The sequence below is a fragment of the Ursus arctos genome, unplaced genomic scaffold (genome assembly GCF_023065955.2).
Source record: "Ursus arctos isolate Adak ecotype North America unplaced genomic scaffold, UrsArc2.0 scaffold_23, whole genome shotgun sequence".
NCBI lineage: Eukaryota > Metazoa > Chordata > Mammalia > Carnivora > Ursidae > Ursus > Ursus arctos.
Window position 1 is genome coordinate 11894197 of NW_026622908.1, and position 288358 is coordinate 12182554.

Consider the following 288358-nt stretch of genomic DNA (forward strand, 5'->3'; position numbering starts at 1 on the left):
GTTTATTTCTTCCAGGCCTGAAGCTACAGTGGAGAAGGAATGAGCCTCCATGCTGCTCGAGCTGTGAAAAGTCAAGTCGCAGAAGAGGTTGAGGAAATATGGCGAGGGTCCAAACAGGGGCTGCTGGAGTTACAATAGCCCTGAGGCCCTAAATTATGCTTGTGCATGCCCCACCCACCTCTCTGCCGGCCTGTCGGGATTGAGACTGGCAGAGTGCCACTACCACAGCGCCTCTACTCTTTGTCATAAACTTGGAACATTCTAGAATGCTTAAATAGATTGAAGCAATACCCTCAACTCCAAACTTCTTTTGAATCCACTCTCCCTAAGGAACTATAGGGTAGAAAATAAATCTTGTTATAGCAGTCCTTTTCTTAAGTCACAGAGACATTGAGACCCTGAAGAAAGCTGTGAACCCTCTTTCCTTCTCCCAGAGTCACCCTGCTCAGGACTCCAACACTCCGATGCAGTATTTTGTGCAATTTTGGGGGGTTTCTGTAACCTCTGATAACTAGATTGAGAACGCAGACTTTAAAGACTTGCAATGTACAGGAAAGTCTAGACTCTTTAAGTGGCCTACACATTCCGCCAGATAGGCCGTGCCTCTGTGTGCCTATCTCTCTCACGGCTCATGGCCTGCAGTGTCTCCTACCCCAAGGTCCTAAAGATGGCAGCCTCGTAAAGCATGTCATGCTGCTTTGTGCCTCAGAGTGTTTGATTATGCCCTTCTCTTCTCCATCTTCCTGGTAAATTCTCACGGAGTCTTCAGAAACAACTCTGAAAATTAAGTTCTTTGCGTCTCTCCTCATTCTCCCATAATCGCTCGCCTGCCTCTGCCCACAGGGTGTTGTATAGACGTCTATAAGGCATTGGTCACTCTGGGTTGTCGTTATTTGTTGACATGTGGGTCTTCAAGAATAGAAAGTGACTTTCAAGAGCATTAACCATTTTTAAGTCACCCCTGCATCCTTCTAATAGAATATAATTCCTAAAACATAGTTGTTGCGTAGGAAGATTTTAGTTTCTTAGACACTGTCTGGAGTCTCAAAAATCTTCCTGTTGGTTAGGGACGCAGAGGCTCAGAGAGGCATTTGTGGAATCAAGTGCTGTTAGAGATTCTAGGACTGCAAAGACTTATCGTAGTTTGGAACAAGTTCCTGTGCAGAAAATTGGTTTGGCCAAACGTCTCCATGTGTTAAAGAGGAATATTTACAAGACATCTGGTTTAATTAAGGTACATTCCCCGTGATTAACTGCTAGACACTGTAATTACTGACTTGGAAGTGTTACAGGAATGTCTAATACCATAGGATTTTGTAGAATGGCTTTCCCCCCTCGTTTTCAAAATACACAATCATCAGTCAAATTAGTTGGAATATTTTACAAGTGGATCATTGATTGATATCTTTATATTCTTCCAAACTTGAAGGATGAGAATCTTTGTTGAAAATGTTGCATTGTGCTGCATGGCATAACAGAAAGAGAAGGGCCCAATCCTAGCAAGTCACCCAGTGGGTGTTTTTAACTTCTTGGCGTCCTCAGATATGGAATGGGCTCAGATGAATGGTGAGGACTAACTGGGATAAGAGGCAGGGAGAGGAATGGGATGTTTGGCAGGTCCAGTCCATGGAGAGGCATCCTTAGAGCTGCTTATGCTGAATACACGGAGCATGTTGGAAGCAAAATTTACCTGCGTGGGACAGGATAGAGACAGTGGCCCCGGAGGAGGGTGCTGGTCTAGGAAAGCAGAACAGCCTCTGATTATTTTTGCAAAATTACTCCATTGCTTTAAAATCTTCCTGGAACAGTTAAACAATTAGAGGTAATCAATGGTGCAGAGTGAACAGAACCCTGCTTTGGCTTTAATGCTCGACTCTGCCTCCCATTCGTATCTACCATTTTGAACGTTTAATAAGATGATAGACACGGTGCTCCTGGGTATCCGGTTTTATTTCATTCTTAGACCAACCTCATAGAAGCAAAGAAATTGTTTTGTTATTATTATTATTCCCTTTCCATACACAGCTCTGCAGATCGAGTCTTAGAAAGACTTGATAACTTGTCCAAAGTAAGGCAGCGATCAGTGGCACCTGGGTGCAAATCCAGGTCATTTAGGACATACCCATGTCACTCTACTGCCTCTTGACCTTGTGAAGCTTTAGATCCCTTGCCTCTGAGACGTAGGCCATGATTCCTCCTCCCTATCTTGCTATGAGATTTAAATGAGATAATATATGAGAAATGTCTCGTTATAATTGAAGACCTATACAGCTTGTTAAAAATAAAGATTGATCTCAAAGGAGGGGGTGTGCGTGTGTGCTCGTGTGTGTGCTTGTCTCAGTCTGAGGAGTGGGATACTTTTTACCTGCTGACATGGAGGTACCATGAGAAATCAGCTGGCAGTCAGCAGGCGGTCCAGGGTTTATGACTTTGGCTCAGGGCTCCGAAGCAAATCAGTCAGACTCTGAGGTAGATAGGAGGAATCCAAGGTCAGGATGGCGATGTGATGACGTAGTCTGCACCCATCGTGTGTGCCTTTTAAGTAACTTACAAAGAAAGAAACAACCTCATACCATTGTCTGAATTTACACCTTGTGGGACAAAGGAGCTGGGCTGGAATAAAGGACTTGTTTTTTCTCTCCTGCTTCATGAGTAGACAAGGCCAAGGTGTTCTTGCAGCCTCCCTCCCCACCCCTCCCCACCCCTCCCCACCCCTCCCCACCCCTCCCCACCCCTCCCCACCAAAAGCTCTTATTTGGGAAGACAGCAAAGGTAGGAAAGCAATTGTAGAGAAAATAGAACAACTGTTCTATTATTTAGGCATAAATATTTCAAGGATTCTTTCTTTCTTTTTTTTTTTTAAGATTTTATTTATTTATTTGGGAGAGAGAGAGAAAGCACAAGCAGGGGGAGGGGCAGATGGAGAAGCAAGCTCCCCAATGAGCCAGGGAGCCTGATGGGGGGCTCAATCCCATGACCCTGGGATCATGACCTGAGCCAAAGGCAGAGGTTTAACCACTGAGTCACCCAGGCGCCCCTAAAGGATTCTTTCTAAATAGTGGGTTAAACATACGCGCGCGCACACACACACACACACACACACACACACACGATTGCTACAGAATAATTAGGATACAAATTCCACACTGTGCCTCAGGCATAATAAAAATTTAATTAGCCTTCAGCATTACATATTTGGAAGCTTATAGATTTAGTGATCGGACAGAGCTTGTGTAAAATCCCAGTTCTACCACATATGACTTTTGGTCCACTCTCCTCTAATCTCACCTGGCCTTGATTTTGCACAACTATAAAATAGAACTAATAAATATCTGCCTTGCAAAGTTAGTTCATGGATAAGTGATATGGAAAATATAATGCAACTAGATCAGTGCATGAGTCAGGAAATGTTAGTTGCTTTTTTCCCAACAATAGGGATTTCCAATAGATTCCTTGACAATCTTGCCCGTGTTGACCATCACTACCCCTCCATCGCCCCACCACCAACCATTCTTCCGTAACTTTTTTTTCAGGATGTAGCAATTGTTCTGTGCCCTTAGAGGAAGGAAATTCCTTTTCTGCCTCCTTACTTTATGGCCACCCATAATATCCACCTGATAATCTCACTTTTGGCTGACACGAGCAAAGAAAATGGGCTGTGTGCATGGCAGAGAATTGATGGTGCCTTTTGAATGTCCTTCTCCCTGCAGCAGAAATCCTGCTCTGTATGAATGGGATCACCCGCTTCATGTGGATATTTGATTCCCTGAATCCCTAACTGGACTATTCCATGCGCACTCCATTTTCTTAAATTCTCTCGTTACCATTTTTCATTTCTCTATCATTTCATTCTTGCTTTATTCTTTTGCTCCAAATATGTTGCCACTTCTCTGAGTTGTCAATCTTGACTATCCCTCTGATTAAATAATGTCTTTTTGTTTGGACTTAATGGATCAGTAGATTAACACTCGAGATAAATGGAATCAAAGTGTCACATCCTGGACCTGGGGCCAAGCATGAAGTTGAAACCATCAGAGAAGCTGTTTTTCAGTCTAATGATGTGGCAAGTGGGACGTTCCGTATCAGTCAGCATCAGAAGGAGGATGGGCACAGAGAAAGTCAGGGCATGAAGCTAGGCATCGCAGGGCCTCTGGAGACCCATTAAGAATGGAGACGAAAAATTTGTTTTAGAGAGTGAGAAGTGCAAACTCGAACAATTCCTTCTCAAAGGAAGCGGTGATTTTTCTAGGGTTCCTGTGGCCTTCAAATGGTTAGGAAAGAAGTAATTAAAGAAATAATGTGTGTAGAAGACATCCCTGGGTTTTCTGATCAATACTACATTTCTAGGAATCACTTCTCCTCCGACCTTGTATGTGCAGTGGCAGCGGCTATGTTTTCATTTTTCCTGTCCATTGGCCACTACTCTTTGACCCAGGGAAAGGAACCTGACCCAAAGAACTTCTCTAGGACTCTTGGACTTGGGGTCTAAAATATATAAAAAATGTTCAGGGCATATTTTAGACATGTACAAGAAGAAAGAAGCCAATCTTTTGAGAAAGAGAAGAATGGATGTACAAAAAGGGGTGAAATTAAGAAAAAGAGAGACCTGACAAAATTGGAGTCTTGAGACACCTCATATATTTATAATAAGTTATTTCTATTTAAGGTAGTCATGTTAACTTTGGTCACTGAAATAAAAAAAAAAAAACTGTTCAACTAAACACGCTAAGCAAAGTGTCATCATTAAGCTTTTGCTGAAGTCATTCTCCTAACTGGGACTGTCTCCTTTCCTCTTTGACCTTGTCTACACCTATTGTCCCCTGTCCATTTAAGTCTCCTCCTCTGAGAAGCCCACCCTGATCATGCCTGATGTCAGTTTTTTGCGATATCTCTTGCACAGGCAGCTTGATGAAACTATTCATGGGTTGAATATAAAGACTTTTTGTATTCTGTGTTTTCTTTACTATGAGTTTGGCCAATCCTTCAACTTCCCTGTGCAATTTTTACACCTTTAACTTGAAGACAGCTTAGTTATGCATTAAAGCCACAGAATTCTGTATTGGAAAAAGAATTTTTCAAAGTCTTGTAGTAGAGAGCTCCATTATCGAAGTATAAAGAAGTAGAACATACTAACAGAAATATTTCCACTGACCATGTGAGGTTATATTCCCTGACAATCTGCTTTTGGCCAAGTGTGGGTCTAGATTTGTGCTTTTGGAAGGTAAGAATGTACAAAGAGAATTCAAATAATCTGCTTGGTATAAGTATTTAAATGAGGCTCAGAGAAATGTATTTGGACTTTCGATTCTATATAACAGTATTCAGGATAACAGTCTTGTCTCAGCCCAGATTTTACAATGGAAAAAAACATTGGCCCAAGAAAGAGAAGAATTGTATATGTGCACACACATATATATACACACACACCCAAGTACGCACGCACGTGTGGGCACATTCAGCTCTGGTTGTGTCTGTGGCCGCATTACGTACAAATGCAGGGGCTGGACCCAGTGGTGAGTATTGACAATAGGAGAGGCGACACAGCAGACGGTCAGCACATTCACCCAAATGTCAGGCAGTCGCATCATTAACATAGTGCAGTGTCCAATAACTCTGAGCTCCCCACAGTGCGGACTCTGCAGGAATAATTACTTGGACATCACATGTACTTCATCACTTCCAAATTAGATTTTACTAATCCACCGCTTTATTTTCAGTGTAATCTCATTACTACAACGGCGGTTCCTTTTTTTTTTTTTTCAATGCCTCAGAAGATTTATTGCTTTAAACCAGTAACAAGATTTAGCGATTGCCAGAGGACATATTATTTTAAGATTTAGACTGATGTGAGTTTGGCTGTGGAAAGCCATTCCTCCTTCTCTTTCATCCCCCACACTCTAAGAAAGATTGTAGGGTAAAAAACAAATTATAGCTCCATACCTTGATTTTCCTTTTTTACGGTAATACAAATAAAACCATATTAAAGAATGCACGTGATTATCTAGAACAAAGAATAAGGGTCAAGTGGATCATTGCACACAATCTTTCCTTATAAAAATGCACCTAGGAAGTCGTGTCTTATATGCTCAGTGGAAATTTTGTCATGTATACTTTATTTTTTTTCCACTAATAATTAGATAAAATGAATGTGCTTGGTGCTTTTTTCCATTCATGTTGACCCCGAGAAGATGAAGCTGAATGATTTCTTCCTCTAAGATACTGTAGTGTCTAAGGAGCTGCAAATTTTAGACCATGCCAGACAAGAATTCTTTTGATCTTTCTTTCACAGTGTTAATCCCACATAGCCTGGTTACTTTAATTGACAAAAAATATCTCAAAATATCATGGAAAGGAAGACAATTTATGATGAAAATTTACCAAAAACCAATGCCCTGCTTTTAGATTTATTTTATTAATTGCCCTCAGGATATTTTCCTAATTATACACATACATTCCTTATATAATTTCATACATCATGTAATTTCCATATTAAAGAATCAAAAATATGTGATTAATGATCAACTGAATGAATCAATACTAATTCATATATATATAGTTGTATTCCCTTTACAGGGAGATTTTTCACTACAGAAGCATTTAAATTATCAGCAAAAACTCAAATAAAATGTTTGCCACTGATATGGGACACACACTGCTAGGCATTGACATTAAAAAAAGAATCAAAATTAGTATTTTTTTGCCCCCCTCCCCCTGCCATACTCCCTGCCCCGGCACCCAGGGCACATAAAAAGTAATGGAAAAACCAGATAATTAGATGCATGGTGACTGTTTAACATGATGAGTGAAGTACAGGATGTAATAGACAAATTCTCCCTCATTATATGAGCAGGACTGAAGGTGAACAAGGGGAAGGACGAGGAGGAGGAGGAGATGGGCTACTTGATGTCTTCCATTCTCCTTTCAGTGACCCAGCCTTGTCCTTTGGACCATGTCCTCTTTGTATATTCCTAGGGATTTGTTGACTAATTACCATCATACGCCCTACCTTCAGGGTGTTCGCTAGCACCTTTTATGAGGAAGGAATATAAAGTGTTGGAAGACCCAGCTTTTGGTCCTGGGTTTGGCAGTAACTGATGCTCCATTCTTGGGAAGAGCTCACGGTGTATCTAGGCTTCAGTTTCCGTGTCTATATGGTAAAGGTTTGTACTAAAGTATCCCTAAGAATATTTCGAGTTCTAACAGCTCATGAAATTAGTCATCTTTCCAGATTATTTCCCCTGCATCTTTATAGGGTATATTTGAAGACCATCAAGATCCATGAAAAGAAGAAAAAGAAGAGGAAAATTAACAATAACTGAGTACCTGTTCTGTGGTTTTGATACTTCATAAAAATCTGGAAGTAGAGATTACATCCCAGGAATACTCTGCAAGATTGACAACCCTGCACACACAGTGTGTGTGTGTGTGTGTGTGTGTGTGTGTGTGTGTGTGTGTGTATAGTAGAACTGAGATTGAAACACAATGCCTAAACATTACTGATGACATTCCAGGTACCTAAACATAGAATTAGGAACAGTAATTCGGGATAGAGAAGGCTTCCTAGAATCTGTGGACAGGCAGTTTTTTTAAAGGCTAACCTTCCACGTATGAAATAAACATGTTGGAGAAGACAAGGGCAAACAGATAAACATACAAATAAACAACAAAAACCGAGGACGGCCTCTGGTTGAGAATGCCCCTTTCTGGAACGTGATCTTTTTACTCCTAAAGTATACTTTGCAAAGTATACTTACTGTTTGTATCTCTAAGGATACTACCGTCCTCCACCTGGAAAACACGTCACACTGACAGCATGGTACACAATCAGAGGACTGGTGGAGACCTGGTGGGGAAGGAGGAGCATTCAAACCAGTTTGATGACCCCATACTTTTCTGATACTTTGTAGCCCCGACAAATGAGCTGACTACATGTTTTCACTTCTATCTGGTTGCTATGGTAATACAGCTCAGCTCTTTTCTCAATTTCTACCTTTAGTAGAATTGTGTTACATAAAAAAGGGTTGTTTTTGCCCAACGTTGTGGGAGGTGGTGGCAACTATTTGAGCTGTCAGCATCTAAGCAAGAGTGGCAAAACCAGAACTAGGGAAGAGGCAAAGGTCAGAGAGCCTTGAGAGGTGGGAGGGATGTCAAATCTTAGCTACCTGGTCTTGGTATCCGACTTAGGTGTCAGAACTGGGGTAGACTGAACACGAGTTGGGGCCGAAAACTAGGGTCCATGAACTGGAAGCCCAAACATACTTGAGAGTTCAATATTCTGTTCAGTTGAGGAATACTTTCAATGACTATAACTCTCTAAATTGGGGTGCCTAGGTGCCTCAGTTGGTTAAGCATCTGCTTTTGGCTCAGGTCATGATCCTAGAGTCCTGGGATCAAGCCACACGTTTCATGTCAGGCTCACTGCCAGTGGGGAGTCTGCTTCTCCCTCTGCCCCTCCCCTCTGCTTGTGTTCTCTCTCTGGCTCTCTCCCTCTCTCAAATAAGTAAATAAAATCTTTAAAAAAAAAATAAATGCACCATGACTTTTCTTAAAGGCATAGTAGTTTTATTTAAAAATAAAATTTTTATTTTGGAATGATTTCAGAATTATAGAACAGTTGCAAAGATAGTCCAGAGAGATCTTATATATCTTCTAAATTAGTTTTCTGTAGCTATTATAACAAATTACAAACTAGGAGGCATAAAACAACACAATTTACAATTTTGGAGGTCTGAAGTCCCGAACAGAGTTCAGTGGGTAAAATGAAGGTGTTGACAAGGCTGTGTTCTTTTTTTTTTTTTTAAAGATTTTATTTATTTATTCGACAGAGATAGAGACAGCCAGCGAGAGAGGGAACACAAGCAGGGGAGTGGGAGAGGAAGAAGCAGGCTCATAGCGGAGGAGCCTGATGTGGGGCTCGATCCCAGAACGCCGGGATCACGCCCTGAGCCGAAGGCAGACGCCTAACCGCTGTGCCACCCAGGCGCCCCAGATAAGGCTGTGTTCTTTATGGGAGCTCTAGAGAAAAAACCATCTCCTTACCTTTGCCGGTTCTTAGAGGTTTCCCATGTACCCTTGACACGTTGCCCCTTTCCATCTTCAAAATCAGCAACGGCCAATCAAGTCTTTCTCCTACTGCATCACCCAAATGTTGATTCTTCTACCTCCCTTTTCCTCATTTAGGGACACTTGCAATTACATGTGTCCACCTGGACAATCCAGGATTATCTCCTTATAATAAAATCAGCTGGTTAGCAAGCTTAATTCCATCTGCTACCTTAATTCCCCTTTGCCATATAATTTAACATATTCACAGGTTCCAGAGTTTTAGACATGGTCATCTTTGGAAAGCCACGATTCTGCCTACCACACCTTTTATCCAGTTCCCCCCATATTTAACATCCTACATTACCCTCCCTGGTACATTTTTCAAAACTGAGAAACTGCCATTGGTACATAACTAAAAACTAAACCAGTAAATAGCTTGGATTTCAACAATTTTTCCATTAGTGTCCTTTTCCTTTTCCAAGATCTGATCTCGTATACCACATTGTATTAGGTGTCATGTGTCCCCAACCTCTAGTCTGTGACAATTCCTCAGTCTTTCTTGATCTTTACAGCTTTAAGAATGCCAAATGGCAATGGTTTGACTGTTTGCCACAACTCTGTACACATCACATTTATTAGTACAGCCCATAAGCAAAGTTGGAGAAGCAAAGTCTTTTCTTAATTTGCCATAGCATCATATTGCAGCTCTGCAAGCGTTCCAGAGAAAATGTACCATTCTGAATGGGCTCTTTCAAAGCAGTGTTCAATTGTTGGCTCCAGAAGAGAAATAGAGCTCATTGGCCAAAACCAAGCCTTTGTGGATTTTTTTCCATTCATTATAAAAATACATAGGTTTACCATTAATGATGTAGCATGGTATAATGCAAAGAGAACCGGGTTTGGAATCAGAAAGCATAAGATGTTTTGTTCTGTTATTTTTGCTGCGGTTTTCATTACTATTTTTTTTTTTTAAAGATTTTATTTATTTATTCAACAGAGATAGAGACAGCCAGCGAGAGAGGGAACACAAGCAGGGGGAGTGGGAGAGGAAGAAGCAGGCTCATAGCGGAGGAGCCTGATGTGGGGCTCGATCCCATAACGCCGGGATCACACCCTGAGTCGAAGGCAGACGCTTAACCACTGTGCCACCCAGGCGCCCCTTCATTACTATTTTTTAAAAGTTTATTAAAGAAAAATGGGGAAATGCAAATAAAAAACAAAGAATTAAAACTAAATGCAAACCATCTAGAAATAACCCTGTAAATGCCTTGCTACATATTGTTACTGAAAATAATTTGAAAATTATGATTATATAATACTTAAGATTTGATCTTTTCACTTATTATCACCTCAAATTTCTAGATGTACTTAAATGTACTATGATTTATTTGAAAGTTTAGTTTATCTCCCAGTTCACTGTCATGAAGATAAAGTTAGCTAAAATTTTGTGAACGTAACTATTTCTCTAGAATAAATTCTCAGTGGAAAAATTTTTGATACATTACATTATGTTGGATTAACAGCAACTCAAAATATCAGAGGCTGAAAACAGTGGTTCGTGAGAGTGGTTCATTGGCAGTGACTTGGGCTCTGCTCCACGTTACCTTCACTCTGGACCGGGCCGTCAGGGTAGGCATTGGCGTAGCATTGCTGCTTATGGAGGCAGTGAGGAGAGAACTGTGAGGCACTTGTTGGCTTTCCAAGTTTCTCTTTAGCTCATGAAACTTCATTGGCCCAATCAAGTCACGTGACTAAATATGACTTCAAGGAGGCAAAAAAATATCATCATCCCACAGAGAGAAATACATTGCCAAATGACCTTTCCAACTGGTTTTACAGGTTTACATTTCCATCACAACATATGAAAGTGGTGATTTCCATATAGTTTTGTAAATACTGAATATTATCGTATTCCTCTATTTGCCAATTTGACAGACGAAAGCCATATTTCATTGTTTTTTTTTAATTATATCTAAAATTTTTTTAAAATCAAAAAGTATATATATCTAGCTTTTTATTAATAAAGAAGAAGAAGGGCCCAGTTTGGTTTGGTTTTGCATTTAATGGATATGAGTCCTTGGGAAGTGAACGGTCCCCTTTAGCCTCAGTTCACTCTTCTGTATAATGGGAACAGGAAAAATTTCTATCTCATTGAGTTATGGTAAAGATTAACTGTGATAATATGTGGAATTATTTTGTAAACTGTGAAATTTTTTAGAGGAGGAATCCATTTCACAATCATCTATACAGCATTGAATGCCTCATCTGGTATAACAGTACAAATAAGAATAGGAACTACAATAACATCATGCATTGAAGACTGAGGTGTAGAAGAATGGTCAGGACACTGCAATCAAGAGAATTCTGGTCCTGTGTGTACCAGTCATAATTTACCCAACTCTTAAAGGATGATAATACTTCCTGCATAACTATGAGGATTCAATGGAATAAATTATTCAGGGTATGTAAAAACATTGGAAATGTCATTAATAGAAATATAGTAGTTGATAAGTATCTAATGAATGAATTGTACCATCATTACCATTCAAAAGGAATTATTAAACTTATAAAATCAATGTTCTTAAGTTCTAAAGCTTTTAAATTTATCTTTGTCTTTTGTGGACGTCTCTTCATTTTGGTTGGGGACTGTTAAGCTGTTTTTATAACTTTGCTTAAAGTAGAATTTGTTCGACATTATAACCAACATATCTTTGAAGAACTCAAAAATGTTATTAACTGGAGAAATTTTATCCATTAAATGTGTCACCTAGTGAAAAGAGAATTATTGAATTCTTCATGCACAATTTGTCCACATAACTTTCCACAGCAGTGTACAAGGACATATTATTCATTATACCTTTTCTGATTTTTCCTTTCTTTTGCCATTTTAGTAAGTGTTGGTGCAAATCACAGATGTCAAGGATAGAGAAGAAAATGGAATCTGTTGACTTTTTAAAATAATTTATTTCTTTACTCATTCATTCAGATCATTTATACCAAGCACTTACTCTCCGCCAGGCTCTGTACTAATGCATAAAATTGGTATTATGCATATTTCATTTATTTACTAAAATATGAAACAAATTTAGGGAGTTCAAGTAATTTGCCAAAGACCACAGTAGGGAATTGGCAGACTCAAGGCTAAAACTGAGGTCACATGCCTTCAGAAAGCATACTCTTAAACATTATGCTAGGTTACCCCAAGCCAAAGACATTTTGGGAATCAGAATAAGTAGGAAATTTGTAAAAGCTACATGTGTAAGGTAAGAGAGTTAAATATTATTCAGAGTCTTTGACCCTGGATAACCTGAAAGATATGTTTACTGAACTGAATTCATAACACCCAAGATACTTAGTACATTTCTCAAGATATGATCAAGGCAACCATTATGGTTACACTCCAACTTTATTTTACCCTAAATACTTGAGTAAAAAAATTTTTTTAAATTAGTTTTTATACTATTTAACAGATTAATATCAATGAAAGTCCTATGGAGACTTTGTACATGGAGTTAATTGTATAAATTCACTATTAACCCTAACTTACAGAGGCACCCTAGTACCACAGAGTCAAGGTCCTTGGATGACAATTTTAAGCAGTACAAAACTCAGGAATGTGTTTTCTTCATTATTCTTCATTTGAACTTTTATATTAATGACTTGAAATTTCTGGGTTATACAGATATGTACCATTCTGCCACTGAGAAAAGAGAAATACATATTTTTCTCTATGACAAAAACATGATATGAAGCTGCATTGTCTTAGAAAGCAATGGGTCACACAAACACATTCTAATTATTTTCAGAAAAGAATGCCTTAAGATTCTAAAACTAAAATCATTTTTATGGCAGAAATCTCCCAATATTTATTTGACTTACCTTTAACAATTTGATGCAGCAGGTCAAATCTCTCAGCTACCAAGGAAGTACATTTAGCAATTAATTCAACTCCAAGAGATTGCCAGGAAGTTGCTCTATTGTGAATTTTTTTATGGCTATGGTGAGTGATTAGTAACACCTGTTTCAAAAAATTTCCAGTCGTGATTAATAGTGTAGAACATTGAACCTTGGCTACAGATTTATTTCTGTGTTAGAGTAAAGCCAAATCTGTTTCCTAAGGAAAATTTGGACCTAACTCCTAGGCATTCCTTGGAACCTCTGTTTAGAACCAAGAGGGCCAAATAGCCAAATGTGCTAGGTCAGCTCCTCAACTTTTCAAATTCTAGGGTGGTTGGAAATATATGGAATTGCTCGCAGTCAGAAACCTAAATTGTCTGTATGCCAGGCCCCTGCTAGAGGGTTTTACCTCAAACTAACTACCATCCAGCTCTTACTTCAAGCCCAATTAAAATAATTAACATCTGTGGAAGATTATCTGAAAGGTATTCAGTCTAATTTCTCTGAATATTTGAAATTATCTTCTAGGTTCTTGGATCAAGACAGAGTATGAGAGCGCTGTGTAGCTGGATGGCGTTGTTTCACCACTGCGTTGAGTTGTTCTTACTGAGTTGCCACTGGTTATGATGACAACAGTCTGCATTGCAGGACATTCGAATAGACAGATCCTTTATCAACGGGATATTACTGAGTCTGGTATTCCTTGCTTCGGTTTGGAATACTAGGGAAAAGATGTGCTAGAAAACCCAGGGTTGACTTGCCAGGCAACCATGGCCACTAAAGTGGACCTCATAATTTACATATTGTATACAGGCATTTTCTCTACTTTCCTGCTCTCATTCTCCTTTTGGCCTGATTTTTTCCAGCCTTTAATTTTTGATCTGCTATATTTTATAGAATCCTAAAAATGTATTCACTTTATGAGATATTTATTAAATAACCATACACATTGAAAAGAGTACAGCTTGGTGATTTTTACTAAGTGAATATGCATATTTGTCAACCACCTAGATGAAGAAATACATTATCAGCACCCAGGAACCATCTCTTGAGCTTCTTCTCAGGCACTAATTCTCATCTTAGTTTTCTCAGGTTGTAAACTTTCCCTGTATGGAATCTGTGTGTATTCTTTCGTGTCTGGCTTTTATCCCCTCCATTTTGCACACCTGTGAGATTCATCCAAGTTGTTTCTTTGCGTAGTGGTGCTACGTGCATTTTTACCGACCTAAAGTATTCTGCTGTACGAATATACCACAGTTTACTTAACCATTCTATGGCTGATTGACATTTTGGGTGTTTTCAGTTTGGTCCATTCAAATTATATTTCTAAAAACATTCTAAAGTGTATTTTTCTATTGGAGATAGATATAGTATGCATATGAAGGCTGCTTTTAAAAAATTTGGAAAGAATGAAGAAAAGAGTGGATGTACGTACATGTATATATTTTACCTTCTGTGGTGGTAGTTATATAGGGAAGTAAAGAGGAAAATAGTTTATTTGTATTAATATTGTATTGAAGTTTCAAAAAGCCCTAAATAAATTCTCTCCTCTTTGCTCATACTTTCTTTTCTCACTGCCAGAACTCCTGTTTGAGACCTTAGAATCATAAAAATATTCTTCAAAAGGGCAATTGAGGTTATTCCTTGTGATCTCTCAGATTTTATGATGAGAAATTGAGACTGAAAGAGGCTCCGTGACGTGTCCAAAACACATAAGTAGACAGAGAGGGAGCCAGGAACCTCATCCTGGTCTTATTTCTCCTTGACACCATCCCTTAGATATCTCCTTTGGCTTTTCTCAACTGGACTCACCATTTCAATCTCTCTGGTTTTCCTTGTGTTACCTAAGGTTATGGAAGTTTCGAAGATGTCAACCTCTGTTTAAAAGTCTTCAATCCTTTCTCAATGCCTGCAGAGTAAGTCCAAATTTTTGATATTAGTATTCAAGGCCCAACTGCAAAATAGTTTCTTCTTTCATTCCTATAATCCAGTCAAAGAGAATAATCTTGCCCTTAAGATTTTATTTACTTATTTGTCAGAGAGAGAGAGAGAGAGAATGAGCAGGGAGATCATGACCTGAGCCGAAGGCAGATACTTAACAGATTGAGCCACCCAGGTGTCCCCCAAAGCCTGTTCTAAATACCAACTACTCTATGAAGAATTTCTCTATTCTCCTAAATTATGTTCCTTTCTGAGCATGTTTCCTCATCGGGGAAATGGAAATACTAATATCAAACACACAGACTTGTGCTAGATTAATTCTTCTTTAATGTCTCCCCTTTTGGACCTTCATAGTTGTGTATCTGTTCCTCTCTTGTACCCCTGTATTTTTAAATTTTAAAGCTTTAGGGGTGCTTGATTTACTCCTCTGGCTACATAACAAATATTTCAGGGATCATTAAGTACTTGGGGTTGGGACCATGCCTCATTTTTCTTTGTATTCCCAGCCCCTAACTCTCTATCCAGCACCAACTAAGTGCTTAATAAATTCTTGAAGTATTAGTTTGGATCCATTAATTCCCCCAGAATAGGCTGTCTTCTCAACATCTAGTCCTGAACCACTGAGCATTGCTGGAGAGTAAGTTACAGAGTGGAGGAGTTCAGGGGCTGCAAGCATCAATCCCTCCCACAGCCCTGCTAGCTTTCCATCTGCCCGTGGGCAGCACTCCATCAGTTTTTTCACAGTAACTATTGAAACCCTCTCAGCTTTTTCCAAATTCTCTGTTTCTTTATCTTCTCCCTCCCTTTGTCCATCACTTATGATGTATGACATTCCCTCCCATTTAACAACAAAAATAGAAACTCTCAGTTTTCTCCACCAATTTATTTCTGTTCCCCTGACAACACTGTCTTGCCCCCATTCTTACTTCATTTTTGCCCTCCCAATGGACTAGTCACTCCTTCTATGTAAGGCTAATTTCTTCAGCTGGGTTCTTGATTTCAAAACTTGTCCACTTCTGTAGGTGTTTCCCTACTACTTATTTTCCTTCTCTTTTCTCTTCTCCACTGACTCCTTTATAATAACATTTGAACATATTTAGTTGTCTCCAACCTTAAAAAAACTAAGTCATCCCTTGATGTCTTAGTCTTTCATGTACCCCACAACCTATCTACCTGGAGTCTCTCTTTTGACACTACCACTCAAATAAAAATGTTCAGGCAGAGAGTGCTAATAGTTTCTCGACTGCCAGATCTGACAGATTCTTTCTCTTCCATGGCCCCCTCATTTTCCCCCCATTACTCGACAGCCACCTTCATGGTTTCCTCTGCCCTAGCCTGTTCCATTAATCTCCATGTGCCTCGGATCCTCACGCCTCTTCTTTCCCTTCTCTCCAAGTGATCCCATCCTCTCCCTATATGATGACTCTACTATCTGTAATTCTAGACCTGATCTCTCTTTCCACTTCCAGACCTGCATCTCCACCAGCCACGGCCCTTCAGACCCACAGTGTGCCTAACAATGAAGTCTGTGTCTTCCTCTAGCCTCCTATTAGCCCTTCCTTCTCCCTCTCTGAGAGAAAAGCACCACCAGCAACCCAGGGGTCCAAATCAGAATTTGTGGGTTCACCATTGATAATTCCTTTCCCTCACCCTCCTTCTCAGCACACTGAATGACCCACCACACTGTGTCAACTCTGTCTCCATTACTAAATTTCAGCCCTGTGTGCAAAGCCATCATACCTGTTTATTTGTATTGCTTGTATACCAGTGTGCTAGGGATACCACAGACTGGATGACTTAAACAATGGAAATTTATTTGTTTGCAGTCCTGGAAGCTAGAAGTTCAAGATCAAGGTGCCAGCAAGGTTGATTTCTCCTGAGGTTTCTTTCCTTGGCTTGCAGAAGGCTCCCTTTTCACTGTGTCCTTACGTGGTCTTTCCTCCATATGTACACATACCTCTGGTGTCTCTCTTTGTGTCCAAATTTCCTCTAATAAGGGCACCAGGAAGATTGGATTAGGGCCCACCCTAACAGCCTCACTTTAATTTAATAACCTCTTTACATGTCCTATCTCCAAATACAGTCACATTCTGAGGTACTCTGTATTAAGATTTCGACATATAAATCAAGGGGGACATACGATGCATAACACTGTAATTGCTTCTGTATTAGTTTCTCAGTGCTGCCATTAAAAAATTACCATAAAATGGCTGAGAGTAACAGGAATTTATTGTCTCACAGTTCTGGAAGCTGGAAGTCTGTAATCAAGGTGTCACCTGGGCCATGATCTCTCTAAAGGTTCTAGGAATGATCCCTCATTACCTTTTTTAAATTCTGGTAGCTGTCAGCAATCCTTGGCATTCCTTGACTTGTAAACACATCACTCTAATCTCTTCCTATGTAGTCACATGATGTTTTTCCTTATCTATGTCTTTGTATATATTTCTTTCATTTTATAAGGACACTAGTCTTTGGATTAGAGCCCAAACTAATCCAGTATGACCTCAGTCTAACTTGATTGTACCTTAAAGATCTTAATACCAAATAAGGTCGCATTAACCAGTACCAGGGGTTAAGACTTCAACACATCTCTTTGGGGGACACAAGTCAACTCACAATAGCTTCTGAATTGGCTTAACTGTCTCCCCAAATCAGATTCACTTCCTTCTTCCTGGTACAGTTTGCCGAAGATGAACCTATGTTGACAAAATCCCTTGAAGTACATAGCTTACCTTAGTGTTTAACTCTTGATGTTGCATATTCCTTGGGTTTGGACAAATATATAATGACATATATCCAATATTTTACATCATAAAGAGTGTCTTCACTGCCCTAAAATTTCTCTGTGCTCTGCCTATTTATTCCTTTCCTCCATCTAGCCCTGATGCAACTACTGATCTGTTTATTGCCTCCATAGTTCTGCCTTTTCCAGAACGTCATGTAGTTGGAATTCTACAGTGTGTAACCTTTCAGATTGGCTACTTTCACTTAATAATATGCACTTAAGGTTCCTGCCTGGTTTTACATGGCTTGATAGCTCATTTCCTTTTAGCAGGGATAATATTTCTTTGTCTATGTGTAGCACAGTTTATTTCTTCATTCACCTACTGAAGGACGTTTTGATTGCTTCCAAGTTTTGGTGATTATGAATAAAGCCAAATTTTTTCTGTGAACAGATTTTTTTTGTGTGTGCAGATTTTTGTGTAAAAGTAAGTCTTCTACCCCAATGGGTGAATACCAAGAAGTGCAACTGCAAGATCACATGGTAAGAGTGTGTTAAGTTTTATAAGAAACAACCAAATTATCTTCCAAAGTGGCTGTACCATCTTGTGTTCCCATTGGCAATGTATGGGAGTTCCTGTTGATCCACATCCTAATGAGCACTTGGTGTTGCCAGTGTTCCAGATTTTGGCCATTTTAATAGGTGTGGGATGGTATATCATTTGTTGTTTTAATTTGCATTGCTCTGATGGCATACAATATAGAGCATTTTTTTTCCATTTGTTTATTGGCCATCTGTACATCTTCTTTGGTGACATGTCTGTTAAGGTCTTTGGCCCATTTTAAAATCAGGTTATTTCCTTATTGTTGAGTGTCAAGACTTCTTGGTACATTTTGGATAATAGTCTTTTATCACAAGTGGCCTTTGGAAATGTTTTCTCCTAGTTTGGAGCTTGTCTTCTCATTCTCTTGAAATCATCTTTTGCTGAGCAAAACTTTTTAATTTAATGAGGTCCAGCCTAACAATTATTTCTTCCATAGGTTGTGTCCTTGGTGTTGTGTCTGAAAAGACAGGAATGATTATGTTTTCTAAGTCTTCCAAAAATAAGTTTCCAAAAATAATTTCAGGTTGAAAAGTTGAAAAAAAGATTTGTGTTGGGAAATTTCAAAACAAAATTTTGCCTGTGAGTTCCAATGATTTAGTCTGCATTTCTTTTACCTAGTCTTCCTGTCTTGATAAACTCTTATGCAAATTTTATAATCCTAGAAAGTATTAATATTTAAAATCTTGGTTATTTGTAGAGTAAGGAGAATCAGGGAAATTAAATGTAATGGCATTAGGCTCTCATTTTCCTTCTGCAGAACACATCCATCTTTAGGAAATATAATTATTCTCCTTTACATTAGTTCTTTCCTTAACAAAAATTAATGACCCTACAATCCAAAACCTTTTTCTTTGACTTAGATGAGAACAGCATGAGGACTCAAATAGCCTTCTGACTTTTAGTCAGTTGTGTAAAATGGGGAAAAGATGGCATTTTAATAGGTCAGATCACATTAAAAGAAGCTCTAAGTAACCATACACATACTTTGTATAGAAATGCAATTGATCTTGGCATATTCACCTGATGGATGGCTTCCTTGACTCTTATGAGTTTTAACTGTTCAATGTGGGATCTTTTGACTTACTTGTGAAGTAAACAGTCATTATTTGTGACTAATGACAAGTTTTTTCTTTTCATTTTTAAAACCTCTATTTTTTTTTTTTTCATTCATTAGCACACAGTCTGGGACAGCGGTAGTGAACAAACTTGTTTTATATGTAAATTTAAAAAGAAAGCTTCTAACCTTTCATTATTAAAAATGATGTTTGCTGAAAATTTATTGAACATGCCCTTTATCAGATTAAGGAAATTACTTTCTATTCCTTGTCTGCTACGTCTTTATCATAAATGGGCACTCAATTTTATCAAAGGCTTTTTCTTCATCTGTTGAGCATGCTCACATTTTATCCTTTAATCAGTCAATGTTGTGGGTTATATATTATTTTCTACGAAAGTCTGTGAATGTTTTTTTCTGTTGTTAGCAGTTACTTAAACTCTTTGGTTCATTTCTGCCTAGTATATCTTTTATCGTCTTTGGAATCTTAACATTTCCTGTCCTTACTTTTTAGATGCATTCCTTATAAACAGAATATTCAGCAGTTACTTATTGACTGTGCCTTGGAAGCCAGATTCATGCTTAGGCACTGAAAAGGCAATGGAGAATAAGAGATATAAGTTCCCTGACCTCATAGAATGTTCATGACATGGGAGAAAGAAAATAAATACGTACACAAATAATAAACAACTAAATGGTTGTATTTTAGGATCAGTCTTATGAGGTACCAAAGAGAGTGCTAAGATAGGGAACAATGGATGCAGACTATTTAAGGAAATATAGGTAGGAGGGTAGCTAGAAGAAGGCAAGGCTTAACTGAGACCTGAAAGATGAGAAGACGCCAACCTTGTGAGGAGCTAGGAAGTCACACATACCTTAGGGGAAAACGCATACATCCTGTACCAGTATAAATTTAGCCTGCTGTAGGAATCTGCAGAACAGCTTTCTACCTTGAACATTGTGAGCAAGGACGGTCCTAAGAGGATATTAGAAAGTGAGCAAAGGAAGAGAAGATACAGAACATTTGTGTTATAATAAAGAATTTGTATTTAAGCACAATGGGAAAACATCAAAAGTTTTTACAGAGGGGTGCAACATTTCTGACTTATGTTTGTAAAAGTTCACAATGCTTCCCATGGTGGAAACTGGATCGAGCGGGTGGAGAGAGAGGGAGAGGAAACACAGACACAAGACAGGATACTGTTGCAGCGAGTGATGCTGGTGTCTCGTATTAAGTTGGGGAGAGTGGACAGATTCAGAATACATTTTGAATGTAAAACTAATAGATCTTGGTATTTTGATGTGGGAGGTGAGAAACCAGAAGGAGTCAGGCATGCATCTCATGGTCGCGTCTCAGAATGGTAACGTTAACTGAAATGAGAGAGATAATAAGGCTATGGAGAGAACAGAATATTTGTTTTGAGGTATATCTATGTGGCCCCTGGAGAATGGTTGTGGAAATAAAAGAGATCAATTTGAGACATATTATCGCTGAGATGCCTTTGAGACATTCGAAAGAAAATGTCAAGTTAACAGTTACATGTACATATCTTCAGCTTAGAGGAAATGTATAGACTAGAGATACAAATTTGGGAATTGCCATCATATAGAATAGTAGTTAAAAGTATGGTTTTGAATCTAGACTGCCTGAGTTTATCTGGGTTTGGTAGCTGTGTCACCTTGGGCAAGTTATTTAACCTATCTGCAGTTCAGATTTGTCATCTATAAAACCATGATAATGTTGCTAGCAACCACCTTATGTAAACAGATTAATACAATAGAATCTAGAAAAATTTCTGCTGTGTTAAGCCTAAATAAATGTTAGTTGCTAGCATCATCACCATCACACCATCATCATCGTCATCACCATCACCATCACCATCAATAGCTCTATGGGTTGTCTTTCTTGGGTAAATTTTTCTTTTTAGCTGAAGTATCCTGGAAATACTCCTTTATTCCAAATATAGTGACTCTCTAGTAATGAAATTTAAGGTAAAGACAAACCTTCTATGGAAAATTATTATAGAAAAATACTCTTGGAAGTACGATATTTTGTAGCCTTCCATCAGAATGCTAAATTAATCATCTCTGCCAGCCTCGATACGAGTTCCACCCTAGAACACACTCTACCCAGTGCCTGGCACGTAGTAGGTGCTAAGGGAATATTTGTGGGCTGAATAACATCAAAATACATTGATAATTGTCTGGATTTTTTAAATTATATATTCCCTAGAGTGTTCTAGGAATTTGCAGAACGCTGCTGGCTCACCGACATGTCAAAAGGACCTTTTGCCAAATTTCATACCAGGACTGCGTGTATTTCAAGCTGTTCTATTATATTTGCCAAACAGACTCCCTTCTCCACTTCCAGTACAAACTTATAATTCAAAATTCAGACACCGAGAAGAGCGATTCATTACAATGTTGGCCACTGATTGAAGTTATAATCCTTGTTTGATTCAAAACAATTTTTTTTTCTATCGGCTAGGGGTCCTGGTCTATGTGTAATCTCTCACAGATACGTAAATGTTTATGTGAGAGAATTGTCAGATAGCAAGAAAGCCTAAGAATCTACAGTTGAACCACGGTCACTGAGCTCTCCATGCCCGTAGTAAATATTTTGGTGCACTCTAGTGGTGGAAGGAGATAGGCTGGGGGACTTGGAGATACAGGAGGATTAGCTATCATGCCTGTTATTCTGAAAAACGTGCCGCCAGTTGTGGGTTTCAAAACATGATTAAGGTAATGTTTCATGTAAACACCAGAATTCACACATGTACCTGGCTCCTCCCCACCCAGAAAATACCTGGAGGAGAATAACTAGATGGCTTTAACAGTAGAACACCTCTGTTTAAATAGAGACGTAAATGTGTATTGCTGAAGGTATGCTATATTTTGTGATCATTTTATTTTTGACAGGAGTGGAGTTCATTGTTATCCTCCCATGGGGAGAGTAAGAAGTATTTTTCAATAAAAAGCTGCCGGGGACTAGAGTGTGTGCGTGCAAATAAGACAGCAATGGTCATAAATGTGAATGACACATTTGCACACACATTGAAAAATGTTCATTTTAGATGATTCTGTAGTTTCTTCCTATCTCCCCATCATGCCTGTGGCTTTTCCTCTCTGTAATCAACTCCAACTCCCAGACCTCTGATTATTCATTCCTTGGCTCACAAAAACCTCCTTCGGGTGCCTCTTATTTTATTTCTTTGCTGCTGTTAATCCCTTTTTCCAATAATTTGTATCTCCACAGATTGTAAATTTCTGGAAGACTCAGCTGTGCCTGATTGTCCCTGCCACTTCCCCAACACCCTGCACAGCGCCTGGTGCATAATGGGCATTTGGAAATATCTGATGAGTGAACAAATTTATAAACATCCTGACCTGCTGTTTTAGAGACTCATTATAATGATGGATTATATTCATAAGACTGCATCCTCTGAAGTCCCCAGCTCAGTTCCAAAAGCTAGATAGCAGGGAGTTTGGACCTCTTCAGAGCTGCGACCCTTTGCAAACCAGGTGCCACGCCAAGAAGAGTGGATCTCACACTGATTTCTTTCCTTCTAAGGGACCAGCTTGATCTTCCCACTTGGGATCTCTTAAGGGGGAAGAAAAAATTCAGTCAGACAACTCAGTGTCTGAATTACCTTACTAAATTAAAAAGTATGTCTGTGGGTGAGTGCATTATCGAGGGTGAGGGGGCACAACACCCACCTCTATGTCATCTAGTAGAAAGACCCTAGGTTTGGGAATCTAGAAAACGGACATGGATGCTCTATAATCAATCCACCGCATGGCCCGAAACAGGTAATGGTTCATCCATAGGTCCCAGGCATCTTATTTACCAAGTAGAACCATAATGCCCAGCCTCTAATGAAACAACAGCTGTGAAGTGTTTGGTAGAGATAATGGGGCTCTAAGAGCTAACTTTTTGTTTTAAGCATCTGGCTTTTGGAAATACGGTGCATGATACAGCCTTAGAGGAAAACTTTGAATGCATTCATTCAATTATTTGGCAAATATTTTCTAGCTCATCTATTTTGTGCCAGGCACTTTTCTTGGCACAGGAAATAAATATAATGTGAGCAAAACACGCATGCCTCTGCCTTCATGGAACTTGTATTTTAGTGAGAGGAAACAACAGTGAATAAACAAATCACATGAACATAACAAATTCAGTGTGGTGAAGAAAAATAAAGCAAGAGAGAGAATGACAAAAGACGCAATTTAATAAAAGGTGACCGGGTAGATACTCTCTACCGAGGACATTTAAAGCAAGACCTGAGTGAAGCAAGAAAGTTAACTATGTGAATATTTAGGGGAGGAGTATCTGAGACAAAGGGAACAGAGCATCAGCCTTGCTTGTATGGGCTCAAGGAATATCAAGAATGTCTCGATGCTGAAGCAAGTTAGCAAAAGAGACACCATAAGGAAATAAGATACAAAGGGGTAGCCAGTGGGTCACATTATGCAATGTCTTGCAGGTCATGAAGAACTTTTTAAAATAATTTTTTTACAAGAGCTTTAGAATCATAGAAAAGATGGAAAGATGGTATGAATAGTTTCCCATATGCCCTACACCTAGTTTCCCCTATTAGTAATATCTCACATTAGTGTGTGTGTTTGTCATAACTAATATACCAATATTAATATATTATTACTAACTAGAGTCCACACTTTATTCAGATTTCCTTACTTTTTACATAACAATCATTTCTTCTCAGAATCTTATTCAAGATACTACATTACATTTAGGTATTGTGTCTTGTGAGATCCTCTTGGACAATGACCGTTCGACTTAGCCTTTCTCTGTTTTTGATGACAGTAAGAATTTAGGGAAGTACTGGTTACAGATTTTATAGAATGTTCCTCAATCTGGGTTTGCTTTGTGTTGACTGGGGTTATGGATTCTTGAGTGGGAAACCACAGAAGTGAAATGCCCCTCTCATCCTATTATATCAGGGGTACATGTTATTAACAAGACTTATCACTGATTTTGCTAACCTTTCACCTGACTAAGATAGTTTTGCCAAATTCCCAAAACAATCCCCCCCCCCCCGTTTTCATACAATACTCTTCTTTAGAAGGCCATCAATATCAGTATCTCACACTTAAAGGGGGGGGAGTTATGCTCCATCTCCTTGAGGGGATAATATCTTCATAACCTAGGGTGCCCAGGTGGCTCAGTCAGTTAAGTGTCTGCCTTCAGGTCATGATCCCAGGGTCCTGGGGTCAGGTCCCCAGTCAGGGTCCCTGCTCCATAGGGAGTCTGCTTCTCCCTTTGCCCCTCCTCCCACTCATTCTCTGAATATCTTTCTTTCTCTTTCTCTTTCTCTTTCTCTTTCTCTCTCTCAAATAAATACATGAAATATTTTTTTAAAATATCTGCATAACATACTTGAAACCCCTCTGTACAGGAGATTTGTCTAGTCTTCTCTATTTATTATTCATTCATTCATTCATTCATTCAATCATATATTTATATTAGTGTGGACTCATGGATACTGATTTTTACTTCAGGTTACAATCCAATGCTACATTGTTTTCCCATTGCTCATCTTGTTCCAAGTGTAGCCATTGGGAGCACTTTCAGTTCCCACGTCCCTTTGACACAGCCATCATTTTGTTTATTTGAGTCATAGAGAGACATTGATACTCAAACTAACCACAGTGGAAGCCATTGAAGAGTTTTGGGAAGGAGAGACATGATCCCATCTTCATTTTAAGACTCCCACGGCTGCAATGTAGAAAATAAATTATATGTGGCAAGTATGGAAGGAGGGAGTTTGTAGGATAGCTCTTACTCCAGTGTGGGTGAGCCACACGGTGGCTTGGAAAAAAAGGTGCAACAGTAGAGATGAAAAGGGATAGGATTTCGGATATAACTTGTACATTGAGTTACAGTATTTCCTGATGGATTGAATGTGGAGTGTGACATGAAGAAGAGTCAAGTCCAAGGTTTTTGTTCTGAGCATTTGAATGACTGGTGATACTATTTACTTCTGTGGTGAGTGCTAGAGAGGGAGCAGTTTGGAACTCTAATGCATACAATATATATATCAGAGCCACACTAAGTAAAGCTGTACTTAAAAGAGCAGTTGCCTTGAAAACCATGTTTTGACTTGTTTTTCTGAGGGAAATCAGCAGCATGATTCAAACACAGGCTCTTGGGCCAAGAGAGGCAGATGGTAGCTGTTCCTCAGGCTTAGGCTTGAGGGAAGAGTTTCCATTTATTTTTCTGAATATAGTTCCCCGTATCTTAGTTTATAAATATTTCTCTCAGACTGTGAATCTGAGCTTGTTTTGTCTGTGTACATTCAACTCTCATAGCCCTGGGCAAAGTTAGTCATTTGGAAATCAGAGAGTTCACCATGAAAATCAAATAGAGGCAACCCTAAAAGAGGTAAAATTATTCCTTCCAAGGAGTAAGAACACTGAAAATGAGACTTGGTTTTGAGAGACTTGGGTTTTGGATTAAGATACAAATTCTCTGAAAGAGTTTATGAGTAATTCTGTCAGTCAACAGATATCTGCTATGGGCCTATTGTGTGCTACCCTTTGCCTATGGTACCAGAGCAAGAGCTGAAGTTCACTAATCACCAGGGGATTAGAGATACTGTGCAGGAGTCTAGCCTAGGGTGGCGCCCATTGGGTATTATTATACCCAATATCACGTACTTTTACCCCTTTGGACCATTGTCCATGCTGCTTTCTCCATCTGGATGATATTTCCCTTCCTTTTCTGCCAATTACACCATCATTAACTATACAATTTACGTTATATTGACTCACTATTTTTACTTAATTCAACGTCACTTATTCAATAATACTATTAAAATCAAATTTAAAAAATCTGGGCACCTATAGTATTATTCAAAACATGAAAACAGGGGCGCCTGGGAGGCACAGCGGTTAGGCGTCTGCCTTCGGCTCAGGGCGTGATCCCAGCGTTCTGAGTTCGAGCCCCACATCAGGCTCCTCTGCTATGAGCCTGCTTCTTCCTCTCCCACTCCCCCTGCTTGTGTTCCCTCTCTCGCTGGCTGTCTCTATCTCTGTTAAATAAATAAATTAAATCTTTAAAAAAAAAACCATGAAAACAAATATATACTAGTAACACAAAAACAACGTTTTTTGTTTCAAACACAATCAAAAATCACTTCTCATACCACCATTAAAATGCATACCGTGCTTCGAGCCCCATTGGATTATGTTTTATTATGATGAACTGTCAATAGATTGCAATTTCTCAATTGCCAAGTCCCAAGTGTCTACCCTCCCTTTATCCATACCCTTTGCTATGCATCTTTGTAGTGCTCTCCCACTGAGGACAAGGTGCAAATCCCTGCCCTCGGACTTGACCTTGACTGATGGGATGTTAGCAGAGAGAGTGCAAGTGAAGGATTTCAATTCTATATTTTGAGCTCATCAAGGGGAAAGACTGTTTTAAATGTATGCTCAGCTGGGGCCTAGCACTCAGGAGATGTTAGCAAAAGCTTGTTAAGTAATGATTGATGCTATTACCATGAATGTGATGTCAACGAAACCCATACAAGTTCCCTCTCCAAGGTATTTACAGTTGCCATTCCTTTTCCTGGGAAACTTTTCCCTCAATACCCATGCAGCTCCCTCTCTTACATTCTTCAGTTTTCTGCTAAAATACTCTTTTATCAGAGGCCTTCCCTGTGATAGGCAATCTATCTAAATTCTCACCACCCAGCACCTGTCATCCCTCTGCCCATGGTTCTGATCCTGGGATACAGGGGCCCCTTCAGAGGGGTTCTGAGCAGGGACTGCCAGTCCTTTGAAATTATATAGAAAATTGTGAATGAGGTACAAATGCTCATTTTTCTTGTGAAAAATTCCATAGCTTTCAACAATATTTAATAGCACCAGTGCACCAAAAGACGTTAAGGACCACTGTGAGTGTACAGAATTTTGGTTTTGGTCAGAGAACTATCATCTTCTCACATAATATTTATTTGCTTAGCATCTGTCTCCTTGCAGACATGGTAGCAGGGATATTACACTGGCCAATTTGTTTCTACTTTTTAAAATTTTGACTATTAAATTCCATAATTAATCATTACAAAATTGGGTAATCTATCTGATAAACCAGTGGAAGTCATTTCACCTGGGAGTTGCTTGTAGCTTCCTTCAAGGTAATGAAGCATCTTCTTACAAACCACATCCCAAGCAGAAAGAAACCCTACAGAACAAACATCTTCCTTGGTCATTCATAAACAACCCACTGTTTAAATTGCCTTTTATGCAAAAAAAGGCACTGTATTTGTAGCTATCAAAAAACATGCTATGATTTCGATTCTTTTTTTGAATGTCAGCTTGCTGGGTTCATGATATAAGTGGCCTGATTTAAATTCTCGCTCTTGTAACTGACTAGAGTGGCACAACCTGAGAGAAGGTGCTTACTTTCTGTTTGTCTCCATTTCTCTTCTGAAGTTAGAATAAAAATAGTATTTACATCATGAAGTTATTCCGAGTTTTATGTGACTTGATGGCTATAAAGTGATTAGGTAGTTCATAACACGTCATAAGCATTCAGTAAATGTTCAGTCTTAATTGTCGCTAGTGGTTATACCTTCGGTGAGTTTCTCAGCCTGACACAGAAAGGGATATATTAATAACTACCTCTCAGGATGGAACAGGATTGTGTGTGTGTGTGTGTGTGTGTGTTTGTGTGTGTGTGTGTGTATTTCCATTTTGGGTCATCACCAGAGCTTTTGATACGATTGTATTTATGACGGTGTCTAACCCAAGTGTTTAAAGTAAAGAAGAAGCGCCTTTAATGATTCACGAGGGTTCTTATTAGATTTTTACATATTGCTTGGTACCAGGACTGCCATGAATAATGCAATAACAGTTTTTGGTTTTGGAGAATCCATTAAACACTGTACATGCATTATGTCATTCAACACTGACAACTTTATGAAGAAGGGGTAACCTCATTTTGCAATAGAGAAAAATGAGACTCAGAGAAGTTATAATTTTGTAAGATAACATAGCTAGCAAACATCAGCCCCACCTTGACCTATTTCCTTCTCCAGTAGTATGTTTTCTCTTCGATACCACCCATAATTCCACTACTCCAACACAGCAACCATTTCTTTATTCGTGCTCTTTCATCATGCATGTTTTCTTATATTGGCATAATTGTAATCTCATATCCCATTTTTCACCTAATATTACATTATAAATAATATTATTTAAGTTGTTAATAATTATTATCCTTCTTGACTGACAAAACCATTGAGTGACTTTCCCTTGGTTTTAGATGTTAATGGTGTCTCCACTTTCTTTGTACTAATGGATAATAGCAAAATAAGCATGCTTCTATGTATTTTACTGCCTTTGAAATTTTTCATCAGAAAAATTAACACAAGATTAGTCAGCTTAATTATATAAAATATTTTACAGTCTTGATTGATATTGATGAATTATTTTTTAAATATGTTATATCAATTTATTCTATCACCAGTGGTAAATGTGCAGGTTTCCCCACAATTTTGTGGCATTAAATATTACTATTCTTTGTTAAATTAATGGATGTAAAGTACCTTGCTTTGTTTTTCAATTTGCATTTTTAAAAGATTTTATTTATTTATTTGAGAGAGAAAGCAAACGCGCGCGCACACACACACACACACACACACACACGAGAGAGAGAGAGAGAGAGAGCGAGAGCGTGCACACATGAAGGTGGAGAAGGGTAGAGGAAGAGGGAGAAGCAGACTCCTGCTGAGTGGGGAGCCCTGTGAAGTGGGGCTGGATCCCAGGACCCCAGGATTATGACCTGAGCCTAAGGCAGATGCTTAACCAACTGAGCCACCCAAGCACCCCTCAATTTGCATTCTTTGATTATTTGTTTATTAAGGGTGTTTATACATTCTTGTTTAGTATTTCCAGCTTTTTGAATTATCTATGTGTGCTCTTTATTCATCTATCCATTGTAATCTTGAGTTTTCCTTTATTGATTTTGTATTTTTCCAATAAAACACTTTTTTTCTGATTTGAGTTTGTAAAAAACATTCCATAAGTTGTTGCTTCTGTTTTCCAGTTGCAAAATTTAAAACATTATGTTACAAGTTAAATTATTTCTATAGGAGGTAAAGGCAACTGTAATTATTTTTAGGGAGTAATATTTTCCAGACAAAATATTTTACATACACAGATCAAAGAAGATGTACTTGGTTATGGGGCATATAGTCTACATATGCCTCACGGAGTCTTCCTGTGCTGTATTTTTGTCAAGTGGACTAGTTATTTATGAAATTCTCTGAAATTCATAAATAAAATGAAATATACTGGCACCTAACCATCTGGTGTGGATATTGCTTGAAAAGAACATTAAAAAATTTAAAAATCCATAGACTTTTTTTAGAAAGCTATTCATTTATTGGATTCAATAACCAGCACCGACTTATAAATTTCATGGTTAGGCATTCTTTTTCTAGAAGAAGAATACTAATCTATGAGTTATTATTCACATAGTTTTTAAAAACCTGTGATTTTTCATTTTATCTCCAGCTAGACCCATCTCCCACAAATGTCTTTATAGGTACTGTATGACAGCTTCAAAGGTGTCATGGCTGCAATTAACTATCTCATAACTTATAATAATACCAGCCCTTTCCTAAAACCTTGGATTTGAATGTTAATTAAGCAATTAGAGGCACAGGGGACAACCACCAGATGATGCCTCCTGGTAGAGTTTAGTCAGCAGACAAAAATGATGAATTCTATTAAGATTGTGTTAAAAAAAAAAATCCCAAGCAGCCTAAAATAAAAATCAAAATAACAATCATAAAAGCAATCTGAGAAATAAGAGGCTATTTTGTCACGGGGGGCTTTTTTCTTTTTATGAGAGTGTTGGCAAATTCCATTAATAAAACATGAATAGGAACTCTTCATCCAAGCTTTTCCCCTGTGAATCATTTTTGAACTGCTGATTTGAACAAATCCTTCGAAACGGAGCACCATATTAAAACCAAATCCACAAGGTACAGATGGAAAGGCAAGCTCTTAGCATATGTTTGGATTTTATGGATGAATGGTTCATTCTGATGTGCCCTACCTATTAATGAATTTCCCCATCTTCATATAATCCAGACTAGATCAGCAAGTTCAAAGTCCTTTTTTTGCTGCAATTGCCCACCCTCCCCTTTATCTACCTCCCTCTCAACACCCACCCTCCAACCCTAACCCAAAGAAGGGCTCTGGCACAATGATGTCACTGTGTGGGGCTCCCATTTGCCAGGTCTGTGGATAAAATCTTTGTTTAGAGGCGTGAAAGCGGTATGAGACCTACCCCTACAGAACTTAAATACAACCTTGTAAAAGGCACCAACTCTTGAGATTAGCACACTCAAATTTATGATTTTAGAATGGTAATGACTCCACCCAAGGTAATTTTGATGCCAACTCCAAGAGATTGAGAACTGAATTCTTTTTTTTTTTTTTTTAAGATTTTATTTATTTATTCGACAGAGACAGCCAGCAAGAGAGGGAACACAAGCAGAGGGAGTGGGAGAGGAAGAAGCAGGCCCATAGCGGAGGAGCCTGATGTGGGGCTCGATCCCACAACGCTGGGATCACGCCCTGAGCCGAAGGCAGACGCTTAACCGCTGTGCCACCCAGGCGCCCCTGAGAACTGAATTCTTAAACGGAGGTCTTTCAGGTTCTCTATGAGTTTTACTCCTCTCTCTCTCTCTCTTTTTTTTTCTTTCCCTTTCTTTTTTTTTTTAATTAATTTTTAATTTTTTTAGGAAAGTTCAGGTAACAGTCACTAGTTTCATGCAGCTTATTAAGCTAGACTACTTTTACCATGCTAGCCTATTTTGTAGGGGTCCAAGTCTCCCTTGTAACGTAGCCACTATTGGACTTTTTGCCCTCTAGCTCACTGGAAAAGTCAATGTCTTTCAGAACCAAACATTTGAACATTGATCAAGCTTTGCATTTCCACAGATGAGGACCGTGAAACTCAATATATGCAAATAAGTATAGCAGCAATCGGGGAGAGTGCCTAAAAACTGCCTATTGTGGTGATAAAATCAACTCCACTAGACTAGAACAGGACATAACAGAAATCAATATGGTAAGATAAAAATGTCACAGTGCATCTCATGTAGTTAGAGCATGCATTGTACTGAGATTTCTTTTTTCATTTATATATCTTAAGTAAACTTAAGATCCTGCCAAACTGGGATCCCAAGTGTGCGTCGTTCTATATTGGACATAAGGATGTACAATAGTTGAGTTCAATAAACATTTCAGAAACGCCATATCCTAGACACTATGCTAGACGCTGGGCACAGAGAGATAATAGAGCATGAGTTTGCTTACTGAGTGGATGAATCAATGGTAGGACACATTGAATCCTGTAAGAAAGGATATGGGCTCTTGATTCACCTGAAGTGAGGATAAGGAGAGTGAAGAGAATTTCCGTCATTGTCATCACCATAAACCACACTCATAGAACACTTACTGAGCCAGACCCTAAAGACTTTACATGTATTAAGTCGTTTAGTTCTCAAAAAAATCCTATGAGGTTGAGTTACTTTCGCTTTATAGATAAGAAAAATGAGGTGTAAAGAAGTGAAATAATATGTTCCGGGTCACACAGCTAATAGGGTAGAGCAGAGATAGGAGCCCAGCAGTTTAGCTCAAGAGTCAACTCTTCATCACCATGTCATCCTTCTTCTCACCACAAGAGACAGACAAGAGAAAGTGCCAGACAGTTTTCCAACGTTTTCTCTCCTCCCGCACCTCCCCAAGGCTGAGGAGGAAACCCCTCCACTTTCCTCTAGAGGAGCTGTGAATGTGAATTTATCTTTCTTGATCATCAACACTCTCCACCCCAAGGGGCCTTAGTACCAGCTCCATCTTATGAATAATGAGTGAGGAGGAACTGGAAGAGAGTCCTAGAAGATGTAAATATCTTCCCAGGAAGATGCTCATTTTGTGCTGGTTAGCTCCAATTTATCTGATTTCTGTATCCTTAGCATGCCACTGTGTTTTGAAGTTGGCAAACTATCTGAAAACTTAAAAGAAGAAGAAGAAGAAGAAGAAGGAGAAGGAGAAGGAGAAGAAGGAGGAGGAGGAGGAGGAGGAGGAGGAGGAGGAGGAGGAGGAGGAGGAGGAGGAGGAGGAGGAGAAGGAGGAGAGGAAATAATAAGAATCAACCATTGTCCATTTTCTTTTCTTCTGTGTTTTGCATTTTCTTTCCCTTCTCTGGAAACTTGCCTTCAAGATTCTAATGTTTGGAAAAATATTCAGAGAGAAAGAAGAACAATAGAGCAAGAAAATGAAGTGTGAGTTTGGGAGAATTGAGTGTTATTGCCTGGGAGTATTCCACCAGGATGGGGTCTGGGCTTCTGAATCTACAGACCAATCATGCCTTCTTCTTTTCTCCTCGTATACAGGTTTTCCTGAGTACTTGGCTCAGAAATCAAACAGCTGCTCCATTAATTGCTTTAGACCTCTAGTGTTAGTGGTTAAAAATACCTCCCTGGAAGGAGTACTGCCCTCACTGGTTAGTACTGGGCACAAGTAGGCAAGAGAGAATTTCTGGTATTCTATGATTTGATGGAAACTAGAAAGCCAACACCCCAGCCCACACACAGCTAAGCTAAAACAAATCTCTGTCCATGTAGACCTACTTTTCTCTGTCACTACCAGCACCGTGCTATGTCTGCTGGGGCCTTTTTGACTCCCTTTCCAGGAACAATCCCTCAATTTCTGAGTCAGTATTAGGGAGATTAGGAGGAGAGAAGAGTGACCAATAATAAGGAAATTTGAGCATTTATAGTGTGTCAATGGTGTGTTAAACACTATTCATAAAGTAAATATGATCTGCTCTCTTTTTGTAGATGAGAAAAATAAAGCAGGAAACAGTGTCAGAAGCTGATGGGACTGAGAATTAAGCCATCACTAGGATGACCATACATCTTGGTTAACCCGAAGACAGCCCCCATGACACTCATTGTCTTCATATTATTCTTAATATTCCCCCTCCCTTGCACTCTCAAATGGTAGTTATATGGTCACCCTGGTAATCATTCTTGCTTGAACTGGAACTCTGTGGCCCCAGCAATTCTGCTGGGTCCCGGTTCCCTTTTGTCTCCCATCTAGAGTCTTACTTACTTTCGGCGAGGCAGGAAATCTAATACAAAAATGGTATTGGGCCTAGATATCCCCTTTAGACACTAAATTGTGTTTTTTCCCAATCCTGGTTTGGGCCAACTTTGAAACCTGAGTTCTGACTAGGTTTTACCTCTTGCCAGTTAGCTTGTCAAGTATTCAAACCTTCTATAGGGCTAAGGACCTGCGTTTAAGTAGTTAGAATTCTAGCAGAGCTAATTAATATTCTGGCCAAACCCTGGAGGGAGGGACCAAAACTAGCTTCCTACTCCTCCTAAACAATTTGGGAAACATTTTCCGTATGCATAAGACAAGGCCCTTGATGCTTTTGCTTACAGTCTGATTGGTGTCAGTCCCTAGGCTTGGATTAAAAAAACAAACAAAAATGGGGGAGGGGTAAACGTGAAGCTCTAACAGCACCACTGGAGGAAAAAAACTTTCTATGGGTCAATAGGGTGACGCAGGGGGTCGTGGCTACCAAACAGAGATCATGGGCCACATTAAAACAATCATAACATCTAAGTAAGGAATGCAACAGAGCCACTCTATGGTTTGTTGGTCAAAACAATTCTGGGAAACTCTTCTCTTAAAGAGAAGAGCTCCTTGGTTATTAAGATGATCGAGTCCATGACATATGAGGAAGGCTTTCATTCGTTCATTCATTCAACAACAGTTTACTGAACACCTACTATGTACTAGGCACTGTGCCAGTGTTGAGCATCCAGAGTTCTCTGCCCTACAGAGCATAGGGTCTACTGGGGGACACCGACATTTATCTAGCAGTCGCACAGATATAAAATTACTGATAAAAGCAATGAAGATGTACAATGTGCTTTACATAGAGCGTAAGTGGGGATTCTGTGGGCAGCGTGTGACACAGCTTCTTTGAAGAAGCAGCATTGAACTGAGCTCTGAGGGTGAGTTAACAGTTAACTGGGTAAAGGATGAGGGAACTTTCAGGGCTGGGCAAGGGCATGCACTGAGGTCTTGAATCAGAAAGGAGGAGCCCTTCACTGGACTAAAAGAAATGCGGACCCAGGGAAGTTTCATACTTAATCTAAAGAGCAGATGGCAGTGGGGAGGTGAAAGTGGGGTGGATTTGGAGAGTGTGAAACTTTCCAGATAACCTCTGGAAGGGGAACTGGCCTGCTACAGTTCCATTGGGTAGAAGCTAAAGAAAACTATTTTAATTTAAAATGAGGAAGAACTTCCTGAGTCAATGTTTTGAAGGCAGTGAGTTCCTGTCTTCAGAGCTGTTTAAGTGTAAGCTAGATGACAATTTGGATAAAATCTTGTAGAGATGTTAAAAGGGTATTGGGCCTGTTGAAAACGTAAGTCCATTACAATAAGAAGATTTTGTGAAACAAAATTAAAAACAAGCAGGGCACCTGAGTGGCTCAATCAGTTGAGCCTCTGACTCTTGATTTCAGCTCAGGTCATGATCTCAGGGTTGTGAGATGGAGCGCCAGTCTGCTCTGAGCTAAGTGTGGAGGCTGCTTGGGATTCTCTCTCTCCCTCTCTCTCTCCCTCTCCCTCTGCTCCTTCCCCCCAAAAACAAAACAAAACAGGACAAAACAAAGCAAACAGCAGCAAAGCAAACTAGTCTTTGGCAGGGGAAAATTCTGATGAAAGGATGCCATTACAAATGCCCGGAGGACAAAGCAAAGTCTTGAGGATTTCTTTCTGATGACATAATGGCAAGATTTTCAGAATCACAGTCCTGGCTAAAGCTGTAGTGTCCTGGGAGTACATCATTTGCATTTCAAGAAAGCTGTTTTTCATCTTGCTTTCCTGTTCCTTGCCATCCCCCCACCCACCCCCAGAGATGTCAAAATGTTGAAAATGCTGACTCACTGTTGCTGATTGTGACTAGTGTCAATTACCAGCATGCAGCTCAAGTGTGATGAGAAAATAAGAGTATGAGCACATAGTGCCAATTTTTCCCGACAAAATTGTAAACTTTGATTCAACTGTTAAATAAAAACTATAAATGGACAAATGTGCTTATAAGGCACCTCTCTTCTGATAAACCTATTCTTCTAATTCCTTTTGATTTTGTATTTTTGAATGATCTGTAATTTCTAGATTTTCTTTGTGCACAGTATATCGTACACAGTCACCCTTGCTAGATGGCCCACTCAGTCTTTTTGTACAAAAGAGTTCTTTCTCTTGCAAAACAACAGGAAAAACAAAGAAGTAATATCCTTTATAGTAGAGCACATCTGTTTTTTTATCATAAACTAAAATTGATATGAAATATCTTAATCAGCGATTATAGACAATTAAGAAGAACCCTTTTTTTTAAATCCATACATGCTTTGGTTAACTCCATGCAAAAGCCCTGTGTGCCTTTTATAGACTCCCATAAAAATTCCTTCAAGCCAGACATCGAGTTTTATAGAAACGTAACACTTTCTAGTTGCCTCCCAGACACACACACACACACACACACACACACACACACACACACACAGAGTGGGCTGAGGACGACTCCAGTTTATAATGTCCTTTTTCATCGATAACCCAATCACCTCAAAATGACCCTGGGATTTTCTTTTCCCGCTCACATCATAGAAGGCATAGGTCCAGATTCTGTTGAGAGACAAAGAAAGTGCCATCATCCCTTTTAATGCCAGTGTTTTCCAATTACAAAATTTTTTTCTATGTCTCTTTTACTGGGAGAACTTCGTTAAGTTTTCAGATACCTTGGAATTCTCTAAGCCTTCTTAGTATACGTGCCACGGCATCTAAAGCCCCTAAGAGAACCTTCCAGTGACTTGAATCTTTTCTATAAGCCAGCATTTACATCAAGCTCCAGATAAAAGGTAAACTTTCCTTTAATTAGAAAAATCTTTTTTTGTTTGGTTTGGTTTGGTTTGGTCCTTAGTACATTTTTTAATTTTTTTTTATTTTTTATTTTTTTAATAATAATTTTTTATTATGTTATGTTAGCCACCATACAGTACATCCTTAGTAGAAAAATCTTTTGAAAAACTGCCTATTGTATTTCCAGCTCTGTGGTAGGTCCCGAAGATATAATGATGAGTGCAATTTTGTTGTTTTGAGTTGGCTTACACTAAGGAGAAGCTGGCAAACAAATAATTAATGATACACAGCGATAAATGCTAATAGCAGTATGAACATTTTGCACTTCAGCATTTTTATTCCTTTTTGGGTCATGGATCCTTCTGAGAATAGAATGGTCTGTATTAGTTACCTGTTGTTATATAATAAATATTTGCCTAAACGCTTAGCAGATTAAAACAGTTATCTCATGCAATTACTGAGGGTCAAGAATTTGGAAGTAGGGCCGCCTGGGTAGCGCAGTCGTTAGGCGGCTGCCTTCGGCTCAGGGCGTGATCCTGGCGTTCCGGGATTGAGTCCCACATTGGGCTCCTCCGCTGGGAGCCTGCTTCTTCCTCTCCCACTCCCCCTGCTTGTGTTCCCTCTGTCGCTGGTTGTCTCTCTCTGTCAAATAAATAAATAAAATCTTAAAAAAAAAAAAAAAGAATTTGGAAGTAGCTTAGCGGGATGGTTCTGCCTTAAGGGAATTTCATGACATTGCCCTCAAGCTTTCTGTCGGGGGTTGCCGTCAGCTGAAAGTCTGACCAGGGCTGGAGGATCTTCTTTCAATATGGCTCATTTTACATGGCCATAAGAAGCAGGCCTCAAGGAGTTCCCTATAGGCCATGTCAGAAAAACTCCATTCCTAGCCACATGGGCCTTTTTATAAGATTGAGCATGACTTGGCAGTTGGCTTTCCTCAGAGCAAGTGATCCGTAAAAGATACAGAGAAGAAAGCCGTGAAGCTTCTTGTGACCTACAATCAGAGGTGACATACCATCACTTATGCAGCATTCTGTTGGGCTGTAGAGCAATCTTAATAACATTTGGAAGAAGATTACAAAAGGGTATGAGTTCTAGGAGGCAAGGAGCATTGGGGCTATCTTTAGAGCTGACTACCACATTCTCTGGGGACCTCCTCCCGGAAAATATACCATAAACCCCGGGCTAAGAAATGCTATATTAATTGAAGGCAAAATAGAGATGCCAGAAAGCTTTTGCAAAAGGTATGAGTTTAATCACAGCCTTCCAGTGTGCTAATTCCATCAGTGGGTAGGATAGAGAGGCAGGTGGGTATTCCAAGCAGATTAAGCAGGAAAAGCACACATAGGTGGCAAAGTCACCCTATATTTGGGAAACTACAAGAGACCCGATATGGCTGAAAGGTCGGAAAAGTGAGAGACATAAGCCTGGGTCAGGTCACAGAAGACTCTAGAAGTCATGCCAGCAAGGATGGCTTTTATTGCTCGCTGTGGAGACCTGTGAAGTCATATAAGGACCTGGTTTAGAAAACCCAATTTATATTTTAGAAACATTGTTCTGTCCAATAGCTGCAGATGGAAAGCAGAGAGCTCAGTTGGGAAGCTATTACACAGGTATGGAGACAAGACACAATAATGACATGAGCTGGGGTATGAACAGTGGGAAGGAATGGAGAGTTCCATTCCAAGGGTTAGTTAGGAGGTAAAATGTATAGGAATGGGCAATCAATTGATGTGGGAGATGAAAGAAAATAAGCCATGAATGAAGCTTATGAGCTTTTACTCTGGATAACGGTCAGAAGAGGGCTCTATCTGGGGAGGCGATAAAGCATAAGTATGAGTTTGGGATATCTGATACGTATCTTCCAATACATATATACTGGAAAACCACACATGTGAAAACTTCAAAAAATAAGTTTCCATGAACAAGTAGGTTTAGAAAATACTGTGAATCTTATGCCATTGGAGATTTACAATGCACATTGATGTATGAAAGATCAAAGTTTTTTTTTTGTTTTATTTTTCCAATAAAGAGACCCATATATTTTCAAGGTAATGTTTCCTAAAAATATTTGACAATAGAATCTTCTGCTCAACCTCTATTAACATCCTGCAGATCTAGCATTATGGGTAAAAATCAATACTTCATAAGAATTTACAGTTTGCTCAACTCATCAGTAAATGTCCAACAAAAATTGCCCAAAATGATGTCACAACAAGGTAGTTATCAAGTTTTTGAGCCTCACGTTAGTCATAGTAAAGTCTTTAGGAACCAATATTTATCTGAATTTATAATTAAAATCAAATTGAATTTTATTCTTTTAGCTCCTTCAGTATTAGTAGTTCCCTCTATCAGAACTAATACACAATAAGGTTTTTAAAACCATGGCCCCCAACAAATTGTACCTTGGGGAATAAAAATGCTTCTTAGCTGAAAAATTTACCAACTTTTTAGTCTGATACAATTGTTACCTGTTGTCATATAACGAATGTTTGCCCCTCTCCCAAAGCACTGCCCCATGTTGAGATTTTGAAATGAAAAAGACATCAGGGCCCGGGTGATAAGTGGTGTGTCAGCCAGTGTTTCTTAAGTGAGTGCTGCTTATGAGAACCTGACAACAGGCTGACATCACATGATCTTCACTGGGTTCTGAATCCCCATTTGTAAAGTGAGGAGAATGTTTAGAAAAGCTCCCTGCAAAGCTGGAAACCCACAATGGCTCCTAAAGCTGAACAGAAGGTGTTTCTGCACTTATAAATAAACGCAGACCCTGAAAATTACCCAAGGGAAAATAATTTGCTTCCAACATATAGTGTTTTTTAAGCTTCAAATTTCCGATTATAACCCAAAGAGCCCAGCATGTTACCTGGAGAAGGAATAGTATAGCCATTGAGAGGAAGGTTTAAGCTGGGCGAGTTCTAATTCTGCTCTTTATTGCTATGCAACTGAGCAAGTTACGTAAACTCATCTTGCTTGTTTGGTCAACTATAAAATGGAGGTAATAATGCCTAGATCTAGGGTTTTGCGAAAATTAAAAGAATAACTCACAGAACCCTCAATTAAGATGAGCTATTATTATCCGCAAAAACGCCATTTCCACATATAATCTGGATCACCCAATACAGAAAAAAATTGTATAGATCTCACAGTGGGAACGAAATAATGACAATACCTTAGATTTGAATAGTGTTTCAGAGTATCTGAGTAATTCCACATCTCTCAGCCCATTTGATAATAAAGCACACTTCTCAATAGAATCGTGTTAGCAGAGCTGTGTCCAGCCGCTGGTGGGAAACGGGTAAGCATCGTGAGCCAGGGAAGCACAGGACCAACAGCCATTAGTGAGAAATAACAGATGGTGTCTCATTTTTTGCTATAGGCAAAGATCCAAATGACATGACTAAATAGAAAGACAGCCCCACAGGACTGCATTTGGGCTCCTACTGAGCATGGAGCCTGAAAGGCAGGGACATTTTTAATAACCTTTCTTTGACAAGCTTAAAGCCATTTAATGTCTAAACCTGTCATACACATCCAGCCAGGAGAATAGACCTCCAGAGAAAACCCCAGAGCACACAGTCTCACCTCCCTGTGAAAAAATAAAAAATGCACGCACACATTACACACAAAAAAATTATACAGCAAGGTCACAAAACGCTAGCTTTCCATTTAAATAAAAACAGCCATTGCCCTTCTCATGGCAACCTTCTAGACCTGCTTCTCATTCTGCAATGGATGAAAAGTTGAGTTTCCCTCCCGTCATCATTTAAATAAAACAATAGAGGGCTCATGGCTACTTAAGCTGAAATTTTAGTTCAGTCTAATTAGAAAGAAATGTGTTATAAATTATTATGTGTTGAAAGTCTGCACCAAAAAAAGAAAGAAAATGAACTCATAATTCTTTATATATTGGATTTCACTTTTTCATCAATCCAAATGAAACAACAAGTAATTGCTTTTTTTTTCAACAGCTTCTGAAGTGAATGGGGAAAAAAAATCAGTAATCACCATGATTAAAAACTTTGTTATTTTGTCCATCGCTATAATATTCAGCAGCGGTGCACCAGTGATTCTGCAAAAACATTTACTACGGCAAATCTATCTAATAAATTGTATTTGTTTTGCAACACGTCAGCTAGTAGGAGCATTCGTGTAGACATGAATTTGATTTTCCCTGGAGTCCATGGCTTCATTTTGCCCCAGCTGTTTCATTTTCTTCTCATCACCAAATCATTTAATTATCATAACTTTCCATGCCTTACTCTCCTATAGTTTTATGTGAATACAAGGGTATAAGAGTTACCTCCAAGCCCAGTAGTGGGTTGAAGATTTACATTTAAATGTTGCCTTAAAAGTGCATTTGTCAGGAGGAGGAAGGCTGATAGAAAAAAAATAGCTAGAAAAAAAATGTCATTTTATCATTGCTTAACTATATTATGTGAATATTTACTTACAAGGGCTGCAATGGGGAAAAAATCACCTTAGTAAAAACCAGAATAATAATGTCTGTTTGTTCTACAGATTAACGAATTAAACTCAAATAAAAGAGGCTCGCTCATTGCTGTTGGTAGACAGACCTGGCGTAACTATCCATATCTTCCTTATAAATCTCTCATGCCCAAAACATTATTTCGAACTTGAAATGTGTGTTTATTTGTAAATTCAATAACACTGTTAATTCCATGAAAGAGACACTTTCTCTTGTTTGCCACTGTATTTCCATGCCATGAATGCATGGTAGGTTTTTAATGACTATTTGTTGAATATGTAATGTAATTAGCAGCACAAAATGGATAAGACTACAAAAGCACAGTGAAACAGAAGCAAGCTGGAATACATTTTATCCTCGCCATATCAGAAGTTTGCAGTTGAAAAACGTGGGTCCCAATGATGGAAAGGAAACATGTTCAAGCTCATTCCTTCATCAGTGCAATTTCCTAAAACCCTAGCCTTTGCCTTCTCTCCTCGCATTTCTCCTTTTCGAAGGACATCCAGGGTCCCTCTTCCACAGTTCTGCATAACCCAACATGTCCATGGTTATCTTGATGACTTCGTTGTGTCCACTCTTCTCACTTTGATGAATCATTTACTCATTGTGTTCATATCACTTCTTTCTGCCGTGAGACCTCCTGATGCTTACATTGCTGCTTCTGGTAGAGGCGACATAGTAAATCCTCAGAAAATGAGTACAGACACAAGTCCCTGACTCGTGACGGTTTGAATTACAAGTTTTCAACTTTGTGATGGTGCAAAAGCCAAATGCATTCAGTAGAAACCGTTCTTTGAATGTTGAATTTTGATCTTTTCCTGGGCTAGCGGTATGTGTAGGACGGTCTCTGTGATGCCGGGCAGGGCAGCAAGCGCAGCTCCCAGTTGGCCGCGTGGTCACAGGGATCAACAACGACACCTTTACGATCAGTCTGGACTCATACACCCAAACCGTCTTTCACTTTCAGCACAGCGTTCTATAATTACATGAGATGCTCAGCACTCTATTATAACACAGGCTTTGTGTTCGAAGATTTTGCCCAACTCTGGGTTAACGTCGGTGTTCTGAGCAAGTTTACGGAAGGCGAGGCTAAGCTATGATGTTCCTGGGTTGGGTGTGTTAAGTGCATTTTCAACTTACAGTATTTTCAGCTTATGACGGATTTATCTGGACATAACTCCATCGTAAGCTGAGGAAGATCTGTAGTGAGCAAATGGGTGTACTGCTTTTATAGTCAGAAATACAAATGTTTAAGAAAAAACATTCATTAATGTTGTGAATCTCGAGAAAACAATTGTTAAAGAGCTTGCAGCCAACCTGGGCTGTGTATACCTGGTTCATTTTTCTGCACATAAAAATAAATATCCTAACATTAACTGAAAGCATATTGTTCCAGGAAGATACAATGACACATCCCATCTCAAGGGGTTTGAAACACACGTGGGCTCTCAGTGCTGAAGTGTGGAGGGTAGGGGATCTGGGTGGCTCAGTTGGTTAAAGCGGCGGACTCTTGATTTCGGCTCATGAATCTTAGGGCCGTGAGACTGAACCCCGCGTGGAGACTCCCCTCTGGTTGTGGAGCCTGCTTAAGATTCTCTCTCTCCCTTTCCTTCTGCCCCCATCCCTCTCTAAAAAATAAAACATTAAAAAAATAATAATAACCTGGAGGGTAGTCTTCTCAATATCAACTTTCAGTGTAAACTGCTCAGCATCGAGTAGGGATCACTTTACTTAAAATAATGTAACAAATAATAAGCATAAAAATAAATGTTCTCACCTTGTTCCTTTTCTGATAGTCAAAATCCTAGTTTTTCTCTAAGCTACCTTTAATTCTTTATGTAATAATATTCTTCCCCTTATGGGCCCTATAGCATTTAAATATGTTGCTGGGGCATCTGGGTGGCTCAATCCATGAAGCCCAGGGTTCTGGGATCCAGCCCGGAATCAGGGCTCCCGGCTGGGCAGGGAGTCTGCTGCTCCCTCTCCCTCTGCCCCTCCCCCCTGCTGTGCGTGCTCTCTGTCAAATAAATAAATAAAATATTGAATAAATAAAAAATTAAATTGCTAATCCTGGTCTAACCTGAATTACAGTACTGCTTTCTCTTGCCCTGGATTTTAAGTTCCCCGAGGGCAGAGAAGTCCTATGTGTATTTCATCTTTGTATCTTTTGGTTTAGCACAATGACCAGCCAAGAGTGTTTAATAAAGGTGGGTTTATTGAGAGTCAAACAAAAAGCAGTCCATTGTTTTTCCTGGTCTGTGGAGGGACTAAAGGACTAACAGGCGAACAGCAAGCTCCTCCAGTGTTTGCTTAAAATACATCAGGCTTATAGGTCAGTTTTCCATACTCACAATTTCTCCAATGACTGTAATAACATCACCATGACTGGTAGAACATTATTGGCTTGGATACACATATCAGATCATCACAATGTACACTTTAAATATCTTACGATTTTATTTGTCAATTATATGTCAATGAAGCTGGAAAAAAATTTTATTAAAAGAATGCTGGTTTTAAAAAGAAAAAAATGGCTTTACTCCTGAAAGATAGTATTTATCATCTGACTCTTGCCTACTGCTCCTCTGGAGAAGCCCCCAAATCCGTCTGATAAACCTGGATTAAGGCTTAAGTGATATCTGAATACAATAATGCAAAAAATTACTTGCCATAAAACCTTGCATCTATGTGTGTTTTCTTATAATTACAAAGCTAATTCATGTCTATTCTTCAGCATAACCCTTTAAACGTCTTTTATTTAATTAAGTAAATATTTGAGGCTTCACTGTGCCGGGGATTATACCAAGTGCTGTGGATACAAGGATAATCAGAAAGAAAAATGTCCTCATGGAGTTTATGACTCATTGGGGGAAGCAGGGGGGATGTGGATTAGTTAACAAATATTTATGAAACAGCGAATTAAGTGCTATAATTTTGGAATTACACAGTGCTAAAGGAGTATATTTAAGAGTCTTTAACCCAAAAAACAAGAATTTCTATCTATCTCATTTTCTCATGAAAAAATTCTTGTGTTTATTTTCTCTTATCAGTGCGTTTGAGTTCATTTTTAAGTTGTTCTGGCATTATGGATACCATCCCTTTTGTCCCGCAGGATCTTTTAAATTGGAATATTCAAGCTTATATTAATGATTAAATAAAATAACATGTGTAAAGCACTTAGCAGAGTACCCGGAACATAGCAAATGTTGTTCTTACCGGCTTTGGATGTGCCGCGCATTGTCCTAGGTACGGTAATAACGGCAATTTGTCTAGTCCTCACAACTGTCCAATAAGGTGAATATTCTTATTATCATTCCCATTTTTACGATTAGAACACTAGGGCTCAGAGTTCAAATAACTGGTCTCAAATCACCAAAAGACTAGTAGTAGTGCCGTCAAGATCTGAACCTTGGTCAGCCTGGGTATCAAGTACATGCCTGCTTTTCCTGGTGCGCTCCAGTACCCTCACCATCTCCTTAGTGGCTCAGATAGTCCTAGGTAGTCACTTGCATTTGTCTGGGTGTTTCAAGGGCCTATGCACCTGATCATTATACTTACCATGTTTTCCTTAGCTACATATCTCCCTTGATACTTCCAACCTTGTTTGTACTCTCTCTAGCTCCATTGCATTTCTTCCAGCCGTCCTAGTACACCTCGATCTTTATTTTATTGCTTATAACTGGTAACTATCCCTCTTTGATGTTTACTTTGTAGCCCTTTTCCCGGACTAATGTTAGGACACAGAGTTTGGTGCTCAGAGTACTGTAGGAACCTGGAAGAGTAGCACAGATGTTAATACAACACTTTTGGGATTCAGATCAGTATAGATTCAAATCTCAGTACTAGTGCTTTGTGTATCTTCCTGAAATTCTCTTGCTTTGGGCTCTTAACCTGCAAAATGAGGATAATGTAATTATTGTGAGAATTAAATTAGGTAATGTTTCTAAGTGCTTAGCATATGACTGGTACATAGTTAAGGGCTCAATAAATGGTACACCTGGTAAATATCATTATTCAGTTATTTTTAATGAAATAGAATAATAACCTTCTTAATAGTGAAAAAGTATTCAATGAAAATAATATTATCTCATTGTTATCACAATATGGATAAAGTAATGACAACATTTGTGAATATATAAATAAGACCCATGCAACCAAGTACAGATCTCTTACACTACATTTTTATAACTCTGAATCTGGCTGACATTAGTAGTCAGCATAGATAACAAGCCACTTTTCAAACTTGTGGACACGTTAGAAAATAGGGTAGCTAGCCTCCTACACCTCTAGTGATCCTTACTTCCTCATATTCATGCCTTTATGTAGTTCTCTTCTGCATAAATCGGGGCTGGTATGCGTGATCGATAGGATACAACAAATGTCATGGCGAGTGACTTTCAAGGCTAGGTCATAAAAAGAATAGCTTCTGCCTTGGTCGTTGGAATTCCACTCTGCTGCCATGTTATGAGGACATTGAGCAGTCCTGTGGAGATGCCCTCAAAGGCTATAAAGGGAGACCTCCAGCCAACACTCAGCACTAACTTGCCAGGCGTTGAATAATCCACCTTGGAAGTGGATCCCCCAACTACCAAATCTTCAGATTCTGCAGCCTCAACTGACATCCGACTATAATCTCATGACAGACCCTTAGCGAGAATTGACCAACTGAGCTGCTCCCAATTCTCTCACCCACGGAAACTGCAAGCTAAATAAATGATTATTATTGCTTTAAGGTACTCAATGGGTTGTTGTGTTATTCCAGCACAGATAACCGATACAGACAAGGGGGACTTAATGCAATCTCTTATCTCAGTCTTCGTGTTCCTTATTACTTTCTGCTGGAAGAAATTCCATTTCTTGAAGGATCTTTGACCCTTTAGACTTATCTCATGTTACAGTCTCTCTCTGAAAATAGAATATTTCCAATTAATATCATCACCAGCTGTCTGCTGGATCTTGCTGCTAATACTTCTAAATCACTGTGATTTTTACCTTTCTTCAGTGTTTTTACTGATTTAGGGAGTTAAACTTTTACCATCATACTCTACCCATATCCTTTTCCTGACCTAGCCTTTCTTGGGCCATATTTTCATGGAACTATATCCCCCCGGCCATCATTTTGCTCAGAGTGGCTCTTATGAGCACATTAAAGAAGATGAAGGAGGGGGATACATTACTCCAGGGCTTTAATGTGTTTGATTTGTGGTTATTCTTCCATTCTGTAGGGTCATGAGTTCTCCAGCATGGGCCAGGCAGAACTCTGTGCTTATTTATTGGTCTCAATGACTTCCTGTTGGTTTTGGATTGTATCAACAATCTTCTTAGATTGTGCAGCAATTTTCCACATACTTCTTGTATGTCTAGGATGTTCAAAGGCGGAAGTTTCCTGGAAAGGCCAATTAAATGCCTTAGGAGTTCTTTAATCACTAAATTGTAGCTGATTGGTCATAAATAGTTTGGTACAGAGAAAAAACCCACAGGAGATAACTGCTCGGAGGCCTGTGCGACTCTGTGCAGGTTGTTTACCCTCTCTCAGCTTCAAATCCCCATCAGTAAAATAATACCTACCATTCAAATTTGTAATGAAGACAGGATTTAAAAGTTGGTCCCGGATACTCTACAAATGGCAACAATTATTACAGGGACTCTTCCCGTGACTCAGAGAAGTGCACATTTCCCCTTAATTGTCCCTCCGCATGCAAGTGGTTTACCTTTTATTCTTTTTAGAGTGATCAAAGTCTTTTAGAAAATATGGGGGTTTGATTGTCTCAATTTAAAAGTTGGGAATCCCAGGTAAGCCACCTGTAGTGGTCCTAATTTGAGGTCTGCATAAATTACTAAATGTTATTTGCAAGTCATCAGATACCTCAAAAGGTCCGCCAAACCTTAGAATATATCCATCAGCTAAATGCTCTATATTCGTCAGTATGGCTTTCTGGTTAAGAGCATATGTTTTGGAATTTGACTTGCTAGCTTCAAATTCCAGTTTGGCTTCATGAAAAGACACTTACCCTCTCTGAACCTCAACTATACACGTGTGTGTGCATGTGCGTGTGTGTGTGTGTGTGTGAAACGAAGATATTAATACTGCCTGCCTCACAGAGTTTTTAAAGGCATCAAATATGGTAAGACATACTGAATACCTTGCACATTTTCTGGTCCAAAGAAAAACTCAGTAAAATCCCAAGAGATGCATTCCTGTGAGGGCAGTAGGCTATTATGTCACCTTAACAATTTTCCTGGCTCACTTTTGCACAAGTGAAAAACCTAAGTTCTCCTTTTCTCCTTCCCATTAGATGAATTCTTCCCAAATAGATTCCTCTGCCACATAGGGGTTTGAAATGTATTTATGGTGCGATTTAAGAAATGATATTATGTCTATTTATAGCCCATATCGAAGTGTACCTCAAAGCAAAGAAATATGTCTACCATTCCATCAGATTACTCTTCTCAAAGAAGTTAAGACTAGATATAACTCAGGTTTCTTCAACGTTTCTTCCCTATTGAAAATCTGTTCTTGTCAAATGTCTTAAAATGATATATGTCTTCACTTTTGATGACACTGGACTCTGCAAGTTTGTTCCAGATGGTCTCTGGAGTTGATTTATTACAGTTTATAGATCAGCAAATATATTTCAAGGCATTTGCATTCATAGCTCCCGTGTTAAATGAATGAGACCTGGGTTGAGTCCCTGGGTATTTTCTTCACCAGCAGCCATCATCACCACCAGAGAAGTCCTGGTATGCTCAATCAGTGCAGCACAAAGCATCCAAGGGTAAGTTCTGTGTCCTGTGTGGAACGCTGTTTTTCACATTCACAAATTCTCTTTTGTGCAAAACTGTCATTAAACTGGTGTCCTCAAATCCAAGGCAAATTAACAATTGGCTGTGGCTACCATGAAAGAACATGTGATTATATAATTAGCATTGCTTATCTCCAACTTGATAAGCAGAACTTTGTCAAACCAATGAGAGTTGAGATAATAGGAAACAAATGTTTTTGTACTATTCATTCTATAAGTTATGACTAGACCGAATATTTGGAACCAGGATAAGGAAATAGGAAGAGATGGGAAGAGAGGCACCACTTTAGTCAGATAAGTCTCTTAAATGTTTCTATTTATAAATTTCTTTAATTACCTTAGGAAAATTAAAACAAAACAAAACAAAAAACCATAACCCCACAAAATCCACATAACTTCCATTGATATTTTTAGAATCAAAACTAATACATGCACATGGTTTATAATTTCTAAGAGTATACACACACACACACTCCTATATACATGTGTGTGTACACAGACATACTCTTACGTTATATGTAATTACATCTATCTCTATCTATCTATACAGATCTTCTAAGAGTACATTATGCTCTTAAGTGCAGATATTCTATTTTATATACCTGAGGTCAAAACTCAAGTGACTACAGAGGACTGGTATGTAATATAATTAATTGACTCAGGATAGGTAGAAAATAAACAAAACAAATTTGTAAGGAAAGGTATTTTACAAGTCACTAATTTGTACCAACAAATCTTAAACTGCTGAGATTAGCCCAAGATTCAAATATTTGGTCTGTCATCCACAGGTCTTACAATTTATTATAAAGATCTTGGTTAGTGCATTTTTACAAGGGACGATAATTTAGGAGCAACTTTTTCTGGGTACAAGGAATTATAACACCCATAGCCACAGTAGCTAATTTAAGAGAGTTTATTCTGCTTCGGGTACTGTGCTAACACTTTTTCATTTAATCTTTACAGTACCTTCTGAAGTAGATACTATAATCTTTCTAATTTTACAAATGAGGAAACTCAGAATGAAGCAACATGTTCAAAATCTGATGATCAGATCTGGGGTTTGAAACTAGGTGGATCCAACCATAAAATCTAAGCTCTTAAAAAATTGCTATAAGAAACTTTCAAAGACTAAGCAGATACCTGTCTCACTTTCCTACACTGAGCCTGCACAGGCAATATATAATTTTTAGACTGGGTACTCAGAAAGACGCTTTACGATTCTCTTAAGTCTCACTATATGACGGGAATGATGGTCTGTTTCACAAATGAATTTTAAAGATGGTTACAGATTACATTAAATGTTTTAATGATATGAATGACTTTGGATAAATGTTAAGAATAATTTTTTTCTTTCAGATTGAATCCAGATCATTAAAATAATTTGGCTTTGCAAAAAAGTAGTCAATAGTTTAGACTACAAAGTAATAGCATTTTGATGGATCAGATTTTTCTCCTACTTTCTATTTTTCTAAGAAATTAGGTATTCAACCTGTCAGTTGCCCTTTTTCTGAGGTATCATTAAAAAAACACTTCCATAGAAGTCTCCAAATCATTTTCTTCAGCACCTCAGTTACTTTAAATGGGAGTTGATATCGGAGGGTTGACCTTCAGCACCATAAAATCGCCGTCATCAAAAATTCAATGATATGCCCACATTTACTAATGCAATCCTTGATCAAAAAAAAAATCCATCCAATGAAAACACCTCATAACCTGGAAAGCATAACTATTCTATTGGAAATTTAATAAAAGGATGAGTAATAAAGACAAACTCTGGAGATGGATAGGCAGAGAAAGCCATGGATGTAGAACCCAAACTCAACAATGGAGAATCAATCCAGGGTAAAATGGAATGTTCATTGCTTTGGCCAGAAACATCGTGCAGGAAAAATAATCACTGTTATGAGAAAAGTAGAACCCTGGGAGAGAATTTTCCAAGTCTTATGCCAAGGTCTATAATGTTACTATTATTTTCTGTATAAATATATGTTCTGTAAAATGGACCTAGAATGATTTGATACGGAGACCTGATTCATTAGCAATATCCAATAAATCACAGCTGTGACACAAACCCTCGCAGAGTATCTAATCACGAGGCATATTTTATTTGTAACTTTGGCTCTAACCAGAAGTGTCAAGTTATTAGTTTTGAGATTTTATAGACTGGTTTTAGCAGATTCAATATAGCCAAGGGATATAAGTTGGTATTGGAACACCCTTACGGAATTTTCCATTGAAGCTTGAGGATAATCCCAGAAACTACATATGCATATGAAGGTATATGCATATAGCTTTCACAGAGAAAGTGAGAGCACCTGGCTAAGGATTCATTTATTCATTCATTTGAGGGGTATTTATTGAGGGACTACTATATGCCAGACTTGTTCTAGGCCCCAGAGAAACAAATGGGGAACAAGAAAGCCAAGGCATCTGTACTTCTAGAGATAATATTCTACTGGAAGGAGTTCGATAATATACAACTAAGCAAGAAATGAATAAGAATAACTGCTGACAGTGCTAAGATACATGAAAAAATAAAACTCAATGATGCAATACAACATGACTGGTCAATGTATGAGTAACTTATTTCTGGAAGAGCTCATGAAGTGCAGACTGTACTAAGAGCTAAATGTCAAGCGAGAGCCAGATATGCCAGAAGCTGGGGGCATAAATTATGCATACTTCCTTTTGATCCGCCTCTGGTTTTATGTTAGCCTTTTACCATTTTATTTTTCGTATAGCTGTGTATGACTCTCTAGGTCGTGAAACCTCACAATGCCTGGATCTGGTCATCCTTTCTAATTCCTTGCCTTAATAGTTAGGTGCACCCCCATAGCAAAGTTCCGTATCTAGTAAGTCACCTCAAGGAATCAGGCAAGGGCTCCTAGAGTCTTCAGGCCGGTATACATCTTAGAGTGTGACTACCTGACTGTGTGAGTTGATAAAGCTTCAGTTATATCCTTTTGAGAGTATGATACTTTTGCCTTACCACCATGCTAAGCTTATGCTGAATATAAAATTGTAGAAAATAGTAGGGTACGGTTCTCTAAAAAGTTGAGGAATGACAGATTAACTTATACAGCTAGAAGAGTACTTCGGTTTTTCACTTAGTGGAACATGGATGCCATTTTACTCAAGGGGAACTAAATGGATTGCAAATCCATTGTTTTGCTTCCTTAGAAATCTGCAGAGAGTACAGAGAATTTTTCATCAAAGGTGAAATCAAAGCTTAACCGGAAAAAATGAGTACATGAATTGTTTTATTAAAGGATTCAGTTTAGGTATTCACAGCTATACTATATATTTCAGAATGGGGGAGTAAGTGTGGTTAGTAAGGATGTTATCTGAGAAAATAGATTCATGGCTCAGATTTGCATCTTAAAATATGATCCTCGTTGATCCAACATTGCCAGTCATGAAGATAGTTGAAATTCCTGCTCAGATAGTTATTAGAGAAATCATTAAGTCATGAAAAATGAAAAGATGTTCCCCAAAGCCCAGAACTCATCATGGAAAGTATAATGAATAAAAAATATTTTTATTAATCATTCATATGCTTTTCTGTAATGACTAAGGAAGTAGTATACTTAGAAATTGAAACATGTTTCCTATTCTTGGTTTCTATAATTTTGTCACTGACATTTTCTGTAGTTTTTATTTTAGTACGTAAATTTCCCATGCTATTTATTTTTGCCAGGTATCTGAACTTTAACTTAATAATTTGACCTTTTAGCTTCCTTTAAAGTAAATGAAATAAGAAAAAATAGATGTATAAATACAATGTTTTAATCATTAAACATTCTTGGTTTTGTAGCAGAGTTCTCTAAGACTAGAGTGGACCATGTCCTATTCTCTAGATCGACTTACTCAACATCTCTTCCAGCCTTCTTTTATAGTGCTTTCCTGTATACAGAGTCTGGAAAGGTCAAAGTGGAACTTCTCAGACCTTGAAGCTAGGGCTCCAGACGTGACACTGGTTCTGCTGAGCAGGTGAACTCTGAGGAGAGAATCAAGACCTGAAGCATACATTTTACAGGTGCAGATCGGCAGGTAGAGAGCCTGCACCGGAAGCCAACCTCTCCTGCAGTTTCCTCCTGACCCCCATATCACCGCTGAGCAATCATTTCCTGGAGGCAATGATGCAGTAGGTATAGCAGCTTCCTGAATGGATCGTGGATGAGCTAACGTAGTAGCAGGGCCAATAGTTGAAATAATGGTTTCCTGATTCCCCAGCTTCCTTATTGTTGAAGAGATACCAATTCCCATAATAAGCAAATCTTATAGTTTATTCTGGGAGTCTTTCCTAGGGGACCAAGGCTAGAACTTGCTCCTCTAGCCCTTGTAGTGATTTTATAAGCACCTACGAGACTGTTTCAAATCTCCTTCTGCTCAGAGACCAGGGAGCAGTAAATTTTCAACTTGGACCAAGATGAAAAATGGAAGCTCTATTTAAGTCTGTTAGCTCAACTTAAACTCAATATTCCTGAACTTTTAAAGGATGAAAGCAGAGATTAAATCCTAAAACTGGTAGATGTTTATGACTTTAAGGGTAAAAGAAGATATTTTTCTCTTTATTAAATTTATTATTATTATTATTTTAATTGTGGGAGGGATCACTTTATAAACTTCATGGTTAAGTTCCTACTCAATATCCTTGATTCAGCTCCTGATTTTGGTGGAGTTGATCAAATGAAAGTATTTTGGATAAAGGTGTCAAAAATTCTACTTGAAAAAAGCCTCTGTAATCCTTGAATGGGGAGGGAATTCTCAGCTGTCCTCCATGCCAAGAAAAACTCCTTGCTCTTCCCAAAGGAATGCTTTACATATAGATACAGATACAGACATAGACGTAAACAGAAATAGACAGATTAGGGATACTAACTGGGCCTCATTTACTACTTCTTGGAAGCAGTAAGTACAGACTTAAGTACACACATATGCACATTAGGCTGAGGGGTAGGTAAACTGAGTCTTAGTTTTTCACAGCAGATTTAACCATCTCACTTTTTGCTTTTCTTTTCTCCCCTAAATGCTCCAGTACTATCATTTCTTCTGCCTCAGAGGCCAGCTGGGGTAAGTGTTCAAGACAAAAGATAGAGACTCTATTTTGATTTCAAATCTAAGCTGATTTTCCAACTGAACTTTATCAGAATACTACATGAAGTGATTCCAGGCCCTAGATGAGTTAATAAAAAATCAATACGTATTCTGCTACTGTTTAAATGTGGAGGTTTCTGTGGGGCGTCTTGGATCATAGACAAGGCAATAGTCAGTTATTCCTGAATTCCTGGTGATCATATCAAAAACTCCACCTTCAGTCGTAGACTGAGGAATTGGGAGTAGAGTTTTTTTTTAATTGCTCTTCTGGTAATCTTGTAGTTTTGTGGACATCTGGCAACCCAAGCCTTAAAACTATAAAATGGAAAGAAATAGTCTAGCTGTGTCCAAAATAAATATTCACACCTGACAAGATAATATTTGCATAAATCCTTGACCTACTTGGGTAAAGATAGTTTTAGAACTGTCAGGTATTCTGCTTAAACCACAAGGGAGTTAATAAAAGCAAGCACAGAAATAACTAGGACTACATCATTTCTTGGAAAAAGTACTGTTTTATCAAGTTCTCACTATTTTTATTTCTATTCTTCCTTTAAAATAGATATTGAGTTTCCATTTTAAGCAGGTATGACAAGGTAGAAACAAGACCCCCACTGTTAAGCTATGGGACATACCTGATCAGCCAGGTACATTTTATCAACTGCAAACAAAAGCCAAAGTGCTAAAGTCCTTTAAAACATGGTCGGTAAATTTGATCGGGAATCCAAGGTTAGATATAGCATTCATTAGCTGTTTTAAAAGATTTTATAGATAGTAGATAGATAGATAGATAGATAGAGGCTAAGCGAGGCTAAATCTTGCCAAGATTAGATTTAGATTTAAATTTAGATTTAGGCTAACTTGGCCTAATCTTGCCAAGTTAGATTCTTCCACCTCCCTGCAGAAATTGATAGCAAATACAGGAGGCCCAGGATTGAGAGGCAGATCTAAGTAAGAAAGCGAGACTAATGAAAATCAGGTTTAGACTTTTCTAGATGGTAGATTTGTCCACTCACCATGAATGACTCCGTAGTTTACAGTGCTTTGCACACTGACAATCTGGCTGAGAATCTTATCTATTTCACTGGTTAACTCATTTGAATCCCAACTCAGCTATAAACACCTTAAAGACAGGATTCAATTTGAGCACTTCTACCAAAGACAAAGCTTTACTTGCCCACGGTTAAAATGTCAATGAAAGTTTGTGGAATGAATGAACGATTTGCCAGTTTGGCTTCCCCCCGGATGGATGGCATCAAGAGCTCTAGCCAAGTGCTTCTCAAAACAACTGTGAATGATGACATGAATTTTGTCCCAACTCAGATTCTGATTGAGGAGACCCAGGGTAGGGCTGGAGATTCTGAACTTCTGAGAAGCTCCCAAGCTATTGAGATGCTGCTGTTCTTCAGACCACGCTTTCGGAAACAAGGATCTGACTCATGCCTAAAGGGTCTTAGTTTTGTGAGGCAATGCTGTCTAGCAGTTAAAGCTATGAAGTGAGACATGAGCTCAAGTTTTATTCCTATACTTACTGATTGAGTAAACACAGAAGAATTATTAATCTCTCTGAGCCTTAATTTCTTTATGCATAACATTTTGATATGATAAATATGAAATTCCGTGGGCATCATGACATCTTACTGAAATCACGTCTGAAAATATTTACCAGAATACCTAGCATATGGCAAGCACTCCAGATGCATTCTCATGATTTTTCTCCCTGCCTGTGCTTAAGATTGCGCGTTCAAAAATGTCTTTGTAGGCTAAGTGAGGTTAAACCTCAAACCAGTCTTGCCAAATTTGATTCCCCCAACCCCCTGCAGAAATTGATAGCAAATGCAGGGGGCCCAGGGTTGAGTGAGGTAGGTCTGAGTGAGAAGACAAGACTAATGAAAAGCAGAGACTTAGAGACACTGGACAGTAATGTGGAGTTAATTACTGAAAAAAGCAGAGTTTTTATAGTAAAATAAAGCAGGAAAGGGGGCTGAAGAAGGACAGATAGACAATCTGTCTCACGGGAAAAATGGAAAATGTGTACAAAATATAAAAATGGCATTTGAAATGCTTCTATTTCCTATATCTTAGGTCAGGTTGCCCACCAGAAAGATGGTGAGAAAAGGATTCATGGCAGTGGTGTAGTAAAGGAGGTTTTCTCAGGGAAAACCGGTAAGAGTGTGGGAAGCTGACGAGGGATGGGAGAAAGCCAAACAGAGACTAGACCAGCTCTCAGGCAAAGTCTCACAGAAGGAAACTTCAGCTGGACTTTCCGGGAATTCCTGGAGTGTAAATTCGCCTCAAAGATGTCTTGACTTGAAGAGAGCAAGCTGGCTTTTTCATTCACTGGTTTCAAGCTACCCCAGAGAAGGGGGAGAGAAATAAATTTAAACCTCCACACACTTCTAATTCTCCACAAGTGCTGGCAAAGCAGGCCCCAGTGCCTGAAAGCTCTTTCAATAAAAAGCTACAGGTCCTTGAGATTTGAAGATAAACCTTACAGAAAAGGAGGGAGAGGACACAAAATGATAGATGCCAGACTACTGAAAATTAAATTATAAAGGCACCGTTATTGTTTACACCTTCCCAAGAGAACTGCTAACAATGAAAGTAGTTCTTCTTCCCTATGATTCTTTCATTGCCTAAGGCTTCTTATTGTGAGACATTAAACAGAAATGCCAATGTTCCCTGCAAGTCAGGTTGATTTTTCAACACGAAGTCTTGTCTTGTTTTATTTTTTGTTTCGTTTTTTTAAAAAATCACCCTTCAGCACCAGAACCAGTGAAAGCAAGCAAGATGAAGGAAATGTTAGTCAGCACTAGCGTGTAGAGAAATTGGAATAAATGTATCTATCCCATAGAAAATTTGGATTAAAGATTAGCTATAGTCAAGTTGCTTAAAACCTAGTGCTGTAGACCAGAAAGGAAAAAATGTCCAAAAATGATGTACTACTAGCGAAACAAAATATGGCACCAAAAATATGGTTCATCTCTATGACTCTAAAAATTGTTTCCTTCTTTTGTTTGCATTCTGACTCTCTGAGATGAATAAGCTCTCATGAAAACTAGGGCTGGGGGTGCCTGAGTGGCTCTGTCTTTGAGCGTCTGCCTTCGGCTCAGGGCGTGATCCCGGCATTCTGGGATCGAGCCCCACATCAGGCTCCTCCACTGGGAGCCTGCTTCTTCCTCTCCCACTCCCCCTGCTTGTGTTCCCTCTCTCTCTGGATGTCTCTCTGTCAAATAAATAAATAAATAATCTTAAAAAAAAAAAAAAGAAAAGAAAACTATGGGGCTGAACCAGTGCTAGAATGAATGATGTCCAAAATAGCTGTGCAGTTTTAAATTTCATAACTTGACTGGCAGAAACATACAAGTTGAATGTAGAACCAAGTGTCTTAGGGTAAAAATAAACTGCAATGTTCTGTTAATGCAAGTGCCCCCACCTAGTCCCATATTTCCCATTGCACACAAGCTGAATCTGGGGCGAAAACCTAAAAATACTTGAATGTATTTCTTGCACTTGTTTCAGAAAATACTGAAACTGGAAGAAAAGGGGGAATTGCCTTTTTCCAAGGACAAGAAATATAGAATATTTTCTTCTAAAATTTGGAGAGTTCAGTGAAATAAGGCAAGCTTTAGGTTAACACGCAAATAACAGAAGTTTAAGAGACCAACAAACACGAGTAGGTGTGTAAATATGTGTGCGTATATATGACATATATATTTGCTGTATCTACAGCTACATAATCATATTTGTCAAATAAAAGATGTTATACACAGTAAGATAAAAATATTGGTTATAATAAATGACTAGCAGGAGTAAATGTCTCTTATTTAAGGTCCTTTCAAGTACTTTAGCAAAAAGCATTTTAAAAGAGCAACAAAAACTGTAAAATACCTAGGAAAAATCTTAATAAGAAATGCCCAAGACCTGTGAAGAATAAATTAAATAATACAAATGGAAAAAAAAAATAAAAGAAGAAAGATAGAATTTTCCCAGATGGTAAGACTCAAAAATTATGAAGGTGTCAGCCCAGATTAACATGTATATTCTAAATAATCTAAAGAGAGAGTCATTAAATTTTTAGATGGAATTTGGCATGGCAACTCTAAAGCTCACCTGATGTAGGAAATATGTCAGAGTAACAGAGAAATTCTTGGTAAAAATAACGCAAGGAAACTTACCAGATCTCAAATCTATAAAGATACAGAAATTAAAACAGAGTGGTTGTAATGAAAAAATAAACCAGTCAAACAGAACAGAGAGTCTAGAAGTATTTGCATGGGGACTTTAGTATGTAAAAAGTTAACATTGCAAATCAGTGGGAAAAATATACACTACTTAATAAGTGGTGTTGGGATAATGGGATCGCCATTTGTATTTACTAAAGGCAAAAATAAAGTCCATATGGAATAAAGATCAATTTTAAATGAATTAAATATAAACAAAAAGTACACGTAAGAAACATAAAAACCCAAAACTACAACATTTATTAAAACAAAAAAATAGAGGGAGATAGTTTGCATAATATTAAGGTAGGGGAAACTTTCCGAAGTGAGAGAATTAGAGATTGTTAAAAAAAAAAAAAAAAAAGCAGAAGTGGCCTTTAAACATTTAAAACATCACTATGATCAAAGATTCTACAAAAACAGTTAAAATAGGGTACCTGGGTGGCTCTGCCTTCTGCTCAGGTCATGATCTTGGGGTCCTGGGATTGAGTCCCCCTTTTGGCTCCCTGAGCACTGGGGAGCCTGCTTCTCCCTCTCCCTCTGCTGGTCCCCCTGCTCATGCTTCCTTGCTCTCTCTCTCTCTCTCTCTCAAATAAATAAAATCTTAAAAAAAAAAAAAAAAAACCAAAACAGTTAAAATACAAGGATGAGTTCGGAGAGAAAGTATTTGTAATATTTTTAACATATAAAATGCTAACATCTCAAATATATAAGGAGGCTAAAAACCTATAAGATAAAAATAGAGGTAAAGAATAAACAGGTATTTCACTGAAGAAGAAATACCAATGGCCAATCACCATATAAGAGATCCTCAGTGCCACTGATAATCAGGAAATACATTATAAAATGGGCAGTTAGCATGTAAGATAAGAATATATTCATAAGAAACTTGGTAGGGCAAATTGTATATTTTTAATTAATATTTGAATAGGTAATATTTCATGTGGGGCAAATGCATAAGCACAAAATACTATATAATAAAATTCTCCTTCCCACCCAGTTCCCTGCCAGCAGTTTATCTCTTATAGGCAACTAATTCAATTTGTCATCTATGTATTTTTACAAAAATATCTTATGCATTTACAAGCAAATACATAATACTTGCACTTTAATTTTCACATAAACACACACAGAGCTTTCTTATTCTTTTTTATGACTTTATCATATGCTATTGTATAGATGTGATGTAATTGATGGCTATATTGGTTGATTGCAAAGCTACAATAAAAAACATTGTACATAAATTCTATCCCATAGATGTGAATAGTTATGCAGGATAAATTCCTAGGAGTATAATTGCTGGATCAAATAATATTTGTGCATTTGTAAATGAGTGCAGCCTTTTGAGGAGAAAATTTGGAGAGAGCTTTAAAATTTAAAATAGTTATGCCTTGGGACCCAGAACCTATCCTGTAGAAGTACTTTTAATGTTAAAAAAGGATGTCTGTCAGGAATCCATCAAAATCCTAGAGGAGAATATAGGCAGTAACCTCTTTGACATTGGGCACAGTAATTTCTTTTAAGACATGTCTCTAAAGGCAAGGGAAACAAAAGCAAAAATGAATTTTTGGAACTTCATCAAGATAAAAAGCTTCCGCACAGCAAAAGAAACAGCCCACAAAATTATGAGGCAGCCCATGGAATGGGAGAAGATATTTGCAAATGACGTTATGGATAAAGGGCTGATATCCAAGATCTATAAAGACCTTCTCAAACTCAACACTCAAAAACAAATAACCTGGTCAAAAAATGGGCAGAAGACACGAACAGACACTTCTCCAAAGAAGACATACAAATGGCTAACAGACACATGAAAAAATGCTCTACATCACTAGCCATCAAGGAAATACAAATCAAAACCACCATGAGATACCACCTTACACCAATTAGAATGGCAAAAATTAACAAAACAGGAAACAACAAATGTTGGTGAGGATGTGGAGAAAGGGGAAACTTCTTACCCTGTTGTTGGGAATGCAAGCTGTCACAGCCACTCTGGAAAACAGTATGGAGGTTCCTCAAGATGTTAAAAATAGAGCTACCCTACGATCCAGCAATTGTACTACTAGGTCTTTACCCCAAAGATATAGACGTTGTGAAAAGAAGGAGCATAAGCAACCCAATGTTCATAGCAGCAATGTCCACAACAGACAAACTGTGGAAGGAGCTGAGATGTCCTTCAGCAGATGAATGGGTAAAGAATACGTGGTTCATATAAAAATGGAATATTACTCAGCCATCAGAAAGGATGAATACCCATCATTTGTGTTGACATGGGTGGAACTGGAGGGGATTATGCTAAGTGAAGTAAGTCAAACAGAGACAGACAGTTATCATATAGTTTCACTCATATGTGGAACATAGGCAATAGCACGGAGGACCATACGGGAAGGGAGGGAAATCTGAAGGGGAAGAAATCAGAGAGGGAGACGAACCATGAGAGACTATGGACCCCGGGAAACAAACTGAGGGTTTCAGAAGGGAGGGGGAGGGTGGGGGTAGCAGGGTGATGGGTATTAAGGAGGGCACGTGTTGTGATGAGCACTGGGTGTTATATGTAACTAATGAATCATTGAACACTACATCAAAAACTAATGATGTACTATACAGTGGCTAACTGAACATAATTAAAAAAAAAGATGTCTGTGAAAGGATGCATATTGTAGTATTTTAATAGCAATAACCTGGAAATTTAAATGTCCTTACTTTGGGAATGGTTTTGTATATTTAGAAAATATATATAATGACCTTTTCACATCCCAGAATAACATGCAGCTATTAGAAGAAATGAGTTAGGTCCACATGAACAAAGATGGAGATATCTCCAAGAGATATTTAATTAAGTCAAAAAAGCAAATGACTGAACAATATGTATCATATGATTTGTTTTTGTCTGAAAGGATACACAACAAGTTGTTCAAAGTGATTCTCTCTGAAAAAGGAAGAGAGACAGGGTATGGGGATGCGGCAATGTGAAGGGGAATTTCATTACTTTTGCTGTATGTCAGGAATTACATTGTTTTTTAAATTAAAAAAAATGAAAATGTTAAGAACACCACCTGAGTTGTGAGAGGCAGGGACCTGGGTGAACTCTCTATGAAACAAGTCAGCCTCTAAAATCCTCTGCAGAGCAGCACTTGGAGATGCTAACGTGGAGATGCAGACTGCAACAGATAGAAAAGGTGTGTCGGCAAGGATGACAGCCGGCCAAGGCCGGGCAGGTGGGAAGGTAAACTACCTTTGCCGACATGTGGTATTCCCATTCTAAGAAGTGCCTTTTCAGCCAAAAGTCATAAATCTCATTTTAAACTAAAAAACAAAGAAAACATAGCCACAATCTTTGCAATTTTTAAACGATGAAATGTGAGCACTTTGGCAATATATATAAAACGCATTTGGTGTAAAAAGGAAAATGTGGAACCAATATAAATAAATCATGTTTTACAAGTTATTTGCAACTGACTGCTTTATATGAATCTACCATATGAGCCTCTACTTACACCTTATAAACATGAAAAATAACTAAAGCAGCAGGAGGGATTTCTTTCCCTCAATAAAAGAACCATATGCCAGGTAGAAAGTAAAATAACCATATCCACCAATGTTGTTCCTGAACCTCTGCCTTGCTCAGTAACAGTAAACAGCTGAACCCTACCATCCATTTTACATAAGGACATCGAGCAATCTTTACTTATGATGTAGACCCAAGGAACAGTTAAGTAGAGAGACTCTCTGTTCCTGATTCAATCATCTGACAAGTTACACACAGAAATATTCTTTTTGTAAAGATTTATTTATGTATTTATTTGAGAGAGAGAGAGAGAGCTGGAGCAAGGGGAGGGGTGGTGGGAGAGGGAGAGAGAGAATCTCAAGCAGGCGCCATGTTGAGCCCATAAGCCCAATGTCACGACCCTGAGATCCTGACCTGAACCCACACCAAGAGTCAGGTGCTTCACTGACTGAGTCACCCAGGCTCCCCCCCACAGCCCATCTTAAAGACCTGGTATAAATGCCCCTATTCCATATCCCAGTGGGGTCGGGAGAAGGTGATCAGCAAATGCTGTGCCCAAGGCAGTCTTTGAACCCTCAGCTCAGCGCTTCATTAGGCAGCAGTCATGACCAACCAACCAAAATCATCACCAAGCCAGGTGAAAGTCGAAAAATTCCAGTTTTTCCATTTGAATCCTTCTATTAAAATACTTGTTGTTGGTCAAGATATTTAGTTTTGCTGTTGATTTCGCTAGTTTAATACTTTTGATAATTGCGATCGTTTATGAGAGTAAAAAGAGAATCTGATTCAATAGAGAAGCATTTTCATTGCTATTCACACAGGATTTTGTCCTTACACCTACTCTACCGTGTGTTAAGTGGAATGTTAAGAATTTAACAATTCACCAGGACTGTTTTTAGTACTCTACATTGGGGGGGGTGGGATTTACATTAATTTTAAGTTAATATCTTTAAAAAAAAGTTTTTTGGGGGCGCCTGGGTAGCGCAGTCGTTAAAGCGTCTGCCTTCGGCTCAGGGCGTGATCCCGGCGTTCCGGGATCGAGTCCCACGTCGGGCTCCTCCGCTGTGAGCCTGCTTCTTCCTCTCCCACTCCCCCTGCTGTGTTCCCTCTCTCGCTGGCTGTCTCTCTGTCACATAAATAAATAAAAAATCTTTAAAAAAAAAAAAAAAGTTTTTTGGATTTATATCAAAGCCAGAAAGATCAGTCTTTTCCTCACTATATTGAAACGAATCATTAGTAAATATTTAGCATGTAATATCACCTGCCTTCCAAGCCTTTTGACAGGGAAACATCATCTGCAAATACTTCAGTACAAAAAGCAAAAGTTTAATATGAGGCTTCAACTTCTTCTGGCTCCTCTCCCTCCTTTTTTTCTTTTTTCCTTTGCTCTTATAATAGCATTTATGCTTGCTTTGCCTTCATTCCCAACATTTCTAGATAGGAAAAAAAATAATGTGAAAATTTCAGTGCATTCTATTTATTACTTATGCAACAACAAATATGTTAAGTCAAATTTTAAGAAAAGGAATAGATCAAAGAAGTAAAACTTACTTGATATAAAACTTAACACTGAGCTAATACAAAACTTAAAGTCCTGGTTACAATTCCATTGTCAAAACTAATTATTTATTAAATTCTGTTAATCCTCTTAGTTTTAAGAGAGCCGGAAGTGGATGGAAATGGATATAACTTTTTGTAACAAGCAACTCTAAATTTCATGATACAGTATTCATATTGGAATGTAAGTTAATTTAAGCATTAACATTGGTTTTGTTAGTGAACAAGTCCCAAAGTATACAATGGAAGTGTTTATCTTATGCTCATTTCTTATCATGATCAGAACCTTACCTAGTAGGAGTTACGGTAAGGTGTCAAACTAACTGAATGAAGATCTAAATGTGTGAATGAGAAGATAAATAAGGAAAACGTGATTCCTTTGATAAGAAGGTGCTAGGTGGGGCGCCTGGGTGGCACAGCGGTTAAGCATCTGCCTTCGGCTCAGGGCGTGATCCCGGCGTTATGGGATCGAGCCCCATATCAGGCTCCTCCGCTATGAGCCTGCTTCTTCCTCTCCCACTCCCCCTGCTTGTGTTCCCTCTCTCGCTGGCTGTCTCTCTCTCTGTCAAATAAATAAATAAAATCTTTAAAAAAAAAAAAAGAAGGTGCTAGGTATCGAAGTGTATATTTACAGTTGCTTAACTTAAAGGAAGATTAAGTATAGCGTCCTACGCGAGATTTGTAAGATGTATTGTGTACTTATTATGCGTATTGATGATGGAGTTACACCTCTCATTCTTTGTTGCCAACACAGATACTCAGCAATTTAGAGAGTTTTAACTGTTTTATCAGTGAAAGAAATAAGACTAATAAAGTTAATTATAAATAAATTCTAGGAAGTGCTAACTGTACTTCCTGGATTTAAAGTCACATGTTTCCCATGTATAATGTGGTGGTGAACCTTTCAATTAAGGGCTTATGTAGGTCAGGAAAGAGATTAGCTATAGAACCTCTCTCTATCTTATAGTATTTCAAATAGGCCTCTTTAGCCACCTCTTTATCTGAGAAACATAAAAACGTGTCCAGAATTATGTGTAAACAACACTCACACTCAACAGTGAATCTGTGATGAATGGTCTGCCTGGCTTTACCAAAAAGCTGTTCCAGCAGTTAAAATATGAAGAAATTTCACAAGTGGCATACATCACTAGAAATTCGGGCCCAGAAAGTTTTCTCAAATTCTACACTCTGTATTACTCATATGTATGCAATATAAATATATCATCTCTCATGTAATCATTGTTCTTTCCTAGAAAAATAGACATATTAACCAGAAAAATGATTAAAAAGCAAAATATGTATAGAATAGAGAAACAAGGTTTCTTAATTCTATTCTTAAAAATTAAGACATATGTCCAAATGACCTATTATGTTGAATATATTTTAATAAGCACTCGAGCTTCATTTTAAATGTTATTATTTACATTGTTAAAATGACTTGGTAATCTTTTCCAGACTGATAGGTATGTTAAGAGCACAATTAAAGCATTGCAGTGGAAATTCACTGCCATTAATTTAAGTAAAAATGTTATAAAAGTTAAAGTTCAAAAGATAATATCTTTTTAAAAAAAGATTTATGTATTTATTTATTTATTTGAGAGTAAGAGAGAGCATGAGCAGGGGGAGGGGTAGTGGGAGAGGAAGAGGGAGAGGGAGAAGGAGACTCCCTACTGAGCAGGGATCACAACACGGGGCTTGATCCCAGGACCCCGGGATCATAACCTGAGCCGAAGGCAGACTCTTAACCGACTGAGCCACCCAGATGCCCCTAAAGGTAGTGTGTCAATCTATAAAAATGTGCTTCATATGTCATCTAAGATATTTGTCACATTAAAACAAACAAAAACATAGCGCTTCATTTTAATGATTTTGTCTATGAATCTTTAATTCTATAAACGTTTGCCTACATATATGTGTGTTTGTGTGATTATTTCATATTTGTCTTCCCCATTAGTCTACCAATTCCATGATGGTGGGATTCACGGTTCTTGTATTCAGCCTAACTGACCCTCCTTGGCCAAGCTTTAGGCAGGCTCTCTGAACTCACTTCTCAACTGGACCCTGACTCTTAGGCTTCCTTGTTTGTCTCTGCATAGTCCAATTTTAACAAGAATCCTGTTCACTCATTTTAACCAGAATCCCCTGCCCTTAATCAATATCTGATCACACGCAAATCTGATCTGCTCACTCCCCTTCCATCACCCCTCCGCAGATGTCTGATCAGCCTGGCCTGCCTTCAGTAGGAAGCCTGTTAATCAGTTGGTTAAGCCGGAGGTCCCCTACCCCTGATGCTTCCTCTTAGTAATTATCCATCCACTGACACCCCCCACCCCACCCACCCTGCTCCTTGTCTGTAAAATACTTATTCTTCCTTGTTGTAAGTTGGAGTTACACTATTTTTCCCCCACTACAGTATGTTTGTCCTTTCCCCCAGTATCTTTCCCCTACTACAAAAGTCCATTGCAGTGGTCCCTATACTTGTGATGATGCTGAAGAAAGCCTGCCTTACTGTCTTTAACAGGTGCCATGAGAGGCGCCTGGGTGGCAGAGTCATTAAGCGGCTGCCTTTGGCTCAGGGAATGATCCCGGAGTTCTGGGATCGAGCCCTGCATCAGGCTTCTCCGCTAGGAATCTGCTTCTTCCTCTCCCACGCCCCCTGCTTGTGTTCCCTCTCTCGCTGGCTGTCTCTGTCAAATAAATAAATAAAATCTTTAAAAAAAAATGACAGGTGCCATGAATAATTTTTTCCTTAACATAACAAGAAGTAGGCTCTTGATGATGTCTTTTAAAATTTTTGAATAAAATTAAAATGTCTCTCAGTTGGAAATCAATGATGTATACTAGCATATTCAAAGTTCTGACTCTTCAGTAAGGAAAACTATTTAATTTTTAAATTTCTGTTTTGCAAGTTGTTGACATCCTTTGAAATCAGTGTTCCTGGAATTCATTTTGGGAAATTGAAATGCTAAGCTAATTGTGGCTTTCCAACTCCTGGCATGTAATGTAGTAGAAATGAAATATAAAGATAAGAAAAAAAAAATGGCTATGAGGATAGGTATCCAAATCAAGACGTATCTTTAAGGCAGAATTCATTTTGCAAACTATTTGGGCATTAAGCAAGCTGTGCTGAAGATAATTATTATGTTTCATGGATTTAACTTGATTTTTAGTTATTTGAATCTCATACACACATTGCTATGTCTACATAAGCAAGATACTGCCTTAATATTATCTTTACTTGTATATTTTTCTCATGCATATGTTAACATGATGTATATCTAAGTTCTACCACATGAACCATTTCAAGTACGGTGCTCTCCTGCAATGTTAGTAGCATCCATATGATAACTGATATGTAGGTATGATAATAACTTTCTTGTACAGAGTTAACACAACTGTATTACTGACTGAAAGTTATACTTTTCATTTGAATAATTTATTTTTATGTAGATTCAGCCACAGTCTTAATCTTCTAGACTTTGAGATAAAGCCATTTTAAATAAATTATGCATATCATGATATATATATACATATACATTATAGTGTATATGTAATTTTTGCATTTTAATTTTCTACATCTGTAGGTATCTTTTACATATTTTTCTATTTTCTAACCCAAACTACTACTAATAATAAATATATTTATTTATATTGCTTGAAATATAAATTCCAGGAGCAAAATTCTGAAAGATAATGCAAAATATTGTTTCAATGTTTCATCAGAATCTATTCAGTGGATATGTCAGTTAATACTGTAAATCCTCCAAAGATAAGAATGACTCATTTCCCAAAAAAATCAATAAGTGTAAATTGAGTAAAATTCAATCATAATTCTCTGTACCTTTAAAAAGTAATATCACATGCTCTCCCACTTGCATGAAAAATATTACAGAAGCAGAAAATGTATATTTTGTATCTTAATAAAAATAAGCTACTTATTTCTGCATTATGAAGTCTCTCATAAGAAATTACATCTTTGACTCTTTTTGCCTACATCTAGGAAAATAGTGGTTAATGAACTACTTAACTATTCCTTATGCAAAAGAGTCTGAGCAGATATGAATTCTTATCTCTCTATGTTTTATAATTCTAGCATGATCGTTTGTATAATATCTTCATGGTTAGGAATATATTTTTCTGTTCACCACATAATTCTCAATTTGAATTAATCTTCTCTTCCTCTATACTTTCTTATATGCCTTTTACTATTCTACTTTAAAATTACTTATGCTATTTTCCTCATTTGATTAGGTGTTTCTGGAAGCAAGAAAATCTTAAACATTACAGTTGCATTGATAGGTATATGAACCAGGAGAGAAATATCTGAATAATTTTTTTCTCTGACCCCCACTCTCCCCAGTTCTCTGATACCTAACGCTGAAACTGTTTCTTAAACATCAGTACATAATGCACAGTTAAAAGTATATTATATACTTGTTAAATTATCTTTAGTGGTTACAATGGCTTTGATAATAGCTGTCTCCTTTAATTTAGAATTCAGAGATTTATCATTTTAACTTAAACTGGAAATCTATGGCAGCATTAGCATAAGTAACAAAAATTAATGCACCTTTGCAAACAAATTGAAACTATAAACGAATCCTAGCTATTCTACCCGTTCTTAGATTATTATCTATACCATTCACTTGGATTATTGTGGATATTGCAGGTATAATTGTAGAATATCAGTAAATGAATAAAATATATATAGCCAAGAGTCCAATAGCGTAGCCACTAGTCACATATGACAATTCAAATTTTACTTAATGAACTTTAATGAAACTAAAGCATCGGTTCAGTTGTGCCAGCATACTTCAAACACTCAGGAGACACATGTGGCTGCCATATTGGACAGCATAGATTACATATGCTGAAATTATCTTTGCCGTTATAGAACATTTCATTATCACAGAAGTTCTATTGCTCAACTCTGGCTTAGTAAGTTGAGATCAAATCAGTTCTAAGCACTCGAAGGTATTTTTTCCGAAGTCATAGTCTTGTGTATAAATAATTCAAGATTTCCCTTTTAATCTCCTCAATATTTCAGTGACAGAGGCAGCCGGTAAGTAATGTTTCCTGCCCCTTTCTCACAGACGTGACATGGATGTGATTATTTTTCTGTTTCTTCAGGGCACATCATGCTTGGAGTTCACCGTGGTACTAATTCCCAGGATTTCATTACTCTTACTCGCAAACATTTTCCTGTGACTGAAAATCTAATTTTTTAACTTGGTTGATGTAAAGTAATTACTCTTCAGCATCACTTGCTGCCAAAGAACCTGGATTAGTTGAGGCTTATTGATACTAGATGGCTTTATCGTGAGAAGAAAACAATAGCATACTCGGTGCTCTCTCCCCTATGATTTCATATGAAGTTTTCCTCTCAAGGCCTGAAAATTCCTTCTAGTTTTATGAGTTCTCATTTTCTGAAAGACACCTCATTATGGCTATGTCATACCTTCTTTCTTCTTAATGTCCTACTTCCTTCCCCCCGTCCTCACTTAGAGCGAGCGACCATGTAGTATTTTCTTTACTGAGATCAAGGCTACCTACTTGGGCTTTTATGTGTAAGTTCTCTTCCACATTTTCCACATCTCTTCCATACGTTTTGCTTCCACACACTCTTGTCCACAGCTCTGTTCTCTCCCCTCCCTGACGTTGTAATCCTCTGGGAAAGAGAGCCTACCTCTGCTCCAAAATAACTTTTCCATCTGTTGTCTTTGAACTCTACCCGCTCTTGTCCTTTCCCTAATGTCTTAAATCTGTAACTCCTTCCTGGTTCCTCTTTCTATCAGGTAGGATTATATGGTCACAAACAACAGAGATTATCCCTGGCCAACCTCTGAAAAAGAAAATTTATTGGAAGCATATAAATTCCTCACGGACTTACAGGAATAGTTGGAAAAGAGAGGAAAGGGCCAGAAACCAGAGAAGCTCTAAGGATCCAGATGATGAGCTCAAGTCAGGCAGGACACCATGATTGAGGTGAATGGACTCCAACCACTTTTCTTATGTGTTGGTCTAGGGGAGAGCAGAGCACCTTAACCAGAGTGCCACTGGGCTGTACACAAAGGGTCAGCATAGTTTTCCTAAAGCAAAAGCAGGGTGCTGTTACTTGAGGAGGCACTGCCTGCTAGAAGGCATAAACTATGAATCTCTATTGTACTTCCCTTTCAAACATGCACAAAACCACTTTAAATACACATGTACACACAAATGCACACCCTAAAATATTATATCATTGGCCTCTTACAATTATCATTCCATAATAATTTATACCATTAATTGAGCATTTACCATATGCAAACATTATTCTCAATATTCTCATATGCTATGTTATTTCTCTTTACAAGGACTCTGTTGGTAGGTGCTGTTATCCTCATTTCTTTCAGATGAAGAAACCAATTCTGTTGCTCGATAGGGTCCAACTTGCATCTTTCTGATTCCAAACAGTGGGTTCTGAGCAAACACACTGGAATAGTCTATTTGCAATGAGTTTTTTAAGGCAGTCAGGGGTCTGTGGTCTGTTTTCTATGTTTTTCTTGCCTTAACAACTTCCTTCAGTCTTATAAACTTTTTTTCTTTCAGGCCTTGAGAAACTACTTATTCTCAGTTTATCAGAAACCTTCTTTTAATCAAATGCAGGGCAATTTCAATTCCTCTCAGCCTTCCGTTTCCAGATGACACCATGGACCATCCTCTTGTTAAAATGTTCTTCAGTGTTTGTGACATCATGTGCCTCTTGTCCTCCTCTCATCTTCTTGTATGTCATCTCTGAAGACCGTTCTTCCTCCTTTTGCGCCATAACTGAGTGACTTTCTCAGTGTACAAGACATAAGTGCCAAAGACAAAAAGGCCAAGGCCAAGGACAGAACTTTTATGCCAACTTTCTTGGAAACTGAATCAAGTCTTATGATGTCATTTCTCAACGCTATTTAATGTCAAACGCTGTATACCAATTTCTAACCCTTTACATTCTAATTTCATATTTGCAGCCGTCTGCAGACCGTTCATAAAATGTATCTTAACTGGCCATCTTTTGGAACAGCTCTGTTTCTGTATTAGCACCATTAGGCCACTAAATCTTGCCAACTATTTAAATTATTTTAGGATTTTTGCCTGGATCACTGAAATTGCCTTTTAGATGATGGAATGATGATTGCTTAATTAATATCAGTCTTATATTTTCCCCAGTCACTCTGATCTCCAGAACCCAATACATCTAAATAGCATACTCCACTCTGCTCCCTTCCCCGGCTAACCCTTACCATCGAACAGAGCTTAGAAGAGATTTTAGTGGTCATACACCCAGTATCTACTATGCCTTTCTGAGTCATGAACATCCACCCACGTGCCCATAAAACTCAACATCTTCAATCCCTGCTAAGGAAGGTAGCATTATGCAACAGTCATAGATATATAACTTTGACTGAGTTATTTAATTTTCTATTCCTCAGTTTCCTTATCTGAAAAAGAAGGAAGATAATGACACCACCTTACATGGCGCTGTGAAGAAATACATGACTAATCAAATAAACGAACAAGTAATCCCAGTGATAAATGCGATAACAAATATAAAACAGACTTTTGTAATAGAGTCAATCAAATGTATAGAGGGTGGGTGGGGGAGGGAGGGTTACTTCATACAATCAATGGACCCAACCAACAACCACCCAGCTCATATTCCTTCATCTGGCACACAAAAAGTCCGTGAAATATTTCGTCGAATATCTTGCCCAAATCGTGATAAGTTTTGTTTACGGCATTTCCAAGAATATTAGCCTAGTAAACTTTACTTAAATGAAAAAAATTTTTTGTTTTCATGACTAGTTACTTCTTTTCTTTTGCCACTTCTCCTCAAATCATCTGCTCGGTGATTGGTTGTGGATTTTAAAGTAAAAAGCATAATACTTGTTTCTATATTTTCTTACCTATGCTCAGATTATATCAATAACCCTAGAAAAGTACATCTTTAAGTTTGATTTATCTTGCTATTGTGACTCTGTTAAAGAAAAACTTATTCTGATACTTGTTAAAATGGTAAGGAATACCTTACTCAATACTATTACAATAGGAGAGGTATCAGGCTCAAAGGTGGCCTGATATCTATAGTCAGCTAGTAGGTTGAGGGGGCAGTAAGTGGAAAATTACTAGGAGGAGACATCAAACACAGGGAGATTCTTGCTAAACTGGCCTTACAGAATTCTTGCTAAAGATAGGCCAAGGACCTTGATATTTAAAGTGGGAGATGAAGAACTTTATCAGATATTTAGGGTGATCAAATATCAAGGGTGGGATTACTTGGCAGGATTATTTGCTAAGACAGGGCTAAGTAGGCCGAAGACAGAACTGGACAGGGGTCAAGTGTGAAGATTGGTTGAAAAGAGGGTTCAGAAGAGCCTAACTAAATTTTAGTTGAGGAGAGAGTGTTTGTCAACTTGAAGTCACCCATTTTAGTTGTTAATTCCTCTACACATAATATGGGTTGGAAATTAAAAACAAAATGAGGGAGGGATGCTTGGGTGGCTTAGTCAGTTAAGCGTCTGCCTTTGGCTCAGGTCATGATCCCAGGGTCCTGGGATCGAGTTCCACATCGGGTTCCTTGCTCAGCAGGGAACCTGCTCGTGCTCGCTCATATGTGCTCTCTCTCCCTCTCTCTGGCAAATAAATAAACTCTTTTAAAAAAATGAATCCCACTGAATGATAGCTGACTATGAACTGAATGAATAGGAATCTTGTCAGTGACTAAAGAAAAAAAAATCCCTTCTTAGCAATTTCTGGGACTTAGTGAAAGCTTAGCAACATCCATCCTTTGGAATAGGCTGAAGAAATTGCTACAGGGACAAACAAATAATATCCTGTCTTGAAAATATCATGAGTGCCCATTTTTTTTAAAGTTGTTCTATAACTGTATTTCTGTTTAAATTATTCGCCATGGGGCTCCTGGGTGGCACAGCGGTTAAGCGTCTGCCTTCGGCTCAGGGTGTGATCCCGGCGTTGTGGGATCGAGCCACACATCAGGCTCCTCCTCTATGAGCCTGCTTCTTCCTCTCCCACTCCCCCTGCTTGTGTTCCCTCTCTCGCTGGCTGTCTCTATCCTGTCAAATGAATAAATAAAATCTTTAAAAAAATAATAAAATAAAAAATAAATAAATTATTCACCATGCACAGTTATACCTTCAAGGAGCCATTGGATAGCAAACATTGTTTACTCACACCAGAAATTTCAGAATAGAATATTCAAAGCATAATAAACAAATTTCAATTTATTCAATTAATGTAAAATAGGATGTTTGAGTAATTATTATACTCTTTTCTTTCCTCTAATCTTAACACTGTGTATCTTTATGTATTTATCCATAATTAAGATATGAAAAAAGGTAGAGATTTAACTGATAACTAATAAACATTGTTAACCAATATGTTCTCTTTTAAGACATGCCAAGAGTTTGCAACTTTCAGTTGCAGAAAGGTCACAATCATTTCTACCTCTCTATCAATCTTCATGACTCAAAAGAAGCTTTGAAAGGAGCTTGATTGGTACTTCATCTCAAAGTTACAGACAAATCATTTTCAATTAACAGATCTAATTATAAACAAAGTCTGTCATCCCTCTTAACTTTAAAAAAAAAAACTTCTAGCAAAATTGATAATAAATAAATGAATAAGTTGGTTGTTGATTATATATTATGCATAATTGTTTATAGCAACACACACATTTTATCATTTAGCCAATTGTCTCTTTTCTCTGACTTCTCTCATCTTTGTGCCTTCTGTTGTTATGTTATATATTAGTAGTCCAGGGAGAAAAGATCCCTGATTGCTGCACAATTGCTCTCAAAGAAGACATAAATCAGTTTCATAGGGTCTACAGATCCATTTAAAATTCTTCAAATCAATGTCCCACTGATGAGTACAAAATTAATGTGTCTAGTCATCTTGGCAATGGTTACCAAATCAATTAGATGGTGGCTATATTGACATATTTCCTTAATTGCATTCATAAAGATTATTTTTAAGAGAAATATTTGGCACTTTTATTGTCTATAAAAAATTTTATATGCCTACTACTTTAATTCAACAAAAGCACAAATAAAATGTAAAAATCTTTCCTATCCTACTATTTAGCAATAACAATCATTAAATTCAACTGAACTGCCAGATACTTTCCTATGCATAGATGTATGTCTATTTGCATGTTGATACCTGTATCCATATCCACATCTGTATAGAAGTATAGATAGGGAGTCAGGTAAGTAGATAGTAAATAAGCAAAGAGATAAATAGTAAACAGTATCTACTGTGTACAAGTAGGTAAGTATAAGTAAGCAATTAAATATTTTGATTAAGTGATTTTTTATTTAATTATAATCGACATACAATATAATATTACAAAAAAATAACATTACAAAAATTGAATTCAACAAAATAAGTTAGTGGACCCTATGCTGAAAGCTCCTGATCTTAACACTGCAAATGTCTTCTACTAGAGCACCTAACTTTCAAGGAGCTACATTTTTCTTTCCCTTAGACTGAAAAAATAAATTTGTCTCATTGAAATATATTCTTGAAAATTAGAAAATACAATCAGTAGATACTATCACCAAAATGACACAAGTGTTAGAATTATCTGACAAGGATTTTAAAGCAACAATCATATAAATGATTCAATAAGCAATTACAAGCACTTAAAACAAATAGAAAAAAAAAGGAGGGGTCTCGGTAAAGAAATAAGAGATATAAAGAAGAACCATGTGAAAATCTTAGAACTAAAAAATACAACAGAAATAGAAATTCAATGGAAGGACTCAACAACAGTGTGGAGGGGACAGAGGAAAGAATTAGTGTACTCAAAGATAGAATTATAGATATTACCCAACATGAATAAAAGAAAACAGACTGCAGGGGGAAAAAAATTGCGAGCAGAACTCAGTGACTTGTTAAAGTAAAACAAAATATTTAACATTATGTCGTTGGATTCAAGGAAAGGGAGGAGAAAGAGTGTGGGACTGAAAAATATTCTAAGAAATAATGGCTGAAATTTTTCCAAATTTGGCAAAAGACATAAGCCTATAGATTCATACATGGCTGGAACTCAAGGGTATTATGCTAAGTGAAATAAAGCAAGAAAAATATCATATGATTTCACTCATATGTGGAATCTAAAAAACAAAACAAGTGAATGAATAAACAAAAAGCAGAATCAGATTTATAGATACAGAGAACACACTGAAGGTTGCCAGAGGGAAGGGCAAAATCAGTGAAGGGGAGATTTGGACATAGAGGTTTCCAGTTAGGGAATGTACAAGTCACGAGAATAAAAGGCACAGTATAGGGAATACAGGTAATGATATTGTAATAGCATTTTATGGTGATAGATGGTAGTTACACTTGTGGGAAGCATAGCATAATACATAGAGTTGAATTACTATGTTGTACCCCTGAAACTGATGTAATATTGTGTGTCCACTATACTCAAAAAATTTTTTTAAAAAAGAAGCTGAGCAAATTCCAAAAGGGATAAAGCCAAATAAATCCATAAAGATACACCATAATCAAACTTCCATCATTTATAGTCAAAGAAAAAAATCTTAAAGCAGAAAGAAATAACATTTTATCTATAGAGTTAAAACTATTTAATATGACAGATTTGTCATCATAAACCACAAATGCCAAAATGAAAGGACACATTTTCAAATGCTGAAAGAAAAGCCATGTCAAATTCTATATCCGATCCAAATTATCCTTCAGAAATTAAGGGGAAATCAAGACATGCTCAGATGAAGAAAAACGAACAGAATGTATCGCCAATAGATCTATCATAAAAGAATGCCTAAAAGAAGTTCTTGAATATTCATGCACTTGGTTGTTTTGCTGAAGGAAGATTTAATTATTCTTACCCAAATTATATAAATGAAAAGTTGGAAGCTTAGAGCAATAAAAGAATTTATCCAAAGATGTCCAGAGATAGTGTTTTATGATAAAAATCAGTCGTAAAAGAAAAGCCATTTAAAGAGGGTTTTATTTCCCCCTTTCTGTGTCCTTAATTACACTTTAGTTCCCTCACCATAAAAAAAGTCATTGTTTTCTTTAATCTTTTAAAACTCTTAAATGGAATTGTAAATGCCTTTTTAATTGTAATATGAAGTGTAATATTCCATTCATAGAACTAGACTATAAAAATGGGTATAATACCTTTAACAAATTACAGAGACCATATTCTTCAAATATCCTGCCTTAGCTCACGTCTATAATGACAAACAGTGAAATCATTTTGACTCTACTGGGGCCAATTTACTGGTGCAGCGCACAAGGTCCAGTGCTTCCAGCTATAATTAGAAAATGGCGCCGGTTCTCGATTAGCTTCGGTTACTATAGTAATTCCATATGCAACCTATGCCTGCTGACTAGTGAACTAGATCGTGTATCTTTTGTAAATTGCTCTTGTTAGTCACTTGTAATTTATTTTATGTTTCCAACAACAATTTCAAACCAGCAATGTCAGGAACACATGTTTTTGCAATTATTGGAAAAACAGACCAGAGAAAGTGGGCCTCCAACCTCATCCCCACTATTGGCTATTGATATTTACACAAACTACTGATTATTTTTGAAAATCATCAAAGATTCTGAACATAATTTTTTTAAATACGAGACAGAAAACATACTTCCCTTTTGGCCCAGAATATTTATTGCAAAACTACGAGATTGCTTTATCTCCTAAAGGAAACTATAAAATAATTTATAGTCTGCATTGTTTTCCTTTTCTTCATTTTGATAGTCAATATATTAGTAATAGATTATTTGAGATTTTATCTTAACAACCATTGTGGATTCAAATTCAGTTAACATTTTTAAGGTACCTAATATATCTAAGATTAGCAAACACCTTTTACCCATTCTTGTCCATGGCTGCATCTATATTCAGTGAAAGCTAACAGTGGGCTGTTTTCTTATTCCATTTTGGCATATTGTCAATGCTTATAAATGTATGCATAGTCTCAAACAGAATCTTACAAAATAAGTATTGATAATATGTCAGATGGTTGGTATAATAATGAATATTTCTACAGCTATCCCATAGAGATTTAACAACTATGGAAGGTAAAATATCCAATATTGATTTACATATATATCCATACTCTACATATTGCTTTCCAGATGTACTTTCTTTTAAAAAATGAAAAATTTGGCTCATAACATAAAAATATGTAAGCTAAATAAATTGGTTTATAATCAGTTTTAATGCATTAAATCACAGACTGACATATAAGTAGATGATCAAATGCTATTTGAATAAATGAGTGAAAATCTCCGACGTAAATATGAAACTGAAGGCTACAGTCAGGAGGCGTTGTTTGTAGTGATAAGCAAATAAATATGCCTTTATGATAAATTTAAATATTGATGTGTAAGCCCCTAATTTCAGTACAAATTTCAGATATGTCCCTAACATTGAGATTATAATAGACCTCATTCAGAACTTGATAATCCTATCTGTAGTACTTGCATAAATGTAAATAAAATACTGATTATTCACTTTTTATATCCCTCTGCTTATACTTCTGAATTACTATATATAAAATTTTTCTAAGATTAAAGTCCTGATCATCCATGAGATAAAAAGATAAAACCACAATGAGACTTTAAAACACCGTAAGCTCTTTTGAACTCAAACCTTTACCCCAATATTGAGAGTAACGAAGCTTCAAGAACCAGTCGTATACACATTAATTATTGTAATTATTCAAGCTGCTTTCCCTTAGGGCCACCAGATTTCTAAGCCGAAAGGGCATTCTTAGCCCACTATGACAATTAGCACCTGATAAATGATGCTACTGCCACACTTCTAAGATAGTGATTGATCATTTCCAATTAATTCCTGAGAGAAATCAATGCTACCTTCCTAGAGCATTTACGTTAACTAATTTATGTTAATATAAATATCCTATATCCACAATTATCTAGGGAAGATGAGCCATTCTATTTATAACTGGCTACTACTTTAGAGCATCAGTATACTGTTTCAGAGCTCCAAACAGAGTAACAAAAGTCATAAAACTCTGACTCTGTAACAGAGTTATAAAAACCACGTGAAATTGAGCAATTTAACCACAGCAACTATATCTTGACATCGATGAAGATTGACCCATATCAAACGCAACAAAGAAGCTTCAGAAGATTTTTCAGACTGTGGGGTTACAGCTTGAAAATGCTTCCACATATTGAGGTCTCCACTCTTTGTTTGGATTTGCCCTCCTTTTTGTTTGGATTTGCCACTAGGAAAATTATGTTTTTTAAAGATATGACCCAAAGGGTAACTCTCTAAAGACATGTTTACTCCATTCCTATTCCTATTTTATTATTTACTCCATTTCCATGCATTCATAAATAGTTATTAACTACTTAATATGCCAGTATGTCTAATGTTATGGAGAGGACAAATAACTTGATACCAGAAAATTATCCTTTGAACTTGGCAGCAAGTATTGAGGGCAGAAGTTAAGCTGGTATGGGTTAAAGGAAAAATGAAGACTTCCACTTCTGGCAAAGCCATAACTGTACATTCAGTAGGGCTCAACTGCTACAAACATTTAGATTCTCAACAAAACATACTTTTAATACTTTGTTGGGATTTTAGGAAATAAAGGAAATTTCCAAGCTACCTCTTTCACCCTACCTCTCCAACCCCTTGCCAAAAACATAGGTGAGTAGCATGCAAACATGCGGCTTCTTCTTTGAGCCTACAGCAGTTGTTCTAGTTGTCCTCAGCCATATGATTCAAAGTAGTTCACTAGCACCATATCGACATTCCAGTTCACTGGAAGGGAGAAACAGGGCATAAGGGCAAATAATTTCATATTCCTAAAGTGTGAGTCCTAAGTTGTGCATATCAATTCTGCTTATATACAGCTGGTCAAAATAGTGTGAGGGCCATACCTAACTGCAAAAGATACTAGAAATTTACTCTCTAATTGGGTAGCCATTTCTAGCTGAAATGTGGGAATGAGATATCCAATATCAAAAAAGATATATGTCAAAACATGAGACTTGCAGTGAAAGCAGAATCCAGAAGAAAATTTAAATGTTATATAATAATACAAAAAGAAAAGTTACAAATAAGCTAGATGTCCTTAAGAAGTAAGGAATGAACAGAATAAAACAAAGAAAATAGATAAAATAAGAGCATAAACTTTTGAAAAGGAAAAAATGTATGATAAAGTATTAGTTTACTGGTAAACATTATGTAACATTTAATATTTTAAGAGACTAAACAAAAAAAAAAGCAAAGACACTAAGTAAAAAAAACAAATGAAAGAGAACTATAGATACACTAATGATGAAAAAGCTAAGAAGATATAGCAATAAAAAAAGAAACCACTTTGTTCCAATAAATTTGAAAAGTTAGATGAAATAAATTTTTAGATAAATGTAACTTACTAAAACTGACTTAAGAAGAAATAGAAGTGTGAACAGCTCTTATAACCCCTAACAAACTTAAAAATTTTAGTTAAGTAATTAAAAAAAAATAAAGTTCAGATTGTATTAGAGAATAATTCTACAAAATTCTCAAGGAATTGGTCATTCCAATTTTATAAAACCCTTCCATACAACAAGAAAAATAGAAACAGTCCATAATTCGAATGATGGACAATATAATCTTAATTCCAAACAAAAGTAAGAAGAAAAAATTACAGGCCAACTTTACTTATGAACTGAGAATCAAAAATCTAAACCAAATATACATGGAATGTTAAAAAGTTAATACATTTGACTAAGTTGAATATCCCAGAAATGCAATGACAAATTATCATTAGAAAAGTTAACATCATAAAGGTGGAAATAGACCCCAACATTTTCATCTCATGAAATGTAGGAAAAGCATTTAACTAATATCTATTTAGGCCTTAAGTGCAGATTTTCCTTATTTTATTTTTAAAGACTAAAAATGAGAATGTTTGATAACTTTATAAAATCTAGAAGTGGTATGTACATTTATTATAGCTACAGAAATAGTGGACATATGACCAAAAGATGGAAAAGAATGCAGAGACATTAAAATAGTACCAAGGTGACAGAATATTCCTTTAATATTGTTATTATGTTATTTATACAACAAAAATGTATTTACTATATTAAACTCTCAACTTCATTTTAACTTCATTTTCTTTTTAAATTTATTTTAATGGTCAAATCTGAATAAAAAGTTTCATTCTTAGTTCTCATTATATTTTTATGTATAGTTGCTTTTCATAAATATTCATGGATTAAATGTAGATCATAATTTACAAACATGTATTCATGTTTATCAACCTAAAGAGAAAATAAGTGAATATGCTTATTTATAACTTCTGACATCATTTTCATATGTATTGTCATATTATCTTTTAATTATGCTAAATAGTAGAAAAGGTAAATTTTTCCATTTAACAGATGAATAAACTCTCATTCAGAGAGTGAAATAACTTGGTAAAAGTTATAGCAGGTGGTAATAACCCAAATTTAAAGAATACTGAAAAAATATAGGGAACAAACTAAGGGTTGCTGGAGGGGAGAACGGGTGGGGAGGGTGGGATAATTGGGTGATGGGCATTAAGGAGAACACTTTATGGAATGATCACTGGGTGTTATATGCAACTGATGAATCACTAAATTCTACCCCTGAAACTAATAATATACTAGATGTTAATTAAATTGAATTTAAATAAAATATATATAAACACACATATATATGTTTCCCATGTACCAGACCCCGTGTTAGCTGGAGTTTACAATGATGATACAGACCTTTTAACTAAATATTGGTTTTCAAATCACCAATCACCTAAAATCACCTAGAAGATTTGTGGAGCAATTTAAGGTAGAAAAGGTCCAGATCTACATTGGCTTTACCACATAAGAGCCATACAATGTTGTACAAATGTTGAGACTCAATTCCTGAGTCTCAGTTAATAAAATTGGAAGCTCACAGCACATTGCCCTGTCTTACAGAGGTTCTGCTAGATGATTTAATTGTAAAACTTTGTAAACTATATGACACCATACATGTGCCAAATTTATTCACCAAAAGCCAAATCTTAGGCATTTTCCATTAGAATCAGTAGACAGCAGCATTTAGATTTGAAATACCCTTATGTACTCAATATACAACTAGCCCGAGAAATGCTGAGAGCACTGAGATATATGCCTTCAGATAATACTAACAGCAATACAACAGACATGAAGTCATTTTATTTGCCAACTCATGAGAAGCTTGAAGTTATTTACTTAATTTCCCATTCCTTCCTCTTTTTCTTATAGATTCCTAGAGAAGTAAGATTGCTATAATCAATAGCATATTTTCAAATATTTAATTCTGTTTAAAATAAGATAAAGAATACAGATTAAGGTTCTAATCTAGGTTACATTTATGCAAACATTTGGAGTACCTACCACATGCCAGGCACTGTGCTAGGCTCTGGGCAAAAAAGAAAACAAAACAGATACGGCCTCTGTGTTCATGTTGCTTATTTTCTGTGTGCCCTTGGGCATCCTACCTTTCAGCCTATACCCTGATTTATAAGAATACAGTCTTGATATGAAGATTAGACAAGATTATCTATGTAATGAATATAACATAGAGTCTAAAATAAGATATGCTAAAGTATAAAAATGGATTTTAAAGTTTTCTTAAATCTATATCAATTTTTATCATTTTAAATAAGAATGTGCAATATAGCTGTAGAAATAGGGAAATAAGGTTACAAACTGTCATTCTCAAACTAAAGCTTAGAGTTAGGGGGGATTTAGGGTTATGGGTCAATATTAGGACTTGCCCCCATAGAACTTCATTAGGTTGTTTCCTGAAACAGTTCATGTAACCAACAGAAGGATTTGCCTTTCTTCTTGCATTAATGGCAAGCAATCTAAAAGATGGTCTACACGGATTGGAGGTAGAAAAAGGAATCAGACCACAGGAAAAAAGAACCTGCTACTGTCAACCCAGGATTATCTAAAAAAAAAAATGTATGTATACATGCTAGTGGAAGAGTAGCTTACTCCACGTTCTATTATAGAATTAAAAATTCTACAAGATTTCATTCTAACTACATTTCTGAAATTAGAAATTAACTTTCTGAACATCCCTATGTTTTCAAAAAAATCCTGCTACCAACTAACTTGGATGGGGACAAAAATATCTTTATGAATGCTAAGTTATATTCCCCTAATAAAAGTTAATAAAAGTCTTCAGTTTGGTGATTGGGAATCACTCTACCAGTTGTGGAGCATCTGGGTAAACTCACAAAATTAGGTTCCTATACACACGAGACAAATATTCTAAACAGTCCCCATAGAGCAGCCACTAAGGAAAAAATGAGGAAATTTAACTATTTTAAACACTTCGTTTAACATATGTGGCAACTGTAGCACCAAGATTGTGATTAATTAATCTAGTCAATGGCTGAAACGCTAAAGTCTGGGTCTTCTAATTCATATTTGGTTTGATTCTTTTACCATCAAATGCTAAATCCACAGGCATATATTTTTATCTACTATACTTTAAGCATTTTTTTTTTTTGTCATCCTTAAGTCAGTGCTTAAGTATTGTTTGGTTAAAAAAAACTGGTCTCTGAATTTCAGAGAGTAGTGATTTGCAGAAATAAGAAACTTGTTGAACAACACAATTTTAATACATGTTGAAGGTGGTTAATTGGTTAGGATATTAGGTTAAAAGGCCAAAGTCCAGGGTTTGAACTCCAAATAGGCCAGTTAGCTTTGCAAATGAACATTTTTTTGACAACGCATGTTGTTGGTTAAAGAAAACTCTTCACTACTGAGTAGTGGGTAAGGGGGGGGGGACCTACAAAAGCCATACTGATAGGAAAAAAGGTGTTTTGTCACTTTGAAAAGTACACATCTTTTCAGCATTCTTAGAAAGGGGACTTCTAATAAGCAAACTATTGTTAATTTCATGGCTTTAAGTAGGATACTTCCAACGTCACTCCTCTATCCACAAAATCCAAGACAGTACAAGCCAGTTCCCTTACAAATTCTAAGTTATAATTCCATCTATTATAAATTAGCACCTAAAATAATATTTTGGATACATGAACGTATAGATCTGGTGCAAGTACTGGAATTTTAATTTTGTACACCATACATATAAGTAATAACAGAACACTGCCCATAGTGACTGGGGCCTGGGCTGAGACCTAAAACTTTTTTTTTTCCCCAAATGCACTATCATGACCCGCTCCCAAGAGCTAAGAACAGGTCTGTCCAGATGCTGAGACCAGGGACTTGGAAATCTCCATCCTGCGCCTTACAGGACTCCAGGGCAGTTAGAACTTCATCTTTCAGAGGTGGAGGGGCCTGACAGAGGCTTTGAAACCTGCCGTACAACTCCTCCCAGGACACGTGTTGGGGCTCAGCTCCAACCCAAGTGCCTTTCTGAAGGTCGTAGTGCAGATGTCGACCCCAGTCTGTAAGCAGACCCAGATAGGCCCGGGAGAACTCTGGATGGCGGCCTGCCACCGAAGCTAAAAGCCCGACTGGGAGGTCGTGGCAAAAGGCAGCCATGACATCTGACCTCGCCAAAAGCCAACGGACCAGCTCCTGACCCCCCTCTCCGGGCGTTTTGGGGGTGTCCAGCTCCAACTCTTCTCCTTGGGGCCGGGGAGACGACGGGGGAAGCAACAGCGCGGCCGCTATCACCTTCAGAAAGTTCTTCTGAGGCAAGCGATCCCACAGAGTGCTAAGAAACCTGCTGCGGCCCTCGGCTTCGGCCTTCGGCACCTCCCCCAGACGCTCCAGCAGCAGCTCCGCCTGGGTCTTCAGCACGGACTCCTCAAGCACCGAGTTCTCTCCGTAGCCATTGAAAAGCAGCATGTGGACGGCGGAGCGGCGGCGGGCGAGGCGGGCCAGGCTGCCTTGGAGGGTCTCCTCGTCGGCGTCCGGGACGCCAGGGCCCGGAAAGAGCTGCTGCAGCAGGTAGTGACAGGCTGCATCCCCGAGAGCTCGGTTCTCCAACAGGCGCAGAGAGAGCAGGAGATCACAGCGCCCCAGGGCCTGGAAGTTCAACCCGGGGACTGCAGCGGACCCAGAGGCGCCCTTCTGTCTCCACTGGCTCCGCAGCCGCCGTTCCAGAGCTGTGCGAATGCGGACATGGCGGCCAAAGCGCCTGTGGACGTGGCGCAGGTAGCGAGCCCACTGCAAGGCCCTTCGCACCGTCGTGGGGTCCCAGGTGCTGACGTGGGTCGTGCGGGAGACGGCCAGAAGCTCGGAGAAGCGCTCCAAGTGCTGCAGGAGCGATTCCATGGGGAAGTGCTTACTTCCGCGTTCACCTTGGAGACGCCGACTCTCTGCGTGCCGATTGGAGCGTCCGTGTAAGGACACGCCTCTCCACAATGCTATTGGATAAAGTCCCTATCAATCTGACAGCGGCTTTAATCCGGGTATTTTGACCCCGGGAAATTTAAACTGGGGATACGGCCCGACGGTTTTACTTTCGCCGCCAATATTAAGGACGATCTTAGGGCTAGAGGAGAATAAATGTGGGGCGTCCTAGGGAAAGTTCTCAGAGCCACGTGTGATAATGCTGTTATAGTCACGAAAGTCTCCATGCTTCCTTTCACTTTGGAAATAATCCCTAGTAGAAATTTCCTGAGCTTTGCCTGAGACAGTCTGTGCCGAGGCTTATCATAACTGGATAATGCCTGACATGGTGTTGAATATTAAATGAAGGCTTTAGTTAACTCAGTTTAATAAAAAATGTACTGACCTCCAATTAACTAATGCCAGGCACTCTTAAATTTCAGGGCTTCGTGTTGTTCTTTCGTTATTAGAACTGAAGCCCAGATTAATTGAAACAAACAAAAACGTCAATATTAACACTTCACTAAAAGCTTTAAAGGAACTTAAATTTTCATTTCAAAATTGCACTATTTTTTTGTTTTCATTTTTTCCATGGAAAAATAGCTCAGTTGAATTTTATTTCACACAAACAACTAATTGAGCAAAATGACAGTTAAGAGCCAATGCCAAAAACATTTGACGAAGATTGTGGGAAGACAGAGGAAGAAGGATCTATTTCTGAAATGTCATCTGGGTTATTCACTCATTTATGCATTCAACAAATATTTATTTGCCAACTGCTAGCAGTTGCATTGTCCAAATACCTACAACAATTTTTAACTTACTGATGTTGATGACACAGCTCATTCGAGCTGAATTTCTTTACAGGCCTAAAAACACTAGCCAAAACTCATTCTAATTTAAGTAGGCAGAATTGATGTTTTGTTTTAACAAAAGGGAAAGAGAAACAAATTAAGAGGGGAAAGAGTCATGTTTCATTTATTAAAATGAACATTCTCACATCTTTTTTAAAAAAATGAATAAATAAAGCAGTGATACTTCTGTTAATTCGGTTTTATTATTTGATATTTATCAGCCCACACTCATTTGGTCCTGAAGTATTATTAGATTTTATGCCAAGAATACCATATATCCCAAAATTCTTTGTGTTGGCTACTAGACACTTGGAGTCCAATGTGCAGCCTGCCTTTAGGAAATGTACAGGCATCGCTAACTCATGTATTTATTCTTTTATTGAGCACTTATTATGTCATATCATGTAGATACTAGGGATTTAGCGATAAATAAAATAAATGTAGCCCTTATCCTAGCGGAGGAGTTCATCTCCTGATATTTAAGAGAGACATTAAACAAATAACCTCAAATGTAGAGGATATAATAGAGGTAGGTCAGGAAGACTTAGGTAATAGGGAAACCTCTTTAAGAAACTGGCTTTTTGGGGCCCCTGGGTGGCTCAGTCGGCTGGGCGTCTGCCTTTAGCTCAGGTCACGATCCCAGGGTCCTGGGATGGAGCCCTGCTTCGGGCTTCTTGCTGAGCAGGGAGTCTGCTTCTCCCTCTTCCTCTGCTGCTCCCCTGCTTGTGCTCCCCCTTTTTCTGCTCCCCTTCTTTCTGTCAAATAAATAAATAATATCTTAAAAAGAAGAAAGAAACTGGCTTTTCACCTGAAAGCTCAAAGATGAGTGTTGAGAATTGTTTTCATGGCCAAGGGAACAGTTAAGTTGCAGATACCTGAGTTGAGAAAGTCTAATCCATTCAAGGAGGTGAAAGAAATTCAATAAAGGTGCCTTTAGTTCAGGATGGTGAGACCTTATGGCAATAATTGTTCATATTAACTTCATATCTTTCCATTTATCTCTTTAAAATATTATTTTATTTTAAATCCTCACTTGAGCATTATAATGTATAAATTCATACATATTTCATGTTAGCCTATTTTCAGTAAACAATGTCTATGAAGTCTTCCCATTTAGAAGAAAGAAAAGCCTAGGGTTTAAAACTTCTCCTCAATGTTCCATTTAATTCAATAAAATTCAATGAGCATTTATCAAGCTTCTACCATATGTAAAGTGTTAGGGATTGAAAGATGACAGGGCTTTCAATTCGAGAAACCTATACTCTTGAGGCAGGGTGGGGAGGGGCACAAAAACACTTAACTGTAATGCAAATAAGATGTTATATGTTTTTAAAATTGTAAAAGGATTCTCTGGGAGACCAATTGTAAACTGGAGAGTTCTAGGAAAGCTTAAAAATGACCAATACTTCATTTAGGCCTTAAACTGTTTGAGCAATCCTGGAATAAGGGAAAATTCAAATGAGAGAAATAACAAGGTAAAACATATAATGACATGGACGTGTCCAGTGTGGGCTACAAATACCAGGAGCAATCTCCCACTTGTTTGGTATGATCCCCAAGTTCCTGGGGCACAGTAATTAGGGCGGTGGATGTAAGGCCAGATCTCGGGAGATTTTTGTTATAACATGAGAATCATTCAAACCGTGGCTGTTAAGCAACACAAACAACTAAGGTTCAGAAAAGAAAATCTTTCATGAAAAACCTGCCTCATAGAGTCTTGGGGGAAGATGAAAAGAGATAATAAATGCAAAATGCCGTACTTGATATTATGACTGCCTTTTAATACCCGTTCTATCATCACTATCTATCTATCACTCCCACTATCATCACTCCCACCCACTTCGAATGATAACAATGTAATTTGGGATAGTGACTCAGCTCAGCTCAAGGGGTAGTGCCTGGTAATTTTGAGCCAATCATTCTAACCCTCCCCTCTTTTATTTTTTTTTTTTATTTTTTTTTTAATAATGATTTTTTATTATATTATGTTAGTCACCATACAGTACATCCCCGGTTTTCGATGTAAGGCTCGATGATTCATTAGTTGTGTATATCACCCAGTGCACCATGCAATACGTGCCCTCCCCACTACCCATCACCGGTCTATCCCACTCCCCCACCCCCCTCCCCTCTGTAGCCCTCAGTTTGTTTCTCATAGTCCACAGTCTCTCATGTTTCATTCCCCCTTCTGATTACCCCCCCTTTCTTTATCCCTTTCTTCCCCTACTGATCATTCTAGTTCTTATGTTCCATAGATGAGAGAAATCATATGATAGTTGTCTTTCTCTGCTTGACTTATTTCACTAAGCATTATCTCCTCCAGTGCCATCCATGTTGTAGCAAATGTTGAGAACTCATTCTTTCTGATTGCTGAGTAATATTCCATTGTATATATGGACCACAACTTCTCAATCCAGTCATCTGTTGCAGGGCATCTCGGCTCCTTCCACGATTTAGCTATTGTGGACATTGCTGCTATGAACATTGGGGTGCATATGGCCCTTCTCTTCACTACGTCTGTATCTTTGGGGTAAACACCCAGTAGTGCAATGGCTGGATCATAGGGTAGCTCAATTTTTAACTTTTTAAGGGACCTCCACACGGTTTTCCAGAGTGGCTGTACCAACTTGCATTCCCACCAACAATGTAGGAGGGATCCCCTTTCTCCACATCCTCTCCAACAATTGTTGTTTCTTGCCTTGTCTATTTTTGCCATTCTAACTGGCGTAAGTTGGTATCTCAGTGTGGTTTTGATTTGAATTTCCTTGATGGCTAATGATTTTGAACATTTTTTCATGTGTCTGTTAGCCATTTGTATGTCTTCATTGGAAAAGTGTCTGTTCATATCTTCTGCCCATTTTTTGATTTGTTTATTTGTTTCTCGTGTATTGAGTTTGAGAAGTTCTTTGTAGATCTTGGATACCAGTCCTTTATCTGTAGTGTCATTTGCAAATATCTTCTCCCATTCTGTGGGCTGCCTCTTAGTTTTTCTGACTGTTTCCTTGGCTGTGCAGAAACTTTTAATCTTGATGAAGTCCCATAAATTCATTTTGTCTTTTGTTTCTCTTGCCTTTGGGGATGTATCATGAAAAAGGTTGCTTTGGCCGATGTCGTAGAGGTTGCTGCCTATGTTCTCCTCTAGAATTTTGATGGATTCCTGTCTCACATCGAGGTCTTTCATCCATTTGGAGTTTATTTTTGTGTATCCCTCCCCTCTTTTAATTCAGTAATTAATTTAGGAACCCCATCTTAAGACTTTCAATGTATAGTGTTTCCTAATGACAGAAATCTGTTCAAAAATAACCAGGTGAGTCATTTTCAGTCCGTTAGGCCTAGATGATTCAGAGAATACTTTCTTACTCTTGAGAGTCAGTAGAGCACAAACATTGAGATGAATGTTGACTAATATGAAGAGGAAGTGGTAATAGACCATCTGAGTGTATACAAGCTGATTATCAGGCATGCGTAAGAGCTGGTTTCTGTCTTCCTCTTGATATTGTTAGAAATTTATACGAAGCCCAAAGCTGCCACAGCCCTCTCCTTCCCAGAGCCAAGAGAATCTCAGAATCACAAAGAATACATTGGATTAAGACAACCCTCAAACTAACCCTGTTTAGGATTATAGCCCTGTATGTTCCCAGTTGTGGGTGTGTGGGTGTGTGTTGTGTGTGTGTGTGTGTGTGTGTGTGTGTGTATTTGTTTGGTTGTTTGGTGTGGTTTTGGGGTTTGGTTTTTCTTTGGGCACGTGTGCCACTTTTAGTTTCATTTTTGTCACTTTCAGCTAAATGCACCCAACTAGTACAAGCCCTGTAGGACACTGTATGACATATATTAACAATAAACATTGGCTATTGCTGCTGTTATTATATAAGCCTCCAAAGTAGACATCGCCCACATCTCTAAGTTCCACTCCTCCTAAAGGTAAATGAGCAACCACCAACATTGTTATGGGTGTTGGTAAAGAAGATTTTATTAAAGAAAGATGCAGCTTGTTGCTGCAATATTTACTCTTTGTCCTGTAAGTTTTCTAATTTCAATGGACTCTAAAGACTAGAAAAATCAAATTGGTTTTATTCTCTAGGTTAGGTCTAAATTTTTGGTCCTTCTAAGATATATAATCAGCTGGAAATTATAGGACACTATGCAGCTGAGAGACCAAAAAAACAAAATATTCTGATATCTCTTTATTCTACTCTGAACAACGTCATAATCACATATCACCACATTAATTTCAGCTATCTGGCTGTTGAAATAATATTTTTCTATATGAATAGGTAGACCTGGATGCCACATCCTCAGGCAAGACAGACACAGAGGGCTTTTCCTTCATCCAGGAATGTGCTTCGTGGAAGGAAAGTGTTTTGACCTTTTTACAGTCCCTCCGGGGGCAAATATTATGGGCAATGATTACACCTGATCCTGACTCCATGACATCATTCGAAACAGGGGTAAGAGTAGGTCTGTCTGTATTCTTTAGTAACAGCAATAAATAACAAGCGGGTACACCTTTAAAAAAATTTATTATTGAAATATAGTTGACATAAAATGTTATATTAGTTTCAGATGTACAACATAGAGATTTGACAATTCCATACATTAAGCAGGGCTCACCACAATAAGTATAGTTACCATCTGTCAAGTTGGCACAACTTTTGAAGAAAGATTCTCATAAAAATTTTGCAGACACATTTGTCATTTTTTCCCCAACAATGCAATTTATCTTTCTGAGAAACCTGTCATGGGTAAGGGGCCCAGGAAGTTAGGGGAAGAGTTCCAGATGTCCAAGAAGGACAGGGCATCACGCTAGTGAATTTAGAGGAAGGTGTTGGAGAAGAAATTAAAAGGTCAGAATCTCCTTGTACACATTGATGTAGATGTCTGCTCCAAATCTCTTTTTTCACGAATCTGAGACACTCCTTTCCATTTGCACTATATGTGGCTTTCAGTGGCCTCAAAGCTACCAGTAGAAAGACCGCTCTAACAATGCATACATATTCTGAAAATCAGAACTTTCATGAAAACTTTGAAATGCTTGATACTAGTAATTTTTGGATTCAAAATTCATTTTCATCATTATAATAAGGTTTAACATTATGTTGCCTTTATAAGGAAAGAAGAGGTTTTCTTTAAATATAATCTCATTTTGGGGTGCCTGGGTGGATCAGTTGGTTAAGCGACCAACTGTTGATCTCAGCTCAGGTCTTGATCTGAGGGTTCTCATGTTAAGCCCCACATTGCGCTCCATGCTCGGTACGGAGCTTATTAAAAAAAAAAAAAACAAACTAAATACAATCTCGTTTCTTATAAATTTTGATTGGCTATAAAAATAGTTTTATCTCTTTTATTAACATTTTTAGTCAGTGGTGACTTTCAAGAATACGAAGAGAGCTTAACTTCTTGATCAGGAATTGTGACCGACCCTGCCAAACATAAACCGCTATCCAAAAAAATCATGGAATCAAGATTTTCTCTCTAAAAAATGTCAGTTTTAACTGTCAGTAAGAACTTTCATATAAATTTAATATGTAGAATCATCTCTATTCAGACTAGCATTCTAAGAAAGTACCAAAAAAAAGTGTTGTTTTTTTTTTCCCCACCCAGTCTTTTATACATGTCTCCCAAATCCTGTTTGTTGAGTGCCAGGTGCCACCATGTGAGAAGGATGGAAAATAGTGCTCTAACATAGGCATTCTAACTCAGGTAACTAAGGAAAGGGGACAAAAAGAAGGGCACTGCAATTCAAATTAGTCTGCCTTCTGTTTTTGTAAATATGATGGGGAGAGAGTTAGTTGGCTCTCTCTTTTTGTACTTCCCATTTCACTTCATCTGTTTTCCCCCTCCTTTTCCCTGCTCTGCACAAAGAACTGGTCTGATCTTTGACCATGTCAACCTCTTCTCTTCCCCTCTTTTTGCTGCTGAATTGACCAGTGAGAGGCATTAGCAAGCAATCAGGAGAAACTGGCAGCATTTTTCTTTCTGTGCTCTCTGCTAAGGACTCAGGATTCTTGTTTCTCCCTCTAAAAGTTCTAGAAGCCCCCCCTGAGCTTTTGATAGCAACTATTCCTCCCTGTGGCCCTGGGGACTTCCTGCTGTTGCTAACCCCTGGATGCCTTTACATACCTTATTGATGCCCTTCTCTGGCCATACCTTTGTAAATATTGCTCTGTTACATTATTTTTAAAATCCCTGCTGACTGTTCCTGTTTCTTTCCAAGACCTTGACTGACACAGTTATTTGAATTCCGAGCCATTCCTATAATTAACACAGTCTGTGAGTCATAATATTATCAATCAGTATATGTTTAGGGAATGCTGAATAGTCTAGCACAGTGATTCCCAAATACCTTTTATTGCCACACACTGCTGCCAATCTATGACAAAATCATCATAATTACAGTGATACATGACATATGACAGAAAAAGTGAGATGTTTTCATAAACATAATTTAAGCAAAGGGAAGAAGTATTTCTTTATAAAGCAATGGTGATACTAAATGGTAATTTTGTGTTTTCTTCATTAGGAAAAATTAAAGTTTGCTACTATTATCTTAGACACCTACTTTAGAAAATATGTGTGTATATGAATAGATATATGTTTACATCTAGATATATAGATAGATTATAAATCTGTGAAACCCATAACTGAAAATCTCCTGTCTAGTGTAGGAAATGAAGGCCTTGGAATATTGTACTAAGTAATAGGGTCTGTGTTCAATTGGCAATCAATTGCTATTGACAATTTTGGGGCACAAGAATGTCATGATCCTATCTGCTGTAACACAATGTAGACACTTGGTTGTAGACAGCTGGGGCAAATGGCTAGAGATGAAGGTCCAGTAGAAAAACATTGCAAGGGGCACCTGGATGGCTCAGTCAGTTGGGTGTCTGCCTTCAGCTCAGATCATGATCCGGGGGTCCTGGGATTGAGCCCCACATAGGGCTCCCTGCTCAGCAGGGCGTCTGCTCCTCCCTCTCCCTCTGCCCCTCCCCCCCCCCCGCTCGTGCTCTCTCTCTCTCACTCGTGATCCCTCTCAAATAAATAAATAAAATCTTGAAAAAAAGAATTAAAAAAAGAAAAATAGTGCAAAAGGGTATAAAATGACAGTTTCACTAAGGAAGTAGCAGAGGCAACATTAAGAAAGCGTGGGGAGTAAATAGATTTGAAAATTCTTGGTGAAGAAGCATCAATTTCTTAATGGAGAGAAGAATCAAAATTACCTGGCATATTCTCTAAGTGATCGGTGAAGTCTCTTTACTTTAGAATGGAATGCTTGGATTGGTATTAACTTGGACTGATATAGTTTTTTTTAAAGATTTTATTTATTTATTTGACAGAGAGCGAGGCAGTGAGAGAGGGAACATAAGCAGGGAGAGTGGGAGAGGGAGAAGCAGGCTTCCCGCTGAGCGGGGAGCCTGACGTGGGGCTCGATCCCAGAACACTGGGATCATGACCTGAGCCGAAGGCAGACACTTAATGACTGTGCCACCCAGGCACCCCTAGACTGATATAGTTTGAGAAAAAGAGAAGAAAATAAAAACTCATAGCAAAATATGGCTAAGCAGAAATTTTTATGAATTCGTTGTTTAATCCTAGATTACTGTCATTCCTTACACTCTACAGGAGCCCCTAGGTTAGCATATTAGGTAATAGAACAAATAATTAGTGAATAGTCTGGTAACTCCAGAAGACATCTTGGTTGCATGAGGATTGAGTTATTAAAAACATGGGTTGAATTATGCAGAAGGAAGAATTTAAACAAGAATCTCTCCCCTTCCTTAAATAATCTCTAATGCAATTCCCAGCATCTGAATATTTACCTTAATACCTCTCGGATTGCTAATATTCAGAAACTACCTCAATACTTGAATTAATCACACTGAAAGAAGCTCTCCTGACTTTTATCATTTTGATATTTTTTCCTCTGCTTGGCACATGTTTTGGGTTTGTTTTGTTTTGTTGTTTTTGTTTTTGTGTGGCACATGTTTTGAAAAGGAATTCTATATGTAAGGGACAATGATGAAATTCATGTTGACATTAGTCAAATATATTATATATGATTTTATCACTATATATCAATACACAGATTAAGCACCCTTCTCTACTTATATGTGTGTATTTGTATAGAAATAAATAAGATGAAATTTCTAATAAGAAGATATTTGAGCCAAATAATTGAACTATATTTATTTTTAAGATTTCTTTTTTCTTTTACAATTGGTGATTTTTTTCCCCTAATGTCCAAACCAGAAAGAAAAAAAAATATGTGAATCAGTTTCTCTCTTTACCTTTGAATTAGGAGTTTGATTTCCATTTCTGTAATAATGTCTGGATGCCTTTATTTTTATCCCACAGTTATCAGTATATTGCTATATAACTACCTGCCAGGAAGGGCTTTTTTTCTTTTTTCTGGTTCAATAACTTTTTAAGTGTCTGTTGTTCCCATTTTCAAGTCTCCAAAACTTTTATGTGAATTCTTTCAGCACATTTTTTTCATTATTTCCCAACCTTCTTTTTTTTCTGGATGGCTGAAGTTTCCAGACATATAACCTGAAATGTCCTGAGAGAATTAATATATAAAAAAATAAAGCTAAGGAAGTGGAAAGCAAAGTATGCATGTTTAATACACGTGTATAGATACATAAATTCATTTTAAGTTTTCCTTGAGAAAGCAATAGATAAATCTAATTTTCCTTATTAATACCCTTTCAACTGAGTAGCAAATATGGTGGAAAAGTTATCAAGAAACTTTCTTGTTTTTAATAACTTCCAGACCTAATCTTAGTTCTTAGATTGGGCTAGTCTGTTAATATCATTAATGTCAAGAAGTGTTTTCCCCAAAGATTCCTAACATTGCAAAATAAACTGGCTGAAATAAGCCAAATAAGCGATTAAAACAAAATTCACGGTATCACGGAGACGCTTTATTGGAATGTAAAAATTCTTTCTGGTAATGTTTTTATCAGTAAGTTACAAAATTTTAAATATAAAGGGAGACTTTAAAGGGAATATTCCACCATCAGATTTGAGGGAAACCCTCCGTTTGAGGAGAGAGAGATGTTTGAAGCAAAAGTGCCATAGCTAATATTTCTTTTTCTTTATTCTTTTGAATGCACTAATGAAAGTTGTAATCTTCTACCAGTTTGTGTATCTTTTTTTTTTAACGATTTTATTTATTTATTCGACAGAGATAGAGACAGCCAGCGAGAGGGGAACACAAGCAGGGGGAGTGGGAGAGGAAGAAGCAGGCTCATAGCGGAGGAGCCTGATGTGGGGCTCGATCCCAGAACGCCGGGATCACGCCCTGAGTCAAAGGCAGACGCTTAACCGCTGTGCCACCCAGGCGCCCCCAGTTTGTGTATCTTTGCTTAAACAGATGCAGTGAGTAAAGACCCCTATTTCTTGTTATCTTAGAATACGATGAGTCTTCACCTTTCCGCTAGTTGATGTATTTTGGTATTCATCTGTTTTATTGGTACTGGACCTAGAGGAGGAAATGTATACAATTGAGCGGCATCTCTTTTTCCAGGATGTTCATAATGCCTGGATCCATTTAAAGACATTTCAGTATTCCGCAGACAATTCAACATGTTAGAAAATGCCAAGATTTCTGAGCAAGACGAAATTACTGAGGGGATTGTAGGGTAGAAGGAAAAATGTAGTTATAATAATAAAGGCAAGGTTTAAAAATATATATGTAGTAAGTTAAATAAGTAAGTTAAGTAAGTGAGTTAAATAAGTAAGTTAAATAAGTAAGTTAAGTAAGTTAAAGACTGTATAATGGGAAACATTGAGAAACTTTTTTTTTCAAAAAGATGTTTGCCTAAACAATACTGTTATTGAGATATCACAAAGTTAGGGATTACAATCAACAATATAATTTAAAAAAAATTTTAACGTCAAATTTTAGAGTAAAAATTTTTGTCTATTAAGAATTGTAATTTTAAAGCATGTCATCCTAAATAAAGAGGTAAACTGAGGCAAGCTCAAATGATCAGAAATTGAGTTTATTCGGGAATAGCAGAGGAATTGCAGTTTGGGAAATGCATGCTGTAGCAAGCTACGTATGGGTGAGTCCATTGAAGGTTTGGGGTGGGCCGCATTTATGGTCCAGGAGCGCAAAGAGTGGGGAGTTCACCCACAGTTCAAGCAGTGAGTTCATTGGCTTGAGGATGGAGAAGGATTCTTAGCGGATGTTAATTGGTCAGAAGATAAATCTCCCTCTTCTGCAAAGCAGGCATTTATGGAAAATCAGTCTTTCGGTTCTTAAGTTCGGTTCTTTTGAGGGTACGCTCATGAGATTCCCCATTTCCTCTCTCCTAGTTCCATTGTAGGTTGAAATTCTTTCACCAGTGTAATGTCCTTAACTCTTTCTAGTTCAAATAAAATTTTCTGTTGGTGGTGTTCTTAGTTGTAAAAATACAAAATACGCTTGATTTTCTTCATTTAAGTGAGAAAAAACAATTTGGTGTTTTATCCTCTGCCAACCAGGAGAATATCAGTTAATATTTGCAATTCTATATAATGACAAATGATTCAAGTGAACTCTGTTTTCTCTAGCTTTGCAATGTGACGATTTTAATTAGCTTTTTAAAATAGATTTTAGTAAAAAGGAAAAAAATAGCTTAATTTAAATAGGATGACTGAGTATCTCTACAGCGTGCATTAGGATGGATTTGCCTTTTATTGCCTAAACCAGCTGCCAGATTTTCCTTTACCGTCCTCTACTTTTTCAAACTTAAAGTACACTAAAGCTAGCACCCAAGTTCTAGCAGTTCAAGTATTTTCAACTTTAAATCCATCTATGCGTTCTTGAATTTTATAATCTCATCAGGTACATGGTTGAGGAACATATACTATGAATACTAAATTACTCTGATACCTGGATGATAGGAAATTGGAAGCCCCCCCGACCCCCCGCATTAAAAGAAATAAGCAATTGGAACTGCCAAAAAAGAAGTGTATTTTGAGAAAGGTGGGGTGTTTGGGAAACAGAGTCATAGGACATTTGACTAATTGTGTTAAATTGTTTTTGTATGGCGTCTCTTTTAGAAGGTAATCCAGAAATCAAAAACCTCTTTCATACACCGGCTTAGCGACGTAATATTAGCAGAGTGCCATGTTTGTCTTCTCTTTCTAAACTTTCCTCCCTTCCTCTTTCCCCTTCCTTCTTTCCTTTCTTTGTATTTTCCTTTTGTTTCTTTTCTTTCTGTTCACTCCTTTGTTTTTATATATGGGCCGAATAAGACTCACCAGCTTTGCAGAATACAAAGCACTCAGAAAAGGGAGGTAATATTATTTTGTGTATATAGGAGCTAAAACGTAGGGAAAATATATGCAGGCTTTATTTTACGATGTTGTTTTTTTTTTAATGTTCATCTTACTTCCAACCTGACGAAAGTCATCTTATTTCTATTCCAGAACGGTCCTGTTCTTTCTTTTCTCAACCACTTTAGGACTAATGTTTCTTGCACCTGCAATCATTGTCTTCCCTTCTGCTTTGCAGGAAATTCTTCCTACCATGCTGCAAAACTTAAGTCAAATCCTACCTCTTTTATGAGTCTTTCCTGATAACTCCAGCTGAAAGTAATCTGTTTCACTTCCAGATTCCTATAACACTTGTGGTTGGGCTGTTAATTTGTCATTTACTATTTACTGCCTTTTACTACAAGTTAGGTTCTTTTTATGATGCAAACAGCGTAATCGTTTAATGATATGAACCTACTAGATCCATTACCAAACTAGTTATATTGCTACTACAAGGCTTCAATAGTCCAGGTTCATTGTGCATGGTCTGTCCTCCACAAAAATGGCACGAGTACACAAGCTAATTACATTTTCAAGCAGATGTGTGCATCTTAAGTCTAACTTCACTTTTTTTGAATGGGACGACTGGGTCTTGAGGGTATTTTTAGAGTCCACAGTAATTTTTAGAGTACCTTGCAGGATATAGGAATGCAAGATGATGGACTGGAAAGGATATGCATTTTCTTAGATGGTAAGACTTCTTTTCAACAGACATGAGCTTCTAAAAGGGGAGGGACTAAGGCTTTGAACCTTTGGTTCTTAGCATAATCACTGTTACATAGTTGGTGTTTAGTAAGTGTATGTTGAGCTCAGCTGAATTTTGGAATCAGACAAACCTGGGATTCATACCAGTGTTGCTTATACGTTTACTTTGAACAAGTTACTTAACTTTTCTGAGTCTGTTCCTTCATCTATAAAGAAAAGATCATAATATTTGTCATAATGTTGTTATGAGGACTCAATGAAATCATGTTTGCAAAGCATCTAGTACACAGTTACTAGTCCACCATCTATGTACAATTCCTATTAGAGAGCTCTTTTCCTCTTTCTCATAAAGATATATATATATCTCTTATTCATATATATGGCAGACAGGGGCTTGAGAAGGATATTCTAGCTATGAGGACTACTGGCAATATGAAAAAAACTGAGGTGAGCAAGATACATTTGAGAAAAAGTGTATTCATTTTTTCAACTAATACTTTATGAACCCATACCATATAATGTCCTAGGGATATAATAATGAATATAATAGATTCTGCATCCTCAAGGCCCAGTCTAAGAGAAAAGAAAACTTCAAATAGGCAATAGTCATAGTTATGATTGGGATACCGTATATGGCGGTTTTAAACGGGGTCCCAGAAATATCTGACACTCCTCCTACTGCAAGGATAGACCAATATTGCACAACAGAAGGAAGGCTATGTGACTTCAGCTGAAAAGGCCACACATCTTCCATGGTTCCTTCGGACAGCTTGCTCTCAGGACATTCCTGTAGCAACACTCCCTCTAGGAGTCTGGCCACCATGCTGTGAGAAGGCCAGTTCACATGAAGAAGGTTTGTCACCCATGCCCAGACACCACATGTGTACGAGGGGCAAAGCCTGCAGATTATTCCAATCCCTGAGTTTTCCCACCTGGGACCCCCAGGCATTTAGGAACCGAGATAAGCCATGCCTGCAGCGCTCCGTTTGATATTTTCCATAGGGTTTGTTAACAACATTATGTGGTCGTTGTTTTACACCGTTAAATTTGGGGTGGTTTGTCACATGGCGAAAGAAACTAGAGCATGAGGTGGTACCTGGACAAAGGTGCTTAATTCAAAACCAGGCGAAATAAAGGCTATGAGGTCATTACCACTTAATGGTCCAATAATATTTTAAAACCCCTCCAGCTAGAATTATTTAAATACTTTCCTTCCTAAGTAAGTGTAAAATAACTTGTAAAGTAACTCATAGGTCCAAGTGATAGGAAATAAATAATAAATAATGTAAAGTTACCCATTTTTTTTTCCTGATAAAAAGAGACATTCTTTCCCAATGTGTAGTGTCTCCCTGGATCTTTATTATGAAACTAATAGATACTATAAAGAGTTAAATAGTCAACTGTATAACTATTGCTCATGGTTAGAAAATAAAAATTTTTGTTAAAGAAAAAATACATTGTGTGATGCTTACATCTGAATTAATAACCAAATCTATTAGAAAATTAATTGAATTGATACTTGAGTTATACCATTAAGAGCTCACACTTCTTAATTTCTTATCCAACACTATCTAAGATCTGGTCAGAGCCTCATCCCACTACCAGCCTCTACGATCTGAACAGCCAGGCTTTTCAGACGGCCTCTCATTCCCTGCAGACCGTATGCTTTCACACCTGCAGTCCTGGGCTCCACTCCCCTATGTTCTCCTGTAGGGGTCACCCCACCGTGCCACCTGCCCTGATTCCCAGAGACATGTGGACCTTGCATCACTTCGCTTTTCTCTAGATGGTCGTTTGTATCAATATTGAGCGTTTATTTCATTCTGCATCCGGCTGCTTCCTCATGTCTGTTTCCTTCACCAATGGAAGATTTTTCAAGGGAATGACTGTATCTAATTGATCTTTGCATTCCCACAGGACCTGTCTTAGGTACTTAATAAAGATTTCCTACATGATAAAAAAATACAAAAAACACTCTGACGTAAGTTTGTAACATGGCAAGAAGCCTTCCAAAAACACTGTCGGAATCTCCACCTCTCTTTAATTCCAAAATTTGTTTGAGGAACTTGAAAAACAACAACAACAACAACAACAAAATTACTATACTTTGTTGGAATCATAAACTCCAAATTGTAGAAATTGCCAGTTTGTTTTGGAAAAAAATACTGTCTGTATTCATGAAGACATCTGTATAATTCCCATACACTATTTGGTTCCACTTATAAGCTCTGCCTCAATGAAAAATATTAATGTATGGTTTGGCAGGCCCATAAATGCCTCATCTGCTCGCTCAGCAGAAAAAAAAAATTAAACCAAACCATAAAATGCAAATAATATTATTTCTTGGTACAGAGCCTAGCTTTATTCCCTTACCTCTCGGTGTCTGACCCAAATATTTAAGTTAAATATTAAATTTTAATTAGCAAAGTTAGTGCAATAATGAAGGGTGAGTATATGAGATTTTATAAGTTACTTAATAATTCTGCGGAAGAATGGTAAGTGAACTTCTTGTCTATAGCATGTCTTGGTACTTTCTGTACCTCTTGGATCATACTTTTTCTCTGTTATTTCATAGAAGTATTATTCAGTAAAAAATAAAGAAAAATCTTTATGTGGCATCATATTGTCTGAATAAAACTGCAGACCAAAGCGATTCACAAATAAGGAATGAAAAATGTTTCAAAACAAATTGGAAATTTTTTATTCCAATCACATCCATAATTTCTACAAACCATAACCAGAGTATACACTAGTTGCTGATGTCGCTTCTGATTCTTGACGTAGAACTTGGGCCTTAAACTTGGCTGTATTTCCTGAAACTTGAAGCTTTCCCTCGTCTCCCTTCAGAGTTGCAGCAACATGTGTCATGAATGAAGGGAGTCGGCTAACCTCCCTGCTATTGTTCTTAATTGAGCACATGACGGACACCAACCACCAATCAAGGAGATCTGCCTAAGGTATAGAATGTTGACAATCAATACCCGAAGAAGCAAAGAGGATGATGTAAGAAAAAGAAAAAATAGAACAGAATTGTGAAAGGAGAAATCGAAGGAATGTAAAGAGAAAGTTCGCATTTGGAGAAAAAAAAAATCCAACAATGTATAATCCAGGTAAACTATAAAAAGTTACTGGAATTTAAAAATAAATAAATAAATAACACCAAGAGGTAAACTTGGACAAATCCACAGCCAAGTGGTAAAGCAATATTAACAAATGAAAATCATCCCCATACTTTATTCATAAGCTACAAGATATATGAGCTAAAGAAAATTGCTGACAGTGGAAATAGTCAAAGGTAGTTCAAGTTACAGTGGATATCACGCAGAGGTGTTGCTTATTACTTTCCACTGGTGGTGTCTGTCATGAGTGTGTGTGTGTGTGTGTGTGTGTGTGTGTGTGTGTGTGTGTGTTACTTATAGCCCTTACGTACTGTTGTGCTCTACACTGGATATTTTCATTTTTGCTCTACTGAAGTTTTAACATTTTTTACTCCTCTTTAGTTTTCACTTTTTCGAAGTATTTAGAGATAACTTACAAAAATTCAGGAGCACAGGGAATATGATTCGTATATTTCTATAGAAAAGAGATGGAAGGGAGGAATATTCTAAGAGAGAAGGACAATGAAGCGGAAAGAATCTGGTAATCATGTAAGAAGAAGAATTCTGGAAATGTGAATAAGGTGAAGAAAGGGAAATGGGATAAAAACAGAGTTGCCATCTCTTCCTTCCTGTTTTATAAATTTAAAGTTTCTTTTCATGGCAGGACGCATCAAAACATGGTGACCCTAGGAGATGAAAGTCAGAACTCTTTGTTACAGCTCCAAAGGAGAGGACGGTGCCAGGCAGAGCCATGCCAGGGCTTGCACCCCTGGACAGGGTAGTAAACTGGAACGGTGAGGGATGGCTTCTGTATGGCAAGATCAGTGGGTTTGAAAAGTTTTTCAGAGCTCTCTGGGGACTGGATAATTTGAATAATTTTTCAGACATAGGGAAAAGAGGCTCCCCTCATTGATACCTGGCCCCAGGGAGATTGGGGCAATTGTTGAATATTTCCTCATCACCTTTTTCTCCTGTGGTAGTTAGTTTTATGTGTCAGCTCGGCTGGGCCCAAATATTTGATCAAACACTGTTCTAAGTGTTTCGGTGAAATGTTTTTAGACATTTTTGATGTTTTAACGTTTAAATTGGTATATTGACCTCCCCAGTGTGGGTGGGCCTCATCTAATCAGTTGAAGGCCTGATTGACTAAAAAGATTGACTCTCTGTTGAGTAAGAGAGAATGCTTGACTGATTTTGAACTAGATCATGGTCTTTTGTTCTGCCTTCCGACTCAAACTGAAACACTGGCTCTTTCTGGGTCTTGAGCCTGCTGGACTTCATATGGGAACTGCTCCATCAGCCCTCCTGAGTCTCCAGCTTGCCAACTCACCCTGCATATCTTGAGACTTGTCAGCCTCCATAATCACAAAAGCCAATTTCTTACAATAATCTTTTTTGGTCTCTGGGCTATTTGGCCTGCTTATACTGTGGGAGATAATTAACAAGAAGCCTGCCCTGACTTCCATCTATCCCCTCCTGCAGCCAAACCCAAAAAGAAGGAAGATTTTGAAACCTTCTCTTGACTTTTCTTGGTCAGAAGCTTTATCACCATACCTTCTGCTGTGTTCCTTCTGTGAGTTCTTCTTCATACTGCTATAAGGTATTTGACTTAATTCGATGTGACAGGGAGCCCTCAGCACCAGGGGCAGCTCATCTGGCCTTGAGTTAGGATACCTGACACCAATGGTTTCCTCTTTTCAAAACTGGCTTAGTTATTTTTCTCTCAGAGTATTGTATTATCATATTTTAAGAGTTGAACATAAATTCATTTGAGTTTTATCTCCGAGGTGAAAACTGTTAATGTATAGTTTCCTCCCTCTCCTTAAAAAGAAAGATAAAAGAAGTCAAGTTCAGAAGGAAGGGAAGAAGGAAGGAAGTTAGAAGGAGGGAGGGTGGAAGAAAGACATGAGTGTCAGTCCCACCTGTGCTGTTCAATAGACCATTTTTCCTATTAGGTTGTGAGCTCCTGGAGAGCAGGGCCTGCGACTTCACCTTTATATAACAAGTACACACACAAGGTTGGAGAATGAATGAATGAATGAATGAATGAACTAACAAACCATGAAGCCATTGGTATAAAATGGTATAAAATGGAATGCCATAAAGTAAGGAGAAGAGTAAGATTCAGAGAAAGGTTGCATAACATTCTCTGATCTTCTGTATTTTAATGATGGTGATGTCCTTATCCCGGGGTGGGGGAGTGGATTCTTGTAAGGAATGAATGGGATGATTTAGGTGTTCAGTTAGTCATAAAATACCTAACATTCATTTCACACTTGCTGTATGTCAGACAGTAAACTAAATGTTTTACAGGTATTCTATTGCACTTGAGTCATGCCTACGAGAGAGGAGCTATTGGTTATCCTCACTTCATAGATGTGGAAACTGGTAACTGGAAGGATGAAGTAATTTGCCCATAATTTTTAGGAACTAAGTGAAGACACTAGAACTTTACCTTGGTTTTGTCTGGCTCCAGTCTGGACTCTTAACTATTATGCTAACTGTAACGACTATTATTTTTATAATTTAATATGTCTGCTCCTTGACAGCTTCGGTGGGGACAATGGCTGGTGAAATTTCTTTGCAGATCTCTTGAGTCTTAGTGGCTTCTGAGAGAGCAACGGTATTTCCCTCTGCCAACAGAAGTCCCTGACCCCTTTCTGCACTGCTCTCTCACTTTGGGCTAAGTGTGCCACCTTTCGTGGCATGTTGCCCAGTCTAGAAAAGCCCTTCAATGAGATAACTTTAAGAGCCATTTCTCTAAATGTTTGGTGTAAATCAGAGGTTGGCAAAGATTCCATGTTTGTAAACTACGTTCTAATTACAACAATGGAAATTTCAGCAAGTTTTCTCATCCTTCAACAAAGTAATCCTAAGTTTGTCATTATCAGTGTTCCTAAAAAATAATGGGTAGCTGGCCCAAGGTCTACCTGCGAGAGAGTCCCAAGAAATGTGACAGTAAATTGTCACTTATAATGTAAATTGTTCCATCCACAATGACGCGAAAGCAACAGCTGGTGCTATCTCTGCAGAAGAATTTCCATTTAGTTCTCTTTTGATGCACACACTTCTTCCCTTCTTGTATCTGTTCCATCACCCAGTCACACCCACTTTTTCTCTCTCAGATACTCCATGGTTTATGGTTCATGTATTCATTCATTCAATCATTCAACAACCTTTGGTTTGGTACTGTGTTGAGTACTTGATATGCAAAAGTGGGTAACCTGCTCCCTGCTATCAAGGGGCTCACAGTTTAGTTGGGGTGTGTGTGAAATACAGATGCATATGAAAGTCACAGTGATGCTATGTGATAAATGAAATATACAAGAAATGGAAAAATCCTCAGAGCATCAGACAGAGAGACACAGCAATATTTCTGCCAGAGAGATTAAGAGACCCACAAAGAAAATGACTATTACGCTGGTGTTGGAAGAATGAATCTGCTTTCTTCCAAAGGAGAAAGTAAGAGATAGAAGGTAACTTTTGTCAGCATGAGCAAAGGTAGGAGGTGTGAGAGTGTACGGTGTTTGGGATATTGTGACGTGACATCATGTCAAGTCTGCCACTAACTACATATGTGCACATCTGTTTTGAAGTTTATAATGAAACCATCTGTTCACTGATACCCTATCTCCATTTTCACTGATTTTCTCCTTAGTCTAGTCTCTAGGTCAGATTTTTTTAAAACTATGGTTTGTGAAATATATTTAGCAGTTCTTCAACAGCATTTCTTTTCAACTGAATGGCATAGAAAGACTAGAATAAAGCCAAGTAGAAAAATATCAGAAAAAAAATTTAAAAAAAGAAAAATATCAGAGTGCATTAATGGAGGGAGGTTAAATACTGTTATGTGAAACCTGTTTTGGTCCTGGGTGTCTGAGTGTGTGTCTATGTGTCTGTTCCATAATGTATTTTTTATTATGGGTCACAATAAAAAAAAGTTTGAAAGCCACTGAAGTAGTAATTTTTTTCTATTACTTTTCATTGCACTCATATTATATTGGTTATGATTAAACCTTGAGTCCAAATCAACCTTGGTTTTAATGAAGTGACAAGTGACACAGACTGACCTCATTTATAAGCCTGGCACACAGGCAAGCATCTGTTTTACTGAACGCTAGTTACATTTTACCAGATGAAATGATTCTAGCTTGGGAATGAAACCATCATTTATAATGTTATTTTAACATTATTTTTCTGTTCTGAGTTCCAAACTACTAAATTAAAGACAATATATAAAAACCTAACCAATTAGTAGTAAGTTTCCTAAGAGACTGGCTTTTACTGTAATAGTCATTTATTCATTCAACTATTATTTATTGAGTGCCTACTCTATACCCACTGGCATTCTAGATGCTGGAGATAACAATGGTATAAAAGAAAGACAAGATGATTGAAATAAAAATATTTTATATTAAGCACTCATTATTAAATTTGAGCTCCCTGCAATTAGGATGGCATGATATTTTAACAAAAGTTTTGGGCACAAACCACAAAAATATTAAATGAAGGAAAAGGAAAAAAACCCAACTCCAACTCAGACGAGGAAAACCACACACCAGTATACATTGAATAGGGTACTTAAAACTAGATGAGATAAATGGCATCGTTCATGAAATGATTTTTATCTATCCCCCGTGTACAAATGAGAAGACATCGGCTTATATAGAGCACACATTTTGCAAAAATATGAGCCTTGAACAGTAGGGAACGAATATCAATGCTACTGTGCCGCTGTGCTGATAAACTTTAAAGTTCTCCATTGAGAGTAAAGCAATAGATTTTTTTTTTTTAAGTTGCATGTCAAACTGAGTAAACCTTGAACTTTTTCCAGGAAATTTCTCTCATTTATTCTTTGTAGTTTTATACATGACTGGTGAGGAAAAGTCACAGCCTTGACTTATCCCTAACAGTGCTTGTAATTACCATACAAGGACTTTTGTCTGCCTTATGACATTTTCAAAATTTTTATTTCGGTGTATATCGATTGAAGGCTGATCCGAGGGGCCGAGATGCTGGGGAGGGAAATAAAAGGATGTTTGACATCACTGATGAAGTACTTCGGTAAAACGTAAGTGCTTCCACTGATCCCATCGCTTTGTGGGGTTCTGCGTCAGCACTGCGTATCTTCAGGCTGCTTTCTGTATCATCACTCTCACCTGCTTCTCCAGTTATCATTTGCCATCTTTAAGTGCCTTTTCGTACTTATTTAGGAATAGAATGTCTTGGTCCCCTTTGCAAATTTGTCTTACCCAACGTTTCTTTCCACGTGATTTAATGTCTTTCAACACGCTGTCTGATTCCCATCATCCAGTGAAGGTTTGCCCCACTTTTCAGAACAAGTGAGTATTTATTATTTCTGTGAAGGAGAGAAAAGAGGGAGGAGAGAGAGAGGGGAAGGGGAGGAGAAGAGGCTAACCTATAGGTGAGGAAAAAATATATAATTCTATTGCTCATTATATATATATATATTTTTTTAAGAGAAAAGGTCCAGTTCATATATGAGACAATATTGAATGTTTAGAATGCCGGAAACACGTATCAACCCCCAAACTTTCAATATGAGAATCCTCGAAGCTGTGATAACTTAAAAAGGAAAACTAAACTATGCTTTCTCTAAATCTGGCTTGATTTTTCTTCTTTACACTGTCAAGCTCCACAAATGTACTTAGACTTTTTTTTTTTTTACCTCGTTAGATGAGGAATTTGTTTCCTTCACCTTCACACTGGAGAGTATGTTATAGCTGAGTCTACTGGGCTATGGTTTTCTAAGATGAACATGTTTAGGTTGAGACCAAGGCAAGAAAATTCTTGGACAAAGAGAGTGTCTGACAAATGTATCAGTGGCCAATTGGAATGCATAAACAAAATTTTTATTTTGAAAATCACAAAATAAAAATCAAGCAGAAGTTGTTACAAATGCTGAAAAATGTTAAATGAAAAGATTTTGATGCCTCTTCAAAAATCTTTTGTATTATTTCTCTTTTTAAAAAATATTTTATTTATTTATTCTGAGAGAGAGAGAGTGGGAGGTTGGGGGAGGGACAGACGCAGAGGGAAAGAGAGATTCTGAAGCAGACTCCACACTGAGTGCAGCTCCGGGGCGGGGGTGGGGGGGTAGGGGGTGGGGCTTGATGTCACAACCCTGATATCGTGACCGGAGCCGAAATCAAGAGTCCAACGCTTAACCAACTGAGCCACCCAGGCGTCCTATATCACTTCTCTTTTGTCACCAAAGAATATTCAGCACAATTCTCAGATGTTGAGGGGGAAAATGCATATTTCTCCCAGTATTTTCCTTGTGACTTGCTAAAAGGACAGAGGATCTGCTATAATGCAGGTACTAAAACTAAAAATACCTGGAGGACGAGAGGGGCCTTAGAGGGAGTAATTTGAATAACTACACACTCCCAATGCTTCTGGAAGCTTCCTTATTTTCCTACAGTGGATTGGACGTTGCTCCTAAATCAACAAAAGTATTGCCTTGCACTTTGCTTTTTAAATTATCAATATCGAACAATGTGACAAGAATATTTATATCTGTAGAGAAACAGGATATAAGATTTTCAGAATTCATGGTATTAGAGTCTTTGAACTCTTACTGTATACCCTGATGACACTTAAATTAACATTGATTGGACGATGATATTTTGATCAGGAAAAATTATCAAGGATGTTTGGCCTTTTACCTAACTGGCACAGATTGGGAAATTGAAGATACTTTACTGGGGCTCTTGAAATACTCAGATCTGGTTAAATTCTGAGAACTGTTATTATTCAGCATCATTGACTCAAATTCATCAGTCACCTGCTCTGTGTGTTCTGTCGTTGTTGTTTATGTGTGTCTATGCAATCATATCGGCTTTTTATAATGCTATTTCCCTTTATAATGAGGAATGGCTCTTTTCACTGTCTTGTGGGAAGCCAAGGAGGACTATGGGGCGGACACAGCTGCAACCTCAAACCCAACTAAAATAAAAACCTTGGAGTTCAATGCCACCAAACTTTTCAATCCTCCTCCCTTTCTTCATTATTCATACTGCTATGACAAGCAAATAACTGATGCCGTTTCTAGATGTTTTAGAGCAAATAACCACTTCCAGATGAACGCATAGTACATGCAAAATGCCTTTTTTCAATTATATCTGGAAGTATTCACATCACTTAGCAATGCAGATCTACAGGCAGTTTCTGTTTTGCAGGGATGGGTAGGGTAAGTTACTCACCATTTAAAAAAAAAATGGTATCCAGGAGAGGATCAGAATATCTGTCAATGCAATCATATGCATTGGATGGAGACGCACAGGGAACTGATGAACAAGCAAACAAAATCACAACACAATAGTGTGATAATTTCCATGTACACTCCACGGAAAGTGGTCACCTGCCGCTATTAGCACACTCGGAAGAGTCACATGTGTATTAGAGGTGAAGCAGACACTTGAACATCTGTCCACTACATGGGAAGACTTTCCATCTCAAAATACATGCACTAATAAACAACAGTTGGAGAAAATTGTCCATGACGTTCAACATAAAGCTGAGCTTTAGCTGAGAGAAGGAAGGGTGGAATTGTATTTCCTTTGGTAAAGCGAGTGCTGCCTCTTCTAAAACCTGATGTTGAAAAAAGAATTGTAAGAAATCAAATTGTTCAATTTGGAAAGAAGAGCGGCCGAAGTTACTGGAAAGCTCATGCCTCTGAGTCTGCAAATCACTGGCCAGGAGAGCAAAACTTTTCCAACACCCCATTTTAATATTGTGCTAAAGCCATTGACTCTGTTAAAACCCTGGAGTTAAATATGATCCCCTCCCCACTGCACCCCCGCCCTTTCTCTCTTAGGTTAGTGTTTGGGGGACAGGGGGGCTGGAGCTTGGCCCCAACCTCGGAATTGCTGCCAAGGGCTTGTAATACAATCTCTCCCCATTTGAAGGGTAAATCAGTGTCAATTGCGTTTGCCGTCCACCAGAAAAAGTAAGCATTTTACTTCCGCTCGGTCTATGTGGACTGATGAAATGTAGGAAATCTGTTTCTGGCAGGGGGGAAAAATCGTTTTCCCAAACAGCACCGAGAGGAGCCATCAGAGAAGTATGAAGAGGGGCAGTGCGGCTGTAGTTGCTGCCGCTGCCGCCGGGCTGCTGGGGTGCGGAGCGCGGCTGCTGCAGGACCTGCGCCGGAAAGGGGCCGGCCCCGAGACGCTGCGGGAGCCGAGCCGGGAGCCCCGGCGCCTCTGAGAGCCGCTAGCAGCCAGCTCCGGACGCGGGGTGAGCGAGGCGGGCCGGCCGGGTTCCCGCCGGTGCCGCCGCAGCCGCCGCGCGCGCTCAGCAGCCGGGGCTGCGGGAGCCCTGCCTGCGGGGGCGCCGGGGGCGGCGGGGGAGGGGCGCTCCGTCCGGTGACCTCGGGGGCGCGGCTGGGACCGGCGGGGAGCGCGGACGGCCGGAACGCCTCTGGCGCTCAGTGGGTGGGCACTGCAGTGGGTGACTCGTATTCCCTGGACACAAGCATGTGTTCTCATCCCTATTGTGGAACAGCCCAAATGACTGCCGCACGGAGAGCCCGCTGGGGCGGCTCAGCCAACCAGGGACAGAAGTGAGGACTTGTGATTAGCACATCGATTCTAAACGCACACTTCTGCTTTGGTGCGCAGGGGTCTCTGATGCCTGCTCAACGCGGTCGGTTACTGGGGAGAGGGGAGAGGAGCGAGGGCGGTCTTCATGGACTGATCCTGAATGCTTTCCTAGAGTGGAGGAGGCCGGGATGGGAGGAAAGAACTCGACATTTATGATTTGGGGAGATACTCCCTGTTTTCGACTGATGAGTTTTACAGAGTTGAGCTTTTTTAACGTGAATAAACAAACGCTAGCCTATGAATCAACCCCCTCTGGGAAGATTTTGCATAGTAGTATTGTTCTTTTCATCCAGAGAGCAGGGTTTTGGAATCCTAAATTGTTTGGGGAGCAGCAGAGGAGCCAACTTTGCTTTGGAAGCATTAGGTATTCCGGCAAAATTAAATTCTATCAGCCCAGTAAGGTAAATTGCCATTAGCCTAGCCCAGACATCCGAAGTTTCTACAGTCTTGACTAGAGAGGGAGCAAAAGCAGGGGTTAACAGATTCCGTTTTCGACATTCCAGTACAACTGGGGTGGGGGTGGGTTGTGCAGTACTTCCCTCCAGTTTACCTTTTCGGAAATCAAAGGCTTTACTTTTCCACCTTCACCTTCTTTCTCTCACCCTCCTTCACCTTCATCCACTTCCAGTTAAGAGTTTGCAAAACTTTACCGTCGCTCTTGTAAACTCCTCCCTCTCCCCAAGTACCCTCTCCAACAAAGCTAAATCAGTTGTGTAGAGGAGATCTTTTGTGGGGGAAATAAGATCTGCATGTGCACAGGAACACCCATTTGGCCTCCTCGTGTTAAAATAGAGGCTCAGACAGGTCGACGTGCCAGCCAGGCAGGGGAAGTCCACCTTTTCCCCTCACCTAGCGCTGAGATTCACAGACCGAGGCTGGGAACGAGCCTCTGTGGCTCACTGCTTCCTTCCCCCAACCTCCTAGCTGTGGGGACGCTGATTAGCTGCAGCTGGGATCTAGTTGGCCCAGCCTTTGAAATCGATCAATGGGTTCCTTCTCGAGGAATGCTCCCCCCCTAACTTCAGAGGAGGAGGTGGTGGCTGTGGTGACCTTCTCCAACATGGGCGTCCTGGTTCTGACCGCCTAAGAGAAGGTAAGGGACAGATGTCTGAGGCATGGGACAGACAGCCTTTGCAATGCACATTGCAGCCTTCACACAGGGCTCCCTGAACCGGCTCTGGAACAGAAAGGTAGTTTGAATTTCAGCCTGTGTGCTAACTAAACTTTGGGCTTATGTCTTCACTGTAGTGCTCAACGCCCTACTTTTGTGATGTGGACTGTGCTTTACTGGGAGATACAGTCACCCGGCACATTTCTTTTACCTGGTGCAAAAGGTCATGCGATTGCCACTAAGTTTTCTAGAATCTTGGTAAGAAATGTTAAAGCTTAAACTTGCAGGTATGGTGACATGTCAGGTCTTTCGTTAATCGCAAGTGTGTTATGTGTAATTTTAGAATTTTGATTCAAGGCTCCCAGTCTGTATTATAGATTTTTGGAGCCTTTGGAAGGTCAGAGTTACCTCGGTTGAAAACAATGCAGCTCTGACAATTTCTTTGCCTAGTTTTGTTAAAACTGCAACTGATGTTAAGGCTCTTTTGGCATCTTTGTGGTTTTGCTATAGAGGCACAGACAGGATCCCACTATTTCTTCCAAGCAACAATCTAGATTTTCCACTCAGTGTTTTTAGACTAGAGAAAAGAACTGGAGCGAAGGTAGAAAATACCTCTTGTCAAAATGAGTATGCTTGTGTAGTTTTTCTTTCCTAAATGTTTTCAGGGTCAATTGAGTTTTAACTACTGTTCTTCCCTTATACGAGACTATACACTATATATATATATATTTTTTTTTCAATACAGTGTAGAACTCTGCTAGCTCTTAACCACCTTATAGTTCAGTAAAACAGAAGTCTTTGTATCAAAAACAACATCAAAACCCCCAAAATGTTCTCATGAATTAAGGTTGACTTAATCAACTTAGATGAAATTTTGAGGTAAGGTAAGTCCTTAAATAGTCTAATTGATTAATGACTTTCAGATGGTTTTCTATTCAAGTTATGTTTCAAGTTAATCTGGTAGGGGTCCAAAAACCAGTGCTAAATTCTTTGGAGGAATGGATTAGTAGGATTTTTAAAAACTTGAAAGAATTTCAAAATCCGTGAAAATATAAGAATCAATCCCCATTCAGTGTTATTTTTTTGGTCATGATTTGAGAAAGAATTATTGCAGGTACACCATCATTTAGTTCAAGACAAATCATCATGGGGCTGCAAGAAGAGAAAGATTTCCTGGAAAAAAAACTTAACATTACTCGAAATTGGATGCAAGGAGAGCTGAGTAGGATATTTTTAATGATTCTGTGACTAAATAACCTTGTTACTTTGGGCAAAGTATCTTAGGCCTCTAGTCTTTTATTAAAAACCAGGGATTTGACTGCTACATCTTCTAAGGTCCATCTGAGTTTAAAGATTTTATTACATAATTAGAAAAATTGATAATGTGTGTCATTTTGCCTTTAATCTTGGTGTTTTTTTTAAATTTGTGGACAAGTTGTGCCTCTTAGCCAGAATGTAGGTCCACTTCTAAGATGTAGAATAATCTTTCTGATTAAAGTTTAGACTTTTATTTTCTGATTAGGGCCTTAGATTAAGATTTGGCATTCATGACATTGGTTGAGAATACGTAGCTTTGCAGAGACATTATGGGTTAGCCTAAATGAATCGCATAGGAGGAAAGAGCTCGGAATGATGGCGGAGCCATCTAGAATGGTTGTTGGTTATTAGTTCTTTGAATTTCAGTTGAAAGATAGCTTTTTCTCCTTCCAAATTTTGAAAGGGTGTTTGGCTTGGGGTGTTCTTCGTTAAATTTTTTAAAATGGTGTTATTGGCCTACAAATTTTGTTTCTTCATTGTTTCACACTCATAACACACACAATTGAATAGAGATGAGGTCAGTGCTGTAGATCAGAACAAAGTTGGCCTTTAGGGATGGGTCTCTTGACTGTGGGTTCATTAGCACTCTGTTTTAAATGACTATCATTAAGGAGTCTGCGTGTGTGTGTGTGTGTGTGTGTGTGTGTGTGTGTGTTGAGGGGTGTGTAGTGACATCCTTTGTCATTTATTTTGAAAGTATAGCATTCCCCTATCTTTAACTGGTATCAAAAATGAGGTATAATTTGTTACCAAATTAGCTTGTAAAAACACATGTACACTTCTCACTTTAGAGCTTAACATTTCATTCATCACCTTGGGGTTTCATCCCTGTCAATATGAAGAAAACTTTGGATTTTCCATTATTTATGGTTTTTTTTCGTCAATACTTTGTTTTCATTTCTCCTTTTTTGACTTTTTTAGTGATTTATACTTCTATAAAATATTTCTATTTTGTTACAGAACTGTTTTTCTTTTTAAAATATGTCAATAGGAGTTTTATTTTGGCACATTTTCTGTGAGGGTGATTTAGGTTCACCTAGTATTTACTGGATATAAAATATATACCAAAAAATGGCACAAATATTTAATCTTCACAATTGTATTTGAGGTATTTGCCTCCATTGTATACACTGGAGAACTCCAGTACAAAGAAAAGTCATCCAACTGGAATAAAACAGATATTAAACCACTAGGTAGTGGAGCCAGTATTTGACCCCAGCACTTCCGATTCCCAATCTAATATTCTATCTATTAATCAGGCTTCTTAGTGGATCTCACAGCAGACAGTAGTGATATAATGTTTATAATTTTACTCTTATTTTTCTTTCTTTACAATTTATTTTCTATGCAATACATTTTTGATAACATGTCAGCAAAGTCTACAGAGAGACTGGAAACCATCTTGGTCGTAATCAAAGCACACCTCTAGGTGGCGTTAAAGCATACTTTTTGTTCAGAGTTAAAACTATGATGTCTTCAACTGGGATTCTGGAGCTACAGACTAAACAGTCTTTAAACATGTGATATTTTACTTATGGAGTCATTAATTTTTTCTTCTTCCCCTGGGCTAGTCCAGTCTCATCATGTTCATAATGGTTATTCCAGAATCAGTTCTACTATGGAAAGAAAGAAAAAATAATACACACACACACATTCTTTGAAGAATCTGTATTAAGTTTCCGCATGTTTTTCCCTTTAAGTCTTATTTTTCTGAATTCCAAATCCTGAGGGTTGAGTTATCCGTTTTTAGATAGACCCATACAGCTTGGAGAAGCCGTAGTTCAGAGAGTCAGAGAAGCATTTGAGTCCTTCAGTTTACAAAGCAATTGGCTTTGCTTAGTACTTACCAAAGTCACTTATCAAGTTTTAAAAATATTTAGATTATATGAATTTTCATGGTAACATCTTTCAATGTTTAGATATAGTATATAAAATGTTTTTCTTTCCCCCAAACCTAATGTTTTTTCTTCAAATGTAATGGATCCTTAATCATTTTATTCCCCATCTTTAAAAACTACTCCTTGGCATCTCTTTCGGTTTTTGAAAACTTTTGAATTCAAAGGATCAGAAATTATCTTTTTGTTATAATTCGTTCTTTGTGATCTAGTTCAACTCATCCAGTTAGTTAAAGTTGAAAATTCTAAAAAGGTTACAATCCTGTAGTGATCTTCTTACCTGAGTAATATAAATTTATTTGATTGTTATTCATGCGAGTTTAATCATTTCAATTAGAAACTGCTTCACCATGGGATAATTCTTCCACACTCCAAATCCCTAGCTGGATTCATTTCCGTGTTTCCTATTCATGTCTCTGCCATATTTAAATCGAAGATTTCCATGCAGTGACTTTCAACTAAACCACAGAGTCATGCTAGGTTTGATGGTGATCTGAAATATGAAAAATGGATCAGGAAAACCTGGGTTGAAATCCCGATTTTTTCCCAAGGCATATAAGCAGAAGAGTCCCTGTCTATGACAGTGACTTTAGGGGCCCACATATTTGGCATATGTTTAATTGTTTAACTTCTATCGCCCGCTAATTACCCACTAAACCTACTTTCTCCCACTTTTGCTTCCTGGGGAAATATAACCTTATTATTGTTTTTTTCCCCCTTTGTATATAATTTTGATTATATCCAAAGCAGCATAACAAAAATTGCTTAATTACTCTTATTGTTTTTACTTACTGATCATCTATAAATATTAGAAGATAGTTTGAATTACGTTTCTGGCAAAATACAGGACAGACTATATGAGAAATAAATGTGCCACTGTCAAGGAAAAGAAAAACTTCACTGTTCGGAAGGATTGAGGGGAAGGATTGTGTCCCTCTGGCTCATTGAAACTGTTACTTGCCATTAGGCTTACTGAAAACTATCCCTTGATGAATTCTTTGCTAGACAATGAGCTTAAGAATCTGAGGTGTCTTCTTGCTTTTACAGAGCAAAGTAGGATTCTGGTGCTTAAATGGAAGTTTGCAGAGCACATAATAGGATGTAGGTAAAGTTACTGAACTACCACATCTCACTTTCAGGAAAGTAGTGGGAGAGATTGTGTCTTGAGAAGAAAGGCATTTTAGAGGTAACCCTTTTAAGATTTCAATTAGTTACCTAAATATATGAATCATGCGCTTAAATGTATTATTACTTAAATATTCGTTTCTGAGGCTAGCTAGCCTACAGGAATCCTAACCAGCCACAGGGAGCTGTCTTGGGACCTATTTTTAAAAGAACTGGAGCAAAAATGTTTTAGATTTCTAGTATTTAATCATAGGGTTTGAAGAAAGCTTCAGGACGTTATATGAATAATATAATTAAGAGCAAAAAAATAGGCAAAGATGATATTCTGGCTCCTGTAATGATAATTTACTAACATATGACAAAATGTATTAAAAATCTTTCACATTTGCACTGGTTCACTTTAGATAATTAGATATATAGAGATTTATAGATATAGAAAAAAGGTTTCAAAGATAATTTATGGTAATTTTTTTGCAAAAAGTTATTCTAAAGCATAATTGCTTTGCAAATGAAATTGTCTTTATTTTTAAATTATACATTTATGACGCTTTTTAGGTGTTGAGTCACATTACCAGTCTTTTCTAATACTACAGCAAAATGTTTGGGAGACAGTCACATTTTGCAATTTTCTGAACACCAATATTATCTTGTTTTTTTTCAAAAGCAGTCTTAAAAGGCAAAAAATTAACCAATGCTAAGAGAATTAGAGTTTCATATTAAGTAGAAAAGAATACAATGTAAAGAATAAAACTGACGGAAGTGTATACAGCTTATATTGGTAAATTTAAAATACCGTAAGTATTGAAATACAGCTGAAAACCCCAGTATATCCTATCAGACTTCTTGCCAGCTGCAAATATTTTCCTTTTCATTAGTCATACTACACTTGGTTATTTCATGTGCACTATTTGTATATAGAATAGAGTCCTACACATTGTTAAACTGATGAGTTTGTTTACCTTACCTTACTTGTTTATATTACTTCTGTAGTGTTAGGTCCTATAAATGGTGCATGCAAAGTGCTACATTCAAGGCCAAGTATATATTCAAGCATCTTTTCTACAACCCCTGCAGGGGACTGTGCTACTCATAAGGTGGTTGGTTCATGAAATCATCTTTTATTTTATAGACCTAAGACCTTTCATTCCTCCTACTCTAAAGACGATTACAAGCAAAACTAGTCTGTAAAATATATAAAGTGGGAAGACAAAAGTAAGATAAAAGAAAACCCTATGGCAGTATTTATTAGAATGGTGTGTAATTCTCATGTTATAATATGGGTTCTTGATGAATCTATTTTGTAAAACGTATCATTCTGGAAAGAATAATGGTCGTAGAGTATGAAGACCCAGATTTAAGGCTGACTCTGGCATGATCTAGTGTACATGATCTTGGTTAAGTCACTTATCCTCTGTTGTTGTTGTTGTTATTGTTGTTGTTGTTGTTTTCATTAACTGTAAGATGAGAAAAGTGTAGTAAGTACTCTTTGAAAGCACCTCCTTTCCTGTCTCCCCACCAGTTCTCTAAACTGGGAGTCCATGGTAGCTTACCCATCTGCAAAGAACCAAGTGCTCTGCTTAATCTTACAGGTAATAGTTTTAAGAGTAGTGGCCCTAGATTTACAGTAAATTGTGCAAATTATATCATTGCTTGCACTCAGAACTAAAATTCTGTGGAAATCTATGGTTTCAGACATTAACCCAAACATTGGGAATTTACAGCTTGGATACTAAAATTTTAATCAAGCTCCTTTTATTACTTTGGAATAAGTGGAATTTCTTGCCTTAGAAGACAGCTTTTTCCAGGATGATGTTTTACATGAGCTTAGAGCTTAGTGTTTGATTTTTCTATTTGACCTTAGATTGCTGCTGTTTCCTACCAGGTGGTTGGTTGAAAGGGATGGGCCCAGTACAGGAAAAGCAAATAGTGTCTCATGGGGTTTAATAATTAATAACCTGGCCTGTCATCAAAACGCCATGGACCTGGTTCCTTACCATGTTGTTGGCAGAAAGATTTTAACAAGAGATGTCTATATAAAAAGCAACTGCTCTTTTGTTTCCAAAACAGGTATTACAAGTGGATAAATAATGTGCACTGCTCTGAGCCCAAAGGTACGCAGTGGACCTGGCCTCTCTGATATGCATCAGTATAGCCAATGGCTGGCCAGCAGACATGAAGCTAATTTGCTACCGATGAAAGAAGATCTGGCCTTGTGGTTAACCAATCTATTAGGTAAGGTTATAAGATCTCATTTTGGGAGCAAAGATAACAGGTGTTGGGTTTGTTTGTTTGTTTTCCCCTCATGTCATATCCTTAAGCTAGGCATGTGACAGCTCCTTGGGAAGAAAGATTTCATTATTTGGATTTTACATCTGGGAAACCTGGAACATGTGGAAAATTTAAACCAATTTCTCTATATCTCTCACATGAACTGTGCTTAGTAATTCCAGCGTTGTGCACTGAAAGGTGCATCGCTTGTTTCATCTAAATGCTGATCTGATTTGATTTTTTATTTTTCTTTCATGCAGCTGACCAGTTTGGCCCGTTCTTTTGACCTTGTACCCAGGCCACAGTCTGTGCAATCTGACTTCTAAAACTAGATTTCTTTGCCCTACTTGCCTAGCACGCCTTCCGAAACTACTGAATGCCCACGCTCTAGAACAAAAACATGTATCCTTCGTCCAAATGAGCTAACTGGAGTCATCCAACCTTGAACTGAAATTTTTCTTCTCATTTCAGTTTTGTTTTTAAGTACTCTTCCAAAAGGGGTCTCCGAGAAAAATGCTACCTCATGCTAAGGCTGCCTATTCTTTTTTTTTTTTTTCCCCGTTTCTATTGTGCCCGCATATTCACAGGATAAAATTTCAAGCATGTGCAAAATGGAATCATGCATTTAAAGGCTCATCATCTAGAGCAGTGCTGTTTTCGCCAGTAGTTTTTCACAGAGGACAGAATGAAAACCTGAGGGAAGGACCGTTATAGACATAGGAGATAGAAGATTTGAATATTGAGTACACATAGAATTTATATGGTGCTTTATCATTTGCAGAAGGGTTTCACTAACATTATTTTCTTATTTAAAAAATCCTTCAAGGCAAGTGGTATTTTTCTCCCCACTTTCTAGATGATGGAACTAAGGAGCTTAGTGAGGAGTACCCTGTTTGTCTAAAGTCCTAGCAAGGTTTTAACAAGGTTCGGTAAGATTTTAGCACGTTTTAGCAAAACGTTCCTTTTGCTCACCATGGCTCTGGGGTTTTGCACGGCTGTTACATTTTTTAAAGCCTTCATCCGAAGGGTAGATGTCTCCTTATTCCACAGCGTGTGCACTATATTGACGAGTCTATGTAGCTACTGCCTACGGGTGTGCAGGGCTCCCAGCCACACCGTAAGGGCAGACACGCAGAAGGCATTCCCATGAGGACTCTTCACTAGGCTATGGCTCTATATCCCCTGGAAGGGGGGCGCTACCGCCTTTTAGTAAGACATCCGTACAAAGGAGGAGTTTTTATCTTCATCCCATACAGGGAGTCAAGTTTGTCTAAGCAGATGGATTTTTTTTTCTCTTTCTCTCTTTTTTTAATTTTATTTTTTAGTTTTTGGTCTCTTGAGGGTTCACTAATGATTGTTACGTAAGTAATTTATTATAACTTTGAGCTGTCCTTAGCCATGGGCTATCGCAAGGAAAGCGGAATAGAGTGGGAGTTACGAGCACAGACTGGACATAGACTGTTGTGTCTGAACCCCAGATCTGCCACTTACTAGCAGTATGATCTTGGGCAAGTTCCTTAACCTGTCTGTGCCTCAGTCTCCTCGTCAGTAAAGCGGTAATAACAGTAGTGTCGTCTTTGTAAGGTTGCCGTGGGATTAAATGATACAATAGGTATCCTACTTAGTGGGAGGCATATTGTAAATACTGTAAGTTTTGTCATTGTTATTCCATTTACATAGTTCAGTGATACTGTTAATTTGATTTTGTGAGTAAGTTTGTATATTCAACAAATATTTGAGCATGCTGCAGCATAATACATTAGCTTAATAAAGGAACTCTGGAGTCAGAACGCTTGAATTCAAATCTCAGTTCCACAGGTCACCAGCCCTGTTATACTAAGCCAGCGTCTTACTGCAATGTGCCTCAGTGTCGTCATCGGTAAAACGAGTAAAATACTAATTACAAGCTCATAGGATTGTTGGAAATTTGAATGAAATCACCAGCTTTAGAACAAGATCTGGCACATAATAATCAACTAGCTAGTAAATACTAACTATTGCAATTAACTGTGTTTCAGATACAGTCTGCTAAGCACTGGAGGGCGGAATAGTGATGGGGAATAGAGTACCAGTTCTTATAGGGCTTGGAATAGCTTGAAAAAGAAACATTTTAAATAAGTAAGTGAATGAATAATTCATTAACTGGGCTTGTTTTGAACACTAAAAGATATAGTTTGCAATAAGAATGTAGAAAGAAGGAAGTGGGAATAGAGTAAAACATCAGAGGCCTTGGGGTAGGGGGATCCACTTTAAATGGTCTTACATTTAATCGAGAACTGAAAAATAATTAATAGCTAGCAGACAAAGCATGGGCGAAGAGCCTGAGTGGAAGGAATGGCATACGCTGAGACAGGAAGGCGTTCGTTACCTTGGAAGAACTGAATGAAGGCTGGCATCAACAGCAGTGATCAACAAAGGGGAGAGTTTCATGTGATTTATTGGGGCTAGGTTGCATACTGCTTTGAAGACTGTGTTAAGGAGCTTTATAATTTGTTGTATGATCAAGGAGGAGCCATTGAGATGTTCGAGGCCGGGAAAGATTGTGATTAGAGTATAGCCTGATTGTGTAGGCAGGTTCCAAGGTCCCATGACTTGTCATCAAAGACATTTCATTTGGTGAATGTGATCATTTACACAGCGGTTTGATCAGGGTAGGCAGCCCAAGACATCCTCAAAGAATAGAGAGTCAGTGTGTGTGTAATGGAAAGATCCTTGGACCAAAAGTCAGGAGACCTGGCTCCTAACTGGGTGTCAGGAGACCTGGCTTCTGCTTCTGGCTCTGCCACTCAGTAGGAAATTTGCCCAAAGTCACTCAGCTATCTTTTCTGGGCTCACTGTCCTCAACCATAAAATGAAGGGCTTGGAGTGGATGATCTCTAATGTCCTTTCCAGTTCCAAAAGTCTAGGTTTCCAAGAAATCCACCTCTTGAGACCCAGTTTGAAATCATCAATATGCATAAACAAGGAGAAAGCAATTTACGTAAATGAATAATCTTTCTTTTAAAGAATAAGAAAAATGATTTTTTTGATGCTGGTAGTTGGTAACAAAAATGCAACTGATGGCTTGTGAATTTTTCTCAGAAACAGAATCTTCAAGATATAGTAAAGTACAACCTTGCATTGACTTCAATTCATAAAAGTAGATAGGTAATAGCTTTCAAGTGAATATCCTCATGGCAACTTAGAAAGTAGACCAATACCTTGAGATTATTTTATTTTTTTATTTTTTATTTTTATTTTTTTTTAAGATTTTATTTATTTATTTAACAGAGATAGAGACAGCCAGTGAGAGAGGGAACACAAGCAGGGGGAGCGGGAGAGGAAGAAGCAGGCTCATAGCGGAGGAGCCTGATGTGGGGCCCGATCCCATAACGCCGGGATCACGCCCTGAGCCAAAGGCAGACGCTTAACCGCTGTGTCACCCAGGCGCCCCCTTGAGATTATTTTAAAGTGGTAAAACACTTGGAGTTAAGAAAATACACTTTGTACTAGAATGGTGATAAGAAGGAGGGGAGAAAAAAATGTATGGTTATATTAGAATATATTTTTGTTACACATAATAGATACATTTAGAATTCACATATTTTGGAAATGGAACCATTGAAGTCAATTTTAAAATTATTTATTATTGACCATATTATCACCTCAAATATTTGCAAATTTATATTGTGTAGCTCTCTTTCAAGTCTTGTTTTTCATCTACTTGAAAGTTAAAGATGCTTTGAAAATAGTTTCAAAGTTGATACTGTCTCCATGTAAAGTATCTGCATTTTTTGGAAGGTAGAAATTTACATACTAAATTAAAGCTTTTAATTAGGTAGTGATGTGGACTTACTTGTGAAAAGGCTTTCTGTCTCTTTTTAGTAATACTTGATTGAAATATAACTTTTTTTCTTTTATGTCTTTCAAAAGGAGTATTAATGGTTCTCTAAATTCATATATGTCTGGTCCTATATGTAAAATGTCAAATGGATGATGTAGTTTCTTAAGGAACACTCACTATGTATTCAGATTTTTTTGGTAGATAAAAATGTTTGCTAGAGAAAAAAATTATTTCCTTGGTTCCTAGCCCAATATTCACATCCATGCCGTATATGGAGGTATAATACATAATTTTCAGGTGCTATATACTTTCTTAATCAGTGACAATAATAAATACCACTTTACATTCTTAGGCATAGAATTAAAGCAACAATGGCAAATTTTTAGATTAAAATTTATATATTAGAATATTAAATGCCAGCTGTCTTGTAATAAATTAACCAGTTAAGGTGAACAAATAGTTATGGTAGTTCAGATTTGTTTATGAGATAGCATGAGAAGATTCATAAGATTCATGAGAACATCATCATGTGATGCTTACTGACTACTCATGTATCCTTGGAAATATCTACTAATCTTGTTGAAAACAGTCTTTGTAGTCCAAGTATGTTTTCCAATAGCTGGCACCATGGTGCATTTTATGACCAACTTTCAGAAAAGACAGCAAATGAATCCCAAACATCCCTTTATTCTTCCCTAAAAACATTTCTCTGGCCATTGTCCCCTGCGACATGTTAAACGTATACATTTCATCTTTATCTTCAGTCATCTGTTTTGTTATTTTTGTTCATGGACTTGTTGTTGCCCATTTATTTTATAACTATGTCCTTAGGACATATTTGATCATCAAATGATTATACAAATAAATCTTGGGGAGACATTTAATTGTTACTTTGAATAAACAGCATGTTATTAAATTAACAGTCCCAGATTAGAGTATCCATGCATCATTCAAATACATGAGGCACATTCTATGAATTTCATGAATGCTGATGGAGTATTGAAGACTGTTGTTGGCTTAACTTTGAAATGAATGCAGTAGTGTAAATATTCTCAAATTGTTTATTTCACTTGTTGTTTCTTTAATCATTTGAAGATAATGGCCTACCTTTATCTTCAATTAGTATTTGGTTAATAACACTATATGAACCATATGAAAATATATTTTTGAGAAAAGATTTTAGTTGTTAAGCATCAAAGAAGTTGACATTGTTTTTAAAGATTGTTGATTTTTAGAATGTAAGTGTGCATGTATTTGGATATATGCAGGGACTTTGAGTAAATCATAAAGTATATTACAAGTTACTTTATGTTCAATTGATTTCACTTAAATTTAGAAATGCATCATAATAATTGATACTATGGTGATTTACCCTTTGTCTGACTTTCCTACATTCACAGAAAAGAAAATCCAGTTGTGAAATGCTTCATATGATCAATAAATAATATCTCAAAATTTTCAGTTATTTCTAAAATTAATCATATTTCAGCATTAACAAGTTAAGTGCCTATTTATTAGAGTTGCTGCTGTCAAATGCAACTGTTGTCTAATGAGTTCAGAACAGCTTTCCTTTCTTTTTTTTTCCCTAAAGCCCTTTATCAGATCCTTATCCTGCAGAGTTCTCATATTCTTGATAGAGTCAATAAAAATTCCTTAGGAAAGGGGGTATCTTATGCTATTTCAAAAGTTTAAAGAATCAAATTCATGTTCACAGATTGACACCTTTCAGAGATGATAATGCCCCATTTTTTTACCCAAACTTTTCTGACAGAAACAGCTTTGTCTTTTCTTGATATAAATGAAGGGTAGGGGCTTTGAATCAGCAGGGAGCAGGTGTTGATCTAGGGCTTCTGGGTATGACGAATCATTTCCTATCTCCCAACCTTCAAAACAATGAATAATCTGAGTTACGACAGCAGATAAGTTGCTTTGAGGTCTCCAATTAGAGAAATATACTGGGATTGAGAGTCGCACTTGAGTTTGCAGTAGAGTTGGGTCCTGTCTGGATCAGCTGTAGAGATAATATACACCAGTTTGAATCAGACCACACGCCGGAACATGCCCGAGTGACTTTCTCAGCCATTCTCCAATCTACATGGTGGGCCGCTCCTCAGTCTACAGCAACAGTATCATCAGCCCCAAGTGGTTTTTGTTGTTGTTGTTATTGTTTCAGAAAGCTTTGTTGGAGTTTCTACAAAGAAAAAGACCACAGAATTAGGGAGAATGCTTTATTATTGAAAATAGTCATTTGTGTATTCAGCAAATATTTGTTTAAGTAGCCAAGCATAGTGGGTAAAAGCATGAGACTCTAAACCTAGATATTATGGGTTAAAGATCCAGATTCACTGAGTAATTTTAAGCAAATTACTTGATCTAATACCTCAGTTTCATCATCTGTAAAATGGGTACAATAATAGCACCCATTTCACAAATTGGTGAGGAGATTAAAAACATGAATACATGTGAAGTGCCTGATGTATAGGTAAGTCTCAAATGTTAAATACCATTATTAGATGTTATCGTATTTTTAGGAACCCGAGTTTAGTACTGCTAACTTACTGGGAGGAAAACTTTTTTTCTCAGCAAAGTAGAAGATAAAAAGGATTCTTTTTCCAGGTGGCTCCAGTCTAAAACACTACTGATTGATACTTAATCATTATGGCAATTATGGCAAGCGCATACTTCTGGGGGGAAATGTACTGATGTGTATAAGCATGTGTGCTGATTTAGTTATTTGACAAAAAGTTTCAGGCAGATCTTTATTTCATATGATTGTGCCCTAGCATTTTATGAGGAAGTGACTAACCACAATCTTGAGCCAAATTCCCTGATCTTTGTCTATTGGCAAGCTGTCAATCATGACTGAATTGGCGGTATGAAGATCGAAGTCCACAATATGAACTTAAGAATAAAGATATTACTTCTAGGCGAGGCTATTTTTTTTTTTTTTAAGGTAGGCTCTATGCCCAGCGTGGAGCCCAATATAGGGCTTGAACTCTCAACTCTGAGATCAAGACCTTTGCTGAGATCAAGAGTCAGAGGCTCGCTCAACCAGCTGAGCCACCCAGGCTATTTTAGATTAACCTTCAAGTCAATAGTCTTTATACTCCAGTGTGGGTCATTCGGTTCTCCAAGATGATTTAATTGTATCTATTCATTGCCCTATCTTTTCCTAAGCATACCAAACAACATGGAAGGATAGAGCTGGGGAAGAAGTGATTCCATGGTTCTAGAATCCTACTGCATTTAGTATTTATAATCTAATGTCTCAAAAGAACTATGCAATTCTGATTTAAAAAGATCTGGTTTTGCCTAACAGAGATATTTAACTTTTTATAACGTTTACTTGAGAAATTGTAATTAGTGCTTTATATAGTTTGTTCTAATGGACTTGTCATGGTTAAATTGAGCTAACTTTATATAATAATTTTTTAAAAAATTTTTGTAGTATTAATGTAGTAAGTGAGATAATATATCATTCCATATAATGATTATATTGATCTCTTACAATTATAAAGTATGTTTAAAATGTGTATTTTTATGATTCTTTGGATGGAAAATATGTTACGTACAAAGATTAAAAAAAAAACTCCATCTTGCATTTTTCCTTCATTTGAGGCAGTATGTTTCAACTATAAAGTATGTGACAGTGTCTGTCTTAGCAAAAAAAAATCCACCTTTTGGAGCTATAAAATATACAGAATTGAAAGCTGACACCTAATATATTTTTCATTAGATACAGATGTTTAATGTAAATTCTTTCTTCAAGTATTCATGAAAATCAGAATAACTAAAAATTTTCAGGTCTAATCATTAAAAAGTGAAAAATCATACCTTTTGGTAAATTGCTAATAACTTTTTAATGAAAGGCATTTTTCTTTTTATACTTTACAAGTTCTTTTAAATTCATTGTAATCACCTTGTCACTTAACATTATGAATAGAAACTTTAAATTGCCATGGAATGTAATGAAATACGAATACCTAATGGCCTCTTTCAAATGTAGAGAATCTTATAAGTACTTTATAAAGGAATCATTCAACGATTTGGAGTAAAATTTACCTTCTTTACCTTGAATTTTAATTGGTAATTTTGAAAATATTTCCCATATTTACTTTTCATACTTCTTTCCAAAATAACTTTCTTATTAGCAAATGAAAGATTCTATTAGCAAATTCACCAATATGGTGAATGCATAGTACAAATTTTGTTGGGCTGGCTTTTTGTATCCTGAGAATATTACTTTCATTCCTGAATTAAGTTGAGCTGCATACAATTTTGAATTAATAGTCGTTTTGTATAGGCTGCCTCTGTGGTGAGTAGTTAGAGCTACTGATATGTTGCCACCTGCAGAAGTCATTATCCTAACTGGGGGCTAAAAGGCTAAGTATCCAATAGGGAAAGAAGAACATTTGTAAAAAGGTGATTTTCTTTCCTTCTTTACCTGCCCTTCCCCCAAAACGCTCAAAAAAAAAAAAAAATTTCAAACAGATGTTTCTCGAAATCCAAATATATTACATATCGTGAGTTGAACTTCAAGCCAGTAGTTTATCTGTTGTTCCAGTTGGGTTATATTTAAGTGTTCATGGAATTGAGCTGCATGCATTTTTTTCTTAAGATAAAAGCTAATCCTATGAGAATCTCAGTATAAAACTTTAAAGTGTTCCTTTTTTTTTTGCTTTAACTTAATTTTTATAAAAATAATACCCAACATTTCCTCAAAGTTTTCCAGCAGTTAATTTCTTCATTTGTTAATGTACATGCTCACTGAAGACATTTTCTAGGTGCCTACTATGATAATAACATACCTCTGTAGGAACACACACACACATGCACACACAATATGCCTCAAGAAGTTTGAGGAAGACAAGAACTTTACACAAAACATTACGAGCAGTCGAAGAGGTTTGATAAGTTGCCAAGATGAGTGATGCCCTTGAGTGCGACCATATAGAAAAGAGATCAGTGTGCCCTGGGAGAATCTCTTTCTGGATTTCTGATTAAAGGAAGGATAGAACTTGTCAGGCAGATACAAAGGTGGAGGACATCGTAGGCAGGGGCCGTGCCAGAAGAGAGGCATGACAGTAGCGATGGGAGTTCTTGCTGGAGGAGCTGCGAAGGCAGGTGCAGACCAAGAATCAGGGGGAGTATAAGGATGTGAGATTAGAAAGGTGGATTAGAGGCATAAGGGTCAGCCTTTGGATATGTTCAAGTGGATATATTTCATATTTTGGGTGGAAGAGAAGACTAGAGACGATGCAAGGAAGAAGAGTAATGGCTCAGTGAGGGTGGTGTTTAGCAAGAATAATTTTAGCAATGAGTGCAATTTTTATTAGAGAGAGAAGTTGAGGGCACAGGGAATAGCCATTGTTTTTGTTGCTAGAGGTTTAGGTATCAAATCATGAAAATTTTTATTAAGATTATGGACCAGAAACAGAAAGAAGCATGAATCTACAGGACTTGTGACTAATATGCTATAAGAAATTAAGGCAGGAAAATGAAATATGCTGAAACTTAGAGAATTAGAGCACCAGGAAAAAGAGAGAGCTTTGGGAGAAATGAATTTGGGGAGTGTATATGAAAAAAATTGTGGATTTATAAGGCTGAGGGAAAGAAGGAATCAGGAGTGACAGGTATAGGGTATAGGGTTTCTTTTGGGGGTAATAAAAATGTCCTGAAGTTGTTCGTGGTGATGATCGCACAACTCTGAATGTACTAAAAGCCACTGAATTATACACTCAAAATGGGTGAATTGTAAGGTATGTGAATTATATCACAATAAAGGCATTACAAAATAAAAGAGAAAAAAAGAAACAGTATGTTTTGGGAGACTATAAGAAGACAAGCTTTAACTGGTTAAATGTCAGGGATGGACAATGGTGAATAATGTTCATAAGAGCAGTAGTAGAGCTGAGTGGTTTTGAGAAGAGAGAAGAGCAGAGACTGAACCTGATAATCCATAGTTCCAAGATGGCGCCAGGAAGATGGAACGGTTAGAGGCGTAGTCTTTCTTTCAGAGTTTATAATTTGTACTGGTTTGGCCCACTTTATCTTAATCAGGAAACCAAATTCAATGGAACTTAGAAACATGGTTTATGCATTGGCCATGCTAGTACAGTTGCCAGATGTGGTTGATTTTTGATGTACCATGCTTCTATTTCAAATTAAAGAAAAGAGAGCTCTGGTGTTCTTGTAATCAAAGACATAAGCAAAACACAGAATGCCCGTTCTGCTTTCTGTCTTTGCCTTGCCGCCCAGAGTAATTGAATGGGCTACAGAGGATGAGAACCAAATGAATCTCAGAGGCCAGATTGTACGATCGTTGGTAAAACTGTTTGAGTTTCATTGACTGGTTAGTTTTTACTCCTCTTGATTGCCAAGTGATGGGACTCGCAGGTAGGATATCATTTTGCCACTTTTAACGCGAAATACAATTTTTATGCAGTTGAAATGATGTTATGAAAATATAAAATGTTGAGATTCTTGCCACCAAAGGAAAACGTAAAATTCCAAAGAAACCATTCTTTCTTTGAGTTCCCATCCCAGATATACATAACTCAGCTGGGATAGAAATGTTGGTGATAAAGCCTGTCTCAAATATGTTGGCATGAATGTCACATTTGCATTGGGGAATGGTTGTGTTTTTATAATCCTTCTTTTTGTTATTGCAGGGAAGGAGATTACAGCAGAAACTTTTATGGAAAAATTGGATAATGGTGCCTTGCTCTGTCAACTTGCAGAGACTATGCAGGAGAAATTCAAAGAGGGCGTGGATGCTAACAAGCCCCCAAAGGTAAAAGATCCCCGGGCAGAAATCATTCAGAGGGTGGATTACATTTGTAGTTGCTTATGAACAGAGTTTAATTTTAGTATTTTGTTGTCAATGGGTGTATTAATATGTCTATTAACAAAACGCAGAGGGTGCATTTTAATTAGGCAACATGTTATTTGCACTCTAATTGCTTAAATTACATAATCCTTTTGGTAAGTCTAATTAACTAGAAGGTTATGGAAATTGATGGTATTAATACAAAGCAAGGACTGTGTATAAACTGGTTGAATCCGATGTATTGATTACAGATTTAGCACAGAAATGATGTATGTCATCAGGAGATGAAAAAAAAAATCTGGCCAAGAAAGCGTTACTAAATAGGTCTTTGTTTCCAAATAGATCATTATGGCAGATTATTAGAACAGAGTGTCTAGAGTGTATAATTTTTTGTTTGTTTGTTTTAAATAAGTTGTAGCACTGAACTAAGTCACTTCGGACAAGTTTTTTTTTTCTGACTGCTCAGATTTCTTTTCTGTACATATTCTTTTTTTTTTCTTTTTAAAATTTTATTTATTTATTTGAGAGAAAGAGAGAGAGATACAGAGAGAGAGCACACCACGCACAAGCACGGGCTGAGAGGGGGGGCAGGGACATCCAGAGAGGGAGAGAGAGAATCTCAAGCAGACTCCCCACTGAGTGCAGAGACTGACCTGGGGCTCAATCCCAGGACACTGAGATCATGACCTGAGCCGAATCAAGAGTTGGACGCTTAACTGACTGAGCCACGAAGGTGCCCCACATTTTCTTTTATGATTATTATAAGCACATCATGAGAGTATGGTGCTTGATACTTTTTGAAGGAAACAAGACAGATGATACTTTTCCTAATTTTTAATAGAGAAGGAAAAAGGTAAAAAAATAAGGTTAAAATACTGTTGAAAACAGCTTTAAATGAAATGAAAATGAAAATTGAAATGAATGAAATGGAAATTTTAAGAATTGTTAGATTCTTAAAGATTGCAACTCTGGCACAAAAAAAAAAAAAAAAGAGCAAAACTAATTACTGTGTATCATTTCTTTATGATTGCCAAACTAAAATTTGAACAAAAATCAAGCTCCTTAAAGAATGTCTTTTTTTTATAGCACTGTACTTACTTTGGGGATTGTATTTCATATCATTCTGTGAAGTGCTATATGCTATTATACTAAGTCTCTCTCTTTTTTTTTTGGTCTTAAAAGCAGCTCTGTGAAACTATTCGTTCATTCAGTGGCTCCCAAACCTTGCTGCACCTTGGAACCACTAGAGTATCTTTCAAATGCAGTCAGACTGGGCTCCCGGGCCTGAACACCCTGATTTAATCCCTGCGGGGTGCAGCCCGGGGGTTGGGATGGCTCCCGAGCTCTGCAGGTGATTCTAATGTGCAGCAAAATTTGGGAGGCACTGTGCTCATTTTTTTCTCTCTTTCGGAGAGATGCAGACTAGGTGGTCTGTGCACGATCCCCTGGCCGTGAGTGACAGAGCAGGACTCGTATATGGACACCCCCTTTCTGAGCCCAGTGCCCCCTCATTTTAGCTCACTGTGTGTAGTATAGACACGGACAGATTGCTTGTGAACATGCTCATGCACTTGGTGTTAGGACCGTTAGGAAGTCAATAGATCTGCCGTGCTCTCCGCTGTCATGGATCTGGCCTCTGCTTCAGCTTACCAAGGAGGAAACCATGCCTAATAAGAGGACACTCTGTACAGAAAGTTCACTGTGAAATAATTAACAAGGGGGAAAAATTGCTGGGCCCAGATTCTTCGGAGAGCATTATGGTAATATTGTATTGGTCCTGAAACTACCATTTGATTTGCTTATTGTTAAGAAGAGTGACCATTACCTCAATGTTAAGGTCTTAAATCCTTCATAGTAACAAAAAATAAACAACTCTACAAAGGCGAGTGTAAGGGGTTCTGGTTTTGTTTTGCAAGCTTATGCTTTATAAAACAGAAGCTGAGGGGCCCCTGGGGTTAAGTGTCTGCCTTCGGCTCAGGTCATGATCCAAGGGTCCTGGGATGGAGCCCCATGTCAGCTCTCCGCTCAGTGGGGAGTCTGCTTCTCCCTCTGCCTCTGCCTGCCCCTCCCCTTGCTTGTGCTTGCTCTCTCTGTCAAATAAATAAAATCTTAAACACACACACACACACACACACACAGGAACTGAGATCCCCAAATAGAATTGTAATTGTAAGACCATCAAGAGTAAGCCGACCCCCAAAGCATTAGCCCATAATTCAAAGGCTTTGGTCTTGAGCACATTTGGCTTGGGTTCCAGTTTCGTTATTTACTAATTAGACCTGTATCCTTAGTTTCTGTATCCATAAAGTAGGAGTAATAATTATGCATACATACTTTTCAGAAAGCATTGCACAAAAAAGACTCTAGATAAACATTATTTCCCTTCCTTATGTGAAAGAGTGAAGAGATCCTGACGAAAATTTTTGATTTGCTAGAAGAAACTAGAAGAAAAAGATAGTACTTTGTAAATGTCCATCGTTAACATGATACATACAAATAGGTGTACCTTTGCCCTAAGTCTCCATGATAATATGTAATATTGAGAATAGTTGTGGATCAAGATTTTGATAGCTGTTTTTCCTTTGAAACATTCATTTCAAATTATATCATTTTTTATAATAAAACTATAAAACATAAAGAGAAATAAATTAAGTTTTCCTTTCAAGATGAATAAAACTGCAGGAAGGTTTTATTGAACTTGAAATACTTCCTTGACCCTAAGCCATTTGTTTAATTAAATATAAAGTTCAAATTTATTCTGATTATGATAAATATATTTTAGTATAAAAACTCAACTATGGTAATTGAACAAGTGTAGATTTAAAAATACTCTTTATGACCTCACTTTTAGTGCTCAAAATATCAGATTTAATCTGAGTTAGAAGTTGACACAATTAGTCTTGACTGAATTACCTTCTGTGTCCTTGGCAGAATTTATATATTTCACAACTTAGTTCCAGCAATATGCAGCTTAAATCAAAATACCATGTGTCTTACTATATGAAAAAAATGCAAAGAAGGCTACTTTTTCTTTTTTACATTTTATGAGGAAATTTTCAATAGATGAGAAGCCAAATGGCTAATACTTCACAGCTATTATCGGTCATAAATATAATTTTGTCAATCCATCCAAGTTTGACACGAGCATTTTTAGAAGTCCAATATAATTTTGTTTTCAATCCATCTTTTGTCTAAAACAGGAATAGATGTTTTTGAAATTGTACAGGATTTTGCTGTTGTTAAATTTAGCTTTAAACAAGAATAAATTCGCTAAAACCCAGGTAGTTAAGTGTACAGTGGACATTTCCCATAGAAACAAAGGAGGCTTTCAAATTGCGTATAAATAACCTGTAGGCTACAGTATTGTCTACTTGTGTGTGTGTGTGTGTGTAACTATTTTCCACCCTGGCATTTTAAAATCTAGAAACAATAGTGGTAAATACAGATAGGTTGGTCAATACCTTTGATGAATTAGTGAAACTGTTATAGTTCGGGAGATGTTAAAACAGAATTACTTTTAAGAAAATCAACCACACAGCGGATCCCTCCTAAAGTCATGTCACAAGAAGCCCTTTGTAATTTTCTCCTAGCACTTAAATCTCACATGCACATTCTCATAGCAGTATTTTTACTTTTCCTGATTGATCTTTAATTTGGGGATTTTACAGCTGTGTAAACACATTTGAGCAAGGAAGTTATGCCTGGTATGTGTGAAGTATGTCCGTGTTAAGAGTGACTTAAACACTTCTAATACTTGCAAGTATATTTAACAAATATATTAGACAGTTTACATATTTAATATTATAGTTATAAATCCATGAGTCATAGCGTACTATGATAAAATGTGTGATAAAATGCTGTGAATGAAAATAAATGATATCCTATGATTTTTTCTTTCTTGGCTTCAATAGATCCATAGAAATAGACTCTCTATATTTGTTAGCTACCAGTAGTTAATCCTAGCCTTTGTATTTTCTCACTTTGCATGGAAACAATGCAGAAATTTCAAGGAATTAGGCAATAGTTAGGTGGATGCTTTTGAGACTAGTGTGCAGCAGTTTAATGTATCATCTGATTTTGATTAGTTTATATATACCATAATATGATTAATTCACTCTAACTACAAATGTTGATATTCCTGGAGCTCAGGACCTTAAAAGGCAAAAATCTAACCAAAACTAATCTTTCCAATATCCCATTGGGATGGGAAAACCAAAATAAGCAATAAATCCAAGGTCAGATTTTATGCTTTTTGACCCTTAGTTACCTGACTCAAAGTTGGCATCTCCAGTCAAGACAGAATAGTTATTACATTGTGTATGAACTTTCACTTCCTGGTCCAGCTAGAATTCAACTGTTATTGTATATTTACTCTGTTCTTTTTCTACCAGTCATGACTTGCTGATTTGTGTACAAGATTCTCTCAACCACCAGGGCATCAACATGGTGCACGACATTCAAAGGGTTCAACCTCTCTTTTTCTCCTAACATTCCTTTTTGTTTGTCTCATTTATCTTGAGAGTCCCTGCCCCAGACATCAGAGTTTCCCTGGGTTCAGAGCTTCCTTTGACTTCAAAGAGTCCTGGGTGGTTAGATCAGTTTTGAAGCACATGAAGGGAAAAGACAAAAAAGTTCTGTTACCTAGTAGAATGCTACATTATGCTCCAAGGAAGGAACTGAACATTCACCATCTAAATGTAGAATCCAGTCCTTGTTTGGGGGAAAGAACATCCTAGTCAGATAGAATGTCCATAGTACACTTGCCCATCAGGAATATCTAGTTCTCTGAGCTGCAAGATAACACTACCTCAGGATGTTTTACCATCCAGGAATTAAATAAAACATAGAGATTAGAGTTTTTCCACTCAAAAATCAATAGCACGTTTTGTTTAGAGAACATCTTATCAAGATTGATTTGAGAGAAATCCAGAAATGTGTGTTTACGGCTGATACCTCTGACAGAACAAGAAAGGATGGTAGAAGTGATAAAAGGTTTTTCTTGAAAAGAAAATCTCAGCTGCGGTTAATCTAGAATCATCTATATCTGGCTGTGCAACTAAAATAATTGTGTATTCCTTAAGAAATTCATGGTTTTTAAAAGCAAACTAAGCCAACAGAGTGAGTCATGATAAATGAAGGGAATACAGGTGTAATGATGTGGAAATAAATTATTTTTTATGGGTTATTTTGCTGCCTGGGACTGAGAGGAAAAGAAAAAAAAAGAAAAGAAAAGTTGGTAATAAAGTCCAGTTCCTCAGGATTTAAAAAAATACAGATATCTTCAAGTTTTAAATATATAAAAGTAAATTATTTCCCAGTATAAAATTAATTCCCCTGTCACCATTTCTCTAAGTTCTTGACCACTGGGAAAATCTTTCATCTATTAATCAGAAACAATGAAATATCTTGCTGAGTTTTTTTTCTCATGGGGAGTGTTTCTCTTCTAGTGCATCTTACAGGGTTATGCCTAAATGGGGTTTTAATACATAGCAATAAATGTTGATGTCGCATATAGAATGATATGAGAAGGAGCTTGACTTTTTTCCCCCACCCATAGTCAACTAGTCATAAGAGACTTGATATGGGCCTTGATCTGGGTTGCTGTATGTGTGGGCTAAGGAAAACAAAAGCAGCAGGATGAAACAGTAAGCTTGCTAGAGCATAATAAGAAGTGAATGATGGACTTATGGAATTTACCTGGATCTTAAAGCCTAATTGAACTAATGCCGAATGTGACAGAATATCTATGGGTGATAGACTATTGCTGGCACAACTAAAAATGTGGCCAAGTTGATCATCTGGCACTAAGCTCATAATGATCATTTCAAATTCCATACTCCCTCGTGTCCCAAGATGGAGATTCAATCTCCATCAGACAACAATAGCAAGCTAGGAACATTTGCATGGTGTCCTTTACAAAGAAGGCAGTGTTCCTACATGGCCCCTACTCCTGGACCCAGAAACTTCATTTAGTTGGCAAAACCCCCATCTGGGGTTGTCACGTGATTTATCTTCTACTGTCTGCAGTGCATGTCTGTTATGAAGCCGTCTGGCGTGACTACTTTTCCTGCTCTGTAATGTCAAGTCAGCAAAATACCATGATCTAACAGAAGAGTGTGTTGTGTGGTGTTGACATGTCACAGAGCCTGAGCTGATGTACAGGATAGTAAAACACTTTGGTTATTTTGTCAAGTGTATGCAAACAGCTTCTGGAATTTTCTATGTATCAGGATTAAGAAAATTGCATTTTCCAGACCAATAGATTAATGCTAAGTACTAGGATATTTTCTTTTATCCTTTTTTAAAGGTTTTATTTATTTATTTTGAGAGAGAGAGAGAGGCATGCACACGTACGCAGGGGGAGGGGCAGAGGCAGAGGGAGAAAGAGGATCTCAAGTAGACTACAGGCTAAGCATGGAGGCTGAAGTGGGGCTTGATCTCACGAGCCTGAGATCGTGACCTGAACCTAAATCAAGGGTCGGACGCTTAACCCACCGAGCCATTCAGGCACCCCTAGGATATTTTCTAATATGTACTCTTCCGTAGAAACACCACATCTGGAACAACAACCCTGAGTGAAACTGTTACTTTGTTATAATTTCCCTGCTGTTGCCAGCATCTCATCCATCTTTTATATTGGCTTGAACTCAACGGAGATGTAATAGAAATCACTTTCCTTGCAATGTTCAGGTCATTGACAGTAGCGTGAATCTCTGATTTTTTCTGAGTTATGATATTTTATCCCATATGTTTGGGAGTAAAAATTATGACAGTTGCTGAGATTACCCTTGCCAATGACTCATTCAGGGAAAAATATAAAAATAACTTCTATATGTACAAAGGCACAATAGTCATAGTGCAGCTTGGGCTTAGGTCAAAAATCCATCTGTCACTTGATCTCCATAAGGCACTTCCCTTTCCCTAATGTGTAGCAAACTATTCAGGTCCCTTTAAAGATTCGAAGGAAGCTTTAAAGGAAAGGCTTGAGATCATTACTCCTTCCATTCAGTGGGCCCTGGGTCTATAAATCGGCTCTGGTCTAAGGGTCATCAGAAAGATTCTCTCATTTTGTTGCTGTTGCTGTTTCTGTTATACAAATCAAGAACTTAGGAAGTTGCCTTTCAATTTACAGCTAAAGGCCTCATGATTCATAAACCATAGTCAGATCTCCTGTGGAGCAAATTATTCTAAGAGATTAGATTAGCCTACTTTGTATTCTGGCAACCATATCCGACTTGCCTATGAAAGGTAAGTGTCACTGCATACTCTCGCCACCCTGAGAATGCCCATTCACATTAACAAGAGAAAACTCTTGGCACCAGCATCCTCTCTCTGGAGTGAAAAGTCACATTAGGAAATTCTGAAACTTTCCTCACCAACCTGTTCTTCATATCTTAGTAAAAAATAGAGCCTCTTTGGGCCCCGCAGAGTGGCCCTGTAAGAAGCGGGCTTAGGTGAGGTGCACATTATCAATTGCATGCAACATGTCTTTTCCCAGGTTTGAATTCCTTCCTCTATATTTTACCGCGTGGTTTCTGGCCTTTTAGTGGCATTTAGTGTGTGCAGCATTGCGTCTGCGTTTGTGTTAGCTAATCTGGCCGACTATTAACAGGATCATCTGTAGCTCTCCATGCTAGCACACTGAATCCTCGTTAGTGCAGGTAAAGCACATTAATTCTGCCAAATCTAAAATTACATCCTGCTTTCCTTAAACGAACACCCTCAAAGTCTATTACACAAATGGAGAAGAACCCTGCCATAACACACTAGCGGCACTCAAGATTTTAAATGTATGTTGAGACTGTGTAACCAGTCAGCCAGGAATTCCTCTATTGGCCTGGAGTTAGGCCGCGAGATGGATTCAAATCCAGTGTGATCCAGGCCACAATATTTTGATACGTGGTGGAGATCATCAGCTCTGACTACGGCTAGCTGAGATTTTAAGGACAGAGCAATGGTTCCAGGAACGTCCAGGTTAACTGGTACTCCTTTCTTAGCCTGGTCCAGGAGAATACCGGGGTAGGGGAATCTACCATGTACCTTCCCTACTTGCTGAGAGGGAGTCCCCTCCTATCCTCCCTCCTTCCTGTCTCTGCCCCTCCCCCAAGATAAGAATTTAACTCCTTCCCATTGGGAAACAGAAACTGGTCATGAGACAGGAATTAAGTAAAGGACGGAAGCCAATACCAAGTGCAAATCGCATTATTTGAATTCTTTATATCACAAGTCTTCTGTGGAGCATTGTTCTGCATCCAAAAGCTCACATGTAAAAGAAACTTGATCAATTTCTCTAGCTAGGACAACAGAATTTTTGTAGATTTCAAAATTTATGGTATTTATCAATAACAAGTTATGAGGCTGAAAGAGAATATCCTGAACTATTTTGTTTGGCTTAACCATGCTAAAAGAAAGATTGGGTTATCTTTCTGTTCTCCCATGAAAATATTTCTAAATTATTGTTCATGAAGAGGCAATGAGAAAGCATAGAGCCAAAATCTATAAGGAAAAGCAAAACAGTGTTCTGTCAGGCAGTTAATTAATTAAAATACTGTGTTCTTTTTGCACACTTTTGAGGTTTCTAGTGTTTATCATCTTTTAAAGGTTATTTATTTGTTGTGCCTTCTTTTATTATCCTAAATAAATACCTAATTCCATATCTGATTTTATATTCATAATCCTGTATTCTTTTTCATAAAAGGGATGTCAAAATAGTGTAAGCTTAAAAGCCCACCAAACAGTTTATTCTCCCAAAAGAGAATGCTACTTTTCTGTTCCAGTGTTGTTCCAGTATCAGCCTCAACACCAATTCCAAATATCTCGTATTTTTCTAATGCCCAATGCCTGAACTTTGCTCTCTGATGCTACAGAAATAAAAACCAATAGCTTTGGAGGACCTAGGATTTATACCAACTCCCAAAGTTATAAAACAGGTACTTGGGCAGTCACTTCAGAGTACCACCGTCAGAATGAATCATTTTAAACACCTTAGGAGAGCTCAACTAAGCGGAGTGGTTAATCGTGTGGACTCAACAGCCACACTTCCTGGGTTTAAATCATGACTCCACTGTCAATTAGCTTGGGAAAATTACTTAATTTCTCTGTGCCTTAATTTCCTCATTTGTAACACATAGCTAATAATAGTACCTAACTTATCAGTTGCTACGGAGGCTAAATTTAATCTACACAAGCATGAGTAATACCTAGTACCTGTCGGTGCTCATTAACATGAAGCAATTCAATCCATTTATCATTTGTCTCAAGTTTCAAATTTTAGCAGGAGGGAATCTGATTAGTGTGATTAACAGCCTGCTCTCTGGCCAGGTCATGGCCTCACCTTGATTGACATGTTCTGAGACTGAAGAAAATGAGAGAGGGATCATTTCCTAAAGAAAAGGAAGAGGGATCTTGGAAGAGTAGAGATGCTTTTAGTGATCATACTGTATAGGTGGTACTGGCCTCCATGTTCATGGTGTCTCCATCCGTCAGAGCACCTGGACCATATTGTTATACTTAGTTGTTTGCTTGCTTGTATCCCTTTACTAGACTCTAAGGTCTTCAAGAACCTGGTTACTGTCTTATTTGTATATAGGTCTATCATAAAATCTGGTGTACGGGTGCTCAGTAGATATGTTTTCGGATGAATGAATGAATGGCCCAATGTAGATATTTACCTGCAGATTGAGAATGCTCTTGTTAGTGAATTTTAGAAATTCTTGATTTGGAATCATGAGGACTTTTATTCTCACCAAGTTTGAAATTTCTCCCTCTGCTGGTTTGTCTTAACTCAAAAGTCTTTGATGTTCAGAATCGTTAAGAACAAAGCTGACTTTTAGGTAATGGGGAAAACAGAGAACTGGAGAATTTGGGAGTGGTTCAGGGAAAGAAAAAGGATCTGAGGACATTAGAAGTGCTGACGAGAGATTGGCAAAGTAATAGACCACGGAGGTCTAAATTAGTAAGAGAATTCTGGAGGTTGGTCATTTAGTTCATTGCAAATGTTTTTATATAGTCGCACGGTGTATTATTATTGGAGTTCAGAGTATTATCTAAAGGTAAAAATGATGAGAAAATGAGTATATTAATATCCAAATGTTTTATTCCATTTGAGGATGATTTTTCAAGACCTGTTTATAGTGTTTACCATGGTTCCAGTAAAATAAGGATCGGAAGAGTGATAACTAGTGGTTTTATGAATTTGTTCATCATGGATAATTAAGAAAAAGAATAATTGTAGGCCCTTTCATGGAATAAGTTCTCAAGAGATATTTTTGACTTGAAACAGGTATTACTAGAATAATTAGGGTTCTGGCTTTCAATTACTGAAGGAGCCATAAAAATGAAATCACTGTGGAGGGTGTTTTCTTTGCATCTTTTTCTCAATAACTGCCCCTTTTGTCCAATAAAATAGTTGGTGAGTGAAATGGGAATATAAGAACCATTGTTTCTCCTCAGAGTCCCTAATTAGCCATCTACCAAAACACTCTTTAACAACGAAGGAAAAAAATACAGTTTCTATAAAACTACAGGAGGGAATCAGAGAATTCCAGTGTGTAGGAACAATGAGCAGTAAATATTGATACTGGCTTTTCAAAAATGTGTTATTTTATTAACTAAAGGATAACTCAAAAAGGAGATGAAAATGATCATGGAGTATAGCAAGTTCATCATTTCAACAACTTTTAATAATATAGAATGTTATGAACTACAAATATTTTATAATAACTGAGTCCCTACTTATATATGTTATTTAAAAATTTGATAGATGATTGACGAACATATGTTAGGAACAAGAGATGGTGTTATTTACTCTGTATTTGTGTGCATATGTGTGGTTGGTAAGAAAGGTGGTGATGTGTTGACTTTAGAATAGAATACATTGAAAAGTTTTTATACACATAGTTGTTTGAATTTTTTATTTTGAGTGTGTGTCATCTACTTCCTAAATCAAAAGTACACCAACTAAAAATAATAATACCTGCTTTATAAAATATAATGGTTGTGCACACATCTCAGTGCCCAATGTGCTTTTATCTATGAGGCTGTTGCAATGATTTAAGTGGATTTCAGTATATTAATTTGACCATTCCTGCTACCTATACATTATTATTACGTCTTGTTCCTCTTTTATCACAAAGTCAAAATTTTAATTAAATGATTCTCATTTGGTTGTCCTCAGTAAATCATAAAAGAATTGCCACTGTCCCTCTTGTGTAATTCTTTTGGTGGGTGGCCAAGATAGCCACTGTCTAAGAAGGTGGGTTGGGGTTTTTTTGGGAAAATTACTTCAACAGTATAAAGTTTGTTGAATTATCTGTATGATGAAATTGGAAGCATATTTGCATACTCCACAATTATTTGGACAAGTTTACAGGTTCTAGCCAAATAGAATATAACCAGGTGCAAAGTATGGAATTAACCTTTGTGACAAGCACTCATGTTTGAGATGGTTTTCTTTTTATGTATAAAGAAGCAAATGAAAAGAATCAGAATTATTTTAGAATTGCCCTCAAATTACAAGAGAGTAAAATATCATCTCCTATTATCATGTTTGGTTCCTTACTTATTTATTATAGACCAGTAGCTGCCAGCCTTCTTATATAAGTGAGAGGAGGTCATTTTCCCAAATTCTAATGTTCTTTTCATATTGAAGTTTGCTTCTGATGAACTAAGAGGTGTGGGAGGGCATCTCTAGCCCCATTTGGCACTCTGTGAAGAATCCCCACATTCCAGAGTGAGGGGGAGAGGAGAGAGACTAGGTGGCAACATTTAACCTAGACATTTACCAAGTTTCAGAGGCTACAAATGTATGCGAATCTGCTGATAAAGGACCCTCCTTCAAAACTACTCAGCAGTTCTTTCCCTTCAAAAGTTAAAACTGTAAGCTATTGTTGGGTAGTGTAAATAATGGTTGCATTAGAAGCCTATGAAGCATAGGACTAAAAGTAAAACACGTCGAACTGAACTTCTGAAAGCATGAAAAATAATTAAAACAAATTCGAGATTAGAAGGAGGAACACACACAAACACAAACACACATACACACACACACACACACTTTTTCATCTGCATAGTTTCATAGCATCAGCAGAACGTTGCCCCCGAGCGTGAAAGTAAACCTGATGGAATTTTTCCACAATGACATCATCTCTCCCACTTACAGTCTCACATCCTGCATTTAACCACATGCAGGCAGGCGGGCGAGGAGTGTAACGGGGGAACTGTTTTCCTGATATTTGATAGCACTGACTGTGGCCACTGCTGTGTCAAAGCGCTGTGGATATGGAAGATTGTGTCGCGAAAAGTCACTCTCACCATATGGAGAATAGAGAATTAATTAGTTTAAAATGAGCTCTTACTCCATGCTTTGGAGAAATTCAGGTCATTTAAATAAATCAATAATGAACATGCATGCCACTTCTTAAAGTAGAGCATTTACAGATTTTATAACAAGAACCTTTTTTAAGGGGCTGGAAATTTGAGGGAAAATGTTTCTTTTTAACTTGGAAATGTCTGAGGATGGCTAGATGACTTAAAATGTAATTTCTCATCATATATGTGTATGTGGTCCCAAGTATGTGGTACTGGTACATTACAGAGCAATGGCCTAATGTTTTCTAGATGAGGTAATTGAGTTTATAGAGTGTGGGGCTCTTCAACTGTATCTTAAGCTTTTAGGGGCCGACTACACGAATACCTGCTGTTGTTTTCTTAGCGGTTTGAAAATGCATTACGTATCATGCATGAAGCTGTCTAGGATGTATTTTGTGTTTACATTGCTTTGCTAGTCGTGTCTAATTTCACACAGTGTAGGCTGTTCATCTAATGGGAGCTTTGCTAGTGTCGCCGCTCCACGTGAGAAATAAGTAACGCAGCAATTCCTGTAACTTGAAGCCAACACTAAAATCAAAACAAAATGAAAAACTTAGCTCTATCAACAGTTGGTCAAAAGAATTAAACCCCCTGAAGTAGAAAGGAAGAAAGGAATCTTAAAATGGGAGTGAACTGACTTCTGAGTAAGTGCAGGAACTCTATTGAGAGTCCGCTTTGTACTGGGTGTTATGCAGGACGTGAAGGCAAGTAAGTCCTAGACTTCCTCCAAATCAGGGGTACTTGTGTTTGTGACATGCCTCCTTTAACCACTGGGTGAAGCCTGCCGATCCTTATTTACAATGATGTCTTTAAATACCTGAAATAAAACATATAGGAGTACACATACAAAACAGAATCGATTTTGTTGAAATATGGTTACTACAATATCAAAAATAAATATTAAAGCACAAGTTAAAAAATAAGCATCTATTTAGTTATTTTATTAACCTGGCATTGGTTTTGAAAATATTGTAGTTTTTTTAAAGTTTTTTTCTTTTTCTTTTAATTCTAATGTAATTAACACACAGTGCTATACTGTATCTATATATCACAATATAGTGATTCAGCAATTCTAGACATTACTCAGTGCTCATGGAGATAAGTGTGCTCTTCATCCCCTTCACCTGTTACACCCACCCCCCCACCCACCTCCGCTCTGGTAACCTTTTGTTCACTATAGTTAAGAGTGTTTTTTGGTTTGTCTCTCTCTCTCTCTCTCTCTCTCTCTCTCTCTCGGTTGCCTTTGTTCATTTGTTTTGTTTCTTAAATTCCACATGTGAGTGAAATCATAGGGAATTTGTCATTCTCTGGCTTATTTCACTTAGAATTCACTCTCTAGATCCATCTATGTTGTTGGAAATGACAAGATCTCAATCTTTTTATGGCTGAATAATAGTCCATTGTATATAAACCACATCTTTTTTATCCATTCATCTATCAGTGGACACTTTCGCTGCTTCCGTAGTTTGGCTATTGTAAATAATGCTGCAATAAACATAAGAGTTCGTTCATATATCCTTTTGAATTAGTGTGTTTGTATTGTTTGGGTAAGTACCCAATAGTGCAATTACTGGATCACAGGGTAGTTCTATCTTTAATTTTTAAAAAAGATTTTACTTATTTATTTGAGAGAGAGTGAGTGAGAGCCAGAGAGATCACAGAGCGGAGAGGAGAAGCAGACTCGCAGCTGAGCAGAGAGCCTGATGCAGGGCTCAGTCCCAGGACTGTGGGATCATAACCTGAGCTGAAGGCAGATGCTTAACTGACCGAGCCAACCAGGCGCCCTATTTTTAATTTTTTGAGGTATCTCCTGTCTTCCATAGTGGCTGCACCAGTATGCATTCCTATCAACCGTGGAAGAGGGTTCCAAAAAATGCTGTAGTTTTGGGGCGCCTGGGTGGCACAGCGGTTAAGCGTCTGCCTTCAGCTCAGGGCGTGATCCCGGCGTTATGGGATGGAGCCCCACATCAGGCGCTTCCGCTGGGAGCCTGCTTCTTCCTCTCCCACTCCCCCTGCTTGTGTTCCCTCTCTCACTGGCCGTCTCTATCTCTGTCGAATAAATAAATAAATAAAATCTTTAAAAAAAAATGCTGTAGTTTTACAGTATAGGAGAAAGTAAACCTATATTTCCAGACATATGCAACATATGTAATAGAAAATAAAACCACACAATTTCTGTTGGTGAGAAAGCTATGTAGTTTGATTACATTCATAATAAAAGAATATTAAAATTCAGTTAAAGAACAGTAAAAATAAAGGTCTTTTTTTTTTTTTTGCTCATCTCAAGTTCATGGTCTTCCCAGACTAAGAACTTATTCTCGATGATCACAACCCGGTGAAGAATAGTGTTACAGACATACAAAACTCAGAATACACAGACTTTAAATAGGTACAGTGGGAAGATTAAGACAGGAGAGATTAATCTTTATATTTTTATATATATAATAAATGCATGTGAAAACATATAAAAATACATATGCATAAATTATATATATTGAAAATCATAAACGAGGAACCAACCATACTTCCTTCCATGTTATCATATTTGGTATATTTAAACATTGTTTAAAGTTTGAGCAGGAGCTATCTGATCCTTTTTCTCAGACTTACTGAATGCCATGGGATGTCATCATAAAGCAAGCATTTTCTCGGTACTTACATTGCATCAAACTTTTAACATGGATTAAATCATCAAGTAATTTAAAACTTAAATCAGATCATGCCATTTCTTCGTTCAAAATTATCTAATGGCACCATGACTTACTTTGACTAAAAGCCAAAATCTTTATGACTGCCTATAAAGCCCTACGTATTCTGTTCCCCAGCTAACTATCGGATCTCATTTCCTGTGACTTTCTTCTCACTCTACCGTGCTGCAGTCATAATGACCTCCTTGTTCTTTGAACCCAAAAAGCAGGTTCCGACTACCACAGGGCTTTTGCAATTGCTTTTCTATCTTCTCAGAGTATTCTTTCCTCAGATGCGTGTATGACTTGCTTCTCACTCCCTTTAGGTCTCTGCTCAGATGTTGTCTTTTGGCTGATGCCTTCCCTGACCTCCCTATATGAAGTCTTTCACAGATGATCTAGAATTTTCAACTGACAGACATTTTTTGGACTACTGCATTCACGATATTGATAAATAAAAGGAAGAGTAAGGCATTCCCGTCCCTCTCAAAGGGCTTTACAGTCTAGTTAAGTAAATAAAATATGAACGTATAAAAAAACAAATATCGGGGTGCCTGGGTGGCACAGTGGTTAAGCGTCTGCCTTCGGCTCAGGGCGTGATCCTGGCGTTCTGGGATCGAGCCCCACATCGGGCTCCTCCGCTATAAGCCTGCTTCTTCCTCTCCCACTCCCCCTGCTTGTGTTCCCTCTCTCGCTGGCTGTCTCTATCTCTGTCGAATAAATAAATTAAAAAATCTTAAAAACAAACAAACAAACAAACAAACAAATATCGACAGATGCTCAGTAAATCACTTGTACCAGTAGTTGTCAAACTTTGTATCACCGTAGCATACATTATATTGATGACTTTCAATCAATTATTCAAAAGACATGTATTAAACACTGAAAATATGCAGGACAGGGTACTTTACATAGAGTAGCAGGAAAGGAAGAATAACATTAAGCTAATAAGCTAACAGTGAATTACAAGTGTGTTATGTATAAATATGGGAAAATACAAGCATATGAGCGGCTTTAAGAGGGCAACATGACTTAGTCTTGTAAAAAGGACTTTTATATTATTCTGAAGCAGGAATGGGAATTAGAGAGGAAATCTAGAACATTCCAAATACAGAACATAGCATCTAGGAAAGCAAGACCAGAGCTAAGTCTTTTGGATATTGTCCTCTATATTAAGAACAACATTATGTCATTGCAGTATTTTAAACAGGAGCATCTTTTAAAAAGATGACATTGACAGTACGGTACATGGATTGGAATGGAGAGGTGAATGTGGAAGTGAGGAGCCCTTTTAGAAAGCTGTTGCCCTAGTCAGGTGAGAGATAATGACCATTAGCCTAAGGTGCTAGCGGTGGTACTGGAAAGAAGCAGATGGTTTTGAGATCTATTGAAACTTGGTGGGGTAGGGATGGAAAATGTTTCCCTTCTTCCTTTCTAGGTTCTTTGGCTAGTCTAACAATTAAACTGACAGAGGACAGATTAATAGGAGAAAAACAAATTTAATTTCATATGTTTGAGAGTCCCATAAAAATATTTGACTTGAAGAAGGGACCAAAGCAGGAAGCTTTTATACCTTTAAGACAAAGAAACAATACATTTGTGAAGAATTGTCAAGACAAAGTGGTTTAGACTTGGGGTAGTATATTGATGATGAAATAAAGAAGCATAAGGTGGTTTTTTTTAAGATTTATTATTTTTTTATTACGTTCAGTTAGCCACTGTAGTACATCATTAATTTTTGATGGAGCGTTCAATGTTTCATTAGTTGCATATAACACCCAGTGCTCATCACAACACGTGCCCTCCTCAATATCCATCACCCGTGATGGGTAATAAGGTTTTTATATAGACTTCTTGGCCCTAAATTTCCATTTTTTGGTGGTAAGGATGCTATCTACCCTCCTGGTACAGGGAGGGCAGCTTTTACATGGGAGATTTATCTCCTGCTTTCTGAGAGACAAAGTAGGGTGTGTCTTTTTTGTTCTGGCTGTTTTCAAGTACCTTTATTTCAAAATAATCAATATGCCAAAGTGGGATATGTTGGGGTGGCATATCTGCTCCCCTTTAGTTGGCTTGGTGGGATTTGGATGAATTGGGTAGGAAAGGTGAGGGAGATTGGTCCAAGGTTTCATAAGTGAAGAAATGGATTTTGGTGTTTTCTTTTACAATTGGAAAGGCAGGGGAAGAGTAGGATTGGGGGGAAAATCATGGGTTTCTATACAGTATAACCCCATGGTTACCCAAGGGCTATGAGCCCTGTGGGCTCCCTCTCACACCACTCCTTACATTTCTGCTCAAGAAAAAACGTAAGCAAATGACTTGCCAAACTTAGTTGGGCAAAGAGGTAAGGGAAAGGCAGAGGGAACCGTTATGCATTGGGGCTGTGTGGTGGGAGGGAGCACGGAGAGCATGCAAGAGTGGGAGCAGAAGCTGGTGGGCCAATGGGGGAGATTGACAGGTCATGGTGCTGGGTCAGCATGTGGGAACAAGACTAATACAAACAGTAGAAGCTGAATTATAAGGAGCTTTGTCTTTATCCTAAAAGCACTGGGAAGCTGAATTTGCCTTTTGAAAAGTCCACTCTAATTAGACTGTGGAGAACAGAATGCACAGCATAATAATGAAAAACATTAGAAGATGGATAAAACAAATTGTAACTAAATCACCATACAAATGTGGAGCATCTGTTTTAATTTTTTTCCCCTAAATACATGTGGGCTTATTACAGTAATTACAGATATGGCAATGTAACTTGTAACTATGTTTCAGCTCTCCTCGGGGCCTTCTTCATAAATAGACCAAAAGTAGACATGTATTTGAAAAAATGAACATAATAGATCTGAAGTTCCAAAAGTTTAAATAGATCAAGTAACTGTTTTTGGTGACTATATCTTATTCCTGGTCAGTTGCAGTTTCGAGGCATAAACCTTGCCTCTTTGATTTACTATAAGTTTAACATTCCCATTTTTCAGATTTACTGAGAGACTAGGGAAATACCCCTATTGGTGAACACTTAACAGTGTGACCAAAATCTGCAGTGCAATGAAGTTACCAAAACAAACCGAGAGAGAGAGAAAGAGAGAGAGAGAAAGAGAGAGAGAGGGAGAGAGAAAGTCTTTGTTCAAAAGGTGTTTGGAAGTATGTTAGCCACTAAAATAAAAGAGAGAGAGAGAGAGAGAGGGAGAGAAAGTCTTTGTTCAAAAGGTGTTTGGAAATATGTTAGCCACTAAAATAAATTGGATTTCCTGGAATCCATTCAGGAAACAAGCTTGGGACTTCTGATAACACTTTTCTTTGTTGGATATTTTACACATGCCTACCAAAAAGTAGTTTTAACTAAAGTATTAGAATCGGTGACTCTGTGAACTCAGAATTCGCTGCCAATAATTATAAATTATTATGCCTTAAAAGGTACAAAATGTTTGTGGGGAAGGAAGAAATTCAGGACACATTTTAAAAGAATTTTCTTTCTCGTTTCCTGAATGTAATACCTTTAGTTTAGAAGGGACACGGAAAACTAAAATATATTCTCAAGCATGTCCTTAAAACTATCATCATTTTGTTTGAGCCACTATAATTAATAATTAACAATTACTATTAATTTTGTTGAGAATCTGAGGGACTTCTGTGCCTAGTATCCAACAGCTCTTTCTCTGAGAAATCTTTCATATTCACAGAGTGTAAGTGTCTCTTCTTCCCATTGAAGCCTTACTCATGTAGTCTTGATACTCCAGCTGTGAAGACAAAGGTGGCAGAACAAAGAGAAATCGCTTGTTTTTTTACTTCTATAGGATTATCTACAATTTTTTCTTCATTCCTTCAATTCACCCTTGACAACAAACGACATAATTATTTTTCCGGAGGACACGTATAGATGGATTCCTTTTTGGTTTAACATATTAAAATCTTTTCATTACTCCCCAGTAGGAACAGTAAGATTATAAGCAGGCAACCACATGCATCTGTCTACACATTCAATCGTACAAAGTCAAGGACTTTTCACATGAAAATATCTGAATTTCCAAATTCATCTAAAAAAATGGAAGGTCTAACAACATTGAAACTATATTTTTTTTATGGTAAGGACTTAGAATTAAATAAATATGACTGCCCCTCCTGGACATGACATGAGCTCTTCAGTTTTCCACAATCCCCACCACTCCTTATAGTCCCCTGGAGCTAGCCTCTTCATTCTTTTATTTGATTTGCCTGGCCACTTCTGGGCCTTTGAGTTTATAACCCTGATTGGGATTATAATATTGGTAATTCTTGTTAGGTATAAAATACCCTTTGTGATTCTGGCCCAGTTGACTTTTCTGGTCTCGTTTTCTCTTCAAATGCCTTCTGCACTCATCCATAACGCCCAATGCTTGTTCCGGTCTCGTCAGATGTTTAACTTTATAGAATGTACTGCCCTTCTTTTCTATGCCTGTTGAGCATTTGAGATCCTTCAATTTTGTACATTGCTGCTCCTTTGTAAGGCCTTCCTATAATGATATCCAGTCAATCCCTCCCCAAAGTTAAATGCACACCCTGGAATTTCCCAAAGAGCTAAATTGTAACTTCTATTTAAATACTTAAACTTCTATTGTATTTCTCACCATATGAAATGATGATCTTAAAGTCTTTTTCTCAAAGACACTGAGGGTCTCCTGAAAGGAAACTTGGCCTTATCTTGTTTGTAGTTCAGTCTGTAGTGCCAAGTGTCACAACTGATATGGAGCTGTGATTTAATAATGATTGTCTGAATTTTATCAGATTAAACGATTTCTATTTAAAATCATTAGCCATACCAATTAATTGAATTTTAAGGTGTAGGACTAGACTTTTGAAATTCTTAAGAAGCTAATCTCTGTCTAGTCATATGTGAATAATTAGTTGGGAGAACAGAAGCTTTTCATAGTAGTGTAGCATTTATATAATGACTCCCATATGGGTGTATATGTAAAATTAGGCACAATGTACATAAAAATGGAAAGAATGCATTCTCTGTTTAACAACATATTTTTTTTCTCCTTTGTGAAGCATTTGGTGCTTTTAAACAACTATCAATAACAATAATGCTTTTATATACTTTAAATTTTAGAGCCGTTTTAAGTTCATAGCTCAATTGAGCAGGAAGTACAACAGAATGGTAACTTTGTTACGAATAATGAGCCTACGTTGACACGTCATTATCACTCAAAGTCCATGGTTACGTTAGGATCCACTCTTGGGCTTGTGTGTTCTATGGGTTTTCACAAATGTGTAAGGATGCATATCCACCATTATGGTATCACACAGAATAGTTTTACCACCCTAAAAATCCCATGTGATGAATGTCATGGTGAATCCCCTATGCATCCCTCCCTTTTCCCTAACCTTTAATTACTTTACTGTCTCTATAGCTTTACCTTTTCTAGAATGTCATATAGTTGGAATCATGTAATATATAGCCTTTTCAGATTGGCTTCTTTCATTTAGTAGTATACATTTAAGGTTCCAACATGTCTTTTACAGCTTGATAGCTCATTTCTTTTTAGTGCTGAAAATATTCCATTGTCTGGATGTATGACAGTTTCATTCACCTATTGAAGGGCATCTTGCTTGCTTCCAAGTTTTGGCAATTATGAATAAAGCATGTTTAAATAAATAAATGCTTTAAATAATAAAGCGTGCTGTGAATATCCGTGTGCAGGTTTTCAAGCGGATGTAAGTTTTCAGCTCATTTACATCTTAGCTTTTCATTATCCGTCCCATCCTTTAAGCCTGAACTTTGAGCACTAAGCTGGAACTTCATTGCCAGCATCATTCTACCTTATGCCGGAGATAATTTCAGATGATTCAGAATCTTAACATATTTTTCTATCTTTATTATTTAAGGGATTTCCTCATGATTTTACTGGGTATGTCAGAATTCTGATATGAGAAACCTTTTTTTCATATTTTTAAAATTTATGTGACTATTGGTATGGTGTTACAGCATGAAGATTACACTACATTTTGCTATGAGACCTGTTCTCTCTAGAGTGGAATATATCTGGAGAAGGAAAAGAGAGGCGAGGTCCATTTTGAATTGAATCCAGTGAATTCAGCCTACTGTATTAATCACAGCTCACTCTGTCTGAGACATAAGGTCCTACTGCAGAATCCCCAGGAGAGGCTGTGGTACCAGAAAGAATTTTTCCCATATTTTTCATTTTAATAATTTTGATCTTAAAGAGTGCATTTTCATCCTTTCTAAAGCCACTTGGTAGTTATCCTTAGATACCTCGATACCGTGAATGTTCAAATAATTTTATTGAGAGGTTTTCTTCAGGCAAATATATAGTGAAACTAAAAGCAGCAAGGGGATGCAAGTGGAAACATTCTTTCCATCATGGAAAGAGTGACTTTATTGCCTGCATATTTGAACACTACATTCTATATGCCCTTTGGAAAAAGAAAGATATTAGTTCTTGGCAACTTCCACATCTTCTTTTATGTATCTCTTCTGTTTTATATCTGAAACGTCTACTCAGTGTAATCAAAGGGAGTAGTTTGTCTCAAACTTTTGTGAAGAATGGATTATTTAAACTACTAGTATTAAATTTTCAGTTCGCTGCATGTAGAAAAGTAGAGAGGGCATTCTCTCAATTTTCTTTGTAGTTTGAATAGAGGAAAGAGAGTACATATTCTTTATTTTAATGTTACCTGGCCAAAAAATGAGGGAATAAATCAACTGCTGAAATATATTAACTTCCAGGCATTGGTGAGCTGTCAAAGAACAGTTAGAAGTGTATGGGTATGAGAGATTGAATGATTTGATTTAAACTGTCATAGGAGCTCAGTTTTTTAATCTTGGAAAATGGAGAAACTGTGACCTACCTAGTTCAGGGCATCATTTTTTTTTAAAGATTTTATTTATTTATTGGACAGAGAGACAAAGCCAGCGAGAGAGGGAACACAAGCAGGGGGAGTGGGAGAGGAAGAAGCAGGCTCCCAGTGGAGCAGGGAGCCCGATGTGGGACTTGATCCGAGGACCCTGGGATCATGCCCTGAGCCGAAGGCAGACGTTTAACAGCTGAGCCACCCAGGCGCCCCTGGGCATCATTTTTTGAGAATTAAATAGGATAATCTATATGAAAGTAAGTTTTGTGTGCCTAAGGCATAGTTTACACTCGTGGTGTTAATTCCCTCCTTTCCCACCCGCCATATGATTCAGAAAAAAATAGATTAGTACTGCTTAAAGCTATGGCAGTATCATGGTAAATAAGATCTGGTTCTCTAGGTATGGGCTATTATAAGAATTATAAATAGATCTATAAGTACTATAAATAATCACTACCGTCCTTTTGAAGCCGTAATGCTCACGACCTTAACTAGGACATACACAAGTTAAACTCTGCAGCATATAAGTAAACTCTTTGTAAGTGACCAACATAGTTTTGTGTCTCAGTAACTATATCCAGGGGAACTATTGAATTTGAGGGTAGTTGAAAGACATGGGAATGCTATCAGTTCAAGGGAAACTAGGCAAGTGGTCAAATATTGGACTCCCAAGCCCCAAATAATGGCTTTCCTTTCCTTATTACACATGTGCTTAGAGGATGGCCATAAGCCACATGTGGCTATTTAAATTTAAATGGATTTTCCCCAATTTTAGTGAGAAATACTTGACATACATCACGGTATGCGTTTAAGGCATGATGGTTTGAGTCACATATATTGTGAAATGAATCCCACAATAGATTCAGCAAACATCCATCTTCTCACATAGATTGAAACGAAGTAAAATTTACAAATGAGTTCTCCAGTCACACCACATTCAAGTTCAACGGCCCCATGTCACTAGTGGTTACTAGTGGAGATGTAGGACATTCCCACCATCACAGAAAGTTCTATTGGAAAACTATTCTAAAGGTGAGGCTCAAGTTGAAGGTGAAGCCAGAAGTAAATTATTTGTCAGTCTTTTCCTGAGTTCTGGTACCTGTGAAACAACAGCAACAGAAAGAAATATTTGCAAGAAAATACACAAGAGGGAAATCATAGGTAATTCGGTATATTTTTAGGTGCACTGATAACAGGGATAATAAGTAACCTGTATGTAACACTTTCTTCTGTACTTGAATTATATTATTTAATTCACAGTCACACACACAGAAGCTGATGTGATGCAATGTTTTCTATGTGCATCGAGTAGGAGAGTGAGACACAGAAACATGAAGTTATTTGCCCGAAGTATCATCCCAAAAAGGTGAGATAGCCAAAATTGAACACAGGGCATTGGACTCCAAAGCCCCAGCAGACAATGGAGTAAATTAAAAGCCTTTAGAAGTAAATTTAGATTCTTTTTATTGAAACCTAACCTGCTTGTCGCCTGAAGGGAAAGGGAAGGCACTTTTTGAATTCAAACCATTCTTTTGTATGTTAATCATCCAGTCTATACGTATTTTGGGGGCCGTGAGTTTATATCCTGAGTTAATCCCACTAAGAGACAAAGGTAAACATTAGACTCTTGATATTAGAAAAATTCATGTGCACCTGTGTGATGGTTTACTAATAGTCACTTCTCATTTTGTTAACGCAAAATATGGAATCCAGAACCATGGAGACTGGGATACAGTAGTGTGACTCTTGCGAGTGAGTGTACCTAAATTTTTACCCAATCTCAAGTCGGCTTGGCAGTTATTCTCTACTCATCATTCTCTATTCAGTAACTTTCAAAAGTAGCTCAAAGGAGTCACTAAAAATTTTCAGTTATACATTTCTTAATTTATGGAAATCATTTAATGTATGAGTCATGCTATGAATTTCGTGAATTTTGAAGACCCTGGAAATGTGTGCCCTGGGAATGTGAAAACTCTAATACAGTGCTTACTCCTGCCCCATGTTGATTACAATCTAGTTTGAGGGGTAAAGTCTTAACCATTCATGCATGCATTCCTCAGTCAGGTTTTGAAGACGTAATGTGTAACCGCACTGTCTGGAAAAACTTACATAGTAAATAACTGAAGATAGTCTGTAATTTAAATGCTGTAGGAGTTGTTTGAAGAGGTGAGCAGTAAAAGGAAAATTAATATGGAAGATATATCAGATGAGACATGTGGGGAAGTTCCCTTTTGAATCTCCAGTTCTTTAGATCGGAAGTATTCCTCTCCATATCTGTGGTTAGTTTTCAGCTTTTCACGTACACACATCCATCATGATTTAAGGCCGTTCTCTATTCTAAAACTCTTCTTCAAGATTTCCTTGGCAAGGAAATCAGCAAAGAAATAGTTGTGATTCAGTCTGTTGGTTTTTATTGTATTTAGTGATATTAAAGAATAGGTCCAGAGCTGGGTTTTTTTCTCCAGGACTTTCATGAGAACCTAGAGAATTAACAATTTTAAAAAATCACAGAATTGGAAGTGGTATAATTGCCAAGGTTTTCAGAACTTTATAAACACTTTTGTGTAAAAGATTGTCAAAAATGCTTTTAAGTTCCAGAGGTATCGAGTGCTGGTATTATTGAATCATTTGTTCTTTAATTCAAATGAAGTCAAACTTCTGCCCCAAGACTCTTCGTTATAAATGGCACCGTAACCCTGGAAAGACTTTCGATTGGGGTTTGGTGCTCAACCAGGAAGAATATTAGATCCCACAAGCATGCTGCTGTTCTTAGCCAATGCACAGAGATCCTTACTCCTGGTTACGTATGATGACCTTTATAGGTACCGTGTGTGATGGCTCAATTCATTAGTCATCTGGACTAAGGAGGATGACTTTTTAAAATTTTACCAAATAAAACATTTCATCTGGATGAAGACTGGAAGCTTCCATTCAGTCTGTTTACAGTGTCCTGAGTCTTCAGTTGGCATGGAAGCACTAAATCTGACAGCACCAGAACAGAAACATATCCCATAAATCACTTACCTACTGCCTTGTCTGACTGCCGTTATTCAAATTCCTCTGCATTGGGCATCCCCAAGTTACGAAGTAGCAATAGCCGGCTTTCATTTTATTTGTCCTAAAATAACTTCCAGGTCTTTGAATAGGAATGAATTTTAAATACTTATCCTCAGGTATATGTTATGGAAATGACTTTGTAAGGACCAGAAGCTTGTAGGAGGAAATGCTGTTTTCACTTCTACGCTCAGTGCGTGTCTTTGCAAGTTCTTAAAGAGTAGGCTGAATGATTTCCGAGGGCTTGTTGCTTGTGGGTATTCTCTCAAAATGTGTCCCTTGGTAGATTAAGTGTCACATCAATTTCTAGCTTCTCAAGTGCAATATGGATGTTGTATTTCTTTCTGCTACACAAGCCTTGAGCCTTATGTCTTTAGGTGCCCTTAGCATTGTCAAATAGTTTATAATTTCTAAGTTATACTTCCTATATGCAAACTCATTCCTGATCATAAAAAAGCTTTATAGTCACATCTTGGAGATTTTTGTTTCCAGCAAATCCTTTTTTAAGTTTTGGCTGACACAATTTACCAATTTTGATTATTTAATCTGAAAACATTGATAAGATGTAAAAGTCATTTAAAATCCTCCTACTTGGGGTGCCTGGGTGGCTTGGACGACTAAGCGTCTGCCTTTGGCTCAGGTCATGATCTCCAGGTCCTGGGCTTAAGCCCCATGTCAGGCTTTCAGCTCAGCGGGGAGTCTGTTTCTCCCTCTCCCTCTGCCTCTCCCCTTGCTTGTGCTCTCTCTGTCTCTCTCTCTCTCTGTCTCTCTCTCTCAAATGAATAAATAAAATGTTTAAATAAATAAATTAGAAAATCCTCCTACTTATCTTAGAATTATGTAATGAAGTAATGAAACTCTATACATCAATCACCTTCCTCAAAGGTATTTACTATCAATTCGGTTCATGTCCTTCTTAGATTTTCCCTAAACTAGCATTATAAAAATGAGAACAATATTTATGTTTATAATACAATGTATTTATATGCAATTTAACCTTATATATGGCCATCTTTCTATATATGTTGTGTGTATCTACACATATACACACACGATCATAAAATGAAATTGTGGTATACATATCTGTTTGCAAATTATTTGTTTCTGCTTATAAGTACACACTGAACATCTGTATGGTTCAACATATATACATTTATCTTACTCTTTTTAAATGATTGCATAGAGTTCCATTGTACATACACTATGTATTACTCTATCAGCCCTCTTTTGGCATATTCTTATTTCTATATTTTTTTATTCAATCACTGTTGCAACCAATATACTTACATATATATATTTAAGCACTAATGCTATTATATCATTGGAACATATTCTTAGAAGTGAATTGCTAGATTTAAGGATTTTTTATTTTAATACTGATTGATGTTTGTGAATATTTTATAAAGCAGATATTACACTATGCTATTTCTGATTGTTTCTACAACTTATACAGAAAATCATTTCTTTGAAAACTATTACTTAACCAAAATGGTTAAAGGCATATTGCTACACAAGTAACCTTGTATATGATTTATACGTCGGTAATGGCTAAAATAGATAGCTATATAAATATTTGTGTATTCATGCAAAAATCTTGATCATGTCTCCTCTAAATTAAATTCAGTCAGCAAGCAAGAGAGAGACCTTTGTGATTGGACAGACACAGACTTTAAATGATGTAGAAACTGAATGTTTTAGTTATGTGGCCATAAAATCCTCGGACATGAAGAATTCTAGTAATAGTATGATGTTAGCAGGACTTCACCAATCCTCTAAGGCCACTATCTCATTTTTTATAACCATTTGCAAATAAGTTCAATAATCAACAACACTTTGCTTCTATTTGTTGGTTCCCAGTGAATGAGGGAAACATTCTATTGATGAACATACATCACAAACTGTTTCTCCCTTGATCTTTTCTGTCTTTGAGGTGAAGCTCTATGTAGCCCACGTCATCCAAATCCATTTTTCAGTCTTTCATGTCAGAGAGAATTGCATTCTGTGACCTCGTGGAATGCCATGGAAACTGGTTATGTTCTATTAAAGAAAATAAGACCACACAACTCTGTAGCACTTGGTATGGTGTCAGTGAATGTTTCCTGGCTAAAATTTTATGACAGACTGTCAATAAGAAAGTCTGTCCAGGTTCATACCCTCCCTTATCTTAAGCATTTTCTTTTCTTTTTTTTTTTAAGTATTTATTTATTTATTTATTTGAGAGAGAGAGCACGAACAGGAGGAGGGGTAGTGAGAGAACCAGGCTCCCCGCCGAGCAGGGAGCCCTACCAGCGGCTCCATCTCAGGACCCTGAAATCATGTCCTGAGCCGAAAGCAGACACTTAACCGACTGAGCCATCCAGGCGCCCTGTAAGCATTTTCTTATCCCAGAAGAAAAATAATGCAAAGTGTCAATATGTTTCAGGGTCAGATAGCAGAAATCCAACAGAATTATCTTTATATTATAATGTAAGTTATTAAATAATATAACATATTGATATGTGTGTATGTGTGCACATAAGAATGCAGGTGTGTATGTTACATATTGTTTATATTCATGTATATTTGTGTCTCATTCTTCTTTCACAAATGGAAAATACATTCATAAATAATTTTTGAGAAATAATGATAAAATACTTCGATGGAACGTAAGTCCAAAACAAAACAAAACCCAAAAGTAGAGAAAGAAAAGAGGTAATATGAGCCAGGGAAGGGACTTGCTTGTAAAGGGGACTAGAAGGAACTAGATGGTAAAGAAAGCCAGGATTTGTTTACATGCACAGATTTTTTTTTTATAGTTTCTTAATGACAACTAAGTTTCATGTGCGTTTCACTTCCTTTTCTATACCTCTTCATAACCTATTTATTGATATGCAGTCATTCCAAAACATTTTGTGGAAAATATCAGTGTATATTTAAAGTGTTGCTTGTAATGACTTTGCCAGATATTCCACCAGAGTGAGATTTCTTTGTTTTTCAGAACCTGCCCTTGAAGAAGATTCCATGCAAAGCCACTGCACCCTCAGGCTCCTTTTTTGCCCGAGACAATACAGCAAATTTCTTATCCTGGTGCCGAGATTTAGGGGTAGATGAAACGTGTCTATTTGAATCGGAAGGTTTGGGTATGTATTTCCTTCAGAATTTTAGCTAATAAAATTATCACATACCTTTGTCAGTCTAACTATCAAAACTTTTTTTGTGTGATGTTCTTTCGTAGATTGTTAACTTTAAAAAATTCAGTTTGCTGCAAACTTGAATATTTGAAGGTAGAAAAATGCATGCCCTTTTACTGTTGGTCACTTCATGCATGAAAAGGTAGCAATATAAGTGGCACAATTCTAAGCTAAAATCAAGTATGTACAATGCAAAATGGGGCATATTTGGAAAATGGAGGCTTATATTTTACCACCAGTCTCTAACCTGGACTAGAAAGGGAGCTATATATGCTCCAGGGATAAAAGCACTACTGTTTATTTTTCCTCTACCAAAGGCTGAAACACCATTTCCTGTAAAGTCTATCTTTGTTGAAATGGAAGTTTATTTATTTATCTATTTTTAGTGAGCTAAAAGTCAGGTAAGCAAACAGGAGATTGGAATAATTGAAGATGGTGGAACAAAAGATAGATACCTTAGTGTCTAAACCTACCCAGGTAATTGTGGGGTCCTTGTCTTGTTTTGCCTTATGATTGAATTTTGGGAAATCCACTTCTAGACCATAGAACAAGTGTTTGCATTTCCTTGGGAGAAAACGTACATTGCTCAGTGTTTCGACATTACTTGATATGCTGCTGTTAAATGTTCAATCCTCCTGTATCAGCTCTGCCCAGAACAGCTCTCGTATGGAGAGTGCTGGAATTGAAGCCCCATTCTAATGAAATAGAACCGAGTGAAGAAAGGAGACCTCTGTGGGGGAAGGAGGGAAATCTTGGTTCTTTTGCCTGAGGCTTTAAAAAATCAATTCACAAAATCACATAATACCAAATATTAGCATCAAAGGAAGCTGAGCACCCTTCAGAGGGAAAAAGTATACAAATTGCCTTCCAAACAGAATATCCTTTGCCCCAGGCCTCACAAAACAACATTTCCCAGCTGAACCTAGGAAATTGGTGGTAACAGCTAAAATCTTACTCATTTTGTATGCTTATGGAAATTTGTGTTTGTACTAAGTGGAGTGACTATGACATGGGGAAGATTGCCCTCAGATTTCTGAGAATTCTCTCAACAGAGAAGAAAATTATATGAGTTTAGACTAGGAGAGTATTCTTATACCTGAAAGACAAAATAAACTAGAGTAATTGCACAGTAGCCTACCATGGACAATAGTGTGCTCCTCGACTGATTGTTGTATGAATGGACTTTGACTACTTCTATTTCCTCACGTTAAAGTAAACCAAACTTGGGGGAAGATGTGTGTGTATGGATACAGCCCTATTTCAATCTGATGGCAATTTTACAAACAGATTTTAACTTTCAGGCTTCTGGGAAACTATATGAGTGAAGAATTATAGGAAGGGAGAGTGGTGGCATTATTTGCAAAAAAAAAAAAAAAAACCTTTGAAAGATCAAATAAATGAATGAACAAAAGAATAATAAGTACATAAATTCAGATTTTAGTCACAAGGAGTATACTCTTCATGTGTGGCCAAGCAACATCATAATTTAAAATTCTCCAGTGCCCCTGCATTGCTTAAGGGACTGTCACATGGGGAAGGTACCCTATTGTTTGTGAATTTGTTTATTGAACAGGTTTTCATTTAAGAAGCATCTTTTAAGAAATAAAACAGATGAATGTAGGGGAAGGGGTGAAAAAAGAGAGGAAGCATAAGAGACTTTTAACCACAGAGAGCAAACTGAGGGCTGCTGAAGGGGAGGTGGGTGGGGGGGGGGGGTGGGGGGTGGGGGGGGATGGGCTAAATGGGTGATGAGCATTAAGGAGGGCACTTGTTGTGTTGAGTACCCGGAGTTATATGTGAGTGATAATCACTAAATTCTACTCCTGAAACCAATATTATTACATTATATATTAACTATCTAGAATTTAAATAAATATTTGGAAAAGGAAAAAATAAGCATCTTTCTTAGTGACTACCATAGGCAAGGGGGATGCCTAGGAACTGTCCATGGGAATATGATCTTGTCTCCATTTTCTCACCGTCTCTGAGTTCTTTTGTTAGTTGAACTAATAAAACTTTCAGTTGGAAACCAAGAAGCTTGGATGGCTTTTTAAAACCCCATTCAGATAAGTAGTACATTTTATCTTGAAACAATAAAGCCTAAAGCAACTGTTTAATAAGGGTCCTGGTATATAAATACATACTCTGCAGCATATAAAATTACGTCAAGATGAATTTTCAGATGCCCTAGTTCTTCACTCTGTTTGAAAGAAACCTGACTTTATAAAAAGAAAAGTCCCAGATAATTGATACATAATAGCTACTGAGCATCTTGTTTAAACATCTTTCGTTTTGATTATCTTCTATATTATAACTCAGCTTATAACTTGCAATTAAACCAAGTAATTTTTAATTTCCTCAGCACCAAACGAAAGCAGATAGTTAGGCTTTCTGGTGTGCTGCTCAGTGAAAAGACAAATTTGACATTTCTGCTGCTCAGAATAGGACATGAGGTGAGGTAGAATGTGCCCCGTGGAGACAGAAGAAGGGAGCCAATATTATAGCATGGACTTCCGGATTACTCGGAGAAAGGAAACAGCTGTGCCCATAGATGTTAATGATAATCAAGGGGAAGGACAATGAGAAATTCCATTTCCCCAAGTGGAACCCTTTCGTCTTGGATTTTTCGTATTATGCACTGTGGGTAAGGAAGTGATTGAGCCACTGCTGATGGCCTTGGACTCTGTACCGCAGAATTGACTTTCTTGCAACAATAACACTGTGTACTCTGCTTGATGTCTTTTCACACTTCGCTTTTGAAAGGGAATTTAGGGCAAGGGTTTTTCTTTTTTTTTCCTACCTCGAGATTTCATTTCAGTAGCACACAAGATGAAGTGCATCCTTTGTGTCTTAGTGTTTTGAACAGCAAATAAAATGAAAAGATGCCCTGATGAAGGGGGGAAATCTGTTTGAATGAATGATAAAGTAGATCACTGTCCTGAGTGTGTATCAAGAGGCTTCTGTCTTTAGCTGTCCAAAGGTCTTTGCCTGCATAAAGCATTCTTATCTTTACGGCAACGGATATGCTCCCCTCTGTTGCAGGGCTTTTTTGTACGGTTATTTGCAAGGGGATCTTGATTCACAACTCGCTCAATCTGTTCTCTTTCCACAACAGCTAATGACAAGAAATCTCCATGGGAGGGGGAGGTATGCCAAGGATGAACTGGGGAGCACGCATAGCAGCTTATCCCATATGCTTCCCTCATGTTTCTTACCTTTTTGATTCGTGGCAGATAACTCTCGATACCACACAACACAGTCACATACAGAGTATGCCTTGTGGTTTATCTTCTATGAAATTCTTGATAATTTTTCCTCTGTGAAATGTCAATTCTCAGATCGTAAATTCACTCTATCTTGAGTACTGTTTCAAAAAAGAGTCAATAGAAAAATGGACAAAGGTCATGAACAGCCTCGTCGTAGAAGACATAAAAAAAAAAAAAATCTAGGAGGGCACATGATGTGATGAGCCCTGGTTGTTGTACGCAGCTGATGAATCATTGAACTCCGCATCTCAAGGGAATGATGTACTCTATGTTGGCTAAATGAACTTAAATGAAAAAAATCTAATAAACATATAAAAATGTTGGACATCTTAGCAATAAGGTAAATGCAAATAAAAGCTAAATGCAAATAAAAGCTATGAAAAATTAGCAAAGATTAAGGAAATTATACATTTATTGTTGAGTATGTTGGAAAATAGGCTCTTCTATACACTGCGGAAGAAAACTAGAAATTGGTATGCCTTCTTTAGCGGGCAATTTGACATTATGTATCAAAGACCTCTCAAGTGTTTATGTTCTTTTGTTAAATTGGTGTACTTCTAAAAGTTTATCCAAAGGAAAAAAGTAGAGGTAGGAACCAGAACGTCCACTGAAATGTTTTTGTAATAGTAAAACAAATGGAAATGAATAGAATCTATGACATTAGTGATATCTTAAACCAACTAGAGTCATCATCCATAGATACCAACCAAAAATAATATTATTTTTTTTTTAAGATTTTATTTATTTATTTGACAGAGAGACAGCCAGTGAGAGAGGGAACACAAACAGGGGGAGTGGGAGAGGAAGAAGCAGGCTTCTAGCAGAGGAGCCCGATGTGGGGCTTGATCCCAGGACCCCAGGATCACGCCCTGAGCCGAAGACAGACGCTCAACGACTGAGCCACCCAGGCGCCCCCAAAAATAATATTCTTGAGACTATATAAGAATATAGAAAACTTACAACATACTATGAACATGAGGTCACCCATTTTTATCTAGTAAATAACAATTAAATATATTCAGGATTTGAAGAAAAGATAAATAGTAACTATGTTGTAAAAGATATTTTCTTTTTCCGTTATCTACTGACAAAATTTAGAGAGTAAACAGGTATGGCATGTAATCTGAAGCATGGACAATTAATTTTATTTCTATTAAGGTACAATTTGAACCAGTTTGCATAGAGCATTATTTGTTGACATGAAATTTTACACCCCGAGGATTACAATGGCTAGTTTGCATGATGGAGGTGAAACTGACATTTCAAGTGATTGCAGACTTTTACGCTGCTAGAAGAACAGATGACATGGCTCTTTGTGTGCTCTTGGAACATGCTTTAACACTCCAGGTCTACACAGCATGCTCAGCTCTCACCCCCACTGTTCAAATCAGGCTGATATATAGGTCAGTGACTAGAGGAGATCGGTTTTTTCATGTCTCCTTATTGATTTCATTGGATTCCTTAAAAATAGCATTGTGCTTCGGGTTAAAAAGATGAACATGAATGTGTTCTTGAATTTAATAGTATATAGTTTATCGGTCTAGAGACAAAATATTCCCCCAATAACTACTTTAAAAGAAATGAACTTTACTTTTAATGGTGGAGTCAAGAAAAAGTATTTAGAAGACTCTAGGTGTGAAAGCATTTCTGTTTTCAGTTTGACAGAGGTATAAAAGTTAATAGAATGTATTAATATTCTCCCTAATAGTAAATGTAATAATTTTTCCAAAGTTAAATACTTTAATAACCTTTTCTAACATAATGCTGAGTATTTTGATATGGTTCATTTTTATCATTTAAATTAAGACCAGAAATCCATGCTTTATTCTCAGTCTTAACAAGTTTTAAGTTATGAATTCTAAAATTGATGCTCTTACATGAATTTTTTCTAAGATATTTTAAGTCAGAAACTATTTCCTTCAATTAGTGATATTCTTGTGTAGGGAATTTATTATTTATAATTCACTTTAGTATACTAATTTAGAAATTGTCAAGTATCATTATTTTTCCCAGAGCCTTGTTTATGTTGCTTAATTTGTGTGGATTCTGGTGAGCTGGGAGATGGGGGGAAAAGATGAGGGAGGAAATACTTTAAAAATGCATAATTTTTGTTTGCTGTAATTGTGTCAATATCATTATGTTATTGGATGATTGTAGGACTTGGAGGCCAGTGACTATTCTTCATCTATTTCTCAGAGAAAGAATCTACTCAGCAAGAAAAGGGTTTGCTATCTGCTATGCTAGCATGCACATGTGTGTGATTTGTTCTTTGTTTTTATTTTCTGTGATTGTGTTTGCTGTGTGGTACTGTCTTCTGTTGATGCATGACTCCAGTGAGCAGTTTTACAAAACCTTTTGGTTTCTCGAACATTGTTCAAGCACCGATCTATCTGCATTATTAGTTTGATGTTGCTGCAGAAAATTAAAAAGGATTATGTGTGGATTTGTAAACATTGTTTTCCATTTTATTCTTTAAAGTCACCTGTTACATCAGAAAAAGAATCTATGTCTACCTTCCAGGGTTCGATAAGTCAATTCTCGTTGTCTGTATTGAGGACTCTAAGAGTATTTCTGTGGGGGGAAAAAAAAAGCTATAATTACTTTTGTTAGCATAAGACAACAATTTCAAGATACCCGTTCAGCACTTGGGTTATTTATGTTCAGTTTCTTTACCAGGGACAATTTATTTGAGACTTTGGGTTTTTAACACCTGTCCTTATACTTACTTGATGAGCTTCTCAATTCCCTTTTTTACGTGTGAACTCAAGTATTCTTTCCAAATTTAGGCATTTGCCCTATGCCAGAGGAAATGTAAGAGAAAACGGTACAAAATCTGATTGAGAGAACTAAATGTCTCTCTGGAATGAAAATTATATCAAGACTCAATGGAGTCAGACTTGAATTAGGGAAGTGAGTGGCTTTCAAGCTTTCCCAGAATCAAATTCTTGCTGCACAATATTCAGTAATAATAACCACGTGCTCCATAATGGTAGCTAAGTAGAGCACATGTTACTATATCTACTCCTCCAACAACCAACGTAGTATAAATGAGAATTCTGGAACCCAGAGAATTAAATAACTTGCCCTGTGTATACTTCTCAATGGCCCAGCTGGAATTGGAATTCAGCTCCATTTACCTCCAGACATCATGCACCTATGTTATAGAAAGTGATTTCTGTTTGAATAATTTTAGAAGTTCATATGATTATTTCAAGTAGGGGGGAAAATAAAACATAAATGTAGACCAAATTAGAAAAGATTCTTACCTCTTATTGCCGTTCTGAGTGTTAGTGACTTAATCTATTAATTTCACATAAGGTTTGGGTACTGAAGAAAGGAAGGGCAATACTTGTTCTAGGACATTTCTCAATTTAGTGGCAATGGCAATTAACTAGATTTTATTCTTTTTTTTTAAAGAATGTATTTATATTTGTCAGAGAGAGAGAGAGAGAGATAGCACAAGCAGGTGGAGGGGCAGAGGGAGAGGGAGAAGCACTCCCCCCACTGAGCAGGGAGCCTGATGCAGGGCTCAAGCCCGGGTCCCTGAGCTCATGACTTAAACTGAAGGCAGACGCTTAACTGACTGAGCCACTCAGACGCTCCTATATTTTATTCTATATATTGTCCATAATGATCAGATTATGAATGAATTATCCTGGTTTGCATGGATATATGGGTGTCATAGCCTATTCTAAATGTGACTAGTGATTCTGAGAAATCTGGATGCACACAAACTCAGCATCCATGAGCTGGTGAGATTCTTGGCCTCCTCCTTTTTAGTCTTCCTGGCATCAGTTTTAAGGCATCTAAATTGCTGTGCTCCTCCTAATTGCCTCTTACCTTGAACTCAACGTTCTCTGCATGGGGCTTACCAGGAGTGACATGATATAGGGAACGGCGTGTGACTAGCCCTTCACTTTTTGGGAAGCGTCTTTTGTACTTTATTAATCCTGGCAGGAGAGAAATGCCCATAATACCCATTAAGGGCTAATCCAAAGCATGAATTACTTTCCTTCCATTAATCATCGTTATCACTATTATCTGAAACGTTCATAGAGCATATTTTATATATATGCACATTTGAATGTTTTTAGCAACACAGAGGAATTATAACTGATGTTTATTATAATACACAGCATTGGTTAATCCAGTGCTTCTCCAGCATAAAGTGCATACCCATCACCTGGAGAGCTTGTTGAAATGTAGGTTCTGATCAGTAAGTCTGGGGTGGGACCCAATAGTTTATATTTTTATCCAGATCCCAGCTGATGCCAATGCTCCTGGTCTGTGGACCCCACTTAAGTAGCAAGGGAGTAGTAACATTTATTGAGTGCTTGCCATACGTACTAAGTACTTTTAACCATAAAATCACCTCATAAGGAGAGCAAGTAGAAGTCAAGATGCCTGTTTGTGAGATGAGAAAATGATGCAGCCTAGACTAGAACCCAATCCTTCTGACTTCTAGTTTATTGTATTTTCTATCATAGCACTCTTTCTGAGTATTAGAACTTGTCATTCTCTATTCTGGGAAGGAGGAAAACTATTAATTTACGATTTTTTCACAATTAAATAAGAATCAGCCAACAATGTATTTTTTTCAAGTTTCTTTCTAAATATAAATTAAAAACCAGTTTCCTTCAAAACCAGTGTGAATATTGTGGTCTCTATTGCATAGACACTAAATAGACAACACAATTTTTCATGCTTCCCTTTCTTTGCCCATGTGTTAAAACTTAATATATTTAGCTAAACTGTACATTTACGGCCGAGTGCATTTTATCCTTGCAGATTCTGTGACATTGAAACTCTACCCTTTGCTTTAGTGGAAGACCTCATTTTCTATTCGTGGAGCCAGCAGCACTCCATTTGACATTTGATGCCCATGAGATTTTTATAGAATCTAGGTTATAAGACAGAGTCTCTTGCCACATATTTTTGAATAGGGCTCTGTGTTGCTTTTCCCAGAGGGGCTCTGCATTATGCTTTTCTTTGAGATGGTTTTGATTATTTTTAAAAAATCTAATGAGTAAAACCTTTTGCATAATAATTACTGTCGACTGGAGAGCTTTTTATTTGTTTTAAAAAGAATTTTTTAGGGGAAAGAAAGCAGTAGTGATCCTCTCTTTTCCTAACTCAAAGCAAAAACCATAAGAGTGTTTCAATAATAGAGTGAAAAAAAAGTTTTCTACTGTAAACTTTAGAATAAGTAGAAGTTTTCTTGTTTTTTTGAAAGAAATCATTAAAATTATTTGTTTAAGATGAGTATCCTTATGACTCAATACAAAAGCTTTCGTTCAAATACATTATACTAAAAGTTGTCTTTTTAATCACCCTGACAAAGACAAGCACTTGATTATTTGATCTTCTAAAATATATAATACGTGATCAACTTAGGTAACTTACTAAAAATGAGCTCATCTAAATTATTTTATTCTCAGAGACAGGAAAATTAGTGGTAAGGTGTTTGCTGTTTCACAAAATGACACGTTTCACCTAAGCTTTATACTTAGCACAAACTTGTAATAGCTATAGGATATCTGCTTTATATTTCTGTATATGCTGACCAAAATGACCTACTTAACCTGGCATTTGATTTAGATTGATTTATAGTTAGTGGTCTCTGATCTAATAGACAGGATAAAATATTCAATTTATACTCATTATAATAGGACCACTTTACATTATACGTATTATACCAATAGTAATTTTTTTTTAATTTCAAAGTTTTTGTGACGCTTAGCATAGTGACTGACCCCTGATTGGTGCACACACACAAAAAATGTTTTCAGAAAAAAAAAATAAGTAAATTATTGTTGACTAAGCCAAATGAAGGCAATCTTTAAACAAATACTTTATAATAATAAAAATTTTAAAAATATTAAAACTGAGTTTGGGTGAGTCTTTCCCATGTGCCACGCACTGTACTAACTGTAACCATAAATATGAATTTGTTTGATCCTCACCAAAACATTGCAAGGTATACACTTTTGTTTTCCCTCAGAAAAATGGGATTTTATATAGTAACCTCCCAAGATAATGCAACCAGTAAGGCTTAGAGCTGATACTCACACCCAGATCTTTGTGGTTTGAATCCCATGGCCACTATACTCTATTAACTTTAGAACTTGCTTGAGTACAAAAACCAAACAAAGGCACCTCTTTGGCAAATTTAAATACTATTTAAGGACTCCTGAACTTCATTGTATAGTCATAAGGCAAGAGTATTTGCTTTCACAATTAAATACATATTGTCATCATTTGCATTTTCTCAAGACAGCAGGTAAGGTGTTAGTCTTTATTTAGCTTGTTCGTTGTCAAAACCATTGTCATCCCCAGATAATTGTCATCATCCTCCATTGTTGAGATGTATTATTTACTGAGTAATTACTGTTTTATGCTAAATTATGCACCTCTGCAGATTCATCTCATTCATTGCTCACTAGTCATCAGATATTATTTTTTGGGTTTTTTTTTTGTGGGTTTTTTTGGTCATTATAGACCATGCATAATATCCCTGCTATTTAAAAAGCCATTAGTATGTGAGACAATAACACAGGGGTGTTTTTTGAGGCAATTTTTTTCCTTTATGAAAAATAATATTTCCAAGAAAATTGGGGAGTAAAATATTATCATTCTATTAGTTTTTCCTAAGAAAGGATGCTGAGGGAGAGGTTCATTTGTCTTAAATTTTATGGGCTCGTTCTTTTAAGGATATAAAATGGAGAATGATGCAGTTCCTTTTTAGCTAGCCAAAACTGATTTTCTGACAAGTCCATGGTAGATTCAGGGTTGAGTTTGGGCATGCCAAAGCTGTTTTAAGTTGATAGCCCAACTAAGGAAGCAAATAAGTACACAATAGTAATGTGTCTCACATATCACATTGTCTTTATTAGACACATTATTGTTTTTCTTCTGGATGAATTTTATTTCCCATAAAATGTATCAATTCCAATGCTTATATGGTCCTTGAACTATGTATAATGAGTTGGTTAAGGAATCATTATAGCTGGGTCAGGTGTTACTTTTTATAATTGGATATTGACTGCACATTGACACAATTTGGTCAGTTCACTAGTAATTTTTTTTTAAAGATTTTATTTATTTATTGACAGAGAGAGAGACAGCCAGCGAGAGAGGGAACACAAGCAGGGGGAGTGGGAGAGGAAGAAGCAGGCTCCCAGTGGAGGAGCCTGATGTGGGGCTTGATCCCATAACGCCGGGATCAGGACCTGAGCCGAAGGCAGACGCTTAACAACTGAGCCACTCAGGCAGCCTAGTTCACTAGTAATTTTTATAATTTGACACTGTTTCCATCAAGAAATACATGATACTGTGTCCATGTCTTCTGAAGCTGTAGACACTTGCTTCCCATAGCTTTCATTGAAGATGAGGGTGTTAGCAAGGCCTACAAAAATCTCCCTCTCCTCAGTTTTTATGTATTGCTTTTTCCACTCAAAAATCCTGTTTGTTATTTTGTTCCATGGACAGGATTTTTTTTAAAGCCTGAATCAGAAAGAATTGATTATCTAAACTGAAAGATTGATTTTCGTTTGTTTGCTTCTGTTTTGTGATGTTTGTGATTGTTCTTTTTGAAATTGATGCCTATGTGATATTACACTCCTTATGTTATGCTGCACTGAAGCTGATTTAAAGACATGAAGTTTGTGTCATTGTAGCCAGAGTCAACCAGTGGTACATTTGAATTGGAGTTATTAACTATCCTTATTTTTAGATCCTTTAATTAGAAATAATTTTAGGCTTCCTGATTAGGAGAATTCACTAAGGGTCAGCTAAAACTAAACTTTATATTACCAAGAATTGAAATACTCTATAATTGAGTTTTTCCATATTCTATTTTAATGAACATTGTTGATGGGAATAGAATTTATTTTGTGAGCTTCAAAGGTGACATTTTATAACAAGATGATAAAATTGTGTCTGTTTAAAGCCAATTATATACTTTTGCAATCCAAGTAAATGTTCTCTTTCTATTCATCACAAACTCCTAATAAATTCCATCCTGGTGTCAGTGGACCAAATATTGCCACTACCACATTCTGTGGAGTGAAAGAATTAGATATTTAAGTTAAGGGAATAGAATAATGCTGGGAAATGGAATTATTATAAAATTCTATGTTTAAGAATTAAAGAAATATTACTATTTTTCTTAAAATTTATCAACAAACTAGTATTTTCTTTTATCAGGATATTGTCTATGTAGAGACCATTCTCAATGCATTATATTTTTTCAGTATCTTTTGACTTTATTAGGTGCTGTATATAACAATATTTTTTAAATTCTCTAATCTTGTTAAAGAGAACAATATAAGCAGGACATTCACTTTTGGTAGGCTCAACAAATGCAAATCTGATTTGTCAGCATTACTGAATGTGTCCAAAGCAATTAGTAAAGCAAGATTTATTAGGTAATGAGATTATATAAGAATCTAATCAATACAAAGAACAGTCTTTTAATTTGCTCATTTTATGGGAAAGTTGGCTGATGGTATATATTGATACATACTTATAAATCCATTCAGTTGAAAGTATATCTTCCTCAAGTATCATTTAATCAGATTTGATTAGGAGAGGACTTGAAGTTTCAGAGTCTCACTTGATGTCATTGCTTGGAGGATAAGAAAGGACTGTGCTGTATTATTTTTATCCTTATTCATTGCATTATTTCTGCTCAAAACACTGACGAAGATAGACTCAGAATTTTGCAGAGTCCAGTCTTGTTCTGTAGTCTTCTGTGTGCTATGTATTTTAAATATCAACTATTTATATCATCATTATGATGATGCTACATATATTTCCAAGATTGACTTACTAATATTACCTAATAAAAGAAAAACATGTTCAGGATGAGATTTACTCAGGGTAAGATTTCCTAAGACTCCTGACTTTGAGAAGGGAGGTTAGGCAGAGAGTTTCGAAAGCTGCTTTAAGACTTTGGTAGAGCCAAGTGTACCATGGGATGGGATGGTTTCTGTGAAGGTGAGAATGAAGACTAGCTCATTTACGGGAAGCATGAGGGATGAGAGGTCATTGGCAAGCCTGTTCACTATTGAGCTGCTTTACAATCCCTTCTATTGTAAAGGTGTCCACCTCTGTCTTGTCTTTCAGTCCTCCACAAGCAACCCAGAGAAGTGTGTCTCTGTTTGCTAGAGCTTGGCCGGATTGCAGCCAGGTAGGTCAGACTGCTGCCACTATGTCAAGACATGGACCATCTCAGCATTGAAGCAACTGAGAAGCTTGCTGGCTTTTCATTGCTAATTTAACCTGCGTATTGAAAAACTACTTTTTCAAATATAATCAGTACAAACATCTCAAGGGCAGTTGTTCAAACTAAAAGCATGCCACCAATATTCCTTAGCCCCACCATCTTGTCAAAACCACTCTGTCTAACATTTATTAAAAGCATATCCTCTCATCCAATACATTTTCCCTCCAACCTTTTCTTGGGGGGTGGGGGAGGGTCATGTACATGAAGTTGTGTGTGACAATTACTCTTTCCACTAAAGTTTGTTCCTGTTATGTCTCTGTCTCCCAACTCCTTCACCACCTCTCTCCTGTTTATTTTTTATAATTTAATTCTTAATATAATCCCTAATATCATCTACTAATATTTAATAAATTTATTAAAATTTAAAAATTTTAATACCTGTCTCTTTTGTTCCTTTTTTCTCATTTTCCTTCATTCAATATTCCATCTCTCAGATCTTTAGATTGTTTTTCAATTATTCTCCATATTTTGATCAGAGAAATGCATAGGATATTATCCTTCATATGTGAAGATATGTTTGGAATCATTTTCTTCTAGGAAAAAAAAGTAATAGTAAAAGTCATAATCATAGCTAAACAGACAGGGAAAGGGACTTTATTACCTCAGCCGACTTGCTTTGATTTCATATCTTATCTTTCATTATTTTGCAAATGACCAAACAGAACTTCTGACAGTTCTATGAAGCCCAAAGAATTAGAAATGAGGATGTAAATGGTTGAAGAAGTCTTGATTCGAAATAAAAGTTCAGAACCAGTTAGATGTTCTTTCATCAAGATCTGGGTATACTTTTAGGATAGAGATTAGATGAACCAATAAGATAAAGCGAAAGCTAGCTCTGGGTGAAAATTCTCAAAGAGAAATTTATAAAGAAGATCAGGGTACAGAAAATACAAGTTGTGCACATCAGCAAATTACAGCAATGGGTAGAAAGCTTGCTGCCAGTGACTAGACCTGGGTTTGTTTGTTCGTTTTTGTTTTTGTTTTTGATCCAATGGAAAATTAACCTGCAATCAGGAGTAACTCCAAGTTCCATAAAACATGATAACCAACATAATCTCAACAAATTGTACATCAGGTATGAATTTTACTTTACCACAATAAGTGGGTACGAGGAAGATTCTTTCATTTTAAAGAAATTCAAATTAAACATGGCTGAGGCTCCACTCAAAGTGAAAAAGCCAATTTGAGACAGTTGGAGGTTTCCCTATTCTCTCCCATACTGCTCCCAGACACTGCGTGAAGGCCTTGGGAGACGGTCCCCTCATCCTCTGTCCACCCAGGTCTCTACTACTGGGGCTTACTTTGAGCTTATAGTTCCAACTGTTTCTTTGAACCCCATTGCCCTGCAGAGCCGTCACCTTCTTGGGTTCTATGAAGGAGCAAGACAAAGGTATCAGTTACTTCTGGGACTCTGCTAAGCCACCCAGTCTTGGGGCTTCTGGCCTGTAGGGCAAACAACCTGGAGTCAAAGAAATAGATATCCTTTTGACTCCACAGATATCATCTAAAAAGGGGAAAGTTAAAAATACAGGGGGAAGGAAAACACAGAAAGTAAAATCTCAATAAATGAGTAGCTAGCTGCCACTGAAATGTTAGAGTGAGAGAAACATGGATGGTTCCTACTTTATAGATTATGCAGAACACTTTTTGTTCAGTTGTTTATTTTGATGGTAGTGCTAGAATATTCTAAAGTGCCAGATTCCATTTTGTTGTTTTAATCTAAATATCTGAATCAAATCAGCATCGTGATTCCGAAAGCCGTGATATACGGGTAAAGAGAAGGAGTTGCACCATCTGCACAATTAGCTGTGAGATATCATTATCCTCTTGTTTAGTTTGTATTATTTGCCTGTTTTCTGGGTTTACTTTATTTTTTGTAATTATGCTTTTTATTACTAGAACATTCTGATTAAGAATCCTACTGGGCCAGACTTTTTAACTATGATGGAATCATCAAAGGAGAAGACAAGCTACCCAGTGACAAAATCCCTTTAGAAATCCCCTTTCCTTCAGCTCCAAGTCTGGCATAAATTGCCCCTTGCCATAAGATATAAAACAAATTAAAATCTTAATTTTAATGACAGAGAATCTTAATGGCCTGGTCAATTTCATGTGAAGGATCATGTCAAGTTTTGTGGGGGTTTTTTTCCCCCAAATATTTTGAAATTGAGATTCTGGGTAGCTCCATTTTTTTTTTCTTTCTTTCTTTCTTTCTTTCTTTCTTTCTTTCTTTCTCTCCTTCTCTCTTTCTCTCTCTCTCTTTTTCTTTCTTCTTCTTCTTCTTTAACCAGTTTATTGGGTGACATACAAAAAACTGTACATATTTAATGTATACAAGTTGATGAGTTTGGATATAAGTTTATATCTGTGAAACAATACCGCAATCTATGCCATAAATCTATCCATCACCCCCCAAATTTAGTTCCTGCCATTATTATTATTATTATTATCACCACCATCATTGTTATTTATGATAAGAATGGGTTGCTCCATTTCTGACCACACTTATGACTGCATAAGCTGGCAAAAGCAGTAATTATTCATATTACAAAAATGTTACTAATTTCACAAAGGAATTATCTAAGGATTAAGATAACCCTTATGTTAAAGTGTTCAATTTATAAACATCATTATTTATTTTCTTCACGTACTTGAATGATGTGAAATACTGCACTTACACTGAAAACCAGAATATATGCTGAGATTATTCAGGGTGTTACTTTTGTCGTATGCAGCATAAGGTAAAACAGTTGAATACCAATTGGATAGAGTAAACATTTAAATATAAATGTCTACCTAAATTTCTATCTGTACACATTTGAAGAGTTTTTTTTATTTTAATGGAAGTTCAGTTGTGCTTTACAGACAACCCAATAAACCCAGATTTCACTCCCTAAGCTGTATGTTGGGGCATATTAGTTAAAGGGGAAAAAAGGGAAAATTCATCCACCTGATCTAATTTTACTCCTAAATTTTTCTTTGAACATATTAAAACTATGTTTGCATCCTTATTTTGTGCTTCCTCCTCTCCCTGCTCCTCCATAGAGGATTACATAAACTGCTGAGTTAGGACATCTTTAACCAAAACTAGAAGTGATTTGGGAGAGAGCTGTTACGAATCAGCACAGTCATTTGCACACACACTAGATGGGTTTTGACCATAACAGAGCCCCCAGTACCATTGTGTGAGTTGTGAGCATTTTTAAGTAGTCCCTGATAGGTGATGCTTTTTTACATTTAATTCTAAACATTAACTCCTTAGAATTACATCAATGTCATCTTAAAAGCATCAACATCGCTTCAGATATGATTCTCAAGACGTTTCTGATTCTCTGCCATGTTCTCCTGCCTGGGAACACTCAGTGAAGCCCTTTGAGAGCTGGGGGCTTCTCTGAGTTCTGAGATGGGAGAATGAGACCACTTATTTTTGTTCTCATGGGTAAAACTTCCTTTTATTTTCAACTAAATAGAGCTATCATCACTGGAGAGTGAAATCCCACTGTTAATATTTCAGAAACCTTGTCAGTTTCTGAGTGTAAAATATCCATGTTTTCCCTTTGAAAAGTAAAACACTCAGTAAAAGCAGGTCAATAAAACCTGAAAGATCTTTCTAATGACAATGCTTTGATATTCATTGCTGAAAAATGTTCCTATGAATTCAACCTTTTCTAGACTACAGAATTAAGATTAGCCTAATGCTAAAAGTTAAAAACTTTTGATATTTTGGTTTGGGGCCATAATCAATAATTAATATCTTAATGAAGTTTTTATATTATTATTTTTAGTGCTTCCTTAATTTTGAACAAAATTTATGACTACTTGAAAGAAATATACTTGGTGAACATTTTTGTTAGTCTCCTATTTTAATCCATGACCTCATGAAGTGTTGCTTAAAATAATAATATTCTTATACAAGGTTTATTAATTAATGGATTCTATTTAAAGCCCTTAACTCTGACTGCTAAGAAATCACATGTGTTCACGTGGATGAAATTTCCTTCCAAATGTAAATCTGCCTTTAAGTTACTTCAAAACAGAATAAAAATAGGGTGAAACTATCTTGCAAGAATCTATAAACTGTCTGTTAACTATAAACTCATCTGTTTAGAAACTTATCTGCCTTAAAAAAGGGGAGTTTCTAAAATGTGTCCCCCTAACTCTACTGAAATAGGTCCCAGATGTCTTTTGTTTGAAACTCTAGTCTACTAAATAGTATGAGTAAATTCTCTAGTTCAGGGCTCAGTTTGAAAGCTCAATTATGTCATCTAGACCAATCTCAAAAAATCATGTCATGTGCCAGAAAAATGAAAAAGCCATTCCTAGAACCTCTTCATCAAGTCATTAACCAGAAGACCCTTTCCCTAGCACTTTGCTTTTTTTTTTTTTTCAGTGAGACAAAACCAAATTCCTTGCCCTTTCATTATTTACTCTACTCTCCCATCACTGGGGTATACAGATGGGAGGGTTTGGTTTTAGAGGATTCCATCCACCTTCTTGCTATCTTTAGTTTGACCCTTATTCAGTGTGAAAACAACAAAACTCTTTCTCCCAAAACTCGAAAATCGTGTAGCTGGAAAGGAGTAGAAAACAGTATAGATCTGTGAAAACCTCACAGACAAAATAGAAACGTGAAGTGTTATAGAATTAATCATGGAAACCAGAATGAAGCAGCCTTTTGGAGAGTAGAAAAAAAGACCTGTTTGGTGAGTAAGTTGGCTTGCAGGTGTGAGCCCCCAGCCCCAGGGGAATGTCGTGATTTACAGCCTGTTGACATCTCCAGACAGACAGGAAGCCAATGAATCGTATTTAAGTGTGCATTTTGGGACTGGCTGACTCTACCTTAGGCAGCTTGAAGTATTTAAAAGCCAATATAAGCAGAGATTTGGAGCTTAGGGTTGATTTTCTATGTTCAGTGGCAGAGCTAATTTTCAGCATTCCCAGATAGAGAAAAATCTCCAGAGCAAGGCTTTCCACGTATGACTTTGTTACCAACTACGTTCAAACTTAGTCTACTTTGTATCGGACGGGGTGAAGCCTGCTATTCCTCTAGTAATATATTATTATTATACTTGGTAAAGAGAGAGAGAGGGAAAGAAAAGAGAGAAGAAAGAAAGAAAGAAAGAAAAAAAAAGAAAGAAGAAAGAAAGAAAGAAAGAAAGAAAGAAAGAAAGAAAGAAAGAAAGAAAGAAAGAAAGAAAAGTAAAAAATCATGCAGCCTATTCCTGAAAGGTGGCCTGAAACCACCAACAATTACAAATGAAATCATATTTTCCAACTGGCTTAATTTATACGTTCAAATATGATGTTCTTACTTATGATTGACTTTTAATTGGCTGTGAGTTCTAGTGTGTTAAATTGCTCTAGCTTCACTGCCCAGTTTGTGTTATTCTCTTAAGAACATTAAATATAACAAAATTTTATACCTTAATGCACTAAGAATTCAAAGAAGTCCAGGGAGATTAAAAAGAGTTGCCTGCTGAAGTTCAGCCAGCGAGTTAGGAGCAAAGCTGAATTTCTAACTTGCTCTGCTACATTCAGCACCGAGATATTTCTGCTGTTTCATAATTCTAGGAAAACTGGTATAAAGAAAGCCTGTAATAAGTTCCTCTGTAAAGGATACAAACAATAGTAATAATATAAACAGTAGTAATAATTCTACTTGACATCTTAATCTTCAGGCCCTTACATTATTTCATTTGGTGGTATAATGTATTTTTCAACAAGCTTTGGCAAAAGCACCTTAGTGCTGCAGTTTCCCAGTGGTAAAACCTTTGATACATCAGTTATCAACCCAAGTTCAGAGGCTATGCCATGTGTTAGACACTGTACTGAGCATGTAATGGATACTCTTCTTTTTTTTTAAGATTTTATTTATTCATTTGAGAGAGAGAGGGAGAGAGAGCCCGCACACAAGCAGGGGAAGAGGCAGAGGGAGAGGGAGGAGCAGACTCCCTGCTGAGCTGGGAGCCCAATGCGGGCCTTGATCCCAGGACCTGGAGATCATGACCTGAGCCCAAAGCAGATATTTTAACCATCTGAGCCACCCAGATTCCCCTGTAAGGGACACTCTTTTAATCCCTCCCAACAACATTAAAGCACAAGAGTTAGAATTTCCATTTTATGTTGAACTTACAAGGAGGCTCAGAAATAATGTATGTCAGGATGCCCAACTGTGCTGGATACATTGAAGATGGTCAAGAGCAGCTGCTGTTCCAACGAGAATTCTCCCTGCCTCCCCTCACCATTACATCAGACCTTTGGGGCAGGCCATTTTCACTTCTACTTTTCTTATAGAAAACAGACTTCTAGAAGTTAAGTGATTTGCTAAATTCAAACAGTAGGTTAATGGCACAGTGAGCTCAAGTCTACCTCGGGGAAGAATGATACACAAGTCTCCCTATCAGTGTTGTTGGTACTTGTCAACAGTAATGAGATGCTGGGTTGAGTTCAGTGTAATTAATGAAGTACTAGAAAGCAAGAAAAAAAAAGTATTTGTTTTAGTTTTGGATAGGGTTTAAAATCTTCTGGAGAAACTTTCAGTAAAGCATTTATGTGCACTTAATATTGACATGTTTTATTAAAGTGATATGCAGTTGGGGTGCCTAGATGGCTCACTTGAGTGTCGGACTCCTGGTTTCAGCTCTTGTCATGATCACAGGGTTGTGGGATCAAGCCCCACCACCAGCTCCGCGCTCATCCGGGGAGTCTGCCTAAGATTCTCCCTTCCTCTCCCTCCGCCCCTTGCCCTGCTCACACGTGCAATAAATAAATAAATAAATAAATAAATAAATAAATAAATAAATAAAACCTTAAAAAAAAAGTAAAGTGATGTACAATTAAAGATCCAGAACAATGAAACCAAATTCGTATTTGGAACCCAAAATCATTGTTATATGATACTATGGGATTTTTTTTTTTTTCATTCTCATGGTAGCTCTTAAGTACATACTGTGTGCCAGGGTCTATGCTAGCTCTTGGGGATGCTGTGAATTGGACAGTGGTCTCCACTGATACAGATCTGCACTCTAGTGCATATTTCCATGATGTCCCATTAACTGGATAATATATAAAACATTAGAAACACGATGAATGGTGCCTAGGTCTTTTAAAGCTAATGATTTATTTAACTAAAAATTATTCTGTTATGACAGCCTAAACTGTTTTGTACTAAATTCTAAGTTGTCAGCATTCAAAGAGCTGACACAGCGTCCATCCTTACCCTCTAAATTCTGGAAGAAAAAAAAAAAGAAAATGAAATGAAGGAGTTGCAGATGGAACATCAAATATCACCTTCACTGCTGATAAGATCCAAGCGGACAGATATTCTTAGTGTCTTTAACTGACCTCCGGAAGTAGGCCAATTAACTACCTAATTACAAACAAAGATGAATAGGGTGCAGATTTCTATGGAGGCCTTCCTGTGGGCAGCTTCTTCCCTAGAAGAAGGGTGAACTGAGTCAAGCAGGCTCCGTTGATTCTTAGATTTTACAATTTGATAAATCCCTTCATCTTGTTGGAGAAGAGTGAGTAAAGAGAGAGGCCAGGAATTAAACTAATTGAGCACCCTTGACAACAAATCATTAAGAGTGGGGAAATTGCTTCCTCCGGAAATGTGTCCTAAACGCAAGTGTGATGATGGGAGTTAAAATAACAAGCCATGAGAACAGGACAATAATCTAAGCTTTTGCATTTAATGATCTTTTTAATATATTATTCACTCTAGGGTAGTAGACATACTGTCTACATATTTATTCTATGTAGATTATTTTCTTTGTAGATTATCCATAACCTATTTTTTAACTTTCCAAATGACTTTTTCCTCCCCTTTCTAACATGTAAGCACCTGATTAAAATGTCAGAGAAAACGAGCCTCAGCCCTCACTTAGAGAATCTGGGTTTGCATTTTTGTCTCGCTCCTGTTAATTCTGTACCTTTCTGGATCTTCATTCTTTATTCTGTAAAAATGAAAGAGTATAATGGGATGATCCCAAAGGTCCTTCACACTCTCATATTCTGGAATTATCTTCGGTCTTCTCCACCTCGGTAAACTGATATGCATCTAAGAAACCAAACCAATTTTAAATTTAGCCTAAGAAAAATATGATTATGCGAGACAAGAAGCCAATAACAACTTCATTTCTCTTTTTGAACTTCTATGGCATTGATAATTTAAACACAATTTTTAACATTGTTATTCTAAATTATTTCTCCATTTGCTCTTGATCCTTTTCTTTCTCTGTACCCCTATACATGCTTTCATTACGTTGTTCTTAAGTGTATAACCTATGACCCAGTATAACCCCACACTACATCGTTCTGGGCTCAGAGGAGGTGTATAATTAATAGTGTTATTTCTTCTCTGTTAAATCATTTAAGGATGTTCATTTTGGGGATTGCTATTTTCATCTTTAACAAGCTTGTGTTCAAAATAGGAATTCAATTACAAACCTCAAAACTAGTAAATCTAAAAGCTGAAGACTAAATTTTACATGATAATTCATGGTATTGCCTCCGTGTATCACATGGAGTATTTTTATTCTTAATATGTCAGGTGTCTATTCATGTGTTGATATACATATCTAAACATAAGTGTACAAGTATATATCCATATCAAAATCAGATATATGAGTTTTTTCCTGCTTAAAAGGAGGCCAATTTAAGAAGTTACCATTTCAGTGCCAGAGAAAATCAGTTTTAAAAAGTCGACGATTTGGTCCTGCGGGGTTCATGATCAAATGTAACATATGAAGTTATGCATCCGTTTTTATCTGGTGTCTTTTAAAAGGTATGGTGTGGAGCCTCCTGGTTTGATAAAATTGGAAAAAGAGATTGAACAAGAAGAAACACTTTCTGCTCCTTCTCCTTCACCTTCTCCCTCGTCAAAGTCTTCTGGAAAAAAAAGTACTGGGAACTTACTGGATGACGCAGTAAGTAAAACTGGTTGGATTTCTTACCAGCGCTTAGTCCTTTTTGACAAAACTCATTCTGTGCAATCTCTTGTCAAACTAACCTTTACCTATTTCAATTTCATTGAAATTCATTTTTAAACACTATGAAAAAGTTTGTAGTCCTACAACAGTAGAAGTAGTCATTTTGAGATCGGAAACTAAGCCAGTCATTTAAAATGAAGTGTCACTGAATTCTACTGATAGTATCTAAAATTTTAGGATAACAAGTTCACTTCCTAAAAACTATCTTTGCAAACAGTTCAGCCTTGATGGTTTTGGTTGGTGGTTCTTTGTTTCACAGATAAGAAGCCTGAGGCAGGAGAAGAGAACACCAACATCCCACAGAGAACAGAACTGCCCTTAGCTACCCGCCTGCTATGGGCCGGGATCTATCGTTGTTTTCAAGTGCTCTTGTTATCATAAGGCTCCTTTCTTGTTGAAGCAACTGAAACAGGAATTGAATCACCTGCTGAGGGGAAAGGAGCTTAGATTCCAACCCAGTTTTGCTGTCTGGGGTCCCCACCCCTCTACTTAGCAGAGTCCTTGAGTCAAGATCTTTGGCAGATGAGGGAATGTTTTTGTAGACCCTCACGATCACAGAAAGCAGATTCTGGGAGGAACAACAACCTGGATGAATTAAAACTCTCTGGCTCCTCTGTTGCCTGTGAAAAGTCGTTCTTGGTTGTAGGAAGCGGGTTTGATTGTGCGCATGCATTCACCTCCCAGCACAGAAACACTGAGTGCAAATCTAAAAAGTACTTGGGCAGTTTAAAAAAAAATAGTTACCTCAGGGATGTTAGACTGAAGTATGTCTCCTACATGGGGAAGGTCCTTAGGAACTAGCACCAACCATAATGCAGTTATATAGAACAGGCAGAACTGAAAAGCAGTGCTGGCCCATAGCTGAGAATTTCCTTCTCTAGAGTCTGAGCTGCAAAGAGCTGGGAAAATGGCTGCCTGACACTATAGGGTGTAGAAGAGAGATTGCCTCATCTTTTGCTTTTCCCTGTGGCACACTATTTTCTCTATTGCCGATTCAGGGAAGCAGAAGTACAACAATCTGACAGATGGAGAATTTCCATTTCTGAGGGCAGCAAACTTAAAACTGAGCTTCTCAAGGTATCTTAGCCAATACCAGTTTAATTTCGTTTCTTTTGTTCAATCCACTCAGGAATGAAAGACTAGGAAGGGCATTTTAATACAATGCCATCTAAAAGGATTTTAAAATCACAGGACTGTTTTTAGGATTGGTCGCGTGCCTTCCTTGTCATAGTATTTCATTTTTATTGTGTAAGGAAATTGAGCATGTTATGTTAACAGTAGGCAATGATGTATTATTTATGTATTGATGAGAACAATGTTCCTTCTCTCCCAGTTACACTTTTCTGAATCAACTTACTTAGGAGTAAGATGTTCCTTTAGACTTTCTTATAAATGTGTCCTCTGGGGCTACTGCACTTGATTTTTGTTCTTTTCCTCTTAGCTGTCACCTCCGTTCACTTTCTCCAATGCGTTAGAGGCAGAGTTCTGGCCGATGTCACCCTTAGCCTTTCAATGAATGAATCTCTGAGTCAAATGAATTTCTTTAAAAGATTTTATTTTGATTTATTTATTTTAGATGGAGAATGAGCGAGTGAGCCCATGCAGGTGGAGAGGAAGGGAGAGGGAGGGAGAGGGACAAGCAGAGTCCTTGCTGAGCCTGGAGACTGAGACCAGAGACTAGGCTGGATCTCAAGAACTGAGATCATGACCCCACCTGAGATCAAGAGTCAGGATGCTTCTCCACCTGAGCCACCCAGGCGCCTCTCAAATGAATTTTTTTAGTTTGCAAATTATGAGACCACTTTCTTGTATTTGATGCTATTTACCATTCTGTTCTTGAAATTCTCCCCCCTGAACATTATTGCTACCAGAATGATCAGCAAAAAATGCAACTCAGATTTGATTAAATTTATATAGGGGTTCCCTGTCACATTCCAGGGTAATTCCCAAACTCATTGACATGCCACGTAAGCGCTCCATGTTCTGGCCTATTTTGTCTTTCCTGGATTTTTGACCCTGTGGACTTATCCTTGCATTTGGATGTTTTCATTGTAAACATGTCTGCTAATCCCAAATTTCTAAGGTAATTTTATATCCTGTGTTTTTCCTCACTTGCTTTCCTCATCAGACTTCTGTTTATTCAGCCTTTGAATATTCATATAAGTGCTTTTTCATCTTGTAAAATTCAAGATTGCATGGCCTCCTATATGAAGTTTTTGTCAGCATCTCTTATCCCAGGCAAAATTGACAAATTAGTTCTTAATGCCCCAAAGTTTTGTGTATATTTAATGAGGTGTGTGCCTTACTGGGCATAAATGCCCGTTCTTCTCTAGGTGTGGTTCTTGGTCTCCATGACAGTATCGTATTTTATTCATCCATATCTATCCTATGCCTTGCATACTGGATAAATTACCAATGTAGGTAATAAAAGTGTAAAAAAGCTTCTACCTTTTTCTGTTTATCAAGCAAAGCCCTGTGCTCTGGAAATACGTGTACTACTCAACCTTGCTGTAGCTTTGCAGATGGTGGAACTGTTGCCACTTGAAGCCATTTACATGAACCTGGGAGAAGTAGCTAGAAGCAACTGGGGTCCTTTTCTTCAGTAGCTTGTCCCATGGGTGGCCGTCCCTCATCCTTGAGTAGGGAAGTAAAAGGGTGGAAGAGAGAAGGTGGTGCAAAAATTATGGAAGGGACTTTGGAAAGGAGTAGAACAAGGTTGGTACTGACTGGGACGCCTGGGTGGCTCAGTCAGTTAAGCGGCTGCCTGCGGCTCAGGTCATGATCCCAGGGTCCTGGGATTGAGTCCCGCATCAGGCTCCCTGCTCATGGGGAGCTTGCTTCCCCCTCTGCCTGCCTCTCCCCCGCTTGCACTCTCTGTCTCTCTCTCTCTCTGACAAATAAATAAATAAAATCTTTAAAAAATAAATAAAATGGCATGGCCGTCGCTCTGTGGTTCTCTCTACTCCAAGTTCTGTTCTCTCAACTGCAAACCATGAAGGGGATTTCAGAAGAGCCTTAAACCCCCTGTAAGGTTTACCAAATGGAGTTTGGGAACGTAACCATCTCTTTAGTTAAGGGATTTTAATTGAATGTAGGAAATGTGTCAAGTGGATATTTCTGTACTACTGCCAGCTAGAATACTCTGTTCTGAAAGTCTTTAAACCAGCATTTCTCAAATAATGTTTAATCAGACACACTGCCAGAGGCCCCATAGGGAAAAGAATTCCACGGTTATGTGAGTTTGAGAAATACAGCTTACTGTAGTCCCTGTCTAGAGTTGGCAATGCACGGCGGCATATCAAAGGCCATAGTGCATTCTCTGAGTCTTATTTGGCCACCGCAGGGTCTTACAGTCCCCTTCACTCTACGCTAGGGAAAGTGCACTGAAATATTCACATTCTGGTTAAGTGATAGCTTTTCATTGGTGTGTTTTGTTTCAGGAACAGTGGAGCAGAGAGAAAAATAATTTGGGTCTTACCCATGGTTTATTTTATTTTTTTAAAAAGATTTTATTTATTTATTCAACAGAGATAGAGACAGCCAGCGAGAGAGGGAACACAAGCAGGGGGAGTGGGAGAGGAAGAAGCAGGCTCATAGCGGAGGAGCCCAATGTGGGGCTCGATCCCATAACGCTGGATCACACCCTGAGCCGAAGGCAGACGCCCAACCGCTGTGCCACCCAGGCGCCCCCTTACCCATGGTTTAAATCGAGCTTCCTATGTCAAATAGAAAAGGGAAAGAGTTCCTATGGCAACTGCTTCCCTGTGTGTGAGGCATATACAGCCATTGGGGAGTTGAAATTCTCGAACAGCAGTGTGTGCTATAGAAGAGGGGTGTAAGACAGAGATTGCTCGCAGAGTCCCTGTGTTTCATTAATAATATTGGCTATTTTTACTCTGGCAAGGTTATTATTTCACCAAAAAAAAAAAAAATAGGAGACTAAAGAGGGGGAGCAAAAGAAGAAGGGGAAGAAAGGAGAAAAGAATAAAGAAAAAGAAAAGTGGACCTAAGATATCATATCCCGTGAACAGTTTCAACAATAAGTACCAGTTTGAAACTTTCAGTGTATCCTCACATTTCCTGAGGGTATTGTGGAAAATTGGAAAAAAAAAAAACTAGGTGACCTTTTATACGGGTAATCCATGCCACCTTCTTTAATCAAGATATCATGAGAGAAACACACTGAATATGGAGTCCGTTCAGATTAATATATTCTCCAGACGTCCTGATAGAGGGAATCAGCTGTGATTAAAAAAAAAAATAGGGTTGTTTTGAGTTCTCTGTTTGCCTTTGCTCACGGTGAGTGTGTTCCCACACAAGGAATTGAATACAGTTCTAAGAAACCATTCTTACTTTCTTCCTCTTCTCCATCAACTTCCTCAGTCTGGGGATGAGAGATAGTATAATTCTGAGTAATCAGGCTCCTCTCGAAATCCTATTTCAGCAGAAACTTGGCTGAGTTCCTGGCCAAAAACAGAACACCTGCCAGACTGACTTATCCCCAGGTAATATAAGAAGCTCAGATGTCATCAGTCACTGTTGACTTAACAATGTATTTCCACTACCCACAGTCTGGCCCTTGTCTCTTCCATTTCTGCCTCCACCTCTCACACAATGACAAAAAAGCCCTTGATTTTAAAAAGCAAGTCCATTTTCAAAGCTAGGAAAGCAATGGAGAAGGGCAGGTCACTTGAGAATATGTTTCTTGTATTTTCTTTCATTTGATACCAATAGTTTCTGTGTTTCATCTAAGAACACTTCAAGATGGAAACACTTTCCATACATAATCGTGATTCTCTTCTCTTAGCAGAGGAACTACTCGAACACCAATTTACTGCCTTGCCCAGTTCCTTTGTGGCAGTGAAGCTATGCCAAGCATGGCTCTCTTAAAGTCTGGGCCATGTGTTTTTATGATGCTGACTCTAATTTTCTGCTGGATGGCCAAAGTCCTTTCTCCGTTCCTCCCTCCTTTCCTCTCTCCCTTCTTTCCTTCCTTTCTTTTCATGGAAGCCCTTATGTGGTGAAAAGATATGGTATAAATTAGCAATGGTATAAATTGAACATAATTTATATATATATAACAGTTTTACTTTAAAAACATTTTTACAAATAAATTTAGAAAAAAATACACATGGTAGAACTCGGAGAACTGCCCACATTCACTGACCCCACTGTACCCTAGAATGTGGTTCATGTCACTTAGATTATGTATTTTTTAAAGAGTTGGGAGATGGATAAAATAGAGATGAAATCTGATATTCAGACATGGATTCTATACAACATGTAAATTGTAAGATACTGCCACAAAAGTGGGTTTTGGTAGGTGAGAATTACTGACATAGAGTGAATTGCTGGGTGACTCTGGGTGAAGTAGAGATGATTTCCTAAAGGAAATCTTAGAATTCCAAATAATATGAAATGGTAGGCTCATTTTTTAAATAAAATAACAATTTAATTCTCATTTATTTTGAAAATAGTAAAATTAGTATCATTAAAATTATAATGAGGAGATTTTACCCTGTTAACATACATTCTATTCTAGCTTCAGTATGTTTATCTTGGCAACCCAACGTGCACGATCCTTTTAATTCTCCCCAAATGAGAACCTAGCTAATTACTCCTACACTGCCGATTGATTGCCCGTCATTATCCTCTAGCTTCATTACTATTGTCATCATCCAACTTATGCCTTAGTGCAGTTATTGGCCTTCAGAAAATGCTTTCAGGGCCTGACTTTTACATAGTTAGGATTTAATGTAATACTTCTGTGCTCATATCATGTCCGTAGTTTGGTATAGAACAAATTTAGAAGCATTAACGGTCCTGGAGCCTTTGAACCCACGGAACAAATTAATCTTAATGGAACCTGATTAAGGAAAATTGAACTAGTATGCTCTTCTCTTTTAGGTGAAGCGAATTTCTGAAGATCCTCCTTGCAAATGCCCAAACAAATTCTGTGTGGAGAGACTTTCTCAAGGAAGATACCGAGTGGGAGAAAAGATCCTCTTCATTAGGGTAAAGTTTTACTTTTCACTTGGTATCTTGTCCTTTCTGAGACTATTCAAGACTTGAGCGGGGGATTACAGGGGAACCATGACCCGTAACTAAGCAGGAACTTCTCCTATGCTACAAACAGTTGGACTTGAAGGTAGGAGGTGTGAACATTTGTTACTATATTATACATAATTACTACTGAGGGCTAAATAAATAGAACTATCTTTCTCTTTTTACATATATACAAACACACACACCAAACAGATCATAGAGATCGAGTACAATGAGAAAAAGAAAAATCAAATTCCTTTTTTTTGTTTATATATTTCGTTTCAAAGGAACTAAACACTCCCCCTGCCCCCAGGCCCCAAACCCCATGGGAAACAGAAACAGTATTCCGCCCTGGAATCCCAAGTTTGGGAAATGATCATCCTATTGGTCCTCGTAACTTTTCAAATGATTTGAACCTGATTTTTTCAAGAAGTTTGGGTCATGAACTAGAGTGAGAATGCAAACTCATTATAATGGCATAGTTAATTAGTGACTGCCATTTCTTACTTTGTTTTCTGGGTTAGAATAAAGAAGCATGAATGTGTGCCAATGAAAGTTCTGGCGGTCTCGGTCCATTTTACAATCACTTACGATCATTAATGTCCACTTTACTAAAGAGAAATCGGACTAGATATCATGAGCAGTTTTAGGTTGTTATTAGTGGCTCAAAGTAACATTTCATGGTTTTCACTTGTGATCTTTTTTTTTTTTGTGAATAATCAAGATAATTTCATCTCAAAATAAGTTTGTGACATTTCCTAAGACCAAGTTTCTTCTTTTCAAAAATAAGATGAAAATATAACACTAATTACTATATTCCTAGAAATTAGTATTTTTCTGCCATATTTTTTAGTCCTTTCCTAAAGAACAGAGGTTATGATTCAAAGGAACTGTATTCTCTCATTTGAATAAGTTAAAATATCTTGCTTATTATTCTGTTTTGTGGAGCAGAAGGAATGTGCACAGCAAGAACCATCAATGAAAATTCATAACAATACTCAGAACCAGTGATGACCCAGTATTAATTTTGTCAGTGTAGGTTTCTTAACTTCAACTTTTGACTGAAACTTAGTCATATGACAAAATTTTTTAAGGCTCTCCAACATGTTATTTGAAGAAAAGTTTGATCGTAATTAGCCTTCAAAAATAATGTTGATCCTTTTGTTTTTTAATCTAACTTTAGGGCCATTTTTATTGATTTAAAAAGAAATTTCCAAGTAGTAATTGCTATTTTGCTTTGTAATGACAATGAGAAAAATATATATGACGATTAGGGGTTTGAGAACAAATCTGGAAAATGGCCTCACTAGATAGACAGTTGCCCTAGTATTCGCTTATTGTTCTCTTGTTTTTTATTACAAAAATAACACACGTGTTTATTTTTGCCGAGCTGCCTTATTTTGCTTTAATACATTAAAAAATAATAATTTAGCATCTCTACAGATGTGTTTAAATTTTACTAGGTTGACCTTTCTCAGGTCAACCTTTCTCGAGACCCAGATTTCTTGAGAATGTTAAGCCCTAGAGCCTAAAATCAAAACCTAGGGTTTCATTTATTTGTGTAATTATTGCTTTTTATTTTAGAAGTGTTGACAAACCCATGAGTAGGTACTTTTCCCTAGAATATAACCTAATATCTTTAAGCAAAAATATGTATCACATATGTCTATTTGTGTCAGGTCTTCCATATTTAGTCAATGGTCAGAGAATTTGATATCCATATTTATGAATAAGATAAATTTATATCATCTTGGACATTTAAGGCATTTTTTCAATGCTCTGTTTTTCTATTTAGAAAATGGTTTCCTTTTGGTGAAATTCTTTTCATGTCTTGTTTATAGAGGAATTGAGATTTGCTTTACTGAAAAAAATTGCATCGAAGTCCTGAGTGATAGCATTTGATTTGAATATCGGTTAACATGGCATACACATACTGCACACATTCAGTTCCATGCTCCCAGTGTTCCAAGTGAACCTGCAATCAGAGAATTAACTGGAATATGGTCATTCCTGATTGGCCCAGCAAGTTACGGCATCACTCAGCTATGACAGGGGCTGTAGAACAGTGCTGTAATGACCTGTACTAATCCCCTTCTCTTTTTACACTGTCCACGGGTAATTCACACTGTTGTTTTTTTAATAACAGGTTTTACTTTATTGTTTATTTATTTTATTTTTTTATTATTATGTTCAGTTAGCCAGCATGCAGTACATTATAGGTTTTTGATGTAGTGCTCAACGATTCATTAGTTACATATAACAGGTTTTACTTTAAAAGTGGCCCATTTTTTTTCAAATCCTTTTGAAAGGAAACTTACTGTCACTGCATAAATTGGAAACTAGAACTATTTGTCAGAAAAGGAAAATATCCATTACTATGTACTCATTGAAATTCTTATCCTTCAGACTGCTAGGGGTCCATTCCCACCCTGATGGAGTAAACTGGTTTTAAAAAGGCCCCTCTCCTTGTCTCTGTTTTCCCTAGAGGACTTCACCTCCCATTCTATTGAGTTTAGGAGCTGAAATTTCACATGTAGACCATATGCACCTTTTATTACATGTTATCTCCCTATTTCTTCTTCTAAACTAAATTGATAAGCTAAAAAAGTCTTATGGATGTGTATACACTTTGGTTAGTACTTTTTGATTTGTGGCTTGGACTACAATTAATTGTCATTCTGCACTCACTCACTGTAAGGAACTGACAGTTATGATCAAAAATACGTAGAGGTATTGGTTTTCAAGTGATCATATGGTTGTTCCTGTTAATATCTTAACTTTAGGTTGCTCTGAACACCTGGATTAAATACGAAGTGCTTATCGTCAGAATCTCAAACACGCTAGGGGAGTGATTGCCTCACTGTCTCTCCATTGCAGTCCTGTGTTTCTTATGTTTGCATTTTTAACATTGACATATTTTAAAATTTGCCTTCTCTCTTTTGCGGCTGCAAGGTGTGGTCATATTTACTACATAATATAAGCAGATGCATTTATACATATTATTATATAAAACATACATACAGTGAAATATACATGGTATATTACACTAGTGTTTATGCCCTAGTTTTCTGTCCATTCTGAGAGTAGCAGTGTCTTCATATGGTCATAATGAACCCATCCACGCAAAGAACAATTTAGGGTCAAGGCTTGTTAGGACTGTTGACTTAGCTCTTACTTAAAGATAACACAATTCCTGAAACACTAACTCAGAAAAAAAAATCCCTTAGAAAGTCATAAATACAAGATTCTCTTAATCTTAAAAGATTCTCATATTTTTACTCTCAATCTACACTTCTCAATATAAGCCAGAGTTAACAGGTTCATTGCCAACTAGATTTCAAGCTTTGTTGACAACCCCCAATCACTTTACTTATGTATGGTTTTATGGTTATTAGGTATCTGAACACAACTTCTCTTTATACACTCATGGATACAATAACAACAGATAAGAATGAAAAATACAAGAATGTTCGCAGATTATAGAGAAAGAGCTGGGAAGACATTTTCTGCAGAAGATATCTTTGCTAAGCATACGTCTTATCTGTGGGTTTCTAGAAACCTTTGTATGAATAGCTACTTTGCATATCTGGCTGTCTAATGTTTACTTATATACACGCATCTATATGCTATGTGGGCATGTTTATTTATATGCATATATCTCCATTTAAGGGTGAGGAATTAATCTCTACCCAGATATAAAGAATCCTTTAGTACAAGGGAGAACCTCTGAGATTTTCAATTGTGGCTTTTAGGCAAACATGCTAATAATCTCCTGCCAAAGTCAGAATGCTCTTGTTTCTAACTTACCAAAAACAATTTTTTGAAGTCAGATTTTTGCCCTACGTCTTCCAATGAGTGACATTGTTTTTGACCTATCTGTTGGACAAGCAAGTTAAGTGCAGCTAATTTGTGTCTACATAGTGAAGATACACATTTACTCCGCTCCGAGGTATAAATATTTCAGTTAGTTTTCAGTGACTTTTGAAATTGGACAATGATGATAAAAGCTCCTTGTTGATTTCTGTGGTAACAGATGTTTGGATCTTACCACTTAGCCATGGTATATATCTTTGAAATATAAATAGGTAGATCTGAGGCCTCAAGTTGTGATTTTGAGGAGAAAAATATGAATCTTCCATCGTCTTAGTTCTTTCGGTTAGTTGGTTTCTACCCAGGCTTCAAGTATCAAGAAGTCAGGTGGCAATATAAATTTGTATAAGCTTGTAGGAAAGGTTTTCAGTAATATGTCTTAGATGCCGTAAAAATGTACGATTTGGTATGTCAATCCCAACTCAATAGTGATAATATTCCATATAAATAATAGTAATTATTTCCTGAGCCTGGCTGGCTCAGTTGGTAGAGCATGCGACCCTTGATCTTGGGGTCATGAGTTCAAGTCCCACGCTGGGCATAGAGTTTACTTTAAAAAAATAAAAAATACACTAAAAAAAAAAAAAAAGGTGATCTCCCAGATAAGCAGCATTGGCATCGTCTGGGAACTTGGTGGAATTGCAAATTCCTGGGCCTCACTGAGGTGGGACCCAGCCACCTGTATTTAAACAAGCTGTCCAGGTAATTCTGCTGTGTGCTGAAATTTGAAACCACTAATCTACAAGATGGGAAGAACTATATGAGGGAAGAGATTTGTTGTACCACAACACAATTAGAAATAATTTGCATGTCTGATCATGGAAAAATATAACCATTCAGATGCTTGCAATGATCATTTTGAAGACTTCTATGTATCATTGGGAGGAAATACTGAAGATATGATGTTAAGTAGAAAAAACTAGACTTTTAAATTGTATTTACATATAAATTATCTCTCTGTAGAAATTATATATAATTATGATTAAGACTTGAAGGGAACAGGATAATTATTTAAGTTTTTAATTGTCGAGGGCATAGAATTATGAATGAACTAATTTTTTGTTCTACATTTATTGCTGGTGTTGACATTAAAAATATGAACTCTTTAAGAGCAGAAAAGTCAGCAACCTGATACAGTTGCAAATTTGAAAAGAAATAAAGAGTCTTCTAAAAGGTGTCAGATTAATTAGCTGATTGCTCCTTTTTCTGGTCATCAGCTAAGCTTCCCATGTTCTGGAAAAGGGTAAGGAGGCTTTATTGGAATTGTGGTGTTGTTTAGATGAGGGAGGAGTTTGAATTTCACTGTGAACTTGCAGCATATTGTTTCCTTGGATGAAACTCTCACCTTTGCTTATCTTTCTGTACTATTTTATCTCTCCATTTTGAAAACTGAATCAGACTGTTTTGGGTTAGCATCAGGAAACATGCTGACATCTGGAGAATGTCCCTTCTCTTTGCAGACCCCATCAGTGAGCCATATACTCAGTTTTCTCTCTCCTGATCATTAAAGCTTTAATCCTTTGATATCCCTTTAACTTATGGCTCAATTATTAGTGACATGCAAATGGCTTAGGATGATAGGCTGATCTCTGCTAATGCTTGAAATAGATGTCAATGGCTCTAATGAGTAGAAGATCCACGGGGCGGGATCTTTACAGTTAACATAGTTGCTCTACTGTCCTGGTAGTAGGACTTTCTGGCAAGAAATAGCAAGCCAGTGGGATCCATTCTGAGGTAGCTGACTTCCTATGCTACTTGATTTGGGCACTAATATGATGAATAGACTTTGACTTAATTACAATTTGTCACTACCCTAACATTATACTTTAGCAGGGTTCAAAGTGTGTTCCAAGGAAAGGTGTTCAGAGATATTATTTGTAAAGAACAGTTTAAACAGGCATCTTTCGGAACTCTCATTATTGAACTGACTCTATTAGCCTCTGTCTGAGCGCATGATAGATCTCATTTTAACCTCTCATCCTGGCGTGGTAGATACTGTTGCTGTTCCCATTTTACAGATGAGAAAGTCGAAGCATGGAAGTTGAATAACTTCCCAAGGTGATAAACTAATGAGCGGCAAAAGTGGCATTCACAGGCCTAACTCCCACTCAATGCTCTTGACCACAAAGCAATACTGATTTATTTATCTGAGATTATCTGGGATTTCTTGGAGGGTTTAATATGCTCATGTGATCTACTAACTCCTAGAGTGAGATGTATTATGTAGCATTTTCTAAATGTATCTGACCATAGAAATGTTCCCTCTCCTGCCATTTTTCCCCCCAAAAGCATCATCTTGGACTAGGAGGCCATGAAAACATACTTTGGGAAAAACATTATGAGTTGAAGGAAGTGAAAAAAAGAATTTGTAACATAGAATTATATTGAAAGTTTTATACCTTTTGCCAGGGTTAAAACCCATCTATCTTAAAGTACTGCTAAGAATTATTGAATTTATAGTCATTTTTACCTTCAAGTTCCATTTGGAAACTATGATTCAAGGAAATGACTGGAAAATCCTTAAAGGAAAAACAGCTAAAATGTAAGAAGTATAATTTGTACCAGGCATTTCGGCAGGGACTTTCTATGCCTTGTCTCACTGGATTCTCTCCACCTCACAGCTGGTTTTGAAACTGCTTTTATCTTTTTGTTACAGATAAAAATACAAAGTCTTAGAGGGTTTAAGGTCTCAAGTAAGTAGTATGATGAACAAATTGAAATCCCAACTGCCAAACACATAACACACTCCACTCCAGGCTGCCTCCCTGGGGCATGTCCATTAAATGCAAATATTTTATTCACGAGGCTAGTCCTCTAAAAAGGACCTGCACCTGTTACAATATATTTAAGGCTCAGCTACATAGTAGTGTATTCCTTTCATCATTTTTACTTTAAAAATACTCCAAATGCAGAGGTCATTAAATTGCATAATCAATGGTGCCTGCTTTTGTAAAGAAGGGATATAATGTGTTTCCCCGACTGTATTATGATAGTGATAGAAATTATAACAATATTTATTAGGATTAGGTGTTTACTTGTATGCCAGATGCTGTTCAAAACACTTTATATGGCCTATGTTGTTTAATAGGCAGAACGAAGCAGAATTCTCTATATTATAAGATATATTATCTGTCCTGGTATCTTTTTCATAGAAATCAGAATTTAATTCTTCTATGTTACAGTAGAGTCTTGTGAATCTTTTTACTAATTGTAGATATTTTTTAAGTGGATTAATATTATGTCAAGGGATTTTTATAGCAGACCTTCGTAGTTGGGTAAAACCTTCATATGGGGTTCCATGGTAACACTCTAATGGTTCAAGGTATTTTTCCCCCACATCTTGAGAAATGTGACTACTTAAGAAGCCAGAAAAAAAGACAATGAAGAATTTAGTTGGAAGTCAGCAAAGGAATTTGAAATCTTATGGAGTCACCTTCTTAATACTATGTTTGAATTAGATCATCTCCGATCAATGGAAAGGTCAAACACCTTGTTATTGATTCTTTGTAATTTCTTATTTACCATATAAATTCTTCAGGTTTATACCTGTGTGGTAAAGATCAATTCACTGTAACAAACCAAGCAAGAGAGGCATACAAGCTCGGTTGCCATAGCAACCCAACCTGGCAGTGTCTTCTGGGACTGGCTCTAAGGGAAGGTCCAATGATAGCGAGTGATATTACTTTCTCTTCTGTTCTTATGACACATATTGATTTACTGTGAGTAAAAAGTAGCATGGTTCAAATTGCATACCTTTCCTGGTAATGAAAAATGGCCTGTTGGGTAAAAATGCAAAGGAGTTTTAAACAAGGAGCAGGGAAAATGAAACTTTCATTTATCTTAGTGGAAACGTTGCAGAAACAGCCATTACTCAGCAGCTGGATGTTGAAAATTCATTTTTTGAGTAACGTGAATATAAACCTTTTATCTAATTTGCAATTTATGCGAGTGGTGATTTTGATTTCAAATATCTCATGGCTCATATTCTTTTCTATGAAAAAAATATGGCCACGTTTGCCTCTGATATATGTAAAATCTCAGGCAGCCTTTACAGTGGTCTATTTCATGGTGAGAGAAGCATGGCTATTATTAGAACACGAGGATTTCCAAATTGGGTCCCTTTCTTTGCCCAACAGCCTCAAAACTGAACTCTAATTCAGGAAAAGCAAGCAACGGTGTTTAAAATGTATTCAGACACTTTAATTTCAGATTTCAAATTCTTTTTTTTGGGGGGGGGGTAATATTTTGCTCCATTAAAGACACTTCCATTTGTTTGTGATTTATTCATGTTCAATGACGCTGGGCTAAGAACATGGATATAATTTACACTTTGGTAACACATCTCTCAAAGGACTTTGCAAATGTTAGTAAGTACTCTTCACCTCTTTCTTGAGAAAGGCATAGATCTTGGATGATTGCAAAATAAATAGTGATTAACCATTGCTGTAAAACATTTAGCTGATGGAGTACTGTCTTTCTGAGATTTATCGCTTGAGTTTGAAAATCTTTAAGCATGGAGAAATTCAAACTTGACTTTGTCCAGGATTGCACCCAATATGACGTTTGACACCACTTTTGAATGCAAGAAAAAATGCAATTTAATATCTCTTACAAGAATGGGAAGATTAGCTAATATATTGGGACAGTTCTCTATATTCTTATTGGAGAACTCACTGCTCCTTTCACTGAAATGTTAACAGGTATATCAAGTGTGAAGAACAATAAATAAATGAGAACTCAAAACCAAAGATCCCTTTTCCCTGAGAATTTGTCACTATGGGCTACTTAGTGAGAAGGTTTTTAAAAATTGTGTGCACTTTTCAGCTGACCTGATAAGCATTTTAACTCATCTCCAATGGGATTTGCCATGGATTTAAGTTGTACAATACATGTGTGACTCTATTTCACCTCGAATCTCTTTCTTTTGCCATTGCACTCCATCTAAATAAACGAACAATTTTTTTCCACTGGCCACAAATCAAAATTCTTTAAACTTACAGAAGCATTGGAAAATTAAATGTCTTCATTGAAGAAAAGCACAGATCCTATGATCTGCATTTTCAGTTTCTGTATCACTACAGCCTTCCTGCCATTAAGATAAATTTGTGTGTGTGTGTGTGTGTGTGTGTCTTATATAGTAATATGTGTGTGTATATGTGCATATACACACACATGTATGTATATGTAATGAAAAGGCACAATATTGAGTTGAATTAGTTCAGTGATTTGGCATTTTGATTGTTAAAAGTTCTCAAGTCGATTTTTCAAGTCAAGGATTTTGTAAAAAAAAAAAAAAAAACCAAGAACCTTTATTTTGTCGTATTTCTTTACGTATACTATTTACCATTCACTGAATGTTTTCTGCGTGTCAGTTGCTTTTCTAAGTACTTTCTTTGGATTCTTTTATTTAGCCCTCATAACTGTTTGAGACAAGCACTACTATTATCTCTGCTTTAACAGTTAGGAAACCAAGCATTAGTGAGTTAATTACTTGCCAAAAGTCACAAAGCTCTACCGGTCAAACTTCCTTTGAATTCGACATATCCGTTTTCAGGGCCCATGGTTTTAACTATACATTATTCATTCTGTTTCAGACCATCTAGTCTTTTGGCAAGTCATGTGAGTATTCCCGCTCAACTTTTCAGCATCCATTACTAAGTGACGGGCACGTCACGTGCCGCTCCTAATTTGCGTAGGCCTTTGTTGGTGTGCTCTGAGATTGAATAGCTCAGCCCTGTTGGAGTGTCGAAAGAGAACCCAGGAAACAAAGAGTTATAAAACAATAACACCCCCCTGAAAAGAAATCAGAAAAACCAGCCAGAATGGTTTTAACGTCGTTCAACATATTCATTGATTTTCTTTTCAATATATTGACCAGATTTGAAAAGTCTTCTGGAAGCCAAAGTTTATCCTGGGAATGAAGATACTAAGGAACATTTTCAAGTTACTGTAGTTATATATTTCCATATTTCCATTTCCAATTTGCTTTTATGCAGTTCAGATTAAGAGCCTTAATCTAATTATGTAGGAAAGGATTTCCTACACATGCTAGGGTAGAGTAGGGAGGTGAAATTGTCTTTTGTACCTTTTTATATTTTTATTAAAGGGTCTGAATTAGACTTATGATGAAGGGCAACCCGAACATTTTTGGCATAGCGATTGATGCTTTTGAAAGCAAGTTCCCTAAAAATGGATGCCAAGTGATTCTTAAATAACATTTGTTTCTAACTTTTTGTCCTGGTACTTCATGGCAGTAGAGTAAATCTTACTTTTGTGTGATTTGTAAAGTATGTTCACCTGTACATCATCTCACTTTATTTTCATTCCTGCTCTGTGGGAAAAATCAGTGTGATTGTTAATTTATACATCTTACTGGTGAGGAAACTCTAGGTAATAGAGATTAAATAACTTTCCCAAGGTAATCCAACTAGCAAGGGGTTTATCCAGGGTTAATAATATTATATTTTTTTATATAATAAGTTCCATATATTTAAAGTTTCACAAAATAAAATTTCCCTTTGAGGTTTTATTTTTTATCTTCACATAAGTGAAAACAATTAGTTGTTTCCTGTGTTTTTAATGTAAGGATCATTGGCCTTGCTTGCAAAGTAGACATTTCATAGTAATGAGATTGTAACATTTATAAGATTTTTATCTTCCTTCCTTTTATCGTCATCCCAACAAGAACATTTCTTGGTTTGTATGTTCTATGCTGATATAAATGTGAATGACTTTTAGTGACTAATATCAATGATTTTTTGCAAAAGGGAAAGAAATGAAACAATTATACCCCAGGTGTCATGTTCTTGAATGATTGATGAGTCTTTTAGAAGACAAAGAAGAAACCAGTGAAATATCTGTCGTTGTAAATTGTACATAATTAGGGGTGCCTGGCTGGCTCTGTCAGTCGGTAGAGCACAGAACTCTTAATCCTAGTGTCGTAAGTTCAAGCTCCATGTTGGGCATGGAGCCTACTGAAAAATAAATAAATAAATAAATAAACAGTACATAATTATTTCACAGGTTCAAGTTGCATAAACAGTTTGTAGCAAGACTCATTAAGAGACACTTTGCAAATGTGGCCATCCTGAGTTTGTACTGAATGTGGTCAAGATGGTGGACATTTTTTATTGCAACATTGACTATAACAAATTAGGACTTGTTTATTTAGTGTTATCTTTCTCATGAAATCAGTTAGTTAAGTGTCTGCATGACTCGGTCATTTTAGACTGCCTTGCATTTCTCCTCTAAACTTGGCATTTTGAATTTCAGTTCCTCACTAAAAACATGAACTCTCAGTCCTGCACCCGGAAGGTGCCATCATCACCTAACTGCCAAGCCTTTCATTGCAAGAACCTTACTGACTCACATCAAATTTTAGTTCAATGGAATGGTGTGTTCCAATTTTACTAGTATTAACATTTTCATTTGAAGCTGGGTTGTGTGCTGTTTTGGAATATATTCTGCCAATTCCTGCCATCTTGTTAGAAGCATACTAAGATCTTGAGGAAATCTTTGTATAGATTTGGGAGGAACAAGGTATAAGAATTTGGTTTTAACATTGGCCTCAGGATATATATACTCAATTCGCTTTGCGGTAAAAATTCTGGTGTTACCAAAAAAATACAAATCCCAGTGAGTTATTTACCAATATGTTCCATTTCCCTAAAAGAACACCAGCAAGAAATCATTACATCATGACATTAGTCTTCTAGTTGTAGCTTTTTTTTTTTTTAAGATTTTATTTATTTATTTGACAGAGCTAGAGACAGCCAGCGAGAGAGGGAACACAAGCAGGGGGAGTGAGAGAGGAAGAAGCAGGCTCCCAGCGGAGGAGCCTGATGTGGGGCTCGATCCCATAACGCCGGGATCATGCCCTGAGCCGAAGGCAGGCGCTTAACTGCTGTGCCACCCAGGCGCCCCATTTGTAGCTTTTTTTTACATTGTCATTTCTTCTACGCACCTGCTTCTCTTACCAACCTCTAATCCTCCCACACTACACTCACATTGTTCTTCTAATGCTCTTGCCTATTATAAAGAAATGCCTTCTTTTTACCCCAGAGTTCTTATAATCTACTTGGTCTTATAGAAAAATTTTAGGGAACTATAAACTCCATAGAAAAAAATTATAATTACTTGAGATACCTCCATTTAAAGGGCTTTTTCATTCTCTTTTTAAACCAACCCATCCAATGTTAGATCCATTGTTTCCCTTGGTTAACAGTCTCTTTTATTCTGAACATGCCATTTGTCATATTTTTTCTTGAAATCCAGCCTCAGAGAATATGTGAGGCAGAGATAATTAAGTAGTCTGTCTGAAGGCTCATTTGAAGGCAGGTAAAGGGCAGGGATAATTTTCAAATCTCTTTTCCAACTTTGGCATTAGGCATAAGGTCTCCAAGGGTCACAGTCTAAAATGGCAACACCAGACAAATAGTTACCCATTAATTTGTCATCATCCACCAGTGTGTTAGCCATGATAATGTTATCCAGTCTGGGTTTTTTTGTTTTTTTTTTTTTGTTTTTTTTAACAATCATGGTGTTTTGAAGTCCTGGTTTGACAGAAAAACGATGAAAACTTAACCTTAGGAATATTGTTAATGTCTCATTGCCTGCCCACCTGAGAGGACTAAGGCTAAGGTGGGCTTCAGCCTTGCACAGAGAGGCACTTTGGACCCCACAGTATATGCCACCAAATTTCTTTCCCATCGTGATGTCCACAAAATGCCTTTCCTCTATATCTGCAGTCAACATGACAAGGAATTAGAAATGTTCTTGGAAGCAAAGAGAGGAATGCCTCTCATAATCAGCCTTGAAAACCTATCTATCTCCTGTATTTACTCAATATCTTAAAACGAAAAAGAGATTTCCCAGTGAATACTGAAAGAATTCCAGAGAAACTTGAATTGTAATTGACATCTTGGCACCAAAATTTGAATAAGACCTTCCTCATGTACAGCATTCTTAGATCTGATGGTAACACACTGGCATGTGTCAACTAGAGGAAAGGTAAGGATGGACTAGTCTAAGTGTAAAAGTTCCCTGTTTAAATAATAAAAAATTACAGCCTTGATAGTATACAATCATGGGAAGGGAAACAAATGTTTCCCGAGAATGACTTTACTTTGGAACTATGATGCTTACAGAACCTGGATACATCCTTTAATTCTGATTATAGAATTTTCAATAAACGACTTTTCAGGTAAGCTAGGTGTCTCCTTGTGAGTATGTGACAATTGTGAGATCAGAATTCTACATACATTTTAAATTACAACAGAAGGAAGTGGTAGAGTATCTCATGTGTCACACAATTTTCTGAGGGTGAACAAAATGGTAGGGCCTTGGGTAAAAGCAAGATGCCCAAATGAATAAGGGGAATGGGCACCAGCAAAGTCAAAACAAGATGGCATGATTTTCCCCTAAAATAGGAAGTTTCATGCATAAAATAAACACTTCATTTACTTAATATTCTCTAGGATTTCATTAGATCTTCTCTAGAGTGTGGTTTGCTTTTCTTATGGAATTGAGACACAGACTTGATGTCTGTTTCCACAGCAAAATTATTTCCTTGCACATATCTCATGTTTATAATAAGAGCTCTGAGCAGGGACAGAAAACTGAAGGACCCCAGAAAATGGATCGTTCCATCATCTGTGTTTTAAAATGTCAACGGCTGGCACTGTCTACAATTCCCAGTCCATGTATGCTTCTGTTATCACTGACCGTGGATTACTAGGCAAGAAACCTTCCCTTCACTCTGGGATACTGGGCAATAGAGGAATCGTTCTTACTGCAACTTGACAACAAAGGTTTTCGCTAATCTTGTCACAAAAGATCCCAGTTTGCATTTTCAGGTGATGTTCGCGTGCCTCTCTGCAACGGAGACGAAGAGCATTTTATGAACTTCATATCTTCTTGTTTCAGTAGGGTCTTCATGGTTGTGACTATGTCTCCACAGCCAAAGCAAAGCAGACATTTAAGGTAATTACTTAGATAATTAAGGGGGAAACCTCTCCACTTTGCTTTCACTGTGGAGCCTTGGCCTCCAATCAATTGAGAGAAGTTGGGCACCCAAGCGTGAATATTGTACCTGCTTTAAAAATTTCAGCAAGGTCTTAAAATGCTGTTTCTTCTTTGGTTTTCCCATAATACTTTGTAAAAATAGCAACGTGGGGCTTATTGCACATGGGTCTCAGGCAGTAACCTAGCGATTTCTGTCTTTTCTCAGTACAATTTCCACGCTCCAGGGTGTTCCTTCACTGAGCTTGTTATTAGAATTATTTGAAAGTATAAACCTGGATTTGGCTTCTGTCTCCCATATCTGCTTAGTCTTTGTTTTAAAATATTTAAAAGAATACACTTGTGGAATCAAAATGAAACACAATATCATTTCATATTATTTCCATACTATTCCCATTGCACAAATTGCCCTTTGTGGTTTAACACATGGAACCTCATGGACCCCTGCCAAATTTTTGCTTCTGACACCACACCTGACCTCCCGGTGTATCAGTAGGGCTTTAAGGAACACATGTGATTTACCACTTTAGTACAATAAAAGCTAAAGAGGTTGGGAATGGAATTGGGCGTGAATTTGATGCCTTGAGGTTGCCAGTGTAAATAGAAATGCTCGATCATTTTTGGTTTTTAAATTATCAACAGTTATGATCTAGAAAACACAGCTTACTCAAGTAACTCTTATCTATTCCACATAGACATAAAGTGGTTGTTAGAAAAGCCCCATTTTGTAAATTCTCCTTTAAACCAGATGGCTCTATCTTGAAGGTAATTATGAGAATTAGTCTAGATTTCTAAAGTATTGTTAAATGTATTTCTTTATCCGTGATTTGTCCCATGAATCATTTACCAAATACATGAGGGTGCACTCTGTGTGAAGAACTAGCAGAAATCCTGAGGATACAGTCTCTCTATAGCTCTGTTTTTTTGTAAGGATCATGTTTAACAATGTAAATCATGGTCATATACTGCTAATCATTCTGATGCTGAAATAGAATTTAATTGGTTGTCCGTATTAATAATTGACAAGTAAGAGAGAGAGAGATGAGTTCCTGTAAAGTCATTTCTAAAATCTTCTCAATTAACCTGAGAATGTTATAGAACATCAGAGTGTGGGACCGAGTTGGGGATCAGAAACACTGAGGGGTAACTTTCTTTGGACCTGTTGCAAGACACTGCATAAGCACTTTGTGAAGCCAGTTACTACTAAGTGAAGGGGAAATCTAAATCAGGTCCGCTAATCTGGCTGTGACAACGTCGACTCCCATCTATCACCAAAGATGATTGAACCACTCTTCTTTCTGTCTGGGTGTAGTGTCCCTCATTGCTATGCAGATGTCACTTGGGTAAAGAAGAAGAGGTTGTTCCACAGGTTTTCTCTGTTCAAAGAATATGAGTGACTATGTTCTTTTCACCACTCACATTGCTACACCTCTCCTTGTTTCCCTGAAAATTATTTTCTTAAAGTTTTAAAAAATCCACGATGCCTTCTGAGATCCCACTAACTTCAAAGATTTTTAAAGGGGCATGTAGATTGCACTAGAAAGTCAGGAATGTGACTACCTGCTAGTCCACATCACCATTCTTCATATTTAAGGGTGAGTCTCTACAGAAAATCTTTGGAGTTAGTATGATCAGAAGGCATTGGGGATTTTATAGGGGAGTTTTGTAATGAAGCTGGCATGCCAGTTCTTTGGGGGAAATCCACATCTCCCTTTGGGGAGGCTAACACCTGTGCAGAGTTCTCTTCTCCCTTTTTCTCTGCCTTCTTGTCTTTCCCCAGAGAAGATGCATAGAGGAAGGGAGTGTACTTTGCCAAGTTTTGTAAGGTGTCATCCCTATCCTGGTTCCTTGTTCTTCTTTCTCTATAAGTACGGACGTAGAATGACAACACTGGCATTGTCCTCATTGGAGTGAAAGGAGCTAACATCAACATCTAGACTTGCTTCCTGGAGGCATTTCTTGGAGGTCCTGTAATGCCCAAAGAAAGAGTTTGGAGCTAAGCTTTATCATTTGGTAGATACAGTCCTTCCAGGAGTTATTTCTTCTTTGACTCTTGAGCCCAGAAGGTTCCGGAAAAGTACTAGGAGCTTCCTAGATGGTGGCAAACAGGATTTAGGAAGGTTTGTTACAGCTTGGACCCAAGGGCTGACATCTCTGGAGGCCAGCAGAGACCAAACCCCTAATACTTCCTCCTCCTGGAGGCTGTAATCTGCCTCTTGTGGTCCCACTTTGCCTTCACACTGTTCCCTGGAGGGAGCTCAAGCTGGGGCCTTTCTGACTCCTGCGGGAGAGGCTGTCAAGCTATCTTCTTTCTCGAGTGTCATTAGCCAAGTCTGCACCCAGTTTCTAGTTTTCCCTGCCTCATTTCAGACACCTTTCCACCGGTGGGACTTATGCTCTAATCTTCTTCCCTCTTCATAATCAAGGCCACACCTCAATCCTAGTCTCTCCAATTTAGACCACCTTCGAATCTGGCCAGGTCTATACAGGCCTAGAATTGGCCACCTGCCTTGGGACTTATTTGGTATGAACTGTTGTTCTCTCTGAAGCAAGATGGTCTTTTCTGCCTGCTGTTGTTGGCACCTGTTAGATCAATTCTTTTTACCCCCAAAATGTTGCTTGCCACAGCAGGTTATAAAAAAGATGGCATGCATCATGTTAACCATTTAGATTACAGCACTTTCCACATAACCAGAGGCTAGTGCAGAAGGTGTTCTGGTACTTAAAAGACGTCCATCCAGTGTTTGCAGCCTGGACATTGCTAGTTTAATACATCAAAGTTCCATTTTCATTTTATGCACAATTTCGTATGCAGTGATCTTCAAACCTGTCTACTCTGTAACAAGTATCTCTCCACAATAACCCGGTGCTTTCTGCTATTACCTGGTGTTGGGGCTACTCCAAGGGGTTTATCTTCATCTGTGTTCTCTCCCCAACTTCTTTAAAGTGAAGGATTTCAAAACAAGAGTTATGTCTTGGATTAAAATATAGTTAGTGTGCCATTTTGAATAGAACACTTCCACCATATTTTAGAAGAACAATTCCTGGACTGTTGTTTTGTTTGACAGCAAAGCATTTGAAAATTTATCTAAGAGACTCATAGTTGAATTGCTTTGGGAGAGTGCTTAAGGCAGAGCTTGTATCTGGACTTTGAGAATTTAGACCATGTTGGGGGTGACATCAAAATAAGTTAGAGATCTACCTTTCATTAATCTTTCATGTGATACATTTCTTGGGGTTAGATTTGGAGCTGGAGTTCCCAATAGAGCATTACCTAGCCTAGGGTTTTTCTGTTAATCTGGACTTCAGGAATCCAGAAAGGCTATTGGGGGAAAGAGAAATCTGAGATGAGACTCGGGGAATAAGCTGAGGTTAACAAACAAGAGCAGAAGGAAAAGTGTTTCAAGCAGAATCAGAAAGGAAAGAGCACGCACGAGGGCTCAGAAGCACCAGAAGGAGGGGAAAAGGAGAAAGAGAAAGGAACAAAAAGGAGAAAGAGAGAATGAGACATTATAAAAATTCCTAGAAGCACCGCCTTCAGACCAGAAGTCAAGGGGAGGAGAGGGTGAAGAGAGGCCTGTGGGCAAGGGGAGAGCTGGGTAGGCAGGTACACAAAGCCAACTCATGTTATGAGAGCTTTGGCTTTCTCCTGAAGGCAGTACAGAGATATGAAGCATTTTTCGATGGGGAGAGATACAAATAGATTACATTTAAATCCCTCAGGCTGTAGTGCAGAGAATGAATAGCAAGGCTGTAACCCTGGACCAATACCTTCCAACCATGTTGGCTTGGTAAGTGGGCGGGTCATGACTGTGGCAGCTCAGCCTGGAGACCTAGCTGATAAAAACCTGAAATATAATGCATATTATGGTCTACCGGGTGAGGGTCTCTATCTTGGTATGTAGGTTACTCAGAATTGAAACACTGTGTGTCCCTTAAACAGAATATCTAAAAAGCAGCATGTTGATTTTGGCTTCTTCTGACGCATCTGCCTGGCAATGGCTGGGTTTCAGTAGGTCAGAATTTCCGCTCGTTAATAAAGAGTTTCTTTGGTGAGAATTTTACATAGAATAAAAGCGTAAGTTACTCATAGAAACTAAGAAAGAATGATGGGAAATAGTGTTTTTAGATCTTACAACTGTGGTGTTTTCTTTTTTTTTAACCTCTGGGTAATATCAATCGACAGGAGTCAAGTAAATTAATAAAAAGGCGTAGGTTGGTGCTCCTATCAACAAGGTTTTAGAAATTTGTTACCTTAAGCTCTTATTTTCCAGATGTTACCCAGTTTCTCAGTTCCAGGTCTGCCTGGTGATTTAGTGCGTATTTCATTTAGCATAGCAAGGCTATAAAAAATACAATGCTCTGCCCCCAATAAGCCCAGCAGTGAGACCAAGACCTTTTCCATGAAAACTATTCCTTGGGCCAAGAATCCTCCCCAGAGTATTCTTTGGCCATTTACAAATTTCTTTACATGAGTTCATTACGTATTTACCCAGAAAGCAGTGCTTCCAGATGTGTGGCCAAGTTCAGAGCTTTCAGGGATACATGTTAATGCAACTTGTCCTCTCCGGTTAACTCAGTGAGTGGTCAGCAACAGATACGAGGTGCCTAAGTCCCAGATACAAGTTTCATGGTTAGAACAGCGAACAAAACAGTCTCCCATCACATTCTGTTGTGGGGAGACAGACAATAAATAGGTAGGGCATGGGTCAGATAGTAAAAAGCCAGATATAAATATCTTGGGCTTTGGGGGCCATATGGTTTCTGTCACAATTACTCAACTCTATTGTTTTAGCACAAAAGCCATTTAAGACAATGCAAAGTGAATGATCGTGGCTGTATTCCAAAAAAAACTTTATTTATAAAAGTAGCATGAGTGCTCAATTTGTCCTATGGGCCCAATTTTGCTGACCCCGACATAGATCAATAAATAAGTAGGCTGTTCTCATGTACTAATAAGCAAAAGGACAGAACAGGTTGATACAGAAGAGAGGGACTGAATGTGTGTGTTTGGCATCAGTGGTGCTTTGTGATTGGGTGAAATCAATATCCAGACGGTCGAAGAGCAAGTTGATGATGTCATCTATCTTTCTCTTAAAATATATATAAAGCAGGCGCCTGGCTCAGTGGGTTCAGCTCAGATCATGATCCCAGGGTTCTGGGATCAAGTCCCACATCGGATTCTCTGTTCCACAGGGAGCCTGCTTCTGCCTCTGCCTCTCTCTCTCTGTCTCCCATGAATAAATAAATAAAATCTTAAAAAAAAAATATATATATATATATAGCTATTAAAGTGAAGTTACAGATCACAAAGTTAAAGATAGGGACTGTATAGCCTGACATGTACAGGGATTTAATAATTGTTGCAGTCTTGTTGAAGAGAGTTTCACATACCTTCCCGTAAGGCCCCAGTCTTCATTAATTTGTATTTCCTCTGAATTTCCATGGTATATATTAAATGATGGTACTAACTGAACACTGAGAAAATACAACATTGGTCAGTATGTCTTTTGTGGATGTTGCTTTTGGCTGCACTGAAGTGTATGAACCCTGTTTTATACTAGTTTCTATCTTAAGTGCCTAGTTTGGTGTCCTTATTTTGTTGGCCCACAATAACCATTAGGTTATCATATCATGAGGATTGGAAAAATTAAAAAGGAATGTAGCTAGATAGTCCAACAAGAAATGGCCCCACTTGACAATTTGCTTTCACAATGTATCAATGATGGTAAAACATTAATTGAAGAAGGGGCATACTTTTGAATCTCAAGTGGTCTCTCTGTTAAGGTCTGTAGGATTTATTGTTTTCTGTGCAGTTATTGTTAAATTCTGAGCCATACCAGAAATCAGAGAGTACAAGTTTATCAATAAGATTATTGACTGTTAAAGCATGTGGAGTAATCTGTCAGACAAAAGGTATAAGGAGCTGAATAGCAGTTATGACTTAGTCCTCAAAGATCCAGTTGGGAAGGGATCCAAGAATTGATAACACAAATAAAATCAAAAAGACAAAATAAAGGTTGCCATAAGACAGGGTATGACTTCAACTACAGATTCAGCAGTTCATTTGGCAAAAATTTGCTAAGCACCAACAATGAGCTGAATGCTATTCTGGGCACTGATGATTTTAGAGAAAGGTGGATTCATGTGCATTGGATTTATCTGGAAAGCTTTCAAAGAGAAGGTGGAAATTCACCAGTGTTTTGAGAAATGAATGGGATTTGGATGTCGGAGAGCATTTTTGGAGGACAATAGGGTCAGCATGGTGGAAGAATAGGAAGAACTCAAAAGATGTTTAAATAGTGAATGGGCCAGGTTAGCTGGAGCTCCTGCAGAGAGTTTACGTAGGGAATAATGTGATAAAAGTATGCTGGGGGCAACTGTGGGGGGCCTTGAAAATAAAGCCAAAAACTGTCCATTTTGACCTGAAGGCATTAGACAGCAACCGAAGGTGTTGATCGATAGCATGATAAAATTGAAATGTAAGGCAATTAATTTGGGAGAGGTTTATATATAGAATTATTGATTGCCGCAGGAAGAAACTATAGGCAAATGCAACTAAGTAAGAGGTTATTCATAGGATATGAGCATTAATTAAAATGGTGGCAAAAAGAATGGAGAGAAAAATGTGAATAGTATTTTGAGGGTAGGCTAGATTGGATATAAATAGAACAAAGAGAAGAGGCAAAGAAGACACTAGATTTTTGAAAATGATGATTTTCTCATGAGAAATTACCTTTTCCCCCCAAAAAAATCATAAAAAGAAACATGCTTACAAGAGTCTCTGAGGTCACTATGATTCTGCCATCAACTTGCTACATAACTTTGACCAAGTTATTTAAAATCTCTGTAAGCCGTCTGTAATGTGAATTCTAACAGTACTCATTTCGGAGAACTGAGTGTTCATTCATTCATTCAGCAGATATTACACAAATTATCTTCTAGCTCCTGAGAGTAGAGTGGTGAGTAAGATACAGTCCCTCACTGCCTTTCAGGAGAATCCTCTCTGGTAGAGACAAATTATCTTCAAGTAAGCAAATACACGAGGTAATCTGGGGTTCTGGTAAATGTCAAAAGGAAACATTTCATGCAATAGAGAATGATGGAACTCAGGAGGGGTTACTTAAGTAAAGCTCTAAAGGACGGCCACTCCAAGGAGGCGATCTTTGAAGTAAGACCTAAATCAGGAGAAGGAGCCCGGCTTGAGAAGAGCAGGGAAACATGACATGGACAGCAAGTACAAAGCTCAGCTTATTTGAGGAGAAATGTAGCAGATTTTTTTTTTTTACCTTATATTTTAACAGTTCTGGAAAATGAGACCAATTAAGGTGTGATTCTATAGTCCTAGTGGTGGGTCATCAGTCCCCCATGGGTGGAAATTGTAGCAGATTTAAAGGGGACAGCTGCCCTCTAGTGTCCTCCCTGGGTTATTTAATCCTTTCTTAGGATTTTCCCACCTCTTCTCAGTGCCCTGGGGGATGTTAAAAGTGGTTATGCATTCACTGGTTCAGTGAAAGGCATTAATATATGTAGGAAACAAAGAAAAAAATTCTGAGAAGCCAGCTTCTGTCAAAGAGCAGATTTATATTTATTTCTTTATATTTGCAAATGAGAAGGCTTGGAGACAGAGGGGAACAAGAAGTATTCTGTTGAGAGGGATGACTTGCATATTTTGGTCTGGTCTGTTCATTCTTATATAAACTAGGGCAAAACAATGGTCCCATTAAGTGTTGTCTTTTCTCACTTCAGTGTTTTTCCTTTTGGGGTGGGAGGGACGAGAATCAGGGAATACTTTGATTCTGGTGTGGGTGTAAATTCTAACTCCTCACCCACAAGAAAAATTCTAAAAAATGGGCCCTAGAATTTTCTTCCTGATGAACTCTTGTCCCCTTACTCATTTTTTTGGTCCATCCCCCTAGTTTAGAGAGTGATGGGGAGACAATGGAGAACAAAGTGGAAGGTTCTGGACCCTGACTTCCTCTAACCTTACCTCTGGTGTCTTTCTTGCTCTGTTCCAGCCACTGGACTTCTTTTATTTCAACACATGTGTTGTTTCCTCAAAGGTCTTTGGAAATATTGTTCTTTTTTCTGGAATGCACCTCCTCTCTCTGCCCATTGCCTAACATCTCACCGTTTAGTCATTACTCCTTGATGTCTTGTTGTCCAACGAAACTTCCTTCCTCCTCATGTTGGGCCCTTGTTAAATTCGGTTTTTCTGTTAGGGTTCACTGATCCCAAGCACCCTATACTTCTCTTTCTCCACCAGTGCAGACCGTAGGGATATGACTCGTGTTGTAGCTGCTCACCGATTTCTCAGTACAACGGACTCTCTGGTACTTGCTCTTGCATATGGCAGTTGCCTAATATTTTCAACTGTATTGCCCTGAAACAGACAGATACTGTCAAGGCATAATGCAGAATTCTTGAAAGTTGAAAGACTCTGAAAAGGAAGATGTGGAAAAGTAATTTCATTCTTTGGCTATAATAGAAACAAACAAAACAGTGGCGACTTAAAGCAAATCGATGTGTATTTCTCTACTGTCAAAGCACAGGGCTGCTTGCATGACTGTGCTTCTTCAGGGACTCAGGCTTTCTCCAGCTCAACACTCTGCCATCAGACACATGGTCTAAGATGTCTCTGTGCCCCAGGCAGAAACGTGGAGGAAAGGATGATGCAGGGACACAGTGCCTGTGCCACTTAAGGGAAGTTCCACACTCACTTGACTCATCTCCCTGCAAGGGAGGCGAGGTAGGTGGCCTTTATACCAGGTGGATGTGTGCCCAGCTACATGTCTACTACTCTAAAGGGAGATACGAGGTCCTACAGGTGGACGGTGTCGTTTCCAGGAGGTCAGAGTAAACATCACAGAGATCAGGTGTGAGCCAAGTGACCACACGGCCGATCATCAAGCATTAATTGCAGCCTTGGATTTAAGGCTTTGATTCTGTAAATTTGTAATACAAATTAAAGGCACAACAGTTACGGATCCTAAAACAATCTCTTCTTCTGAGCAGTGGCTTTGGTTTTGGTTGCGCTGTAATCCATACAGGAGAGGTACACATCAAGGTATGTTTTTAAAAAAGAAATAGCACGCTTTTCTCATGAAATGTGTTGACGTGCAAGCAGTTAAATTGCAACTTGGATTCAAGATTAAATTCAATCAGCCACATCAGTCTCCAAGTTTCAAAAAGTAGGATAAGGGAGAGCAAGTGAAGTTTAGAAACAAAGGAAAAGAATAGTCACTGGACTTGATGTTTATTTAATGCATGACGATTGACAAAGCCCTTTGAATTAAGGACATTGGACCTCCTAAGAGCCCCCAAAGCTAGATAGATTTATGGGTAAGAATGTAGAAATTAACAGACCAGGCCAGTGTCAGGCAACCTATAAGAGATGGAAGTATGGATGAGAAAGATCCACTGCCTAAATGCCCTTTCGGTAAAGCAGGCAATAGGAGAGGGGACGTTCGTTATGATCTTTATATGCATAGCGGTTATTCTTTAATCATAGTTCTTAGAGAAATTCTTTATGAAATCTTCCATGGTCAAGGCTTTTTGTTACTTAATTACTGCAGCAAAGGCATCAGTGCAGGCTGCCAGGGTACACTGCCTTTCAACTAACAAGGGACAGCACACACACACACACACACACACACACACACAGACACACACATATACACACACACTCAAGATGCTGGGGTCTACACTCCTCTGTCACTAAGCAACCAAGAGCAGATTTCTTTGTATTCAGAGTTATTCACTCAGCTGAGGGGGGAGGGGGTCTCCCAGAAGGCCCTTCAGAGCTAGACCTTGTGGAGCGCTGGATTAAATGAAATTCAAGGATATTACGGCTGTTCTCACAGGATCTCCATTTCCTGATGTGGGTCCCGCCTCTGCTTTTACAGCAGGTCACGTCTGAGTGCAGCTGCCACTTGGCCTGATTCAGAATTTTTCACTCACAGGTTTAATTAAAATTTCTAGCAAGCACCATCTATCATTTCTCTTTTGTAATTTTTCTCTCTCAGAGAGAAAAGCTTGGTGCTCATTACCTCTCGTGTGTTTATGGTGCCCGTGTTTCTGTAGGAAGAGATTCATAACCCCTTTAACAACTCCTAGATTTTCACTGGGAACTTTAATGGAAAGCCAATCATCATTGTTGGTCTGTGCTTTTAATTAAAGATGTATGTGTAAACTCCCTGAGGTTTATTGTTTGATGCAGTGTAAAATATTATAAAATGTAATATAATATCGATGGGAATTATTTTTTATATTAATGTAACACAGTAGTTCCCACCTTGAGGTATCTAGATCCCCAGGTCTTTGCTTGTAGACATGGGAGTCCATAGGCTAATTTCAGCATCTCAGAAAGCAAAATGGAACTTGTATCTTCACCAATAGCAGGGCTACCTGGGCTCACCAAAATATCAGGCCTTAAGTCAAATTAGTATAATAATTGTTTCTTAATACTAATCAGTTTGTGTTCTATAGAGCACAGCTTTGTTTTTGATTAATTAGAATGGGACTAAGTTATTTCTTTTTTTTTTTAAGATTTTATTTATTTATTTGAGATAGTGAGAGACAGCACGAGCAGCAGAGGCAGAGGGAGAAGCAGACTCCCCACTGAGCAGGGAGCCCGATATGGAGCTCCATCCCAGGACCCTGGAATCATGACCTGAGCTGCAGGCAGACACACACAACGAAGTTATTTCTTAATGAATACATTTTGCAGACATTCTCAGCATGAGATGTATAAAGAATGTAGATTTTAGGATAAAGTATACAGTGCAGCCCTGTACTGCTGTGTCCCTTTGAGGAAGCCATGCATCTACTGTGAGAAGGAATTCTCTCATCTATACAAAGCGGATCCATGGCATCTGTGACAGATTTGTTGAGAGAGTTACAGATCATACTTGGCCCAGTAACTAGCACATAGTAGCTTCTGTTTGAAGGCTCAGCAAAGTTAAGACTCAGTCAATCTCGGTAAAGCCAGGTAGAGCAAGCCATGATATCATTTCAGAGCTCCTTCTCATCTGTGGAAAGAAGGGGGAAAGCATTGGATTGCTCATCTCTAAGATATACTTTCTAGCTTAGATCGTGTATATTCCCCACCACCCAGTCTAGACTTCCCCTCCCCAGCTCCGCCATATTTGAACAGTGTTGTCTGGTATGCCACTGCTCTTCTGTGAGGCTATTTTCTTGTCTATAAAATGGAGATAGATCTACTTTCCAGAGTATACAGGAAAAGCCTGGCATGTGTAAAATATGTTTAGATTAAGTCGTAGCTGATAACTCAAAGGAGTTCACTCAGCCCTTCCCACAAGCAAGGTTTCCTGGGTTCTTTACCATCCTGGCCATGCTCCCTGGGTATGGGCCATGTGGCCTGTGTCTTTCCTCCGGGGCCTGGAAACCAAACCCAGTCCTGCACACATGTTCTCATAAATCATTTTCTAGCTCTAGTCTTATATAAGGACATTTAACCCTCTTCTCTGAGACATCTCTCTTGATACTCTCTCTGCCTGGTTTTCTCAACTGGTGGTTGACGCTGGAGGGTCTGAGGTCATGGGTTAGATTCCTTTGTAGACCATTTTGCATCTTCTGGCATGGCCACAGAAAGCTCCGGTAAACCTGACATAGGCAAAAGCCTTTGGTTCCATTGCAAGGACATCTTCACTCTCAAGAGAATAAAAAAGAGGGAAAAATTAAGAAAACTCCATAGTTCCTCTTTGTGCTCCATCTCCAGGGATTCTAAACGCCAGGGGCAGCTTGTTTGACCTGTGTGGGTTGTTGCCGTATTGTCCTCAGTCCAGCCTCCTCTATATGTATCACAGGCCCATGCTTCACAACATCATTGCTGAGAGACACAACAAAAACCCACAGCACTCAGAAAGTACATCCTTATAGGCTGCATGGACAAAGACGGTCAGGGACACAAAGCATTTCGTAGTCTACCACCCCCTCTTTTTCTATTCATCCTGATTGAGTGGTCTTCCAGCTTCTCCCACACTCTCACCCAGCTTCCCTGACTCATCCTGACACATTATCCTCATTGGAAACTATTTTCCCTTACTCTGGACACATTCGTACTGTATCAGAGCTGTTCTTACCCAGGAAGTGCCAGATGGCACTGAATCACCAGCTGCTTAATATTCGAGAACAATATTATAGACAGAACAGAACAATGTACGTGCTGATTAAAGGACTTTGCTGATGTCTTGGGAATCAGGGAATGCCCCAGTCACCTCCACAGCTGCGCCTTGACAGTTTGTATGGATCACAGGCTTCTTTGGGGACTCTTGGCTACGCGTGTCTCCACCTCTGCTTTTGTTACCACTCCTGCAGGCAGCACTGGAGTTTTTGCTCTGAGCTTTCTGCCATTCAAAGTACCGGATGATGTGTCACCTTCACTGGAAGGGTTTTTAGCCTCCCGAGTGCCAAGTGCCGCTCCTCAGGATGGAGTCGACAGAAAGATAAATACACAAACAAACTATTAGCATAGATGACTTTGCTTTGATGGAGAAATTGGCACTGTAATTCTGGAGGATGTCAACATGCTAGCATGGCCAGGAATTGCTTTTGTGCTGTGAGTTACAGGTAGTGATCTGGATTGATTCTGAACACAAAGGGGTACAATGCATAAGAAGACAGACCTCCTCTTGTGTAAGTCCTGTGAAAGGACTTCGTTTTCCACGAAAGCTTTGGTGAAAAACCAAAGCAAAGCAAACCAACCAAGCAAACAGCAACAACAAAACCCGCCACTCCCTTATCATTTTATCTTTCCAAACGTAAGCCTCTTTTGCCATGGCTACTTCAGAATAGCATAAAGTGGTCCTGATTATATCTCACAGTTAGGTTAAAACAATCACAAAGCTTCGCCAGACCGTTGTTTCCGAAAACGGTTCTGCATTTAAATCAGTTGGTTTAAATAACGTGAAAAGGAGAATCTTATCGGAGGTGTCAGCATCAGTCTTTATTATTTTTTTTTAAAGATTTTATTTATTTATCTGACAGAGATAGAGACAGCCAGCGAGAGAGGGAACACAAGCAGGGGGAGTGGGAGAGGAAGAAGCAGGCTCATAGCGGAGGAGCCTGATGTGGGGCTCGATCCCAGAACGCTGGGATCACACCCTGAGCCGAAGGCAGACACTTAACCGCTGTGCCACCCAGGCGCCCCAGTCTTCATTATTTTTTAAATAATTGGCTAGCTAGAGATACTGGTAAAGATTACTGAGCACACCCTGAAGTGAATTTTGAAGATTAACCAAGAAGACCAGCCATGGATGTCCTCACTTAACGAATCACTCTCTGTCCATTTATCCACATAGTCATACAGCAGTAGGTTATCACTTGCCCATTATGTGCAAGGATCTGTGCTCAATAATTGTAATTTAGAGTTGGTATTAATAATAAATCACATCTCAAGATACATTTTGAACATCTTGCTGAAATTCTAGAAGGTAATCAGCAGTGTAGGACGAAGAGGAGTCTAACTTTAGGTACCACGAACTCCTGTGAAGGTTGGCCTTGCATGGAAATGTTGTTCATGAAAACAGACAAAAAAAGATTCCCATCTTTGTCACTGAAGTCACAAGATCTATCACACAATAGAAGACAAGTGGGTGGGATATTCTCAGTGTTGGTGGGCTACAAACTCGTGCCCACCTTCTTTAGTGCCAAACATCATTTTCATAACCTTCTCCATGTTCTCTCACATTTTCCAATCTGTATTTGAAGGCTCATTAAAAAGAAGCACGAAAAGCCTTCTAAAATGACTCAGAACTTTACTCTCACAGTCACCACTCTTTAGAGTCTCAACAATAGCTGCATATTAGACTCACCTGTAGACCTTTGGGAAAATTACTCCCATAAGAAATTCTGGTTTAATTAGTCTGGGGCAGCCCTTGATAATCTGCATTTTTTTAAAAAAAGATTTTTATTTATTGGGACGCCTGGGTGTCTTGGTCAGTTAAGCGTCTGCCTTCGGCTTGGGTCATGATCTCAGGGTCCTGGGATCGAGCCCCACATCGGGCTCCTTGCTCAGCAGAGAGCCTGCTTATTCCTCTGCCTCTGCTGTTCCTCCTGCTGTTCTCCCTCTCTGTCGAATCAATAAATAAAATCTTTTTTTTTAAGATTTTATTTATTTATTTTTAGAGGGGCAGGGAGAGGGGCAGAAGGAGAGGGAGAGAGAAACCCAAGCAGATGCTGTGCTGAGCACAGAGCCCGGCATGGGGCTTGATCTCACAACCCTGAAATCAAGACCTGAGCCGAAACCAAAAGTTGGGTGTTTAACTCACTGTGCCACCTGGGTGCCTGGGTAACTCCATTTTAACATGCATCTCAGTAACTGCTTTCATTCTCCCACATGAATTATATTTCCTTAACACCATCAAATAGGCACAGGCTATTCTTACAACTGATACGCTACATTTGTAGCACGTATCCATGTTTGGTGGGGGAGAATAGAAGTTAAGACAAGATTCTCGATCTCAAAAAACTTGGAGACTTCGAGCTCTCTGAAACGTACAACATGAATCCCACTTCTATAGCTATTACACTGTGTGAGTCTGGCCAAGTTTTCCAATTTCTCCGATCCTTGACAATTAAACTGTGAAGGGAGAAAGCTAATACCTTCCCATAAGGTTGTTAAAAGTATTAAATGAGATAAAATGCTCAATAGAAAGTGACTGGCATTATCATTTCATGTTCACTGTTACTATTATTATAAATTGAATGTATATAATTTATGCAATTACATAAAATATATGCAACTTATGTACATGTAATGTAACTATATGTATATAGTGTGTATATAGAAAGAGTGTGTGTACACATGCACACCCAACGTTTGTTACTCTCACAAAAACAAATATTCTAGAGTGAAAAGTAAATTTATTTGGGAAAAAAAAGCGACTTCATAATTTTCAGTCCAGTAAATGAAATAAAAGGCAATGGTGAGAAACATTGGGAAAAAAACATGTTTACTTCTCTTTTTCCAATTGGATTTAAACAATGGCAGCACTAAATTTTTAATGTGGGGATGATCACGCACTTGTGTGCTGCTGCCACCTAGTGCCAAGATTCATAACTGCAATTATGCTACGTGTTTCCCTGGCGGTATTCGAGGTTGAAAACAGCTTGGTTCCTTGCTAGTTATTTTGAAACAGATGATAAATAATGTTGAGATGTGTCTGTGGGAGTTTATTTGTTCCCCTCCCCTTTTCAATTATGTATAGGAAATAGCTGCTGGCCCAAGTGGACTGGGTTCCTGACTTCTTGCTGGTCACGTGGTTTGTGCTTAAGGTGTCCGAGTGCCCCTGCGATATGAAATGGCGCACATCGCCTCTTTAAGTCTGCGTTTTAGCAAGGCTATGCTTCCCTGCAAAAAAAAAATGAATGTTGCCACCACCATTATCTCTTCTATTTTACCTATAGTCAATATGATTTTGTGAGTCTTGCATGTTAAACTCATGTGAGTAAAACAGCAGGAGAAAAAAGAAATTATGGCTGAGGTTGGATAAATGATTAAAATATGTGTGTGTGTGTGTGTGTGTGTGTGTGTGTTTTACAGGCAGGGTTTAGGTATGATTTGACTTCATGTGAACAGTTATGTATTATAGAACAAGGTTTCTCAAATTTGGCACTATTAATTTACAAACCTGATAATTCCTTGTTATGGGAGGCTGTCCTCTGCATTATAGGGGGTCTAGCAGCCCCTGTGACCTCTACCCGCTAGATGCCAGCGCAACTCCCCCTCCCAGGTGTGAAAACCAAAAATGTCTCTAGAAATTGCCAAATGTCCCCTGGGTTGAGAACAACTAATGTAAAGGCATGCAGTGGTAACCACATATAAATGTGTGATTTTTATACTTGTTAATTAGTCTAGGGTTTGTACTAATTGGGGACAGATTTATAATGCCTGGTGAATCATCAGCAAATTCAATCAATCTATTCATTGATTTATTTGCTCATTCATATATTCAAGAGAGGCAGTATCGTTTATTAATAAGTGCTCGGGGTTTGAATCCCAGCTCTGTGACTTACTAAGTATTATGATTAAATAAATAACATCTCTCAGTTTCATTTTCCTCAACTCTAAACTGATAATTATATCTGCTTTATAAGATTAATGTGAACATTAAGTGAGATGTTGCATTGAAAGTCCTTAGCACAGTGTTAACTAATTAGTAATTACATGATAATTATTGGTTATTGTTGAATAGATATTTTTAATTAATGTTATATGCTGGGGATTGTGCCAATGACTGGGAGATAATGCTAGCTAACCTATTTTACCAAAATAGATAAAGATACCTAATTATTTTGACATAAATAAATAAAGGTATGCCTAATTATTTTGATTACTGTTGTGATAGGTGAAGATGTACAGGGCCCTATTAGGTGTCATTTTTATTGGGATTGCCAGTAACATGACAGAGATGCTTTTAGAGAGTCACCTGCTAGTCAATAATTAATCAGTTGAAGTAGAGAAAAATCTGACATCCTGGAGCAGTATTATGACGCACAGATTTAAAAGAAATTGTATCACTTTATATACCCTGCAATTAATTAGCAGAAAAGAAATATGCTTTATCTCTGAAATATGTTTTATCTGTGCTTATAGCTCCATTTTAGGCTGAGTTATAAAATATAAAGCAATTTAAAGTAAAGGTTGAGTGGGGTGCCTGGGTGGCTCAGTTGGTTAAGTGTTCAGCTCTTGATTTTGGCTCAGGTCATGATCTCGGGGTTTCTTGTGTCAGGCTCCCTCTAAAAAAGGAAAATTTAAAAAAATTAAAAATAAAGTGAAGGTTGATTATAATATATTAATTATGACAAAATGTTTTTCTTGACTTAAGAAAAAAGATTTATTTATGGGGTGCCTGGGTGGCTTAGTCGGTTAGGCGTCTGCTTTTGGCTCAGGTCGTGATCCCAAGGTCCTGGGATCGAGTCCCACACTGGGCTCCCTGATCAGTGGGGAGCCTGCTTCTCCCTCTCCCTCTGCCTGCCACTCTACCTGCTTGTGCGCCCACACACTCTCTCTCTCTCTGTCAAATAAATAAATAAATAAGATGTATTTATTTTAGAGAGAGAGAGAGCAAGTGAGAGCAGGGGGAGGAAGAGAGGGAGAGGGAGAGAATCTTGAGCAGACTGAGCGTGGAGGCTGATGTAGGGCTCGATCTCATGACCCTGAGATCATGACCTGAGCTCAAATCAAGAGTCAGACGCTTAACTGACTGAGCCACCCAAGCGCCCCACTTGACATTTTTCTAACATGATATACAGACATGGATCTGCAAGCCTGTTCTGGAAGTTGCTCTAAAGTCATGAAGTGTTTGGTAAGACGTATTGCCTTCTGTGTCCCACTTTTCTCTGTCAAATGGGGAATGTACACCTTCCTCTCTCCACCTTCCTCATGTCATGTCAGAGAGGATGACATGATTCCCACCTGTGCATCAGTGGTGCCTTATGGGAAGAAGATAATGTCAACCCTGAGGGGAAATGAGGTGAGAATGAGGTCCTCGGGATCCTATGAGAAATATTCTGGCAGGCATCCACCACCTTGCCCAGGCAACTGTCTTCCGCCTGGACCACTGCTCTGGCCTCCAGACTGGCCCACTATAGCCACTCTTCTATCAATCATCACAGTGCAGCGAGAATGAGCTAGCATAAGTGTGAACACGTTATTTCCCCCTCAGAGTCCTTAAAAGGTTTTGCATTGAATTTAGATACTAGAATCCTTAAATGGCTCAACAGGACTCCTGCCTGATTCTTCAGGCCTGCGTGTTGACGCTCTCCTTCCTTGTTCTCTTCACCATCATCACCGCATACGCTTCTGCAGCATCTTCAGTGAACCAAGTGCTCCACATCAGGACCCACCTTTTTTTTAAAGATTTTATTTATTCATTTGACAGAGAGAGAGACAGCCAGCGAGAGAGGGAACACAAGCAGAGGGAGTGGGAGAGGAAGAAGCAGGCTCCTAGCAGAGGAGCCCGATGCAGGGCTCGATCCCAGGACCCTGGGATCACGCCCTAAGCTGAATACAGACGCTTAATGTCTGAACCACCCAGGCGCCCCAGGGCCCACCTTGATTCCCGTGGCTGGAATGTTCTCTGCCTGCTGCTGCCCCCAACTTCCTTTGACAGATGAATGTACACACATCCTTCAAGGCTCATCTTCCTGGCAGCCTTCTTGGACTTTCCAACACTGTTAGTTCTCCTTTGGGTCCATTTGGATTGCCTTTGATTAAGTGTAACAAAAAACTGTGTTGACAATGGCTTGAACTTCACATAGAGTGAGGTTCAGAGATTGGTAACTCCTGCTTTCATTAACCAACACACTGATCCCGTTAGGGCACAAGGGCTTTTCTCATCTTCAGCTCCTCTGCCCTTAGTGAGTCGGCTTCTATGTTTGCATTTCTTCCCTTGTGGTTCTAAGATGGCTGCTGCGAGCTGGAGACAGTGAGTCTGAATTTAAGGCGGGAAGAAGGTAGAAGGCGTGGTGCCAGTTGTGGCCTCTTTTTGGAGATCTCCTTATCACTGGTTGCCCAGTGGAGTTATAGCCAGCACCATTGCAAGGAAAGCAGAGAACATGAGTATTTTGATTTATTAGTCTCCAGCATAGAAGCAAAAAGAGAGGGGGCTGAGAATGGCCACTGAGTCAGTTCATCTAAATTGACTTTCGGAACATGTTTTTTGATCCCTTAGCTCCCTGGAATTGTCCTCTATGGCACTCATCACATTTACATTTATTGGTTTAGTGTCTATTTCTTCAGTAGACTCTAAGCTCCATGAAGGCAGGGCAATGTTGGATTTATTCTATGTGATATATTCCCAGGGGTTAACATATTATCTGCCCTATGGTAGTTTCTTAGTGAGCATTTTGTGGAAAAAAGAATAAAGAGCACAAAGAACCTAGTGTTGCCACTGTGGAGGACAAAGTGTTGGGTGAGACTCCATGTTCACGATAAGCGTTTCTTTTTTCCTCTTCTTCATTTTATAAGAGATGAGGAAAATAAACAAGTAATTGTAATAAAAAATCCCAAGAGAGTGATTCGGAGGAGGGACAAATGGCATCTGATTTGGAGATAGGAAAGTATGAAAGCCATGAAAACATCCAGGAAAGGAACAGATTTAGGATGACTTTCTATATGTTATCAAGGAGAACGTATTGTATGTAAAGAAAACGATAACATCCAGGAAATAGTGCGTAATGTGGTTTGGCTGATGACTGAGTAAGGTTCGTATCTAAGAGGAAGAAAGCTAAAAACTTGAGTTCAGGCCAAATTTGAAAGAAACTAGAATGTACATGTCAAAGATTCTCAAGTAAAGAGTCAGTCAGTCTTGGAGCAGTGTGTACACGGGCCCTGAAAAGAAAGGCAGAGCAACCGGAAGCAATCATTGCTTGTTCAAGAAAGAGAACAAAGACCTGATAATGGCCAATGCGAGTAGGAAAGTGTGGAATCAATTTAAGAAACAGCAGAAGTGGGGCACCCGGGTGGCTCAGTCAGTTAAGTGCCTGCCTTCGGCTCAGGTCATGATCACAGGGTCCTGGGATCGAGCCCGACATAGGGCTCTCTGCTCAGCGGGGAGTCCACTTCTCTCTCTCCCTCTGTGATCTCTCTCACTCTTGCTCTCTCTCAAATGAATAAATAAAATCTTAAAAAAAAAAAAAACAAGAGCAGAAGTGCAAGCCTGTTGGGCTTGGCAACTGCTTAGTGTGGGCTGGCTTTTCAGCTTATTGGCCCTATTTTGAGTCTGTTCTATCCATCCCCTGTCCAGAGCCATGTCCAGACACATTCCCTAAATCATGCTTTCCTCCTGTGATTTCTTCTAGTTCATCTCTATGAACAAACTCTTTCAAATTCTGGGATCCTGTAACCATGTGGTGTCCAGTCTCATGCTAGAAGAGATTTCAAGATAAAGCTTTGAAACATGATGCTCATAATCTTATGTTGTCTCCCGTAAAGCAGAATGAAGGTCAGGAGCTGGAATGGATAACTTACAAGGTTACTTGGCAGTGAAAGTACAACAGAAAGTTCACCTCACGGGACCCCTTTCTCTTCATCTCCATCAAAATCTCAGTCATTTTCACCTCTTTCCTACATACTGTGAAAGTCTCTTATCTAATCTCTTGCTCTAAGCAAGTCTTGACTCTTCCGTGGGTCTGTGGGAGATCTTTGTGCAGTAGACATCTTATCATGCCAATCCCTTCCCTAAAACCTGTCAGGGACCTTTGTTATCTCATGTGCATAGAGAGGGATTCATGGTCATCTTAGGCTTGGTCACTTTTTACCTCACTGGCGGTATCTTCTAGCAGTCTCTCCTCATCCCTCTCGCATCTCAGCTGGGAAGGTGCTGAACTACTTAGTGTCCTACATAGACTGTGCTGTTTTATGTTCTTGTCCCTTTGCACATGCTTTTCCCACAGAGTGGGATGTCCTTCTATTCCTCCTTTACCCGGACAACTCTCAAGAGCGCACTCTTTGAGACTCAGATGACTTCCTCCAAGAAATATTCACAAGAACCCTTTCCTCTCAAAGACCGAAGGTATTTCCAGAAGGTTTTCATAGCATCCTTTGCAAACCTTTATCAGAGCAAGCTTGATGAAGGTATGTGGGAGATGATTTGAATTATGTTAGAATAAAAAGAAACTTAAAGCATGGTACACACGGAGAAGACCTGTTTTTGCTCCAGAGTGTCAAAGAACATGGAAATAAAACAGACTATAAAAATCTACCTCCGGGGAGGAGTAAAAATAACATGAGGACATAAACAACAACAAGACTCTACAAAGGTGAAGACATTCTAGCAGGAATAGCTTCCAACAAAGATCAAATAGGCTCTGAATGAAAAGCAAAGACAGATCAGGTGATATTAAATCCCCTTCCTGAAGACCTCTTAGGATTTGGGAGAGACAGAGAAGAAAGAGGGTAGGTTTGAGATTTAAGAATGAATGGTTGGTAAAGGTTTGAGAGGCTGGATCATGGAGTTTTGTGAAGCTGTGTTAAAGGCTACGAAAGATAGGGAGGGAGGAGGGTTCTCCAAGTGAACTAGTCAAGGAGGGAAGTCAGGGTGGGAAGGGGCCGGGCTTCGGTTCTGATGTCACACTTCACAGACCACTGCCAGGTTCGTGTTGATGGATAATACATCCCAGCCGGAAGGCCCCATGCTGAGGCTTCAAGACCTCAGACAGTCATGCTTTTAATAAGTACTTTAGAAGCTAATGGGCAAGATACGGAGTATCCACTTCCATTAAATAATTTGTATGAATTCTATTATGTACAAAAGGAGAGAGGAGAGATCTCAAATCTGGAGGCCACTGATGTGACTTTAACATTAATTACAGAGTGTTTGTTTTGATTTTGCCACAGAACTTTGTTAGATGCTAGGGAGCATGAATCACAAAGTGACAGGAAAGAGCTCTGGGTGGCCTTCAAAGATATGAGAACAAACAAAAGAGGACATTGAAAACAAAAGAAAGAAGGAGCAGAATCAGAGCGAGTTATACCATCGTCAGCTTGCCTTCCTTGGACCCGTACTTCAGAGAAGGGGATGGCTTCAGGCTGTCAACCGTGGCGATGTGTCTGTTAGCAAGTAGGGATGGAGTCTGTGTACGAGGCGCTGACATAAACGCGCATTTTACTGGAGGTTTCGCTGAATCTGAATCAGGGTGTTAGGAAGAATAGATTCTACTGGTCAGTGAGGAGTAGATATTGTTGTTCCTCCATCATAATTTAACTTAGAATAAAAGGGACACAGGAAAGTGTTTATCAGAAAAACCGTAGTTTCTTGTGGATATGCAGAGATATAGTGATGCTGGAAGGTTCCTGAAATCTATGAAGATGTCTGTACAAACAGGAACATGCCATCACATGCCATGGGTTGCTGAGAGGAAAGGAGGTGGCTGGGGGACCCACATGGCTGAGGATGTGTTCTGTGGACTTTGTCATGAGAAAATGCACATTCCTAGAGTAGGACTGCACAAATAGATAGTTATTCCATTGTGCCAGCCAGGACCTCGTTAGGCAAACAATATTCCTCTAGTAAGAGTTAAGGGGAAAAAAACACGCGGGGCTGGGGATGCATGTGTATCTCTTTATATGACATGGAATAAATTTATGTAACTTACTTCTCTCACTGTATGTATGTATATAAAACACCCATGCCCCCCCCAACACAAGCACTGACGAAAGACTTTAAAAAGCAAAATTACAGAAATGAGAGAATAGGGCTATCAAATTATAGAAAGGAAAAAGTAAAAGATGAACTCGTGAAAATTTTAGTGTAAACTCTGACATGAAAGGTACCAGCATTCTGGGAGGCAAAAGTAAATTTAAGAGCAAAGTCAACATGGGAGTTTGGGGAGTTTGGGAGTTTGGGGAGTTCATGTCTGAAAACGATGAATCTGAGCAAGCGAATTCTGGTGCTAATTTTTTAAGGCAGGAGTTATGTAGTTATGTGCGGCTTTTATCAAGAGAGTTTGTGTCATCCTCCCTACTGGGACCTCTGGGTGGCCCCGTAGAACAATAGGCTCCTTGGTAAGTGAACATGTGACCTGCCTGAAGCAAGATGGATAGACAGTCTGGGATGAATTGTTTAATTCTCCTTGACTTCACTTTGAAGAAGACTGGCTAATTGGAAGTGAGCTTCAAACTTCACCAACTTGTTTTGGAGAATGAAAGATGGAAATAGAATATTCAGCAAAGAAAGGTTTTTGAATCAGAATAGCACGTCCATTTAAAAGATGCGTCTGCCAAGAGTATGGCTGTGTGACAGATAAAGACAGAGGTTTTTTAAAACCATATACAAAAGTAATATTTTATGTATATATTGATAAGTGAGATTTGTTTATGTTATTCTTCTATATTCTTGAATTGTTTAAATAGCATGAGAAACTGAGTTAGAGGGACGCCTGGGTGGCTCAGTCAGTTAAGCGTCTGCCTTCAGCTCAGGTCATGATCCCAGAGTACTGCGATCGAGCCCCTCATCGGGCTCCCTGATTAGTGGGGAGTCTGCTTCTCCCTCTGTCTTCTGCTCCCCTTGCTTGTGCTTTCTCTCTCTGTGTCAAATAAATAAATAAAAATCTTTAAAACAAATTAATTAAAAAAAACTGAGTTAGAGGACGAGGAGCATTTTTGTGCTTCAGAGAAGGTTTTGGGAGCTAATTAGGATTATAGGGAATACAGCGATCGAGCTATGGGAAATGTCTGGCATTTTATTAGAGTGGAGCATGAAATAGGAAGAACAAGCCATCATGATCTTGGAAAGAAAGTTTCTGAAAGAGAAATGCTGACATTTATCATTGTTCAAGACTCAGAAATATAGGGAAGGGGAGGATAAAACAAACAAAGGAAAACCATGCAAATCGCAGAGTTTTGCTTTCCTAAGTTCATGTAATGGTCTTATCTGAGGATATTGTGATGACTTTGTTTGACGTTGGGAGAAATCCAAATATGCATTATATGAAAATAATTTAAACAGTGACTTTAGAGGATAACATGAAATGATGTTAGAAAGGATTTTGTAAACCATAAAGTACGATTAAAATGTCAGAAAACGTATTTGAGATTAGGTAGCCAGGTTGTGCATAAGGTCTGAAAGTTCTTCCATGAAGTATGTCAAAGGGGAAAAAAGAGTATCATTAATTTTGCAGGGATTTCAGGTAAAGTTGCATCCTTGTATCAGGAAGTATATGAGAGCCTGCTAGCTAGTTTGCAAAGAAGGTTTTCATAGCAATAAAATAATTTTCCAGATGATTAAATATGTATTTTTTCCTATGTTTTGGAAATTTGATTTCTTTCTTTTTGCTTTTGTTTTCCTAAATTTAATTTTCATTAAAAAAAATACAGGTATACAGGTAACAAAATGGTGCTGTAAGATTTATGATTCAAACTGCAAGCCTGCCCTGCTTCCTCCCTCCTCTTCCCACTCATTCTTTCTCTTGAGTTCTGTCAGAAGCAGTTCGTTTCACCTTTTATAGCGGTTTCTTCTTTTATTTATCTCCAGGTTTCCAAATTATATAATTATGCTAGTTTATTTTACTTTTTACATTTTAGACCCTTTTCTATGGAATACTCACAAACCCAGGGTAGTAAGAGTAGGAAGATGATGGCTGAGCAGTGTCAGGCCCCCACCGCCCCTCACCCCGCACACACGTGGACTTTCCTCCTCTTGTTTGCCTTGCATCGTTGGTGACACCAGTGTTGGTCAAATCCGTAACAATCATGTAAATATCGTAGTATGCCATGGGCACTTTTCCTCTTCGTAGCCCTTTCTCTTTTCCTAAGTAGGACTACGAAGCCCTTACCAGCTCCCCTTAGAGAACTGTAAAGCCTGTCTCAATGGCATCATAGGTAGATATACCAGGTAATTGAGGGGTTTCATTTCTGTCCCTCTGTGTCTCCCCCTTCCTCAGATTGGCTTCACAGTGTCAACTGAGACTTTCATTTGCTCTTATGTTAGATCCCCTGTTTCCTGGATCGTATGTCTTCTGTGAATCACTCCCTTGTTTTCTTAGGGGTCATCCTGAGAAAATGTGTGATCATTCATTCATTCAACATATATTGACTCAACATATATTATGAAATAAGCACTGGTCGATGAACTAAAGATAGATCAGAGAAAAACACAGATGAACCCTGACTTCCTTGAAGACCTTTTTGTTCCTCTGTGTGTGTTTGTGTGTTGGGGGTGTGGGGGTGTGGGAGGGTAGAGTTACCAGATTAAATATATATATAATGTATTTAATTTCAGGTACACAACAAATACTGTTTAATATGTTATGTTCCAAATATTGCAGGGGACATACTTATACCAAGAGAATGTTTGTTGTTCATCTGACATTCAAATTTAACTGGGTTTCCTGTATTTTTGTATGATAAATCTGGCAACGTTAATTTGGAGGGCTTATATTGTATAGACAATGAACATAATAAATATATAAACACTTGCTAGAAAGTAATAAAATCCACGCTAGGGTGGGAAAGGAACAGTAGGGCAAAGTAAGGCAGGTTGGGAGTGCCAGAAGCAGAGATTACAGTTTTAAAAGGGTGGTTAGGGTAGCCTCCTTGAGAAAGTGAGAGATTGTCAAGGGCATGAAGGGGGGGGGGGTTAGCTTTGCCGTTGTGGCGCAAAATGTCTTCTAAACGGGAGGAACACCAAGTCAAGAGCGTGGCTGAAATAGCCTTGGAGTGTTTGAGAAATAACAAGGAGGCCAATATGGCTCTAATAGAGGATGGGAGAGGCTCTGGGGTAGGACGTGAAGTAGGGGCATAACAGGAGTCCAGATCCTGCAAGAATGTAGAGAACTTTAGAAAGACTCTGTAGTTTACTCTTAGTGAAATGAGGAGCCCCACAGGGTTTTGAGTGGAGTGGTGGCACGAGGTAACTTCTGTTTTAACAATATCCCTCTAGTTTCTCCATTGAGAATTTACTAAGGGCCAAGGGCAGAAGCGGGAGGAGCAGTCGGAGGGCTATTAGAGTAATCCAGGTAAAAAGCAGGGAATTTGGACTTAAAGAGGTAGGAGTGGAGATGGGCAGAACAGATGGGATTCAGGATGAATTATTCCTCTAACATTTTCTCGTGAAAAATTTCCAACATACGGAGAATACCCACAGAACTACCATCTGGGTTCTATAATGAACACTTTGCTGTATTTGCTTTGTCATGTATTTACCCAGCTCTCCATCCAGCTCCCATGTCATCCCCTCGTCTGAAGCATCTCTGATTCAAGCCCTGCAAAGATAAACCTTCAGTGTCCTGCTGGGATAACAGAGTCGTTTGCCCTATGGGATACTCACAGGCAGAGCAAGTCAGGAGTCGGGAGCAGGAAATCTGAGGGGCTAGTCAATCCTTAGACAGACTTTCAACCAATTCTCCTTTCTTCAGCTGCACCTCTCTCCTCGCCTGATGGAAGTACCTGGGGATTCTAAAACCTGAATTTCCTTTAATTTCAAGGCATGATTTGACTTGCTTCTTTTCGGCAAGCTGTCATTTCAGGCCTGGAGTTTCAACTCTCTCCACCCTTAGTTGGTTACAATTCATCCCTCTGTTGTCCATCTTCTAGAACTCTGTTGACTTTTCTGATCTACTGCCATATTCTCTCAATTTCCCTTTGTCCTGTGATTTTAAAACATTTTTATTCCTGGCCTTTCACTTGAATGGGGCTTTGAGAAGAGAGAGACTCATGTTTTCAAATATTTTGTCGATATAAAAGATCAAACTGTATTTATTCATACTTTGTTTTCCATTTTGATGGATCTACCCAGATACTAAAGATACATTAAAAACAGTAGCAAAGTAATAGTTTTTCCAGCGTCTGCATTAAGACACTGTTGTTGCCTTTCAGAACCCAGGAGGACCCCAGGTTGGGACCCACTGCTGTGCATCATTGTCATGAAAAGTAGCCTTTGGCTCTCTCAGTGCTCTTGGGGTTTGGTATCAGTGTTTAGATGAGAGGATGGGAGCTCAGATTGAGTCAGACAAACATGACCCCATTTCATGAGCAGAAGGAATGGGTTTTCATTGCCCCTTGGAGCCCAGCTCCCTTTGCTGAAGTTGTTGCATCTTTGGGGTGGATGAATCCTAGTTTCAATTGAGCTAGACCAGCTACAAATCCTTCCTCTTCAGCTCTCCTCTTGCCGCCGCCAGTATTTTCACCTCATTGCTTTCACTCTGCTGAGCGTTCTATGAAATATTTATCATAACTTTGCCTTTCCTGCCTGAAATGGTGCCGTAGACTGGTAATTAGACTGCAGCTAAGGCTTCTTAAATTCATTTGGTGCAGAGCTGGGAAAATGGGGACCTGACATAACAAGTCGATAAGAACTGACAGGCAGTGGCATTAAGTGCTCCTACACATATTTCCAAGCAGATGCAAATGGAACTTTTTGCCAGTCGATCGTTACATTCATCTGCAAGCTGCTCTTCTCATGTTTGCTTCCAGAAAGAAGCTACTGAGAGTCGTTTGTCTACAATGAGCCTGGAAAGTGAATTATTCCCTCACCCCTCTCCCAACAAAAGCAGGCTAGGAATTTTTTTCTGGCCAGCCTCAATAGCCAGATTTCTGAATCAAGGCTCTGTTTGTGTTGGAGGATTGTTTGTCACCATTTGGGGCACTGCTATAGTTCAGCCTTCACATGAGGGTTTGAGGATTACATTCTCCCTAATGTATGATTTTATTGCTGAAGACAACAAATCACAGAACTGGGAATCCTAAATACCAGGGCTGTGTTCTTGCTGTGTGTCTGTGAGCCACCTACTTAACCTCTCTGAGCCTCAATTTCTCCATTTGTGCAACGGGAACAGTAATACTAGCCTGCTGCACTACTGGGCAGATGTGATAACAAAATGAAATAATTTAAGAGAAAATACTTTGTAGACTGTCAGGGGTCTCTGTACAGTTTCCTTTTAGAGTGTGAGACCCACAGCCAAGCACTCTGGGGGTACCTGATTTCAACATTTCTGTATGGGTGAAACATCAGGTTCAAGTTCAAGTAAGTTCTGAGCACGTATTAAAACGCCTTCTTTTTTCTGGGTCCAGGGCATGTTTAGAGCTGAGCAATATGATCTGTGGAGACACCGTAAAATAACAACATGTATTCCTAGAAAAAAGAGGTGTTGTCCATGGAAATAGTCTCGATAAGAAATCAAACCACCATAACCCCCACCAAAGCCCCTTTCGGGTGTATGATGAAGTGGTAATGAGTATTATCTTTGAGGTGGGAGAGACTCTGGGTCAAATCTAAACTTTGTCACTTCCTAGCTATTTGACTTTGAGCAATTTACTTCCCCTTCCTGGAGCTGCCATTTTGTCATCAGTCAATGTGGATAATAATGCAATCCACTTTGAGTTGCTGCAAGAATTAACTGAAAAAAGGGGCGCTTGGGTGGCTCAGTTGTTAAGCATCTGCCTTCAGCTCGGGGCGTGATCCCAGAGTCCTGGGATTGAGCCCCACCTCAGGCTCCTCCTCTGGGAGCCTGCTTCTTCCTCTCCCACTACGCCTGCTTGTGTTCCCTCTAACGCTGGCTATCTCGCTCTCTGTCAGATAAATAAATAAAATCTTAAAAAAAAAAAAGAATTAACTGAAATAAAATCTGTAAGAAGCTTACCGTCATCATCACAATAACAATATTGTTGTTGTAATAATAACAACAACAACAACAACAATGGCACACGACTGTTCAGTACCATGTGCCAGACAATGTTACTTTATGCTTACACGTTCTTTGTCCAAAAAACTCTATGTTATAAACATTCTGCCGATGAGAAAATGAGACACAGAGAGATTAAATAGTATCTTAGGGCTATCCAGATAGTGGTAACCGTATCTAGACAGTCCAGTTAAAGACAAAGCAAATGGCAGCTTCTGCTCTGCTGACTGTCACCTGTCTCTCTAAAGCTTCATCTAAGAAAAGGGCAGAAAGGACTATTAGGAAGATAAAAGTGAAACAATAAATGTGAAAAACATTTGGCAGACAAACTGATAATTCCACAGGCTTGTCTCTTTGAGTAGTATTTAACCATTTATAATTTCAGACAGCTAGGGAGTTTGAGCTGAATCTCCAACCTTTGACAAAGAAGCCTTCACGTGGCATCTGTGTGGTCAACAGAGCCTCACTCTCCCTGTTACCAGGTGACCTTCTCACTTACCTTGAAGATGCAGAGAGCAGGCTTTCAACATGGCAAACTAGCAACTGAACACCTGCCGCCCTATTCCTCCATGTGTCCATGTACCTTACGCAGCCAGCTGAATTCCCAGTCGCCCAATTTTGAGCATATGCCATTTCAGGATAATATCAGTTGATGACAGAGTCTGTTGTCCTATAAATTAATTTAACACTCTTTCTCTGGAGAGCAGATGACTGCGTTCTAAAACCAATATTTTCGCTCAAGTTATGATGGCTTGTAAAAACACACAGTGAATGGGGTTGACGAGGAGGTGTTAGGAAGCATATGATATCCCAGGAGGCTGCACTGAGTTAAATTTAGGTGGCTTGCTCCTTGAGGCAGTCAGTGTCAGAGACAGTTGTCTCTTAAAGGGATGGCTGTTGTGGAAAGCAGTTCACACACTGGGCAGAAATAGAAGCCGTTGTGGTCAGTGGCGTGGGGAAGGGCGTAATGAGAGCCAGAGTGAGGCTGAGGGACCCAAGACACTTAAGCATTAAAAGACAAAAAGAATTGTGGGTCTGTTCAAATTTTCTATTTCTTCCTGTTTCAGTTTTGGCAGTTTATATGTTTTTGGAATTTATCCATTTCTTCCAGTCTGCCCAATTTGTTGGCATATAATTGTTCATAATATTCTCTTATAATTATTTGCATTTCTGCAGTGTTTGTTGTAATCTCCCCTCTTTCATTCGTGATATTATTTATTTGGGTCCTTTCTCTTTTCTTTTTGATAAGTCTGGCTAAGAAGGATTTATCAATTGTGTTAATTCTTTCAAAGAACCAGCTTCTAGTTTTGTGGATCTGTTCTTCTGGGTTTTTTTATTTCTATATCATTTATTTCTGCTCTAATCTTAATTATGTCCCTTCATCTGCTGTTAGGTTGTGTATTGGGAGGCAGTGAAATTTTTATTAAGTAATTTTTTACTATGGTGAATGGTATATTCTAAAAACTGCATTCCAGATGTAATGAGAATCTGTGAAGGGAGATAATGAAGAGAATAATATATTTGATCCTGCGTCCATTCGGGATATTGTCTTCTTCTCTCCTCCCTTCCCCCTTCTTCTTTCTGTCTCTCCTGCCCATTGCTCTACTGATTCTTAATTCAATCTTCCTCTCTCTTATATGATTCCTGTTACTTTATTCTTTGAGCCAAAATGTGTCTTTCTGTCAAAAGACTTCTCAAATAAATAAAATCTTAAAAAGAGGGAAGCAGCACCTGGATGGCTCAGTTGGTTAAGCGTCTGCCTTTGGCCTGGGTCATGATCTCAGGGTCCTGGAATCGAGTCCCGCTTCAGGCTCCTTGCTCAGCAGAGAGCCTGCTTCTCCCTCTCCCTCTGCTGCTCCCCCTATTTGTGCTCTCTTTCTCTCTCAAATAAATAAAATCTTTAAAAAAAATTCTCTAAGCCGTGGTCAATGTGGATTTTCATTCACATCCTGTTTTTTTCAGACTCTCTAAAGACAAATCATTTTATCTTTTCCTTTTTCTTTTCTGTAAATAAGTAATGTCTTCTACATATCACATGTTATAATTATTGCCAGGTGTGCAAAGCTGAATAGGATGTGACCCTTTGAAGAGGTGACAGGAAATTAGAGAAAGATGGACAAGAAAATAAGTCAACAAAATATAATAGATACTCTGCTTGAGGTTTGTGCAGGAAAATGTCAAGTTCCCCCCCAAAATAATCTAAAGGTTGGAGAGTACAAAAATATTCTATAAAGGCAGCGATGCCTGAGTAGAGCATTAGTAGGCGTTAACATGGTTTCTTCATTCATTTAAACAGGCATTTATTGAGTGCCCATTGTGTACTTGGAACTGTACTAGGCCCCCAGGGCCTGACATTTACTAAGGAATAACCTTGCCTGGCACTCAATAAATACTTGTTGAGTGTCCAAATAAATATTTGTTGAATGGCCAATGACTCACTTTAATTTACCTGGTGAATACAGAACAGTTCTCTGCCTTCTGTGTAGATAGTCATGAAACTTTTAGGGGATTCCAAGGGGTCTGGAGTATTTGTGGGTTAGATAATTTGGAGTGTGGGCATGAGCACAGACAGGTAGGGCTGCGCAATAGCTGCATCATTGTGCAGTGCACAACTTGGACAACAGTGTGTGGTCATTAAGGAATAGTGAGGAAGAAGGTAGGGAAGGAATAGTAGCTGAATCACGAAATGCTTTGTGTGTCAGGCAGGTTGTTCTCATGGCTGGCAGGGGAGGGACAGAAGTAGGAGAGGGGATATCAGAATCATTGGCAAATTGTCTCTTCCAATTACATGTGCTTCTGCCCACCCTCGAGATGCAGATTCTGCCCTGTCCCTACACACATACACACACGCTCATGTGCGTTCACACCACTGCTCTTCCAGAATCTTTGCTACAGACTTCATGAACAAATGAGAATGGGTCATATTCCTCAGGTGGACTGGAGCTAAAAATGCCTAAGAAACACTACAAAGGAGACCCATGCGTGGTTTTTGTTGTTGTTGTTGTTTTTTAAGATTTTACTTATTTATTTGAGAGAGAGACAGAGATAGCAAGAGAGAGCATGAGCGGGGAGGAGAGAGAGAAGCTGGCTCACTGATGAGCAGGGAGTCCAATGCGGGGCTCAGTCCCAGGACCCTGAGATTATGACCTGAGCCGAAGGCAGGTGCCCAACCGACTGAGCCACCCAGGCACCCGCCATACACAGGTTTTTAAGCAAAGCAGTGGCCTGATACAGATATTCCTTTTAGAAAGACCAGTCTGGCGCTGGAGTAGAGGGGGAAATGGCAAAGTGTGAGAGATCATGGGGGCATCCTGCTGGGAAGATTTCACATCCTCCGGGGCTACTCACATTGGTTTTCAGAGAGCTTGACAGATACTCCTGTTTCTCTTAGTTTTCAAGGTCACGGACACAAGATTCAAATCAGAATGAAAGAGATTTATCAGTGTTTTGCTGAGAAGGTGGTGACACCTGAAACTTTTCATAGGAATTATGGTTTAGGACAGATGCAAACGTTCAAGCATATCTGTACTGGGGAATTGATAAAATAATGCTCTCAAATATGAATATGAAGTATATAAGTTATGTTTGCCCGAAGACATTTCTTTTACTTATTGTTTCTTTTTGTTGGTGTTATTTTCGTTTATTGCTTGTATAGTATAGCTCTAGATATCTTGGTCATCTTAAAAACAAATGCATCACCAATAAACCCATAATTTGGCTCTCTTATGTGACCATTTTTTTTTCATTTAGTAAAACATACGATTTTCTGTGATTTGTGTAGATATCAGCTGTGCCTTGTCAACAAAAAGTGAGTTGATGTATTTGTTTCTAAAGACCACTGTTCCCAAGAAGAAAAATACATGCTTTTCTTGCTTTAAGCTCCTTAATACCAACACATAATGTGATTCCAGTCTGTCTTTCCAAGTCACAAAATTAAGGGGAAAAAAAAATCTCCTTTCTGAAATCCCGTTACATCATAAGAACCAGAGCCCTGGACCCCTGATACCACAGAGACCCCAGAATTTAGGGAGCTGTTGATGAATCATTTCTGCAGCTTCAAAATTTTCCATTGTGTTCTATCTAACTTGTTATGGGAGAATTACCTTATTTCCTTTCAGCCCATTTTTTTCCCTGAACTAAGTATGTGGATGAGCTACAGAACTGGTTGGTAATGAGATAATGTTTTACCTTATAATGTTAGGAAAAAAAAATTGAAAAGTGGTGCTGAGAAAGGAGATTAGATTGCACATTGTAGCCTAACGAAATGTGCATTGTATCCAGTCAAAGAGTTAGGACTTACCAGACATGTTACCAACACTTGCTGGGTCAATATATTAAGCAATTCACCCATCTTCAAATATTGGATTCATTTTTAGAATAGTAATTTCTGGAAGAGTACAGCTCTTTAATAGTAAGGCCCTGTACTAGATGGGGGATAAAAGAGATGTGATTTCTAGTGTGGCTCTGGGGAGCCCCCTGTGTGCCCCTCCGTTCGCCTGTTTGTACACCTGTGAAATGAGAGCATTGCCAATGGCCTCAGTGTTGCTTTTTACTCTCTTTATCTTAACAAGGCATATCTGTAGGTTACCAGGCACCTACTGGGTGCTCTAGTATTATGACTCTATGTCATCTAAGGAAAAAGGGTTTCCTGTTGCTGGCGCATACGAAGAGGCCTCCTTGGAAAACAACACACATTGCATCATAATAAGGACAAGGCATAAAGCAAATGCCCTTGATAAGAATGGGAATTTTTTTCCCATTACCAAAAGAAATTATTAAAAAACAAAAATGTAACTTTGAGGCATACTGGTTCTCTTCTTGGGAGAGGAATATGTACCACTCATAGCCACCAAAAAAGAAAATATTTGCAGTGTCTGCAGCAGCCCAGGTCTGCTTAAACTTCATCAAGGCCATTGGGAGAAACATTGAGACAGATTTTTGTTATTGTTTCGTTTTTTCCCCTTCAGCATTGAGAGGTGTTGCTAAGTCAGTAATGAATCTTCTTCTTTTTGGTGGGATCAAAGGCACGGTGAGGAAGGAGGCCCGTTGTAAAAACTAGTAACAGCCAGAAGAGGCCTAACTTGCAGACACGGCCGCTTTGCAGCGTGCAGTCTTGGAGAAGATTTGTAGCAATTCTAACTTATTTTTCATTGCTTGAGAAGAAATGCACCAAACAGCACAGAAAACCAGTACTAAACACTCAGTTGTCTTGTGCATGGGTACTGCCCGTCAAGATGAGTTATCTTTCCACGGATTGTTCGATATCGTTAAGCATTAAAAATAAAGGCGCTATAACTGAACAGAGAATCAAAGCCCAGTCCTACTTACACCGACAGCTATCTGGCTATAAATATATTCTATCCTATTACCTGCACTTGACACATGTTTATTTCCGAAGTAATTAGGACCACTACAAGAGAATCTTCTGAAATGAAGTTCGATGTTTATGTAGGGTTTATTAGAACGTAGCACCATAAATCATTTTACATGGGCATTTAATTTGCTTAAGCTGCTTATTACTGTTTCTGACATTGATAGTTCCTTGCCTGTGCTAAATGTCACTAGTAAGCAACTAAGCAGATATGAAAATTCAAATCTAAGTGTTTTACAGAATCAGTGGGTGTGGCCTAATGGGAAAAAAATGACTCTTGTTCAATTCTGCCATGGATTTGTGGTGTGATTTTGCAAAGGTTGCTTAAGGGCACCAGTTCTTCTAAAAGCATCAGTTTTCCCATCTATAAAATGGAGTAATGCTGAAAATGACATCATCAGTTAAGCAAAGTTAAGTAGAGCCTGTGGAAGCATACACGAAAAGAATATTTATGTGATTACAATATTAATACTGTTCTGAGCTCGCATGTGGGAGATTTAAGAGAAATCCGTCCTCACTCTCTCCAGAGAGCTCACACATTATCAAAACAGGCACACAGGTAAATTGGCAATTGCAGCAGACTGAGTGAAACAATGAAATGACGTGTAATCTAAATAGCATACAGCAAGGAAGCATTCACTTATCTGGTAAGGAGGGCGATTGTGGAGAATTTTTCAGGCAGACGTGTTGTTTGAATTAATGTTTGTGGTCCTGGTAAGTAGGGAGTGCAAAGCAGAGAGGACAATCCACATTTAGGGGCAAGCAAGCAAAAGTATGAAAGAAAGGCAGTGTTATCTGGGAACATAGAACTAGAATAACTCATGGGTCCAGAGCTCAGGGAAGGGCAGGTGAGGCCAGCAGGAGTGGTCTTGGTGAATCATGTATGCAAATAAAGGAATTGGATATTAGCCTATAGGGGAGAGGGAGCTAGTGAAGGCATTTAGGCAGGAGACAATCAAACAGGCATTTATGGAATTCCCTTTGGTGGAATGTATTTGCTAAATGGATCAGACTCAATAAGGCTAGAGGCAGTGAGATCCTTACAGTGGCCCACAGAAATGATGAGGTACTGAAATGAATGGCAGCAACAATAACATAGACCCTGAGAATCATTTTGGGGAGAATCGAATGTTTTTGATGTCTGACTAGTCAAAGAGAATGCCCATCCTACCGACTCTGTTAGGAAAGGCCTGTGGAGCCTTCTAGTTGAAGGGGGCAGGTGGTGGATGGGTTATGCCCTTGCATTTGGAAGCTCAGGGAAGAGGCAAGGGCCAGAACTATAATTTGAGGGGCAAAAGTAGATAGTAGAGAAAATCGTGAGGTTCCGGAAACAGAGCGGTCAGAGTGAGAAAAGAGGTGGAGAAAGGACAGAATCCTTCAGAATCATTTGCAATAGCAAAGCTTAAAAGTAGGCAGAAGAAATAGAACCTATGAAAGAGGCAGAGAAAGTACAAGGAGAGAGGTAGGAGGAGGTCCAGGAGAGAGAATCTTGTCATAGAGAATAGAGGAGTAGGGAGTCTCACGGAAGGAGTGGTCAATGCTACCAGATACCTTACTTGAGTGATCAAGAAAGATAAGGATTAAGGACCATCCATTGGATTTGACAATTCTAGAAGCCATCTGATTCCCTTCAATGTGTAGTCCGTTAACAGGTGGGTGCAGAAGCAATGTGTAGTGGGATGGACAGTGAATAGGAAGTTGGAAGCAAAGACATCACGTGTAAGCTTACCAGAAAGCTCAGATGTAAGGAAAAGGTATAAGAACAAAGAAGCCTGGAATGGAAGGAGCAGAGTGTTGCTTTGTACAAGAGTGAGAGAGGCTTGGGTATGTTTATCTCCTGAAGGATAAGTACTACTATACAATAAGTTGGAGAGACAAAAGAGAGATGTGATGTTTGATGCAGGAGCTTCTGCATGGTAGTAATGGGAATTAGAACATATGGGGAGGAGTTGACTTTGGACGGAAGGACTTCTTTCTGTGATGAGGAAAGTGGAGAGAAGGATAAATATAGATTGGAGTAAAGTAGCCAGCGGAGGTGCTGAGAGAGGAAGGCATGGCTGTTGATGGTGAAGCCATCAGTAGAATGAGAAGGACAGAGATGAGTAGTGTGTTTGAGAATAATAGGGAGGAATAGAAAATGGAGTTGACCAAAACCAAAAGGGTCAATTAATTGCAATTGGGCTAATGTCACTAATCCCTGAGATGAAAAGAGTTCTTCCAGCGGGAGCTCAGCTTCTCTACCATGATTTAGAAGATTATACACTTAATCCAAGGCTGGGGTTTTGTAGGGCGAGCACTCTGGGGGAAGGGAGGGTAGAGTTGAGAGTAGTGTGGTTTGTAGCAGGTTAATTTGCTTTTAGGTTAAATAGTAGGGGTTTAGTTTATGGAGATGAGGATGGTTTTTTTGTTTTTTTTTTTTCTTGAGACTTAGCACATTCTAAGATAAGGCATGAAATTTAAATCCTACCATCAAGTATGTAAAAGCTTATGGCCACAAAATCTTAATCCCATGCTTGAAACTGTTGTTCGGTTTGACCACTGACCTTCTTAGAGAATTATAGGTTGGTGCTTAACTGTTGAAAGGACATGGAAGAAGAGGTGGGCAGAAATTTAATTCTTATCTTCTTCACATTCAACACAACTCTGTTTCGATCCACTTTGCATGAGACAATTCATTAAAGAATCTGCAAGAAGTCTTTGTACCTAAATGATCCTATATGCCGGGGGGGGGGGGAGATTTCTTTCACTATTTTCCAGAGTTAGCTAATTGTCTAGAAACGGTACTGACTGGTGATTTCTTCTGGTTGAAATAGTCTGCTCATCGCCAAGTGAATTTGGGCATTCTGCCAGGCATTCATAGCTAGGATGTTTAGAGGCAACTCGTAATTGTGATTTGCAGGGCTAGGAGGTGCCAGAATGTCACCAATAGGCAAAGCTGTTTTCTAGAACAGTGGGAGAAAGGGTCAGAGTACTGTTTGGATGCCCGCCTTTGCAATGTTTGTCCCAGGAACTCCAGGTTTTGGAAGCAGGCAGTAGAGGCACACACAAAGAGGAGCTTGTGGGAATGGAAATAGGTCAAATTACAAAAGCCTTGATGGATTTTGCTTTATAAAGGAGAACTCTTGGGGGGCAAGTGTTAGACTGGAGTCAGGAAATCTGGGTACTAGTCTTAGCAAATCACACCAAAGATCTGGGCCTCCAGATCTTCATCGGAAGAATAAGATCACGGTACCATTGGCAGAACCAGGGGAGGCAAAAGAGTTCCAGCTGAATGCTGACTCCTTTTGCCTGCTTTCTATGACAGGGGTTCCCGTTGAGATTTTGTTGAACGAGTAGATTCTGATGTCAAAATCAGTTTAAAAACTTCTAGATTTTCTGAAGTCCTTTCTAATCTAATTCTATTCTAATATTTATTCTCTAAATGAGAATAACCAGTAGAGTCAAATTTAACTTCAATTTTTTTCACGAGTCTCGGTTTTTATTGATATCCAGCACATTTTTGTTACTTTGCACAACATCCGAACCTGCTTCACATCAACCACATGCATCTGGATTTAACTTGAGTCCACGGATGGATTTCCGGGAGTCTGTGAAACCCCTAAACACACATGCAAAATTTCGTAGACACAGGCATTCGAAAAGAGTCCAGAATTTCCATCAGATTCTCAACAGGTCAACGAAAGCAGTAAGCACAAATCCTCTTCCATTTGATGGGAGTAAAAAAACTCCAGATCTTAAACTGACACAGCAAGAGAAATTCAAATAGATTTGATAGCCTCTGCAATGAAAATGACTCCCCAAATCCGCTCACACCACTCTATGTCCTTCCCAAGATGACATTGCCAGTATGGATTCGTACGTAATATTGTGGGCAGGGAAGAGAGTCGGCAGAGTCTCTGATGATGGAGCAATATCTCCCCTTAAGCTTACATTTTCTGATATTTGAAAGAAGCCAAGATCAAGTGCTTTGGCTCTCCATGCCAAACCTCTACAGCTCTGACATGGTTTTACTAGATAAAAAGAACCATACATTCTTCACTTTTTAAATCGGCAGCCTTGTTAATCTGGAACTCTAGATGGCCCATAGGCCTGAAGGTAAGTTATTTTTTTAAGTAATTAGAAAAAAAGCAAGAGTAAAGGGAAACATTACTGTTTGGCCATTCAACAACATCTTGCCTTGACGAGCTCGGTGACTGGGGAAGACTTCAATTTTTTTGAGTGCGTTTCCATTCTATTTTGTATTGAGTATTTGTGTGATTATTCACATTATATTCAATAGCAGACATTTCCATGATCTTTTGGGTCCTGGTTCAGAGGGGAATAACTTGGTGGGAAGAATGGAGCCCTTATCTGGCAGTGGGCAGAGAATGGGGGCAGTGCTGAGGCTGTAACTGAACATGAGATGTCAGAGAGAAGCCTCTGGACACATTCAGCCCAACAAGGGATTATACATAGATCTGGATTCCCATGGCAGGGTGAAGCTGGATCCTGGGGATGTGGACCCGTGATCCACTTACATGGGAAGGACAAAGCCTCTTTCAGAAACTGTATGCTAACTCAGACACTGTGCGCCACGTAGGAAAACAATGAGGCATGAAAAACAAGACAGACCAAGAACAGGCCCAGGGCTAGAAAGGAAGGTTGATTTGAGAGACTGTAAGAATCTTCAGAATGTAATCCTTTTTCTCTTCTTTCATTTCAGATGCTGCATAACAAACATGTCATGGTCCGTGTGGGAGGAGGATGGGAAACTTTTGTAGGGTATTTGCTGAAACACGACCCCTGCCGGATGCTGCAGATCTCCCGTGTGGATGGCAAAACATCCCCCATCCAGAGCAAATCTCCAACCCTTAAGGACATGAATCCAGATAATTACCTGGTGGTCTCTGCCAATTATAGGGCTAAGAAGGAGATTAAATGAAACTAGGTGGTCACTACAAGGGGACTCTCATAATGGCCTGTACCCACGTCTCCAGTGTAGTCAGTTTAGCCCACGCGCTCTGAAAATTACTTTGGAAAAAGATGTAACGGGAAAATGTCATTATTATTGAAAAACGTTCAGAGAGTAGCACTATTTATTTTGATGCTTCTGTAGAAAATGACCAATTAAAAGAAATTCTAAGCTCAGATTTAAATTAGAAAAAAGTGTAGGCAAATTATTATTTCTCATTATGCGAACACAGTATTTAGTACATATTAGAAATACGATTCTAGCTAGAGATAAAAAACTGCTCTTAGAAGAAAATATTTAGGATTTCTAGATCGTCAACAGGAAGTGCCTGCCTTATGTCTACAAAAAGCACCCCAGACACTTTTATAATTGCAGAATTTTTAAGCTAATTGTTAAAAAGTGACAATTAGTGTGATAATGTGCTACTAAAAAATATTCAGCAGCACTATAAATAAGTACAGAGTGTTCACGACAGTAATACGTTACTGGAAAGGCCACTTCAGAAAAGTTTACATTCGCTTGGAAGATTGCCTTAAAGTTTATTCCTTACCTATGACCAAATATCTGGGGTACTTTTGGAAGTTTTCAGTACACCCCTTAGAGAATCGCTTATGAAGTGTTTCACACATTCTTAAGCACATGGCTGTGCTGAGACTGACTTAGTGTAATTCACACACATACGCGGACATACATTTCTATTTTGACAGAGTAAATTGTACAGTCAAATGTTCATTGACTTCATGTTATTTTAAAGCATTTTCTTATGAAAATATATCTTTAGTTAATCCTACTTTGCTATGCTGTCTAGTAAAGTAAATTCACTGTAGCCGATGATGTTACAGACTTATGTATACCCTTGTGTACCTAGGACAGGGCTGTTTTGTACCCATGAACAGCAAACTGTTGTCCTCACTGATTCAAGAATTAAAAAGATAAATTAAAAAAATTATCTGTCTCTATATGAATGTTTCATTCTGAAATACAGATAATCTTCAAATGGTGACTTTCCCTGAGAGTTCTAGGAAGAGTCAAATTAGGGTTACCTAGTGCTTCTTTGCTTTGGGCAGCTGGGTGATGGCATTCTTTGTTCCCCTCAGCGGAAGATCTACTATCATAGGCAAGCCCTTAAGTGCTATCCTGAGTATCGTAAGTATAGGCAGAGTTAATTTGTCCTTTCCTCATTTTTCAACAACAGAAAAAATCCCACTTTTCTTGCTCCAGAAAGTCAGGGAGGAAGTAGTTCAGTTTGTCACATGACTGATTTAGTCCAAGTACACACAACAATGTTGTCAAGTGTTTTAACAACAGGCATTATATAATTTGGTGGTGCTGGAAGTGGTGGTAATCATTCTGGGGAAAAAAATTAAAGTTTTGTCAGAAATAAAAATCACCTCGGAACAGTAAGAATTGTAATATCCTTTAAAATACATTGAGTGATTTGATTTTTATGTTACTAACATTAGCATTGAATTTCTCTCTAGCCACAATGTTTTCATCAAAACTTTCTCCTGTGCTTAAATTTTTTCCATAAACTTATCTATGTCTTTAGTAATTAAAATTAATTTCATTAATTTAGTTGAAAATGTGTAATATTAATCCCTTCATCTATTTTGTTTTCTATGCTAATGTACCAAATTACCAAAAACTTGAGTGTAAGCTTAAACGACACAAATTTATTGTTATAGATTCATAGGTCAGAAATTTGAGATGATTTCACTGGGCTAAAATCAAGATGTCAGCAGGGCTATGCTCCCCTCTGAGAAGTCAAGGAGAGAATCCGTTTCGTTGCTTTTTCCACTTCCTAGGGGCTGCCTGATTTCCTTGGCTCATGTCCTTCCTCTATCTTCAAAGCTAGCAATACGGTATCTCAATGATACTTCTTTATTCACATCTCTTTGGAGCCACAGGTTGGAAAGATTTTCTGCTTTGAAGGATCCATGGGTTTAGATTGGGTCCACCTAAATAATACAATAGAATCTCCCCATTTTAAGGTCATTCACTGAATCCCATTTGCAAAATACCTTTTGCCATAAACATGCAATGGGCCCAACCATTTAAAATTTTTTTTTTAACTTCTCAAATGTGTTTTGTAGGTTTTAGTTCAGATCTTTTATTTCTTTTTTCTTAAGTATTTTATTCTATGTGATGATACTATGATTGAAATTTTTTCTTAATTTTCAGATTATTTATTACTTGCATATAGAAATGGAAATGACATTTTCATATATTGATTTAGTATTCTGGAACCTTGCTAAACTCATGAGTTCTACAAATTTGTGTAGAACCTACTTTAGGTATGTCTGTTACTTATAACCTAGCTATCTGAGAAATGTAGAATGAGAAAAGGGCACTTTAGGAATTAGGTGGAGTATGGAGTTAGAATAACTTGACTTCCTTGACTTCTCACCTGTGTGACTAAACAGATTTCAGAAAAATAGCCTAGAAAGAGTCAGTCTGTGTACAAAACTAATTACTTCCATTTGAGGTATGTTTGAAGTATTGGCAAAAGTTGGCTCAAACCTGTCTGTGACTAGAGAACATTAATTTGAAAGTCAAGTCAAGTATGGTGCTATGAAAATAGGCAGTGTGATCCGGGATATAATAAAGGGTCACATCCAGGTCAAGTCATGTAAGCATATACAGCTCTCAAACCATAATAATCATATTTAGGGGCAATGTGTGCAAGATGAAACATACCTAGAACAAGGAGAACAGGATAATAAAAAGTTATGTCATATGAGAAATTTAAACTGAGTTGTTGAAACAAATTTCTCTGAATCAACCCAAAACTTGTTCGAAGTCTATGAAATATACAAATGCCTTCTTAGTGGCTTTGGAGAAAATCAAAGAAAATGGCTATGGAGCCACATTTGAGTCAACTTAAACACATGTGGTAGTCACGGGAATTTGAGATGCTTGTTAGAAAATGTTAAAAAACACTGCACACCTTAAATGTCAACACAGATAGGTATGCCTATCTACCCACCTCTTTCTTACTGACCTATTTATGCGGGTATTACTCGAAACTAAAACTGACAAGTTACTTTTTCTTCTAAGGGCGTAGTATAATTCTTAGTGAAGATAAACAAGTTGAACCATTGCAGGAGAAAAGGAAAATTCAAAGCTGATGTGAATTCTCCTGGGGTACCAAGGACGATAGCTAGAACATTTATATTATTTTGCTATTTCTCTATGAAAACAGGACACTAACAATATCATTTCTCCTTTAGAGTATAGAAAAAGAAGCATGTCTAGCTACAAATTCAGGGATTGTATGAACATACCAAACAGCCTTTAGCTCTGTTGTTCTCGTTCATCCCAAAGAGTTGAAAGTGTCATGGTTTCCCTGACCGTTCATTCACCCAAGTTCTAACTATTTAATATGTAGTGAAGAGAAAATTTTGTTAAAGAGACGGCCAAAGTCAATTTTTATATAGGAAAAATGTATATTTGTGTCCACGTACAGCAATACAGAATTTATAACAAACCATGTGTGTCAAAACTATTAATTACATTCCAAATACAATCAGTGGAACCACAGTAGCACATATAGACGTTTAAAAAAAACATGCAGCATGTCACCAAAGGGGCTGTGTGATAATATACAACTTTTTGCTACCAGTCGTATTAGTTTGATGATTAGAATTAAGAAGCAGTAGTTTGAGCATTTTACATCTTAACAATGATAGTTAACATATATGCAGTTTACTGTTTCAGTTATATTTTAGTAATTTGTTGGAAGGTTTGGGTGACATATTAAGCATTATACCACATTTTCCTATTTAAATTTGATTTATGGGAAACTGGCTCCAAGCTAAGGTTTCCATCAGGAACTGATTCATAACTTGATGAGGGAGGTGCTTGGATGTATATGTACAATTTTTTTTTTTTTTTTAGTAGTCGCTTATTGGTTTTCTATCAAGCATCTCATTTCCTCTTTTCCCTTCCCCTTCCTAAAACTATTCTTCACATTTTAGTATCACCCCGTAGACTATGCATTGATGTCATTTGGGGAAAGCAGATTATACCCACGGAGGCAGGCCATGCATGACTAGCTGGAGCAGCATATCCCATTGTTCCCAGAAGGCAATACACCAACATACATTCATGGTTCAAGAGTAAATAAGCATGGTTTCTGGATATAAACTCTATTGGAAATAGGGCATTATCCCCTGGATATAAACCTCTGTTTACACCAACCCAAGCTGTAATTCTTAAGATGTAGTACAGATAAAATTGTTCTTTCTATATGAAAGCAGAAGGATGGATTTGCACAGTTCAAGGACAATATGCTCTGGTTTTATACCTGTTCAGTTATTGAGGATCTTCCTTTCTGCCTTGGAAAAATTAATCATGTTCATAAAGTCAAGAATTTTATTTCTAAAATACAATTTAATGACTTCACTATCCTTTGTGAACAAAAATACCACTAATCTTCTAAAGGATGAAGAAAAGTGAGCCTGTCTAAATATATGTCTTGACTGGATGTTCATAAACTATTTGATATCATAATAGAAAAAAGTAATTTTTCCAATTAAGAGTCAAGAGACTTACAGTTCCAACTCTTTAAAATTAACATACACAATATACTGCTACATAATGTAAGTCTTGTGGGGGCATGAGCACAATAATGGCTCAGTTTTCTTTTTGTAAATCGAAATGAGCTGGTCTATTTAATTTATAATCCCTATTGGCACTTACTATCTACGAATTCTAATTTAGGGCTCAGATTGTGGCCCTGTCATCCAAAAGAGCAACCAAATTAAAAGATACAGTAATTCTTCTATTTTTAGCTTATTATATGCTAGAAAGAAAAACAAAAAACAAAAATGCTATAAACTCATGTTACTAAGAAACACAAATCTGAAAACTTTATGACTCTATACCATAGAATTACCTCGTAGTATTTTTATGTTTAGACCTTTTGAAATAGTACCTACATGTTTCTATTTCATAATTCACATTTGCATTGGCAATTTCACATCTGTACAAATCTTATGATCGTTCTTTAATAAATACAAAAGCATAAAAATACCTGTGAAATTTGGACAAATATATTACTCCTCAGTATAGCCCATCCAGATTCTTAGTTTAACTCATTCAGTTACTACAAAGATCTTTAGAGCTGAATCTGATATTGTGTAACAGTACATCACTGCCCTCTGATGGCACTACTAATATGCAATTTTAAATTCAGCAAGCAAAAAAACACCTTTATTGCAATGTAAAACACCATATGTTAATTTTATCAGCCACAGAAATAGAAAATTAGGAGAAAGTAATAATTTTCTACAAATTTTCATTACTTAGCAAGTTATAAAAATTTACAGTGTTCCTTCACATAAGCCCTTCAAATGATTTTTCAAAATTTTCCCTGATGATCAATTTAAAGGCACGAAGTCCGTAAGTTTAAGCAAAAGCCTTCATAGATAATGAAATAAAGAGATACAAGGCTAAGCAGAAAACTAGAGATTGCGAGGTCATTTTATAAAAGAGAGAAAATACAATGGCAAACTTTAATGTCTGAGATTTTTGCAGACTTTTTACATGCGATATATATTTATTCACTATTTAGGTCCATGTTTTAACTACTAAAAAATGGCAAATTGCCTACTGCCTGCAGAAGAGCAAATATAAGAAAGTAAGTATTTAATGAAAGGTCTGGCATTTTCTAAGTTTGAAAATCAAAAGCATTTTCAGTATATCAATATTGAAAAAGCACTGACTGCATTTAATGGCACTAAAATTGCAAAGTCTGAATCTTCATTTATTCAAAGAGAAGAAAGTAAGCTGAGGACGTCCACTTGATTGCAGATATTAATTACTGGCAGTAGACTGTTCCAATCATGTGAGGCTTATGAAACTGTCCACTAGAAAAGATAAAAATACATGGAGAAAAGTAAATTTTATATAAAGTGATGTAAAAATATTCTAGCGTACAAAAATAGGGATGTGGGCTATACAAATGCAAAATGATTTCTATGTGGAGCAGTGATAAGTATAATTTTACATTATGGTCAAACGTCTGAAATAAGATCTATGATTGTTTAAAAACACAAAGAAGTAAAACAAAATATCTGGGCAGGTTGACATACAATAGTATATTAATTTCAGTGCTAATAATGTGAACTGCTAATACAGTGGACATTGTTCTTGAACATTTATATACATTCCAAAGTGATCATGGGTAACTAAATCCCAAAATATCCAATAGTCAGTTTAGGAAAAATAAAACAAAATACCACAAAATAAAAACAATGAAACCTATAAAATAAAAATAGAGGCATTCTTGTTTGAGGCAGGGAGCCAAGAAATGGCAGAAATTAAGTAATGGTTTGGCAAAATCTTTTCCTTGCTTGACTTGAGAAACTTTGTTGTTCTGTTCACTCAACTCTATTAATCTGCAGTAGTAAATTCTGAAAATAGCCACTGGGATGGTACCAGGTATTTACCAGTCTCTTCAGGAGTGGTTTTCATGTACATCAAAGGAATTTTATTGGGTGGTATACAGTTTTTTTTAAAAAAATCTGTATTTAAGTTTTGAGAATTCAGGGTTAATCCAAGTAAAGTTGCTTTTGCTTATTTTAGGACTTCTTGGAGACTTGAACACTAAGCCTTTTTTAATCTCTAAGAAAAGGATTCATCATACAATATAGGATCCAGGATTTTAAAATATTTTTTTTAGCATGGGACTCTATGGGACTCCATTTCCCACAATATATCTCTGAAGACTAGTGTTAAAAACACTAGAGTAGTGATTCTCAATCTGGTTTAGTATTAGGCTACATTGTGAAGCTTAAAAAAGTCCTGATGACTAAACTCCAATCTCGGGGAGGTTCTGATTGGTATGAGGTGGGACCCAAGGGTCAACCTTTTTAGAAAGTTCCTCCTGAGATCCTACCACAGGGCTAGGGTTGAGAGCCACTGCACGAGAGGTCTGCCACTACTCCTGTACTGTTATATCCTGTACTGATATTAGCGTGCACCCGGATGCCAGCATCACACTTACCTCTTAAAACAAGGCTGCCTTGACACTGTGGAAGACAGTATGGCGGGGGGGGGGGATGGGCAAAATGGGTGAAGGGCACTGGGAGATACAGGCTTCCAATTATGGAATGAATAAGTCATGGGGGGAAAAGGTAGAGATTGGAGAATATAGTCAATGGTACTGTAATAGGGTTGTATGGTGACAGGTGGCAGCTAGACTTGTGGTGAGCACAGTATAAAGTATAGACTTGTGGATCTCTATGTCGTACACCTGAAACTAATGTAATTTGCACATCAATAAAAAGAAATTAAAAAGATAAAAAAATAAGGCAGCCTTTCCAGAAGATAGTGAGCATTGCCAATGCCAATTATGTAAGATGAGTATGTAGAGTTCGTGAAGACAGGGAAAGGACGTGTTTTCCTCATACTACGGAGTCTGGTTAGGAAGAATCTAGCTACATAATAGGACACTCCAGGCCAGCCTGTGAAACAGGCCTGACCCTAGGCCAAGGGACTTGAAAATTAAAGTCACACTCTGCCTTACGTCCCTCCTTCTATTACCTCTGAGCCTCTAAAAATTGATTTTGAACTTCACTGTATGCTTTTGATGATCTATGCAGATGGTCATGGAGAAAGGAGCATGTCCCTTAAAGCTAGTGTATTAGTGGTAGAAGTGATTAGGAATATTCCAAGGAAAATGACACAGTGTACAACAGTTGTGGTTTATCAGAATGAGCCACTGTCCAACTCTGATGGCCTTGAGAGTGATTTTTATTAACGGAACCAGAGAGCTTTCTTGTAAGCACAGTATACAAAGAAAAATGGGTACTAAATTTAAAATTGGGATGATTTTAATTCTGAGCACTTCTGAAGGGACCAGAAGCAGTACATGGCCTAATTTATTTCTAATCTATAGGCTTCAGGCTATGTTTCAGGTTTAATTAAGAAAGCTGCTTTCTTTCCTAGAGTTTAAAAGCTGTGAAACTTGTTAGGTTAGAATATGTCAAATAAGTATCTTCTTAATTCTGGCTACATATAAAGTATCTTTTTTTTTATAACATTATATGTGATTTTAATTGTCACTCAGTACCTCCATTTCTTCTATTATGAAACACTGAAACTTAGCATCATTTCCAGTCCTACAATTTAATTTTCATAATTTTTTTTGTTTTTGAGAACCTTCTATGAAGTAAACCTGCTGGCATAGACCTATATCTCAGTGGAATAATTAAACATCTATACTTCTGATAAATATTTGACTTTGTATCAACCGTTTTACTTTACAGATTTATTCTATTCTATTGTGAAGGTATATAAAAAAATATAAGCACAATGGTTACAGTTATTTATCTTAACACTGAAGCCAATTACTCTATACATTGTTAAAAGTTAATGATAAAAAATGTTTTCTTTTAATTCCATTTATTAAACAAAATCAGATGAAGTAATACACAATGGTGAAATACACATAGGTAAATCTTATTTCTATGTGATATCCCTGAGCCAGGATCGCCTCTGACCAGGAAGCCCCTCAATTGCCTGGCCCACAGGTTAGGCGGATATATACATGTATGCATTTATATACATAGTTTTAAGAGCAAAAAAAAAAAAAAAAGTCAGTGGTATTGTGACAGTGTTGTATGGTGACAGGGTAGCTACACTTGAAGTGAGCATAGCAAAATGTATTGAGAAGTTGCATCACTATGTGGTACACCTGAAACTAAGGTAACATTGTGTATTAACTAGACTTAAAAAAATTAAAAATTTTAAAAAAGCAAACAGAATTGAGAAGAAAGTAAATCAGCTAAATAAGTGCTAATAAATCATTGACAAGTTAAATATAAGCAAACGAAACTGAGCACATTGTCTTTTCACAAATATACTTGAGAAATTTATTTTCTTTAAAAATGGACCAAAGAATAAAATCTTAATATCTGAACAATTATTCTCTTGAGCTTAAACATGTAAAATAAAACCTTTATAGTCCTGCAGACAATAAAGATCCCCAAGTTCAGGGACCTGTTTAACTTGTCTATCATTACATTTCCAGTGTCAGGAACTGCAATTTTAACACTGGGAGGCGGGAGGTACGTGTACCACGCTCACCACCCTCCCATAGATCCTATTGTCCAATTTACTTCACTATGATAATGAGTGACAACAGAAAGCTCAAAAACCACAAATCACTGAGTGAAAAAATGTAGGTTATATATATATATATATATATATATATAAAAAAAGAATCCATAGTGTAATTCAATTTAATAAGATTAATGTATAAATGGATATTAGAAATGATGTCCGTCAAAATGACACTGAATTGGGGTGATTTTTATGTTCTTCTTTATACTCTTCATATTAAGTTTCCTATATATTAGTTTGAATTATATAAAGTACTCAGATATAGTGTTAAGATAATCAGGGAAAACAATCTATTTTCCTTTTGGGAAAAAGAAGGTAACTCTACTACAATGAATGTTGGAATGTCCAAATAAATTGGCACTTCTCCCAATCTCTATTATTCATGCTTTTAAATTAATTCAAAAATTCCTGATAATTCATTGCAAGAGGAAATTATTGAATAGACTGCTACTGAAGTTTTTAAAAACTCCAGGTAAATGAACCTTAAGTAAATTTTAATACTTACCCTAAGTCCACCTGCTGGTGGAGGCCCAGATTCAGCCATTTGTTTTTCTATTTTTTCCTTTTTCTTTCTCTTTTCTTCCACAGATCGAACATCCAGAATGCCCCGAGATGCAGCCTTTAGAAAACGTATTAAGTAGTACAGAAAAACAACAAAAATCAGTATTCAGTATCCAAAAGGTGTTTGTTGGTTTTTAGGTTTCTCTTTGGAGATGAGGAATTTTATCTTTGGTTATAAAGAACTAGACTATTTCTACAACAGCTTTATATAAAACATATTATCATTTCTTCACTGGGTATTTTTCCCCTAAATTTCACACGTCACTGTTTTATAAGGCATCATATTATCCCAAGGAAGGTTATTAAAGGGGCATTGCACAGAAGACATCTGTAATTTTCATGCATTAAATGATATATATACATTAATGTAAACTATAGAAATACAGAAGTCATTTTGAAAAATGATTACATGTAAATTTACAGGTTACCAGACACCATTTTCATTACATATTCTAGTAATAAATAAAGTACACAATTATCTACGTGGGCAGAATTTTATTTCTACTCTTACCTCCTTCTGTCTTCTCTCTGCAGCCTCTGCGAGCTTTGCTCTTTTCTCTTCCTAAAGAAAATATGTAAAAAAAAAAAATGTTTTAAAATAAAATGAAATATTATGGAGAATTTATATCTTAGAGATAATATAACCAATTTACAAAAATATTTAGTACTTGTTCAAAATGTCCCACTAAGACTGCTACTATTTACAATGTTCATGAAACACTCAACTTCCTGAATTTCATTCTTCCAATTGATATATCTTCAAATAAGCACATAAGACACATATATGTAAGTACATATTATATATGCATATATATATATATATTTTTTCAGGTTGGCCTATAAAATAATTCATTTGCTTTTTTTTTTTTGAAAGGGGCTTACAAACTAGTCAGGGCAATAATAAAACAAATGACATTTAATAACACAAGGAAGGAAATACGTGGTTTGAAGTAGCCTGGTATTTTCAGAGAATGTTCATGAACGAAATGGGCTACTCTCATTGTGTAGGACATGAAGCCCTGAAGGAAATTTGTAAGAGGTACTGCTCCATGTTGGGAAACAGTGGATATTACTTTTTATACCATGTATTGCTAATATTAATTATAAATTATAAATTCTTCAAATATATGAAACAGTAAATAGAACTCTCTTGGCAGCTACGATAATAGTTCCTTTGTTTTTCATACCACAACATACATTTATTCATTCATTCGACAAAGAGTTACTGAGCAACTATCATGCCTCAGGAACTTTTCTAGGCGCTGAGGATGCAGCAGTGAAAACACACAGACAAATGTTTCCACACACATGGAACTTACGTGCCAATGAGGAGACACAGGTAAATATAATCAAGTAAATACATATCTGTTAAATAGTAGTAAGTGCTTTGAGAAAATATAAAGAAGAGTACGGTGGATAAGAAATGGAAGGATGATTGGGTGGTAGAGTGGGGGATCTATTTTAGTTAGGGTGGTCCCCAATAAACTCCAAAGATAAAGTGACATTCAAGTAGTGAGTCATGTGTTTATCTGTGGGGATGAGGGGGTGTGCTTAACAAATGCTGCCATATTGGTCTTTTATCAACAGGCATATAAACAAAATTAACAACGTTTAAAAGCAACCGTAGCAAGAAAGACAAGGTACACTTCCCCATATCGACTTCCAGGTCATTTTTAGTACCCATAATCAAACGGCTGAAGAGTGAATGTACTTCCCTAAACAACTCAGTTCCTTCAACAAATTTTTAGATAGGAGAACAGAGGAATTTAGCTTTTCTGTTATCAACAACCTGTCAGGACTATTAATGTAAAGATACTGTTGTAAATAGAAAGCTACAAAAAGTATAAATGAATTGTACCACAAACCACCTAGTTAAGTAGGAATTTCAGCTAGACAATGAATAATTTCTAGTATAAGTATGTCCCAAATATTGCATGAGGCACATCTATTTTTAAACCATATTCTTTTTAATCTAAAATTTATCTAAAAATTCTAACTTAAATAATTAAAAAATACTGGGCACCCTGTATTTTTATTTGCTAAACGTGGGTTACAAATTGCACGCTCTTTGCTATGTAAAATCCGTATTGTTTTAAAAGAAGAAATAAAAGAGAGAGCTACATAGTAATGGGAAATCATTGATTACTACAATATCCAATAAAGCATAGGAGCGTAAGGGACTTTATTGAGCACCTTCTTGAAACAGTTGGTACAGACACAGGAAAACGCACATCTCCTAGAAGATTAAACACTTCAGTTGACGAAGAGAGGAATTCTTTTCGCACCCTGACTCCATCCACCGCATCGCCAAGAATGGCCCATACACCGCACCGTCCGCGTACGCCTGCGTCCTACGAACTCCCAATTTCGCCCAAGTCTGCGAAAGGTAAACACCCTGCAGGCGCCTTTGGACAATTTTTTGTAACGGAAGTGGAGAGACAGACACGGAGGCGGCAGCGGCTCAGGTCCTGCCGCCTGACCCAAGGTCCCTCGAAGCGCGTCCACACGTCTTCGACACCATACACCCACCGGCGAGCTCTCCAGCCCGCGCCCCCGCTTCCAACGGCCCGCCCGGGTGCCCACAGCTCGGGGCCTCCAGGCGCGCCCCACCGGAGAACAGGTGCGCGCGGCGCGGGTCGGCCGACATGGGAACCGGGGGACATGGGGACGCGGCCTTACTCACCAGGTCCGGCGAGGGAGGCGCGGTCTCCCCAGGACAGGGAAAACACAGCCCCATCGGGAGAAAGGCTGGGGGTCCCTTTCTGGGCCCGCCCCAGACCCGGCAGTGCGAACTGCGCGATCAGATAGGCTTCACAGGTTCGCTGCGCTCGCCCCGCCCCCACCCGGGACCGGCGGCTCGGCTCCGCCCCGCCTCTCTGCGGCAACGCCCCACCCCCGCCCCCGACTCCGCCCCGCTCCTACCTCTTCAGCGGCTCCGCCCCGCCCCCCTCGTCACTCCGCCCCGTCCTGCCTCTTCCTACCGCCGTAAAGAGGCGACTCCCACCGCGCCCAGCCCAGCCCAGCCCAGCCCAGCCCCGGGTGGCCAGTGCCCGCCGGGCAGACAAGGCCGCCCTGTGCGGAAAAGTCTGCGGCATTTTGGCAGAGTGAGAGAAGGGGAGAGAGAAATAAATACCACGTTTTCTTTATTCGTTTGTCAGTGGACAGATTGAGTTACTTCCATACGTTGCTACTGTAATATTGCAACGAACATGAGATTACAGCTACCTCTTCATGATAATGCTCTGGTTACCTTTTGCCCATATACCCAAAAATGGGATTCCTGGATCATATATATGGTAGTTTTAATTTTAATTTCTAAGAAATCTCCATAGTATTTTCCATGGTGGCTGTACCAGTTGACAATCCCAGCAACAGGGTTCTCTTTTCTCCACATCCTTGCCAGCAGTTATCTCGTCTTTTTGGAAATAGACATCATAGCAGGTGTGACTTGATACTTCATTGTGGTTTTGATTTGTATTTCCCTGATAGTTAATGATGTTGAGCACCATTTCATGGACCTGTTGGCCATTAGTACGTTGTTGGGAAAATGTCCATTTAGGTTCTTTGCCCATTTTTTTAAATCGGGTCATTTGTTTTTTTGCTCTTGAGTTGTAGAATTTACTTGTATATTTTAGATATTAACCCATTATCGTATATATGATTTGCAAATATTTTCTCCCATTCCATACATTGCCTTTTCATTTTGTAGTTTTCTTTGCTGTTTTTTAGTTTGAGAGGTTTTTAGTTTGGTATAGTCCCACTTGTTTATTTTTGCTTCTGTTGCCTTTGCTGTGAGTGTCAAATCCAAAATATCACTAAGACCAAGGTCTAGGAGATTACTGCTTATGTTTTCTTCCAGGAGCTTTATGGTTTCAGATCTTATGTTCAAGTTTGTAATCCATTTGACTTGATTTTTGTGTATGGTGTTAAGAAGTCCATTTTTGTTCTTTTGCATGTGGCTGTGCAGTTTTCCAAATGCCATTTATTGAAGAGACTACCTTTTTCCCTTTGTGTGTTCTGAGATCCTTTGTCAAAAATTAACTGATCATATGTATGTGGATTTATTTCTGGGCTTTCTGTTCTGTTCCACTGATCTTTATGTCTGTTTCTATGCCAAACTCTACTGCTTTGATTGCAATAGCTTTGTAATATAGTTTGCAATCAGGAAATATGATTCTAGCCTTGTTCTTAAGATTGCTTTGGCAATTCAGGGTCTTTGTGGTTCCATACAAATTTTAGGATGTTTTTCTATTTCTGTGAAAAACGACATTGGAATTTCAATAGGGATTGCATTGTATCTGTAGATTGCTTTTGGTAGTGTGGACATTTTAACAATATTAATTCTGATCTATGAACATGGGATATTTTCCCATTTATTTGTGTCCATGGTGCACTGATTGCTTTCTATCTCTATATGTTGATGATACTTTCTAGAGTTCCAGATAAATGGAATATCATATGTGCTTTATCTTACATTAAGATAAAGTTTTTAAAGTTCATCAGTGTTATTTTGTGGCAGTTCCTTCAATAATATTCCATTGTTGTAGATATACCCTATTTTATTTTAAATCCGGTGTAGTTAACATACAGTGTTATGTTAGTTTCTATAGTGTACAATATAGTGATTCAACAATTCTATACAATACTCAGTGCTCATCAGATAAGTAAATATACCACATTTTATTTTTAGTTTTTTTTAAAGATTTTTTTTTTTAAAGTTTACTTGAGAGAGAGAGAATGCGAACAGGGGGAGGGGCAAAGGGAGAGGAAGAGAGAGAATCCCAAGCCGACTCCACACTGAGCGTGGAGCCCAGTGCAGGGATGGATCTCACAACCCCAAAATCATGACCGAAGCCGAAACCAAGAGCCAATGCTTAACCAACTGAGCCACCCAGGCACCCCGATATACAACATTTTAAAAATCAGTTTTTCCTATCCATGAACTTAATGGGCTGTTAGCACTTTGAGGGTGTTATAAGCAAATCTCTATACATATTTGTGTACAATTCTTTGTGTGAATATGTTTATTTCTCTTCAGTGAACACCTGGGTAGAATAACTGGGTCATATTTCACATGTATGGAAAACTGTCAGGAATGTTTTTTGTAAGTTACAGTGCTTATATCATTTCCATAGCAAACATATAAGTTAAGAAAGTACCAGTTGTTTCTTAGGCCTAGCCAAAGTTGGTATGGTCAGCATTTTAAGTTTTACCAATTCAAAAGGGTGTGTAGTGGTATTAATTTGCATTTCCCACATTTTCATGTACATCTTGGCTATTTGTATATCTTTTTAGAAATAGGAAATCTTTTGGGGCACCTGGGTGGCTCAGTTGTTAAGCGTCTGCCTTCAGCCCAGGGCGTGATCCCAGGGTTCTGGGATCGAGTTCTGCATCAGGCTCCCTGCTCCGCTGGAGCCTGCTTCTTCCTCTCCCAGTCCCCCTGCTTGTGTTCCCTCTCTCGCTGGCTGTCTCTCTCTCTGTCAAATAAAGAAAAATAAAATCTTTGGAAAAAAAAAAAGAAATAGGAAATCTTTTGTCCACTTTATGGAATGTTTATATTATTTAATATTTAATATATTATTTAATGAGTTCTAAAAGTGATTTTTTTGGGGGTGGGGGTTTGTTTGGTTTTGTTTATTTTGGCTTGGTTTCTTCTTGGCCAAAGCACATATTATCACTTCAATCCTATGAAATCCACTTAGAGTTTCTTTATGGCCCAGCAGATGGTCTATTTTATTGTTCCATGGTGTACTTTAACGAATATGTGTTCTGTTTGTTGGGGTATTCTTTAAATATCAGTAAGGTAATTGGCTAGTAATGTCATTTAAGTCTTTTATCTACTGATTTTCCCATCCATTTCTAAGAGAGGAGTATTTATATTTCAGATATAATTGTGGATTTGTCTATTCTTTGAATTCTTCCAGTTTTTGCTTAACATATTTTGATGCTCTGTTATTGAGTGCATATGCTTATTATTATTGTGTGAAACTTTTGTGATTATAAAATGTTCATCCAGCGCCAATAATATGACTTGTTCTGACAACCAATTTATGTTATTAGTTTTAAGATTTTTGTTTTCATTGTATATATTTAATTTTTGAAACTATTAATATTTATATACAAAGTGTGTTTCTAATAGTTTGTAGTTGTTTTGCATTTTAAAAATCCAGTTTGACAGTCTCTGCCTGTTGGGGGAAAATTCTCTATGGGTCTTTCACGTTTCTGTTTTCTAAGCAAAGGTTTTAATAATTTTTGTTCTAGACTCTCTTTCAAGGATGTTTGTATAGTAAGCACACTTGGAAGATATAATCTCCTCCAGAGCAGATTTGTTTACTGTCCAGCGTAATACAGATAATGTCTACTCCAGAGCAAATGTTGGGTAGGATTGCTAGGATCGGGGCTTCCTTAGCTATGATACAAGCCCACTGTGTGCGCAGCATCCACCAGGGCATACCTATCCCCCATGGGACTTGGGAGTCAAGGGAAACCAATGTAAGCATGCACTTGAGTAACAAAGTCCTTTGTTTTCTGCCAGCCTCTATGAAACTATGGTGGTCTAACCTGTTATCTTGTAAAAATAAAGTCTAAAATCCTTCACAGTTCTTGCTACTTCCTTTTAGTTGGAGTGTTTAGACCATTTGCATTTAATGTAGCTGTTGATCAGTTTGGGATTGATCATCTTGACATTTGTTTTATTTTCAAATCTGTTCTTTTTTTCTTCTTTCTCTATCTTCTTTGGATGGATTTTCAGCATTCCATTTTTATCTCCACAAATAGCTATATCTCTTTGTGCGTGTGTTAGTTTCTCTAGTATTTACAATATGTATCCGTAACATCTGAGCCTCCCTTCACGCACTATACTTCTTGTGTAAACTGTAAGCTTTCCATGAACTGTACTTCCATCACCCCTCTCCTACCACTTGTTATTGTTGTCATACATTTTATCCCTGCCTGTTAATACCGAAATATGTTAGTTTTGCTGAAAACCGTCAATTATTTTTTAAATTAAAAATTAGAATACAGTTCTCTTATATTTACACATATATGTATCATTTCCAGAGCGCTTCATTGTTTCATGAAGATCCAAAACTTTATCTCATATAATTTTTCTTCCACCTAAAGAACTTTCTCCTGCAAGTCTGCTAGTGATAAGTTTTTTTGGCTCTTCTTTTCTGGAGAAAATATTCTGCATTTCTGCTTTGGTTTTGAAGGATATTTTTGCTCCATATAAAACTTAAGTTGACTTTTTTTTCCTTTAAGGATGTCATTCTGGTTTACTTGGTTTCTAATGCGGATGTACCCCAATCCCCCATGATGTTTCCTTTCTCTTTTTGAGGTTTCTCAGTAGTTTGATTACCAGGTAAGTTGGTAAGGGTTGGTCTTTATCTTGCTTGGTGTTCATTAAAATTTCTGGATTTGTGGGACTCATTTTCATCAAACTTGGAAGCATTTTGGGAATTATTTTAACTCCCATCCTCCTGCATTCAGACATTCCTAATTACTCATATGTTAGAACATTTGATATTATCTCACAATTCAACAAGAAGCTAATCATTTTCCTAGTTTTTTTCTCTTTGCCTCAGTTTGAACTATTTCTATTGCTATATCTGCTGTATCTTAAATTTCAGTGAATTTCAGGTATTTTTCAGTTCTAAAAGTTGCATTTGGTTCTTTTTAATATCTTTCATTTCTGTCCCTGTTGCATTTACATTTTTCTTTAAGTTGCTGAGCATAGCCAACATACTGATAATAGATGTTTAATTCTTCTAAGTCTTTCATCTCTTTTCATTTTGTATCTCTTCATATTGACTTGATTTCCTTTTGATGACATGTTACAGTTTTCTTTTTCTTGGCATGCTTTTGATTTGGTAAAAGACATTGGATATTGATAATAGACAAAGAGTAAACAGATCTGTCCAGATCTGGAATACTCCTCCAGGCAATAAATGGGGTTCATTTTGTTTCTCCTCTCTTTATTTTGGAAGCTGCAAATCAGTCACTGAATATTTTTGTTAATTCACTAGTCAATAATTTATTTATAAAATAATTGTGATTATTGCATTTACATATTAGAAATTACTTATGTAATTGAGAGCATTTTACAAAGACAGATGTGATTATCATTTTATATGTAAAAGTAAAATTTAATTCAATATTCAAATTTTACCTTATATGAAAATTTTAATTACATGATAGCTTATTTGTAATATCAGGGAAAAGCATAGCCTTTAGTCATATTATAACTCTTTCCCAGGACTGTGTAAAGATTTTAAACATTTTGTTTAAACACAAGTCATTATAAATATATAGCAAAGGAAGTCTGTTTTCCCATATTATTTTTTTCAGATTTTATTTAAGTTAACATACACTGTATTATTAGTTTCATGGGTAGAATTTAGTGATTTATCACTTGCATATAACACCCAGTGCTAATTACAAGTGCCCTCCATAATGCCCTCATCCATGTACCTCATCCCCCCACCCACCTCCCCTCCAGCAACCCTGTTTGTTTTTTATAGTTAAGAGTCTCTTAAGGTTTGCCTCCCTCTCCCTCTGTTTTATTTTTCCTTCCCTTCCTCTATGTTCATCAGTTTTGTTTCTTAAATTCCATATATGAGTGAAATTATATGGTATTTGTCTGATTGTCTTATTTCGCTTAGCATAATACATTCTAGCTCCATCCATGTCATTGCAAATGTTAAGATTTCAATCTTTTTGATGGCTGAGTTATATATATATATATATATATATATATATATATATCACAGATTGTATATGTATACACACCACACATTATATACATATATAATAATATATATATCTCAGAGGTTATACACACACACAACACACACCACATCTTCTTATCAATTCATCAGTTGATGGACATCTGGGTTCTTTCCATATTTTGGCTATTTTGATAATGCTGCTCTAAATATTGGGGTGCATGTGCCCCTTCAAATCACTATGTTTGTATCCTTTGGATAAATACCTACTAGTGCAATTGCTGGGTCATAGGGTAATTCTAGTTTTAACTTTTTGAGGAGCCTCCATACTGTTTTCCAAAGTGGCTGTGCCAGCTTGCATTCCCACCAACAGTGTCAGGTGGTTCCCCTTCCTCCACATCCTTGCCAACATGTGTTGTTCCCTGACTTGTTAATTTTAGCCATTCTGACTGATGTGAGGTGGTATCTCATTGTGGTTTTGATTTGTATTTCCCTGATGCCAAGTGATGTGGAGCATCTTTTCATGTGTCTGTTGGCCATTTGTATGTCTTCTTTGGAGAAATGTCTGTTCATGTCTTCTGTCCATTTCTTAACTGGATTTTTTATTTTGGGGGGTGTTGCGTTTGATGAGTTCTTTACAGATTTTGGATACTAGCCCTTTATCCAATATGTCATTTGCAAATATCTTCTCCCATTCTATAGTTGCTTTTTAGTTTTGTTGATTGTTTCCTTTGCTGTGCAGAACTTTTTTTTTTTTTTTAAAGATTTTATTTATTTATTTGACAGAGAGAGAGACAGCCTGCAAGAGAGGGAACACAAGCAGGGGGAGTGGGAGAGGAAGAAGCAGGCTCCCAGCAGAGGAGCCCAATATGGGGCTCGATCCCAGGACTCCGGGATCATGCCCTGAGCCGAAGGCAGACACTTAACGATTGAGCCACCCAGGCGCCCCATGTACAGAACCTCTTTATCTTTGAGAAGTCCCAATAGTTTATTTTTGCTTTTGTTTCCCTTGCCTCCAGAGATGTGTCTAGTAAGAAATTGCTGTGGTTGAGTTCAAAGAGTTTGCTGCCTGTGTTCTCCTCTAGGATTTTGATGGATTCCTGTCTCACATTTAGGTCTTTCATCCATTTTGAGTTTATTTTTGTGTATGGTGTAAGAAAGTGGTCCAGTTTCATTCTTCTGCATGGGGCTGTCCAGTTTTACCACCACCGTTTATTGAAGAGACTATCTTTTCTCCACTGGATATTCTTTCCTGCTTTGTCAAAGATTAGCTGACCATATCGTTGAGGGTCCATTTCTGAATTCTCTATTCTGTTCTGTTGATCTATGTGTGTGTTTTTATGCCAGTACCATACTGTCTTGATGATTACAGCTTTGCAATACAGCTTAAAGTCCAGAATTGTGATGCCCCCAGCTTTAGTTTTCTTTTGCAACATTACTTTGGCTATTCAGGGTCTTTTCTGGTTCCATACAAGTTTTAGAATTTTTTGTTCCAGCCCTGTGAAAAAAATGCTGGTGGTATATTCATAGGGATTACCTTGAATGTGTAGATCGCTTTGGGTGGTGTAGACATTTTAACAGTATTTGTTCTTCCTTCCAATCCATGAGCATGGAATATTTTTCCATTTCTTTGTGTCGTCTTCATTTTCTTTTATGAGTGTTCTATAGTTTTCAGAGTACAGATCTTTTACCTCTTTGGTTAGGTTTATTTCTAGGTATTTTATGGGTTTTGCTGCAATTGTAAATGGAATCAATTCCTTGATTTCCCTTTCTGCTTCTTCATTATTGGTGTATAAAAATGCGACAGACTTCTGTGCATTGATTTTATATCCTGTGACTTTGCTGAATTCCTGTATAGTTCTAGCAATTTTTTTGTGGAGTCTTTTAGGTTTTCTACATGGAGTATCATGTTGTCTGCAAAGAGTGAAAGTTTGACTTCTTCCTTGCCAATTCGGATTGCCTTCTATTTCTTTTTGTTGTCTGATTGCTGAGGCTAGGATTTCCAGTACTACGTTGAATGACAGTGGTGAGAGTAGACATTGCTGTCATGTTCCTGACCTTATGGGAAAAGCTCTCAGTTTTTCCCCATTGAGGATGATATAAGCTGTGGGTCTTTCATATATGGCCTTTATGCTGTATTTCGTCAAATGCTTTTTTTTTTTTCCTACATCTGTTGAGAGGATCACATGGTTCTTATCCTTTCTTGAATTAATGTGATATATCATGTTGATTATGGATATTGAACCACCCCTGCAGCCTAGGAATGAATCCCACTTGTTCATGGTGAATAATCCTTTTAATATACTGTTGGATTTGATTAGCTAGTGTCCTGTTGAGAATTTTTGCATCCATGTTTATCAGGTAATTCTTCTTTTATAGTGGGGTCTTGGTTTGGTTTTGGGATCAAGGTAATGCTGGCCTCATAGGATGAGTTTGGAAGTTTTCCTTCCATTTATATTTTTTGGAACAGTTTCAGGAGCACAGGTATTATTTCTTTTTTAAATGTTTGATAGAATTCCCCTAGGAAGCCTTCAGGCCCTGGACTCTTTGTTGGGAAACTTTTGGTTACTGATTCAATTTTTTTGCTGGTTATGGGTCTGTTCAGGTTTTCTATTTCTTCCTGTTTCAGTTTTGGTAGTTTATGGTTTCTAGGAATTCATCCATTTCTTCTAGATTGCCTAATTTGTTGGCATATAATTGCCCATAATATTCTTTTATAATTGTGTTTCTGTTGGTTGTGATCTCTCTTCTTTCATTCACGGTTTTATTTATTTGGGTCCTTTATCTTTTCTTTTTGATTAGTCTGGTTAGGGTTTTATCAATTTTGTTAATTCTTTCAAAGAAACAGCTCCTAGTTTCGTTGATCTGTTCTACTGGGGTTTTTAAAATTTTCTATAGCATTTATTTCTGCCCTAATCTATATTATTTCCCTTCTCCTGCTGGATTTAGGCTCTATTTGCTGTTCTTTTTCTAGTTCCTTTAGGTGTAAGGCTAGGTTGTATATTTGAGACTTTTCTTACTTCTTGAAGAAGGCCTGTATGGCTATATACTTAATTTTTAGGACCACCTTTGCTACATCCCAAAGGTTTTGGACTGTCATATTTTCATTTTCATTTGCTTCCATGCATTTTTTAAATTCTTCTTTAATATCCTGATTTTAGTAGGCTATTCTTTAACCTCCATGTATTTACAGGCTTTCCAAATTTTTTCTTGTGGTTGACTTCAAGTTTCATGGCATTATGGTCTGAAAATATGCATGGTATGATCTCAGTCTTTTTGTATAGGTTTAGGCCTGACTTGTGACCCAGTATGTGATCTATTCTTGAGAATGTTCCATGTGCACTGGAAAAAAAATGTGTATTTTTCTGCTTTAGGATGGAATGTTTGAATATATCTGTTAAGTCTGTCTGGTCCAGTGTGTCATTCAAAGCCCTTGTTTCCTTGTTGATCTTCTCCTTATATGATTTGGCCATTGCTATGAATAGGGTGTTAAAATCCCATACTATTATTATTATCAATTTATTTCTTTAAGTTTGTTATTAACTGATTTATATATTTGGCTGCTGCCAAGTTAGGGGCATTTCTCCTATTATTAACTCTAAATTTTTAGATGTCATAAATTTAATTGCAAAAATTTAAAAGAGCAGGATATCATTTTTAAAAGCCTGTACATATTATTTTTTGTTGAAAAGCAGCAAATCTCAAATTTACCACAGAAAAGAGAGTGGTAATGAGTTACAGTATTTAATAAAATTCTAGACCCTGTGGCTTGGATGTTAGATGGTTGCACTGTGTTTATTTTGTTGAAATGGCAGAGTTTGGCCTTTATTTTTCAAATGAAGTCAAATTACGAAATGCCACTTGATGATATAAACCCACATAGTTTGGTCTGGAATGATTGCTTCCATACAGACTCCACCGTTATGTCCACTAGAAGAAATTAAAGTACATAAAGAAAAATAAATTCAATTACAATGTATATGAGGAAAAATTTATGCAAAGTTCTAAATTATCTGGGAAAGATCTCAAAGGGAGTAGACTTTCTTACAAAAAGAATTTCATAAAGAGCTTGAAATGCTATTCTAAATTACCACAACATCACATTCAGATAGTAGCCAGATGTGAAAAGCACTATTATGAAATAATTCGTATCCGGAAATGAATATGATATAAAGTGGGTTTTTTTCCTTCTGTGAATCAGATAACAAACACTACAAGCAGGAAGAATTTGTAGAAACCAAAAATAACAGGTTGGAGAAAGGGTTAAGGTCATTTCTACACATTATGGATGTAACAGAGATGTTAAACATAGGGGTTTTCGTTCCCAGTTTTATGGTCTGTGGTTGGCTGAGGAAGCATGTTATGTGTATCTGTTGAGAGTTTTTTAAGTCTTGAAATGGAAGTGAGTAAAAATAAGTAAATAAGTAAATATAGACAAATAAGTAAAAATAGAAAGAGTATGTATATCAGCATTGACAGGAATTTAACCATAAACGAATATTTTATGATTATTTTAATATCAATGATTATGATTATTAATAAAATAATTATGAGACAGATTTGTTATAGAGACTTTAAACAGACAAAAATCAAAATAAAAATACTTTTTCAAAGTTTTTACAACTAGGTGCTCTAGCCTTATCGTACATCTTCTATTCTACTGGGCACAACCCATATGTTAAAAATACCTATATGTATGGACCCATGTTTTTATTTTCATCCCAAACCATTTAAGTTGTACAAATACTGTTGTTATATTTTTTCCTGAAGCCAAAAATCAATTTAAGATGAAAGAAAAAGAGAAGAGGGTATTAGTAGGGATGCTGCTTATAACCCAACAATTTGCAAAAGATGTAAGGGGAAAAAAAGTGAGAGGATCAGTACACTTTAGAGATGTGTTATTCTGTGTGGTCTGCTTTTAGTGCTAGCCTAACAGTCATTACAACTTTGCAACGAGATTAGTTAGACAAATTGAGAATAAATATTTATGTTCATTTGTAATAATCTGATATTGCTATGACATTTTGATCATATGTTACAAAATGACAGCCCACAACAATTTGGAAATTAAACCAAACCAAATAAAAAAAAAATAAAATTGGTCCTGATCATATTTAGAAGCACTGAGAGTTCAAGCTTAAATATGATACACTGTACATCTTGGTCAGTATATAGGAAACACTAGAATAGGGTTTCCACAGTACCTCCTTGCTATTATTACTCTTTGGTAAGTCCTGAGAAGCCCTTTAGCATCAGCGTAGTGTGTACTTTGGGGCTTTCATCCCCCTCATGTTCTTTCTTGGGTGAAGGGTGCATTTTCTCTTTTACAGGATATCAGAACTTTCATGACTGCCTAATACTGCCAGAGGAAAAATATCGTGATGTTTTGAACACAATTCCAAGAATCCTTGTAGTAAGGCAATAAGTACTAAGTACCAGATTGAACTCAGTCTTCTCATATATCATGTGTTTTGTTTTTTATATTTTTACTTATTTGGAGACATTTTATTTGTCTCTGAAACTCAAGTGTGTTGGTTGGATAATTGATATACAATAAGTCTATAGGCATTTCCTTAAAAAACATCTGGTAGATCAAGAAAAAAATGCGGGAGAGCTTTTTAATGGAAAATCCTAAATGGTTTGGTATTGAGGGGCAAGTCATGAGGGGAGAAGACTGATGGCACAGGATATCTGAACTTGCAATGAGACAGAAAAATTAGCCAAACTAATGTGTGGAAATGAATCAAAAAGTTAAAGGGCTCCGAAGTGGTGGTAATTGCCACACGTAATAGAAAGGTGGTCTCAGGAATCACTGCTTCCTTCTCCTCTATATCCCGTATAATTATACTTTACTAAGGGATAACTGAACAGATGTAAAATATGTTGTGCAGACATATTTTAATGCATATCTGAGAGGCCATGATGATGTGGGCAGTATTTCAAACACTAGTATATCTGCAAGGGAAGAACTTTTTAGATATTTAAATATCTTTGTAGATATTTAACTCTATAAGCTTGAGGATCCTGAGTTTCTAGGTGGCAATGCATAAGCTCCCTTGACTAGGCAAAGACAAATAGGAAGAAGAAAAAGCTGAAGGGCTGAACTGTTACTCATAATCTGTTATTTACTCCAAGACTAGAAGAGGAGGGTGAATTATATGAGGACCATGACAGCCTGAGAAAATAAAGTACTTTCATCCACACTAATGGAACCTCAGTTCTCTTCAGAGCAGCAAAGAAGCCAGTTCACCTTTTCACCACTCTAAACATACTTGCAGCTTGGGGTGGCTAGTGACCAGTTTTGAGCAAAGAAATATAAGTGGGGGTTTCCAGTCTGACATGTAAAAGAACTCGGAAGTCATCAGTCCCATCCTCACAAGAAAAAAAGTTGAACAAACTAAAAATCAACAACTATTATTAGATCTGTCAGTGAATTGAGGTCATAGGACAAACGAGACACAAACGATGCTGCTGGATACTGTTCCAACAGGAACACTCAAACTTTAATGGACAAATTGTTGAAGCTCACTATGGATTACCTTCAAAGTTACAAACTTAGGGTGGGGGGGCAGTCTTAGGGAGGCCACCATATTTCCTTGAGTTTTACCTCTAGGAGCCCCACCAGGTCTTATTGTGGTAATCAGAGGGAAAAAAATCTCCTTTTGCTTCCAACAATGGGAGGGGAAAAGCAACTATTTTGAAATTCTCCTAAGCTCTGTCTTCTCCTTAAATAGGGCATGCCCTTAAGGGAAACTATTTTATCACAACCTAACCAATTTGGGTTTTATTAAACCCTTAGTAACCTAGGGAAGGGAAATAGCCAAATCCAGACTCTTCTACATAGCAGAGGAAGATACCCAACTCCAGTCCCCTATAGCCTTCCTGTTTCACTTAAGAGTAAGGGTCGCTAAGTAATTGTTGAGAAAGTCGTGTCTTAGGGACAGAGGCTCACTAAAAGACTGAGATCTATTCATAGGCCTACAATATGCTTCTCCCCTTCCAACAACTTACCACCACATTAATAAGGCTCCTACAATAACATCAGGGAAGTTAGCTTAAAGAACTACAAGCCTCAGATCTTATTTAAGAAAGAGGCTCTGGGGGCGCCTGGGTGGCTCTGTCGTTAAGTGTCTGCCTTCGGCTCAGGGTGTGATCCCGGAGTGTGGGATGGAGCCCCTCATCGGGCTTTTCCGCTGAGGTCCTGCTTCTTCCTCTCTCACTTCCCCTGCTTGTGTTCCCTCTCTTGCTGGCTGTCTCTCTCTCTGTCAAATAAATAAATAAAACCTTAAAAAAAAAAAAAAGGAAAGAAAGAGGCTCTAGGGGAACTCAAATATAAGAGGAGACACAAAAATAAGGAGTAAATTTTCACCTCTTATGCCACAGCTACAGCCAATAGAAAACACAGCCCAAATCCTAGCCAGATAAACACAAAACCTCACACTAAAGGCTTATCTATCTCAGCTTCTAACTTACTCAATATATCATGTCTGGCTCTTAACAATAACAAAAATATAAGACATGCTTAAAGTAAAAACAAAAGCAAAACAGTCTGAAGAGACAAAGCAAGCATCAGATCCAAACTTAGTTATGGCAGAGATTTGGGAATGATCAGACTGGGAATTTAAAATAATTATTATCAATATGCTAAGGGCTCTAATGGAAAAGTGGGCAAGATGCAAGAACAGATTGATAATGTAAGGAGAAAAGGAAACTCTAAGAATCAAAAACAAATACTAGAAATCTAAAACATTGTAGCATAAATTAAGCATGACATACATGGGCTTATAAGTAGATTGACACAGTAGAGAAAAAAAAAATCAAAACTTGACAACACATCAAAAGAAACTGTCCAAACTAAAAAGCAAACAGAAAAAAGGATGAGAAAAAAAATGGAATAGAATAACTAAGAACTGTGGGACAATTAAAAAGTATAAGAAATTTTATCAATAATTAAGTTTCAAAATAGAAAGCACCAGGCCCAGATCAGTTCACTGGTGAATTCTACCAAACATTTAAAAAGGAAATTATACCAGTTCTCTACAATCTCTTGCAGAAAATAGAAGTGGAGGGAAAACTTCCTAACTTATTCTGTAAGGCCAGCATTACTTTAATACCCAAACCAAAGACGTTACAAGAAAGAAAATGACAGACTATTATCTCTCAAGCATAGATACAAAAATCCTCAACAAAATATTAACAAATTGAATCTAACAATACATATAAAGAAGCATACACCGGATCAAGTGGGATTTACTCCAGATATGCAATGCTGGCTCAAATCTGGAAATCAATTAATGTAATCCATCACAACAGGCTAAAGAAGAAAAATCATGTGATCATACTGATAGATTTAGAAAAAGCATTTAATGAAATCCAACAGCCATTTATGATACAAAAATAAAATAAAATAAAATAAAACAAAACTCCTAGCACAGTAGGAATATAGGGGAACTGTCTCAACTTGGTAAAAAAAAAAAAAAACATCTACAGGGCATCTACATAATATTTAATGGTGAGTAACTAGATGCTTTCCAGCTAAGATCAGGAACAAGGCAAGGATGTCCTCTGTCACCATTTCTATTCAACATCGCACTGGAAGTCCTAGCTGATGTAATATAAAAGAGGAAGAAATAAAAAGTATACAGATTGGAAAGGAATAAATAAGACTGTCATTCACAGATGATCTATTTGTTTATGTAGAAAATTCCAATGAATCAACAATAAGAAGAACAAAAAATTCCTGGAATGACTAGGCAAGGTTGCAGGATATAAGTTTAATATGGAAGAGTCATTTGACTTCCTATGTATTAGTAATGAACAATTTGAATTTGAAGTTGAAAACAGAATACCATTTACATTAATACCCCAAAAAAGGAAATACTTAGGTATAAGTCTAACAAAATATGTAGTCTGAATGAGGAAAACTGTAAAATTCTGATGAAAGAAGTCAATGATGATCTAAATAAATGGGAGAAGCCCAATGTTCACTTACAGGAAGACTCAATATTGTTAAGAGGTCAGTTCCTTCCAAATTGATCTATAGATTCAACACAATTTCAATCATTCCAGCAAGTTACTTTGTGGATTTTGACAAATTTGAGTCTAAATTTTATATGGAAAAGCAAAAAGATCCAGCATTGCTAACACAGCATTGAAAGAAAAGAACCAAGTTGGAAGACTAACACTACCTAACTTCAAGACTTACAATAAAGTTACAGTAATCAATACAGTACAGTAATGGTGAAAGAACAGATAAATATTTTATTCAATGGAATAGAATAGACAGGCCACAAATCGACCTAAACAGTTAGTCAACAGATCTTTGACAAAAGACCAAAGGCAATACAATAGAGAAAGGACGGTCTTTTCAACAAATGTTGCAAAACAACTGGAAAAACATCCACATGCCAAAAACAAAAACAAAACAAAACCTAGACACCTTGTACTTTTCAAAAATTAACTCAGAATGTATCATAAACCTAAATGTAAAATGCAAAGTTGTGAAAGTCTTAGATAACACAAGAGAAAAATCTGTGTGACCTTGGGAGTTTTTAGATATAACACCAAAGGCATGATCCATGAAAGAAATAATTAATCAATTAGACTTCTTTAAAATTAAAAACTTCTACTCTGGGAAAGACACTATTAGAAGAATGAAAACAGCAAGAACTAGGGGAAAAAATTTGCAAAAATGCATATCTTATAAAGAACTGGTATCCAAAATATACAAATGGCTGTTAAAACTCAACAAGAAAGTGACCTCAATTAAAAAGTGGGCAAAATATTGAAATAGACACTGTGCCAAAGAAGTTATACAGAGAGCAGATAAACATATGAAAATATTATCAATAGTATATGTCAAGAGGGAATGGCAAATTGAAACAATGAGCTATCACTATACACCTGTCAGAATGGCTAAAATCCAAAACACTGGTAACATCAAAGGTTAGCAAGGAGGTGGAACAACAGGAACTCACATTCATGGCTGGGATGCAAAATTATACAGCTACCTTGGAAGACAATTTTCCAGTTTCTTATAAAACTCAACATAGTTTTACCATATTATCCAGCAAGTGTACTCCTAAATATTTACCCAAATGAGCTGAAAATTCATGTTCATGCAAAAACCTGCACATGAATGTTTACAGCAGCTTTATTCATGATTACCAAACATTGGAAGCAACAATGGTGTCTTCAATAGGTGCATGAATAACATGGAATATTATTCAATGATAAAAAGAAATGGGTTATCAAGTCATGAAAAGATATGAGGGAACCTTAAATGCATTTTGCTGAGTGAAAGAAGCCAGTCTGAAAGGCTACATACTGTACGATTCCAACTATATGACATTCTGGAAAAGGCAAAACTATAGACGGTAAAAAGTTAAGTGATTGCAAAGTCATGAGAATGAAAGTCATGTGAAAAGTCTGAAAGATCATAAAGACAGAGGGAACCTAGAACTTCTTTAGTGATTTTTGGAACCACATGTCAGCTCTAGACTGTCTAGGTCAGGAGTTCTTTGGAGAAAAAATATACTCCTATTTGGTTAAGCCACTGAGGTTGAGTTTCTCTTATAAGGAGGTAAAGTTAGCAATTCCTACCTGCCATAGATATTCATTAGTTGTGCTTATAAAATATTTTCTTTCAAAGCGAAAACCGACAGAAAAAAACTTAATTACTGGAAATATAATTTTCCCCAAATCTTTTTTTATAATAAAATATAATTCTGATCCTGCAGATTGCCTGAATAAGGCCAGGGCTCACTACTAGGTTGAAAGAGGAATGGATGAGGAAAATGGGGATTTTCACCCTGAAGAAAAACCTGAATATGAAGGAAGGTAACAGTTTTCTCAAGTATCTGAAGGCCTTTAAAATGGAGGGCCATTGGATTTATGTTTGGCTACAGGAAATATAATTAACACTACATGTAAAAGGCTCATGGAAACAATAATGACAGGTTATGTGGAAGCACTTTGAAGTCCATGTCAAAGATATGCAAAGATGACTATTGGTGGAAATGCAAACTAGTGCAACCACTCTGGAGAACAGTATGGAGGTTCCTCAAAAAAATAAAAATAGAGCTACCCTACAGTCCAGCAATTGCATTATTGGGTATTTACCCAAAGGATACAAAAATACAGATTCAAAGGGGTACATGCACCCTGATGTTCATAGCAGTATTATTAGCAATAGCCAAAATATGGAGAGAGCCCAAATGTGCATCAAGAGATGAATGGATAAAGAAGATGTGATACACACACACACACACACACACACACATATACACCAATGCCATCAAAAAGAAGAAAATCTTGCCATTTGCAACAACGTGGATGGAGCTAGAGTATATTATGCTAAACGAAATGAATCAGTCAGAGAAAGACAAATACCATGTGATTTCACTCATATGTGGAATTTAAGAAACAAAACAGATGAATGTATGGGAGGGGCTAGATGGGTGATGGGTATTAAAGAAGGCACTTGTTGTGATGGGCACTGGGTGTTGTATGTAAGTGGTGAATCAATGAATTCTTTTCCTGAAAGCAATATTGTGCTGTATGTTAACTAAAATTTAAATTTAAAAAAAATGTGCAAAGTGGGAATAAGCTGTGATTGGTATAGACTTTTATGATGTTGCAAGTGATCAAGCCTAGGCTGAATCACTATTTACCAGGAGATTTTATCATTTATTTTCCAAATAATATAATCCAAAAGATTTAAATAATGATTTTGGGCAGTCAAGATCATATATGGTAAAGCAAAAACTAGAAACGAGAATAACGTGGTTTCTTAAGATCTTACTCTTTTCATTAAACCACATCATCTCCAGGAGACAATTTCAAAGGAGATTTAAATAGGCTCTCTCCTCCTTCCCATTCAACACCCAGCCGCATCTTTTTGTGCAGTGCCACCCAGGTTCCTGAGACGCAATGGCAAAGGTTAAAGTAAATGGATTTGGCCATAATGGGTTCCTGGTCATCAGGGCTGCTTTTAACTCTGAAAAACTGGATATTGTCACCATCCATGACCCTTTCATTGATCTCAGCTACATGGTCTGCACGTTCCAGTATGATTCCACCCTGACAAATTCAATGGCACAGTCAAGGCTGAGAACTGGAAACGTGTGATCAATGGAAAGCCCATCTCCATCTTGCAGGAGCAAAAGCTCACTGACATCAAATGGGGTGATGTTCTTGCTGAATATGTTGTGGAGTGCACTGGTGTCTTCACTACATGGAGAAGGATGGGGCTCACTTGAAGGGTGGAGCGAAGAAGGTCATTATCCCTATCCCTTTTGCTAATGGTCCCATGTTTGTGATGGGTGTGAAGCATGAGAAGTATGACAACTCCCTGAAGATTATCAGCAATGCCTTCTGCATCACCAACTGCTTGGCCCCTTTGGCCAAGGTCATCCATGACAATTTTGACATTGTAGAGAGACTTACGACCACAGTCCATGCCATCACTGCCATCCAGAAGACCGTGGATGAGCTCTCTGGGAAGCTGTAGCATGATGGCCAAGGGGCTTCCCAGAACATCATTCCTGTTTCTATTGGTATTGCCAAGGCTATGGGCAAGGCCATTCCTGAGCTGAATGGGAAGCTCACTGGCATGGTCTTCCATGTCTCCACCCCAGTATGTTAGTTATGGATCTGATCTGCTGCCTGGAGAAAGCTCCCTGGAGAAGGTGGTAAAGCAGACATCAGAGGGCCCCCTCAGTGGCACTCTGGACTACACTGACCCGGTTGTCTCCTACAACTTTAACAGTGACACTAACTCTTCCATCTTTGATGCTGGGGCTGGCATTGCTCTCAATGACCACTTTGTCAAGCTCATTTCCTGGTATGACAATGAATTGGCTACAGCATGTGGGTGGTGCACCTTATGGTCCACATGCCCTCCAAAGAGTAAGAGTCCCCAAACCTAGGGAGAGCACAAGAGGAAGAGAGGAGCCCTCAGATGCTAGGGAGTCCTTGCCCCAACTCATTCACCCACCCACTGAGAATCTCCTGGTCTGGAATCTATCTCAGACTCCCTGAAGAAGAGGGGCTTAGAGAGCCCTACTTTGTCATGTACCATCAATAAAGAAAACTTTACCCAGACCCCCCCCCCAAAAAAAAATAGAGTGAGAGAGATTTTAAATTATAGATGAGAATTTGAATGGAGGAGTTTTAAGGTAATTTCCCAGACTACAATTACACATTTTTTCAAAGGAAAGAGGAAAAACAAAATTTAGAGTACTACATAAGTTAAAAATGAAGATGTCTTTTGTATTTAAGGACCTGTTAATTTTAGTGAAGTCTTTATATTGTACTTACTAGGAGTCCTGGTTCTGGAAGAGGAGCAGGTCTTGCAAACCGTTTATTAAATTTCCTCTTCTCTTTCCTTAGGTTTTTCATATTCTCAATACGTTTATCTCTGGACTTTTGGAAAATTAAAAGGAAGGAAAACAAATCATACATATAAAACAAACATAAAACATAAAAAGTTAACATGCTGATTATATTTTTGGTTAGTGTCAATTAAAAAAGATAAACACAATCAGTGGATATGGTTTACACAGCTACAGAAAAGTAGGAAAAATCTTTTTTCAAATATGTGGTTCATAGATGAAGAAAACACACTGGCTCATCTTTAGTTTTCGAATGAGACTATTTACTCTTGATTCCCACTTTACCAACTGCGGGATCTAAAGCTCATGGATATACATGTTTACTTTTATGTTAAAAGTAATGTTCATTAAAAAACCCAAGGGAATTTTCTTTGTAGAAATAAGAAAACAAAATTCATGCACATTCTTTACTTCCCTTAAATGCTGCATATGTCAAGCAGAGATTTTTATGTCCCTATTGTATGGCATCTATAAGTAGCAGAGATCTAAGGGTTCAAACTAGAATGCTCTGAAGATAATGGAGTATTAGGGTGCAGAGTATATGAATAATAGAAACTTTTATCCACTTCCAGTGGGAGTGCAGTTGGTATAACTGCTTTGAGAACTATGTGGTATTACTTTATAACAAGGAAAACATTGCTTTCTCTATTCTATTCCTATTACATTGAAAAACAAGAATATAAAGCATTTAATAATAGTCACATTATTCTAATAGTAGTCACAAGATCCCAGAGTCCCATGAAAGATAACACAGAAGTGTCTAGCTAATAAAAGTTCTATCATATTAGAGACCACCACACATAAAGGAACAAGACAAAGTTACAATTTTGAAATACCCAGAATTATTTACTTAAACATTACCTGCCTTTCAGTGACGTCTGAAGGATGTTGCCATCTTGGCCCTTCCTACATAATATGTAAAATTAAATCAAAACAAAACAAACCATAAAAAACCATGAACAAACAGAAACACTAGTTATTATAATAGGAAGCCTATGCTACTGTTTTTTATTTATGTAATATATGCATATTATCTCAATTGCAGGAGGCAGGATCAGAATGAGAACATTAAGGTAAAAGTCAGGGGATAGGATGGCAATAGTATGAGAAAAAAGAACCAGGCTTGAACCACATCACAGGGAGCCTGTGGAGTACTGAGATTTATCACGAAAGGAAAGGGTGTACAAGAAATCAAAAAATTATGTTTCTGCTGGTACTTGGGGTGATTGAGGAACTCTGGAAGTGGTATGGTTTTCTGTGACACACGGAGCTTGGCTCTTTAGTTGTGGGGTTCCCACAGCTTCCCCCAATTTCTAAATTGTACCATAAATGCCCCCCCCATTTTCATCCAGTTGTTTAACCCAAAGACCCAGAAGTAATCTCCTCCCCCATCCTCCCCAATGTTGAGAAACTTATTCTGCCCCCCACCTCTGGGGCACATTAATGGGTCAGTCTACAGACAGATGATTGTGCCCAGCTTCTGGAAGGCGCGGAGTGGGCCTTTTCCTCCTCCTGGGTGGGTCTAACTTCACTTGGGATTCCCAACCCTCAGCACCAAACCCGCCTGCATTGGCCATGATCGTGAGAGACCGTAATCGCAAGTGTCCCCAGTGCAAGGTCCTGGGCAGGCCCGCCGAGGCGGGGTTAGGGCCTCGGAGAACTCACGGGGCTGACTTGGATGGCTTCGTCCTCCGTACAGCACAGGCACATGCTGGTTATGCCGCAGAGCCCCGATCGCTCCCCCGCCCTCACTGCCAGACCCAGACCAAGTAATGGAGGGGCACACCCCCACCGCCCTGGAGCCCCGCCCAGTCCCATCACAATTCTCTTTATCCTCCCCCATGGCCCCGCCCTTGCCCTTAGCTGTCTTTCAATCCCGTGTGGGAAGGGTCAAGTTCTTGCGGTCCTGAGCAGGACTGTAGAATTCAGGCTGGGAGGTCACCACAAATCTTCCAGCATTCTGGCTCCAACAAGCACAGCATACAGTATTTCCATCGTTTTTAGTTCTCAACTCTCTGCCCTCTTTCGAAGGAGCCCCCTTCACTTCTTAAGACATCTCGCTTGGTTCCGTGGCCCTTCACTTCAGCCTGCCATCAGGGTTCTCAATTCCATCCCCTCGTTGTCCTAACATCACCGCTGTCGTTGGATCCATCCAGCTCTCTCTGCCTTCTCCCTGTCAACACCTGGGCTGCAGGTGGGGAAGGGGGTTTGGGAACTGCCCTCACGACATGTTGCACACGATCTCCAACTTAAATCGGGTCTTCGCCACTGCTTCCCACCTCTTGTATGTTTGCCCAGCTCTTTCTTTTTTGGACTCTGCAGCGCTCCCTTCAAACTGTCTCTCCTCTGTTGAACCCTCTGAGCCCACCACTCTCACTCACACACTGAGGGTGGCTCACCCTGCAGGAGAGCCTATGCTCCGCGCTGTGCGCTGCATGTGTGCCCATGCAGTCATGAACTCTTTACAAGAACCCAGGAGAATAACAGCAGGGTGGTTATCCTGGGGGAAATGAGACATTAGCGTGTTAAACACCTTGCCCCAGGTTACACAATTAGAACGTATTCTGGGACTCATTCCACAAAGTCTGTATCCTGGGGCCTGTGCTCTTTGATCTCCGGGCTCTTTGATCACCAGTTGCTTGGAAAAGCCCAGACTGGAGCTGCCTCACTTCCTTACCACCTCTGAGTCTGTCGCCTTGTTTGAATCCACGTTACCTTTTCCCTGTAATACTGTTAAATTGAAAAAGTTGTTACCCCTCTTTTTGTCTCAAATACATCCGTTCATTTTTGTTCCCATGCTGTTTTCCTCCTAGAAGCCTCAGAGTTCTTGCTCTAGGTTATTCCCTCCCCTTGTTAATCTCTCTATAGTCTCTGTTTTCTTTCAACAATTAAATACAATATGCTCAAATCATCCCCTAATTAAACTAATAAACCAAAGCCCTTTGAACAACAGTTAATTGTAACTCTTGCCCATCCCCTGTATTTACAGTGAACAATCCCAAGAGTTGTCTGGGATTCCCATGTCCTCTTCTTTACATCCAGTGCAATATTTGGGTCACTGCAACCTGCTTCAGCGCTTACTACCCCATTGGTACTTGTTTCAAAGTGGTCACTGGTGATCTTCCTCCTAAATTCAATGGACACTTTTTTACCGTGTGACTTTTGCATGGTGTTAGGAGCTGCAGTGAGTTCTCTTGGAAGAGTTAGGCTTAGGAAAATTAAATAATCTGGCCCACCACTATTGCTCGAAACCGTTGACGACTTCCTTCCTGAAACTCTCCTCTCTGGGAAGAGCACAACTTAGAAAAATTATGTAATCTAGCTCATGATCACAACCCAGGAACTGACTTGAAATCCTGTGCTTTCTCCACTATCCCATGTTGCCTCAAAAACATGTGTTTTGGATACTTACTATTATATATCTTGCTAGGTCCTGGGAATACAAAGATGAATAAACTGAGCAACTGCCCTCAAGGAAAGTCAGATAAAATCGCAACAAAAAAATAGCAAAACTGTGTGTTTGGAGTAGTAATAGGACACATGTTGTGCAGAAATGCAGGAGCCTCTAATTCTGTCTAAAGACAACGCCTTCGAGATAATGCCAGACTCCTTACCAGTGGAGTAGCCAGACTGGCTGCTGATTGGTTCCATTCTTCTGATTTCCTCATCTACCTTTGCCTTCCTGGAATGATGCTTCCACAGGTGGAGTCACCTGTTACCACCCCTAGTACGTGTAATACCGCTAAAGCAGGTGCATCAGCTTACAGACAGAACCTAAAGTGAATCTGGAAGTGTTTGGGCTGTACTCTATAGGATGGATAGGAGTTTATCAGGTAGTCGAAGACGGAGCATTCCTGATGGAGAGAGCAAGCATGTCCAAATGGCGGAGGTAGGGCTTGTGGATTTGATGAGTAAGGAATTATTGTCAAGTTGTTACCATTTTTCATTCATCACTTCTCATTGCCTTTCCTCCTCCTTCATTCTGCAAAACAAACAAAGCAACCCACCAGGGCTGAGGTTGAAATAAAACAATGATTAGCTGGATTCAGGCACTGTGAGACTGCTTATAACAGAATGTTTCAGAGTGTCAGCAAGCAGGTGGTGGGACTCACAAGCATCCACATTCTGTCTGCACTTCCTTCACTTGAAAACTTTGCGATCCTGGCCTATTGATGATCTTGCATCAGCTACCATTCTCCTTTCTACATTTATAAAATGGGAATGATAATATCTAATAACATAGGTATTGGTTCAGAAACTTGGGAATTTCCGGGTGAAATCTAAAACTGACCCCTGTTCATGGGGGCACGGAGAGACAGAAGAAAGAGGCAGGCCACTCCATGTAGGTAGATGGCAGGTTTAATATGCAAGAAACTTATATATGAGGCTTGTCTTGGACATTGAAAAGATGAAGAGACCTCTGAACCTGGCCACTTGAATATTAGAAGTTTATATAGAGGCCTTAACTGGGTTTAGTTAACTACTAAGTCCATATATATGGTCTCAACACCACCTTACTCTATCAAGGCTGTGTCCTTGAAAATGGCTCCCACTGTGGAAACAGTAGGCAGCACAGACATTCCAAGGACAAGGAAGAGGGTGAGAAGCCTCTCACATTTTCAGGGCTCAGCTCTCAAGTCAGCTGCAGTCATATCCTTTCCATGACCTCCTCCAACAATAGGGTTGTTTATGAGCATTAAGAATAATAGAAGTAAGGGATTGGGGAGTTAATTCCTTACTAATTGGGGAATTACTCAATAATCATAAATGTAGTTACATTTTTCTATAGAATCACCCAAATAAAAAAACTTGTGTTTCATCCAGTCCAGTCTCCCATCTGATTCTCTAAGTCCTGTCAATATGTTAATTTTGTGGCGGATCCTTCTTTTGATTAAATTAGCGGATAGGAAATTCAGTGCAGTCCATTCGGTTTTTTGGCACCTCTAATTATTGGAATCTGTTACTTCAACCCGGGCGTTCTGTTCTCTTCACTAGTCTCACAAAAGAAACTAATTCTCCTCTACATGATGATAAGATTGGGGAAGAGGCTGAGATTGTTAGAATCTACAGACTTGGAGGAGGGACCCTACAAGTTGGGAACCAGATCTCTGAGGAGGGGAGTATTACCAGGTTGAACTGGTACCACAGGACATTGGATGGGGGCAGTCCTTCAGAGCTGGGGATCAGAGATCTCGTAGGAGGGGCTACTCTATGGTAGGTGCTGTGTGATTAAAGACGAACAATAAAATCAACTCTCTGGGTGTGTAGAAAAAATAGAAACTGGGAAGAACTGCTGCTGGAGACAAATGCTACCTCCAGGTGATGTGTCGCTGCTGGGGTGACACTGAGAGCAAGGAAACAGGCATGAGAAAGATCCTTTTCCACTCCACTCACCTTCCAGTCTTCCTCCAGCATCCTCACCCCACATCCCCCCCATTGGCTAAACCTACCAGGACTTGAGCTGGCTAAATTTCCAACTTTTTATTTTGTAAAGAGAAATAAAATGTACAAAGTCCCAGCCCTGGCTTTACAAGGTAGAATACGGAAGAGCAAGCTTAGAGCTGAAAGACAACAGGTTCATGTGTCCCAGCAACCATCCTGCCCCAAATCACCTGCAGTCCTTCATTTAGAGGTCTTCGAAGATGGTTTCAAATCTCCCCACTATCCAGGTTGATAACCTGTATTACTCTACGTTGTCCAATGTCCTGCACTGGGCACAAAGCTCAGAGTGTGATATGACCAAGAGTGAAGGGGCAAGAGCATTAACTTCCCAAGTCTGGACGGTACATTTTCATAAACACTGTCTTTGCAAAAATGGATAAAATTTAACTGTAAAATAAATTATGAAAACTCCGGAATACTAAATGCAAGCATAGTCTAATATTCTTGTGTGTAATGTTTGATTGGTATAGAGCTACACTTCTCAAAGTAAAGTCCAGAAACTACCAGCATTCCACACTGTTTATAATTTTATGTGAAAAATAAAACAAGTAAACAAACCACCCTTTCCCTTTATGTAAAAAAATGGGTACCAAGTTCAAATAAGTTTGGGACATTCTAGGTTAAACAAAGTTGAACACCTGTCTTTACTGCCAGCCAACTCAGAGCCCATCATATGCAAAAGTGATTATGAACTTCTAGAAGGGTATATATTACACAGTGTTTCTCCAATACACTTGATGAGGGACCTTTTCAGTGTGCCATCTATAACCTCTCTCATATGGAGAGGCTTCTAGATTAAAGATAGTAGTCATTTCTGAATAACTAAGTATTATTTTATATTACTTTAAGCATGGCCTTGTTATGTCATAAACTACATTGACAACTCTGGATATCATTATTTAAATCACAGTTTTATACACATCCAATTATTTTTCTCATTTTCTATCTAAGGAATATTTGCTGATTTTTTTAGATCTTAAATATCTGTTTCATAATGCAAGTCAGATTAGCTGTTAGAGTGTTTCCATAAGGTAGCTGGTGTTTCTGTTCTATTTCTCTGGGTATTTGATAAATAGGTATACACTGATAGGATCAGTTAAAGCAGCATGACGATAATAGAAGCTATATCTACCCTGGGTAGATAAATATGATAGAATTTGTGAAATTGAATAGTCACACATTTTTCCTTAGTTTAAATATTAAGTATTTTCTTTCATTTTTTGCAAATGAAATCATTTGGAGTTTATGTCTCTTCAGCTTCCGTTTTGCCATCCCTAGTATTTTAAAACTTGGTTATTTAGCAACAGAATTTATAGAAATATTTAAATATTTCATTTACATCTTAAGAAAAAATAGCTCATCCTGTTTGTTTGATGTTTCCATAATTAGATTTTATTTTTGTAAATTTGTACAAAAACAGTGCAGTTTCTTAAAGAATTAACTTGTAGGCTTTTCCCCATAAATGAAACAACTTATGCAGAAATACAAACGGAATATCAGCATTGGTTTATTTTGTACCATAATTTACAGATTTTTTTGTTTTCTTCATTTTCTGGGTTTCCAAAGGGTCATGGAATCTATTTTGGGTCATTGAGAAACTTTAATTATTGGTTTGATTTCAACGCAACCATGTATCTTTGGTTCTGAAACTATTTTACAAAGTAAATGGAACATGTGTGACTAATTTGTGTATTTAGGGTTTCCCTGTGACTTTATTTTTTTAAATGGAGTTTAAGGGAGCAAATCCTTTTCAAGTCCTAAGAGTCCTTAAACACTGAAAATATTTCTAATGGTTAAAGTCTGTTCCCTTTCCACGATAAAATGCTATTTATCTGTTTAGTAAGTAGGATGTGGACAGATTCACCACTCCCTCTTTTGGACCAGTCTTTCATTCAACTGATATCTGTATCCACCACGTCCCTCTTTTGTTCCAAGGATCTGTGCCTTGTGGTGAAGTTTCTGTACTGAGCAGGCAGATATGAGTCTTTCGTGAATGGGGCCCCTTTAAAAGAATACCAGTGCAGGTCCAACTTTATGGTTGTAGGATCTGTGCAGATACATAGGGAGTCATGCTTAGAAAGATTAATGCTCTGTTCTTGCTGTCTTAAACCTCTTAATTTTTAAGTAGCTCTGCATTTTTATTTGGAGCTATGATCTGCAAGTTGCATAAGTGGTCTTGAATCTACCCTCCAAAGTTTGTGAGAAGTTGTCTGTCTGTCTATCATTGCCATGTATGAGTTTTTAACAGATTTTCTTTTTTCTGTGCTTAGGCCATTATACTGTGAAATCTAGGTTATAGACTTTAAATTTGTCTATAGAATAAGTTACGTGTTTTTAGATTCAACTTATTCCATCCTGTCAAGAGCATTTTTGTTCTTCTTTATAGCACAACACCTCCATGTCATATGCCACGAACCCTGCCACGAACGCTCAATTAAACTTTCTCCTAAGTTGTTTTGCATTTGACCTGCATTTCAGCCTCCTTACCTTTGCTGACTCTGCTCCTGTCATGACTGCCCCCATAGAAAGCCAGGTCTTTCCTCAAAATTATTACTCAGAGAAGAGTAAGTCACTTTATATCAGAACCTTTATGAAGGCTCTGTATTTTAGAGCTCTTTTTCAGTTACTTGAGTTTGAAAAAGTAAAGTTTTTCAGAAAAAGGTATTAGTTAGGAATGGCCTTAATGAACACCAGCTTTGGATAATTATCAAGGTGACCTTAGACTTTGGGTAAATTTCCAGTAACAATGTAACAGGATCAAACTAGAATTTAGAAAGGGCTGTATTTTTGAGGCATTGAGATGGGAATGAAAATTAATGTCTGAAAACTTGCTCAAAAAGTGGCTCTGGCAACAATTAAGCCAATGCCATTCAAAATGCATGTAAATAGGTTGAGTAAAATTGTTTAATGAAATGTGGGTATGGAAATAAACAATATTTTTAAACGAATAAATTGTTTATGTAATGTGGTTTCAAATATGGGTATGTAAGAAAATTGACAAATTAAATCTTACAAGTAGACATTTGGCTATTATAGCTACATCTCTAAAAATTTACATGGTTAAGTTGACCAAAACAAAAACAAAAAAACGGGTTTATTTGCCCTCCTAAAATGTCTCTTTCTCTTATTTGAAATATTTTAACTTTTTATCAAGTGTGTATTCTAATTCAAAATATTTTAGAAAGACTGTAAACACAATTTCTTATCAGAAAGAACCCAGTCTTACTATTAGATCTCAGACACACCCTCTGTCTCTCTCTCCAAAGAATGGTGCTGTTAAAAGATAACCTGAGGCATACTGAAATTTTTAAAACTTTATTTGAGCAAGAATCAGTTCGAATGAGACCGTGGTTAGGAAGTGGTTAGTAGGAGTCCCAGCTGACAGGAGCAGGAGTAAGGGGAAAGACTTTTATAGAGAAGATGCAGAAGCAAAGAAAGGAAATTATTCGATTGGTTATAGCTTAAAGCTTAGTTGGCGGTTTGTGATTGGTTGTCCTTAGAGTCTTGAGTTTGCAAATTTGAGGCATTTACAGGTTTAGATTTTGGGTTGCTTAGGTAAGCTGCATGGCATTAGAGCCACCTCCGTGTAGTGGCCTCCTTGTTTAACAGTGTAAACATTTCCTCATCCCGCAAGTCTATGAGCAGACTTACCTTTCATTGCACACAACCAGCCTACAGAAAATGTCGGCCCTGCTCTTCTTGGTTTCTTACCTGTGCTCTGATTTATGGAAGTCTGGGTTATAGGATCCTTGGTCCTTGCTTCTGTCACCCTGAAAGGCAGATCTTCACACACATAAATAGGCTGATCTTTAGCGTTTTCTGAATGCTGCATCAACAACACAAAAAAGACTTGTCCTGCTTTGGAAAGCAAAGTTTAAACAATCTTTTCCCTACTAAGGGGGATCTTCAGAGAGAGGCAGAAAAACCCCTTGTGACCTCATTTCTATCTAGAGAAATCTTCCAAAAGTGCTGATATTTTCATGTTTCCTCCTGCAAATGTTTAAAGATGACCTATTAGCGGATTATTTGGCTAGATTGGCAGTTACCCTCTATTGGTCAAAGCAACCCTGAATCTAAGAATCTAACACTAATTTTTAGGCAAGTATCAAAGCAAAGATGAAATGAATGATTTATAGTTAGACTTCTTAACTGTTGAGTACTTGATAGGGCAGGCCTTAAATGGCCCTACTGCATGCCTCTTTATGGATAGACTGTATTTCTAGGAATTGTCTGTTGAAGGTAACTTGATGTGAGGGTCAGTAATGCTCAAGACTCATAATATGTTTTAGGAAGTCATAGCTCCTTATTACTCTCCATTTCCTCTACGTACACACTGTTTTATTTGAATTTACAGGGACAAAAAATAAAAGACATATTTGAAGATTCTCCTTATTCAATTCTTTTTTCTTTTTGCAGTCTTTATTTAGGTTATACTTATTGGGAAAAAGCACAAGCAATTTATTTTTAGAGCGAAGAATAAGAGTTAAGTTGTAGTGATAAAGAGAGCTCCTTTTACAGTATTTAAAAAGTCTTAAAATTTCAAATGATGGGGAAAGCTGGGTGGGGGAGATGAGTATGCCCACTCTGTCATCCCGCGTAAGAGAAGATAACTGTGTTCAAATTCACAGGGATGACAGATCTCTTCTTCATATATTCTCTAGTTTTGGCTATCATACAATTTTCTAGACTAAGTTGCTCTTTTGAGAACACAAGAAAATACATAGTATAGAATTGGAGATTCAGATAGAGCACAGACCTATTTGCTAAGCAAGAAGAATGTAACCTTATTTAAGTTATGCTCGTCTTTACTGAAGACACAGTTCTTTAAAGACGTCTGATTCCATCTTATCTTAGATCTTTAATTAGCCTACCCAAAGTGCCTTGGGTGCTTACCATCGTAGGAATAAATAGGAATTGCTCTTGTAATTCTTTTTGCAATCACAGGAACATTAGGAGTCGAATCAGTGCTTCATGGAAGATGTTGTCCAGGTAGCAGGAACTGAAAAATCAGTGTGGGAAATAATCCTCACTCTGGACTGACAGACACAATGACTTTACTTTTTTACAAAAGAGAAAAAAATGTGAACGCAATGTCGTTTCTTATAAAGCACTTTCTTTCAAGTGCCTTTCGTATGACAAATACAGATGTCAGTGATCATCGCACTGATATACTGACTTAATCAACTTACTTTGTCATAACATTGAGCGACAGTGCTATATTAAATAGTAAGTCCTTCGGAAAGCTCTCCATTCCTATCTTCATGTGTTAGAACTGACATAGAGAGCAGAATAAACTTTAGTGAATGTATACCGTGTTTAAGAAGCACTATTCTGGGCACATGGATTGATTTCTTCAACAATATGGCAGGTTTACAATTATATAGCACATTTGTAATAAGTTTCTAAGTTCTTCAATTAGAACTCATTCATTTCGTATGGTGTTCATTTCATTTGAGCTCCGTAAACCTTGGGGAAAAAGTAAAGTATGTAAGGATCCCTTTATTTTAGAATTGAATTTATTTATTTATTTATTATTATTATTATTATTAATTTTTTTAGAGAGCATGTGAGTGCTAGGGTGGGAGCAGAGGGAGAGGGAGAGAGAGAATCTAAGCAGGCTCCATGCTCAGCTGGGCTCCATCTCACAACCCTGAGCTCATGACCTGAGCCAAGATCAAGAGTTGGATGCCCGAACGACTTAGCCACCCAGGCGTCCCTATAATTGAATTTAAAAAAGGGGGGGCTCAGAGGACTTAGGAGAACTAATGAAGGTCATTCCATTCAACATTTATTAAGTCAATAAGTATTTCTGGAGTATTGTCTTATTTAGTATTCCTTTAGTTGCAAGAACAGAAACAAACTGAAAGGGATTCTTTTTCAGTTTACATGACTGGGAAATATAGGAGGAGATTTCCTTCAAATAATAGTGATTCGTTTCTATTAGCATTGCTTCCCTCTGTAGATTGGCCTTTGTCTTGCTGCAAATGGGTTTTTCTGCAGATAATGGGGAATTATCTACCATCCTTTATAATTTGACCCACCACTTGGGAGAAAGTCCTTATTCTCAGCTTTTGGGGAGGACTCCGATTGGCATATATTACCAGTTAAGAGAACATTTGAAAAGCTCAGGTTAAATCACATTAAATATGGCTAGTGTTAGCAAAGGAACAGAGCTTCTGTTTTTTTAACTCAGAAATTTTAGCATTCTTATTTTTAGGTTGAATCTAATCAACACTTTAGAAAAAGTGACAAATTATTATTTCTTTCTTTGGACTTTTCTGTCCAGATACCCGTATGGAAGATTTGAGTTCACGGTTGATTTTAGAGATACCCACGCAGAAAGAAGCGTGCGGTGACAAAGAGGAAGTGTGTTACTCCGCCTGTGGAAAAGTTAATAAAAGGAAGTAAAGTGATCTTGACTGAAAACCGTGACATTCTGACAAGGAAACATGTTAAGGGAGATTAGAAAACCTTTTAACAGGCTTTAAAGATAATCATATTTATAGACAGTCTACATTTACTTGAACCTCATTAAGTGGCAATGAAAACAGGTGGGGTAGAAAAAGCAGAGGCTTCAGTGTAAACATGCCTTGTTTCAAAACTCCCTGTGTTTCATTTTGATGTAAGATATTTTAGATGAGGCTAAACTACATCTCTGTTTTCCAGTGGGCCTGAGAGACCTAGTGCTATTTCTTGGAGTTCCAAAATTTAAGGAGTAATGTATTCAGGTGTGCTCATGTATTAGTTTATTTTCTTCTTAACTAATGGGTTGGTAATTTTGCATGGGTCTAAAGGTTGTATGGGGGACAGCAAAAGAGGAACTGGAGAATGAGTTACCAAAGGAATATATACCCTCTTTGCCCGTAAGAATAAGTAGGATACATAATAGTTTTTTAGAATATTAGAATATTATTTGTGGATAATTGATAATAATCCTTAGAACCAGGAGGTCTAGTTATTGGCAAATATCATTCTTTTCTAGGATGAGTAGAAGTCATATCCTTGCAGGTAATTATTTAATGTCTCAGCAACTCTTCAGGGTTTCATTCATTTTTAGACCAAAAAAAAAATCCAGCAGGTGGCGCCACAATCATACTATTTACACAGTTAACTATTTGAAGGGAGCCAGACAACAAAAATGATCGTGTAGCCAGAAGATGGTGCTAGGTGACCGATCTTTTAAAAAGCAATGTCTGCATTTGAAATAGGCAACTTCAATTTTACTGATTTCCAGGATTTATACCGAGGGTAGTGTTGACACTGTTGTTTGGAATTCTTCAGTATCTTCTTCAGTAGCTTCAAATTTAAACTTCCAGTGTGTTACTTTTAGGATAAAAGAACCCCGACCAGCTCATGAAAGGAAGAATTCTTTCTGGCTCTACTTTTTATCACTCACAGTCTTTACAAAGAAAGAAGATTATATTTAAAATGTTTTGCTTTTTTACTGTCCTTCTATTTTCATATGTTTCATGATTATACCTTTTTTTAAAAATATAAGCACCTACCCACCTCTAAATTCCTTGTTGTGTTCCTTTTATTCTTCTTCTAAGATTCTTTCAAAAAGATGAAACACTAAATTAAAATCTGCAGATACACTTTCTGACGTGTCCCAATCAGAAAAAAAGAAATTCTTTGAAATGTTTCTTTTGTTGTACTTTGTGGAGTCTTAAAAACTGCGGTTTAATTTTCATATCTTTGTATATTCAGTATTCAAGTCTTTCATCCTCCAAAATAATAGAAAATTAAAATTAAACTGCTTCATAACTTTGTTTTAAATTTTTGCATTAGCAAAACCTTCTAAAAATTGTTACTGGTTCATTTGGCATTCTAAACAGTTCTCTGTTAAATATCTCTTAAATGCATCTATTTTTCACCAGCTGTTTATCTCCTTCATCCTCTAGCCTTTGCTATCGGACCATTAAAATAGGAATGCAAGTTGGTACAGCCACTCTGGCAAACAGTATGGAGTTTCTTTAAGACATTAAAAATAGAACTACTCTACGGCCCAGCAATCGCACTACTGGGTATTTTCCCCAAAGATACAGACATAGTGAAAAGAAGGGGCACATGCACCCCAATGTTCACAGCAGCAAAGTCCACAGTAGCCAAACTGTGGAAGGAGCCTAGATATCCTTCACAGATGAATGGATCAAGATGTGGTTCATAGATACAATGGAATATTACTCAGCCATCAGAAAGGATGAATAGCCACCATTTGCGTCGACATGGATGGAACTGGAGGGGATTATGCTAAGTGAAGTAAGTCAAGCAGAGAAAGACAATTATCGTATGGTTTCACTCATATGTGCAACAGAAGGAATAGCGCAGAGGACACAGGGGAAGGGAGGGAAAACTGAATGGGAAGAAATCAGAGGGGGAGACAAGCCATGAGAGACTCTGGACTCCGGAAACCAAACTGAGGGTTACGAAAGGGGGAGGGTATGGGGATGGGGTAACTGGGTGATGGGTGTTAAGGGGGGCACGTGTGGTGATGAGCACTGGGTGTTATACACAATTAATGAATCGTTGAACACTACATCAAAAACTAATGATGTACTGGCTAATTGAACATAATAATTTTTTTAATTTAAAAAATAAAAATAAAATAAAACATGGATTTTAGATCCTGTGTAAAAAAAAAAAAAATTGCCTGCCAAAAGTTGACTTTCCTTCCTTCCTGCCATCCTCAGATCTGTTTTCTCTCAGATCAGAGCCATATTTTGTAAATGCAGTTATTTCTTTCCTGTTCTTAAAAGCTTTCAATAATTTTATGGCTTGTAAGCACCCAAACAAACCTTAACCACACCCAAAGGCACTTCTCTGGGGGTATCTCATACCGTTCTTTCATGTCATTTTCCATGTGCTTGCTATAACACCTTCCTCAGACTATACTCCCTCCTCGTAAAAATCTGGTACAAGTCTTCTTTCAGTCAGGAAGGCTACTCTCCTGCATCTTCACCTGTGTGTCTCATAAATGTTCTTCGGATCAGAACTCAAACATCACTTTCTCCAGGAAGCCCACCGGATCACCGAGGTCTAGGTCAAGGCTCTCTACTGTGTGCTCCCACAGCGCTGAATACCTCTCCTTTGTGGCACTCCCCTCTGTAACTGGACACAATTTATGGCAGATATATCGATCAATGTCTTTTTTTGCCCTAACTCTCACGTAAGCTTCATGAAGACAGAGAAGTTACCGCTTTTCTCACTATTGTATTTCCAGAGAGTAAGAGTGTCATACTTGACATGTGGGGAGCTCTCAATCAATATTAGTAGGTCAATAAAATGAATGACTGACGATAAAAATTAGAGGCATCTGGAAGGTATAATTGATTTGATGAGTTCAGAATAGTTTCCACTGGCAGATGTTTACCCTGAAGAGAATGGCAGGATGCAGGTGGTTACTATCTTTCAGGTATCTACAAGGCTGTTGTGTGAGGGAGGGGCTCCAAAGTTGATCTAAAACCAAAAGCTTACAGGAGGAACTAAATCCAAGATTTTAAAAACAGAGTATAACAGAACCAATTTCTGCAGTAGGTAGGTAAGGAACTGCCTGCAACATAAGCTCCCTTTGGTGGGAAGCAGAAAAGGGAATTCCAAGGCCAACAGTTAGGTGGCCTTTGAAGACCCTTCGAGCTTTGAGATTCTATGAAAGTCTGATTTGTTATAAAGAGGATTTGTCTTTCCCCTCGCTGATTGCATTCTGAGGCCAGTGTTGGCTGGGGTGGGGATGAAAGTTCTCCATAGAGTTCTTGGGATTAAGTTTCATTGTGTTTAGGACTTTAAAGAATAAGTGATTTCCTAGCATGATCTGTACCATTAATTTCACCTTAAACTCTTATTTTCAACTTCTTGGGATACACTTCAAATAAAAAATAACTAGTATTTATTTCAGATATATTACTTTCTCTGATAACTGAAGTAGTCTATTTCAAATTACATTTAATCTAACTTTTACTGAATCACTGATAATATTTACAGATAAATTTTTTAGAATACTTTTGGATTTTGACTTTGTTCAGTTTCCTTTTAGGGGGTGGGATAAGTTCTGTATTTCAAATATATGAATGTTCTTAATTTCCTCTATGAACATAAGTGGTTAATGAGATCTTTTGTTCCGTGAATTTATTTTCAGACTATTGGAGGAAAAAGGTTCAAGATCTTTACATTTAATATACTAGCTCATCACTTTTTTGCCTACCCAGATTTTATATCAAACTGTAGACAAAAATCTTAATTTATTCTCATGCCTCATAATAAATAAATTAAGTAGTTCTTAACATTTTTTTTTGGTAGATGACATATGAAACCTGCATTTGAAGAGTTTTTTTCAATCAAGTGAACTCCAACCACACTAAGATACACATTGCCTCATTGTTTTCATTAATCAAATGAGGAAGCATTCTCAAGGTCAATCAATAACGTGTTTATTTACGAGTTAAATAAACCATCTAAAGTGGGCCACATGCAGCCTTTTAAAAGAACAAGGTCGTATAATTAATAGTGACATGGAAATATGTCCATGATATATTATTAAGAGAAAATACAAAGTAGCAAACGGTATGTACAGTGTGTTCACATAAAAAAAAATAGTGATGTATGTAATTGCATCAAAAGAGGTAACAAAGGTTTTATTCAAACTGGTAGCAGTGGTTATCCCTGAGCAGAGGGATTGCCTGGATGGCTAAAAAGCTGAGGGGTCAGGAACTCCCTTCTTATCCATTTGATATACTTCCCCGTGGACCAGATTTTCCCCACATGCATTTACCTTTAAAAAATTTAACTTGAGGACACAAAATAAAACGATCTCACGTTAACTTTCTTCTATCAGAAGGAAGAGGAGGAAATGAATCATAGCCAAACAGACATCGATGATTTTCATTTCCAGTGTGCACTGTCAAAATTCAGAGTTCCGTTGGGAGAATAATAGAGAAATCATACGTATAGATCGCAATATGCAAGCACATGCTTCTGAATCATCCTTGCTCTTGTTTTTATGTGCTCAAGGAGAAGCTCGAGACTTCTGAAAAGTCTCCATTTCAACTTTCTTATGGGCTCAGGGGATTTCCTACCACACCATCTCACTATGTTATTGTCCCGTCGGATTGAACACTACGTCTGCCTGCTTGGACTGCTGTTGCTTTGCTGGGCGTCGGGGGATGTGGCAGGAATGTTAGAACCCTCTGCAGCTGTGCTGCATGCCTTGGCTTCTTTCAGCTCCGACAGACCAGAGGAAGACACAGACCATGCAAATGCACACGTAGAGGAATGAACAAAGGGCACTTCTGGTACGGTCTCTGGTAAAGAGACCAACTTAACTTAAATGGGATGTTTGTCTTGGAGAGGCATGGAATGAGATTTAGAGGAAATATTTTTGTTATACAAGACAGGTGTACTTACAGTCATAGTACAGTGAAACATAGGCCAATCAGTAGGGTCGCATGCAGGAAACAGGAATTAGTATTTTAAGCAGAAAGGAATTTAATACAAGATATTATGGACTTACACAGTTTTGGAAGGACTGAAAGAACAGTTTCTGGGCCAGACTTTCCAGATTGGTTTCCAGAATACTACAGAGCTGAGCCACAAGGGGAGCTCCTGCTCTGAAGCAGCCACTACTACATGCTGGGACAACTGCCTCTCACACTAGAGAAGGAGAAGCTGAAGCTATGATCCAGGTATTAAAGTGAGACTGTGTGTTTTCATACCCAGAGCAGAGGCACAAGGACACGAGTGCAGCTGCGGGAAAGTCTCCGGTTCCTACATTGCCAGCAACAACAGCCAAGAGTGCTGGGGAAACAGTCGTTTCTTCATTCTGCCTTCCAAGTCTCTCCCAAGTACCAGAGGCACATAATTTGCATCCAGAATGAGAGCTGCAAGATAGTGGGGGATCGCGAAGATTGGGGGATCGAGTTGATCACTTTCCAGACCCTCCAAAACGAAGAAAAGTGGATTGAGAGTCAAAGTCTCCATCACATATAGAGAACTTCCAAGAAAGAATAAAATCGCCAATACTATGACCGTCCAGATAAAATAGCTGTTAATATGCTGTCACATATGTATTATTTTTTCTGAGTGTGCTCATCTGTCTATTTATCTATCAAACCATCTATCTATTTCATCTGTTCCATTGGAAGTAGTTACTATTTTTCTGGCTTGTTCAGCAGACCTTCCTACCCTTCTTCAGATAAAAACAGTATCCCTTTTCCTTTTAGGAAACTCTACCTCAATCCATCTATGTTTTTCTGGCCAATGAATCTTACTGCCTCCAACCCTAGCACCCCTAAGTCCCATTTATAGGTTATAGGAACCAGAAAGTTCTTTTCCTCCTCATTATTCACCTCAGTTTTTGTAAGTGATATCTGACAACTGATGTGTGATGTGTGCATGTGGTCGTGTATATCCTCAATGGACTAGGACAGACTTTGCAACCTGTGCTTTTCATGTATAAATATGGGAAGAGAGAGAGAGAAGAAAGAGGGGGGAGGGAGAGAGAGAAGGATTTATTACGAAGAATTGGCTCCCATGATGATGGAAGTTGAGAATTTCCTAGATCTGTGATTTCTTAACTGTAGACCTTTGTAGAGTTCGTGGTATAACTCAGTCCCAGTCTGAAGGCCTAAGAACTAGGGGCCAATGGTTTAAATCCCAGTCTGAGGACCAGAGAAGATAAAATGAGATGCCCCAAACTCAAGCAGGCAGGCAGAAAGCAGAAAGAGGTGAATTCCTCCTTCCTCCCTCTTTTATTCCATCCAGGCCCCTCAACAGATTGGATGATGCCCATCCTCCCTGGAGAGGCCAATCGACTTTACTGAGTCCACTGATTCAAATGCTACTGTCATCTGAAAACATCTTCGCAGACACATCCAGAGATATCCTTGAGATATTTCTGTTCGTTAATTGTACTGAGGAAAATCTAGCACTTCAATGTAATGATATGAATTGCTTTATGAATATTGCCAATGTTAAGATTCAGCAGCAAAAAATATTACGTGTTGTTTTCATTTTCCTGATTTACATTTTCCCACTATTTAAAGCGTCTTTTCTCAACAGTTAGTCCGCATGTTGTGGGGACTTTTTATCAGTCTTTTACCCCTGTGCCTTTCTGTGCCCCTCATGGGACAAGATTCAACTCCTTTGTGGCTCTGTCCTCTTTCCCTCGTCCTCACGCTTGACACTCTGATGTCCGGAAGCATCATTGGTTTTATGGGAAATACTAGCACATATGAAATAGTGTATAAGGAAACAGCAAATGTAAAGGGTTTAGCATCAGACAAACTTGGGTTTGAAGACCAGCCCCATCTCTTATTAATTGAATAATCCTGGGAAGATCTCTGAATCTCGAGTTATTCGTAAGGATTTTTACAACCAGAGATAATATATAAAAGCAAGGTGTGTAGCACACAAGAGGTTAACATGGAAAAGATGGATTATCAGTATGACCGTATCCATTTTCTGCAGTCCGATGTATAAGACATTAGTGAAGGCTTTCGCTGTACATTGTTATAGCATTCCTACTGCCATCGTGTTCTGTCTTAAAAGGACAATTGCTATTCGCAGTGCTGAGCGGTTTTTTTACATAAGGATTTATAGAATGTGCTTATTTGAGATGAAATAAGGCTGGCGATTCAGGTTCAGGATTGTTTCCTGGAGTAGATGATCCCAAGAAAAGTCAAGCTTCACAGAGAAGTTTCTATTGTGTGGTGGTGATTTCAGCCCAGCCTGTTCCTTCACACAGACAATGGCAAAGTGTGTTGTGTGGGCACGGATATCGACTGAGGACTGTCTGTGCTGTCATAAATGCTGTTTTAGATGTCTATCCTAAAGCCTTCTATTTTAGCAGATATCCCATCAAGTCAGCAGCATTCTTTGTGGTGCAGTCGGAATAGTTTTCAGCTGTGTCCCTCTTTCTTCTTTAACATTTCTCACCATGGGTTCCTCAGGGTTGCACGGCCCATACAAAACAAGGTTTACATCGCCCGTGCCTCATTTCTCTCCACATGCAAGCTTCAACCAAAAATGGGCCGCGCTGTGCTCCAGGATCCTGCAGAAAAAGCACTGGTGGGATTCACCTGCTTCCTGTGGGTGTCTCAGCTCTGCGGCCGCTTTGTCACCTCTGCCTTATATTGCAGCCCAAACACGGTGAGAGGAAATTAGAGCAGACATATTACGTAGAGTAGCTGAAGATGATTTCTCATGGGAGAGTAACCAAAGGGCTCCTTCTATAAGCAGGATTGCAATTTTAGACTGCATACTGCAGTTTGCAAAGGTACGAATACTAACTATCCCCTTTGGATTAGACTCAAATTGTTTCCAAACTTCTGACTTTTTCTGTTTATTTTTTGAGAAAAAGGTGGAAAGAACAAGGCTAGCATGTACACTGCCATGCCTTTCTCTACTCCTGCTCAGTGCTGAGGGAGGCAGACTTGTTTGGCTGCACATCCAAATGGATCTCTTCCTTTCTTGCTAACAGGATTACAAATGGGCTTGGGTGGTAGGGTGCCCAGCTTCGTGTATTTTTTGGGTCTGAAAGTTGGAGGCCAATGATATGTAGGGTAAGTCTGAGGGGATGTCCTGGGAATAATTTGCCTTCCTGGGTAAAGCTATGTAAGCAGAAACCGATTTTGTCCATGCTGCTTTTTTCCCTTTCTCTTTTTTCTTTTCTTTCTTTTCTTTTTTCTTTCTTTCTTTCTTCCTTCCTTCCTTCCTTCCTTCCTTCCTTCCTTCCTTCCTTCCTTCCTTTTTCTTTCTTTCTTTCTTTCTTTCTTTCTTTCTTTCTTTCTTTCTTTCTTTCTTTTTCTCCTTCCTTCCTTCCTTCCTTCCTTCCTTCCTTCCTTCCTTCCTTCCTTTCTCTTCTTTCTTTCTTGTCAGAGTCAAAACTTTTTTAAATTAATTTTAATTACAGCATAGTTAACAAGCAACGACATACAGTTATTCAACAATTCCATATATTACTTATTTCTCTCAAGTTAAGTGCACTCTTAATCCCCTTCACCTATTTCAACCATTTATCCCCCACCACCCAGGTCTCTGATAACTCTCTGTTTGCTATAGAGTCATGTTTTTTGGTTTGTCTCCCTGCTTTTCCATAATTCATTTGTTTTGCTTCTGAAATTCCATGAAAGAATGAAATCATATGGTATTTGTCTTTCTTTGACTGACTTATTTTGCTTAGAATTATACAGTCTAGGTCAATCCATGTAGTTGCAAATGGCAAGATTTTATTTCTTTCTATGGCTGAGTAATATTCTACTGTGTGTGTGTGTGTGTGTGTGTGTGTGTGTGTGTATGTCTGTGTACACACCTCTTCTTTATCCATTCATCTATCAATGGACACAGGCTGCTTACATAATTTGGCTATGGAAAATAATGCTGCTATAAACCTAGGGGTGCATTCATCCCTTCAAATTAGTGTTTTTGTATTCTTTGGGTAAATACCCAGTAGTGCAATTACTGGATCTTAGGGTAGTTCTATTTTTAACTTTTTGAGGAACCTCCACACTGTTTTCCACAGTGGCTGAACCAGTTTGAATTCCCAGACTGTGCATCAGGGTTCCTTTTTCTCTACATCCTCACCAACACTTGCTGTTTCTTGAGTTTTTGATTTTAGCCATTCTGACAGGTGTGAGGTGATATCTCATTGTACTTTTGATTTGCATTTCCTTGAAGATGAGTGATGTTGAACATCTTTTCATGTATCCATTGGCCATCTGTATGTCTTTGGAGAAATGTCAGTTCATGTCTTCTGCCAATTTTTTAATTGTATTATTTGGAGGTTTGGAATGTTGTGTTGTATAAGTTCTTTATATATTTTGGATACTAACCCTTTATCTGATGTGTTATTTGTAAATATCTTCTACCATTCTGTAGGTTGTATTTTAGTTTTGTTGGTTGTATCCTTCACTGTGCAGAAGTTTTTATTTTGATGTAGTCTCAATAGTTTATTTTTGCTTCTATTTCCCTTGCCTCAGGAGACATTATCTAGAAAGATGTTGTAATGGCAATGTCAGAGAAATTACTCCCTGTGCTCTCTTTTAGGATTTTTATGGTTTCAGATCTCACAATGAGGTCCTTACTCCATTTTCAGTTTATTTTTGTGAGTGGTGTTAGAAAGTGGTCTAGTTTCATTCTTTTGCATGTAGCTATCCATTTTTTCCAACACCAGTTGTGGAAGGGATTGTCTTTTTCCCACTGGATATTCTTTTCTCTTTTGTTGAAAATTAATTGACCATATATGGTGGGTTTATTTCTGGGCTTTCTATTCTGTTCCATTGATCTATGTGTCTGTTTTTGTGCTAATACCATACTATTTTGGTTACTGTAGCCTTTTAACGTAACTTGAAATCTAAAATTCTGATATCTCCATTTTTGTTTTTCTTTTTCAAGATTGTGTTGGTTCTTTTGTGGTTCCAAACAAATTTTAGGATTGTTTATTCTAGTTCTGTGAAAAATGTTGTTGGTATTTTGATTCGATTGTATTAAATGTGTAGATTGCATTGGGTAGTATAGACATTTTCATATTTGCTCTTCCAATCCATGAGTATAGAATGTCTTTTCATTTCTTTGTCTTGTCTTCAATTTTTCGTCAGTGTTTTCAGAGTATAGGTCTTAAGTTGGTTAAGTTTATTCTAGGTGATTTTATTCTTTCCAGTGCAATTGTAAATGGGATTTTTTTCTTAACTTCATTTCTGCTGCTTGATTATTAGTGTATAGAAATGGAACAGTTTTATTCTGTTCTAGATCAATTCTAGTAGTTTTGTGGTAGAATCTTTTGGTTTGTATGTATACAGAATCATATCACCTGCAAATAGGGAAAGTTTTACTTCTTCCTTACCAATCTGGATGCCTTTTATTCCTTTTTCTCATCTGGTTACTGTGGCTAGGACTTCCAGTACCATGTTGAATAAAAGTGGTGAGAGTGGACATCCATGCCTAGTTCCTGATTTGGGGGGAAAAGCTCTCATTTTTCCCCATTGAATATGATGTTAGCTGTGGGTTTTTCATGAATCCTTTATTATGTAGGGTTGTTTCTTCTAAACCTACTTCGTTGAGGGTTTTTTATCATGAATAGATGTTGTACTTTGTCAAATGCTTTTTCTGCATCTATCGAAATGACCATATGGTTTTTATCTTTTCTTTTATTGATGTGGTGTCTCATGTTGATTGATATGCAAATATTGAACTACTCTTGCATCCCAGGAATAAATCCCACTTGATCACTCTGAATGATTTTTTAAATGTATTGTTGGATTCAGTTTGCTAAGATTTGTTGAGGATGTTTGCATTTATATTTATCAGAGATGTGGTCCTGTAGTTCTCTTTTTTTGTGGTGTCTTTATCTGGTTTTGGCTTCAAGGTAGTGCTGGCCTCATAGAATTTGGGTTTTCTTTCCTTTTCTATTTTTTGGAAAAGTTTGAAAAGAATTGGTATTAACTCTTTAAATATTTGGTGGAATTCACCTGTGAAGCCATCTGGCCTTAGACTTTTGGTTGTTGGGAGTTTTAGATTGCTGATTCAATTTCAGTGCTGATATTCAGTCTGTTCAAATTTTCTATTTCTTCCTGCTTCGGTTTTGATACATTATGTATTTCTAGGTATTTATCTATTTCTTCTAGGTTGTCCAATTTTTTGGCATGTAATTTTTCATAATATTCTCTTACAATCACTTGTATTTCTCTGGTGTTGGTTGTCATTTCTGATTTGTTTGTTTGAGTCCTCTCTCTCTCTCTCTCTCTTTTCTTTCTTTCTTTTTTTTTTTTTTTTTTTGATTCTGGCTATAGGTTTATCAATTTTGTTGATCT

The 288358-nt window shown here is 37.9% G+C and overlaps 4 protein-coding genes and 1 pseudogene across 7 annotated transcripts; 2 read left to right on the forward strand and 3 right to left on the reverse strand.

Annotated features, from left to right (window-relative positions):
* Nucleotides 1-77988: 77988 nt before the first annotated feature.
* FANCF (FA complementation group F) lies at nucleotides 77989-83210 on the reverse strand. The gene has a single exon (XM_026512218.4). It carries the CDS (start codon nucleotides 82222-82224, stop codon nucleotides 81151-81153), a length of 1074 nt encoding a protein of 357 aa, XP_026368003.1. The 5' UTR covers nucleotides 82225-83210; the 3' UTR covers nucleotides 77989-81150.
* A 23189-nt stretch (nucleotides 83211-106399) lies between these two features.
* GAS2 (growth arrest specific 2) lies at nucleotides 106400-234259 on the forward strand. Of its 4 annotated transcripts, none has more exons than XM_057317403.1 (9): nucleotides 106400-106504; nucleotides 114385-114549; nucleotides 125080-125201; nucleotides 153174-153315; nucleotides 165759-165822; nucleotides 174704-174845; nucleotides 180816-180923; nucleotides 194751-194804; nucleotides 233063-234259. In XM_057317403.1, exons 2-9 carry the CDS (start codon nucleotides 114405-114407, stop codon nucleotides 233279-233281), a joined length of 996 nt encoding a protein of 331 aa, XP_057173386.1. In that variant the 5' UTR covers nucleotides 106400-106504; nucleotides 114385-114404; the 3' UTR covers nucleotides 233282-234259. The 4 variants fall into 4 exon arrangements, with proteins under 4 accessions (XP_057173386.1, XP_044244982.3, XP_057173387.1 ...); XM_057317404.1 differs by lacking the exon at nucleotides 106400-106504 and adding an exon at nucleotides 107690-107962; XM_044389047.3 differs by lacking the exon at nucleotides 194751-194804 and having other exon boundaries at nucleotides 106448-106504; nucleotides 233063-234258.
* A 2478-nt stretch (nucleotides 234260-236737) lies between these two features.
* On the reverse strand, nucleotides 236738-245879 carry SVIP (small VCP interacting protein). The gene is made up of 4 exons (XM_026512216.4): nucleotides 245685-245879; nucleotides 243513-243563; nucleotides 242946-243059; nucleotides 236738-239181 (listed from the first exon to the last, which is right to left on the reverse strand). The coding sequence occupies exons 1-4, from the start codon at nucleotides 245736-245738 to the stop codon at nucleotides 239167-239169; spliced, it is 234 nt and encodes a 77-aa protein (XP_026368001.1). The 5' UTR covers nucleotides 245739-245879; the 3' UTR covers nucleotides 236738-239166.
* Nucleotides 245880-263500: 17621 nt separating this feature from the next.
* Nucleotides 263501-264841, forward strand: LOC113265103 (glyceraldehyde-3-phosphate dehydrogenase-like; annotated as a pseudogene).
* Nucleotides 264842-265029: 188 nt separating this feature from the next.
* Nucleotides 265030-266828, reverse strand: CCDC179 (coiled-coil domain containing 179). The gene is made up of 3 exons (XM_044388905.1): nucleotides 266784-266828; nucleotides 265975-266024; nucleotides 265030-265144 (listed from the first exon to the last, which is right to left on the reverse strand). The coding sequence occupies exons 1-3, from the start codon at nucleotides 266826-266828 to the stop codon at nucleotides 265030-265032; spliced, it is 210 nt and encodes a 69-aa protein (XP_044244840.1).
* Between the last annotated feature and the right edge of the window lie 21530 nt (nucleotides 266829-288358).

Excerpts from the sequence above, each read along its gene's own strand:
- CCDC179 (XM_044388905.1), bottom strand. The coding sequence starts at position 266,828 with ATGTGCCTGTGCTGTACGGAGGACGAAGCCATCCAAGTCAGCCCC. Across the intron at positions 266,025-266,783 it reads AAGCCATCCAAGTCAGCCCC|GAAGGGCCAAGATGGCAACA; the intron begins GTGAGTTCTCCG and ends CATATTATGTAG. Across the intron at positions 265,145-265,974 it reads GTCACTGAAAGGCAGGTAAT|AGATAAACGTATTGAGAATA; the intron begins GTTTAAGTAAAT and ends CCAAAAGTCCAG.
- SVIP (XM_026512216.4), bottom strand. The coding sequence starts at position 245,738 with ATGGGGCTGTGTTTTCCCTGTCCTGGGGAGACCGCGCCTCCCTCGCCG. Across the intron at positions 243,564-245,684 it reads CGCCTCCCTCGCCGGACCTG|GAAGAGAAAAGAGCAAAGCT; the intron begins GTGAGTAAGGCC and ends TATTTTCTTTAG. Across the intron at positions 243,060-243,512 it reads CAGAGAGAAGACAGAAGGAG|GCTGCATCTCGGGGCATTCT; the intron begins GTAAGAGTAGAA and ends CGTTTTCTAAAG.
- GAS2 (XM_057317403.1), top strand. The coding sequence starts at position 114,405 with ATGTGCACTGCTCTGAGCCCAAAGGTACGCAGTGGACCTGGCCTCTCT. Across the intron at positions 153,316-165,758 it reads ATTTGAATCGGAAGGTTTGG|TCCTCCACAAGCAACCCAGA; the intron begins GTATGTATTTCC and ends CTTGTCTTTCAG. Across the intron at positions 165,823-174,703 it reads CTTGGCCGGATTGCAGCCAG|GTATGGTGTGGAGCCTCCTG; the intron begins GTAGGTCAGACT and ends GTCTTTTAAAAG.
- FANCF (XM_026512218.4), bottom strand. The coding sequence starts at position 82,224 with ATGGAATCGCTCCTGCAGCACTTGGAGCGCTTCTCCGAGCTTCTGGCC.